At 43.4% G+C, this 241,168-nt stretch overlaps 9 protein-coding genes across 25 annotated transcripts; 5 read left to right on the top strand and 4 right to left on the bottom strand.

Annotated features, from left to right (window-relative positions):
* The first annotated feature begins 15,415 nt into the window (after positions 1 to 15,415).
* Positions 15,416 to 22,095, top strand: LOC139537322 (FH2 domain-containing protein 1-like). 3 transcript variants are annotated; one of them, XM_071338502.1, is made up of 12 exons: positions 15,416 to 15,577; positions 16,752 to 17,218; positions 17,410 to 17,471; positions 17,582 to 17,684; positions 17,798 to 17,883; positions 18,067 to 18,167; positions 18,300 to 18,370; positions 18,532 to 18,639; positions 18,759 to 18,829; positions 19,104 to 19,221; positions 19,577 to 19,741; positions 19,924 to 22,095. In XM_071338502.1, exons 1-12 carry the CDS (start codon positions 15,475 to 15,477, stop codon positions 21,562 to 21,564), a joined length of 3,096 nt encoding a protein of 1,031 aa, XP_071194603.1. In that variant the 5' UTR covers positions 15,416 to 15,474; the 3' UTR covers positions 21,565 to 22,095. The 3 variants fall into 3 exon arrangements, with proteins under 3 accessions (XP_071194603.1, XP_071194602.1, XP_071194604.1); XM_071338501.1 differs by lacking the exon at positions 15,416 to 15,577 and adding an exon at positions 15,686 to 15,941; XM_071338503.1 differs by lacking the exon at positions 15,416 to 15,577 and adding an exon at positions 15,833 to 16,079.
* Positions 22,096 to 22,186: 91 nt separating this feature from the next.
* On the top strand, positions 22,187 to 27,031 carry LOC139537323 (rho-related GTP-binding protein RhoG-like). 2 transcript variants are annotated; one of them, XM_071338504.1, is made up of 2 exons: positions 22,187 to 22,439; positions 23,169 to 27,031. In XM_071338504.1, exons 1-2 carry the CDS (start codon positions 22,304 to 22,306, stop codon positions 23,774 to 23,776), a joined length of 744 nt encoding a protein of 247 aa, XP_071194605.1. In that variant the 5' UTR covers positions 22,187 to 22,303; the 3' UTR covers positions 23,777 to 27,031. The 2 variants fall into 2 exon arrangements, with proteins under 2 accessions (XP_071194605.1, XP_071194606.1); XM_071338505.1 differs by having other exon boundaries at positions 22,316 to 22,518.
* Positions 27,032 to 29,317: 2,286 nt separating this feature from the next.
* LOC139537369 (transcription initiation factor TFIID subunit 1-like) lies at positions 29,318 to 84,509 on the top strand. 7 transcript variants are annotated; one of them, XM_071338594.1, is made up of 40 exons: positions 29,318 to 29,618; positions 29,839 to 29,953; positions 42,625 to 42,748; positions 44,696 to 44,812; positions 46,576 to 46,701; positions 46,946 to 47,187; positions 47,301 to 47,522; positions 47,780 to 48,028; positions 51,769 to 51,970; positions 52,149 to 52,289; positions 58,024 to 58,191; positions 58,330 to 58,460; positions 58,572 to 58,679; positions 60,606 to 60,779; positions 60,922 to 61,095; positions 61,276 to 61,380; positions 61,522 to 61,722; positions 64,337 to 64,478; positions 65,146 to 65,276; positions 65,371 to 65,451; positions 65,564 to 65,713; positions 65,895 to 66,020; positions 66,649 to 66,824; positions 66,940 to 67,160; positions 71,264 to 71,471; positions 71,634 to 71,805; positions 72,125 to 72,336; positions 78,728 to 78,836; positions 78,949 to 79,047; positions 79,178 to 79,355; positions 79,460 to 79,527; positions 79,705 to 79,827; positions 80,247 to 80,339; positions 81,047 to 81,199; positions 81,320 to 81,436; positions 81,939 to 82,052; positions 82,510 to 82,605; positions 82,738 to 82,954; positions 83,145 to 83,319; positions 83,452 to 84,509. In XM_071338594.1, exons 2-40 carry the CDS (start codon positions 29,840 to 29,842, stop codon positions 83,672 to 83,674), a joined length of 5,982 nt encoding a protein of 1,993 aa, XP_071194695.1. In that variant the 5' UTR covers positions 29,318 to 29,618; position 29,839; the 3' UTR covers positions 83,675 to 84,509. The 7 variants fall into 7 exon arrangements, with proteins under 7 accessions (XP_071194695.1, XP_071194696.1, XP_071194697.1 ...); XM_071338595.1 differs by having other exon boundaries at positions 71,634 to 71,799; XM_071338596.1 differs by having other exon boundaries at positions 52,179 to 52,289.
* A 121-nt stretch (positions 84,510 to 84,630) lies between these two features.
* Positions 84,631 to 97,170, top strand: LOC139537371 (uncharacterized). Of its 2 annotated transcripts, none has more exons than XM_071338601.1 (7): positions 84,631 to 85,180; positions 85,309 to 85,491; positions 85,722 to 85,812; positions 87,640 to 87,716; positions 87,841 to 87,912; positions 96,415 to 96,568; positions 96,778 to 97,170. In XM_071338601.1, exons 1-7 carry the CDS (start codon positions 85,014 to 85,016, stop codon positions 96,889 to 96,891), a joined length of 858 nt encoding a protein of 285 aa, XP_071194702.1. In that variant the 5' UTR covers positions 84,631 to 85,013; the 3' UTR covers positions 96,892 to 97,170. The 2 variants fall into 2 exon arrangements, with proteins under 2 accessions (XP_071194702.1, XP_071194703.1); XM_071338602.1 differs by having other exon boundaries at positions 85,047 to 85,180; positions 85,401 to 85,491.
* Positions 97,171 to 99,873: 2,703 nt separating this feature from the next.
* Positions 99,874 to 106,483, bottom strand: LOC139537324 (zinc finger protein 711-like). 6 transcript variants are annotated; one of them, XM_071338510.1, is made up of 10 exons: positions 106,246 to 106,439; positions 104,366 to 104,439; positions 104,022 to 104,096; positions 103,835 to 103,932; positions 103,275 to 103,670; positions 103,008 to 103,160; positions 102,785 to 102,922; positions 102,500 to 102,634; positions 102,207 to 102,350; positions 99,874 to 102,080 (listed from the first exon to the last, which is right to left on the bottom strand). In XM_071338510.1, the coding sequence occupies exons 4-10, from the start codon at positions 103,911 to 103,913 to the stop codon at positions 100,903 to 100,905; spliced, it is 2,223 nt and encodes a 740-aa protein (XP_071194611.1). In that variant the 5' UTR covers positions 103,914 to 103,932; positions 104,022 to 104,096; positions 104,366 to 104,439; positions 106,246 to 106,439; the 3' UTR covers positions 99,874 to 100,902. The 6 variants fall into 6 exon arrangements, with proteins under 6 accessions (XP_071194611.1, XP_071194608.1, XP_071194609.1 ...); XM_071338507.1 differs by having other exon boundaries at positions 103,275 to 103,721; XM_071338508.1 differs by lacking the exon at positions 104,022 to 104,096 and having other exon boundaries at positions 103,275 to 103,721; positions 103,835 to 103,929; positions 106,246 to 106,483.
* Positions 106,484 to 107,036: 553 nt separating this feature from the next.
* Positions 107,037 to 124,145, bottom strand: LOC139537326 (SLAIN motif-containing protein-like). Its single transcript, XM_071338513.1, has 7 exons — positions 123,135 to 124,145; positions 122,820 to 122,959; positions 122,544 to 122,693; positions 120,840 to 120,971; positions 119,310 to 119,603; positions 118,922 to 119,092; positions 107,037 to 107,446 (listed from the first exon to the last, which is right to left on the bottom strand). The coding sequence occupies exons 1-7, from the start codon at positions 123,605 to 123,607 to the stop codon at positions 107,136 to 107,138; spliced, it is 1,671 nt and encodes a 556-aa protein (XP_071194614.1). The 5' UTR covers positions 123,608 to 124,145; the 3' UTR covers positions 107,037 to 107,135.
* Positions 124,146 to 126,096: 1,951 nt separating this feature from the next.
* LOC139537327 (ribose-phosphate pyrophosphokinase 1) lies at positions 126,097 to 144,017 on the bottom strand. Of its 2 annotated transcripts, none has more exons than XM_071338514.1 (7): positions 143,682 to 144,017; positions 132,349 to 132,538; positions 131,976 to 132,074; positions 128,944 to 129,068; positions 128,459 to 128,632; positions 128,099 to 128,258; positions 126,097 to 126,837 (listed from the first exon to the last, which is right to left on the bottom strand). In XM_071338514.1, exons 1-7 carry the CDS (start codon positions 143,801 to 143,803, stop codon positions 126,745 to 126,747), a joined length of 963 nt encoding a protein of 320 aa, XP_071194615.1. In that variant the 5' UTR covers positions 143,804 to 144,017; the 3' UTR covers positions 126,097 to 126,744. The 2 variants fall into 2 exon arrangements, with proteins under 2 accessions (XP_071194615.1, XP_071194616.1); XM_071338515.1 differs by having other exon boundaries at positions 132,355 to 132,538; positions 143,682 to 144,007.
* A 10,501-nt stretch (positions 144,018 to 154,518) lies between these two features.
* Positions 154,519 to 188,595, bottom strand: LOC139537328 (neurite extension and migration factor-like). Its single transcript, XM_071338516.1, has 4 exons — positions 188,154 to 188,595; positions 162,596 to 162,717; positions 156,990 to 160,986; positions 154,519 to 156,548 (listed from the first exon to the last, which is right to left on the bottom strand). Exons 2-4 carry the CDS (start codon positions 162,669 to 162,671, stop codon positions 156,485 to 156,487), a joined length of 4,137 nt encoding a protein of 1,378 aa, XP_071194617.1. The 5' UTR covers positions 162,672 to 162,717; positions 188,154 to 188,595; the 3' UTR covers positions 154,519 to 156,484.
* Positions 188,596 to 209,275: 20,680 nt separating this feature from the next.
* LOC139537329 (uracil phosphoribosyltransferase homolog) lies at positions 209,276 to 214,501 on the top strand. The gene is made up of 7 exons (XM_071338517.1): positions 209,276 to 209,928; positions 210,473 to 210,515; positions 210,649 to 210,718; positions 210,854 to 210,916; positions 211,147 to 211,308; positions 212,045 to 212,143; positions 212,287 to 214,501. The coding sequence occupies exons 1-7, from the start codon at positions 209,639 to 209,641 to the stop codon at positions 212,391 to 212,393; spliced, it is 834 nt and encodes a 277-aa protein (XP_071194618.1). The 5' UTR covers positions 209,276 to 209,638; the 3' UTR covers positions 212,394 to 214,501.
* Positions 214,502 to 241,168: the final 26,667 nt, after the last annotated feature.

The following is a 241,168-nucleotide window of genomic DNA, read 5'->3' on the forward strand; positions in this document are numbered from 1 at the left end:
AGTCCAGGATTATGAGGAAAAACATTCAGATCTACAACATTTATTCCATGGGACAAAACTAGGTCCAGAGTATGACTGTGGCAGTGAGTAGGTCCAGAGACATGTTGGACAAAAACCCAGTCGATGATGGCTCCGAAAGCCTTTTGGAGTGGGTCTGTGGACTTTTCCATGTGAATATTAAAATCGCCAAAAATTTGAATATTATCTGCTATGATTAAAAGGTCCGATAGAAATTCAGGGAACTCAGTGAGGAACTCTGTTAATGGCCCAGGAGGCCTGTAAACAGTAGCTATAAAAAGTGATTGAGTAGGCTGCATAGATTTCATGACTAGAGGCTCAAAAGACGAAAACGTCATTCTTTTTTTTGTAAATTGAAATTTGCTATCGTAAATGTTAGCAACACCTCCGCCTTTGCGGGATGCACGGGGGATATGGTCCACGGTTGCAACACTCACTACCGAGTTCCAAACTGCCTCTGGAAGCTACGTCAGCACAATTAAATAATTGTTAGTTGGGAGCTTCATGAAATGGGTTTCCATGGCCGAGCATCCGCACACAAGCCTAAGATCACCATACACAATATCAAGCGTCGGCTGGAGTGGTGCAAACCTCATCATCATTGGACTCTGTAGCAGTGGAAACGCTTTGAATCACATTTCAGCATCTGGCAGTCCGACGGACTAATCTAGGTTTGGCAGAAGCCAGGAGAACGCTACCTGCCCCAATGCATAGTGCCAACTGTAAAGTTTGGTGGATGGGGGAATAATGGTCTGGGGCTTTTTTACATGGTTTGGGCTAGGCCCCTTAGTTCCAGTGAAGGGAAATCTTAACGCTACAGCATACAATGACATTTTAGATGATTCTGTGCTTCCAAATTTGTGGCAATAGTTTGGGGAAGGACCTTTCCTGTTTCAGCCTGACAATGCCCTCGTGCACAAAGCGAGGTCCATACAGAAATGTTTTGTTGAGATCGGTGTGGAAGAACTTCACTGGCCTATAAAGAGGCCTCTAAGACCTTTGGGATGAATTGGAACGCAGACTGTGAACCAGGCCTAATCGCCCAACATCAGTGCTTGACCTCACTAATGCTCTTGTATCTAAATTAAAGCAAGTCCCTGCAGCAATGTTCTAACATCTAGTGGAAAGCCTTCCCAGAAGAGTGGAAACTGTTAGGGCAGCAAAGGGGGAGACCAACTCCCTATTAATGCCCATGATTTTCGAATGAGATGTTCGACAAGCAGGTGTCCACATACTTTTGGTCATATAGTGTATGACAGCAATCCATGCTTTGGTTTTGTTTACCCGGCCACTGTTTAAATGCTAACATTTTAACACAAATCCAATGCAAGTTAATGGTACCTATAGCATTTTCACTTTTTATGTCCAAATCATCTATAAAACGTAATTGAACTGCACAATCCATTTAAGATACTTTATGATAATTTAGACATGAAGAGCAGAGTATGTATTGCTGTCATACCTTGTCCATAGACTACTTACAGGGTAGGGAAACCATATGTCATTTTGTAATTTGGTTAAGCAACAAGACAAAATGTGGCAATATAGGGCTAGGTATCACATTGGAATACTTCATTTTTAATAGCTAATTAGAGTAGAACAAACCACATTAGATTCCTCCTCATCCTGCTTTAACAGTAAGCATAGTATTTAAGAGCGTGCATGGCAGTTTTATTACTCAAAACTAATGGCTGAGCAAAAAATTCCTAGACTGTAATTCACAGAGGAACAAATAAATAGGCTAAAACATACAATGATGAATACCAATTACAGTGTTTAATTTCCAATGCCAGCCAGTGGCCATACTTATGGCACAGTTTCACTTGAAATAGATACTCTTCAAATGATAGTGTTGGCATCCATGACAGTGGGGGATAAAGGTACACAAGAGCAATGTGGATACACTGTATTTACACGTGTTTTTCACAATGCAATTTCCTTCTTTGATCTGACTTGTCAAGTCTGAGGGCCTATGTAATGCATCTGAGATACCAGGCAGACGAAGATCATCTCTCTCCTCTGGCAACATCTCAACAAATAAAGTGTTACTCCTCCTACCACTTACAGTTGAAGTCAGAAGTTTACATACACTTAGGTTGGAGTCATTAAAACTTGTTTTTCAACCACTCCACAAATTTCTTGTTAACAAACTATAGTTTTGGCAAGTCTGTTAGGACATCTACTTTGTGCAGGACACAAGTAATTTTTCCAACTATTGTTTACAGACAGATTATTTCACTGTATCACAATTCCAGTGGGTCAGAAGTTTACATACACTAAGTTGACTTTGCCTTTAAACAGCTTGGAATATTCCAGAAAATTATGTCATGGCTTTAGAAGCTTCTGATAGGCTAATTGACAACATTTGAGTCAATTGGAGGTGTACCTGTGGATGTATTTCAAGGCCTACCTTCAAACTCAGCGCCTCTTTACTTGACATCATGGGAAAATCCAAATAAATCAGACAAGACTTTTGAAAAAAAATGGTAGACCTCCACAAGTCTGGCTCATCCTTGGGAGCAATTTCCAAACGCCTGAAGGTGCCACGTTCATCTGTACAAACAATAGTACGCAAGTATAAACACCATGGGACCACGCAGCCATCATACCGCTCAGGAAGGAGACGTGTTCTGTCTCCTAGAGATGAAAGTACTTTGGTGCGAAAAGTGCAAATCAATCCCAGAACAACAGCAAAGGACCTTGTGAAGATGCTGGAGGAAACAGGTACAAAAGTATCTATATCCACAGTAAATCGAGTCCTATATCGACATAACCTGAAAGGCCGCTCTGCAAGGAAGAAGCCACTGCTCCAAAACCGCCATAAAAAAAGCCAGACTACAGTTTGCAACTGCACATGGGGACAAAGATCATACTTTTTGGAGAAATGTCCTCTGGTCTGATGAAACAAAAATAGAACTGTTTGGCCATAATGACCATCATTATGTTTGGAGGAAAAAGAGGGATGCTTGCAAGCCGAAGAACACCATCCCAACCGTGAAGCACGGGGGTGCCAGCATCATGTTGTGGGGGTGCTTTGCTGCAGGAGGGACTGGTGCACTTCACAAAATAGATGGCATTATGAGGAATTAAAATTATGTGGATATATTGAAGCAACATCTCAAGACATCAGTCAGGAAGTTAAAGCTTGTTCGCAAATGGGTCTTCCAAATGAACAATGACCCCAAGCATACTTCCAAAGTTGTGGCAAAATAGCTTAAGGACAACAAAGTCAAGGTATTGGAGTGGCCATCACAAAGCCCTGACCTCCTATAGAAGATTTGTGGGCAGAACTGAAAAAGTGTGTGCGAGCAAGGAGGCCTACAAACCTGACTCAGTGGGAAGCTTGTGGAAGGCTACCCGAAACGTTTGACCCAAGTTAAACAATTTAAAGGCAATGCTACCGAATACTAATTGAGTGTATGTAAACTTCTGACCCACTGGGGATGTGATGAAAGAAATGAAAGCTGAAATAAATCATTCTCTCTACTATTATTCAGACATTTCACATTCTTAAAATAAAAAGTGGTGATCCTAACTGACCTAAGACAGGAATTGTGAAAAACTGAGTTTAAATGTATTTGGCTAAGGTGTATGTAAACATCCGACTTCAGCTGTAGATATGATACATAACAGTTTATAGGTGTGCCGGTATGTATAACGATTACGATTAAAACAGACAGGAAATCGTGATAAATGTGGCGGTGTCCTCCTTGCTGTCAGTGGGAACGTCCATTAAGACCTGAGGATATATTTTGCTGCTTGTGCTTTTCTACACCACTAGATGGTGGTGGTGATGATGTTGTTGCCTCCATGAGAGAAACCAGGGTGTCTGGCCCCTTCTCAGGCCCATCGTGTGGAAGTGTAGCTCACAGCTCTGAGAGGATGTTAGACGTTTATTCCAGTCTGAGCGGATGTTAGACGTGTATTCCAGTCTGAGCGGATGTTGGACGTGTATTCCAGTCTGAGCGGATGTTGGACGTGTATTCCAGTCTGAGCGGATGTTGGACGTGTATTCCAGTCTGAGCGGATGTTGGACGTGTATTCCAGTCTGAGGGGATGTTGGACGTGTATTCCAGTCTGAGCGGATGTTGGACGTGTATTCCAGTCTGAGCGGATGTTGGACGTGTATTCCAGTCTGAGCGGATGTTGGACGTGTATTCCAGTCTGAGGGGTGGTTAGACGTGTATTCCAGTCTGAGCAGATGTTGGACGTGTATTCCAGTCTGAGCGGATGTTGGACGTGTATTCCAGTCTGAGGGGTGGTTAGACGTGTATTCCAGTCTGAGGGGATGTTAGACGTGTATTCCAGTCTGAGCGGATGTTGGACGTGTATTCCAGTCTGAGCGGATGTTGGACGTTTATTCCAGTCTGAGCGGATGTTCGACGTGTATTCCAGTCTGAGCGGATGTTAGACGTGTATTCCAGTCTGAGGGGATGTTGGACGTGTATTCCAGTCTGAGCGGATGTTGGACGTGTATTCCAGTCTGAGCGGATGTTGGACGTGTATTCCAGTCTGAGCGGATGTTGGACGTGTATTCCAGTCTGAGCGGATGTTGGACGTGTATTCCAGTCTGAGCGGATGTTGGACGTGTATTCCAGTCTGAGCGGATGTTGGACGTGTATTCCAGTCTGAGCGGATGTTGGACGTGTATTCCAGTCTGAGCGGATGTTGGACGTGTATTCCAGTCTGAGCGGATGTTAGACGTGTATTCCAGTCTGAGCGGATGTTAGATGTGTATTCCAGTCTGAGCGGATGTTGGACGTGTATTCCAGTCTGAGCGGATGTTGGACGTGTATTCCAGTCTGAGCGGATGTTGGACGTGTATTCCAGTCTGAGCGGATGTTGGACGTGTATTCTAGTCTGAGGGGATGTTAGACGTGTATTCCCGTCAAAGCCCTATTTGATACCAAACATCTATTCTGAATATTCACTGTACATTCAACTCAAAGAGACTACAGTGCATGGATAAGGTCATGGTATCTGACAGGAAAAATACAATGTTTCCTCGGTACTGCAAAGATTGACGTAGGACTCCTGGCCCAGTCACAATTTTGGCAGGAAGAATGGCCCATCATCTGATGAATGTGTTTGTACAATAATATCAGGATTTCTGGTCTGTGTTACTCAGTCCATCTAGTCAACAATAGCTACGTTGGGTAAACAATTCAATCTAATAGAGTTTTACAGTGACCACAAAACAGTGTAATGCAGCTCTGCTGGTAAACAGCATATTTAGATGAATGATTAAAACAACTTTAGAGATAATTAAATCCAATAGCTTTGTGGAATATGACTGTTAGATGAGTAAGATGTTTTTATTGTCATATACACCGGATAGGTGCAGTTAAAAGTGTTGTTTTACCATACTATACTATACTACTGTTTTGTGTGTGTGTGTGTGTGTGTGCATGCATGTGTGCGTGCGTGCGTGCGTGCGTGTGTGTGTGTGTAACTGAAAGCCTGATGAGAGAGTTAGAATCTGAAACCCATCCCCAGTGGCCAGCTGTCCTTGTGTCATCCACCTTGGAACAATAGCAGGAACCTCAGGGCCTTTACATCTCTTTCTTTCTCTCTCTCTCGCTCTCTCTCAATATAATTGAATTCAATAAATCTCTCTCAAATTCAAAAGTGAATTGTTTTATTGGCATGAGAAACATTGGCAAAGCATCAATGTATATAATATACTTTGTAATCAAATAATCAAATAAATAACAATAATACAACTAAATAGTAATAATAACAAAATAATAGAAATAACAAACAGTAGAATGATAACAGTGGATAGTTATAAAAATGTAAAACAATTGGGACTCTTATTACTACTAAAATGATTGCTACCACCACTGTTATTTACACTAATACAGCTAACCCTACTATTACCATATCATATTACTCTCTCGCTCGCTCTCTTTCTCTCTCTATTGGCACAGGAAACAAATGCTTACATTTCTAAGCAAGTGAAATAAACAATAAACTAAGGTGAGGAGAAAGAAAACCTAACATAAACAACAACAAAAAACATTACAAAATGTACAGTAAACATTGCACTCGTAAAGGTTTCAAAAGGATAAACACGTTTCAAATGTTATATTATCAGCTATCTACAGTGTTTCTAATAATGTGCAAATAGTTGCAGTAGGAATAGTAGGGGAATATAAGTAAACAGATAAATATAGGTTGTATTTACAATGTTGTTTGTGCTCCACTGGTTGCCCTGTTTTCATGGCAACGGGTCACAAATCTTGCTGCTGTGATTGCACATTGCGGTATTTTTTCTAACATACAGTTGAAGTCAGAAGTTTACATACACCTTAGCCAAATACATTTAAACTCAGTTTTTCACAATTCCTGACATTTAATCCTAGTAAAAATTCCCTGTCTTAGGTCAGTTAGGATCACCACTTTATTTTAAGAATGTGAAATGTCAGAATAATAGTAGAGAGAATGATTTATTTCAGCTTTTATTTCTTTCATCACATTCCCAGTGGGTCAGAAGTTTACATGCACTCAATTAGTATTTGGTAGCATTGCCTTTAAATTGTTTAACTTGGGTCAAACGTTTCGGGTAGCCTTCCACAGGCTTCCCACAATAAGTTGGGTGAATTTTGGCCCATTCCTCCTGACAGAGCTGGTGTAACTGAGTCAGGTTTGTAGGCCTCCTTGCTCGCACACGCTTTTTCAGTTCTGCCCACAAATTTTCTATAGGAGTGAGGTCAGGGCTTTGTGATGGCCACTCCAATACCTTGACTTTGTGGTTCTTAAGCCATTTTGCCACAACTTTGGAAGTATGCTTCGGGTCATTGTCCATTTGGAAGACCCATTTGCGACCAAGCTTTAACTTCCTGACTGATGTCTTGAGATGTTGCTTCAGTATATCCACATAATTTTAATTCCTCATGATGCCATCTATTTTGTGAAGTGTACCAGTCCCTCCTGCTGCAAAGCACCCCCACAACATGCCACCCCCACAACATGCCCCGTGCTTCACGGTTGGGATGGTGTTCTTCGGCTTGCAAGCCTCCCCCTTTTTCCTCCAAACATAATGATGGTCATTATGGCCAAACAGTTCTATTTTTGTTTCATCAGACCAGAGGACATTTCTCCAAAAAGTACGATCTTTGTCCCAATGTGCAGTTGCAAACCATAGCCTGGCTTTTTTATGGCGTTTTTGGAGCAGTGGCTTCTTCCTTGCTGAGTGGCCTTTCAGGTTATGTCGATATAGGACTCGTTTTACAGTGGATATAGATACTTTTGTACCTGTTTTCTCCAGCATCTTCACAAGGTCCTTTGCTGTTGTTCTGGGATTGATTTGCACTTTTCACACCAAAGTATGTTCATCTCTAGGAGACAGAATGCGTCTCCTTCCTAAGCGGTAGGATGGCTGTGTGATCCCATGGTGTTTATACTTGCGTACTATTGTTTGTACAGATGAACGTGGTACCTTCAGGCGTTTGGAAATTGCTCCCAAGGATGAACCAGACTGAAAACCAGGTTGAAAAACAAGTTTTAATGACTCCAACCTAAGTGTATGTAAACTTCTGACTTCAACTGTATATGGTTTATCCATGTTTGATTTGTTTTCAAATTCTTTGTGGGTCTGTGTGATCTGTGGGAAATATGTGTCTCTAATATGGTCATACCTTTGGTAGTAGGTTAGGAAGTGCAGTTCAGTTTCCACCTAATTTTGTGGGCAGTGGGCACAAAGCCTTTCTTCTCTCATGAGCCAGGTCTGCCTATACTGTAGCAAGGCTATGCTCACTGAGTCTGTTTATAGTCAAGGATGTTCTACTGTGCATTCTCTGTTTAGGGACAGATAGCATTCCAGTTTGCCCAGTTTTTTTGGTTGATTCTTTCCAGTGTGTCAAATAGTTATCTTTTTGTTTTCTCATAATTTGGTTGGATCTAATTGTGTTGCTTTCCTGGAGCCCTGTGGGGTCTGTTTGTGTTTGTGAACAAAGCCCGAGAACCAGCTGGCTGAGGGGAATCTTCTCTAGGTTAATCTCTCTGTAGGTGAGGGTTGTGGTGGAATGTGTGGGCATCGCTTCCTTTAAAGTGGTTGTAGAATTTAACAGCTGTTTTATGGATTTTGATAATTAGCGGGTATAGTCCTAATTCTGCCCTGCATACATTGTTTGGGATTTTGCGTTGTACATGAAGGATATTTTTGCAGAATTCTGCAATGCGTGTCTCAATTGGGTGTTTATCCCCTTTTGTGAATTATTGGTTGGTGAGTGGACCCCAGACCCACAACCATAGAGAGCAATCGGTTCCATAACTGATTTATCTTAATTGGGATGTTGAGTTTTATGTTCCTTTTGGTGGCACAGAAAGCCCTTCTTGCCTTGTCTCTTAGATTGTTCACAGCCTTGTGGAAGTTACCTGTGGTCTCTTTCTCCCTCTCTCTCTCTCTCTCTTTCTCTCTGCCAGGAGAAATAGCCTGTCAGACCAAACCGTCTCTGCTTAAGGAATCCTTCACAATTTGTCCTACTCTCCATGCAATCAAATAGTCTATGCCAGGGCTTTTTCAACAGTTGGGTCATCCACTGGTCTTCCCCTGGCTATGTGACTTTTGGAGAGCAACATTAGGTTTTGAGTTTTAATACCTCACACCACTATTTGGGATTTTGATAGGGTTTCTCTGAATATGTTAATTATCATATACTCTACTCAGAAAACTGGATGCAGTCTATCACAGTGCCATCCGTTTTGTTACCAAATCACCTTATACCACCCACCACTGCGACCTGTATGCTCTAGTCGGCTGGCCCTCGCTACATATTCGTCGCCAGACCCACTGGCTCCAGGTCATCTATAAGTCTATGCTAGGTAAAGCTCCGCCTTATCTCAGTTCACTGGTCACGATAACAACACCCACCCGTAGCACACGTTCCAGCAGGTATATCTCACTGATCATCCCCAAAGCCAACACCTCATTTGGCCGCCTTTCATTCCAGTTCTCTGCTGCCAGTGACTGGAACGAATTGCAAAAATCGCTGAAGTTGGAGACTTTTATTTCCCTCACCAACTTTAAACATCAGCTATCTGAGCAGCTAACCGATCGCTGCAGCTGTACATAGTCCATCTGTAAATAGCCCACCCAATCTACCTACCTCATCCCCATACTGTTTTTATTTACTTTTCTGCTCTTTTGCACACCAGTATCTCTACTTGCACATCATCATCTGCTCATTTATCACTCCAGTGTTAATCTGCTAAATTGTAATTATTCGCTCCTATGGCCTATTTATTGCCTACCTCCTCATGCCTTTTGCACACACTGTATATAGACTTTCTTTTTTTTCTACTGTGTCGTTGACTTGTTTATTGTGTTATTGGCTTGTTTATTGTTTATTCCATGTGCAACTCTGTGTTGTTGTCTGTGTCACACTGCTTTGCTTTATCTTGGCCAGGTCGCAGTTGTAAATGAGAACTTGTTGTCAACTAGCCTACCTGGTTAAATAAATAAAATCATAATTATAGTTCAATAGATTTGAACAATGCATCCTAATATCACCTGTATGTAGATCCGCCTTGCCATCTCTTTCAAATCTTTACTCCTTAGTGGAAAACATCATTATCTACAGCCAATCATTGCTCCTGTGATTCTATCAAAAACCTCTTGATACAGGAGATGCCACCTCCACCAAACCAAAACAACTGACATTCTTACCACCACAGTTCAATGTGTATCAAGTCTTTAGTCTGATTACTGGGCAAGAGGTGTCTTTACCTATCACCTGAAAGGGTTAAGTTAAACTTTTTCTCAAGCATATCAGTATTGTCCTCCGTTCCACAGATACTTGGAGGTCTTATTGTGTTTACAATAAACCAATAGCTGACTAATTTGCCTCAAAGGATTTGGAGATAGACCTGGAAGGATAAGGTACGGCTTTGATTTGGTTGAATCCCGATCAGTCATGTAGTCTGTCCTGAGTTCAACCTCAGTCATGAGGGATGCATTGTCACATGCATAACACATGACTTATCCTATAGAGAATGCTTTGGAGAAGGCAGGGAGCAAAGGCCAGGAGAGACTATCTATTTATATGTCTCCTGTTTGTCTCTCGGTCATTGAGGACATGTGTCACGTTCTGACCATAGTTCTTGTGTGTTTTGCTTGTTTTAGTGTTGGTCAGGACGTGAGCTGGGTGGGCATTCTATGTTGTGTGTCTAGTTTGTCTGTTTCTATGTTTGGCCTAATATGGTTCTCAATCAGAGGCAGATGTTTTGTGTTGTCTCTGATTGGGAATCATATATAAGTGGCTTGTTATGTGTTGGGATTTTGTGGGTGGTTGTTTCCTGTCTTTGTGTTTTCTCTGCACCAGCTAGGACTGTATCGGTTTGCCACATTTAGTTATTTTGTTATTTGTTAAGTGTTCACGTTTATCGTCATCATTAAACATGTTGAGCACTGGCTACGCTGCGTGTTGGTCCGATCCCTGCTACACCTTCTCTTCTCTTGAAGAGGAGGAAGGCTGCCGTTACAGAACCACCCACCAATCTCGGACCAAGCAGCGTAGCAACGGGCAGCAGCAGCAGCAGCAGCGAGTTCAGGAATGGACATGGGAGGACGAGCTGGACGGTAAAGGACCCTGGGCAGAGCCAGAGGAATATCGCCGCCCCAAAGCGGAGATGGAGGCAGCGAAAGCGGAGAGGCGGCGTTTTGAGGAGCTAGCTCGGCAGCGTGAGCAGGATCTGGGTTATACCACTTGGGAGGAAATAGACAGGTGGTCGATCGACCCAGGGAGAGTGCCGGAGCCCGCCTGGGATTCCATGGAGCAATGTGCAGAGGGATACCGGCGCATGAGGTTAGCACGACGCGGTAGGAAGCCCGAGAAGAAACCCCAAACATTTCTTGGGGGGGGCTAAAGGGGTGTGTAGCTGGGTCAAGTAGGAGACTTGAGCCAACTCCCCCTGCTTACCGTAAGGAGCCAAGGATGGAACCAGAGCCGGTGAGGGCGGTATTGGAGGTGAGCGAGGTAGAGACTGTGAAGGATCTAATGGGGAAATTGGAGGAGAGAGTTATGAGGGAGGTGTTGTGTTGGTGTTTGAGGCACGGCATCCGCCCGACGGAGCGTGTCGGGGATTTGATGTCACCTGAGTCAGCTCTCCATACTCGTCCTGAGGTGCGGGCTAGCCGTCTGGTGAAGACTGTGCCAGCCTCACGCAGCAGGCCTCCTGTGCGCCTCCCTAGCCCTGCACGTCCTGTGCCAGCTCAGCGCACCAGCTCTCCTGTGGCAGCCCCATGCACCAGCTCTCCGGTGCCGGCGCCACGTACCAGGCCTCCAGTTCCAGCATCCGCACTCGCCTTGAGGTGCGTGCCCTCAGCCCAGTACCATCAGTGCCAACACCACGCACCAGGCTTCCAGTGCGTCTCCAGAGCCCTGTTCCTCCTCCACGCACTCTCCCTGTGGTGCGTGTCTTCAGCCCGGTACCTCCAGTTCCGGCACCACGATCCAGGCTTCCTGTGTGTCTCCAGAGCCCTGTTCCTCCTCCACGCACTCTCCCTGTGGTGCGTGTTTCCAGCCCAGTACCTCCAGTTCCGGCACCACGCACCAAGCCTCCTGTGCGTCTCCAGAGCCCTGTACGCACTCTTCCTTCTCCCCGCACTCGCCCTGAGGTGCGTGCCCTCAGCCCGGTACCACCAGTGCTGGTACCACGCACCAGGCCTATAGTGCGTCTCGAGAGTCCAGTGTGCCCTGTTCCTGCTCCCCGTACTAGCCTTGAGGTGCGTGTCTCCAGTCCGGTACCACCAGTTCCGGCACCACGCACCAGGCCTACTGTGCGCCTCAGCAGGTCAGAGTCGGCCGTCTGCCCAGCGCCGCCTGCGCTGCCTGCCTGCCAGCGCCGTCTGAGCTGCCCGCCTGCCCAGCGCCTTCTGAGCCGCTCGCCTGCCCAGCGCCATCTGAGCCGCCCGTCTGTCCCGAGCCGTCAGAGCCGCCCGTCTGTCCCGAGCCGTCAGAGCCGCCCGTCTGTCCCGAGCCGTCAGAGCCGCCCGTCTGTCCCGAGCCGTCAGAGCCGCCCGTCTGTCCCGAGCCGTCAGTCTGTCCCGAGCCGTCAGAGCCGGCCGTCTGTCCCGAGCCGTCAGAGCCGCCCGTCAGTCAGGAGCCGCCAGAGCCGCCCGCCAGTCAGGAGCCGCCAGCGCCGGACGCCAGCCAGGAGCCGCCAGAGCCGCCCGCCAGTCAGGAGCCGCCAGAACCGCCCGCCAGTCAGGAGCCGCCAGAGCCGCCCGCCAGTCAGGAGCCGCCAGAGCCGCCCGCCAGTCAGGAGCCGCCAGAGCCGCCCGCCAGTCAGGAGCCGCCAGAGCCGCCCGCCAGTCAGGAGCCGCCAGAGCCGCCCGCCAGTCAGGAGCCGCCAGAGCCGCCCGCCAGTCAGGAGCCGCCAGAGCCGCCCGCCAGTCAGGAGCTGCCAGAGCCGCCCGCCAGTCATGAGCCGCCCGCCAGTCATGAGCCGCCCGCCAGTCATGAGCCGCCCTCCAGTCATGAGCCGCCTTCCAGTCATGAGCTGCCCTTCAGTCATGAGCTGCCCCTCAGCCCGGAGCTGCCCTTCAGTCCGGAGCTGCCCTTCAGTCCGGAGCTACCTCTCTGTCCTGAGCTACCTCTCTGTCCTGAGCTACCTCTCTGTCCTGAGCTGTCTCCTCAATCTAGTGGGGACCTTGGTGAAGGTTCCTAGACCAGGGTCGGGGGCGAAGGTCGCCACTCAAAGGACGCTAAGGAGGGGGACAAAGACAATGGTAGAGTGGTGGCCTCGTCCTGCGCCGGAGCCGCCACCGCGGACAGATGCCCACCCAGACCCTCCCCTAGAGTTTTAGGAGGTGCGTTCGGAGTCCGCACCTCAGGAGGGGGGTACTGTCACGTTCTGACCATAGTTCTTGTGTGTTTTGCTTGTTTTAGTGTTGGTCAGGATGTGAGCTGGGTGGGCATTCTATGTTGTGTGTCTAGTTTGTCTGTTTCTATGTTTGGTCTAATATGGTTCTCAATCAGAGGCAGATGTTTTGTGTTGTCTCTGATTGGGAATCATATATAGGTGGCTTGTTTTGTGTTGGTATTTTGTGGGTGGTTGTTTCCTGTCTTTGTGTTTTCTCTGCACCAGCTAGGACTGTATCGGTTTGCCACATTTAGTTATTTAGTTTTTTGTTAAGTGTTCACGTTTATCGTCATCATTAAACATGTTGAGCACTGGCTACGCTGCGTGTTGCTCCGATCCCTGCTACACCTTCTCTTCTCTTGAAGAGGAGGAAGGCTGCCGTTACAACATGAGAGAAGGTATTTGGGAAGAATTTGTTCTTTTATGGACTTTTATATATTTTATGAACTTTAAGTACTTTTAGAAACCAGTCTTGCCCTTGTACAAAACAAATGGGGCAATTAGGTCAGAGATCAACCCATTTTCAGATAAATTACATCCTTTTATCAAGATTAGAGTGTCTCTGTACAGAATGTTTATATTATTTTGTGTATTTAATGTTTTCAAAAAAGCTCTCTTTCCTCATCTCTTTCCCTGCCTTGATAAGTTACTGGGATGTTCCCAGGAACCCAAATAATAAGGGGTTACAGAGCATTGACTAATCAAAACTGTGCCATGTGGGCACGCCCCATTTGGGCTCAATAAAACCCCTCCATCCGTCCCCCTTCACAACACAGCGTAGATCCCAGATCTCAGCAGGCTCTGGGTTATAAAGTCATGTCTCCTGGAGATTGTTTAGCCCTGCCCTTGTTTCTATTATACAGCACAGAGGCATTTCCTTGAATTCTGTGCCAGGAGTGCTAATGCCTAAGTATTTGAATTAAGAGGGTTGCTTCCTGAGCTGGTTTACTCTGGCTATGTGAAAGGAGGGGGTCTGAGGTATGGAAGGAGATTCCAATCATGGGGCTTTCTTATTTTGCTTTTGTAAATATCTGGCTAGAAGGAAGTCAGGGAGTGGGAAGCTGTGTATTATGTCTAGAACACTTTCACAGTGAGAAATCAGTCCAGTACATAGATTTCAAACATGACGTCCACAGAGTCATTTTTTTGTCCAGTCCAGCGTCCACAGACGTCCGGTCCAGACATGATTCGGTACCGTCCGGACCGGCCTTGTTTTGGCCAAAACATAGACGTCTATGTTTGGTTCAGATTTGGTCCGAACGGGCCTTGATTTGGTCCCCCCAAAAACAGCTATGATTGGTTCAGATTTGGTCCAAGTTTGGACAGCACAGTACAGTACAGTTAAGTATAGTAAAGACAAGTAGAGTATAGTTCAGTACAGTACAGTAGAGCACAGCACAGTTAAGTATAGTAAAGACAAGTAGAGTATAGTTCAGTACAGTACTGTACAGTAGCACAGTAGAGTAGGGTACAGTATAATGCTCTGTATTGTACCCTACTGTACTCTATTGTACTTTACTTGCCTAGCAAGTGTTCATTTTTAAATGTACATTTTGGTCATTTAGCAGATGCTGTTATCCAGAGCAAATGACAGTCAGTGCATTCAGCTAAGGTAGATAACCAACCACATCAAATCACATTTTATTTGTCACATTACAGTGAAATGCTTACTTACAAGCCCGTAACCAACAATGCAGTTTCAAGAAAAATAAGTGTTAAGTAAAAAATAGATAAGTAAAAAAATAACAAATAACAAATAGTCAAAGAGCAGCAGTAAAATAACAGTGAGGCTATATACAACGGTACAGAGTCAATGTGCACAGGTTAGTAGAGGTAATTGAGGCAATATGTACATGTAGGTAGAGTCACATGTATCACTATATCATTATAGTTTAAGTGTTCTGTTGGTTTTTTCTGTTGTCAGAAAACTTTGAACATTATCACTGCCAGTTCAAAGCTTTTGAAAAAGCTAACATAAGTGCATGTGACAGATGGGAGAAATCATAAATGTTACACACTGCAATCTTCAGTTGGCTCCATTTTCCATTTTTGGAATGACATGTTTTGAATGAATGTACGGTTGAAATTCGGCCATAGAAACAATGACCAAAAAATATGTTTTTTCAACGCTTTAAAATACTGTATCTGTAACGGCTGTCGTAGTCGTTCTCCTCCTCAGACGAGGAGGAGCATGGATCGGACCAAGATGCGGATTGGTAAGTATTCATATTTTAATGGGAAAACAACAAACACTACAAAATACAACAACCAACAAACGTGACTAACCTGAAACAGTCCTGTGTGGCCCAAACACTGACACAGGAACAAACACCCACAAAACACAGGTGAAACCCAGGCTGCCTAAGTATGATTCTCAATCAGGGACAACGATTGACAGCTGTCTCTGATTGAGAATCATACCAGGCCCGAACACAAAATCCCAACATAGAAAATCAAACCTAGACCAACCCACCCAACTCACGCCCTGACCAACTAAAACAAATACAAAACAAAGGAAAACAGGTCAGGAACGTGACAGTATCAGACTCTGAAAAAGATGTCAATTGTAATTTTGCTCACTGGGCTGTCATGAAAGCTATCCGAGGTCAGCTCCATTTCAATGGTCTACTACACAGTATCAGGCCACTTGAAGGAATCCACTGCACATTGCCTCATAACATTTATATAACAGGTGCTTAATATCAGAAATACCATTAATATTATGAGCAATGTATTTGTGAGTTATAAGATATACTGCCCAGTGCCTATCCATATCCTATTCCTTCTCCTTTGGCGACTGCACAGGCAAGAATATATTTACGCTAAAGTGTTTTACTGCTACTCGGGTGATTGATTTAAACTTTGAGAGGTTCAAGATAGTGCAATTGTCAGAAGTTGATTTGGTTTAGAAGATAAGAAGAACTCCAGGCTCAGCGGTGTGTCATACTCAATGATGGGAAGGGGTAGCCTCATTTACGTCAGCGAATCTGGTTCTGGCGCTTGGACAGCCCGAAAATGTTCAAGCTTTCCTGGAGCAACACGGCATATCTGCGCACGTATGTGGATGTAAATATGTTTACGATGGAGATATGTATTATTGGTCTAGAAACGAGCACTTCTAAAAGCAGTACATGTCAAAGTAAATAGTGGAATTACATCGCTGGAGGCAACACTGAACGGCAGCCCCAGAAAATGTAAATTGAATTGCTCTATTACAAATTAGGCTATATATTCAATAATGTCGGTTAATGAAATGGGGAACTGATATCAGGTGCTTAGAGATATAGTGGCAATATATTTGCGTTATGAGAATATATTAGCATGACATTTATTTTTTAGCATGATAGGCTATTTTATTCTTGCGATATAATTCGTGACAAACAGTCTGAAAAGTTTCCATTTTAAATGTAAACTCACATTTTTATTCTAATAGTAGGCTAATATGTAGCCCAACCGGCCGGCAGATTGCGCTATTATTCATTTAAGTTTGTCATAGCTTCATCTGCCGGCCGTTTGGGCTAGCTAATATGCTTGGCCTCATAAACGTGTTATTTGAGAATGCTCTTGTGGCGAGAGGTGCTTGCAAGAGGAAAATGTTGAAAAATAGGACTGTTATGTTTCCTACAATTATCTTCATCCTGCAAAGTGTGTCACTGACAAATGTAGTAAGATATTTAAGCTTTTATATGTTTATTGTCTCTACATTTTACAGATGATTGAGTAGCTAGTTGGAAAGTTGTATTGTTGTAATTATGGCATAGTATATCATTATTTTTCTATGTAACTCCTCTCTCCATTTTATACACAGTTGGGCTGGCAACAACCACATCTCCACTAACTACATTCTTGTTCTAACTTCCGTACAGATCTCTGGCCCTTCAATGAAGCTCCACTGCCCAACTCTTGTGACCCTAGAAGAGAAGTGACCTACATGGATCCCCTGTCTGAGCTGACATCACTCTCTCCCCCCACATCCATGTCCTCTCCACCTCCCCCAACCATGTCTCACCCACCACACCCGACCATGTCTCCCCCACCTCCCCCTGCCATCTTCCCACCACCCCCACCTCCTCCACTGCCCGGTGACCTCCAGAACAGTCGGGATGTCCTGCAACGGTCCAAGTTACGCAACCTGAACTGGGACCTCATTCCGAAGGAGAAGGTAGAGGGCCGTCAGAGTGTCTGGAACAGTCCAGATGAGTTCCACTTCGACCTGAGCTCCTTGGACGAGCTGTTTGGACAACAGAAGAGGTCTCGGCCCCCCAAGAAGGATGGCAGTTTACGGCATGGTCTCAGACCTATTGGCTCCCCTCTACACAATGCACCTGAAAAGGTCAGTGGACTGGTTTCCATATGTAAATGGCCGTTTTAGGCATAATGTCTATTAGTCTTAATTGCAATGAAAAGTGTATTCCAGGTTGGTGCTATTGCCATACTGTGGGTTGTTTCCTTAGAGAATGATTGGGGTGTGGCTGTATGTTGATTGTTCTGACTGGTATTTTCTGTTTCTGTCTAACCCTGTAGGTATCACTTCTGGACGGGAAGCGCAGTATGAATGTGGGAATTTTCCTCCGGCAGTTCAAGAGGTGGGAGAGATATTTTAAGCCCACTTTAATCAGGTTTGCATAATAATGTCACTATCAGATAAATGTTTAATGTCATCCATGGCAACTCATTATAACTCATCTCTTCACAGTGCAGTCAGGGAGATAGTGGAGAACATCAGGCAGGGGGCTGGGCAGCACTATGGGAGTGAGATGCTCAGTGAACTGTGCAAAATGCTGCCTGAGACTGAGGAGGTACTGTGGAGTTCTGTCTGTCTCTCCATATCATCTGGGTCTATTTAGTGGTCTTTATATCTTCATGGTTTTTCCATCCTACAGTGTACTAACTCATGTGTCCTGTTCTGTAGGAGAGGCGTCTGAGGGCATACCGAGGAGAGCGTAGCCATCTTGAAGACCCTGACCTCTTCATGCTCCTACTAGTGGAGGTGCCCAGGTGATTAAACATATTGTTGGTGTTTGGTCATCACCCTTCTCCTACCAAAAGAAAATGCTATCGAATCCTTATCTAATTTCTCTTCCTGTCTTTTGCATCCCCTCAACTTGTCGCCATTTTCTCTCATTTAAGCTGTTTAAAATGTGGGTTTTCCAATACTCTCCTGTTATTTTCCTTGGTCAGTTATCGCTTGCGTTTGGATGCCATGATCCTGCAGCAGGAGTTTGACCCGGCCTTATCTTCTCTGTGTGTGTCAGCACGCTGCTTGGTGTCTGCAGCCACAGGTGAGAAAACAGCAGAGTGATTGAAATTTGTTTTTCCCAGGTCCCTGAACTTTTTTGTGAGATTTCTTCAACTTTTATGTTGATTTATCTTAGTGACATACTATAAATTACATCTATCTGTCTCTTTCTTAGAGCTTTTGAGCTGCCCAGAGTTGCACTCCATCCTACGGCTGGTCCTGAGGGCAGGAAATTACATGAATGCCGTGAGTCGCAGTCATCTGGCACCTAGACAACCAGTGCACCCAGACAGGCTGATTGATTGATTTATTGACAAACAATATTCGCAATTTTTTCCAAATGTGTTGAGTGCATGAGTATGAATAAGTGATCTGATCTTGTCACACCTTCTGACCTTCAACAACAGGGAGGTTACGCAGGCAATGCTGCTGGGTTCCGCATCGCCTCTTTGCTCAAACTAGCTGACACCAAAGCCAACAAACCAGGCATGAACCTGCTGCATTATGTGGCCATGGTAAAAATCTGATCAATATTTCACAAATGGGTGTTAAAAGGTTTTTCTAACACTCCTACTACTAGTCCTACTTGGGTCTCACAGAAAGAAAATAATACAATATGTCTGTCCTCTCTCAGGAAGCTGTTAGGAAAGACCCAACCCTGCTGTCCTTTCCCCTCAAGCTGAGCCATGTGGGTCCAGCCTCCAGGTCAGTGACACACTTAGGATGTTATGAGTCCTTCATGACAAGTTGCTGACATAGTTCTCACATGCTTGAAAAAGAAAAGAAGCGGCATTATATACAATTTTGTTTTTGCGTGTTTTGGGGGTCTACTCAAGTACTCAATGATGTTGACTGATTAGTTTGTTGATTGATTGAGTCATTCATCCATTCATTCATTCATTCAGTCCATTGTTAATAACAATGTTAGGTCCCTTTAAATCAGACTAATCTCACCTTACTGTTCTCTTTCACCCATCAGACTGTCTGTGGATGTGGTGCAAGGGGATCTGTCTCAGCTGTGCAGCAGACTAACTGGACTAGAGAGGAGAATTCAGACTGAACCTGTTCTCCAACAGCAAATCAAATCCTTCCTCCAGGTAAGTGCTTCCTGTAAAATACGTGTCTGCGGGTTTTTGCTCCTCCCTTGTACTTGATTGATGAATTAAGGTCACTAATTAGTAAAGAACTCCCCTCACCTGGTTGTCTAGGTCGTAATTAAAAGAATAAAACAAAAACATGCAGACACTAGGCCCTGCATGGAATGAGTTTGACACTCCTGCTGTAAAATAATGAATAATATGTCAAAATAAGACCACAAGACTGCCCCTTCAATGTTTCAGAAAGGACCTTACCATTTGCAAGCCATTTGAAAGTACATTTATGGTAATTTGGACTAACAATCATAAGTTGTGAAAGGTGGTTTGCAAGACTTTTTTTGTGGTCTGTTGTCAGACGGCTGAGGGGAGGCTGGAGGAGGCAGAGGTGGAGGTGGAGGCTCTACTGCAGGCCCAACAGGACCTGTTGGACTTCTTCTGTGAGGATGATGTCGCGTTCAAGCTGGAGGAGGCCTGCAGCATCTTTTACTCCTTCAACATTCGCTTTCAGAAAGCTGTAGAGGTCAGCACCTAAGCAGCATCTGTTGGTGTTCAACCATATTTTAATTTCTCCCATTGATATGAATGAATATTTTTTTGCTGCAATAATGTGTGCTGGTTGGCAAGACCTCCATTGATGCACTTTTATTTTCCCTAAATGATTCTGTTCATTTTAATTTGATAACTCTTCTGATTTTGTTTCAGGAGAATGCAAAGAGGGAGCTTCAGGAACAGAAGCGAGCAGAGAGAGAGAGGCTGGAGAGGGACCGGGACAGGACGGTGAGACGTCGCTCCATAGCCAACTGTTCAGCCCTGGAGGTGGGACTCAGGGACATCCAGCAAGAAGACCTGGAGAGCACCCTGGAGAGGAGCCTCTACCACACCTGGCAGAGCCGCCACAACGTACGAAGCCCAGACAGCCGACTACGTGCCATGAGTCCAACCTTACACAACTTACTGGAGAACATCAATGATGATGATACTACAGAATCATGTGACACACCACCACCAACCCTTGCTCACTCACCACCACCACCCAAGACAAAGCTTCAGCAGAGTGTGTCTGCTCCCCCCTCTGACCCCACAAACAGCATGTCAGCCAAGCCTGCCCAGGAGACCACCCCTCCAGTGGACAGCCCACAGTCACCTCTGGAGAGTGCTGATCTGCTGAGACGTGTAGCATCTAAAGTGGTGAACCAGCAGTGCAGTCTACAAGAAATGTCTGACCCAGAGAAACAGCATGACACAGCCTCTGCCGAACCCACCACCAAGGGACAGTCACAGAAGCCTGGGGAATGGGAGCGTCTGTATTCATGCATGGGAGACACAGTAGTGTGTCACACTCTTGTGACTGGCCTATGCTCCTATAAGAACCTGAGCCCAACACAGCCCTGGGAGGAGCCCACGGAAGGATCCCACTGCTTCTTACGGTTGAGGGACAAGCAGGTCAGAGCGGCATCACCCCAGGTCCACAAAGCGGCAGCACCCCAGGTCCACAAAGCGGCAGCACCCCAGGCCCAGGGGGACAACGTGCAGAACAAAAAGGTGCTGCAGAGAACTATACCCAGGAGTAGGGCTTCCACACCCTCCACAAGCCCTACTTCCACCCTTTCCTCTACTGCCTCTGCCATCCCTACTCCCACAGCCTCGGCCATTCCCAAAATGCAAGGCAGGTCAGAGGCAGCCTCCACATGGTCCTCACGTCTCCCTCTCAGGAACTCAATGCGTTCCCCAACTCCAATCACCTCCAGAGATCATACTGAGGTCAGACTTGAAGGGATTGTTAGGGAAAAAATGCAATCTCTGAATGAGCAGACCAAAAAAAAGCATCCACTTCGTCGACTACTAGAAAAAGCCAAACCAAATGAGAAGGAGAGAGAGGAGAAGATAAAGAAGAAGGAAAGAGAGCTGGAGAGTGAAAGAGAGAGGGAGGGAGTGAGAGAGGAGAGGGAAAGTGAGAAGGTAAAGCAGAAGGAGAAGAAAAGAGTGAAAGAGAGGGAGAAGGTCAAGGAGAAGGAGAAGGAGAGGAAGATGGCGAAGGAGAAGGTGCAGATGAAAACTAAGCTAAAGGGGAAAGAGAAGGAAGTCAAAGTGGAGCCAGTGATGGAGTCAGCTCTGTGTGTGTCCAAGCGGCTGCCCCTGCACCCTGACTTTCATACCTCTCTGCCTCGCCGTGCCCTTCAGAGCTCTGTGACCACCAGTGCCAAGGTCATACGCTGTGCCCTCATTGCCGTCGCGGCTGTGAATAAGGACAGGAGCAGCCAGTCTACAGTCCCAAAGACCACAGTTATAAAGCTGCCTGGCCCCAGGTCAAAGCTCCCAACTCCACTATCCATGTGGAAGTGAGTCTGCCCATACCCACCTAGATATACATAAAAACCCTCAGATCTGATATGGAGAGATGCCAATAGGGAATCAAGAATAGTACCTTTATTTTTAATATCACACCTCATTGGCTTTAGCTAAGTAATCAGGCATATTTTTATAAATTACTTTGTACTGAAAGTGTGATAAATATAAGGTAGGCAATAAAATAACTCAATGGGTCCTCACAATTTACCTGGAATAATGAAAGTAGGCAAAGGAAAGGAAAAATAAGGCTGGATATGGTGGTATACAGGAAGTTGTACTTAGAGTTATTCAACAAGATACTTGAATATGGTGTGATAGAGAGGGAATGGGTGAAGAGGGGATAAACAGAGAAGGATCTGGTCAGGAATAAGACCCACTTTGATGAATATTGAAGTTCTCCATATTTCAAATGAGAGATGGGGTGGTGGGGTGCTTGGAGGTGACTGCATCATTGAAGATGCATTGAGAGTATTTACATTTCTGTGTCCCAACTGTACACAAAACAATAAAACCAGTGATCTTTCAGTTGTGTTTAAAATTGTGTGGCTTTTGTTAAATAAGTGTGACCAACTCACTCCTCCACTACTGTACTGTAGCAGCTAGCGACTACAACAACCAGAATAAAATACTATTTGGGCAAGAATCCCCGGATGAAATACCTGCTACAACGAAAGGAGGGTGTCCCCATTATTATTTTTTGTGAACAAAGGTGCAATGCACTTTCCGAACTGAGATGCAGCAATACGAAGCGTCTAGTCTGCCGGGAAACCACACGAAGGAGAAGAAGAAGAAGAAGGAGGACAAGAAGAAGAAGGAGGAGGACAAGAAGAAGAAGGAGGAGGAGGATGAGGGCGCGAGTCAAATAAGCGGTGGGGCAATTTATCAAGATAACCTGACTTTCAGCTCAGTTAGCCAATGGGACATTTCAACATCCTTTTTAAATTCACTGTGAGTTATGTTCTTCATTGAACCTGGTTAAAGATTATTTCCAAAAAATTATTCGTGTTCTCGGCCAATTTTACAACCTAAATTGGCGTTAGCTAGCTTGCACTAACGCTAGCTAAAGTTTACAGCTAGCTACGGAAACACAAGCGCGTGCTAAGTGGCTAACTATAGATAGCTAACTAGCTAGTTGGCGCAAGGTTCTATCGACGTTTTTCCTGGCGGATAGCTAACTAAATCCCTGGGCTGTACTGCCTGTACATAACTGTTTTATTTTCATTCAATAATGCTAGTATGTTTGTACTTAGTTAGCTATGTAACTAACGTTAGTGCAACTTTCTTGTAGTTAACGAGAAATAGTTCACTAGCTTGTTTGTTAACAAGCAAAATAAGTAACTAACTAATGTTTCGCTATCAGTTTGTGTAATGTATTTAACTGTATTCTTTCTAATGTTCTCGTTTATGTTTTGACTTTGTATTGGTAAACCCTGTCTGCCTCTTTCTATTGAGGACCACATAAAAAATTGGTGTTACAAAAACACGTTCGTGTGTGTTATCCTCTAAAATCAATGACTACTCAATCTGGCTACATTGAACAATGTTTGATCAGCATTTTATGGTCATGTGGCTCTCTCTCATATTGCCCCTTGTTTCAGGAACCCTAGTCGCCAGTGTGGATGAGGGAAGCATGCAGACCATAAAGTGTGTGGTGGTGGGCGATGGTGCCGTGGGTAAGACTTGCCTTCTAATCTCCTACACGACAAACGCCTTCCCAGAGGAGTACATCCCCACCGTGTTCGACAACTACAGTGCCCAGATAAGTGTGGACAGCCGCGCCATCAGCCTCAACCTGTGGGACACTGCTGGCCAGGAGGAGTACGACCGCCTGCGCACCCTCTCCTACCCCCAGACCAATGTCTTCATCATCTGTTTCTCCATTGGCAGCCCGTCCTCTCATGCCAATGTACGGCACAAGTGGCACCCAGAGGTATCCCACCACTGTCCTGGAGTTCCAGTGCTGCTGGTGGGCACCAAGAAGGATCTGCGTGGAGATGTGGAGGCGGTGAAGAAGTTGAAGGAGCACGGCCTGGCCCCCACCAACCAACAGCAGGGTAATGCCTTAGCCAAGCAGATCGGCGCCGTCAAATACCTGGAGTGCTCAGCTCTGATGCAGGACGGTGTGAGGGAGGTGTTTGAAGAGGCCGTGCGAGCTGTGCTCTACCCCGTTACCAAGAAAAATGTCAAGAAGTGTGCTGTGTTATAACTATGTGCCTAGACTAGGGGGACTGGGGGAAGAGACTCACGATTGGCGCTGCCATTTTGGCTCCCAATATTTAGCCTTTCACGTTCTAACCCTCACCACTTGTTAGCATTGCCTGGCTTCAATATTAATTGATTGTTTGTCAAGAGGTCCTCAATTGATGCCAACAACCTTCCTATGGATTTTTTTGTATCTCTGAAATCAAAACTGCAGCGACGATGCTAAGGGATTTCAATGGTGCCTTCTCAGCAACTTGCTGCCTTGTCCTCACTGGCTGTATGTTTAAGAAGATTACAATTGATTTGACACCTTTGCTTTTGTCCTTCATCAGGCCAGTCTTGTAATGTGTTGGTCTTTTTCTGTGAACTTTGCCCTTGTTGTCATCTGATGTGATTCACAGGAATGTTGTGTCAATCAGTAGCCACTGTGTTAAACATTATGTTCATCCCTCTGTGCCATTACAGTAATAGTTGTAGTGTGGATTGTCAATAAGATAGTTTGCCTTTAACGTTGTTCATAAGCCAGGATCACAGGATATCTGCCGAACTAGCCTTGCTGGTATGAGACAAGCAAGGGTGTATGTATGACACTGTCACCCTGAACACATGCACACTTTGATTAGAACAGTCTGTCTCCTATTGCTCTGTTACTCACACTCCTCTCTCTTACTCTGTAAAACCATGAGCTTGCCATTCCGCACAATGCTTTGTCAAAACAAAGTCCTGATTGTGTCAGTGAATACAGATTGGGTAGCTGCTAAGTAAACAGATGCCCTAAAGATTAATGTTATTTTTGTATTGCTGGTGGGACAAATCAGGAAGCAATAATTTGAGTGTTTAGTGATTAACCCCACCACCACCACCAAAAAAAAGTCTAACTCTCAGTCAGCTGACCTGCTTATTGGTGGTCTTTATTTTTTGTCTGAAGGCAAGCAGAAACCACAAGTAAACTGCATTCTATGTTCTATTGTAACTAACTGAAATCGGTGCTGAATAATGCTACACATTAGGATGTCATAAAAGTTGTTTAGCGTTACTGCCCTCATTGAGGAACGCGTGTTGAAGGTACCATGTATCAGCAGTAATGCTGCTCATTCCTGGCTAACTGTTAACTTATCTAAGTGTAATGGCAAGTATGTATGGCTAATACTGCAACAGGAGCTGCAATCCTAACAGTTCCTTGTGCTGCATGAACATGCTTGTTGGAGAGTGGAAGGCATAGGCCTACATTTTTACCCAAACCACTCTAGCAGGGTTTTTTTCAGTGTCTGGTGGTATTATTGGTATGAATGGTTCTGTCGTGTGCCTCATCCCTTTGTGATGTCATATGGGATCTGTAATGAGTTGATGTGCAGCTTCTGTAATTAAGGGCCACAGGGTCTGCTGGTTTTTCCCATCAGACTGCACCACTAAATTGAATGTGAAGTATTGCATTTTAGGTATAATTCATAGTAAATTTGCTGACTGGACAATACATGTGGTGGAAACCTGCAGAGTCTGTAGCACTTGAGAACTGAAGTTGCACTTCCTCTATGTGGAAGTCTTTGCCTTCTCAAACAGAAGGAATTAATTCCACCCTAACACTGACTGATAACAGATTGGTTCTGGTGGAATGTAATAGTTTTTTTTTACCAGAAACCTATGAAATGTACATCTAATTGCCAAAATAAAGGAAACACTTGAGTAAATGAGGAATAAAAGTATATTGAAAGCAGGTTCTGCCACACAAGTGTGATAAGTCGCTCTGGATAAGAGCGTCTGCTAAATGACTTAAATGTAAATGATTCCTGAGTTTATTAAGCAATTAACATCCCATAATGCTTAAGGTCATGTGTAAAAATGCCCAGTTGCCTGTTATTTTGGCAACCATGGCTAGAAGAGATCTGTTACTTTGAAAGAAGGGTCTCAAATGAGCATGGGGGTTTAAAGGATGTGTGTGTCAGTCACCAGATCTCAATCCAATTGAACACATGGGAGATACTGGAGCGGTGCCCAAGACTGCATTTTCCACCACCATCAACGAAACACCAAATTATGGAATTTCTCACGTAAGAATGGTGTCCAATAGATTTCCAGACACTTGTATAATCTATGCCATGCTGTTCTGGTGGCACATGGTGGCCCAACGCCCTATTTAGACATTTTATGTTGGTGTTTTCTTTATTTTGGCAGATACCTGTATAACAGGTTATAATGGTTCAATTAAGTATTTTTAAGTAGGCCTACATATTCCCTTATGTCTTTGGCGCTCAATGGCATTCTGTACTGCAGACTAAAGAGGCTTGGTTGTGGTATTTATGATCCAAGAGAGACATTTTGGTATTCATTTTATATTCCATTTAATTCCAGATACATGTGTCATGGTCTTTACCTTTATGTGTAAAGACTCAACTTTATATATTTTTGATTCAATCCTTTTTTACAATGAGAAGTCAATGTGTGTACTGTACAATAAATATTTCCGATAAACGATTACCTTACCTTTACAAAGAATCCTATGCATTACCTTTACAAATAATTACTTTGATAAGATGTTTACCCATTTTCTTTTAATTATATAAGCTTAGTAATAAAAGGCAATGTAAAAGAATGGGCAACCAATTTCTTCAATCTATTAATGCGTTGTCAGAGCAGTTGCATCAAGGAGACATCACCTGGTAATAAAACATAGAAATAAATAAAAAATGGTCCTCCTATACTTACAAATCACTGACAGGCTCGGTCCTGTATGGTACAGTGAACCCAAACCATAGATTTGGCATTACCTATCTTGCCCTTCTGCATACAGCCATCATTTGAATTGGTTGCTGTTGGTCTATCAGTGTACAGATTTACTTAATGAAAAGGCACATTCTAGCATTAGGTAGTGCCAAAAACTCAAGTTTTACCTCTTTTTTAAATTTTTATCTCTACCTGAAAGGGATGACTTGGCATTGAAGTGCCTCAAAGGAGTGTGTGGTTTTTGACTCAAGCACTGTGGAACTTGATTTGTCAGTTAATGTAATTTTAACTGCAACCAAACCCACTTGCATTACTAAATAAGTGCAAAAGTTTACATTTGTGTGTATTTCATCTTTGTTCTGTTGTATATAGTGCCTTCAGAAAGTATTCACACCCCTTGACCTTTTCCACAGTTTGTTTTGTTACGGCCTGAATTTTTTTTTAAATGCCACTGGCCTACACACAATACCCCATAATGTCAAAGTGGAATTATGTTTTTTGAAACTTGTACAAATAAATTACAAATTAAAAGGTGAAATGTCTTGTGTCAATAAGTATTCTACCCCTTTGTTATGGCAAGCCTAAATTAGTTCAGGAGTCAAGATTTACTTAAGTTGCATAATAAGTTGCACAGACTCACTCTGTGTGCAATAGTAGTGTTTAACATGATTTTTGAATAACTACCTCATCTCTGTACCCCACACATACAATTTTCTGTACAATCCCTCAGTCGAGCGGTGAATATCAAACACAGATTCAACCACAAAGACCAGGGAGGTTTTCCAATACCTCGCAAAGAAGGGCACCTAATGGTAGATTTATTTTTATTTTTAAACAGACATTGAATATCCCTTTAGAGCATGGTGAAGTTATTAATTACACTTTTGATGGTGTTTCAATACACCCAGCCACTACAAAGATACAGGCGTACTTCCTAACTTAGTTGCCGGAGAGGGAGGAAACCACTCAGGGATTTCGCCATGAAGCCAATGGTGACTTTAAAACAGTTACAGAGTTTAATGGCTGTGATAGGAGAAAACTGAGGATGGATAAACAACATTGTAGTTACTCCACAACACTAACCTAATTTAAAGGGAAAAGAAGGAAGCCTGTACATAATAAAAATATTCCAAAACATGCATCCTGTTTGCAACAAGGCACTAAAGTAATACTGCAAAAAATATGGCAAAGCAATTCACTTTTTGTCCTGAATACAAAGTGTTATGTTTGGGGCAAATCCAATACAACACATTACTGAGTACCACTCCATATTTCCAAGCATAGTGGTGGCTACATCATGTTATGGGTATGCTTGTAATAATTTTTCAGGATATAAAATACATGGAATGGAGCTAAGCACAGGCCAAATTCTAGAGGAAAACCTGGTTCAGTCTGATTTCCACCAGACACGGAGATTAATTCACCTTTCAGCAGGACAATAGCCTAAAACACAAGGCCAAATCTAGAGTTGTTTACAAAGAAGACAATGTAACTGCATTACAGTTTTGACTTGAATCTACTTGAAAATCTATGGCAAGACCTGAAAATGGCTATCTAGCAATGATCAACAACCATTTTGACAGAGTTTGAAGAATTTTGAAAAGGAAAATGGGCAAATGTTGCACAATCCAGGTGTGGAAACCTATTAGAGATTTACTAAGAAAGACTCACAGCTGTAATCACTGCCAAAGGTGCTTCTACAAAGTATTGACTCAGGGGTGTGAATACTTATGTAAATGAGATATTTCTGTATTAAATTGTCAATACATTTGGAAACATTTCTACATTTTTTTTTTCAGTTTGTCATTATGGGGTATTGTGTGTAGCTGGGTGAGAAAACAATCTATTTAATCAATTATGAATTCTGTCTGTAACACAACAAAATGTAGAATAAGTCAAGGGGTATGAATGCTTTCTGAAGGCACTGTATTTGAGGCACTACTGAATGATGAAAAACCTCACCTCCGTAGATAAAATGATTAAATATGAGAATATACAAATTTTCTATGAACAGGAGGAGCATTCAGCACCTCTATTGACAGAGCCAGCAAGGGGAAGTCACCAGAAAAATTTAAAAAAGAACACTTTCAAGATAGTCTGTGACATTTTCAATATATTCTGTGATTTTGTTTTACAGTTTGCTCAAAGCCCACAACAAAATACAAAGAGAGTAGATGCAGTGCATTCTCATTGAGCAATCTTACATCCTACCTTGCTGTTCCACCACTGTACTGCTGGTAGCCTAGTGGTTAAGAGGCTGGGCCAGTTACCAAAAGGATGCTGGTTTGAATCCCCTAGGTGAAAAATATGTCAATGTGCCCTTAAGCAAGGCATTTAACCCTAATTGCCCATGTAAGTCACTCTGGATAAGAGTGTCTGCTAAATGACAAAAATGTACACAAACATCTCATTGTCACTTTACTTGGTGAGATGGGCATGGCTGACTGGGCTCTTGCCCTGGTGTTTGTCACACAGATTCTTAGTGGGAACAATAGGATAAATGTTGCAAGACATTGTCATAAAGGCAGAGACACCTCAAGCCAAGGATGTTTGCTCTCTTTCTCAGACCAGTGAGCTTGGTTACTTCTTAAGGGCTAGGAGTCAGGTCAGGTCACATCAGGTAACAACAACACTAAATCATGTTGTTTTGATCACGTGTGTCAGTGTGTTACTGCACTATCTTCACACAGTCAGTGGCTTGCATTGAACGGCTCTGTACAAAAATAATGAAATACGCTATCCTGTAGATGGCGACAAATCACGCGCCAAATGAAAACAACTGCTGGGGAGCAATCCTTCATGGGGCGGAAATGAATTATGCGCACGCGCATTGAACAATCTCACCAGTGTTGGTTGTTGTTGTCTGCATGGACTACACTTGAAAATAAATGAAACCATTACATTTTCTTTCCAAATAACGGTCCTGTGAATTACTTTAGACTACGTGCAAGCGTACTAACCATTTTACTGCGTGTGGATAATGGCGTAGTGAAAGGAGATCGCATAGGGTGTTATGGCTAACATTAGCTTGCTAAGCTAAGCTTCGTTTAGGGTTCGAAGATATTATCAAGCTGGCCTCAACCCGAGGCCAACTGGCCTTCCTAACTGAGTAAAAGTAGCGCAAGGTAAGATTAAACCTTCAACAGACCAATTTTTTTTGCATGCATGCAACTCCTGTCTGTCATTCCATCCCATTTGTTGTGATCATGCATGCATGAGTGTCATTGACACCCCTTTATCTGTTCTCCATTTCTCCTGACAAGTAAGGACTAAATAAACAATGTAAGAGAGAATCTACGAATCACACATTGATATGACTAATTGATCAGTAAATTTTTCTCTCAGGATGTCGGACTCAGACAGTGATGAAGACCAAGACCGCCCCTTCTCTCTCACTGGCTTCCTCTTCGGGAACATCAATGAAGATGGTCAGCTGGAAGGAGACAGTGTGCTGGACACTGTGAGTGATTACTTTGTTACAAGAGGAAAGCACTCTGCATAGTGTGCAAAAAAACACTACTGTTTTGAATGCATACATTAAAGCAGGAATGGGCAATCCTCATGATGAGTTCATAAAAAATCTGAACTCATCATGAAGGGCCGCCCGCATTGGCTGAGGGGTCTGCATATCTACATCCATAGCATATGCAGTCAGAGCCGGCCCTAGCCTTTTGGGGACCCAGAGTAGGGATGTGACAGAAAATTTTTTTTAAACATACTTTTAAAAAATCGGTTTTCCATTAAAACACAAATACATTTTTTATACAATTCAATGTGAATGCAGCTGTGCTGCTGCCAGCAACGGTTTGGGTCTTTTTTTAATGTAATTGTTTTATTTAAGCTTTATTTAACTAGGCAAGTCAGTTAAGAACAAATTGTTATTTACAATGACGGCCTACACCGGCCAAACCCGGACGACGCTGGGCCAATTGTGCGCCGCCCTATGGGACTCCCAATCACGTCCGGCTGTGATACTCACGGTGCCGCCCTTTCAGATGGTTAAGCATTGCACCTGTACTACCATTACTGTACCTCAAATCCACCTCACAAAGTTTTAATTTTCTTCTCATTTATCTTGTCAAAGTATTGCCATACAGGACTTCACTGCTGTCGCTTGCCTTTCTCTGCCATTTTTCAGACTGTTAACAATGATGACATAGTAGTGGAGAGTCGACTCCAAAATAATTGATTCCTCGACTCCAGGTGTCAACTCCAATTTCTTAGTGTCAAGATTCAACACTGCTAGGAATCGACTCCTAAGATTCAATATTTTTAGAACGGAGGAGACCAGTGCTTGACTTGAGCAGTAGCTCACCGGAGCTGAGTACTGGCACCTCACATTTTCTATTGCTTGAGCTCCCGTTCTTCTTATTTATTTAATCTAGAATATTTGCCCAAAAGTATTGTGGAGCTCCTGCATCTAAATGTAAACAGTATCGGCCCCAAAAAATTAGCACCTGCTCCTATTTCAGTCCAGGTCAAGCACTGGAGGAGACTAATTAGTTGCTGTACTTCCGAGAACACAAAAACTTGCATCTTTCATAGCCAGCTAGCGAGGGATGGAGAGAGAGGGGAGGGGCACAGTATAGGCAGGTTGGCAGTCAGGACCGTGCACTAGGCCAATCTATTGGCAATCAATAGCTGTATCTCGCAATGGAATGCTGTATCTCACAATTTCTTGGCTTGCAATGTCTCGCAACTGCAGTGAAGCAGGGCCTATCATTAATGAAGAGGCTAGGATATTGAGATGAGCGAGGTTCAACACTTCACAGTCACACACAGTATCTGCGCATGTGCATGTGTTCACTTCACACTGTTCACAGTGTGGTAGCCAGGGATATCAAAACAGCAGAGAAGTTGAGCATCATGCTTCAGAGCTCTTGGTTGTTGCGGAAATTGACCCACTATGCGGTTTAGTTTCTGCATCTACGTGAAACGTTAATCAATCAAATTTCAATCAAATTGATTTTATAAAGCCCAGATGTCACAAAGAGCTTATACAGAAGCCCAGCCTAAAACCCTATGGAACAAGCAATGCAGATGTAGAAGCACGGTGTTTAGGAAAAACTCCCTAGAAAGGCTGGAACCTAGGAAGATACCTAGAGGGCAACCAGGCTCTAAGGGGTGGCTAGTCCTGGCTGTGCCGGAGTCATAGTCCTAGGGCTCAGGTCCTCTGGGAGGGGATAGAGGGAAAGATCCCAATTTCATAAAAATAAACCCTAGCCCTAAGCAACATTTGTGAGCAAAACATTTTAGCTGCCCCCCTCTTGACAGTGGAGTTTTAAAGTTCGCTTTCATGCAATCTGCTAGTGTTGCACGGTATACTGAAACTTGGGTTCTTATTCGATGCTAGAACAGGAAAAACGGTTCGGTATTCCAATTGTTATTACTTTCTATACTTCTGTCAAAATGTGTCCCACGTATCAACTCTGTCAGCGCAGCCGATGTCCCCTTATAGCGCAAGGTGTGCCATGTGCCTGCTCCACCAACTCACTGCTAGCCTCCACTGGGAGTCTGGGCTACATCATGTTAGCTCCACCTACTCACTGCTAGCCTGAACTGGGACTCTGGGCTGCATCATGTTAGCTCCACCTACTCACTGCTAACCTGTATTGAGAGTCTGGGCTGCATCATGTTAGCTCCACCTACTCACTGCTAACCTGTATTGAGAGTCTGGGCTGCATCATGTTAGCTCCACCTACTCACTGCTAACCTGTATTGAGAGTCTGGGCTGCATCATGTTAGCTCCACCTACTCACTGCTAACCTGTATTGAGAGTCTGGGCTGCATCATGTTAGCTCCACCTACTCACTGCTAGCCTCCACTGGGAGTCTGGGCTGCATCATGTTAGCTCCCCACTCATGCTGCACAAAAGTTAACACAGTTGAATAATGCGACACGGCTTGTAGAAAAATCAAAACAATGTCCATACAGATGAGAACAATGCAACAAGATACCGCCAGTAGCTTCCAGCTTTGTAAACTTTCCTTGCTAGCTTACAGCTTAAGTGAACATCAATTCACTACCCAAGTACTTTGTGATAATATGTAAACTATAACGCAAAATGTGCTGATTTCAAAGCTGATTGCCACCGAAAACTTTATTCGTTCACTTAATCGGTCTCTCCATTACGTCGTTCCATCAGCCAAAGGTTATCTATTTTCTCAGTGAACTGTCAGTGTGTGTGAAGAGGGCTGTGACAGGCCACATCCTACTTGCCTCGTGAATTACATAGCTGGTTAAAGAGACTTTTCTAAAATAAGTTATTTCTATGCTAATGTTGATCAGCACAACAAAATAAGTCCCAAATGAAAGGGAAACAGATTGTTTGTCATCTGTAGCCCCGTGAAATCTGCCAAAACGGTAATTCAGTAATTCAATGCGACCATCTCTGTCAGATGGCGCCGACAGAGATGGTTGCCTCGGTCCTTAGGTCCTTCAGGTCCTTAGGAAACTATGCAGTAATTTGTTTTTTTTATGTATTATTTCTTACATTGTTAGCCCAGAAAATCTCAAGTGTTATTACATACAGCCGGGGAAGAACTATTGGATATAAAAGCGACGTCAATTTACCAACATTATGACAAGGAATACGACTTTCCCGAAGCGGATCCTTTGTTCGGACCTCCACACTGGACGTGGGATCTTATCTCACAGGCCGACACAAAACAACGCGGTCTCCGCAGGGAAGGCAGACGGAGCGGCCTACTGGTCAGACTTAGAAGGCGAGCACACCATACACCGCTTCCTAGCATATTACTCGCCAATGTCCAATCTCTAGACAACCAGCACAGTTACAATACCAGAGCTAGTGTTATGTCTTGTAAAATCCCAAGAGTCAACAGTATTGCGAGGAGCACATTTTTCTATACATGCATTTGTCTATGGAATAGCCTCCCTTGGAGATCAATATTTTGTTTTTATAGAAATAACTTGTAAACGCAGGCAAAGGTTTTCATTTGGACAAGGTTGTCTAAGTAAGAGAAACCACTACACTGTCTGCTGGTCAGTATATTTTTTAAATTTATTTAACCTTTATTTAACTAGGCAAGTCAGTTAATAACTAGTTCTTATTTACAATAACGGCCTAACCCTGCCAAACCTGGACGACACTGGGCCAATTGTGCGCCACCCTATGGGACTCCCAATCACAGCAGGATGTGATGCAGCCTGGATTCGAACCAAATCAAATCGAATACAACAGGTGTAGAGCTTACAGTGAAATGTAACTTACTTACAAGCCCTTAACCAACAATGCAGTTTTAAGAAGAAAAAAAAAGTAAGAGAGAAGAATAACAAATTATTAAAGAGAAGCAGTAAATAACAATAGCGGGGCTGTATACAGGGGGTAGCGGTACAGAGTCAATGTGCGGGGGCACCGGTGTCGAGGTAATTGAAGTAATACAGTTGAAGTCGGAAGTTTACATACACCTTAGCCAAATACATTTAAACTTTGTTTTTCACAATTCCTGACATTTAATCCCAGTAAAAATTCCCTGTTTTAGGTCAGTTAGGATCACCACTTTGTTTTCAGAATGTAAAATGTCAGAATAATAATAGAGAGAATTATTTATTTTAGCTTTTGTTTCTTTCATCACATTCCCAGTGGGTCAGAAGTTTGCATGCACTCAATTAGTATTTGGTAGAATTGCCTTTTAAATTGTTTAACATGGGTCAAACGTTTCGGGTAGCCTTCCACAAGCTTCCCACAATAAGTTGGGTGAATTTTGGCCCATTCCTTCTGACAGAGCTGGTGTAACTGAGTCAGGTTTGTAGGCCTCCTTGCTCGCACACGCTTTTTCAGTTCTGCCCACAAATTTTCTACAGGATTGAGGTCAGGGCTTTGTGATGGCCACTCCAATACCTTGACTTTGTTGTCTTTAAGCCATTTTGCCACAACTTTGGAAGTATGTTTGGGGTCATTGACCAAGCTTTAACTTCCTGACTGAAGTCTTGAGATGTTGCTTCAATATATCCACATACTTTTCCTCCCTCACGATGCCATCTATTTTGTGAAGTGCACCAGTCCCTGCTGCAGCAAAGCACCCCCACAACATGATGCTGCCACCCCCGTGCTTCACGGTTGGGATGGTGTTCTTTAGCTTGCAAGCATCCCCCTTTTTCCTCCAAACACAATAATGGTCATTATGGCCAAACAGTTCCATTTTTGTTTCATCAGACCAGAGGTAATTTCTCCAAAAAGTACGATCTTTGTCCCCGTGTGCAGTTGCAAACCGTAGTCTGGCTTTTTTGTGGCGGTTTTGGGGGCAGTGGCTATTTCCTTGCTTCAGCGGCCTTTCAAGTTATGTCGATATAGGACTAATTTTACAGTGGATATAGATACTTTTGTACCTGTTTCCTCCAGCATCTTCACAAGGTCCTTTGCTGTTGTTCTGGGATTGATTTGCACTTTTCGCACCAAAGTACGTTCATCTCTAGGAGACAGAACGCGTCTCCTTCTTGAGCGGTATGACGGCTGCGTGGTCCAATGGTGTTTATACTTGCGTACTATTGTTTGTACAGATGAGCGTGGTACCTTCAGACGTTTGGAAATTGCCCCTAAGGAGGAACCAGACTTGTGGAGGTCTACAATTATTTTTCTGAGGTCTTGGCTGATTTATTTTGATTTTCCCATGATGTCAAGCAAAGAGGAACTGAGTTTGAAGGTAGGCCTTGAAATACATCCACAGGTACACCTCCAATTGATTCAAACAATGTCTATTAGCCTATCAGAAGCTTCTAAAGCCATGACATAATTTTCTGTAATTTTCCAAGCTGTTTAAAGGCACAGTCAACTTAGTGTATGTGAACTTCTGACCCACTGGAATTGAGATACAGTGAAATAATCTGTCTGTAAACAATTATTGGAAAAATGACTTGTGTCATGCACAAAGTAGATGTCCTGACTTGCCAAAACTATAGTTTGTTAACAAGAAATTTGTGGAGTGGTTGAAAAACTAGTTTTAATGACTCCAACCTAAGTGTATGTAAACTTCCGACTTCAACTGTATGTACATGCTGGTAGAGTTGTTAAAGTGACTGTGTGTAGATAACAACAAGCAGCAGCGTTCCAGATTGGGGGGGGGGGGCAGCAATTCAAAAAGTCTGGGTAGCCATTCGATTAGCTGTTCAGGAGGCCTATGGCTTGGGGGTAGAAGCTATTTAGGAGCCTCTTGGACATAGACTTTGCGCTCCGGTACTGCTTGCCGTGCGGTAGCAGAAAGAACAGTCTATGACTAGGGTGGCTGGAGTCGGTGACAATTTTTAGGGCCTTCCTCTGACACGGCATGGTATAGAGGACCCTCTGTAGTGCCTTGCGGTCAGAGGCCGAGCAGTTGCCATACCAGGCAGTTATGCAAACCGTTAGGATGCTCTCTATGTTGCAGCTGTAAAATCTTTTGAGGATCTGAGGACCCATGCCAAATCTTTTCAGACTCCTGAGGGGGAATTGGTTTTGTCGTGCCCTCTTCATGACTGTCTTGTTGTGCTTGGACCATGTTAGTTTGTTGGTGATATGGACACCAAGGAACTTGAAGCTCTCAACCTGCTCCACTACAGCCCCGTCGATGAGAATGGGGGTGTGCTCGGTCCTCTTTTTCTGTAGTCCACAATCATCTCCTATGTCTTGATCACATTGAGGGAGAGGTTGTTGTCCTTGCACCACACGGTCAGGTCTCTGACCTCCTCCCTATAGGCTGTCTCATCGTTGTCGGTTATCAGGCCTACCACTGTTGTGTCATCAACAAACTTAATGATGGTGTTGGAGTCATGCCTGGCCGTGCAGTCATGAGGGGACTGAGCATGCACCCCTGAGGGGCCCCCATGTTGAGGATCAGGGTGGCGGATGTGTTGTTACCTTCCCTTACTACCTGGGGGTGGCCTGTCAGGAAGTCCCGGATCCAGTTGCAGGGAAGTGATTAGTCCCAGGGTCCTTAGCTTAGTGATGAGCTTTGAGGGCACTATGGTGTTGAACGCTGAGCTGTAGTCAATTAATAGCATTCTCACATAGGTGTTCCTTTTGTTTAAATACAAAACATAATTGACAATACAACTTTCATAACAGTTATGTACCAAGAAATAAGAAATAAAACATTTATTTTTTTAAAGAAGAAAAGACTAGCCTGCTGGCCTTACGGAGTCGATGGGAACATTCGCCCGAGCTATTTAGGAGGGATATCACACCTGGCACAAGTGATTGTCTCGTTCTGTTTTTCCTGCTGAGGGGTGCCCTGTACCTGCGCCCAAAGGGGAGTAGTTCAAAGTCCAGGTACAGGGGGTGGCTTGGGTCTAAAATGATGATTTTCTTAGCCTTACGGAGGGCCCTGACCTTAAAGATCTTATCCAGGCCTGTCTGTTTGACTCCAAGTACCTTGCTTGCTGTGGTAATAATCCTTCTCAGCATATTTCTCTGGCTGACAGTGGCATTGCCAAACCAACAAACAATACAAAAAGTTAAAATACTCTCAATAAAATATTTGTAAAACAGAGTCAATATAGTACAGTCTACATTAAAAGATCCCAACTTTTTGAGAAAGTACAGTCTCTGTTGGCTCTTTTTGTAGATCAGGTCTGTACATTTACTCCACTGAATTGTCCAAAAGGACACCCAGATATTTATATTCCTCTACAATTTCTATATTCTGACCTCTGATAGATGTTGCAGAGGTAGGTGTTGTACGCTTCCTGAAGTCTATGCACATCTCTTTGGTCTTGTTGGTATTGAGAACCAAATGTGATTCCTCATACCACTCTACAAAGTCATCTAGGACCGGGCCACGATGTTCCTCGTCATCATGCAACAGGCTGATCAAGGCAGTGTCATCAGCGAACTTAACGAGGTGTCTGTCAGTATGGGAACTAGTACAACTATTAGTGTACAAGATGTACAGAAGTGGGGACAAAACACATCCCTGAGGAGAGCCTGTGTTGGTATTGCGTATATCCGACACGTGGGGACCTATTTTGACTCGCTGTGAGCGTTGGCTCAGGAAGTCCAACAGCCACAAAACCAGTCCCCCATCTAAGGAGAAGTCCCGAATGAGTCTCTGTGCCAGAATGTAAGGCTGGATTGTGTTGAAGGCAGAAGAAAAGTCAACAAACAGAACCCTGACATGGGATTTGGCACCCTCTAGATGTCTATAGACCATGTTAAGAAGGGTAAGAATGGCATCATCATCTCCTCTGCTAGGCTGATATGCAAACTGAAATGGGTCGAGGAGCTTCTGGGTGACGCTGAGAATATGACTTCTCACAATTTTCTCAAGGCATTTCATTACTAAGGATGTCAAGGCGACAGGGCAGTAGTCATTCAGCACAGAGGGATTAGATGCTTTAGGAATTGGTATAATTATTGATTTTTTCCACAATACTGGAACGTGTTGCTGGTTGAGGGACGATTGGAAAATGTCTGTAAAAACACCAGCCAGTTGTTCAGCACAGTGCTTTAACACATGTCCACTTATTTGTATGTGTTACATCCCCTGAACAACTTTAGAACATCAGACTGTTGGACAACAACTCTCTCAAACATTTGTAATGATGCTTCCATTTGTTTTACCTCCGACACGAAGTTGTCTGATTCAAATCTTGAGAAGAAAACATTCAGTTCATTAGCCATGTTCTGGCCCTCATATCCCCCAAGGTCAGCACTGGTTTTCCCCCTGCCTATATGGGGGGCACTAGCCATGGATTTAATCCCTTGCCAGGCCACCCTTGCGTTTCCTGAGGAGAGGGTCCCCTCCACCCTTTGCTTGTATGCCTCCTTGTCCACCAGTATCTGTCTTTTGATCTCACGTTGTACATCTCTTAAAGCCTGTCTATCACCCCAGCATAAACTGCCTTCTTCCTGTCAAGTAGTGATTTTAGATGTTTTGATACCCAAGCCTTGTTGTTAGGGAAGATTTTACAGGTCTTAGTAGGCACAACTGACTCAACACAGAAGTTTACATAGTCTGAAATAACATCTGTGAGTTCATCAAGATCAGAGCTGCTGTCCTCAAATACCTCCCACCTTGTACAGTCAAAACACCCCTGGAGACAAGTGATACTGTTGTCATTCCAGATCTGGACAGTTTGAACTGTGGGTTTCTCCCTCTCCAGGAGCCGACAGTAGGTTGGCCTGAGGTAGACCACATTGTGGTCTGATGTCCCCAGGGGAGGTCTGGTGGTGGCAGAGAACGCCTTTGGTATTGTCCAATAGCACAAATCACGAGTCCTATTTTTCATAGTGTGACATTTCACATACTGATGGTATGTGCGCAAGACTTTGTGCAAGGTACAGTTGTTAAAATCCCCTAAAATAAATTTGGGTGCGTCGGGGGAGATGGATTCCAGTTTCTGTGACAGATTATAAATAATCTCTGATGCCTTTGTTATATTAGCTTTAGGTTGAATGTACACAACGGTAACAAACAATTGGGGGAACTCACGGGACAGATAGTAAGGTCGCAGTGACACAGAAAGCAGTTCAATGTCGGGGGTACAGAGTCTCTCTCTTACCAGGATCGATTTACACCACTGGTCCCTGACAAGCAGGCAGACGCCCCCGCCGTGATGTTCCCTGTGACGGTCAGATCACGGTCCGCTCTGACCAGAGTGAAGCCGGCCGGCTCCACTTCTCTGTCCGGGACTCTGTCATCCAGCCAAGTCTCAGTAAATGCCAGCAAAGAGGCCTCCCGATATTCGTGTTGGAAGCGCAGATTTGCTGACAACTCATCCGCTTTCCCCCTCAGTGACCTGGCATTAATCAGCAAGGTGGTGGGTAAGGGAAGTTTGTTCTTTTTTTTTTTTTTAAGTCTTTGTCTGATTCCCCCGCGTTTTCCACGTTTGCATTTGGGTTTGTAATCCACTCGCAGACAATCAGGTATTAGATGGGCCATTGGGATATCCAACGTGTTTGTATTTGAGTTGCATTGTAGTAAGAACTCTCTGCTGTATTGGATTCCGCTGCCAGCAGCGTTTTCATAATTAGTCCGTTCATAGCGGGTATGTACACGATCAACAAGATCAGTCCAAAACCCCACCACTGTAAATCCATGTTTGGCGGATTGTTTGTAAGCTAAGTGTACAAATTAAAAACATAAAATAACGCCACACCAAACATCACACACACTGCAGGTCGCAACAGAGCCGCGCCCCTACCCTGTCCCTACGCGTCGATAGTCATTTAAGCAGGTTACCTTAGTGTTCTTGGGCACAGGGATTATGGTGGTCTGCTTGAAACATGTTGTTATTACAGACTCAGACAGGGAGAGGTTGAAAATGTCAGTGAAGATACTTGCCAGTTGGTCAGCACATGCTCAGAGTACACATCCTGCTAATCCGTCTGGCCCTGCGGCCTTGTGAATGTTGACCTGTTTAAAGGTCTTACTCACATCGGCTGCGGAGAGCGTGTTCACACAGTCGTACGGAACAGCTGATGCTCTCATGCATGTTTCAGTGTTACTTGCCTCGAAGCGAGCATAGAAATACTTTAGCTCGTCTGGTAGGCTCGTGTCACTGGGCAGCTCTCGGCTGTGCTTCCCTTTGTAGTCTGTAATAGTTTGCAAGCCCTGCCACATCCGACAAGCATCGGAGCCAGTGTAGTACGATTCGATCTTAGTCCTGTATTGACGCTTTGCCTGTTTGATGGTTCGTCGGAGGGCATAGCGGGATTTCTTATAAGCTTCCGGGTTAGAGTCCCGCCCCTTGAAAGCGGTATCCCGCCCCTTGAAAGCGGCAGCTCTACCCTTTAGCTCAGTGCGAATGTTGCCTGGAAGATATTCCAGTCTGTGCTAGCAAAACAGTCCTGTAGTTTAGCATCTGCTTCATCTGACCACTTTTTTATAGACCGAGTCACTGGTGCTTCCTGCTTTCATTTTTGCTTGTAAGCAGGAATCAGGAGGATAGAATTATGGTCAGATTTGCCAAATGGAGGGAGAGGGAGAGCTTTGTACGCGTCTCTGTGTGTGGAGTAAAGGTGGTCTAAAATTATTTTCCCTCTGGTTGCACATTTAACATGTTGATAGAAATGAGGTGAGACTGATTTTAGTTTCCCTGCATTAAAGTCCCCGGCCTCTAGGAGCGCCACCTCTGGATGAGTGTTTTCCTGTTTGCTTATGGCGGTATACAGCTCATTGAGTGCGGTTTTAGTGCCAGCGTCGGTTTGTTGTGGTATGTAGACAGCTACAAAAAATACAGATGAAAACTCTCTAGGTAGATAGCGTGGTCTACAGCTTATCATGAGATACTCTACTTCAGGCGAGCAAAACTTCGAGACTTCCTTGGATATTGTGCACCAGTTGTTGTTTACATTAATGCATAGGCCCCTGCCCCGTGTCTTACCAGAGGCTGCAGTTCTGTCCTGCCGATAGAGTGTATAACCCTCCATCTGTATGTTCTTAATGTCGTCGTTTAGCCACGACTCGGTGAAACATAAGATATTACAGTTTTTTATGTCCCGTTGGTAGGATAAACGTGCTTTCAGTTCATCCCATTTATTTTCCAGCGATTGAATGTTAAGTAGCAGGACAGAAGGCGTGGGCAGATTAGCTACTCGTCGCCTCCTCAGAAGACACCCTGATCTCTTTCTACTAAATCTGCATTTCCTTCTCCAGCGAATAACGGGGATCTGGGCCTGGTCGGGTGTCTGTATTATATCCCTCTCGTTCGACTCATTGAAGAAGAACTCTTTGTCCAGTTTGAGGTGAGCCATCGCAGTTCTGATGTCCAGAAGCTCTTTCCGGTCATAAGAAACGGTAGCAGCAACATTATGTACAAAACAAGTTACGAACATCGAACAAAATAGCCGGCACCATACTATTTAAGGGTGCTATTGAACCAGGGACTACAGGGACTGACGCCTCTTGCAATGAGATGCAGTGCCTTAGACCGCTGCGCCACTCGGGAGCCTTTTAAGGACGCAATGTGAAATGAATATGGTTGATTCTTAAGGTTTGGGAAAAGTGCAGTGAATAGTGACACTTTCTAGGATATCAATATCAATGAATGTATTTATGTTTGTTTGTAATTTTGTCTTGACTTTTAATCATATGTGTTTTTACCATTGAGGACCATTTTGGAAACAAGCCTTTTAATTCATACTTTTAATTGATATCCTCAGGGTCCACATTGTACATTTTGTTGTATATGTCTACCCAAAATAAATTATATTTAATTTAAGGGATGTCTTTGAAACATTTTAACGTAAACAATTTCAAATGTAATGATATTGAACTCAAAAGATGCCCAACGATTGAACAGAGCAGTAGCTGAGTTTATCTGTCTGGATCAAGTGCCGTTCTGTGACTGGCTAATATACCTTGTATTTTCTTCAGTGGTATTGGGTATCGTGATACTAAACCTGATATCGGTACAAAGTCAAAATTCTGGTATCGTGACCACATAAAATTTTGCCTTGGGGCGTAGAGAATTTTTTGTTCAATTTTAAAGCAAGTTTGCTGCTATTCTAGATAATTTTGCCATTGGCCAAAAAGAAGATTTAGCAATTTTATAACACATTTCTACTAAATTTGCCATGGGGTGGAAAGAAAAATGTGCAGTTTTACAGCGAATTTGCTGCAATTCTACACATTTTAGATTTTTCCATGACTTATGTCATGTTAATATGATATCTGATTGAGAGTGAAAACAAACAGTGACTGACATAAAAAGAGAAAATGCTGATGCACAACCAAATTTGGAAATTGCACCTTGTGTATTCTACTATTCTAACCCTCAACAGTAAGTTGAGAACCCGGCTGAGTTCCCCCATCCCTGCACAACAGTATGCCTAACAACAGGACTGAGATGTCCATTTGCTGATTATGGGTTTCTTGTTACACTATATATACAAAAGTATGTGGACACCCCATCAAAAAATCTGAAGGAAGTTTGTTCTGAAGTGTCTGTGCTATATCTGAGAGATACAGTGAGAGATAGATAGATACAGAGAGATACAGTATGAGATACAGATATACATTGAGAGATACAGAGATACAGTATGTTGATCACTTGTCCACTGTCTTTTGTGCAATGGTACTTTTATAAATGGTCTTTCTAGACAAAAATTTTAACACCTGGTATTTTCCAATACACTTTGGCATATCAAATGCTGTGGTTGTTTGACAATGGTATTTCCCTCCACACCCCCAGGAATCCAAAAAGCACCTGGCTGGCCTGGGCTCCCTGGGACTGGGCAACCTCATCACAGAGATCACTGCTAGTGAGGAGGACGATCTGGACGAGGATGGAGACACAGGTGGCACAGACTCAGAGGGTAAGAGTAAGGCTGTGGGTGGGGTAGTTCCTAGCCCTACAGAGCTCTCTGTCATGTACAGTGCCTTCAGAAAGTATTCATACACCTTGACTTATTCCACATTTTGTTGTGTAACCGCCAAAATCGTTTTTTTTCTCTCACCATCTACACACAATACCCAATAATGACAAAGTGAAAACCTGTTTTTAGAAATGTTTGCTAATTTATTGAGAATGAAATACAGAAGTATCTAATTAACATTGGTATTCATACCCCTGAGTCAATACTTCGAAGAAGCAACTTTGGCAGAGATTACAACTGTGAGTCTTTCTGTGTCTCTCTTAAGGGCTTTCCACACCTGGATTGTGCAACATTTTCCCATTATTGTTTTCAGAATTCTTCAAGCTCTGCCAAATTGGTTGTTGATCATTGCTAGATAAATATTTTCAGATCTTGCCATAGATTTTCAAGTACATTTAAGTCAAAACTGTACCTCGGCCACTCACTGTCTTCTTTGTAAGCAACTCCAGTGTAGATTTTGCCTTGTGTTTTAGGTTATTGTCCTGCTGAAAGATGAATTAATCTCCCAGTGTCTGGTGGAAAGCAGACTGAACCATGTTTTCCTCTAGGATTCCGTTTCTATTTTATCCTAAAAAACTCCCCAGTCCTAACGATTACAAGCAAACCCATAACATGATGCAGCCACCACTATGATTGGAAATATGGAGAGTGGTAATGTCTCAGTAATGTGTTGTTGGATTTGCCTCAGACATCACACGTTGCATTCAGGACAAAAAGTTAATTGCTTTGCCACATTTTTTGCAGTATTACTTTAGTTCATTGTTGCAAACAGGAATCAGGTTTTGGAATATTTTTTATTCTGTACAGGCTTCTTTCTTTTCACTCTGTCAATTAGATTAGTATTGTGGCGTAACTACAATGTTGTAATGTCCATCCTTAGTTTTCTCCTATCACAGCCATTAAACTCTGTAACTGTTTTAAAGTCACCATTGGCCTCGTGGTGAAATCCCCGAGTGGTTTCCTTCCTCTCTGGCAACTGAGGTTAGGAAGGATGCCTGTATCTTTGTAGTGTAATTAATAACTTCACCATGCCCAAAGGGATATTCAATGTCTGCTTTTCTTTTTACCCATCTACCAATAGGTGCCCTTCTTTGCATGGCATTGGAAATCCTCCCTGGTCTTTGTGGTTGTATCTGTGTTTAAAATTCACTGCTCAACTGAGGGACCTTACAGATAATTTTATGTGTGTGGTACAGAGATGAGGTAGTCATTAAGAAATCATGTTAAACACTATTATGCAACTTATTATATGACTTGTTAAGCCCATTCTTTACTCATGAACGTATTTATGCTTGCCGTAACAAAGAGGTTGAATGCTTATTGACTTTTCAAACATAGTGACATTATGGGGTATTGTGTTTAGGCCAGTGACACAACATCTCAATTTAATCCATGTTACATTTAGGCTGTAACACAACAAAATGTGGTAAAAGTCTAGGAGTCTGAATACTTTCTGAAGGTACTCTGTACAGGATTACAGGTAATAACCGTAAGTACAGTTATTTTAACAGTAACCTTCTGTTTTAGGGCATGGGGGGGCATCTAAAAATTAGGATTTCATTATTTCTTGGGTGGGCACTGCTCTGCAATGCAAACGACAACCTCCTAATCAGAACCGTCTACCGATTACGGATCTACATGTGAAAAGTGTCGCCAAACAGGCACAGGTATGGGCGGCAAATAACTTGCAAGGTGGGTATATGTTGTAAGACCAGACCAGAGTTCCACTCAGGTCAAAACTGGGCTAGGGAAGTTCTGTGGCTGGGAACTGTCATTTAACTGGCTCAACATGAACAGTCAATATGCTCCTTAGTTGTGTTTGTAAGTTGTATGTCTGTAAATGCTGTGATAAATGAGTGACGGTTTCATGTCCTGTTTCTTATGCAGGCTGGGTGAAGAACGATGCCGATGCAGTTGATTATTCTGACATCAACGAGGTGGCTGAAGATGAGACTAAGAAGTATCGTCAGGCCATGGGCAGCCTGCAGCCTACGAGGAGAACAGGTGCAGTAATACGCATGCAACTAGTCACATATAATGAGTATACAAAACATTAAGAACACCTGCTGTTACATATGTACAGTTGAAGTCGGAAGTTTACATACACTTAGGTTGGAGTCATTAAAACTTGTTTTTCAACCACTCCACAAATTTCTTGTTAACAAACTATAGTTTTGGCAAGTCGGTTACTACATCTACCTTATGCATGACACAAGTAATTTTTCCAACAATTGTTTACAGACAGATTATTTCACTTATAATTCACTGTATCACAATTCCAGTGGGTCAGAAGTTTACATACTCTAAGTTGACTGTGCCTTTAAACAGCTTGGAAAATTCCAGAAGATGATGTCATGGCTTTAGAAGCTTTTGATAGGCTAATTGACATCATTTGAGTCGGGAAATTGGGACATTTCAAAATAATGGGAAATTTCAAAAGAAATCAGCCAAGAAATTATTGTAGACCTCCACAAGTCTGGTTCATCCTTGGGAGCAATTTCCAAACGCCTGAAGGTACCACGTTCATCTGTACAAACAATAGGAAGGAGACGCATTCTGTCTCCTAGAGATGAATGTACTTTGGTGCGAAAAGTGCAAATCAGTCCCAGAACAACAGCAAAGGACCTTGTGAAGATGCTGGAGGAAACAGGTACAAAAGTATCTATATCCACAGTAAAACGAGTCCTATATCGACATGACCTGAAAGGCCGCTCTGCAAGGAAGAAGCCACTGCTCCAAAACCGCCATAAAAAAAAAAGCCAGACTACGGTTTGCAACTGCACATGGGGACAAAGATCGTACTTTTTGGAGAAATGTCCTCTGGTCTGATGAAACAAAAATAGAAATGTTTTGCCATCATGACCATCGTTATGTTTGGAGGAAAAAGGGGGATGCTTGCAAGCTGAAGAACACCATCCCAACCGTGAAGCACGGGGGTGGCAGCATCATGTTGTGGGGGTGCTTTGCTGCAGGAGGGACTGGTGAACTTCACAAAATAGATGGCATCATGAGGGAGGAAAATTATGTGGATATATTGAAGCAACATCTCAAGACATCAGTCAGGAAGTTAAAGCTTGGTTGCAAATGGGTCTTCCAAATGGACAATGACCCCAAGCATACTTCCAAAGTTGTGGCAAAATGGCTTAAGGACCACAAAGTCAAGGTATTGGAGTGGCCATCACAAAGCCCTGACCTCAATCCTATAGAAAATATGTGGGCAGAACTGAAAAAGTGTGTGCGAGAAGGAGGCCTACAAACCTGACTCACTTACACCAGCTCTGTCAGGAGGAATGGGCCAAAATTCACCGAACTTATTGTGGGAAGCTTGTGGATGGCTACCTGAAACATTTGACCCAAGTTAAACAATTTAAAGACAATGCTACTAAATACTAATTGAGTGTATGTAAACTTCTGAGCCACTGGGAATGTGATGAAATAAATAAAAGCTGAAATAAATCATTCTCTACTGTTATTCTGACATTTCACATTCCTAAAATAAAGTGGTGATCCTAACTGACCTAAGTCAGATAATTTTTTACTAGGATTAAATGTCAGGAATTGTGAAAATCTGAGTTTAAACGCATTTGGTTAAGGTGTATGTAAACTTCCGACTTCAACTGTATATACTATACACAGACCTCTAGGAGTGCTTTTACCCTAGGTTACCATAACAGATAAATGAAGCTTATTTAATTTCCTCCATCGTCATCAGAGACTTTGCACAGTCGGTAACTGGATACTTTTTTTTATCTCCGTCTCTGTCTCAGATGATGAGGATGACTATGATGCGGATTGTGAGGATATTGATGCCAAGCTTATGCCTCCTCCACCTCCTCCATGTTTCTCCACGCCTGGTGGCAAGAAAGACGACTCCTCTCCCACGGCTGCAAGTGGTAAGGATCAGATAAGGAAAAGCCTAAGGGTGGCGGTCAACTGTAATTAATTTTGTCTTTGATCAATCTAGTGCCGGTGAAAATATACTTTGTTCTTGTACTGTACAAGCATAATTCTTCATAATCTAATCTGTTAAAAAGTAAACATGGATATTGATGTATTTAATGTCAAGAATACATGCTAGTAAGTTAGCACTCATCAGAGGGGCTCTAACCCCAGTGTATGCTATTATGTTGTCCACAGTTGGGGATGAAGGAGATGGGATCATCCTGCCCTCCATCATCGCTCCTTCCTCTCTGGTAGACAAAGTGGACTTCAGCAGTTCCTCAGACTCTGAATCGGAGACAGACCGGCCCTCTGCAGGCCCTGGGTCAGGGGGTTCTGCAGCCTGCCTCAGCTTGCCCCTGGCTGGCATCATGCAGAAGGATGCTGCCAAAGCCCTGCCTGGCGTCACACAGCTCTTCCCAGAGTTCAGGCCTGGAAGGGTGAGCTGTCCTTTTTGGAAACACTATATAGTACACCACATAACAGAGAGTTGTGATTGGATGATTAAAACCTTTCAAAATGAATACCTATCCACTCCTCTGAATCCCTCCAGGTGCTGCGGTTCCTTCGACTGTTTGGCCCTGGGAAGAACATGCCGTCGGTGTGGCGGAGCGCACGAAGAAAGAGGAAGAGGAAGCACCGCGACCCCCAGCCAGGGACACCCCCACCAGAGGGCGCTGAGCCCATGGAGCAGCAGGGACCAGAGAAGAAGTCTGGCTGGGACTATGAATACGCCCCACCTCCACCCCCAGAACAGTGCCTGTCTGACGACGAGGTCAGTGTGCAACAACAATGGTCTTAGTCAAAGATATGTAGGACTGTGAAAACTTGTTTGAAATCCCTTTGAAACTGTGTGGTTATTTACCAGTATAGTTTATCACAGCTAATTTATGAGAGTTTACTAGGTTTAGTAATGTGATTCAGTCTCAGTATAATTCTGTATGGGATCTTTCTCCTTACAAAAGGAAATGGACAAAAGTGATTGCTATAAGATATTCTTCAATAGTTAATTCCTTGAAACTCTGTCCCCAGATCACCATGATGGCCCCAATAGAGTCCAAGTTCTCCCAGACCTCTGGAGACGGGGACAAGGTGACAGAGTCCAGGCCCAAGGTGGCAGAGTGGCGCTACGGTCCGGCCCAGCTCTGGTACGACATGATGGGGGTCCCTGACGATGGCAGTGGCTTCCACTACGGCTTCAAACTGAAGGAGGAGGAGGACGATGAACAGGAGAAACGGGAGAGGCCAGAACCACCGCCACCTTTACAACATCCCAAAGAGGTTAGCACCCATACACTACACTGACGCTTTAGGATTAGATATCATGGAGTTCCTTAAAGGGGCATTCAGCAGTTGAAACAATAACAAAGCGCTCTCCCACCACTGTTTTGGTAAAAAGCTGAGGGATGGGGCTTGAGAAATCGAACCACTCTTGATAACTTTAACCATGTAGTGAGGCTATACAGTGTGTGTTTACAAACATATTACTTTGTTTACAAACATTGGAGTAAAACAATCGTATATTTTGGGTTCTGGGGGAGTACGACTGTTGAACTAAGCTAATGAGGCATTAATAAGTTATATTCTTCAAGAATCAATGGGTACATATCATTAATTTATAAGTCCACAAATGGATGTAGCAACTGCAGATTGCCCCTTTTTAAGAATCAATCACCCATTTCTAGCAGATTTGTCTGCGAAGAGACAGAAGCATTAGATCATTTGTTTTGGTACTGTCCATATGTAGCTTGTTTTAGGTCGCAGGTTCAGGAATGGCTGAAGAATTGCAACAATTACCTGGAGCTAACTCTGGAAATAGCTGTAATGTAATTATACTCTTAGCAAAAATCTTTATCTTAAATTTACAATCTGTAGAAACTATGAGACTGGAAAGGTTCAGAACTTTTGTTAAACAGCACAGTTGAAAAATATATGACAAATATAAATCAAAACTGGATGGTGTTCAAAGATAGATGGGAGGGGTTGAGGGTAGCTGAAGGATGGGACTAATAACAAACAAAAGATAACTATTGTAAAATATACTGTGTCTGTAAAATGTACAGTATATAGTATGTATAAGCTGGAAGTAGAAGCCTAAGGGTTATTGTCCTTAAGTTTACTCCAATTAGGAGACGGGTGGTAGGGTTAGGTGAAAAAAGAAAGGAAAATATATTTTAAAATATATACAGTACCAGTCAAAATGTTGGACACATCTACTCATTTGCTGGTTAAGTGTGCCTTGAATTCAAAATAGATATCTGACAGTGTCACCAGCAAAGCACCCCCACACCATCACACCACCGCCTCCATGCTTCACGGTGGGAACCACACATGCGTAGATCATCCGTTCACCTTCTCTGCGTATCACAAAGACACGGCGGTTGGAACCAAAAATCTAATTTAGACACATTTCCACCGGTCTAATGTCCATTGCTTGTGTGTCTTGGCCCAAGCAAGTCTCTTCTTCTTATTGGTGTCCTTTAGTAGTGGTTTCTTTGCAGCAGTTCGACCATGAAGGCCCGATTCACCCAGTCTCCTCTGAACAGTTGATGTTGAGATGTGTCTGTTACTTGAACTCTGTGAAGCATTTATTTGGGCTGCAATTTCTGAGGGGCAGTTAACTCTAATGAACTTATCTTCTGCAGCAGGAGGTAACTCTGGGTCTTCCTTTCCTGTGGCGGTCCTCATGAGATCGTTTCATCATAGCGCTTGATGGTTTTTGCGACTGCACTTGAAGAAACTTTCAAAGTTCTTGAAATTTTCCGGATTGACTGACCTTCATGTCTTAAAGTAATGATGGACTGTCGTTTCTCTTTGCTTATTTGACCTGTTCTTGCCCTAATATGGACATGGTCTTTTTACCAGATAGGGCTATCTTCTGTATACCACCCCTACCTCATCACAACACAACTGATTGACTCAAACGCATTAAGAAGGAAAGAAATTCCACAAATATACTTTTAACAAGGCACACCTGTTAATTGAAATGCATTCCAGGTGACTACCTCATGAAGCTGATTGAGAGAACGCCAAGAGTGTACAAAGCTGTCATCAAGGCAAAGGGTGGCTTTGCTGACTACATGATTCCATATTTTAAAGGTTTTATTTTTTATATAACCATTATTTAACTAGGCAAGTCATGTGCTATTTCATAGTTTTGATGTCTTCATTATTATTCTATAATCTAGAAAATAGTAAAAATAAAGAAAAACCCTGGAATGAGTAGGTGTATCCCAAATTTTGACTGGTACTATATACAGATGAAGTTTACATACACCTTAGCCAAATACATTTAAACTCAGTTTTTCACAATTCCAGACATTTTAATCCTAGTAAATATTCCCTGTCTTAGGTCAATTAGGATCACCACTTTATTTTAAGACTGTGAAATGTCAGAATAATAGTAGAGAGAGTGATTTATTTCAGCTTTTATTTATTTCATCACATTCCCAGTGGGTCAGAAGTTTACGTACACTCAATTAGTATTTGGTAGCATTGCCTTTAAATTGTTGAACTTGGGTCAAATGTTTCAGGTAGCCTTCCACAAGCTTCCCACAATAAGTTGGGTGAATTTTGGCCCATTCCACATGACAGAGCTGGTGTCACTGAGTCAGGTTTGTAGGCCTCCTTGCTCTCACACGCTTTTTCAATTCTGCCCACAAATTTTCTATAGGATTGAGGTAAAGGCTTTGTGATGGCCACTCCAACACCTTGACTTTGTTGTCCTTAAGCCATTTTGCCACAACTTTGGAAGTATGCTTGGGTTCATTGTCCATTTGGAAGACCCATTTGCGACCAAGCTTTAACTTCCTGACTGATGTCTTGAGATGTTGCTTCAATATATCCACATAATTTTCCTCCCTCATGATGCCATCTATTTTGTGAAGTGCACCAGTCCCTCCTGCAGCAAAGCACCCCCACAACATGATGTTGCCACCCCCGTGCTTCACGGTTGGGATGGTGTTCTTCAGCTTGCAAGCGTCCCTCTTTTTCCTCCAAACATAACGATGGTCTTTACGGCCAAACAGTTCCATTTTTGTTTCATCAGACCAGAGGTCATTTCTCCAAAAAGTACGATCTTTGTCCCCATGTGCAGTTGCAAACTGTAGTCTGGCTTTTTTATGGTGGTTTTGGAGCAGTGGCTTCTTCCTTGCAGAGCGGCCTTTCAGGTTGTGTCGATATAGTACTCGTTTTACAGTGGGTATAGATACTTTTGTACCTGTTTCTTCCAGCATCTTCACAAGGTCCTTTGCTGTTGTTCTGGGATTGATTTGCACTTTTCGCACCAAAGTACGTTCATTTTTAGGAGACAGAATGCGTCTCCTTCCTGAGCGGTATGACCTCTGCGTGGTTCCAAGGTGTTTATACTTACGTACTATTGTTTGTACAGATGAGCGTGGTACCTTCAGGCATTTGGAAATTGCCCCCAAGGATGAACTAGATGAACCAATCATTTTTCTGAGGTCTTGGCTGATTTATTTTTGATTTTCCCATGATGTCAAGCAAAGAGGCATTGATTTTGAAGGTAGGCCTTGAAATACATCCACAGGTACACCTCCAATTGACTCAAATGATGTCAATTAGCCTATCAGAAGCTTCTAAAGCCATGCCATCATTTTCTGGAATTTTCTACTTCGTGTATGTAAACTTCTGACCTACTGGAATTGTGATACAGTGAAATAATCTGTCTGTAAACAATTGTTGGAAAAATTACTTGTGTCATGCACAAAGTAGATGTCCTAACCGACTTGCCAAAACTATAGTTTGTTAACAAGAAATTTGTGGAGTGAATGAAAACAAGTCTTAATGACTCCATCCTAAGTGTATGTAAACTTCCGACTTCCAACTGTATATTTACAAAAAAAAGGGGTATTGGAAATGATGCAGACAATTACATTGATGGAATTTACAATATTAAAGCTGATCTACCCCCCAATTTTTTTAACAATTTAGAAGAGAACAGACAACATGATTTAAAGACTTATGTTATTTTGTGTGTATTTCTGTCTTTTTCTGTCTAGGAGGGCAGTGGTGACGAAAAGGACAAACAGGCCCTGGAGAATGAGCTCTTCCTGATGGTCACCCAGCTTCAGTGGGAGGACGACATCATTTGGAACGGAGAGGACGTGAAACACAAGGGCACTAAAACCCAGCGAGCCAGTCTGGCAGGGTGGCTGCCTTCCAGCATGACCCGCAACGCCAATGCCTACAACGCACAGCAGGGTGAGAGACCCACTCACTCCAGTACCAATTAACAGACTGACCTGCATAATGGAGATTCGTACCTCATTGATATCCTATCACCAAAGCATAAACCCCAATTGTCCAGGGGACATAGGACAAAAGTGGCAAATATAAACTGTTATAACTGTTGTGTATTTGTCTGCTTTGGGTTATCTAGGTATTCATGATGTCTATCTACACTCTACAGGTCTGAGTAGGAGTAACTCTCAGCTGGTGCCCCCCACTCCTCCACCCATGCCCAAAGCCCCTTCCATCGGCTCTGGCTCCAAGAGGGACAAACACCACCACGACCATCATGGTACTATGAGGCTATTTTACCTGGCATCTGTTGTAGAGTGTAATTTACTTTTAGAATGATGAATAATGTGATATTACAACATATCCTACATATCTCCGTTAATTGATGTGTTAAAAAGTACCACTAAAGCAGGGGTCTCCAACAGGTCGGCCGCGAGCTACTAGTAGCTCGCAGCCCGCCTATGAGTAGCTCGCCAAACAATTCTGAAAGTACATGCAATTTTCACGTGTTTCACCGCACACTATCATAAACAAATCTCACAAGTATCAGACACCTCAAGCTCCCAGCTACTATCTAATCAATGCAACATTGATATTATCCCAAGGCCTGAACTCGTGGTTAGCCTTTATTGCCAAAAAAAACTAAACTAAAACAATATCTGCCAATTAATTCCCAGCAATATTGTCCCTGTCTGTCTGTGTGGGCTCACGTTTGTCTATCACTCCCGTGTGTAGCCAGTTGATGTGATAACCATCTTGTGGGTTTGCAGAAATACTTTCCCCAAAACCTTCTCAATTAAATGTTAACTACAAAGTAGGCTTACCTGGAAGAAGTATATCATGAGTAAGTATATACAGTGTATTCGGAAAGTATTCAGACCCCTTAACTTTTTCCACATTTTGTTACGTTACAGCCTTATTCTAAAATTGACTGAATTAATTTTTTCCCTCATCAATCTACATACAATCCCCCATAATGACAAAGTGAAAACAGATTTTTAGAAATGTATGCAAATGTTTTAAAAATATAAAACAGAAATACCTTATTTATATAAGTTTTCAGACCCTGCTATGAGACTTGAAATTGAGCTCAAGTGCATCCTGTTTCCATTGATTATCCTTAAGATGTTTCTACAACTTGATTGGAGTCACCTGTGGTAAATTAAATTGATTGGACATGATTTGAAAAGGCACACACCTGTTTAGATAAGGTCCCACAGTTGACAGTGCATGTCAGAGCAAAAACCAAGCCATGAGGTGGAAGGAATTGTCCGTAGAGCTCCGAAACAGAATTGTGTCGAGGCACAGATTTAGGGAGGGGTACCAAAATATGGCCTCCATCATTCTTAAATGGAAGAAGTTTGGAACAACCAAGACTCTTCCTGGAGCTGGCCGCCTGGCCAAACTGAGCAATCGGGGGAGAAGGGCCTTGGTCAGGGAGGTGACCAAGAACCCGATGGTCACTCTGACAGAGTTCCGGAGTTCCTCTGTGGAGATGGAAGAACCTTCCAGAAGGACAACCACCTCTGCAGCACTCCACCAATCAGGCCTTTATGGTAGAGTGGCCAGACAGAAGCCACTCCTTAGTAAAAGGCACATGACAGCCCACTTAGAGTTTGCCAAAAGGAACCTAAAGACTCTCAGACCATGAGAAACAAGATTCTCTGATCTGATGAAACCAAGTTGGAAATCTTTGGCCTGAATGCCAAGCGTCACTTCTGGAGGAGACCTGGCATCAGCCCTACGGTGAAGCATGGTGGTGGTAGCATTATGATGTGTGGATGTTTTTCAGAGGCAGGGACTGGGAGACTAGTCAGGATCGAGGGAAAGATGAACGGAGTGAAGTGTTAAGTTCATGTTTTAAGTATCCCTATATTTCTGTTATTACGGGGCTATCACTCAGTCAAGAGTGCGCATGCGGAGGAAGTCTAGTCGTTGATGGACCTAGCCTTGAGTGTAATGGCTACCTTGTAGTGTGTTTATATAGTATAGTAAACTTTGTTAAACTGGAACCTTGTCGTTGTGTCATTTCGAGTTAACATGAATTATAATTAAATCCTTGATGAAAACCTGCTCCAGAGTGCTCAGGACCTCAGCCTGGGACAAAGGTTCACCTTCCAACAGGACAACGACCCTAAGCACACAGTCAAGACAACACAGGAGTGGCTTCAGGACAAACCTCTGAATGTCCTTGAGTGGCCCAGCCGGAGCCTGGGCTTCAACCCGATCTAGCGTCTCTGGAGAGACTTGAAAATAGCTGTGCAGCGACGCTCCCAATCCAACCTGACAGATCTTGAGAGAATCGGCAGAGAAGAATGGGAGAAACCCCCCAAATACAGGTGTGCCAAGCTTGTAGCGTCATACCCAAGACAACTCAAGGATGTAATCGCTGCCAAAGGTGCTTCAACAAAGTACAGAGTAAACGGTCTCAATACTTACAGTTGAAGTCGGAAGTTTATATACACCTTAGCCAAATGCGTTTAAACTAAATTTTTCACAATTCCTGACATTTTATCCTAGTAAAAATTCCCTGTCTTAGGTCAGTTAGGATCACCACCTTATTTTAAGAATGTGAAATGTCAGAATAATAGTAGAGAGAATGATTTATTTCAGCTTTTATTTCTTTCATCACATTCCCAGTGGGTCAGGAGTTACACTCAATTAGTATTTGGTAGCATTGCCTTCAAATTGTTTAACTTGGGTCAAACGTTTTGAGTAGTCTTCCACAAGCTTCCCACAATAAGTTGGGTGAATTTTGGCCCATTCCTCCTGACAGAGCTGATGTAACTGAGTCAGGTTTGTAGGCCTCCTTGCTCGCATATGCTTTTTCAGTTCTGTCCACACATTTTCTATAGGATTGAGGTCAGGGCTTTGTGATGGCAACTCCAATACCTTGACTTTGTTGTCCTTAAGCCATTTTGCCACAACTTTGGAAGCATGCTTGATTGTCCATTTGGAAGACCCATTTGCGATCAAGCTTTAACTTCCTGACTGAGTTCTTGAGATGTTGCTTCAATATATCCAAATAATTTTCCTCCCTCATGATGCCATCTATTTTGTGTGGTGAACCAGTCCCTCCTGCAGCAAAGCACCCCCACAACATGATGCTGCCACCCCCGTGCTTCACGGTATGGATGGTGTTCTTCGGCTTGCAAGCATCCCCCTTTTTCCTCCAAACATAACGATGGTCATGATGGCCAAACAGTTCTATTTTTGTTTCATCAGACCAGAGGACATTTCTCCAAAAAGTACGATCTTTGTCCCCATGTGCAAACTGTAGTCTGGCCTTTTTTATGGTTTGGAGCATTGGCTTCTTCCTTGCAGAGCGACCTTTCAGGTCATGTCGATATAGGACTCGTTTTACTGTGGATATAGATACTTTTGTACCTTTTTCCTCCGGCATCTTCACAAGGTCCTTTGCTGTTGTTCTGGGATTGATTTGCACTTTTCGCACCAAAGTACATTCATCTCTAGGAGACAGAATGCGTCTCCTTACTGAGCAGTATGACGGTTCTATGGTCCCATGGTATTTATACTTGCTTACTATTGTTTGTGCAGTAGAACATATTACCTTCAGGCGTTTGGAATTTGCTCCCAAGGATGAGCCAGACTTGTGGAGGTCTAGATTTTATTTTCTGAGGTCTTGGCTGATTTATTTTGATTTTCCCATGATGTCAAGCAAAGAGGCACTGAGTTTGAAGGTAGGCCTTGAAATCCATCCACAGGTACACCTCCAATTGACTCAAATGCTGTCAATTAGCCTATCAGAAGCTTCTAAAGCCATGACATAATTTTCTGGAATTTTCCAAGCTGTTTAAAGGCACAGTCAACTTAGTGTATGGAAACTTCTGACCCACTGGAATTGTGATACAGTGAATTATAAGTGAAATAATCTGTCTGTAAACAATTGTTGGAAAAATGACTTGTGTCATGCACAAAGTAGATGTCCTAACCGTCTTGCCAAAACTATAGTTTGTTAACAATAAATTTGTGGAGTGGTTGATAAACAAGTTTTAATGACTCCAACATAAGTGTATGTAAACTTCTTACTTCAACTTTATGTAAATGTCATATTTCTGTTTTGTTTTTTTGCAATTTGCATACATTTCTAAAAAATCTGTTTTTGCTTTGTCGTTATGTGTAGATTAATGAAGGAAAAAAACATTTAATCCATTTTAGAATAAGGCTAAAACAAAATGTGGAAAAATTCAAGTGGAATGAATACTTTCCGAATGCACTGTAATTTGTATGTATACTGAACAAAAATATAAATGCTCTATGTGAAGTGTTGGACCCAAGAAATAAAAGATCCCAGAAATGTTACATATGCACAAAAAGCTTATTTCTCTCGAATTTTGTGCACAAATTTGTTTAGGTCCCTGTGAGTGATGATGTATTATTTGCCAAGATAATCCACCTATCTGACAGGAGTGGCATATCAAGAAGCTGATTAAACAGCATGATCATTACACAGGTGCACCTTGTGCTAGGGACAATAAAAGGCCACTCTAAAATGTGCAATTTTGTCACACAACACAATGCCACAGATGTCAAAATGTTTGAGGGAGCATGCAATTGTCAGCTGACTGCAGGTATGTCCACCAGAGCTGTTGCCAGAGAATTGAATGTTCATTTCTCTACAATAAGCCGCATCAGCGTCATTTTAGAGAATTTGGCAGTATGTCCAACCGGCCTCACAACCACAGACCACATGTATGGCATCATTTGGGCGTGCGGTTTGCTGATGTCAACGTTGTGAACAGAGTACCCCATGGTGCCGGTGGAGATATGGTATGGGCAGGCATAAGCTACGGACAACGAACACAATTGCATTTTATCGATGGCAGTTTGAACGCACAGAGATACTGTCACGAGATCCTGATGCCCATTGGCGTACCATTCACCCACTGCCATCACCTCGTGTTTCAGCATGATAATGCATGGCTCCATGTCGCAAGGATCTGTACACAATTCCTGGAAGCTGAGAATGTCCCAGTTCTTCCATGGCCTGCATACTCACCTGACATGTCACCATTGAGCATGTTTGGGATGCTCTGGACTGACGTGTACAACAGCGTGTTCCAGTTCCCGCCAGTATCCAGAAACTTTGCACAGTCATTGAAGAGGAGTGGGACAACATTCCACAGGCCACAGTCAAAAGCCTGATCAACTCTATGCAAAGAAGATGTGTCGCACTGCATGAGGCAAATGGTGGTCACACCAGATACTGACTAGTTATCTGATCCATACCTCTACCTTTTAAGGTATTGTATCTGTGTCCAACAGATGCATATCTTTATTCCCAGTTATGTGAAATCTGTAGATTAGGGCCTAATGAATTTATTTCAATTGACTGATTTCCTTATTTGAACTGTAACTCAGTAATATCTTTGAAATTGTTGCACGTTGCGTTTTTATATTTTTGTTCAGTATATTATTTCTTAGTTGCGACCGTTGCCATAAAATGAGCAGCAGCAATAGGCTCCAGAACCATCGCTAGACCACCACATTACATGGCACATTCCTCACTCGCTAGATGTGGACGTAAAGGGCCAGAATACACACACAATTTTTATTTTTATTTTCTTCAAGACCTAAAACAAAATAAGTATTTTGATGTGATTTAAACATTGATATGGACTCAGAACATCCAATTCAATTTTTTCTCTATGAACAATTGTAATTGAGAGTGAAAAACAACACAATTTTAAACCAGGAAAAATCAAACTGAGAACATAATTTGAGAAAATATAAAACAGATTTTATAGTTGTTTTTTAGTTGTTTATGAACGATTATTTGACCAGGTATATTAACAGAAAACATAGTGCACTACTTTCTCTTGTACCCTAAGGACCAGAGGAAGAGTTGCAGGGCAGAGGAGCTAGAAAACAATGAGTAGCTTGTGACATGTTTATTTTTTTAAAGTAGCTCTCATGCTAGGAAAGGTTGGAGACCCCTGCTTTAAAGAGAGAGTAAATCTATCACTACTGCTTTCCTATTGGTCTTTCCACAGCCACTCATGAAGAGGATGCCCCCTGGTTCTCCATCTTCCCTATTGACAATGAGGAGCTGGTGTACGGGCGCTGGGAGGACAACATCATCTGGGATGACCAGGCCATGGACCGCATGCTCTCACCCCCTGTCCTCACCCTAGACCCCAACGATGAGAACATCATTTTAGGTACTGCCCCTTTCTTAGTGAACTGTGTGTACACTGTTTTTCAGTCAGTTTAAACAAGTTATGAAATATCTTGATGGTCTCTGTAACCTATTGAATGCTTTGATCTATCCACTAATCTCTAAATTTGGCCTCTTGCAGAAATCCCAGATGAGAAGGAGTCTGAGCGTATGTCCCACTCTCCGTCTAAGGAGAACAAGAAGGAGTCATCACTAAAGAAGAGTCGCATCCTGTTGGGGAAGACTGGGGTCATAAAAGATGAGCCTCAACAGGTACTACAGGACTGGACCATGGAACATAACATAGATCTGCCATTCAACAGGGACTACAGTCCCTGAACTAACCTGTTCTAACTCCTTTTCTGTTTTGTCTGCTGCCTACAGAACATGTCCCAGCCTGAGGTGAAGGACCCATGGAACCTGTCCAATGATGAGTTCTATTATCCTAAGCAGCAAGGCCTGAGGGGCACCTTCGGTGGCAACATCATTCAGGTGGGCGCTAGATTCTCTCCTGTGAGCTCTGTTCCTATACAGATTGATTAGCAGTTAAAGAGGATCATCTTAAAGATGCGCTATGCCGAAATCACTCTGCAGTTTCCTGGTTGCTAAAATTCAAATAGTTCACCTAAATTCAGTTTGTGACAAAACAAGCAGTCATTGTGTAGAGAATAATCTAAACCACTCTGAAATATATTTTCCATAAAATTATAGTTTTTTGAAGCTGGTGTACTAAACCCCAAATAAAAGACGCAAAAACTAAACTTGGTAACGGGAAGCATAGAAATAGCGCACATAGAACATATCTACCACTTTTTAGACTTGCTTTCAATGAGAATTAAATATCTATAACTCACATTTATATGTGAATTTAGTCGAGTCGCACAAAAAGTTACATATTGTAGCTTTAACCCCCTAAGGTCGATGTCCACACCCCCGCGGAAATCTAATTAGAATAATAATAATAAATCCCCATAAAAATCTGTCAGTTTAATATAGAGATCTGTTTTTTTTTTGCATTGGATGCATCTCAATCCACCACATCCACCCGTGCCACACTTTCGCATCTGCGGTGAAAGGTGACAGAGCTAGAGAGGTGTTTGTCAGACCATGGGACATCCCGAAAATCAGAACGGTTTGGCCTACACGACTCCAAAAAAAAGAGATATACAGTATCTCTCAGATGTAGAACAGACATTTCAGAACAAACTTCCTTTAGATTTTTTTGGCTGGACTATCTGTTGTTCCATGTAGTGAATCTGTTATTAAATGCATTTGTATGGGCTAATAGCAGTAAGGCTGAATTTTGTTTTTCATTAAAGAAATTTGTTCTATTCTCTTTTTTTTTTTGACTTCAAGGGGTCTTAAAATTCCAAATCAAATAGAAAAATTATCCTTGGTATGACCTTCTTAAAACAATTCCATATAGCTTAGTAGAACCCCACCCCCGGCTTAGACAGTTCTTAGACTGGTTATTGCCAAAAATAAGGGGTTAAATACATGTATTAAAAATTGCTTAGTAGAACCCCCCACCCCCGTCTTAGACAGGTGTCGTGGTAATTTCCTGTATTACTAAATGAGGAGAGTTATAAACCACACACAAGTCAGAGTTATACTTAAACTTCATCTTTAATTATATGAGCTTCACCATAGCCCTTTGACTACATAAGAATATCAGTATCTTTTATAGCCAAGATACACCCCTCTCAACTTACATGACGAACCACAGATCTTAGGAAAACTTCACAAAGGGCCTTTTACTTCAGAAAGGAGTATCCCATAGCCAGATAACATTAGCTATAAATTATCGTTCAGTTTGGTCTCTAAGACGAGGTTCTAATCTCGTTTTTGGTACTTCATAGTACCAAAACATTACCTCATCCAATGGCATATATCAATTGTCAACTCTATATACTCCCATCTCAAATACACCCCCTCTTCTCCCCACTCCTGGACAAGCTCACTGAGGAGAGTGACTTGTGCACAGACATTGTGGAGCCAAGAGATAATTGGTTCCCCCTTAATCATCCCTTCACATGGTTTAACAGATACATTCACATATGAAGACAATGTTCCATTCTGTCCTCCTCCCCTTCTGATATTCTGCATAGCACCAGACATGTAAAAGACAAGCCTGACCTCTCCTCTCCCTGGGCCCCAAGTGACTTTTCCCTAGCAGAGAAGGGAAAAGTGCAACTGCCAACAGTATAGTCCAAAAGGAGACATTCTAATGACAAGTATCTCACATAAGTATATTATATAAAAAAACATCTTATTTATCTATGTTACCTAACTAATTCTGATTCATCCCCAACACAGGGCTTAGACTCTTATGGGTTAACTATAGTGTAGGATAATCTTAACAACACTGTAGTTAGCCTATGCTATATGAAACATTTCCTTGCCTATCTTTCTCTCCAGCACTCCATCCCTGCAGTGGAGCTGAGGCAGCCGTTCTTCCCTACTCACATGGGACCTATGAAGCTGCGTGGGTTCCACCGGCCCTCTCTGAAGAAGTACTCATTCGGGACGTTGTCCCAGCCAGGTCCCCACGCAGCCCAGCCTCTACTCAAACAGATCAAGAAGAAGGCCAAGGTGAGGCCCCAGCACTCACCTCATTCACCTCCATCTTTCTCTCCGTCTTGACACAGGTCGTCAAGAATGCTTCTGCCTCTCTGTCTGTGTTGATAACCTTTTTTGTGTGATTTGTGTTAAATGTCCCTTTTTGTGCCTGTAGATGCGAGAACAAGAGCGCCAGGCTTCCGGTGGAGGTGACATGTTCTTCATGCGTACAGCTCAGGACCTGACAGGGAAAGACGGCGACCTGATTCTGGCAGAGTACAGCGAGGAATATCCTCCACTCATCATGCAAGTCGGCATGGCAACCAAGATCAAGAACTACTACAAGAGAGTGAGTCACTGCAGTAGTCTTTCAATTACCATTCCCCTTGTATCAGCATTGTTTAGCATTTACTAAAAGCTGAACCACCTCAGTGGTTCTTTTCCTTCCTCTATTGATATGAGTTGTGTTTATGTGAAAAAAATGCATTTTAAGATCAAATTAACTTGAAACATGGCTGTTTTCCCTCAGAAACCAGGGAAGGACCCTGGAGCTCCAGACTGTAAGTACGGAGAGACCGTGTACTGCCACACCTCACCTTTCCTGGGCTCCCTGCACCCCGGACAGCTGCTGCCGGTCAGTACCACCATCATTACCGTCAGTCGCATGACAATTCGTTGATGTTTGAAAAAGCCATTCACTGTGAATGTGAATAGCCTGATACCTAGAAAGAGAACATTTTAGAGACCTAATTGCAAATCTGTGTCTGTCTTTTAGGCTTTTGAGAACAACCTTTTCCGTGCCCCCATCTACCTCCACAAGATGCCAGAGACAGATTTCCTGGTGCTGCGTACACGGCAGGGCTACTTCATTAGAGAGCTGGTAGATATCTTTGTGGTCGGCCAGCAGTGTCCCCTCTATGAGGTCCCTGGACCCAACTCCAAACGAGCCAACACCCATATCAGAGACTTCTTGCAGGTATACCTTACGATACATACACACACACACACACACACACACACACGCATTATGACATCTGCAAATCCACACACACACACACACACCACACACACATTGTCAAATGAGTTGTTCCACAAAATAAGTAAATTTTAGGTAAACAAGCAAACAATAGGTTTATTTCACAAAATTGTCAAATTATGTTATGACGAATACATGTTCAACTTAATGAAAAACATGTTTTCCCATCTCAAGAGGTTAAATAAAAACAATACATAGTATGTGTCTATTAAGTGCCAAATAAACAGGGTTGACCGTGACAGGGTTGACGATTTCATCTTAAATCAGCAATAAATCTCACTGTAACAGCTTGTTGTGTGCAGCAGGGAGGGACAAAAGAATGCAACATTTCTATCTAATGTTAACAGGGTTGACGTGTTATGCCGACCCACTCAGTTTTCCACCACGGAACACCAGAAAATGGAGTAAAACCAGCTTACCTGCTTTAAACTATGATTTGACTGTTAAATGTTTTATTTTGAACAAAATATAAAAAAAAAAAATAGTTTTACCATATTAAATGAGAGTTGAGTTCACGTAACAGTGTTGACCTTAGAATGAGGGCCAGATTATTGTTTTAACCTTAAAATGTATCACTAATAACATTAAATAAATCATCATCATCAGAAATGACTTTGTCAAAGCAAAACATAATTAGGACTTTACAATGATGGTGACATGTTTTAGACATTTTGGGGTTAAGTGGGATAAAATGTTCCTAGTCACAAAGGGTGCACAGAGGGACTTCAAAATGCTGAATTTAGAATTTTCCATGCTGTTTATATTAAAGGGCACTTCATTTAATATAACAGGCTTTTAAAATAAAATATTGATGCACAATTTCTACTTCAAATATCAAAGGGACGCAAAAGGGACTCATTTCATGGAATGACCCACATACAGTGGGGAGAACAAGTATATGATACACTGCCGATTTTGCAGGTTTTCCTACTTACAAAGCATGTAGAGATCTGTAATTTTTATCATAGGTACACTTCAACTGTGAGAGACGGAATCTAAAACAAAAATCCAGAAAATCACATTGTATGATTTTTAAGTAATTAATTTGCATTTTATTGCATGACATAAGTATTTGATCACCTACCAACCAGTAAGAATTCCGGCTCACAGACCTAGTTAGTTTTTCTTTAAGAAGCCCTCCTGTTCTCCACTTATTACCTGTATTAACTGCACCTGTTTGAACTCGTTACCTGTATAAAAGACACCTGTTCACACACTCAATCAAACAGACTCCAACCTCTCCACAATGGCCAAGACCAGAGAGCTGTGTAAGGACATCAGGGGTAAAATTGTAGACCTGCACAAGGCTGGGATGGGCTACAGGACAATAGGCAAGCAGCTTGGTGAGAAGGCAACAACTGTTGGCGCAATTATTAGAAAATAGAAGAAGTTCAAGATGACGGTCAATCACCCTCGGTCTGGGGCTCCATGCAAGATCTCACCTCGTGGGGCATCAATGATCATGAGGAAGGTGAGGGATCAGCCCAGAACTACATGGCAGGACCTGGTCAATGACCTGAAGAGAGCTGGGACCACAGTCTCAAAGAAAACCATTAGTAACACACTACGCCGTCATGGATTAAAATCCTGCAGCGCACGCAAGGTCCCCCTGCTCAAGCCAGCGCATGTCCAGGCCCGTCTGAAGTTTGCCAATGACCATCTGGATGATCCAGAGGAGGAATGGGAGAAGGTCATGTGGTCTGATGAGACAAAAATAGAGCTTTTTGGTCTAAACTCCACTCGCCGTGTTTGGAGGAAGAAGAAGGATGAGTACAACCCCAAGAACACCTTCCCAACCGTGAAGCATGGAGGTGGAAACATCATTCTTTGGGGATGCTTTTCTGCAAAGGGGACAGGACGACTGCACCGTATTGAGGGGAGGATGGATGGGGCCATGTATCGCGAGATCTTGGCCAACAACCTCCTTCCCTCAGTAAGAGCATTGAAGATGGGTCGTGGCTGGGTCTTCCAGCATGACAACGACCCGAAACACACAGCCAGGGCAACTAAGGAGTGGCTCCGTAAGAAGCATCTCAAGGTCCTGGAGTGGCCTAGCCAGTCTCCAGACCTGAACCCAATAGAAAATCTTTGGAGGGAGCTGAAAGTCCGTATTGCCCAGCGACAGCCCCGAAACCTGAAGGATCTGGAGAAGGTCTGTATGGAGGAGTGGGCCAAAATCCCTGCTGCAGTGTGTGCAAACCTGGTCAAGAACTACAGGAAACGTATGATCTCTGTAATTGCAAACAAAGGTTTCTGTACCAAATATTAAGTTTTGCTTTTCTGATGTATCAAATACTTATGTCATGCAATAAAATGCAAATTAATTACTTAAAAATCATACAATGTGATTTTCTGGATTTTTGTTTTAGATTCCGTCTCTCACAGTTGAAGTGTACCTATGATAAAAATTACAGACCTCTACATGCTTTGTAAGTAGGAAAACCTGCAAAATCGTCAGTGTATCCAATACTTGTTTTCCCCACTGTACAAGAGAAAGCACACTTACAGAATGCATGCTTGCCTACACTCGTGTCTTCTCTGCTCTTCTGTGCAGGTGTTTATCTATCGGTTGTTCTGGAAGAGTAAAGATCGTCCAAGGAGAATCCGCATGGAGGACATAAAGAAAGCTTTCCCCTCACATTCAGAAAGCAGCATCCGCAAACGCCTAAAACTCTGTGCTGACTTTAAGCGTACAGGTAGAAACGGCTAACCCTGCCATAACCCAATACAACCGTATAGCCTCATGTTTGTCAATAGTACGGTATGACACACTGTCCTTCAGTGTTTGACCTCACAAAGATGAATAAGTAATGCATAAATGTGAATATGCCTCGTGAACGTTGTCACTCACAACTGTCCAACAATCCTGATTTCCTCTTAACGTTTCTACTCCTGTGTGATCTCAGGGAAGTGTTGAGGTGTAAGAGAGAGTGTTTAGCTGTGTGAGCTCAGAGATGGTGTGCCTTACTTTGACAGATAGGCGCCAGGAAAGAGAGAGGTCAGCATATTATGGATATGGAGTTTACTGTGGAGGTAAGGTGTGGTCTAAGGAAAGCATCAATAAGGACCCATGGGTTTGCAGGGTCCTTCGTTAATATCTGCTGTTCTGCTCCTGCAACACCTCCGCTTTAAGCCTACAAGACACTTCAGTTGAATGAAATTATGGTAAATTTGATGCAGCAGGGAAGCTTTCTAATCAAAAGTATCCAAAGAATAAATGTCTTTGGAGGGGGGGAATTGGCCATGAAAAATGTATCCATGAATCTTACAAAGCTGTAAGTTGGGCAGTAAAGGTGGACTAAAGAGAACGTGGGTAATACTTGTTATATGATTGAAGCTCATTTGCCCTGCCTCTGTCCTCAGGGATGGACTCTAACTGGTGGGTGCTGAAGCCTGACTTCAGGCTGCCTACTGAGGAGGAGATCAGGGCCATGGTGTCTCCAGAGCAGTGCTGTGCCTACTACAGCATGCTGGTGGCAGAGCAAAGACTGAAGGTAAGACTGACAGGCTCCTTGTGTAGGTACCGGCTGTGATACCGATTCTCTTTACGGCACTGTGTGAACTATACCAGAACTTTTCTCTCTCCAGGATGCTGGATATGGTGAAAAGTCCTTCTTTGCCCCAGAGGAAGAGAACGAGGAAGACTTCCAGATGAAGATTGATGATGAGGTACAGCTCTACTGCTTCCTTTTCATGAAACATTGATTTTGATGCTCCATTGATGTTGAAAAAAACGATGATCCATGATTTCACTTTCAATATTCTCTGTGGTCCACCTTAGGTCCGCACAGCCCCTTGGAACACGACGCGAGCCTTCATCGCTGCCATGAAGGGGAAGTGTCTGCTGGAGGTCATGGGGGTGGCCGACCCCACAGGCTGTGGAGAGGGATTCTCTTACGTCAAAGTGCCCAACAAGCCCACTCAACAAAAGGTACTTCCTCTCTCTCTTACCCCCACTGCTCTGAAACACTTCTGCCAGATCAGGGGGCCCTAATTCCATTCATGCGTTCACAGGCTCCAGAAAAACAAGACCTATTTTCCTGTTCTAACCATTCAACGGTTGTTTGGTGATTATTACTAAAACTCAAGGTTATTTTATTTGTCGTGTTCAGGCCCAAGACGACCGGGAACCACAACCCGCTAAGAAAACTGTGACAGGGACAGACGCTGATCTGAGAAGACTGTCACTCAAAAACGCCAAGCAGCTGCTGCGCAAGTTCGGTGTTCCAGAGGAGGAGGTAATAACACAGTAATAACATAATAATCATCATCATCATTTGGGAGGTACTTATATTTGTCCTGTTATACACAGTGTGTAATGAAAATGTGTTTTTTTGCATATCCCAACTCCCCCTGAGACACCCACAGGGAGTGGGGTCACGGCCAGGGTCACCATTGTACAGCGACCCTGGAGCATTTAGAGTTAAGTGCCTTGCTCAAGGGCACAGCAACAGATTATTTTACCTTGTCGGCTCCGGTATTCGAACCAGCAACCTTTCAGTTACTGGCCCAACACTCTAACTTCGAGGTTACCTGCTGCCATATAACTTAAATGTCTTCATTCCCTCATTTCATCCACCAACCTACGTATTTAAAAAAATATATATATATGTTTTATACCTTTATTTAACTAGGCAAGTCAGTTAAGAACAAATTCTTATTTTCAATGACGGCCTAGGAACAGTGGGTTAACTGCCTGTTCAGGGGCAGAACGACAGATTTGTATTGTACCTTGTCAGCTCGGGGATTTGAACTTGCAACCTTTCGGTTACTAGTCCAACACTCTAACCACTAGGCTACCCTGCCACCCCAACAGCATGAAGGCTAGATCAATCTTTAAAACCAGTGTTTCTGTGTGTGTTTCAGATAAAGAAGCTGTCTCGTTGGGAGGTGATTGACGTGGTGAGGACCATGTCCACAGAGCAGGCCCGCTCTGGCGAGGGGCCCATGAGCAAGTTTGCCCGCGGGTCCCGCTTCTCTGTAGCCGAACACCAGGAACGCTACAAGGAGGAGTGCCAGAGGATCTTTGACCTGCAGAACAAGTGAGGCCCTCCCATCCTCCCCTTTTCCAAATAACCATAATTCACCACCCGTTTCTTATAGGGATGCTGTAGTTGTACACTATCTGATGTTCCAGCCTGTCTGCCTTCCCCCCAGAGTATTGGATTCCACAGAGGTCCTGTCCACAGACACAGACAGCAGCTCAGCGGAGGACAGTGACTTTGAGGAGATGGGGAAGAACATTGAGAACATGCTGCAGAACAAGAAGACCAGCTCCCAGCTGTCCAGAGAGAAGGAGGAGCAGGAGAGGAAGGAGCTGCAGAGGATGCTGATGGGAGAGGAGAGCGACCGCGACCACAAGGGACGCAAGGGCTTCTGTAAGTGTTGTGTTTGTGCGTTTCAGGCTTTTTTTTATGTGTGTTTACAGGAGTGTGTGTTTACAGGAGTGTGTATGTGTCAGGGTTTATGTTAGGAAAATGTGGCGCCGGACAACGTGACCAGGAAGATTCAAATGTACCGGACCCATATGCAATGGGTGCATAACTCATTATGGCGTCCACCCACTGTGCTCAGAATGACAGAAATCACATTTATATTATGGTAATGCTCTTAACAGAACATTGCAACTCATGTAATGAAGCAGCCAATAAAACTGACTTTTCAAACATTTGGCAAAATGCCATTTATGGGAAAACACCATTCTAAATAGCACACCTGGGAAAACACCATTCTAAACAGCACACCTGATAGCGGTTGCATAAGTGAACAAGATGAAATCTCAGTTAGAAAAAGAGGGTTAATCTAAAGATGCAACAACTAGGATGGGTTGCTATTATGACTAGTACAGTATGGTGCCTTTGGCTTCTGGACAACAATAGAAAGTTGAGATGAAAACCAATATTGGACCAATATTTTCCTTTTCTATACAGAAAAGGAAAAGAAAATTCTAAATACTTCACAAGAAAGCATGACTTAGCCACAAAGGAATCAAGGATCATTAGCTTCTTTTTTTTAAATCCTGTGGATTGTTTCAAATCACAAGCTTAGTGGCAACGCACATGGCAATAGTCCTAGCTGATTATTGAGTTGCGGCTGTCAGTTAAAAACATCTAAAATATGTGTGAAGATAGTGTGTCTTGAGTATAATTTAAAATGTTGAGACAAGAAGAAGGGGAGGGGTGTGTGGCGAAGATATAGGTGAATCTCCCTCCAGAATGTCAGCTGTCTCCTGCCAATTGTTGCACATTCGTTGTTTCATTGTGTGAATTGTTTGCCCCCTTTTTTTTCCTTTTTTTTCATCAAATCCTCATTACATACAGTACCCGTAGTAAAAATACCGTTAATCCCTGTCATTTGGTTACAGAGTTCACACCTGCTACACTTGAGTAACAGGTTTTGGTTTATTTCATGGAGTGCTTGCTCCTTGTGAGCAATGAACATGTCTGGTTACTCTGTTCTGATAATGTTGAGGGATAGTGTTGCTGAGTACGCATAGAAGTACCTGGCCTTCTGCGCAGAAATGTAGGAAAGTGTTTTTTTTTTACATCCATTGCGAATGATAATACACGGAGTGTACAACACATTATGAACACCTTCCTAATATTGAGTTGCACCCACTTTTGCCCTCAGAACAGCCTCAATTCATCAGGGCATGGACTCTACAAGGTGTCGATAGCGTTCCACATTGTTACTGGCCCATGTTGACGGCAATGCTTCTCACCGTTGTCACATTGGCTGGATGTCCTTTGGGTGGTGGACCATTCCTGATACACACATGAAACTGTTGAGCGGGAAAAACTCAGCAGCGTTGCAGTTCTTGACACACTCAAACCGGTGCGCCTGACATCTACTACCATACCAATGGAGGCTCCTCAGAGGAGGAAGGGGAGGACCATCCTCCTCATTGAATTTCATAAAAATAGTGAAACATTAAAAAAGTTATCCTTTTTAGGGAGGGGTGGGAGGTTTCTTGGCCCTCCCACCCCTATGGGAGGGCAGCTCCCGCTCAGCCCAGTTCAAGCTCTTCTCTGTCCTCGCACCCCAATGGTGGAACCAGCTTCCCCTTGAAGCTAGGACAGCAGAGGCCCATCTTCCAAAAACATCTGAAACCCTACCTCTTCAAACAGTATCTTAAATAATCCTCCTCGTCACCTTTAAATGTAAATACAAAACCTAGGGGGTTCGTGGTTCTCACCCCCTTCCATAGACTTACACAGTAATTATAACAACTTCCGGTGGACGTCCTCTGACCGATCTGCGCTCTTGCAGCATGAACTGACATGTTGTCCACCCAATCAAAGGATCAGAGAATGAATCTAGAACTGAAAGCTTAAGCTACAACTAGCTTATGAGGAGGAGGATTATTACATGTGGTGAGTAGTTGACTTCAAGACAGTTGAACAGTTTTGAACAAATGAATTTATTGAAAAATGAAGGAGAAGCAAGAGAGAGTGAGAGAGAGAGCTAGCTATATTTCTATATTTTTTCACTTAGCTAGCGAATGCAGCTAAATAGTTTAGCCTACTCAAACACCCGGCTCAAACGGAGGGATGCTATCTTACCTAGATGGCTATGGCTATCTAACACTAGAACTCTTCCAAGTCAAGGTAAGCTTTTGGTTTTATGATTTTATTCCCACCGGGGCCCACCGGTATAACTGCTCAACTGCTTGCTAACTGTACTGCATGATTGTAGCGGGTTTACTAACGTGTCAATCCTAGTAGCTATGTTTACTTGACGTTAGCAAATATGGTGACAACGATGTAGGCTGTGTATAGTGGTTAGCGGTTATGATATGAAGGATTGGCTTGGAAAGTTTTTTTTTGCCTGGTCACAGACAGCTGATGTGTTGTACACTGAAGTCCCCAAGCGAAGGGAAAAGGTGAGAGGAGGAGAGCGTGTAGATGCGAGAAGGAATTATCCAATGATCAAAGGGATCATGCTGTTTGTATGTGGCTGCTAATAAAGGGAACGGACGATTCTGTTGAAAAACGTTTCTTAAGGAAGCAAACGGAACAAAACGGATAATCATACCTGAATTTGTCCAATAGAAACTCTCGTTTGCAACTGGTGTAATGATTACACCCTAGGTCAGCTAGGGTGTAAGGCGGTATGGATTGTGCAAGGCGGTATGGATTGTGTCAGTGTCTGTCACCTTGATTACTCAAATTTCCCTAGAGCTGTGCACCTACCTTTGTAAACTGTCATTCATAGGCTCGGTTGTAGCAACCTCATGATGGGTATAGGGAAGATTTGAGTATCATGTAGTAGCCTATCGATTTTACATTGAGCTGGGTGAATGGAATACGAATGAGAGTCATCCAATATACTGTAATAGAAAGAAGGCCATGCTCATAAAAATATATCATCCTCCCTCATCTTCAGCGGCACCGACCGCCGCTGTACCATACCCCATTCAAAGGAACTGAAATATTTTGTCTTGCCCATTCACCCTCTAAATGGCGCACATAAACAATCAAGGCTTTCACCTGGATTCCTGGTCAGTTTATGTCATGGAAAGAGCAAATGTCCTTAATGTTTTGTACACTTAGTGTATATTAAAAGTATTAGTTCCTCACAGTAAGCTATTTGAAAAATCTTTCCAACAATCTCCCCCTCGATAATCACCAATCCTCAGTGTGAAAGAGCTATAGAAGTTATAGGCCTACTGCTGCGTTGGCCTGTAGGCTATGAGTTCCATGCACACATTTCTTGTATCATTGTAGATGGATCACAGTGTATGATCACGCGCCGCCTAGGAAGTCTTTATAAAATAATTGCCTCCACGTTTCCATGGTCGGATTTTGCCTTTAGGCTACTTTGTAGCAAGGTAAGATATGCCTCATAATATGAAATATAACATTCCAGTTTCAAACAATTAAGTATGCTTTCAAAATGCATACTGCCTCTAGCTCACATTGTAAAGTGGTGGGTGACGGGCTGATAGCCTGTTGCCTGCACTTGAATGGCGAATGAGAGGCGCGCTTTAATTACCAGTTGAGAAATAAAAATAGTAGCTCTCTTTGTCATGCACCAAAACGGTTTTTAACACACAATTGCATTTAGAATTGTTGCATAATGAATGGGCTGATAAAATAAGGTTTTACTCCATCAGCAACCAGCTGAGGAGCTGCAGGTGAAATCCAGCTTAAAATGTGCACATGTGATAGTTGTGTTAGATAAATAAGATACATGATGACCAACAAAAATACACACAGGCCAATTTAATTCCACAAAATTATGCAAATGAACCTGTAGACCCTATAAGCATGACGGTCAAATATATTTCCATCAATGAATAAAAAGCATTATTTTGCCATGTGATTTATTTTTCTTTCTCCCTGTCATTTTGGCTGGAAACAGTTTTATTTATCGGCTTTTAATTTTTTTTTTGGGGGGGAGGGTCAAAAGCCAGCAATTGCCGGCTAACGGAAACCCTGGTGTGTGTGGGTAACTTATCTCTCTCTGTGTGTCCCTGCAGCCAGTGCCTTCTCCACAGGCTCCCATAAAGATGACGACACGTCCTCGGTCACCAGCCTGAACTCGTCCGCTACGGGACGGCGCCTCAAAATCTACCGCACCTTCAGAGACGAGGACGGCAAGGAGTATGTCCGCTGTGAGACGGTCCGCAAACCCTCCGTCATAGACGCCTACACCAGGATCAGAACCACCAAGGATGATGAGTTCATGTGAGTCCGTCTGTGTGGTGTGTGTTTGTGTGCGCATGCGGTCTGTGTGTCTGTGCATGCGGTCTGTGTGTCTGCGTATGCGGTCTGTGTGTCTGTGCCAAGTATGTGTGTGTCCAACCTGTCACTAAGTCTCTGTCTGCCTGTCTCTGTCTGCCTCTACAGAAGAAAGTTTGCTGTGTTTGACGAGCAACACAGAGAGGAGATGAGGAAGGAGCGGAGGAGGATCCAGGAACAGCTGAGGAGGCTGAAGAGGAACCAGGAGAAGGACCGGTTCAAGGGCCCCCCGGAGAAGAAGGCCAAGAAGGTCAAGGAGAAGCCAGACCTCAAGGTAAAAGTAAGCTTGCCAGCCCATAATGATTCAACTCCAAGACTATCCTCCCCTGCTTTTCCATAACCTACTGTCTGTTTTCCTGCTGACCTGCTCTGTTTCTAAAATAGGATCATTCAATTCAAGATAAACCTTCCTCACTGTTTTCATACTTTCCTTTAGTAGCAATATGTTATATTGCTTATAATAAACATGATAATGTAGTGTTTGCATGTGATGTGGCAGTTATTGTGCCATGTGATGCAGTGAGTTGCAGTTTCCATTCCTATATAGCGTATTTGTCTGATTGTTAACTACATCTCTTTTTCTTCCTCCCCTGCCCTAGCTGAAGTGCGGAGCTTGCGGTGCCATCGGGCACATGCGAACCAACAAGTTCTGCCCGCTGTACTACCAGACCAACGCCCCGCCCTCCAACCCGGTTGCCATGACAGAGGAGCAGGAGGAGGAGCTGGAGAAGACTGTCATCCACAACGACAACGAGGAACTCATCAAGGTGGAGGGAACCAAGATCGTCCTCGGCAAGCAGCTTATCGAGAGGTACAGACACACACAGGCTAGACATTCAGGAGAAAAGGAAACTTAAACTTAAATATTTCCATGTTACTAGAGTGACCGAAGTCTTTTTTACTATATTTACTCTTTTACTGAGTCGGTAATGCCAGCTTCGAAGCACCAAAAGGTATTGCACAGCTAATTGAGCTTCTGTAGATCTGTCCATTATGCTCTATACATCTGTCTAAATAACCACGTTTCCATCCAACCATTTCATGCGGATTAATTACCTGTCACATTAAAAAAGTCACAACCGGGCTGATGGAACATGAAATGCCGGTACAATTTTATAAATGCTGACAGACAATATGTTAGTTCAACATGGTGGGATCTTTTTGTGTCTATAAAATTAATTATACGAGAAATGGTGGCAGAAACGCCTTTATGCGCATGTATTTATTTATAACCATCATACCATCATGACTTGCCTAGTTAAATAAAGGTTCAATAAAATAAAAAATACAGAAGTTAACTTCGAGTCAGGCGGTGGATGATATGTTGTGTGGTCCTCCCACTACGACTCGGGAAAGCATGAGGTTTATTAGGCTACAGATGAAATAAATGATGATGAAAGTGCACGGTGATGAGAGTGATGCGCCTTTCCAATGAGAGAGTCTTATTCTGGTGAGATGATGATCGATGCTTGGCTGCTGTTTGACAAATACAAATAATATCGCTCTTATCCATAATAATCTCATAATGTAGGTAGCCTACCCACACTGTATCTGTGAGCTGTTGGCTAGAGACCATGTGCCATGACCAAGGAGGCACATTTTCTATAGAACGCAACAGTTTTTGTGACAACCAGTAGAGTTGAAAATGCGATGGAAACCCATTTAACTTGTATTTTTCATTCAGTACATGGGAATTTAATGGCATTTAGTTGTATGTGCACTCAGAGCCGGTCCTGACCTCCCTGGGGCCCTAAGCAAAATGCTGCTAAGGGGCCCTCCTTCCTGACCTGTGAGCCATGTAAACCATTTACCACTGCCACACAGTCACACCTGACAAACCAGTGCTCCCACTACAATCCTCCCTCCTTTAAAACAGTTTGCTCCATCTGTCAGTCTAAGAATAAGTAGACCTATACAAACAATTTTTATTGAATGGAGTATTTTCTATAGAATCTTAAGATAAGTGAATATTAACATTAACATAAATAAGAAATTGTAGAAAATATAACATTTGGAAAATAATAAAATATAACACTGAGCTTTGGCTCTGCTGCCTGGTAATTAGTCCAGTCCTCACAATATTATACAATTAGCTTTGTATAGACAATGTAAACATAAGCCTATAGGCTATGGCTATAGCTATATGTCTCAAAATAGTACAATAAAACCTATACAGATGTGTGATTAACTTAGGTTCCCTCTACAGCCTGGGCATTTTCAGCATGGGCACCAGTCTATCTGGACTGTCTGGAAGAAATTGAGAAAGTATGTCACATAGTTAGTTAAGCAGTCATTTACACAAATGCACTTCTGCCATACAATCTTAAATGTTACTAAGTGTGTAACATTTGAATGTATGAATTAAAATATTACCATCAAAATATTGTTCTTCTGCACTTTCTTGAGGAACAATCATCAATGATGTCATCATAAGACATGTGTTTCCCCACGTCATGATTTATGCTCATGATGGCCAGACAACTCAAACGTTCCTGTGACATGGAAGACTTCAGGTAGCTTTTGATGAGCTTTCATTTTGAAAAGCTCCTCTCTGCCGATGCTACTGTTACTGGTAGGGTGACTGCAATTCTTAGGGCCATCCAAAGGTTAGGATAGAGTTCCTCCAGGTTCTCACAGAGAAAGGAAAGCAGCTCAAAGGCAGTCATCTTATCTGAAGGCAGATCAGGTACATTCTGAATGTCGTGTACCAGATCCATTCCACTGACGTCACAGTCATCTCTGAAGGTTAGAGTGTTTTCAACTTCCATGCAGTGAGCCTTTAAAGATTCACTGGACATCTGAGAGGCAGTGCTGAAGTTCAGCAGCACTCCATATTTGGTTTTCACCTGGTTGAGTGTTTCAAATCTCTCATCCATGGATGTCACAACAGAGTCGACCACAATGTTGAAGTAGTTGACTTCAAGGTTTTTCAGTGCGTCAGTCACTGGTTCATCAGATGCCTCTTGCTGTTTCTCAGTCTCTTCTCTTTCAGAACAGCCTCCACATGAATTTCTTCACAAATGCGTTTGGCTAGGCCTCAGAGAATCCAGTTTCCCGGTATGTAGTGAGGAGGGCCTTTGCATTGAGGAGGAGCATTATCTCACACCATACCAAGAAGCGGTAGGACCCAACTTCCTCTGCAAGTGCCTCCACTTTGGACACAGAATCGTTGATCATCTGTCTGGCTTACAGTAAAGCCTCCCGAACAGCAGAAGCCTGATACCTTTTAAAACATTTTTTTTAATTTATCCGTTATTTTACCAGGGAAGTTGACTGAGAACACGTTCTCATTTACAGCAACAACCTGGGGAATAGTTACAGGGGAGAGGGGGGATGAATGAGCCAATTGTAAACTGGGGATTATTAGGTGACGGTGATGGTTTGAGGGCCAGATTGGGAATTTAGCCAGGACACCGGGGTTAACACCCCTACTCTTACGATAAGTGCCATGGGATCTTTAATGACCTCAGAGAGTCAGGACACCCGTTTAACATCCCATCTGAAAGACAGCACCCTACACTGCCCTGGGGCGTTGGGATATTTTTTAGACTAGAGGAAAGAGTGCCTCCAACACCACTTCCAGCAGCATCTGATCTCCCATCCAGGGGCTGACCAGGACCAACCCTGCTTAGCTTCAGAAGCAAGCCAGCAGTGGTATGCAGGGTGGTATGCTGCTACCTGAGTGCATGAACACTTTGGAGCCTACTCTCCCATCTTGTGTCACTCCATGACTTCACAGTTATGTTCACGTGTTCCTTCAAAACACTCCATCTTTGTGTGACAGCTGAAAAGAAGGTGAAGAGCTTTTGCACATGCCCCCCCCCCCCCCCCCAAAAAAAAAACGGCATCTTTTGAAGATTTGGCAGCATCTGCAATGACAAGGTTTAGAGTATCTGCTCCACATGGGACGAACACGACTCTGAGATGTTTTTTGAGCAGTCTGGCTTTACTCCTTGGTGCATGCCCTTCATGTTGGCCCCATTATCATAAGCTTGCCATCTGCAATCTTCAAATGGAATCTTCAGCTCATCTAAGATGACCGTGGACAGATTCAAGCCTGTTGTAACCTCAACATTCACAAAGCTGAGGAAGTGCTCCTTGATCTCTGGCTTTCCCTTTAAAGCCACGGTTCTCAGAATAATGGACATTTGCTCCTGGTGACTAATGTCAGGTGTACAGTCCAAGATAATGGAGAATTACTTTGAGTCTCTTACTTGAGTCACTATTGCTTCTAGAATCTTGTCACTCACAAACTGTATCAGCTCATTCTGTGTGCGCCTCCTAAGGTAATGAGCATGTGTCTCTCCATCTTTCATTTTGCTGACATGATTTTCCATAACGGGGTAAAATTTTGCCAGTAATTCAACCTCTTTTAGGAAGTTTCCATTATCGGGTTAGAAGAGTTTGTCTGATGCTAGGTTTCTTTCAGCCAGACACTGGGTGATACTAAACGTGTAAGGACATCCGCCATTTCTTTCTTTCAGCCTCCAAAATTGTATCTGGTCAAGAGTCTGTCCCCGACTTCTTGAACTGCGCTGTTGATTAAGGGCTTGTAAGTAAGCATTTCACGGCAAAGTCTACACTTGTTGTATTCGACGTATATGACAAATAAAGTTTGATTTGATCAAGTTCTTGCTTCTTAATCATATTGTTTGTGTGTTCAGGACTACCCTCATGGTGTTTCAGAATGGTGTTGATATTTGACCAGTCATTCACGCCTTCTTTTATTATTTTGTAGTCTTTTATAGAAAAGAGCTTACAGCAGAAACAATACACAGCGTTGTTTTTGATTGAGTATGAAAGCCAGCTCCTGGTAATCTTTTCCCCATTTGACAGCTGTCTCTGTAATAAGCCTGAAGGAAAACCTCTTCTAGACTTGTCTTTAGGGTAAGAAAAATCCAGTCCTGGTTTGAATGGACCTCTGTGCACTAACTCAGTCGTCATAAATTCTGTTAAGCCTGGGGGCCAATCTGCTGGGTCACTTGGTTCTATTAGGGTCTGAGCTGCTTGTATCTGATGCTGGCTGTACACCTCTGGTTGTGCTAGTACTGGCTGAGGCTGCTTGTACTTCACCTGGGTCTGTGTTAGTATTTGCTGAAGCCGGCTATACTGGGTCTGTGTTAGTACTTGCTGAAGCTGCCAGTACTAGGTCTGTGTTAGTATTTGCTGAGGCCAGCTGTACTGGGTCTGTGTTAGTACTGGCTGAGGCCAGCTGTACTGGGTCTGTGTTAGTACTGGCTGAAGCCGGCTGTACTGGGTCTGTGTTAGTACTGGCTGAAGCCGGCTGTACTGGGTCTGTGTTAGTACTGGCTGAAGCCGGCTGTACTGGGTCTGTGTTAGTACTGGCTGAAGCCAGCTGTACTGGGTCTGTGTTAGTACTGGCTGAGGCCAGCTGTACTGGGTCTGTGTTAGTACTTGCTGAAGCCAGCTGTACTGGGTCTGTGTTAGTACTGGCTGAAGCCGGCTGTACTGGGTCTGTGTTAGTACTGGCTGAAGCCAGCTGTACTGGGTCTGTGTTAGTACTGGCTGAAGCCGGCTGTACTGGGTCTGTGTTAGTACTGGCTGAAGCCGGCTGTACTGGGTCTGTGTTAGTACTGGCTGAAGCCGGCTGTACTGGGTCTGTGTTAGTACTGGCTGAAGCCGGCTGTACTGGGTCTGTGTTAGTACTGGCTGAAGCCGGCTGTACTGGGTCTGTGTTAGTACTTGCTGAAGCCGGCTGTACTGGGTCTGTGTTAGTACTGGCTGAAGCCAGCTGTACTGGGTCTGTGTTAGTACTGGCTGAAGCCAGCTGTACTGGGTCTGTGTTAGTACTTGCTGAAGCCAGCTGTACTGGGTCTGTGTTAGTACTGGCTGAAGCCGGCTGTACTGGGTCTGTGTTAGTACTTGCTGAAGCCAGCTGTACTGGGTCTGTGTTAGTACTGGCTGAGGCCAGCTGTACTGGGTCTGTGTTAGTACTGGCTGAGGCCAGCTGTACTGGGTCTGTGTTAGTATTGGCTGAGGCTGGATGTGGATCAACTGAGTCTGTGCTTGTACTGGCTGATGATCCAGCATCTCCTCTACTGACAAACTTAAGCATAGCACCTGTACATTATAGATAACAATACTATTATTAATTTATCAGCTGCATCGGGCCCATTTAAACTGGCTCCCCCAGATTTCCATTTATACATTTTCAAATATAAAATAATTTTTATACTCTGGCTTGGCTGAATACTTGATGGTTATTATTTACTGAGATCCATATTGCCCAGTATGCCTAGCTAATCACCATTTTAAATTCAATATATAAATCAATAGTCAAGGTCAATCCATTGCTTTTCTTCTTGCATTAGTCCAGAGTTGTAACTAAACCTTGACTGAGAGACTAGATAATCATTGTCTTGTTTTTAAATGATGTGTGCCTATGAGGAGTGCCATCACGCCCATATATTGTCTGGATGGGCCCCACAGAGGTTGCTGCTGGAAAGCGCGAGTTTCATTTCGTGCACACACATATTAACACGCGACGCGGTTATCTTTTCCGAGCTACAATTTATAAACACCATTGCCCGTTGGCATTTATCAAACGTAATAAATAGTTGTATTTCACTGTCACTTTTGTCAGGCACAAAGTCACAGAACACAGCCCTGGAAGTGGCTGGCAAGCAAGCAAGACACTGACAGACCAAGAGATGCACTGCCCAGCTAGGTTAGCAAGACAGACAGACGAGAGGGAGATACACTGCAAGCTAGCAGATCAACTTAACGTTACTGTTATTTGCTGACATCAAACTTGGAGAGGAGAGAACACATGTTTACCTGATCGCTGTTCCCGCAATTCACTCTCATTGTGTTTTGTTTCTCTCTCTTCATGACCAGAAGGATAGTTCTGCTTCATCCTCTCATCCAAGTTGTAAACATTGACACCCTCTTTGACACGAGGGGGAGGCGGGCCCTTGCGTAATTTGCGGGGCCCTACTCAACTTGCGTAGTGAGCGTATAGGGCTGCCCGGCTCTTTGTGTACTACCTCATCACACACATCCTTTTATCCGCAAAAAGTCAGTTTGATGGAAACCCATCTCTGGTGGAAAAATGTGCATATTGTTTTATGAAGATTTTTGAATATTCACATGGAAATCTGTCGCAAATTGGATGGAAATCTAGCTAAAGTTTGTGATATATCATGCTGCTGTGTAAAGGACCATGTTGTCTCCTCTTCCAGTGCTGATGAGGTGCGCAGGAAGTCTCTGGTGCTGAAGTTCCCCAAACAGCATCTTCCCCCCAAGAAGAAGAGACGTGTGGGAACCACTGTACACTGTGACTACCTCAATGTGAGCCTAGTTGTCACTATATTGACTGTTGTTGTATATTCAGTTCAAGCATGGTCTAGAAATCTTTAACACTGTGATTGTTGTTTTGTTGTTACTTGTCGTCCACTCACAGAGGCCCCACAAATCCATCCACCGCCGACGCACTGACCCCATGGTCACTCTGTCCTCAGTCCTGGAGAGCGTCATCAACGACATGCGGGATCACCCTAATGTAAGATACACACACATTCACACAATTCACTGCTTACAGACAGACAGACAGATTGCCTATATTCCTCTGACCATTTTATAGTCTCTCTCACTCACTCACACACAATTGTGTTGTCTTTACCTCGTCACAGACATACCCCTTCCACACGCCGGTCAATGCCAAGGTGGTGAAGGACTACTATAAGGTCATCCCTCGTCCCATGGATCTGCAGACGCTACGGGAGAATGTGCGTAAGCGTGTGTACCCCTCCCGGGAGGAGTTCAGAGAGAACGTGGAGCTCATTATCAAGAACAGCGCCACATACAATGGTACAACTTTAAACCACTTGAAGCCTTAGAGAATGACTGTAATATTGGACTCTGTGCGACCGTTATGTAACTTACTGAGACGGTAATTGTTTTTGTGTATTCAGGTGCCAAACATCCAATAACCCAGGTGGCGCAGACAATGCTGGACCTTTGTGATGAGAAACTGAAAGAGGTACGTGTGAACGCTGATTAATTCCTGGATTGGTGCCATTTTGGACACCGCCCAAAGTCTGCTGCTCTGTTTGCAGAAGGAGGCAAATGTTCAGCAACTCTTGGAACACAATGGAAGTGGCCTTCAATAATAGTACTTGTTTAATATTAAAGGGGGAAATTCCTTTGTCCTTTGCAGAAGGAAGACAGGCTGGTGAGACTGGAGAAAGCTATCAACCCCCTGCTGGACGATGACGACCAGGTAGCCTTCTCCTTCATCCTGGACAACATCGTCACTCAGAAGATGATGGCCGTGCCTGACGTGAGTGGAGCCACCCGTCATCAGGGTTTCTACTTTCTTTCGGAATATCTGCTATTAGTATTTTCTCTGTGTCTAAGTCATTTTACTGAGTAGTCTTTTCTTTGCCCTTAACAAATGCCTAGTGGTTAGAGCGTTGGGCCAGAAACCAAAAGGTCGCTGGTTCGAATACCCGAGCCAACAAGTTGACAAATATGTAGATGTGCCCTTGAGCAAGGCACTTAACGCTAATTTGCTTTAGGGGTGCCGTACTTCTATGGCTGACCCTGTAAAAACACATTTCACTGCACCTATCCAGTGTATGTGACAATAAAATATATATTTTTAATATATTAAAATATTGACAATTGTGGCAACTTCAATCAAGCACTCAGTTGGATGATGTTATAACTGTCCTTTCTCTGTCTCTATCCCCTTTTTAGTCTTGGCCGTTCCACCATCCAGTCAACAAGAAGTTTGTTCCAGATTACTACAAAGTGATAGTCCAACCCATGGACCTGGAGAATGTCCGCAAGGTGAGTTAGTTAGGGGAAGTGGACTTCAGTGTCAGCTTTGAGGAAAACCACAACAAAGACACCTTTTGGATCCTTCCATGCCAAGATGGATCAAACCTATATGTCGTAGATGATTATACACTGAGTGTACAAAACATTAAGAACACCTGCTCTGTCCATGACAGACTCACCAGGTGAAAGCTATGATCCCTTAGTGATGTCACTTGTTAAATCCACTTCAATCAGTGTAGATGAAGGGGAGGAGACAGGTTATATAATTATTTTTAAGCCTTGAGACAATTGAGACAGGATTGTGTGTGTGTTCCATTCAGAGGGTGAATGGGCAAGACAAAAGATTGAAGTGCCTTTGAATGGGGTATGGTAGTAGGTGCCAGGTGCACTGGTTTGTGTCAAGAACTGCAACGTTGCTGGGTTTTTCACGCTCAACAGTTCCCTGTGTGTGTCAAGAATGGTCCACCACCCAAAGGACATCCAGCCAACTTGACAGAACTGTGGGAAGAATCAACATGGCCCAGCATCCCTGTTCTGAAGTTGTTCTGAGGTCAAAAGGGGGGTGCAAATCAATATTAGGAAGGTGTTCTTAATGTTTTGTACACTCAGTGTATATGTAATATACAGAATATATTACAGAATGTGGTAGATGGTAATATGTGTAATATAATCATTTATGTTATTTAAAAGTCTCTCTGTGTGCTGTGGTCCAACAGAACATATCCAAACACAAGTACCAGAACCGGGATGTGTTCCTGTTTGACGTCAGCCTGGTCCACACCAACAGTGTCAAGTACAACGGTCCAGACAGTCCTTACACCAAGACGGCCCTGGAGATAGTCAACGTGTGCAAGCAGACCCTGGCAGAGGTGTGTGTATGAAACAGCGAGAGAGGGACATAATGAAACTCTTTATACTTTGTCAAATGACGAATCATGTTTATGATCCTCCAATAAGGATAATTTGATTGTTGCTTGATATCTCTCCAGTATGATGAGCACCTGACCCAGCTGGAGAAGGACATCTCCACAGCTAAAGAGGCAGCTCTGGATGCAGCAGACCTGGATAGCCTGGACCCCATGACTCCTGGAACCTACACATCACAGGTAGCAATGTTCCTGTCCCATAAGTATGGGCCAGAAACCAGCCAGATACAACCAATGGGCCCTTATATCCCTATCACCCCCAGTCACCAAATAATGTACCTCAACTCAACCCTCACATGCTCCAGAGTTGGGGAATGCAACTCCTCTCCAAGGACCTACTTTTTAACCTCTGTCTGCTGTAGTCTCTCTATTACATAGCCTCTTCACATTCTAGTCTTTCTCTGCCTCGTAGTTCCTCTTTAGCACTGCAATTTAGTAGCTGTTTCTATAGCCTCTGCATATCTTAAACTCTATGCTATCCTTCCTACCCTGTGGTTATCTTTTCTCCTCCCTCTTTCCTGTGTGTGTGTGTGTGTGTGTGTGTGTGTGTGTGTGTGTGTGTGTGTGTGTGTGTGTGTGTGTGTGTGTGTGTGTGTGTGTGTGTGTGTGTGTGTGTGTGTGTGTGTGTGTGTGTGTGTGTGTGTGTGTGTGCGTGTGCGTGCGTGCGTGCGTGTGTGTACAGCCTGCCGATGTGTTTGACAGCAGTGCCTCTGTGAGCCTGCACAGAGAGACCAGACTCTTCTCTGAGGTTAAGGCATCTCTTATGACTGTTCCAGAGAAGAGGGGGTTAGGGAAGGTACAGAGAGATCCCCCAGGAGTATAACGGCGTCTGTCTCATCCAGGGATGACCTCTCCTTTAACCACCCTCTCGCCTCCCATCCCTCCGTTCCTCCTTGCACATTCACCTGGTCGTCTCCTTCCAGTTCTTCCCTCTCCATTCCCACAGTGTGGATCCTGACTGGTGCATGCTCCTCCTAGCTAGGAGCCATTCCAAGATCCCTTTGTGCATTTTATTCCTAAGACAAAGATGGTTCCTCCCCATAACTCATTTGGTTCATGTGTCTGCCTGTTTTGCTTGTGTGTTACTTTTGCTCCTAATTGTGACTGCTTGTCATACTAGTGTTCTGTTTGCCCTGACAATTATCAATTTTCAGCCATCCTCTCTATTGCTTCACAAGTCATCACTCTGTCTTTCCCCAGAAATATCCCTCCTGTCTCTGTCAGTGTTGCTTAACTTCTCTGTGTGTCTCCAGGGTCGTCATAGAAGACTAGGAGAGGAGGAGTCGGACGTGGACATCGAGGGCTTCGAGGAGGAGGAGTATGACTGCAAGCCCAAGACACCAGCTCCTGTAAGACTCTGATCATGGAGAAACAATATGGGGTTTAGAGTGGATGGATTTTGAAAGGGAGGGATTACGTATTTGGACACTGTTTGTAGATCAGTCTAACTAGTCCTTTTGATGATGATGACTGTTCCCCAGGCTGAGGATGGTGAGGGAGACCTGGAGGATGAGGATGATGAAGAGGAGATGCTGTTGCCGCCGCCCCGCAGACGACTGCAGGGCCACAATGATGATGATTTTGAAGAGGATGAAGGCACCAGTCGGCCAGCCCATGCCAGCGTGCTGTACCAGGACCTGCTCATGTCAGACGGAGAGGATGACGCCAGCGAAGAGGAGGGAGATAACCCGTTCTCCTGTGAGTCGCACTAGGGTGGAGATTGTCATAGGATGGAGTGAGATTATAAATAGAGATTAAATTTACATTAAGAAGTTCATCAAGGTTAATTAAAACCTACATCCTATGATTTGAGGATATCTGTAGGACACTACAGACTGTATGTGAGATATGAGGTTCTAATGGTGTATCCGGCCCTGTCCCACTTTAGCGATCCACCTGTCAGAGAGTGGCAGTGACTCAGACAGAGAGGTGGAGGTGCGTCCCCCGCCCCCTCCCAGACCTCACCAAGAGACGGCCCGCATGGGCCTGGAGCAGGACGACAGCATGATGTCATACGGGGAAGATGTGCCGGATGAGACCCACCTGGAGGACAGTAATGTCAGGTACAACATGGAGCCGTCAACCACCATGGCCGACATTATGTACATGGTGGATTTGCATCGTTGTTTGGCTCTTGGGCCCTATTAACCCATACTTTATACCCATCCCTCTCTTTCTCTCCCCCTTCCCCATAGTTATGGGAGCTATGAGGAGCCGGAGGGTCAGACCCAGACCCAGACCTCCAGCATGGGCAATGGAGAGGGCTACGGCATGAGTGAGGAAGAGGAGGAAGATGAGGAGGCAGCTCGGAGGAGAGGTCCCAGTGTGCTTTCCCAGGTGCAGCTGAGTGAGGATGAGGAGGACAGTGAAGAGTTCAGGTCCATCGGGGGTGACAGTGACATGGACTCAGACAACTAGAGAAGTGTTCCACCACACACACACACACACACACACACACACACACACACACACACACACTTAAAGACGCAATTGTGCTCTACAATCATTATAACAGACAGATCCACATCCATACACGTGAGTTCAGGCTCACTAAATGAATACACCTTAAACTTGCAGGCTGAATTACATGCACGTACTGTCATCATAACTTTATCTCATGTCAGTCAATCCCCCAATGATAGTTAAGACTGTTTGCTGTCCAGTCATTACCACACCTATGAAGTCTCTATGATAAACTCCTGTGAGATCAATATTGTGGCAGGATTAAATTGGAGTTGATGCTTTAAGTCAATGTTTTCTACTGGTTATGCTCTTTTCAGTGTACCGACACATGTATATATTTTTTTACAATTGAATAACATTTTATTTTATGGTTGTGCAGAACTTTGGCCAAAATGAAGATATTTCAATAGTCAGCTTTGACAATTGTTTGTTTTCAGTGCCAGGTCTCATCTCAACCTTTTGTCTTGAGACACTGGGTTGAGTGATGGAAAAATACTGTTATTCCCCATTAACTATTATGATTGCAGCCTGGATTGTCAGGCATTTGAGATGTTTCCAGCACTGTTACTAGGAAACTCAAACTTCCAAGGAGATCCTAAATAAAAACCAGAGATAAGACCATCATCTTTTCATTGTTTGTTTTTGGGGATAAATGTTAGCTGTATCTGATGTAACCACGTTGAAGTTGTCCTTTCGTGTTATGCTGTGTTGCTTATCGAAAGTAAGAGGCACTGTTGAATACCAATCTGCACTAACGCATTAACAATAATATTAAATGTTATTACAGAAAGTCTGTTGTGTGTTATATGACCAAGGTGCTTCCTGTTTCACTGCTTTTCCCTATCCTGCCATACCTTACAGGCTTGCCCTCGTTCATATCTTAGAACAGTGGTCATACAAGCTGAACATGAACTCTGCTCCACCGTAAACTCATTATTATTGTAAGGAGTCACGTAGATAGTGTGTGTTGAGTATAAAATAGTACAGTACGTGTGTGAAGATGAAGGCCTATAGTTTGCTGTGTTTAATATTTCTACTCCCTGTCACAGTTATTGGACAAACGACACCAGATCGTGAGTAGCAATTATTTTCTGTTGAAATCTGTAAAGAAAGCCTGTCTTTTAGTATGAGTAGGATATGTATTACTGTAGCATTGAATCAGATGACATCTCTAAAATGAACATGTAAATATACTGTAGGTTGTCCTGCTGCTTTTTGAGGTTTTGGGGGAGGAGTAGGTTAGGCCCTCTGTTTGAAGGTAGTGCTTTTTATCAAATTGTGTCTTCATTTTCTCATGATGTTGCTGGGCCAAATCACTATCACGTTTCAGTTACATCTTTTCTTTTTACATCCAGCAAGTTGTGTAACAGTAGATGACTTTGAAGTGTGCACAGGAACTGCATATACATGCAATGCTGAGAAAAGCAAATGCTACTGTAAGGACAAGAAACCTTTCTGTAGGTACGTTTCAGCGCTTCCCACACTTGGCTCTACAGCTTTATCCTCAATATTTGTTTATTTTTTGAATTCAGACATTTTAAATTGTTACATAAATATGTCAGTTACCTCTGTTATGCTGTTCTTTTCAGGTGTAACAACTACATAGACAAGTGGTACATAGGGGAGAAGTGTGACTTTGAGTGGACCATATTGAACTTTGCCCTGGTATCATCTCTACCAGGACTGGCCCTGGCTGTTATTGTTGGTGTGATGGTCCAGTGTGTTCATTACTTAAGGAAACCAGCAAAGAAACAAAAGGATCGGACAATGAGGTGAGAGGGGGAGAGGGTTTGGACAAGATAGAATTCAGAGGCTCAATATTTCCATGTGTTTTGCACAGTGTATGGCACCTAGTATCAAGAAGTTGGCTTGTTAAAAAATAATAAGAAAAAGAAAATAAGATGTTGGGCATTAACTAAATAGATTCATATTTGTCCACAGTCTTGTTTCAGGTTTTAAATGACTACTCATGTCTTTATAATGTCATTTTCACTTGTTTCAGTTACACAAACTATGCAATGTCACCGACAACATATTATGAAAATAATCAAGATGACATGTTCTCCAACACAGTGTTTGCCTCAGACATGCCGGTGAGTAGCTTGAGTTCCTTTACTCTCCAAGGTATTAGATCATTGGTATTTCCAATGGTGATGTCACATCCAGAGATCCTGCTAAGTTAGGGTTTCCTTATCTCCCAGTAGTGATACCGTTTGTGAATCATTCACCTCACCATCATTCACCCACCATCTTTTTTTTTGTCACACCGGATAGATGCATTGAAATGTTTTGTTTTCAAGCCTCTCAAAAATGTTTTCTTGCCTAGCATCATTATTTGGAAACGGTATATTGATGATATTTTTGTTCTATGGAGGGGTGATGCAAAACAGCTCCAGGCATTCCATGCTTTTCTTAACTCTTGTTCTGAGCATTTGAGATTTACTATGCAATCTGACACACGTCAAATCAGTTTCTTTGATCTTCTGATTTTGTGTAAAGATAATGTTCTATACACTGATCTTTACAGGAAACCTACTGGCCGTAACAGTTTGTTGAGGGCTGATAGTTGTCACCCGCTTCCCTTGAAAAACAGTTTTCCCTACAGCCAATTCTGTCGAATCAAAAGAATTTGCTAAAAACAATCAGATTTCGACAGAAATATGGTTGAGACGCAAAGAAAATTAAAGGGGGGGGGGGGGGGGGGTACAAAAATTGTCAAATTAATACTGCCATTGAGAAAATTCGAAACAAGACATTACCTTTTTTCAAGGACAGTCTCGCAAAAATAATCATTCTAACTACCCGCTATTCAAAATGCTCTGAACAAATTAAGGGAATTGTTCACAAACATTGCCACATTCTAAGATCCGATGATAGTATCGGTAATGTGTCTTCAGACCTTCCCTTGGTCGTATTCTCGCGGGGCAGAAATCTCAGAGATCAGTTGGTAAACTCTGATTTACCACCCCAAGATATCCCTGCACAACGTGTATTTGCGCCCCTATTGGATGGAAACTACAAATGTAATGGCTGTGCTCAATGCAATGGCACTTATAAATGTAGATCCTTCAAACACCCCCAAACAGGGAAACAGATCCCAATCAAAGGTGTTATAACGTGCTCCACTAAGGCAGTTATTTATCTTTTAACTTTTCCTTGTGGTAAAAATTATGTGGGTAAAACAAAACGAATTTCGGAGCGTCGTAGCACCATTAGGTGCAAAAACTCGTCTTATCCAGTTGCTGACCACTTTTTGGAAGCAAACCACTCGATTTCGTCTCTATGTTATATACATGTCATCCTCCCTAGGATAGGGGTGACCTCAATAACTTATTGTTAAAACGAGAGGCTGCCTGGATCTTTAATTTAAAGACCCTTGCTCCCTTCGGTCTCAACGTAGACTTTGATCTGAAGCCATTCTTGTGATTTTGCTGTTGTAAATGTTTGTAGGCTTATGTAGCCAAATTGTATCTATGATCGTAGCCTATCCATTTGTTTTTTTGTATGCTATTTTAATATATGAGAATTAACCAATGATATCAGGCCAATAACCGGCCATGATTACAGACACCTGTGTGTGTCTTTTGACACTATATAAACGAGTCACCCCACAATGTTTGTCATTATACCCTGATGAAGACAGCTTGTCTGGCGAAACGTTGGACATTATCATTTTTGCATCTGACTCCTAGGGTGTGCGGCTCTCCTTTATTTTTCAAGATGTCTTCCACACCATCTCTTTAAGAGCCATTTGAATCTACTGTCTCTCCTGGACGTGGTTTGTGTCGTCCAAGTAGTGTAGTGTAAAGATGCCATAAGTGCAGATGCAGAGCAGATACATTCAGTAATAGACATGGCTGTCAATGTTGCATAGTAAACATGGCCCTGAGCAACAGTCTCTATTTTTCTTATTTCTTCAGAATCGGCCAAAGCCCCCCAGTGTCCAGCCCACCCAGGAGAGGTTTCCCATATCCAACTTACCCAACCGCCCTTACAGGTTAGCTGTCTGAACACAATTCAACATGCCATTGGTTTTCACCTTCATTATAGGGGCCCTTATTATAGTGTCTGCAATGTTATAATGTGCTTTCATTGAAATGTTGATCTCTCTACTCTCTTAGCCTTCAACCAAACGGCATGCGGCCCACTTTAGATAGATTGTCTTTGACCAACCCTACAAGCCAGCCATACAAGTAAGAACCTTGGTGTTGTTTGTTTTTGGTCTGATACTTTGTTCAATGGCAGTGATGTCATACCCATTCTGTGCGTATAACCATGTTCTGGGTGGTGGACTAAAAATGGAAACAAAATTAGAGACGACAACAGGACAACGCCCCCTCGACAGTGAATGAGTAGTCACCCAGTGATTTGAGCAGCATGAGTCATGATGACACGGACATTATCCTTATCAAATCTTATTAGTCACATGCGCCGAATACAACAGGTGTAGACCTTAGTGAAATGCTTACTTACAAGCCCCTAACCAACAATGCAGTTAAAAAAAAGTATGAATAAGAATTGAAAGTAACAAGTAATTAAAGAGCAGCAGTAAAATAACAATAGCGAGACTATATACAGGGGGGTACCAGTACAGAGTCAATGGGCGGGGGCACCGGTTAGTTGAGGTAATATGTACATGTAGGTAGAGTTATTAACGTGACTATGCATAGATGATAACAACAGAGAGTAGGGGGGGGGGGCAATGCAAATAGTCTGGGTGGCCATTTGATTAGATGTTCAGGATTCTTATGGCTTGGGGATAGAAGCTGTTTAGAAGCCTCTTGGACCTAGACTTGGCGCTCCGGTACCGCTTGCCGTGCGGTAGCAGAGAGAACAGTCTATGACTAGGGTGGCTGGAGTCTTTGACAATTTTTAGGGCCTTCCTCTGACACCGCCTGGTATAGAGGTCCTGGATGGCAGGAAGCTTGGTCCCAGTGATTTACTGGGCCGTTCACACTACCCTCTGTAGTGCCTTGCGGTCGGAGGCCGAGCAGTTGCCATACCAGGCAGTGATGTAACCAGTCAGGATGCTCTGGATGGTGCAGCTGTAGAACCTTTTGAGGATCTGAGGACCCATGCCAAATCTTTTCAGTCTCCTGAGGGGAATAGGTTTTGTCGTCCCCTCTTCACGACTGTCTTGGTGTGCTTGGACCATGTTAGTTTGTTGGTGATGTGGACACCAAAGAACTTGAAACTCTCAACCTGTTCCAGTATAGCCCCGTCGATGAGAATGGGGGCGTGCTCGGTCCTCTTTTTCCTGTAGTCCACAATCATCTCCTTTGTCTTGATCACGTTGAGGGAGAGGTTGTTGTCCTGTCACCACACGACCAGGTCTCTGACCTCCTCCCTATAGGATGTCTTGTCGTTGTCGGTGATCAGGCCTACCACTGTTGTGTCATCGGCAAACTTAATGATGGTGTTGGAGTCGTGCCTGGCCGTGCAGTCATGAGTGAACAGGGAGTACAGGAGGGGACTGAGCACGCACCCCAGAGGGGCCCCCGTGTTGAGGATCAGCGTGGCGGATGTGTTGTTACCTACCCTTACCACCTGGGTTGGCCCGTCAGGAAGTCCAGGATCCTGTTGCATAGAGAGGTGTTTAGTCCCAGGGTCCTTAGCTTATTGATGGTGGAGCAGTAAGACGTGCTTGTTTTCATCCCATGTAAATCTTGTATTTTTCGGGGGGTTTTGTATACATTTCATTATCTCAATCTCTTTTTTCCTTTTTCGAATTAAATATACCTTCCTGCAACCCACCTCACCCAATGTGGTACGGATCTGCTATAAAAATAAAAAAAATTAAGACCTTATAACTGGAACCTCCATCAGCAGCTAGCCAGGTAATTAGCTACTAGCCTTTTAGTCATTGTTAGCCACTGCTAGTGGTCTTTACCTTTTGCTCAGACTCCAGCCGCTTTAGCCCGGATAGCCCGGATAATACCTGCCGGGCTGCACAGCACGATATCAGCCCTGAGCATATCGGACTGATTCCCCCCCCCCCCCACTACATCACCAGGTTCCTGCCGCAAGCTCTGGACGATCACACTGGATCTTCGCTGCTAGCTAGTTACTACCGAGTGGCTGACGCCCTTGTCCAGAAGCATGCACCAGCTAGCCTCGAGCTAGGACCATTTCCCGGCTAGCAAACGAAGTACACCAACTACAATACCTCTCTTGCCAATTGGCCTGGAACCTTTGTCGTCACGGAGCCCCGCCGATCCATCACGACTGGTCTGCTGACGTAATTCGGCCGATGTGCGCTCAACCGGCCTCCGCGTCGTGGATGTTGGTGTTGATCCATCTGCTAGCCCAGGCCTGCTAGCTTCCTGAACGCTGTGTCTCCCGCTCGCCTTACGTAGTAATCGACTACCTGAACTGCTCCCTGTTTCATCTTTGCTGCTCATTGGACCCTATGATCACTCAGCTACACAGCTGATGCCTGCTGGACTGTTCATTAACACGGTACTTCATTTTGTTTATCTGGTATTTGTTTACCAGCCTTGAACTCAGGGCCTGTGTGTAGCTAACTGACCCTCTCTGCCCGTTCATCGCCATTTACCCATTGTTGTTGTCCTAGCTGTTTACCCGTTGTTGTCTTAGCTCTCCCAATCAACACCTGCCTTTCTCTAATGTCAATATGCCTTGTATACTGTTGTTTAGGGCAGCTCTTATTGTTTTATTTTACTGCGGAGCCCCTAGTCCTGCTCAACATGCCTCAGATAGCCCCCTTGTCCGAACCCCCACACATGCAGAGACCGCACCTAGCTTAACTGGCGCCTCCAGAGATGAAACCTCTCTCATCGTCACTCAATGCCTAGGTTTACCCCCACTGTACTCGCACCCTACCACACCCTTGTCTGTGCACTATGCCCTGAATCTATTCTACCACGCCCTGAAATCTGCTCCTTTTATTCTCTGTTCCCAAAGCACTAGACGGCCAGTACTTATAGCCTTTAGCCGTACCCTCATCCTACTCCTTCTCTGTTCCTCTGGTAATGTAGAGGTTAACCCAGGCGCTCTCATTTGTTGACTTCTGCAACCGTAAAAGCCTTGGGTTCATGCATGTTTACATCAGAAGCCTCCTCCCTAAGTTTGCTTTATTCACTGCTTTAGCACACTTTAGCCAACCCTGATGTCCTAGCCGAGTCTGAATCTTGGCTTAGGAAGGCCACCAAACATTCTGACATTTCCATCCCCAATTACAACAATTTCCGTCAAGACAGAACTGCTAAATGGGGCGAAATTGCAATCTACTGTAGAGGTAGCCTGTAGGGTTCTGTCATACTATCCAGGTCTATGCCCAAACAGTTCGAGCTTCTACTTTTAAAGATCCATCTCTCCAGAAATAAGTCCCTCACTGTTGCCGCTTGTTATAGACCCCCCTCAGCTCCCAGCTGTGCCCTGGACACCATATGCAAATTGATTGCCCCCCATCTATTGTCAGAGTTCGTACTGTGTCGTGGCAATTTCCTGTATTACCAAATGAGGAGAGTTACATACCACACACCAGTCAGAGTTATACTTAAACTTCATCTTTAATAATATGAGTTTTACCATAGCCCTGTGACTTTCAACAATTCACTATCTATAATGAATTGTTGAGAGTCCCAACATAATGGCAACTGAGATCTTTTATAGCAAAGATACACCCCTCTCAACTTACATGCCGAACCACAGATCTTAGGAACTCTTCACAAAGGGCCTTTTACTTGAGAAAGGAGTATCCCTTAGCCAGATTGCATTCGCTATAAATTATCGCTCAGTTTGGTCTCTAAAACGAGGTTCTAATCTCGTTCCTGGTACTTCATAGTACCAAAACATTACCTCATCCAAGGCATAACTCAATTGTCAACTCTATATACTCCCATCTCAAGTAAACCCCCTCTTCTCCCCACTCCTGGACAAGCTCACTGAGGGGAGTGACTTGCGCACAGACATTGTGGAGCCAAGAGATAATTGGTTCCCCCTTAATCACGCCATCCCTTCACATGGTTTAACAGATACATTCACATATGAAGACAATGTTCCATTCTGTACTCCTCCCTTTCTGATATTCTGCATATTACCAGAGACATGTAAAAGACAAGCCTGACCTCTCCCCTCTCTGGGCCCCAAGTGACTGAGCACTAGCTGAGAAGGGTAAAGTGCAACTGCCAATAGTATAGTCCAATGGGATACATTCCAATGACAAGTATCTCACATAAGCATATTATGTAAATAAAACATCTTATTTATCTATGTTACCCAACTAATTCTGATTAATCCGCCACACTGCTAGGTGACCTAAATTGGGATATGCTTAACACCCCGGCCGTCCTACAATCTAAGCTAGATGCCCTCAATCTCCCACAAATTATCAAGGAACCTACCAGGTACAACCCCAAATCCGTAAACATGGGCACCCTCATAGATATCATCCTGACCAACCTGCCCTCTAAATACACCTCTGCTGTTTTCAACCAGGATCTCAGCGATCACTGCCTCATTGCCTGCGTCTGTTATGGGTTCGCGGTCAAACGACCAGCCCTCATCACTGTCAAGCGCTCCCTAAAACACTTCTGCGAGCAGCACTTTCTAATCGACCTGGCCCAGGTATCCTGGAAGGATATTGACCTCATCCCGTCCGTAGAGGATGCCTGGTTGTACTTTAAAAGTGCTTTCCTCACCATCTTAAATAAGAATGCCCCTTTCAAAAAATGTAGAACTAAGAACAGATATAGCCCTTGGTTCACTCCAGACTTGACTGCCCTTGACCAGCACAAAAACACCTTGTGGCGTACCGCAGTAGCTTCGAATAGTCCCTGCGATATGCAACTTTTCAGGGAAGTCAGGAATCAATACATACAGTCAGTTAGGAAAGCAAAGGCTAGCATTTTCAAACAGATATTTGCATCCTGCAGCACTAATTTCAAAAAGTTTTGGAATACTGTAAAGTCCATGGAGAATAAGAGTACCTCCTCCCAGCTGCCCACTGCATTGAGACTAGGAAACACTGTCACTACTGATTAATCCATGATAATCGAGAATTTCAATAAGTTGGCCATGCTTTCCACCTGGCTACCCCAACCCTCGGCCAACAGCTCTGCACCCCCCGCAGCAACTGGCCCAAGGCCCCCGCCCTGCTTCTCCTTCACCCAAATCCAGACAGCTGATGTTCTGAAATAGCTGCAAAATCTGGATCCCTACAAATCAGCTGGGCTAGACAATCTGGACCCTCTCTTCCTAAAATTATCCGCCACCATTGTTGCAACCCCTATTACTAGTCTGTTCAACCTCTCTTTCGTATCGTCTGAGATTCCTAAAGATTGGAAAGCGGCCGCGGTCATCCCCCTCTTCAAAGGGGGAGACACTCTTGACCCAAACTGTTACAGACCTATATCCATCCTGCCCTGCCTTTCTAAAGCCTTCGAAAGCCAAGTGAACAAACAGATCACCGACCATTTCGAATCCCACCGTACCTTCTCTGCTATGCAATCTGGTTTTCGAGCTGGTCACGGGTGCACCTCAGCCACGCTCAAAGTCCTAAACGATATCATAACCGCCATCAATAAAAAACAGTACTGTGCAGCCGTCTTCATCGACCTGGCCAAGGCTTTCGACTCTGTCAATCATCGTATTCTTATCGGCAGACTCAGGAGCCTTGGTTTCTCTAATGACTGCCCCGCCTGGTTCACTAACTACTTCTCAGATAGAGTTCAGTGTGTCAAATCGGAGGGCCTGTTGTCCGGACCTCTGCCAGTCTCTATGGGGGTGCCACAGGGTTCAATTCTCGGGCCGACTCTTTTATCTATTTATATCAATGATGTCGCTCTTGCTGCGGGTGATTCTTTGATCCGATTAGCATCACTACTCTGGACGGTTCTGACTTAGAATAACTATAAATACATAGGTGTCTGGCTAGACTGTAAACTCTCCTTCCAGACTCACATTAATAAGCATCAATCCAAAGTTAAATCTAGAATTGGCTTCCTATTTCGCAACAAAGCCTCCTTCACTCATGCTGCCAAACATTCCCTCGTAAAACTGACTATCCTACCGATCCTTGACTTCGGCGATGTCATTTACAAAATAGCCTCCAACACTCTATTCAGCAAATTGGATCCAGTCTATCACGGTGCCATCTGTTTTGTCACCAAAGCCCCATATACTACCCACCACTGCGACCTGTATGCTCTCATTGGCTGGTTCTCACTGCGTATTCGTCGCCAATCCCTCTGGCTCCAGGTCATCTATAAGTCTTTGCTAGGTAAAGCTCCGCCTTATCTCAGCTCACTGGTCACCATAGCAACTCCCACCCGTAGCACTAGCTCCAGCAGGTATATTTCACTGGTCATCCCCAAAGCCAACACCTCCTTTGGCCGCCTTTCCTTCCAGTTCTATGCTGCCAATGACTGGAACGAATTGCAAAAATCACTGAAGTTGAAGACTTATATCTCCCTCACTAACTTTAAGCGTCAGCTGTCAGAGCAGCTTACCGATTGCTGCAGCTGTACACAGCCCATCTGTAAATAGCCCATCCAACAATCTACCTACCTCATCCCCATATTTGTTTTAGTTTTTCTGCTCTTTTGCACACCAGTATTTCTACTTGCACATCTGCACATATATCACTGCAGTGTAAATTGCTAAATTGTAATTACTTCGCCTCTGTTGGCCTAATTATTGCCTTACCTCCTTACTTAATTTGCACACACTGTATACAGATTTTTCTATTGTGTTATTGACTGTACGTTTGTTTTTCCCATGTGTAACTCTGTGTTGTTTTTGTCGCACTGCTTTGCTTTATTTTGACCAGGTCGCAGTTGTAAATGAGAACTTGTTCTCAACTGGCCTACCTGGTTAAATAAAGGTGAAATTAAAAAATTTAAAAATGTATGCGCTTTTGAGGCCACTATGGTGTTGAACGCTGAGCTATAGTCCATGAATAGCATTCTCACATAGGTGTTCCTTTTGTCCAGGTGGGAAAGGGCAGTGTGGAGTGCAATAGAGATTGCGTAATCTGTGGATCTGTTATGGCGGTATGCAAATTGGAGTGGGTCTAGAGTTTCTGAGATAATGGTGTTGTGAGCCATGATCAGCCTTTCAAAGCACCTCATGGCTACAGATGTGAGTGCTACGGGTCGGTAGTCGTTTAGGCAGGTTACCTTAGTGTTCCTGGGCACAGGGACAATGGTGGTCTGCTTAAGACATGTTGGTATTACAGACTCAGACAGGGAGAGGTTGAAAATGTCGGTGAAGACACTTGCCAGTTGGTCAGCGCATGCTCGCAGTACACGTCCTAGTAATACGTCTGGCCCTGCGGCGTTGTGAATGTTGCCCTGTTGAAAGGTCTTACATCGGCTGCGGAGAGCGTGATCACAGTCTTCTGGAACAGCTGGTGCTCTCATGCATCCCCACAGTGTTATTAGCCTCGAAGCGAGCATAGAAGTAGTTTAGCTCGTCTGGTAGGCTCGTGTCACTGGACAGCTCTCGGCTGTGCTTCCTTTTGTAGTCTGTAATGGTTTGCAAGCCTTGCCACATCCGACAAGCATCACAGCCGGTGTAGTAGGATTCGATCTTAGTCTTGTATTGACGCTTTGCCTGTTTGATGGTTCATCGGAGGGCATAGCAGGATTTCTTAGAAGCTTCTGGGTTAGAGTCCCGCTCCTTGAAAGGGGCAGCTCTAGCCTTTAGTGCAGTGTGGATGTTGCCTGTAATCCATGGCTTCTGGTTGGGGTATGTACTTACGGTCACTGTGGGGATGATGTCATCGATGCACTTATTGATGAAGCCAGTGACTGATGTGGTGTACTCTTCAATGCCATCGGAGGAATTCCGGAACATATTCCAGTCTGTGCTAGCAAAACAGGCATGTAGCTTAGCATCTCCTTCATCTGACCATTTTTTAAATTTATCGAGTCACTGGTGCTTCCTGCTTTAATTTTTGCTTGTAAGCAGAAATCAGGAGGATAGAATTATGGTCAGATTTGCCAAATGGAGGGCGAGGGAGAGCTTTGTATGCATCTATGTGTGTGGAGTAATGGTGCTCCAGAGTTTTTTTCCCTCTGGTTGCAGATTTAACATGCTGATAGAAATTTGGTAAAGACTGATTTGAGGTTCCCTGCATTAAAGTCCCCTGCTACTAGGAGTGCCGCCTCTGGGTGAACGTTTTCCTGTTTGCTTATGGCGGAATACAGCTCATTCCAGTGCGGTCTTAGTGCCAGCATCAGTCTGTGGTGGTATGTAGACAGCTACAAAAAATACAGATGAAAACTCTCTAGGTAGATAGTGTGGTCTACAGCTTATCATGAGATACTCTACCACAGGCGAGCAAAACCTCGAGACTTCCTTAGATATCGTGCACCAGCTGTTATTTACAAAAATACATAGTCCGCCGCCCCTTGTCTTACCTGATGCCGCTGTTCTATCCTGCCGATACAGCGTATATCCATATCCATCATGGTCATTTCTCTTTCGTCATTGAAGAAAGGGAAAAGTCCACGAGTATGCGACCCAATTTAGATAGATCATCTTTATCCAACCCTGAAAGCCAGCCATACAAGGAAGCCTCTCTCTGTCCTTTGATTTGTGTGTTTTCAATCTGATATAGTTCTTTGTTCCATGACAAGTTACGATTGGGTGCCCTTTGAACTACATTATTATGATTGTTTTTATATGGTTTGTCTGCTTCGGAAAGTTGACTAGTTTTCTGGATTCAGCTATGCTACAGGTATGACGCAGCCCCTGGGTAACCCCTATCCCAAGTCTCCATCGCCAAGGAACCCGTATGAAGACAGAGCGCCACCTCCAGACTGTTATGACGACCAGCACATGAGACCAACACAGCCCCCACCAGGACACAACGGCATGATGGTGAGTCATTGATTCCCCCTACTGAACAGTAGGATGAATTCAACTGATCAACTGGACAAGTAAACTGCAGGGTGAAACTGTGGCTAAAACATTTGGTTTTGATCTTAGCCTAAAGGTCAAATATTAGTTAGACCCTAGGTGACCAGGCTGAAATAGAAAAGCAGAATTTTGCACTGTGTTTTGACATGAGATCTGTTTCTATCTTCCAGAGAGAAGGCATGTCTGGGTATCCTGCGCCCAGTTCACCTGCTCCCCTCTATTCAGCACCAGAGTACAACCTCAGTTCCCAGTTTCCCAGAGCCCAGATAGGGAGACACTACTGAGGACAAACAGGAGTGACCATGGCCTGAATTAGAACGCCACCAATTTCACTATCACAATTCAAAAAAGTTCAACTCGTATATAATTTAAAGTGAGTGGAAAATGTAAACATTCAAGGACTTTGTAAACTTTAATTTAACGTACTAAAAAATGTATTGTGGCTGGCTGCTAAGTTTTATGAGTAATCCCCATTGACTGATTATGAAATTTGCTCATATTTTTGCAGTTTTAAGATTTATTGTTTGACAATTTTGTAACTAATAAAGGCTATTATTCCTAGATTCAATCCGTAGCGTGGATCAACACTAAAGCGCGATTGAAATGTAAAGGCAATGTTCCGATGTTTCAATTTCCGATCGCTTTAACTCGGATCTCCACACTACAGATTGAGTAGTCAATTCCAATTTCATTTGAAATTCAACTTCAATTCAAGAATTTCATAATCAGTCAATGGGGATTACTCATAAAACTTAGCAGCCAGCCACAATACATTTTTTAGTACGTTAAATTAAAGTTTACAAAGTCCTTGAATGTTTACATTTTCCACTCACTTTAAATTATATACGAGTTGAACTTTTTTGAATTGTGATAGTGAAATTGGTGGCGTTCTAATTCAGGCCATGGTCACTCCTGTTTGTCCTCAGTAGTGTCTCCCTATCTGGGCTCTGGGAAACTGGGAACTGAGGTTGTACTCTGGTGCTGAATAGAGGGGAGCAGGTGAACTGGGCGCAGGATACCCAGACATGCCTTCTCTCTGGAAGATAGAAACAGATCTCATGTCAAAACACAGTGCAAAATTCTGCTTTTCTATTTCAGCCTGGTCACCTAGGGTCTAACTAATATTTGACCTTTAGGCTAAGATCAAAACCAAATGTTTTAGCCACAGTTTCACCCTGCAGTTTACTTGTCCAGTTGATCAGTTGAATTCATCCTACTGTTCAGTAGGGGGAATCAATGACTCACCATCATGCCGTTGTGTCCTGGTGGGGGCTGTGTTGGTCTCATGTGCTGGTCGTCATAACAGTCTGGAGGTGGCGCTCTGTCTTCATACGGGTTCCTTGGCGATGGAGACTTGGGATAGGGGTTACCCAGGGGCTGCGTCATACCTGTAGCATAGCTGAATCCAGAAAACTAGTCAACTTTTCTAAATTGGGTCGCATACTCGTGGACTTTTCCCTTTCTTCAATGACGAAAGAGAAATGACCATGATGGATATGGATATACGCTGTATCGGCAGGATAGAACAGCGGCATCAGGTAAGACAAGGGGCGGCGGACTATGTATTTTTGTAAATAACAGCTGGTGCACGATATCTAAGGAAGTCTCGAGGTTTTGCTCGCCTGTGGTAGAGTATCTCATGATAAGCTGTAGACCACACTATCTACCTAGAGAGTTTTCATCTGTATTTTTTGTAGCTGTCTACATACCTCATGAAGTGGAGAATTTAAGTTAAATTCAATTCAAATTTCAACAATCTTCAAGTGGAATTAGACTGTGTTGAATTGTTAAAAAAAAAAAAATATTAAATGTAGTCTTTGGAATTTCATTTAATTGGAATTCAATATTGTACATTTCCGAGTTAGTATCAAAATTGGACTGCAGGATTTGTTTTAAATCATTTCAACTTATATTTTTATATTTACAGTATAGCTACACTGTATGAATAGTGACATAATCAGCCTGAAGGAATTAAATTTGAATTGGAATATACAGTATCGAACATTGGAATTTAATTATCTCTAAATTCAAAGACTGACCGGGAATTTGAATTGAATTAAATGGAATTTACAGGGAGAGGGAATTTTATTAGAATTTAATTTGTTGAATTGACCCCAACCCTGCTATGTAATAGGCTAGTCTGATTTGTTACAATTTTTTGGTCATGAGGGTTATCTGCCAGTGGTTCCCAAACCGTGGGTCAGTACTAGGGGAGAACGACTGCCCCCTCTCATTGAAGCCACGGTAGTTCAAGGCTAACCGCAGTACTGCAGGCATTGTTAGCAGAAAACATGATCCCCCCATTATAGTGAATTATAACAGATTGTTTTTAAATCGCACACAGAAGTTATAAGGATAATTTAGTTGCTAATGGCAGCCTGCTGTACCCCGGTCGGCCTTCAACTTGAGTTACTCAATGAGAGCGTGCAGCACTGAGCTCGCATGCAACGTCACTTCCTGGAGTAGCTCACACTGCGCATGATAGGTCTCCATGAGGCACCTAAAACCTGTAAATGAATTACCTCTGGTTCGTTCCTATGTGGAAAATTAATGGGGAAATAATAGGATTTTGTTATAAACGCAGAAAATAAGGTCTGAGGTTTACACAGCTTAGGAGATCTTATACGTTTTGTTTATCCAAAAACACAATTTCCACATAGGCTTTGTCCAACGAACCATGGTGGAGTTGGTGCCTACAAGAAAACAACATTACTATTTGTCTTACAAAGGAATGAATGGTGTCACGTGATCTAGGACTTTGACGGTCGCAGGGGTCCAGGTGTGACGTTTTTTGTGCATTGCAAAAATATATATATGGAAAAACACTTTGTGTAAACTTAAACGACTAAAACCAAATCGAAAGTATGTAGAAAAGATAATGGACATATAATACCCTATAATCTGAGAATTTACAATCAGCAAAATAAACGCTAGATAATCAGGCACCCATTGATTTTATATTTGAGGATAAGAACACGTCAAAATGTGTAGAATTGACGGAAATTAGCTTAAGTGAAAATTCTCAGCTCCTTGGAAAAATGTATAGAATTGCAACCTATTATTTCAGCGCCATGGCAAAATGTGTAGAATTGCTGGAAATTAGCTTCAAAACTGCACAATCTTCTCTGCTGCCAAGATGATGTTCTATGTATGTTTTTTTCACCGCTCAACCCTTATGGTGGGTCGCGACTCAAGACACCTCAATTGGTCGGTCACAAAGCAAAAAAGTTGTATACAATGGTAAGTCAAGCAACATCAATTAAAGATACTTTCAAAAAGAACATTTATTTTCTACAAATCAGATGTTAATAATTTTAAATCAATAAACAAAATACAATCTTAATTTCACCTCTAGGTCAATCATGGGATAACTTGGTGTCAGCAGTCGCCCTTATTGTAAGATGCAAAACACTGTCATCTTAACACAAATCCACTTGTTGGTACATTCTTTGTTACTGAATGATGGCAAAAAGAGTGAATGAAAGTAATAGGTTGAGGTGAACAATTCATCAGGAGATGTCTTTATTTACTAAAGAAGCTCCTAATATTTCAGTTGACAGACAGAGAATAGATAACACTGATTTGGATCTGATACATGAGACATTCCTGATAGTAAACATTTTATTGGCTTTGAGCAACATGATTTTACCAGATTTTACCACATGGGAAAAATTAAAACCCCTGATTGTTTGACAAGCGATTATTTCAAAGCATAAAGGACAAATACAAGTAAAAAGCTGGGTTGTCCACATCCCCTTTTCATGCTTTTGAATACAGAGAAAACTGATACAGATGACTGTTTATGTTTGAAATTAGAACTGGGTCTTTAAATGCATGTTTTTCACAATTTGCTAGCAGTAGCATTACTAAAAATCATACAATGACTTGTCAGATAATGGTTACCCCAAGTTCAACAGTGAGAATACAGTCAACAGATAAACACGCCATTAGTTAAAATCAAATTACAGCATTATCTTACCACTGATACTGCATATGACAAGTGGTGTGCTATTCAAACAACCCAGACAAGCATACTACGGTACTGAGAAAATGTGTGCTTTCAAGCAGTGTTCTGATTCAGGATTTACCTGACTTGAGGTTTGTTTGAATAGCACCCCAGGTTTGAGTACTAATGGTGATGTGAGGACAAGTTAATAAATTACTAATGCAGTTCGAAGAAAATGTGACAATTGTCATCCTTTATTTATCACATTGAAATAATTGTATTTCCCTGCTCTATAGTGAGTGAGAATCAGATTGTTCTGAATATGGGAAAGGGTGTGTGAAGAAGCACTTTACATTAAAACATCCTTGTGATGCCGTGCAATGTGCTGGCTCTTTTCAGAGGGCCTACGGAAGCCTTTAGTGCAGTAGTCACAGCGGTGGGGATAGTCCTTGGTGTGGATGGATATGACGTGCCGTTTGAAACCTGAAGCGTCCGAGGAGCTGTACTCACAGTACTGGCACTGGTACACTTTCCGCCCACTGTGGGTCTTCATGTGCTTCTTCAGTTCCAGCTGATGCCTGAAGCCCCGTCGGCAGCGCTTGCACTTGAAGGGTAAGTCTTTGGTGTGGACGGACAGGATGTGGCGACTGAGTATGAAGGGGTCTGGGGTCTTAAAGTCACAGTGGCGGCATTGGTGCAGCCTGGCACCTTTGTGAGTCTCTGTGTGTTTTTTCAGCTCCGAGGGCCGGTGGAAGCCCTTTTCACACACGTCACACTTGTGAGGGAAGTCCTTGGTGTGCACGGAGATGATGTGGCGCTTCAGGTCGCTGGAGTTGGTGCTCTTGTGCTCGCAGTGCGGACACTGGTGCGTCTTGTGGCCCTGGAATATCTCCATGTGCTTCTGCAGCTCCCGCTCGTCAGAGAAGGCCTGGGGACAGTGGCCACACTTGAACGGCAGCTCCGCTCCATGCTTGCTCTTTATGTGGGTCTTCAGGTTAGACTGGTCGGCACAGCAGAACTCACAGTGCTGGCAGTGGTAGGGCTTCTCACCCGTGTGGGTCCTCATGTGCTTTTTGAGCTCAGAGGGGTGGCGGAAACCTTTAGCACACTCCACACACACATGGGCAAAGCTCTTGCTGTGGACAGCCAGCAAGTGGCGGTTGAGAAGGCCCTGCTCGGCTGTCTCATAGTCACAGTACTTACAGTGGTGCAGCTTGGGCTCCTGGTCACGTAGGATGAGCTTATTGGAGCTGAGTGGGCTCTCCACACAGTAACGCCTTGTGACCTCAGTGAATTCTGAGACCCGGTCACTCTTCACTATGAGCTTGTGGCCCTCCAGGTGGTTGTGGAAGTTTACCTTCTTGTTGGTGGTGAAATCGCAGTCTGTGCACTGGTACTTCTTCTTGAAGATGTGGTCGGGGTGGTTCTTCATGTGGATCTTCAGGAAGCCTCGCGATCTGAACTTCTTCCCGCAGATGTTGCAGGGGTACACAGTCAGAGGCTGGCCATCTGGACCAATGATCACAGCTGAGGAAAAGTGTGGAGGCAAAAAAGAACAGGAATTGTTAGGCCTACATCTAAAAAAGAAAAGTATAATCTTACAAAATGATGCAAGCTTTTTGAAAATGTTTTAATGAACATAGAACCCCATACCTGTCTGACACTGACGTGTCTCTCCCTTTTTCTTTTTCTTGATCTTCTGTTTGAGAGCTCTACTTGTACTCAGGCTGTCGCTGATCTTCAGGTAATGTGTCCCTGTGTTGTTCTTGTTCTCCAGCCTGGAGTCCAGACTGTTACCTAAGGAAAATTATACACCAATTCAACACACCTAAAAATCGTGACATGAACAAATCTAAATGTTAGGCTAAATGTAGAATTATCTTACGCCATACTGAATGTATGTCTCTGAGGAACTTGTGTCTATGGAGAAAAGGAGTAGGCTTTACCATAAGCTGCAGCCCAGGCAACAGTGCCGAAGTTCTTATTGTGGCTGGAGTCATCCAGTGAGTCCTGGATGGCAGGGGCATCCTCCTCTCCCACTATCACCTCCATGTACACCTCATCCGCCATCTCAGTGCAGTCTGCTCACAGAAAAGGAGGAAGGAAAACTCAGTCACTTAATTTAACACTGCAACCATCTATTGGGACAAAAATAATAAGGCAGCCATATCGTTTAATATGTTGTGCTGTATAAGGGATTGGAGGAAAGGCTGCTAATTCAGGGGACTCACTGATCTCTGAATCCTCCTGGGACGGGTCTTTCACTGCCATGTAGACCATCTTCTCTCGAGACAGCTTGCCAATGCCCCCAGTCTCCAGCACTGCGTGACCGTTGTGGAAGTCGCTCTCAGCTACAATCTCTGTGCCACCTGCACTCACAGTAAATGTCTGAATTCAGGGAAACTGAACAGAGGTGTATCTTTCAAATTGATCGGAACTTGTAAGAGTCCTTACCTATGTCAACATCATCATCAGCCTCTGCCTTGAAGATGTAGACTTTGATGCACTCAGAGTCGTAGTCACCCTCTTTGGAGCCATCCTCCATCACCTCAGAACCCATCTTCAGGGGTGTGTCCTCCATGTCCAACTTCTCCCCAACATCGTCCACTGCACAAACAATAGCACACTCATCATTATACACTATCAGATTCATCCTATTATTAGAGTCAAAATTTGTGTTGGAGCAGTCTAGTAGTACCAAGAAAATAAGACGTGTCTTACAGGAGATCATCAGGTAGTCCTCGGAGACGCTCTCTCCAGCCTCGTTGTCCGGCTCCTGGATGGTGACTGCAGAGTCTTCAATCTCCTCCTGCTCCTCCACATACGTCTCTGAGTTGCAGTTGGAGACCATGACCTCCTCAGTGACAATTTCAAACACCTGGTCAGGAACCCTATCAGATTCCTCTATGAGATCTGTTGTCAGCACATGGTGATGGTGGTCAGAATCCAGCACGTCCTCAATGGCCACCTCGGCCCCCAGGACCGACTCAGTCATGATTATGCCGTCAGGCTCGTCGCTGCAGCAGATGTCTGGCCCCTCTACAACCTCTGACCCCAGGTCATGCTCAAACATGATTCCCTCCTCGTCAGTCACCACGTCTGACACCAGCACCGCCTCTGGCACAGAAACCACAATGTGATCATCGTCAATGTGGGCCATTCCTGCCACTGGGGAAGTCAGGAGGAACTGTTACTCTTATCAGTTCGAGCACACACAGATACAATCAAATAAACTAAAGGCCATGTACTATTAGTTCTCTGCATTGATGGAGTGGACTTACCAAAATCCTGCATTATCATTGTGTGTGGCATCTTTGAGTCTTGCATCTGAAAGTTCAAGACCCCTCCACCGTGGTCCATTCTCTTTTTATCCTGTCTGCTACAAACACAAATGAGGAGGATTCTTTTATTTTTCTTACTAGCTCTGACTTTGCTGGTTGCTACTTTATTGAGGAAAAATGTACTTACTATGACTGTGATATGTGATTGTCCAACCTAGCTATGAATGCACTAACTGTAAGTCGCTCTGGATAACAGCGTCTGCTAAATGACGTAAATGTAATGTAAATGATTAAGTTGATCTAATTTTATCAGATCAATTAGGACCTCTGTCAATACACAACTCATTACAAATGTATCAACATACTGATTCAATGCTGAATAAACATTAACATTGAATAATGCATTGTTGGGTTTGGAGCTTGCAAGAAAGACATTTCACTGTACTCGTTCATGTGACATTAAAACTTTAACAAAATGTTAACACTGAAAGATTAAAAACACATTGCTAATGACAGTATTTCACCACTCACATTTGATTCTGAGCTCTCAAACCATCAGGGAAGTGTTATGTTTTTTTTTTAAATCAGCTAGGGAGGAGAAACACCTGAAATAGAGAAAAGAAAAACACATAAAATCATTGAAGCTGATATCTGTTATCTATCCTGAAATATAATTGTGGTAATGGAAATAAAGAAGACTGCTATAATCCTTTATTACTTATAAGAATGTGCCTTTATAATGTCTTAGTATCAGGAGACATTATGGTTTGGGGGCGGAAGGTAACCTAGAGTTTAGGCCAGTAACCGAAAGGTCGCTGGTTAGAATCCCCGAACCAACTAGGAGAAAAATCGGTCAATATGCCCTTGAGCATGGCACCTTAGCCTAATTGCTTCTGTAAGTCACTCTGGATAAGAGTGTCTGCTAAATTACAAAAATGTAAAAATTAGAGAGGGTAAACTATTGGATAAATGCAGAAGTATATTATGTTATTACGTTGTTGTTTTAGGTCTCTCTTTATGTAGTGTTCTCTCTCTTGTCATGATGTGTGTTTTGTCATTTTTTATTTTTTTATCCCAGCCCGTCCCCGCAGGAGGCCTTTTGCCTTTTGGTAGGCCATCATTGTAAATAAGAATTTGTTCTTAACTGACTTGCCTAGTTAAATAAAGGTTAAATAAAAAAACAAGTAACGTGGTTGATGATGCAATGATAAATCTAATGGGAAGCAAAAAGCTACAATGTGTTTATATTCACACACTCACAGGTGATACTCCTTGGTTTGGATACATTGAGTAGACTGGTGTTACAAGTAATGGGACACTTCTGGCACCAACAAATACATGCCTCCAGGACTAATTTGTCAATGTAACATAATTTGCACTGTGGGTGACAGTAATGGGGCGGCAGGTTGCCTAGTGGTTGGGGCGTTGGGCCAGTAACCGAAAGGTTGCTAGATCGAATCCCCGAGCTGACCAGGTAAAGATCTGTCGTTCTACCCCTGAGTTCCCCGGGCGTCGAAGACCTGGATGTCGATTAAGGCAGCACCCCGCACCTCTGATTCAGATTCCCTACTGAATCAATACCACTTTATTACTTATAAGAATGTGCCTTTATAATGTCCTAGTATCAGGAGACATTATGGTTTGGGGGCGGAAGGTAACCTAACGTTTAGGCCAGTAACCGAAAGGTCGCTGGTTAGAATCCCCGAACCACGCTAGCATAGATATTGCTCCTAGTTCTATCTGTGTCTGTGGTTACAGTGACAGATACGGGAAAGTAGCTGGCAAGTGATTCACACGCACTGTTTTCGCCCAATGCAGTAGTTGACTGACCGTAGAGAGCGCGCGCAGACGCATTAAATATGGCGGCTTCTGTTTACATTGTGGACACAGAACCCCGACAACAAAGGCGCTTGAGTGCGCACGGCGAATTTAGCAAAATTAATGGCTATGAATGAATGATAAGCATAAATCGAATCTATGCTAAATATTTAATGAAATCCAAGCTATGCGCTTGTTTCAAGACTCCAACAACAAGCGTGCAAGACTGACGCTCTGCGAAATCCTGACCGCAATGCATATTTTCTGCCCAGTCTGGGCCATTGTTGGGCTAAATTAGCGAGCTAACTAGCTAGCAATAGCATTCCCAGCAATTGCAATCGATATCATTAGTAAAATAAACGCAGTAAACCTACCATACTTTCGAACGTGTGCACTGGAAGATGGCACAAATGACTATCGTCTTACAAAAGTCACAATATATTTCCGAGCGAGCTAGCTATGTCGTTAGTTAGCATAGCTATCGACGGCTAGCTAGCAGTCATTGTTGTTGTTTTTTCGGCTTGGGTGGAGGCCCATAGGCCTTCGTGACAAGGCCCCATCGTCATATCGCATTAAATGTAATATATACTTACCAAATCAAGTCACTACTGTCTTGTTTTAATTCCACTTTTCCGGTTTGAACAGTATTTCCGCAGTCGTATTATTAAATTTGGTTATATTTCTCATGGTGCGAATGCAAGGCCTGTACAACATTCTAGATCCTGAAGGCTGTTTTTCAGGCCTGGACCAATCACGTAGCTCGCTGTTAGCTCGGAAGGGTGGGGGCGGTGGGGAAGTAGGTGACAAACTGCACTCGGTCTTCAACAGTTGATTCTAAAACTGCTGGCCCGTTTCTTACAACTTCACATACGTAATAATATAATTGTAAGGAATAGAAACATTGAATGAATGTGTCTGTATGCACCAACTGAAAGGTGGCGCAGTAGTGTATACCACAACTGATCAATATGCAACAAAAACTAAATAGGGCTCAATACTGTAACTGTCCTCAAAGTGTTAAATTATGATAGTTTCAACTGAAACATGTTGTGGTATAACTTTTAGTATGCAGAATTAGATGGTGTTTACAACCAAGCCCTGTGAGATAATCTACAGTGACAATTAATGTAATAATGATACACTGTATCAGTTCTAAGTATGTGAATTTGTGTGTCAATTCCCAAATTTGAATCAAATTAAGATTAATTTCATTGGCGATCATTTGGATTTTAGCATTGAGCAGCACCTTGCATTTAAGATGAGAAAGGATGGATAAGGTGTCCAATTCCAGTGGAAGGGATTGTGAAGCCACACAAAATAAACCAGCACTGCATGATTGGCAGAAGAAAACGATAACTAAATTCAAATTCACAGAAACCAAACCTACTGTTTAATGTGCTTTAATACATTAAGTGGAGTTATTTTGAGTGAGAGTATGTTACAGATTACTGAGGAATTACTGAGAAACATTGAGTATACATTTTTACCTATGGGTATTGGCAGGCTGCCCCAGTCTGCCCCAAGCCAGGGTAGTGGACCTCTCAGGGGAGGCATAGACACGACCATGAGTTGATAGGTACCCTCCAACTGAAAAGTCCTTACTGGGACAGGGGATCCTCAAACCAGAGGGGCTGAGGGACTGGGCTCTCGGCAGCCCTCTAATAGACAAGGCCTGAAATGATTCTCTCAGGGACTGCCGTGCTGCTCCAGTTGCAGGGGGGTCACTGGAGTTCAAGGTTTTGGCAGAAACAGATGAAGATCGGCCACCACTCCTAAGCCTGACTGAAGACTCACCTAGGAGGCAATCACAAGTTTGGAAATGTTATGGACTAAACATGTCTGTCTGAAATAAAGACAAGTTAAAAAAAATATATTAAAAAAAAGGCAGCTCCAGAATCTTCTATAAGTGTTCAATTGGGTTGAGATCTGAACCAGTATTCACAAAGCATCGCAGAAGAGTTCCTAGGAATCCTGTTAAAACCTGTTTTAGGACAAAAAAACTCCAAGGTCAGTTAGTTTTAGGATGATGGTAGCCCTATCCTGCAGTCAATGACCAAAAGTGCCTTGTCTGGCCTCATGGGTGGAATTTTCATAATTTCATCGTTAAAAGTTAATTTTTTTAACCGACGAAAATCGGGTGTTTCTATGTCAAACAGTTTTGTTATATTTCAGTCTTCTGTGATGTATATAAAGTGCAATATTGGGATGCAAACTCCACATTGAATACACAAGCATTTCGCTACACCCACAATAACATCTGCACGTGTATGTCACCAAAACATTTTTTATTTGTATTACACTCTATAAATGACATGGTACAGGTGTCTTCTTTTTTTAAGACCGTAACCATGTGTGTGAGTTGTATACTTTTGTTTCAAAATAGATCTGTTTAAGACTACCAAGAATCACTCTGTGTGACCCCGATTAAGCCCACTGCAGTAAAAGGCTAGACACTGCTCAGACAAACTCTGAGCCAGGAGTAAAACCAATTCCTCTGTGGAGATGGGAGAACCTTCCAGAAGGTCATCTCCACCCCTCAACCAGTATTCTACAAGAGCACAGACACAAGGGACTACAGACACACCGGTCTCTACATTGCAGATGAGCTGAAGGCAGTCATCAATGACCTTGGACCACAGAAGGTATTTGCACTGGTGACAGACAATGCTGTGAACATGAAGGCTGCTTGGTCTAAAGTGGAGGAGTCCTACCCTCACATCACACCCATTGGCTGTGCTGCTCATGCATTGAATCTGTTCCTCAAGGACATCATGGCACTGAAAACAATGGATACACTCTACAAGAGAGCCAAGGAAATGGTTAGGTATTATCAGCAATCTAGTTATATCAGCAATCTATCTCACCAAGCAAAGTGAGAAGAATAAGAGCACCACATTGAAGCTGCCCTGCAACACCCGTTGGGGTGGTGTTGTCATCATGTTTGACAGTCTCCTGGAGGGAAAGGAGTCTCTCCAAGAAATGGCCATATCACAGTCTACTGATATGGACAGCCCCATCAAGAGGATCCTCCTGGATGATGTATTTTGGGAGAGAGTGGTAAGCAGCCTGAAACTCCTGGAACCTATAGCAGTAGCAATTGCACGGATTGAGGGAGACAATGCCATCCTGTCTGATGTTCAGACTCTGCTTGCAGATGTAAGAGAAGACATCTGTACAGCCCTGCCCACTTCAATGGTGCTCCAAGCAGAGGAAACTGCAATTCTGAAATACATCAAAAAGCTTAAAGACTTCTGCCCGAAGCCCATACATGATGCAGCGTACATGTTACATCTCATCAGCCACCTGGTGGAAGGGACTTTGTGGATCTGAAGCTCTTTCCCCTGTTGCCTCTATCATCCTCCAAATCCCACCAACACCAGCCGCCTCAGAACACAACTTGTCCTTGTTAAGGAACACACACACCAAAGCACGCAACAGGCTGACCAATACAATGGTTGAAAAATTGGTGGTCATCTGGGCAAATTTGAGGCATTTTGAGCCTGACAACGAGCCATCCTCAACAAGGTTGGAAAGTGACAGTGAAGATGAGGCCTCAGAGTCTGATGTTCAAGAGGTGGACATTGAGGAGGTCCAGGGAGAAGACATGAGAGGAAGACAACAAAAGCTTTAGTTTCTAGACTATCATTTTACAGATGTGTGTTGAAAACGTTTTTGGGAGATGCGATGGATCATTGAGGATCATTCAATATTCCCTTTCTTTTGTTGTTCAGTGAAATCATCCCATGTGAAGAGTCAACTAATTTAATAAAAGTAAAATTTGTAACTAAATTGTTTTTCTAAATGTATATTGGAAGGATTTAATAATTAAGGTAAAATGTTTATGTTTCCGTCTCCATATAGTAAATACAGTTGAAGTCGGAAGTTAACATACACTTAGGTTGGAGTCATTAAAACCCTTTTTTCAACCACTCCACAAATTTCATGTTAACAAACTATAGTTTTGGGAAGTCGGTTAGGACATCTACTTTGTGCATGACACAAGTCATTTTTCCAACAATTGTCTACAGACAGATTATTTCACTTATAATTCACTGTATCACAATTTCAGTGGGTCAGAAGTTTCCATACACTAAGTTGACTGTGCCTTTAAACAGCTTGGAAAATTCCAGAAAATGATGGCATGGCTTTAGAAGCTTCTGATAGGCAAATTGACATCATTTGAGTCAATTGTAGGTGTACCTGTGGATGTATTTCAAGGCCTACCTTCAAAATCAATGTCTCTTTGCTTGACATCATGGGAAAATCAAAATAAATCAGCCAAGACCTCAGAAAAAAATTTGTAGACCTCCACAAGTCTGGTTCATCCTTGGGAGCAATTTCCAAACGCCTGAAGGTACCACGTTCATCTGTACAAACAATAGTACGCAAGTATAAACACCAGGGGACCATGCAGCCGTCATACCACTCAGGAAGGAGGCGCGTTCTGTCTCCTAGAGATGAACGTACTTTGGTGCGAAAAGTGCAAATCAATCACAGAACAACAGCAAAGGACCTTGTGAAGATGCTGGAAGAAACAGGTACAAAAGTATCTATATCCACAGTAAAACGAGTCCTATATCAACACAACCTGAAAGGCCGCTCAGCAAGGAATAAGCCACTGCTCCAAAACCGCCATTAAAAAGCCAGACTACGGTATGCAACTGCACATGGGGACAAAGATCGTACTTTTTAAAGAAATGTCCTCTGGTCTGATAAAACAAAAATAGAATTGTTTGGCCATAATGACCATTGTTATGTTTGGTGGAAAAAGGGGAGGCTTGCAGGCCGAAGAACACCATCCATAACGTGAAGCACGGGTGTAGCAGCATCATGTTGTGGGGGTGCTTTGCTGCAGGAGGGATTGGTGCACTTCACAAAATAGATGGCATCATGAGGTAGGAAAATTATGTGGATATATCGAAGCAACATCTCAAGACATCAGTCAAGAAGTTAAAGCTTGGTCGCAAATGGGTCTTCCAAATGGACAATGACCCCAAGCATACTTCCAAATTTGTGGCAAAATGGCTTAAAGACAACAAAGTCAAGGTATTGGAAATCAAATCAAATCAAATTTTATTAGTCACATACACATGGTTAGCAGATGTTAATGCGAGTGTAGCGAAATGCTTGTGCTTCTAGTTCCGACAATGCAGTAATAACCAACAGTAATCTAACCTAACAATTCCACACTACTACCTTACACACACACAAGTGTAAGGGATAAAGAATATGTACATAAAGATATATGGATGAGTGGTGGTACAGAACGGCATGGCAGATGCAGTAGATGGTATAGAGTACGGTATATACATATGAGATGAGTACTGTAGGGTATGTAAACATAAAGTGGCATAGTTTAAAGTGGCTAGTGGTACATGTATTGCATAAAGATGGCAAGATGCAGTAGATGATATAGAGTACAGTATATATACATATGAGATGGGTAATGTAGGGTATGTAAACATTGTATTAAGTGGCATTGCTTAAAGTGGCTAGTGGTACATTTTTACATAATTTCCATCAATTCCCATTTTTAAAGTGGCTGGAGTTGAGTCAGTATGTTGGCAGCGGCCGCTAAATGTTAGTGGTGGCTGTTTAACAGTCTGATGGCCTTGAGATAGAAGCTGTTTTTCAGTCTCTCGGTCCCTGCTTTGATGCACCTGTACTGACCTCGCCTTCTGGATGATAGCGGGGTGAACAGGCAGTGGCTTGGGTGGTTGTTGTCCTTGATGATCTTTATGGCCTTCCTGTGACATCGGGTGGTGTAGGTGTCCTGGAGGGCAGGTAGTTTGCCCCTGGTGATGCGTTCTGCAGACCTCACTACCCTCTGGAGAGCCTTACGGTTGTGGGCGGAGCAGTTGCCGTACCAGGCGGTGATACAGCCCGACAGGATGCTCTCGATTGTGCATCTGTAGAAGTTTGTGAGTGCTTTTGGTGACAAGCCGAATTTCTTCAGCCTCCTGAGGTTGAAGAGGCGCTGCTGCGCCTTCTTCACAACGCTGTCTGTGTGGGTGGACCAGTTCAGTTTGTCCGTGATGTGTACACCGAGGAACTTAAAACTTTCCACCTTCTCCACTACTGACCCGTCGATGTGGATAGGGGGGTGCTCCCTCTGCTGTTTCCTGAAGTCCACAATCATCTCCTTTGTTTTGTTGACGTTGAGTATGAGGTTATTTTCCTGACACCACACTCCGAGGGCCCTCACCTCCTCCCTGTAGGCCGTCTCGTCGTTGTTGGTGATCAAGCCTACCACTGTAGTGTCATCCGCAAACTTGATGATTGAGTTGGAGGCGTGCATGGCCACGCAGTCGTGGGTGAACAGGGAGTACAGGAGAGGGCTCAGAACGCACCCTTGTGGGGCCCCAGTGTTGAGGATCAGCGGGGTGGAGATGTTGTTACCTACCCTCACCACCTGGGGGCGGCCCGTCAGGAAGTCCAGGACCCAGTTGCACAGGGCGGGGTCGAGACCCAGGGTCTCGAGCTTGATGACGAGTTTGGAGGGTACTATGGTGTTAAATGCTGAGCTGTAATCGATGAACAGCATTCTCACATGGGTATTCCTCTTGTCCAGATGGGTTAGGGCAGTGTGCAGTGTGGTTGCGATTGCGTCGTCTGTGGACCTATTGGGTCGGTAAGCAAATTGGAGTGGGTCTAGGGTGTCCGGTAGGGTGGAGGTGATATGGTCCTTGACTAGTCTCTCAAAGCACTTCATGATGACGGAAGTGAGTGCTACGGGGCGGTAGTCGTTTAGCTCAGTTACCTTAGCTTTCTTGGGAACAGGAACAATGGTGGCCCTCTTGAAGCATGTGGGAACAGCAGACTGGGATAAGGATTGATTGAATATGTCCGTAAACACACCAGCCAGCTGGTCTGCGCATGCTCTGAGGACGCGGCTGGGAATGCCGTCTGGGCCTGCAGCCTTGCGAGGGTTAACACGTTTAAATGTTTTACTCACCTCGGCTGCAGTGAAGGAGAGCCCGCAGGTTTTGGTAGGGGGCCGTGTCAGTGGCACTGTATTGTCCTCAAAGCGGGCAAAAAAGTTGTTTAGCCTGTCTGGGAGCAAGACATCCTGGTCCTCGACGGGGCTGGTTTTCTTTTTGTAATCCGTGATTGACTGTAGACCCTGCCACATACCTCTTGTGTCTGAGCTGTTGAATTTCGACTCGATTTTGTCTCTGTACTGAGACTTGGCCTGTTTGATTGCCTTGCGGAGAGAATAGCTACACTGTTTGTATTCGGTCATGCTTCCGGTCACCTTGCCCAGGTTAAAAGCAGTGGTTCGCGCTTTCAGTTTCACGCGAATGCTGCCGTCAATCCACGGTTTCTGGTTTGGGAATGTTTTTATCGTTGCTGTGGGTACGACATCGTCAATGCACTTCCTAATGAACTCGCTCACCGAATCAGCATATTCGTCAATATTGTTGTTGGACGCGATGCGGAACATATTCCAATCTGCGTGATCGAAGCAGTCTTGAAGCGTGGATTCAGATTGGTCGGACCAGCGTTGAACAGACCTGAGCGCGGGAGCTTGTTGTTTGAGTTTTTGTTTGTAGGCTGGAATCAACAAAATGGAGTCGTGGTCAGCTTTTCCGAAAGGGGGGCGGGGGAGGGCCTTATAAGCGTCGCGGAAATTAGTGTAACAATGGTCTAGTGTTTTTCCAGCCCTGGTAGCACAATCGATATGCTGATAGAATTTAGGGAGTTTTGTTTTTAGATTAGCCTTGTTAAAATCCCCAGCTACGATGAATGCAGCCTCAGGGTGTGTGGTTTCCAGTTTACAAAGAGTCAGATAAAGTTCGTTCAGGGCCATCGATGTGTCTGCTTGGGGGGGAATGTATACGGCTGTGATTATGATTGACGAGAATTCCCTTGGTAGATAATGCGGTCGACATTTGATTGTGAGGAGTTCTAGATCAGGTGAACAGAACGACTTGAGTTCTTGTGTGTTGTTATGATGATCACACCACTTCTCGTTAATCATAAGGCATACCCCCCCGCCCCTCTTCTTACCGGAAAGATGTTTGTTTCTGTCGGCGCGACATCTCGCGAGAGGGGCACTCACAAAGCCCTGACCTAAATCCCATAGAAAATGTGTGGGCAGAACTGAAAAGGTGTGTGCAAGCAAGGAGGCCTACAAACCTGACTCAGTTACACCAGCTTTGTCAGGAGGAATGGGCCAAAATTCACCCAACTTATTGTGGGAAGCTTGTGGAAGGTTACCCGAAACATTTGACCCAAGTTAAACAATTTAAAGGCAATGCTACCAAATACTAATTGAGTGTATGTAAACTTCTGACCCATTGTGAATGTGATGAAAGAAATAAAAGCTGAAATAAATCATTCTCTCTACGATTATTCTGACATTTCACATTCTTAAAATAAAGTGGTGATCCTAACTGACCTCTAATACAGGGAATTTTTACTAGGATTAAATGTCAGGAATTGTGAAAAACTGAGTTTAAATGTATTTGGCTAAGGTGTATGTAAACTTCCGACTTCAACTGTATATCCAATGCAAAAAACATTCATTTGCCTATATTTCTATTAATTCCCATATATTCCTGTTAATTCCCATGGAAAGTTTCTGAATATTCCCCAAAATGTGCAACCCTAGTCAGGATCGAGGGAAAGATGAACGGAGCAAAGTACAGAGAGAGATCCTTGATGAAATCCTGCTCCAGAGCGCTCAGGACCTCAGACTGGGGTGAAGGTTCACCTTCCAACAGGACAACGACCCTTAGCACACAGCCAAGACAACACAAGAGTGGTTTCGGGACAAGTCTCTGAATGTCCTTGAGTGGCCCAGCCAGTGCCAGGACTTGAACCCGATCGAACATCTCTGGAGATACCTGAAAATACCTGTGCAGCGATGCTACCCATCCAACCTGACACAGCTTGAGAGGATCTGCAGAGAAGAATGGGAGAAACTCCCCAAATACAGGTGTGCCAAGCTTGTAGAGTCATACCCAAGAAGACTCAAAGCTGTAATCGCTGCCAAAGGTGCTTCAACAAAGTACTTAGTAAAGGGTCTACATACAAACATGGTCTTTTTTTGGCTTGCTTGAGTAAGGCAGCTCCAAAATGCAGGTGTTTCAGCCTAGCTCAGTGCTTTCTGTGGTGGTGGGGCAGCCTGCGGAAAATACAGAGCGTAGGGGTTGGTAATGTTCTTTAGTTGCGCGGTGATTGGCTTAGTCTTCTTTCACTCGTGGGGACAGTACGTCACTATAAAATCGATGGGGAGAGCTTGAAAATGCAAGCCTCTTGGGTGCTGCCATAGAGTTACATTAGAAGTGCCCATCCAAGAAATCTCAAGGTCATTGGCCACAGATAAAATTACGTCAAATCACGTTATATCTACCATAGCTTTGATTTGACTGATCATGTTAACATCATACTTTCACAATCTTAGCTAGCAAGCTAGACAAGCAGTCATCATCATGAATCAAGTCGACAATCTACTGGCAAAACCTTTTCAATCCTTGTCATATGAAGAGAAATTACAGATAAAACTTATCGATGCTCATCGGCCATTGGACATAAACATTACACAACAAGTTGGAAATCGCAAATTCAACAATGCGTGGTTTGGAAGGAATCAGAGGCTTTCTGCAAGCGTTGCAAAGCAATCACTAGCCAGCTATTCAGTGGAGTGGGTGTGTGGTTCAAGTCTGCAGTTTAAGGGTATCTTTTCCAAGCTTAAAAGGATAAACCTTCAACACTATGGGCCAGAAAAAGTTGAATACATTGGTCATGCTGTCAATCCAGCATGACTTCTGCCACGTTCTAAACAACTGGAAACTCGGAACTGGGAAATCTCAGACTTTAGTGAGTTCAAGACAACTGAAAAAAAATTGCTCGGACTGGGAAAATACGTTTTTAACGGTCATTCGGGCCTCTTTCTAGAACTCCAACCTGAAGATCACTGACGTCATGATTCAACCTTGTTTTTTTTCAGAGTTCCCAGTTGTTTTGAAAGTATCATAAAGCCAGAGAATGCCAGACTTCGATGACAAAGTTTGATGACAAAATTTGCTCACAAGGACCACCGCGCCAACTTACTGTTCAAGTGAGAACAGCACAACATGAGTCCAAAAATGTATTGTATGCTGCTGCATAAATTATGTAATATGCCAGGGCGATATGTATACTGTAGCTAAGAAAGTAATACTAAGTGTATGTTGTGTAGTAAGCTGTTAGTAGCCCATGTACCTCATCCTAGTAATTTGGTCTCTTTCCCCCTCATAACTTAGCCTACTGTTTTGATTTGGCGGTGAACATGTAGCCACTAGCCTGTTTTAGAGAAATGCAATCATTGAATATTGTAAGAGCTTTCATTTTCTGCCCCCTTTATTTATCCTACGACTTAGTGTACAGGGAGAATACTGTAAGAATGTCCCATGTTCTGAATTCTGTCGTACATTTCAAAAGTGCTGAAAAATTAGTGATATTGACTACGCCCGTCCTAGCTCACTCATTAATGTCTTAATCGAAATTATGGATTGCCTCTTATTAGCTCGTCGTCACCTTATGCCATAGTTTGTACATCTCAATTGTCAGTAGAAACCACATTTATTTAAGCAAGTCAGCCATATCAGCAGTTTAAAGGCAGTAAATGAGGCTGAATGAACTGTTTCGATAGCCAGGTGTAGCAGTGGTAAGGATTCACTCCATGGTGTTGAAAAGAAAGCTCTGCTGTTGGTACAGCTTTATGTAGGCCCTAACAGTTTGTGGGCGCCGTTTGTCACTGTTATAGTGCAATTCATGTACTGTTTAGTGTTGTGTAGTGGCTTTGCTGGCATGCATCAAAAGCACTTGTTATTTTTTGCCTCACCAAGATTGAAATGCTAAAGTCGCCACTGCATGTAGGTCTAGAGTATTTATGCAGGGCTCTACGTTGACCTTTTTTACAAGGAACACGTGTGCACCTAAGTTGAACAATGTAGGCGCACACAAAGACATTTAGGAGCACAATGAAAAATATTTGAGGTATTAAAACAAGAATCCTTAATTTTTCTAGGCGCACTGGTACTCCTAAATAAAATGTCAAGTCGCACAGCAAAATATTTAGCCTCATATGCGAGCAAAATGGTTGCACTGTAGAACCCTGATTTATTGGTTGATCATATAGAAATATCAAAACATTCTTTCAACAACTCCAAAGCAATTGGTTGTCTATGGCACAGGAACCACTGACTCGCTGCCCTTTTCTATTTTCAAGACACCTGTTGGTAACTCTTAACGGGTTAAGACAGCTCATGAGGTATCCTAAATATAAAGTAAATGTATCTATTCTCAGAACTTAAGACCAATTGTGTACTCCGAGACGCTTTGTGGATACGGGCACTGGTGAATGAGTGAGTGAGTGAGTGAGAGAGACACGCACACTTTAAACCCCCTGTGCTCCTTTAAACCCCTTTCAAAGTCACTAAGATCTCTTCTTCTAGCCAAAATAATGTGCAACATGACCCTAAACATGATGTGTTTAATTGCTTAATTAACTCAGGAATCACACCTGTGCTTTGTATCGCTCATTTAATCAAGTGTTTCCTTTTATTTTGGCAGTTACCTGTATATGTTTTCTGAGATGTATCCTAAGATACAGATGAAGTCGGAAGTTTACATACACCTTAGCCAAATACATTTAACCTCAGTTTTTCACAATTCCTGACATTTAATCCTAGTAAAGATTTCCTGTCTTAGGTCAGTTAGGATCACCAGTTTATTTTAAGAATGTGAAATGTCAGAATAATCGTAGAGAGAATGATTTATTTCAGCTTTTATTTCTTTCATCACATTCCCAGTGGGTCAGAAGTTTACATACACTCAATTAGCATTTGGTAGCATTGCCTTTAAATTGTTTAACTTGGGTCAAACGTTTCGGGTAGCCTTCCACAAGCTTCCCACAATAAGTTGGGTGAATTTTGGCCCATTCCTCCTGACAGAGCTGGTGTAACTGAGTCAGGTTTGTAGGCCTCCTTGCTCCCACCAATTTTCTATAGGATTGAGGTCAGGGCTTTGTGATGGCCACTCCAATACCTTGACTTTGTTGCCCTTAAGCCATTTTGACACGACTTTGGAAGTATGCTTGGGGTCATTGTCCATTTGGAAGATCCATTTGCGAACAGGCTTTAACTTCCTGACTGATGTCTTGAGATGTTGCTTTAATATATCCACATAATTTTCCTTCCTCGTGATGCCCTCTATTTTGTGAAGTGCATCAGTCCCTTTTGCAGCAAAGCACCCCCACAACATGATGCTGCCACTCCCATGCTTCACGGTTGGGATGGTGTTCTTTGGCTTGCAAGCCTCCCCCTTTATCCTCCAAACATAACGATGGTCATTATGGCCAAACAGTTCTATTTTTGTTTCATCAGACCAGAGGACATATCTCCAAAAAGTGCGATCTTTGCCCCCATGTGCAGTTGCAAACCGTAGTCTGGCTTTTTATGGCGGTTTTGGAGCAGTGGCTTCTTCCTTGCTGAGCGGCCTTTCAGGTTGTGTTGATATCGGACTCGTTTTACTGTGGATATAGATACTTTTGTACATGTTTCCTCCAGCATCTTCACAGGGTCCTTTGCTGTTGTTCTGGGATTGATTCGCACTTTTCACACCAAAATATGTTAATCTCTAGGAGACAGAAAGCGTCTCCTTCCTGAGTGGTATGGCGGCTACGTGGTCCCATAGTGTTTACGTACTACTGTTTGTACAGATGAACGTGGTACCTTCAGGTGTTTGGAAATTGCTCCCAAGGATGAACCAGACTTGTGGAGGTCTACAAATTTTTTTCTGAGGTCTTGGCTGATTTATTTTGATTTTCCCATGATGTCAAGCAAAGAGGCAATGAGTTTGAAGGTAGGCCTTGAAATACATCCACAGGTACACCTCCAATTGACTCAAATGATGTCAATTTTCCTATCAAAAGCTTCTAAAGCCATGACACCATTTTCTGGAATTTTCCAAGCTGTTTAAAGGCACAGTCAACTTAGTGTATGTAAACTTCTGACCCACTGCAATTGTGATACAGTGAATTATAAGTGAAATAATCTGTCTGTAAACAATTGTTGGAAAAATGACTTGTGTCATGCACAAAGTAGATGTCCTTACCGACTTGCCAAAACTATAGTTTGTTAACAAGAAATTTGTGGTTGAGTGGTTGAAAAACACGTTTTAATGACTCCAACCTAAGTGTTTGTAAACTTCCGACTTCAACTGTACATGGTGGCGGGCAAGGTTTAGTCACATCTTATCCCTACTAAAATGCCAACCCACCTGATGGAGACCTGGTTGAACCTGCTACAGGGTAGGTGAGCCGGGAGGTGGGGTGGTCTGTGAGGAGCTGGCCGTTGGCCTCCAGGTTGCGGCTGTTCCTGACTGCCTGGAGGGAGCGGAGGCTGGTGCGAGGAGGTGGATCCTGGTTGGACATGCTGCTTCTCAGACCCTCTACCACAACATTCTGGGTTAACTTCATTTCACATACAATCGTGTGAAACACACAGAGCAGATCATGATAAACTGATAGGAGTAAAGAATGTTCTATGTGACATCACACCACTTTAAAGAGTGCTGTCGATATGTAAAAAAAAATGTCAAAGTCAATGTGTATATTTGTGTGTCAAAAGGGATTTTCCATGTTGCCTGTTATAGGTGCTCTTTTTACCTCTGCTCTTTGCAATCTTAAACAGCTTAGATTGAGTGGTCGCTTGACTGGGTGGCCTTGGCAGCTGGCTGCTGTAACCAGGCTGGGCTATGGCTCTGGGTGACTGGCCCAATGGGGAACGGCGGTAGTGGGGCAGCTGGCTGGGAGGCGGTGTGTATGCGACTGTGTCCTCCAGGCTATACTTGTCGAACTCCAGATCATTGTAGCTGTAGTTAGAAGGTGACAGCATGGATGCACCAGGACCCCTGAACGGTGTGGCGGCAGCAGGGATGGAGGCATAGTCCTGTCGTAAACCTTGGGACAAGCAAAACACTGTCAAACACCCTGTCCACTAGTAAAGTAAATATGCATAGTATTTACACTGAACAAAAATATAAACGCAACATGTAAAGTGAGCTGAAATAAAATTTCACAGAAATGTTCCGTAAGCACAAAAATATTATTTCTCTCAAATGTTATGCATAAATGTGTTTTCTCCTTTGCCAAGATAATCCACCCACCTGAAAGGTGTGGCATATCAAGAAGCTGATTAAACAGCATGATCACTACACAGGTGCACCTTGTGCTGGGGACAGAAGGCCACTCTAAAATGTGCAGTTTTGTCACTCAACACAATGCCACAGATGCCTCAAGTTGAGGGAGCGTGCAATTGGCATGCTGACTGCAAAAATGTCCACCAGAGCTGTTGCCAGATAATTTAGTGTTCATTTCTTTACCATAAACCGCCTCCAACATTGTTTTAGAGAATTTGGCAGTACTTCCAACCAGCCTCACAACAGCAGACCATGTGTATGGCGTCGTGTGGGCGAGCAGTTTACTGATGTCATTGTTGTGAACAGAGTGACCCATGGTGGCGGTGGGGTTATGGTACGGGCAGGCATAAGCAACAGACAACGAACAAAATTGCATTTTATCGATGCAAATTTGAATGCACAGAGATACTGTGGCGAGATCCTGAGGCCCATTGTTGTGCCATTCATCCACCGCCATCACCTCATGTTTCAGCATGATAATGCACAGCCCCATGTCGCAAGAATCTGTACACAATTCCCGGAAGCTGACAATGTCCCAGTTCTTCCATGGCCTGCATACTCACCAGACATGTCACTCATTGAGCATGTTTGGGATGCTCTGGATCAACGTGTACGACAGCATGTTCCAGTTCCTGCCAATCTCCAGCAACTTTGCACAGCAATTGAAGAGGAGTGGGACAACATTCCACAGGCCACAATCAACAGCCTGATCAACTCTATGCGAAGGAGATGTGTTGCGCTGCATGAAGAAAATGGTGGTCACACCAGATACGGACTGGTTTTCTGATCCACGCCCCTACCTTTTTTTGTTAAGGTATCTGTGACCAACAGATGCATATCTCTATTTCCAGTCATGTGAAATCCATATATTAGGGCCTAATGAATTTATTTCAATTGACTGATTTCCTCATATGAACTGTAACTCAGTAAAATCGTTTACATTTTTGCATGTTGCGGTTATATTTTTGTTCAGTATATGAATCAAAACTTTCCACACTCTCTTCCTGCATGCGAGCCATGATCTGGACATCAGTGAGGTCCTGCAGCCTGTAGCCCATGGTGATGGAGTCATCTGAGAAACTCGGCTCATTCTTGTCCATTGATGGTGGTAAAATAGCATCATTGCCATCTGAAATACCAAGGCAATAGAGACACTGAGTAAATACAACCAGGACAATCTGGAACTTTAGTTGGTTGGAGTTACAGAGCATTTTGAAAGATTGATTTTCCTCATCAATCTACACACAATACCCTATAATATCAAAGCGAAAACAGGTTTTTAGACATTTTAGCAAAGTTATGAAAAATTTAAATAACTTACTTACATAAGTATTCAGACACTTTGCTAAGAGACTCAAAACTGAGCTCAGGTGCTTCCTGTTTCCATTGATCATCCTTGAGATGTTTATACAACTTGATTGGAGTCCACCTGTGGTAAATTCAATTGATTGGACATGATTTGGAAAGCCACACACCTGTCTATATAAGGTCCCACAGTGGACAGTTCACGCCAGAGCAAAAACCAAGCCATGAGGTCAAAGGAATTGTCCGTAGAGCTCTGAGACAGGATTATGTCGAGGCACAGATCTAGGGAAGGGTACCAAAACATTTCTAAAACATTGAAGGTCCCCAAGAACACAGTGGCCTCCATCATTCTTAAATGGAAGAAGTTTGGAACCACCAAGACTCTTCCTAGAGCTGGCCGCCCAGCCAAACTGAGCGATCAGGGGAGAAGGGTCTTGGTCACTCTGACAGAGCTCCAGAGTTCCTCTGTGGAGATAGGAGAACCTTCCAGAAGGACAATCATCTCTGCAGCACTCTACCAATCAGGCCTTTATGGTAGTGGCCAGACAGAATCCACTCCTCAGTAAAAAGCACATGACAGCCCGCTTGGAGTTTGCCAAAAGGCACCTAAAGGACTCTCAGACCATGAGAAACAAGATTCTCTGGTCTGATGAAACCAAGATTGAACTATTTGGCCTGAATGCCAAGCGTCACGTCTGTAGGAAACCTGGCACCATCCCTACGGTGAAGCATGGTGGTGGCAGCATCATGCTGTGGGGACGTTTTTCAGCAGCAGCGACTAGAAGAAGTCAGGATCGAGGGAAAGATGAACGGAGCAAAGTACAGAGATATCCTTGATGAAAACTTGCCACAGAGCGCTCAGGACCTCAGACTGGGGTGAAGGTTCACCTTCCAACAGGACAATGACCCTAAGCACACAGCCAAGACACCACAGGAGTGGCTTCGGGACAAGTCTCTGAATGTCCTTGAGTGGCCCAGCCAGAGCCCGGACTTGAACCCGATCGAACATCTCTGGAGAGACCTGAAAATAGCTATGCAGCGATGCTCCCCATCCAACCTGACTGAGCTTGAGAGGATCTGCAGAGAAGAATGGGAGAAACTCCCCAAATACAGGTGTGCCAAGCTTGTAGCATCATTCCCAAGTAAAGGGTCTGAATACTTATGTAAATATTGCAAAAATTTCTAAAAAGCTGTTTTTGCTTTGTCATTGTGGAGTATTGTGCGTAGATTGATGAGGGGGAAAAAACTATTGAATCTATTTTAGAATAAGGCTGTAACGTACATTTTTGGTGGAAAAAGTCAAGGGGTCTGAATACTTTCCGAATGCATGTACAGGCACCCATGGGAGAGAACAGTTTTACGAATTGGGAATTGTTTTCTCCAGATTGCACCCTACCTGAGCTGTTAGGTTTGTTGCTTTGTTGACTTCTGTCAGTTGATCTGTGGTACCGAGGGGAAGGTGAGCCCATGCAGAGATGGCCAGTGTCAGGGAAGGCTACAGGACGTCTGTGGGAGCGACTGCTAAAGATACTCCTCCATCTCGTCTCTAAAGGAAAGAATAAGGAAATTAAATGAATAGGAGTTACCTGTTCAAGATGATAAAGCATTATGGCCACTTTTAGTCTGTGTCCATTTGTGTGAGAGAGATTGTAATATACTGTGCAGTACTTACTTTGGTCCAGGATATTAATTAGTGTGTGACATGCCACCTCTGTTTCAGGGCTGGGGTTGTCCAGGACCTGTCTGCACCACTTTATAGGGGACTCATCACTTCTCTCAGCAGATGCCCCTTTCTTGGGTGACTCGTATAACCTAATAATGAATGAGAGATTCTGCTTAAATACTCTCAATTATAATTAAGCAACTGAGGTATTAAAAAAGGTGGTTTGCAAAGGCATGGACAAAAATGTTGCCTAAAATAGTGAAGTTGCAAATTCTTGACAATATACAGTTTAGAGTTTTATCAACAAATTGTGCGGGTACCTACCAGCTCACTTCATTCTCCACCTCACAACACTCCTCTAGGTCCAGGAGGTCCACTAGCTCCAGAGAAGACTGCTCTGCTCTCTTCTCTGTGTCCCTGACCACCAGCTCCTCTGACCCCATGCATCCTTGCCTGTGTGTCTCCTCCAACATGTCACTGTGGGGCAAGTGTGTATAACAGCCATCATATACGTGTCCATCCTGCCTCACTAGTGTATCTCTGGGGCTTTCAAGAGGTGGAGATATACCATCCCCACCGTTGACCTCTGCTGGTTCAGGGTCTGGCAAATCACAGCAGTTTAGATGTTCTTCCAGCGAAGAGGGACAGCTGATAAGCACACCAGAGAGAGACTGGTTTTTGGTGTTGATATTTCTTCGCCTCTCGGTTAGAAATTCATTTTGAATTTCCAGTCTCCGCACTAATTCATGTAACTTTCGAACTTCTACCAGCTCCAGTGCAGCAATGTCCTGCTCCATCCCGATATCCGGCCTAAACTGCTCTCCAATTCTCCAGTGTTCTTCACTTTTCACTGACTGAAAAACAACACTACTTGACCACACTGAAAAATAAAAAGCAGCTGAATTATAGACTAAATTCAGAACACAAATCAAACATTTCTTTCAAAGTGACATCAAGTAAATGCGATATTATCAATGTCCAAAGTAGCTCTCAAAATGTAGAGCCACTGAATAATGTTACCTCCACTACACTCAGTACTGACCCAGATTTGCAGGAGAGACTCAACAGCTTGGATGGCTTTAAAGCAGTGTCAGGGTCTTATGTGGATTAAAGAGTCGACAAGCTGCCTCTGAGAAAGGATCAGACTTGGTGACAACAGCAGTCATAAGTGATGAGTATCGTTAATGACTTGCTAGCAATCACACAGGAGAAGTCAGATCACACACCAGTCACTCATCAATCTTGTCCTCGGCCAAAATAAACCCCTAACGTTACTTGGCCAGCCAGCCTGTACTGTAGCAGATCCGAGTGTTGACCTCTAATAAAACCGTCCACTGGGACTACTTGTCAAGACATTTTGAAATGACCAAGTCAAGGATATAAGGAGGGGTTAACCGTCTTGATTTATTCATATAGCTTGCTTATATACTACATCTCAACATAGCCTACAAGACTGAAAATACTATCTAGAGCACACATTTAGCTAGTACAGTACCTAGCTACAGTAACGTCAAAGTTTAAAAAAAGTTAGCTAGCGATATAAAGGTCCGGTTTAATTCATATCTAGCTAGCTAATGCTCGTATTCCAACAAAACTAGCTACGTTATATACCGACACTTGGATACATGGCTACATTAGTACAAAAAAATGTGCCTTTGTTTGATAGGGATTTTTCCATACCACCCACAAGACAAGGACCACAATCATGTTGTTGCCTGGCTTGCTGGCTGTTGTTGATAACGGTAACCAACGGCCGAAGAAGCTCCCCCAGCGTTCCATTGAGATATATTTATTCTGTTAGCAGCGCCAGGTAGGCTTCATAACTACTGCTGTGGACACCTTGCTTCACTCATTATTTGGTAGTAGGCATGCAGTGTTTTTGTGTGATGCATCTATCCCAAAGGAAATGGTTTTATTATACATCAAGGGAATACAATGCATACATATGAACAAAACAGGGACTTTAGACTAAGCCCTCTGACTGCCAAATTCCCCACTCCCAGGTCGTTAATTTGAATTGCATAGATAAACACATTTTTTTTTTTTTTAAATCTATTCAAAGTTCCAGATAAAATTTTATTGTTCCAAATTCATAACCCAATACATTCATTTCTTGTCTCGATGTTGTGGAGAAGGCAGGAAATCTTATGGAAACGATATTAAATCTGGCACATTTTCACTTTAAGGCAACAGGGATCCTCAAATCAATCAAGATGTGTCAGAGTAGGTTTAAAGAGCTATAATCTCAGCTAAAATCAGACACATTTACACACATTGGCTTAAACAGTAAAATCAGATTCGATTCTGGGGTATAATGGTCTTGGTGTGGATTGCTTTTACCGACTCTTGAAGCAGCTACAGCCGTGTTTGAGCGTTATAGGACGGACTGACAATACTTAATACTCGAAAGAAAAAGATGTAAGCAGGCCTTACACATGGGCAGGCTTTAAACTACACAAGCCATTGTTTTCGAAATAGACTGAACTGAAGTTTTGAAAGGGTGCATGCTACCCCACGTGGCGAGTGCCCTTAGGCTTCCCGAATTTTAGCGTGAAAGTTCATATAATTTAAACTTCCCAATACCGCTACGCAAAACCACTTGGATTCGTAAAGCTCAAATAATGTGACAGCTACATTAGGCTCCATGCACTACACGCCTTATTGCTTGATTTATAAAATATGGCAGATGTGCATGATATTGAATCACATTCATTAGGTAGAGGTAAATACCAAAATAAAAGGAAACACTTGAGTGAATGAGCGATTCAAAGTATATTGAAAGCAGTTGCAGCCACATAGATGGAGTTTGAGTTAATTACGCAATTAAAACATCCCATCATGCTTAGGGTCATGTACAAAAATGCCCCGTTTCCCATTATTTTGGCTACCATGTCTAAAAGATATCTCAGTGACTTTGAAAGAGGGGTCTCAAAGGAGCATAGAGGGTTTAAAGGGTCTCACCCCGATTCAACACTTATGGGAGATTCTGGAGCAGTGCCTGAGTGTTTTCCACCACCATCAAGAAAACACCAAATGATGGAATTTCTCGTGGAAGAATGGTGTCGCATTCCAATAGAGTTCCAGAGACTTGTAGAATCTACGCCAAGGTACATTGAAGCTGTTCTGGTGGCTCGTGGTGCCCCAACGCCCTATTAAGACACTATGTTGGGGTTTCCTTTATTTTGGCAGTTACCTGTATGTGTGCACTGCAAGTCATGCTTTGATTACAACTACATAAAAATCATGCAACTAAATATTAAAATCATAGTATCAACACACCAAGGCATAGAACTAAGGACACTTGTAATTGGAACTGCAAACACGTCCTAGAATATAGCTTGAAAAACAAAGGCATAAAAACTACTAAAGTCTAACTAAAGCGTAGATGTAAACAGTACACAATGCTTTGTTGTTGAACTGTGTAAACGCAGAGTTCTATCAGTACAAGCATCTCAAAATTATAACATTATCTAGGAAATGCAAGTGGATAGACCGCCTTGTAGCGGAAAAAACAGATCAGTAACATAAAATAACAAGCTCATTAAACATAACGCCATATTGGCGTGAACATTTCTCTCAAAATGGCTGTCAACAGCAATGTAAACTAGAGCTTTTCAATCTTGTAGTACACAATGCCTATGTGAAACAACATGGCAGACAATGCCAATATGAAACAGCCTGGCATATTAATACACCAATTAACTAAAATCTTAATTTGGTAAGTCAAAAGGTCAAACCAGTTGATAGCCAGTGCACTGTAACAGAATATTGGCAAGGAGCTTTTTTTTTTTCTTCTTTTTTTAAATTGACCCCACAGTATTTCCTTCCTTCCTGAGATGGGGAATAAATGGATGGGCTGAGATGGTGGTGCTCCAGACACCCGTCCTTTGGTACAGGTTTCCAGTGAAAGCAGGGTGGGGTTGTTCATGGGATGTTACAAGGGAACATGGCTGAAGAGATACGACACTGACTCGCCGTTGTGTGTCCGGCGAATAGCCTCAGCCAGAATCATGGAGATGTCAATAACCTGAAAGGATGAGTGGGGGGGGGAAACAAATGTATAAATCAAATTATCACCCAAACTTATTTCCCCCACAGATAAAAATTTCAAACCACAATGAAAGCAATTGGTTAACGAAATAACACCACCAGTAGGTCAGTGTTTCTGCTACAGTTACTTAGCTGTGGCGCTGCGCCACGGCAAAATCATTGCACAAAAAATTATGGAACAAAATGTTTTGCCAAGGCACACTTTGAAGATCCAGGATCAGTCCACATTTACTTCCTCTGCAAACAAAATGAGTAATGAATAGAACATTCAGACAACCCCATACTAGAATAGTTTATACATTTTTTGTCAGCATGTTTTTGTGTGTTCTACGCAAGATAAATATTCCTCGAGGCACAGTCTCGAGGTGCCATAGGGAGTGAAACATGCATGCCATAGGGAGTGAAACATGCATTCTGACAAGCAGTCAACGCACAACAATTCTTCCTAACGCGGGGAAAACAGGGGGATCCTAGCTTTCGATTCCTACTTTATTTATTTCTCATCTCCTAAATATGCATGAACTGCACCATTTTAAACCCTGAGTTTTTAGCAGTGGCATGGTTAAGCGTGTTACCACTCCACAATTTGCTGTTAGTGCATAGGGGAGTGGGGCTAAATGTAACACGGGTCAATTGTAGGGTAACTTGGGGTAAAACGCCATCATAACTCAAAATAATTTTTGGGGAGTGACTTCAATTTTGATGAGACAGATTTTTTGTTGAGTAGTGGCAACCGGGTGTGGTGGGGTCCTTTTTTTTTAAAGTCACCAGAACTGAGCTTAAGTCGTTCATAAATATTATAGAATCCCTATTACAAATTCTTCAAGAGGAAACACTGCAGTAACTAAACTCACAGATTTGGAAATGTTCAGAACAGTAAGGAGTTAGACAATGCAATACACAGTAAGAATCAATCAAGCAGAAATGTAAGTAGTCCAGGCAACATGCTGAGCCATTGAAATTAAGATTGTTGACAGCCTGCTGCTTAGGTAATCATTGAACATTGTTTGGACAAAGTTTGAAAGGTTTTCATGGGGTGGAGGGAGGTTGGTATGTGTGCTTATACTGGTGTCATGTGATCTGTAATTTGTGAAAGAAAAACATTTGTCAAAACAACTCAACTTATCATTTTTGAAAATAATGGAATGTTTATGTTTCAATTCCCCAAGTGATCTAAACTCTGCAACTACAAGGAAACATCAGGTGCTGAGCTCCTGTGATGAGCTTGGGATTCTAACCTGTATTTTTGAACAGTGTTTCATCTTATCCTCCTGAGGGATGGTATTTGTGACAACCACAGCCTCAAAACAGGCGTTGTTGATGCGGGTGATAGCAGGGCCTGAAAAGATCCCATGGGTCAAGATGGCATAGACCTTTGTGGCTCCAGCAGACACTAGCCTGGATATTCAGAAACAAAACATTTGGTTGAATCTCCACATTCTGTTTGTAAAGAATAAACTTTGCTATCCATACATTTTCTTTTCAGAGACTTCCTTAAAAACGGATGTAATAGCTCCGGTCTGTATTTGTTGTACATTTAAAAGATTGAATATTCAGTCTCTGTAAATGTATGTAGCTTAAACACAGTAGCGACTCACTTATCTGCAGCGTGGCAGATGGTGCCGCATGTGTCTGCCATGTCATCAACCAAGATGGCCACTCGGTCCTTCACGTCCCCCACCAGGACCATGCGGTCCACCTCGTTAGCCTTCTTCCGCTCTTTGTGGATTAGGGCGAAGTCCACATTCAGCCTGTCTGCTATAGAGGTGACCCTGCAAAGGGAATCCACAGATTGGTGAGGTTATGGTACTGCAGGTGATGTCAACCATTCCACAAAGTCACATCTATAGGAGGAAGGGAATATATAGTAAGACACAGGTTTATGATTCTATGATTAATCCAAGCACTGTAAGGACGGTATCAAAAATACTTTCCTGAGGTGAACTTGACAAATCCCTTAAATAATGAATTAAGCAAGAACAATCCTTTCAACAATGCTAATATTTCTAACAACTCAGATCTGTCCTTTTGACCCATTGCAATGATGAAGCATCTACAGGCCCATTGGACTCCTCCAATCTACCTTTTGGCTCCTCCAGCATCAGGAGACACAACGGTGCAATTCTTCCACTCATTGATGTTCTCTTTGATCCATTTCAGCACAGCTGGCTCCGCGTATAGATTGTCCACGGGGATATCAAAGAACCCCTACAGAGGCATACAGTGAGCAAACCCGTGGTAAGATAAAGGATCACTAGTCAGTGTCTTCAAACGGCCTTACTTGCAACAGATTTTTGGAGAAACGTTCACGTGGCTCACTATTGACAGTATGTTGTTTAGAAACAAAACTGATGCACGCACCTCCTTGGGGCAATACAGATGGGGTTGACAACATGTAAACTATATTTTGATCCAAATGTTTATTAAAAACAAATACATTTGCAAAATAAGCACTTATACAGTTTACATGTTTACAAAGTAAGTCTCAAATAAATCGTAACAGATGTTAGTTAGCAAAATTGTCATATAGACGTGGCATAAGTCAAAATAAGACATGGTATCATGAACAAAATACTAGTGCGGCGGAAATAACTTAATTTGAGTGGTTTTTCGGTTATTAAACAACTAATTGACTAACGTCGGTTCAATTTCACTGAACAAAAATGATAAAACATGTTAAGTGTTGATACCATGTTTCATGAGCTGAAATAAAAGATCACAGAAATGTTCCATACAAATGCTTATTTTTCTTTAAATTGTTACCAAATTTGTTTACATCCCTGTTAGTGAGCATTTCTCCTTTGCCAAGATAATCCATCCACCTGACAGGTGTGGCATATCAAGCTGATTAAACAGCACGATTATTACACAGGTGCACCTTGTGCTGGGGACAATAAAAGGCCACTAAAATGTGCAGTTGTGTCACTCAACACAATGCCACAGATGTCTCAAGTTGAGGGGGCGTACAATTGGCATACTGACTGCAGGAATATCCACCAGAGCTGTTGCCAGAAAATGTTATCAATTTCTCTACCATAAGCAACCTCCAATATCGTTTGAGAATTGGGCAGTGTGTCCAACTGGCTTCACAACCGCAGACCACGTGTAACCACGCCAGCCCAGGACCACATCAAAATTCTTCACTTGCGGATCAACAGAGACCATCCACCCAGACAGCTGATCAAACTGAGGGTTTGCACAACCAAATCATTTCTGCACAAACTGTCAGAAGCATTCTCAGGGAAGCTCATCTGTGTGCTTGTAGTCCTCACCAGGGTCTTGACCTTAGTGCAGTTCAGCATCGTAACCGACTTCAGTGGGCAAATCCTAACCGTCGATGGCCACTGGCACGCTGGAGAAGTATGCTCTTCGCGGATGAATGCCGGTTTCAACTGTACCGGGCAGATGCAGACAGCATGTGTGGCGTCAGTTTGCTGATGTCAACGTTGTGATTTCCACATGGTAGCGGTGGAGTGATGGTATGGGCAGGCATAAGCTACGGACAATGAACAATTGCATTTTATCAATGGCAATTTGAATGCACAGAGATACTGTCACGAGATCCTGAGGCCCATTGTCGTGCCATTCGTCCACCACCATCACCTCATGTTTCAGCATGATGCACGGCTCCATGCCACAAGGATCTGTACACAATTCCTGGAAGCTGAAAATTTCTCAGTTCTTCCATGACCTGCATACTCAGACATGTCACCCATTGAGCATGTATGGGATGCTCTGGATCAAGGTGTACGACACCGTTTCAGTTCTTGCCAATATCCAGCAACTTCGCACAGCCATTGACGAGGAGTCGGACAACATTCCACTTGCCAATCAACAGCCTGATCAACTCTAAGTGAAGGAGATGTGGTGCGCTGCATGAGGAAAATATGGTGGTCACACCAGATACTGACTGCTTTTCTGATCCAAACCCCTACCTTTTTTTTAAGGTACAGTATATGGTGACCAACAGATCCATATCTGTATTCTCAGTCATGTGAAATACTTAGATTAGGGCCCAATGCATTCATTTCAATTGACCGATTTCCTCATATCAACTGTAACTAAGTAAAATCTTTGAAATTGTTGCAAGTTAGGTTTATATTTTTGTTCAGCGTACTTGAATCCCATTTAGTTCGGGCGGGTTTTGTGAACCCAATGCAACATTTATCTAGAGACATCAAATCATTCATGAGAGAAATGAAGTCAAGAACTATATGGGATGCTGGGCTGAAGGGAGTTGTAGATTTCATTAATAAATATTCAACCTAGTTCAGCACAGAACCGTGGTAGTTAACTACAATGACCATAATCCATTGTGCCAGTTCTTTTCCGGCTCGGACAGATTGGTTCACTGATGCCTGCTATGTTAGGTTAGATACACCCAAGACCACATGGGAGGAATGTAGACAAAACGACAAGAGGGATAGAGAGTTCGTGAAAGTATGCCTCATCTACTTTGAAGAACTAGCAAAATGATTATCAGACAGCTCTGCAGCATACTCAGGCCGGCTGGCCTAGCTAAATAGGATGACTAAAGACAGTACAGTATGGGGAGAACAGAGATAACGTTAGATGGTTTTCTGGCTGGCTGCTACTGCCTGAGCAGTGATGAGATGACTTTTAGGAATGGGGGAAAAAATATTCCTTGGTGGACCTGACAGAGAAGCGAATATTTTCAATGTTTTGGCAATTGAATGTTCACCATTTTTGACTGGCTTTTACATTAAAAAGCTCTAATCATTTTATAATGCATTTCATGTAAAATACAAAAACAAATATTGAAACTGAAAACCATGAGTATTTTGTAATAATCGAACCAAAACCAAACCGACTTCAAAAAGCTCTTATTTCTCAGCACTACAAAAACACATTTATCTGCAACCAACCACCCCACATAGCAGCTTCTTGTAATTGTTGCTTGACATCTGATCGCTCAGAATCATAACACAGCCTTCTACACTTGCGATGCGTGTGCATCATTTGTGACGTTGTCAGGCAACCCGTTTATAGTACTTAACTATCTCATAGCCTAATCAATCATTTGTACTTCTTAGTTGTCACACTAGTGACTGCAATATAGATAGAACAAACCAAATAATGTGCCAGAAGGCTCACCTGTATCTGCGAGGCGTGCAGGTCCATGGTGATTATGTGATCGGCTCCTGACACTGACAACATGTTGGCCACCAGCTTTGCAGAGATGGGAGCCCGACTCTGTTTAGAAAAACATTGCTAATCTCTATTCTCATACAATGCATGCAGAAAGTCCATTGAGAAAATGCAATTAAAACAATTTACTAAGAGGGAGACCCATCTCCTTTCTGAATTAGCTTTGGCAGTTATATTCTAATCAACCAAATTGGTTTGCCCAATATGGCATTTCTGTGAAGCAGTCAAATGTATGAAATCAAAGCAAATAGACTGATTTATATGGAGTGTGAAGTGTGTTGATGCTGTGAACAGAACAAACTATTTAAGTTTCCCTCACCCCCACCTTGTCCTTCTTGTCTTGTCTTGCATATGGGAAACAGGGGATGACAGCCGTGACTCGTGAGGCAGAGGCAATCTTACAGGCATTGATCATGATGAGGAGCTCCATTAAGTTATCATTAATCTCACCACAACCACTCTGGACAATGTAGACATCCTCTCCTCTGACACTCTCCCCGATCTCCACGCTGCAGGATCAAATCATAGACTGTCAGACAGTAGGCTATACATGGTGACAGGTAGAGAACATGAAGACCAATCTGTTAATGTATATAAATCATGGCATCATGGGCTTCCAGGTCAATAGACAAAAACACTCAATGAATGATCCATATATTCACAAAAAAAAAAAAAGAAAAAGAGGGAAAAAATGCTGTTCGAAATGTTAAAACCCCTCTCGCGCGCACTCTCAATAAAATCAACTATATGTAGGCCACTAAGATTGTGTGATGCTTTAAGCAAACGGTGATTCAATAATTAAGACAAATGACTCAAGAGGGAGCCAGAGATCAAGATAGTCTAACCAGCAGGGGAAAAAACGGTTCCCGAACCACCACCTCCAACTGGCATTCGCAGATTCTGCCATTATGCTCCCGAAGTTTCCAATAATAGGTTACACCAGGTTACACCATTCCATTTGGAATGCCAATTTATCTTACCCTTTCTAACGATCTGCTCGCCAGTTATGATTTTCATATGCACATTTGTGGAAGCGTTTCATTTATTTTATAATAAAGTCTATGTATCGCAAAATCATTGTCATGTATATAATTTTTATTAATCACAAATGAATTATACAAATCTAAAAGTAACTATTGCCATCTATGTAAAAATAGCCTACATAAAGTCAACAAATAAAAACATTGCAGCCAGCAGTAACAAATATCCTGATAAAAAGAAATCACATGGCCTGTCTGCAACAAACTTGAAACATTGTATCAACTAGATCCAGCCACAAGCTTGCACAAATAAGCTTAAGACATTGTATAAAATATTCTGGACCCTCAGAGTTCTGCCAGTGAGTTTCAGACAGACACAGATGTAGGCTATTTGCACTAGAGATAAGAAGCAATCAGGTAAGACAATTTTATGGTGTTTCCACCGGATCAGAGCATGACTCTTCCCCCCCACCCCCTTCACTCCAAGTGGTTATCGAAAGGGAGAGAGCTGGAAAGATTTTTCAAATAGGCTACATTCCAGTGAACAAAAATATAAACGCAACATGTAAAGTGTTGGTCCCATATTTCATGAGCTGTATTATAAAAGATCCCAGAAATGTTCCAAACAGCCTGATCAACTCTATGCAAAGGAGATGTGTCTGCATGAGGCAAATGGTGGTCACACCAGATACTGACTGGTTTTCTGATCCACGTCCCTAAAAAATTTTTTTTTGTATCTGTGACCAATAGATGCATATCTGTATTCCCAGTCATGTGAAATCCATAGATTTGGGCTTAATGAATATATTTAACATTTACTGATTTCCATATATGAACTGTAACTCAGTAAAATCATTGAAATGTTGCATTTATATTTTTGTTCAGTATAAAATTACTTGCTGTTTGAGGTGAAGAAAAACTTACTTTTAGAAGTTCCTCAGCTCATTAGTGGTGGTGAGTATAGACAGACATGCTATCAGATCTCCACATTTATAAGCCTACATTTGTGCACAGGCCAGGTAGCCTAGGCCTACTTCTATGCGTATTCAGGTGGGCATCCTTAATCAACATTGACAGGAACACTCCAAACAAAACAATGAATAAATTGACAAATTGTAAATGGAACAAAATAAACCAAAACTTGTTTCTCACAAGTGTAGCCTAGGTTGTGCGCTCTGCAAACAGCGTGTCAACTCTGAAAATGGGAACTGTAAAAGACTAATAATAATGAATGCATTAACCGAAATTAAGTTAACCAAACAAACATTGTAGGTTACAAATTATGGGAATTAACAGTAAATGTACTACTGGTGGTATTGGTGTTCCCATCCCCGCGGCCTCCGCAATGGATTAGTCCACTGAAACAGGCGTCAATCAAGACGTGCCATTTTTTGCAACTGCTCAACAAAAAAATCTCAGGTCGACCAACAGCCCATCGACCAGTCAACTAAATGGGGTCAGGCCTAATTCACAGTCATACATTCCTGTGCTAAAAACTATTCTGTCGTTTAAAGCTGCAATATGTAATTGTTTGGGTGACCCAACCAAATTCACATAGAAATATGAGTTATAGATCGGTCACTCATTCAATGCAAGACTAAGGAGCAGTAAATATCTGTTTGTGGACATTTTCTATGCTTTCCATTCTTACATTTTCTGCATCTTTTACTTTTCAGTTTTGTACACCAGCTTCAAACAGCTGAAAAATACAATATTTTGTTATTGAAAATATATTTTGCAGCGGTTTAGATGGTAGTGACTATTTTATACATTGCTTGTCAAACTGTGGAGTTTGAACAACCCTATGGATGTCAACACTATTATTACAAACCTCCAGGTAAACCAATTCCTCAGGCTTTTTACATCTCAAAGGGCACTTGTTACTTATACCCGGCCACGGGTAAGCAAGTCAAAGACTACTGGATCATGGGATTTTATATCACTAATAGGAACAGTACAACAACTCACGAGTAGCAAGTAATATGGCAATATGAAAAGATAAGTTGTCTTATCAAAACTATTTCAATTATGTTGGAGGGAAAATCAGTTGTTGCAAATAGAGCACATCAACTACCCTAACTAGAGCAGTGGTTCCCAACCCTTTCCGGTTACAGAATTTTGCTCTGTCCAGAGTACACCCTCATGTGCATTTTACCAGTAGAGCTATGGTCTTTTGTAGCCCAAAGGACACCAGATGACGCTATTGAGTAGTGTCATCTTACCGTCCAAATGCATTGTAAGCAGCCTGCAATACATTTCTCTCTCTCATGGACCGGTTCGTACTTAAAACATGCTGCATAGGCTTCAATTTCCTAAACTTTATTTAATGGTAAGAAGACGGGGGGAAATAATAAACAGGGAAAATATGCATACTTTCCTTATGAAACACCATTTTCTGCCACTATGCTAGTGGCTAAATGCAAATCCCGGATGTTGTGTATCGCGTTTGTCAATCAGGTCTTTATTCACCCATAACACTAATGCGATACAGTGCTGCGTTAGGTGAAGAGTACTGATAAACCGATATTACATTTTTTGGCCGATATCAATATCCAATATTTTCCTTGCCAAAAAAAAAATACCGATAGCGGCCTTTTAATCATTCTAGTACAGTTAAATAGTTAACACACACACAGCCGTCTAAGCCACAAAATCTCAGTGCAAGAGGTGTCACTACAGTCCCTGGTTCGAATACAGGCTGTATCACATCCGGCCGTGATTGGGAGTCCCATTATTTATTCTAAATATGGCATGATTCCACCAATTGTAACCTTCTACATCACTTTCAAAGACGTACTTTTATTTTGAAGGCAAACCGCAAATTCAACCATTGTGCCTAATCCTTACAAGGATTCCTAAATCATTGCTAATAATAGTGAAAATGACTGCAGTTTCTACTGGTCATTGTTTTCAGGCTGGTTGTATTGGTGCTAGCTAGGTACCAAGCTAGCTTGCTACCCCAGAAGTTGGGGGGGGGGGGGGGGAGTCGAACAAATAATGCTTTATTACCAACGCGGTATTGTAAACACATCGTTTGTGGCCAGTGTTTGCAGACTTTATTGTACAGCTTTGACAGTGCTACTGATAGTAGTGGTGGCGCGTGGCTTGCACGTGCAAATTCAGAACACATTCTATAATAGAACTGTGTTATTTGACATGTCAAATTAAAAGCTTATTTAACCCATCAAATAGTGTTATTGTCAAATAGTGTTATTTGACGTGAATATTTTTTGACACACAAAGACCCAAACAGCGTTCCATAGTATGTATCTCATGAAGCTAATATTGTGTAACTCCGGTAGGGCAACATCTGAACAATAGTGCACTTGATAATGTACCGGTGCTTGACCGGTCGTGAAAGCCAACATCACCCACGACAGAACGGTTGATTGTCAAGTGCAATGAAATCCATTATCTTGGCGTTAATGGATTTTGCCTTGGAGTTGTCTCGCTGAAATGTTCTTACTCTTTCAAATGACTGCTCGATCCACACAGCAGACATTGTGGGCTAGGTTAGGAATGCTGTGTTGCACGTGTAGCGCAATATATGTTCAACGATATATCGTGCATCCCTAGTTAAGAGGTGTGCTGATTGTCATACTCGTATCCGTTTTATCCCACTTCATACTCGTAATCGGAGTTACTTGTGATCGGAAAACCTGGAAGTGTGTTTTAAATGCCGGTAAAGCCTATACCTGAAGTGCAGTGATGAGAATTATCAGAGTGCATCGTTATGTTCCTTCACACACATTGTACAAAGGTAAACAACACCGACAGATGACAATGCATATGATTTACATAGTCCTATTCAATTACCAACAGAATAGGCAAATAAAAAGCCTATTGCATGGCTGAAATAAATATCGCAAGACTCTAGGACAGTTGTGGGACAACAGATCCCAAATGAATAAAAGCACTGCACATAATTTTTTACTTACCAGCAATGAGTCTGATGCAACAGATTAGAACATTTAACTTAAAATTATGACAAACTATTAGGCTACTTCTTCATATTGTAAGAGCAGCAATACACACACACCGAGCAGTAGGCTATAAGCGCGAATGTTCCAAAATACAGTTAGCTAGAAAACACCGTTCTCCAAAGCACATCACAACTGCAAGCGGTTATATATGAGAGATGAAAATATCCTTGCAAAATGTAGAAAAGGGGAAGATCTAAAGATGCAAAAAATAGCATGGGTTGTTAATATGACTAGGATTGTGTCTTTGGCTGCTGGGAAACTAAATGAAGTTGAGAACATGAGAGAAACACTGGTTTCAATAGCATATGAGGAAGTGTTTATAAAATAATCCTTTTAACATTCCTATGGTCGGAACACGGTAAGTCATGCCTCAAAACGAGAGAGAAAGGTCCAGGTGTTAAACAATTATGCTTAAATTGTTTTTTAAACTATTTGACTTCTTGGTCAAATAGCCCTTACAGACTGGAGGTGTGTTGGGTCATTGCCTTGTTGAAAAACAAATGAGTCCCACGAAGCCCAAACCAGGCGGGATGGCGTATCGCAGCAGAATGCTGTGGTAGCTATTCTGGTTAAGTGTACCTTGAATTCTAAATAAATCACAGTGTCACCAGCAAAGCACCCCCACACCACCTCCTCCATGCTTCAGTGGGAACCACACATGTGGATATCATTGGAACCAAAAATCTCAAAAGGACAGATTTCCACCGGTCTAATGTCCATTGCTCGCGTTTCTTGGCCCAAGCAAGTCTCTTCTTATTGGTGTCCTTTATTGTTCTGTTGCAGCACAGTTGATGTTGAAACTTTGACTGGTACTGTATATATGGAAAAGTACATTTTAAAATTTTGACCAGTCGATTGGTTAAAAAAAGACGACTTTCGGTCGACCTATATCTTTTTTCAGTCGGACTCAATATCACCATCTGCCAGCCTTTGGAGAATGGTGCAATTGCGACCTGCATTCAGGGCGTTCCTGCATGGGAGAATTCCTGCATTTGCAGGAACCCCTCTTTATACATTAATTGGTCCCAAAAAAATTATTAGGACTCCGGTACACAAGCGGAAGGGCTCCAGTACAGTAGGTGGTGGTAATGCACCATAACGTTGAATGCAAACTGCTGATAAACTCCACAGAAGAGGCGAAGCGACATTAGCTAGGACTCCGGTACTAGGCTGGACACACGACATTTTTAACAATGCTTTTTTCTGATGAAAACCAGTTTATTGCATCTGCCGTGTAGCCCAGTTTCATAATATGGCCATATTTCCCAGCTGCTTGCTGTCGTTTTGAAGTAATCACGAAAAAACAAGCCTTGTTTTAGGGCACGTTTCACCCTGCCAGCTCCTATTAGTTCTATAGAGCACCGTGGCACCAACTCACCTCCCGGAAGTTCTATTCCCAGCTTATTGTTCTACGTCACAATGCCTGCTTTGCTATTGTTGGCAATGAGACCCGCTCACATTGTTTATAAACGCAGCAAAAAAAGAAACGTCCCTTTTTCAGGACCATGCCTTTCAAAGATAATTCGTAAAAATCCATAACTTCACAGATCTTCATTGTAAAGGGTTTAAACACCGTTTCCCATGCTTGTTTAATGAACCATAAACAATTAATGAACATGCACCTGTGGAACGGTCGTTAAGGCACTAAAAGCTTACAGACGGTAGGCAACTAAGGTCACAGTTATGAAAACTTAGGACTCTAAAGAGGCCTTTCTACTGACTCTGGAAAAACACCAAAAGAAAGATGCCCAGGATCCCTGCTCATCTGTGTGAACATGCCTTAGGCATGCTGCAAGGGGGCATAAGGACTGCAGATGTGGCCAGGGCAATAAATTGCAATGTCCGTACTGTGAGACGCCTAAGACAGCGCTACAGGGAGACAGGACGGACAGTTGATCATCCTCGCAGTGGCAGACCACGTGTAACACCTGCACAGGATCGGTACATCCGAACCTCACACCTGCGGGACAGGTACAGGATGTCAACAACAGCTGCCGAGTTACACCAGGTGTGCTCAGACTGTTCGCAATAGGCTGAGAGAGGCTGGGCTGAGGGCTTGTAGGCCTGTTGTAAGGCATGTCCTCACCAGACATCACCGGCAGCAACATTGCCTATGGGCACAAACCCACCGTTGCTGAACCAGACAGGACTGGCAAAAAGTGCTCTTCACTGACGAGTCGCGGTTTTGTCTCACCAGGGGTGATGGTCGGATTCACGTTTATCATCGAAGGAATGAGCGCTGCACCAAGGCCTGAACTCTAGAGTAGAGGTCGACCGATTATGATTTTTCAACGCCGATACCGATTATTGGAGGACCAAGAAAGCCGATACCGATTAATCGGCCGATTTTATTTTATTTGTAATAATGACAATTACAACAATAATGAATGAACACTTATTTTAACTTAATATAATACATCAATAAAATCAATTTAGCCTCAAGTAAATAATGAAACGTGTTCAATTTGGTTTAAATAATGCAAAAACAAAGTGTTGGAGAAGAAAGTAAAAGTGCAATATGTGCTATGTAAGAAAGCTAACGTTCCAGTTCCTTGCTCAGAACATGAGAACATATGAAAGCTGGTGGTTCCTTTTAACATGAGTCTTCAATATTCCCAGGTAAGAAGTTTTAGGTTGTAGTTATTATAGGACTATTTCTCTCTATACCATTTGTATTTCATTAACCTTTGACTATTGGATGTTCTTATAGGCACTTTAATATTGCAAGTGTAACAGTATAGCTTCCGTCCCTCTCCTCGCTCCTCCCTGAGCTCGAACCAGCAAGACAACGACAACAGCCACCATCGAAGCAGTGTTACCCATGCAGAGCAAGGGGAAAAACTACTAGAAGGCTCAGAGCGAGTGACGTTTGAAACACTATTAGCGCACGCTAACTAGCTAGCCATTTCACTTCGGTTACACCAGCCTCATCTCGGGAGTTGATAGGCTTGAAGTCATAAACAGCGCAATGCTTGACGCACAACGAAGAGCTGCCGGCAAAACGCACGAAAGTGCTGTTTGAATGAATGTTTTCGCGCCTGCTTCTGCCTACCACCGCTCAGTCAGATACTTAGATACTTGTATGCTCAGTCAGATTATATGCAACGCAGGACACGCTAGATAATATCTAGTAATATCATCAACCATGTGTTGTTAACTAGTGGTTATGATTGATTGTTTTTTATAAGATAAGTTTAATGCTAGCTAGCAACTTACCTTGGCTTACTGCATTCGCGTAACAGGCAGTCTCCTTGTGGAGTGCAACGAGAAAGAGGCAGGTGTTATTGCGTTGGACTAGTTAACTGTAAGGTTGCAAGATTTGATCCCCCGAGCTGACAAGGTGAAAATCTGTCGTTCTGCCCCTGAACAAGGCAGTTAACCCACCGTTCCTCGGCCGTCATTGAAAATAAGAATGTGTTCTTAACTGTCTTGCCTAGTTAAATAAAAGGTATAAAAATGTTTTTGTTTTTTTTTATCGGCGCCCAAAAATACCAATTTCCGATTGTTATGAAAACTTGAAATCGGCCCTAATTAATCGGCCATTCCGATTAATCGGTCGACCTCTACTCTAGAGCGGGATCGATTTGGAGGTGGAGGGTCCGTCATGGTCTGGGGCGGTGTGTCATCGGACTGAGCTTGTTGTCATTGCAGGCAATCTCAACGCTGTGCGTTACAGGGAAGGGGATATCCCAGTCCTCCCTCATGTGGTACCCTTCCTGCAGGCTCATCCTGACATGACCCTCCAGCATGACAATGCCACCAGCCATACTGCTTGTTCTGTATGTGATTTCCTGCAAGACAGGAATGTCAGTGTTCTGCCATGGTCAGCGAAGAGCCCGGATCTCAATCCCATTGAGCACGTCTGGGACCTGTTGGATCGGAGGGTGAGGGCTAGGGCCATTCCCCCCAGAAATGTCCGGGTATTTGCAGGTGCCTTGGTGGAAGAGTGGGGTAACATCTCTCAGCAAGAACTGGCAAATCTGGTGCAGTCCACGAGGAGGAGATGCACCGCAGTACTTAAAGCAGCTGGTGGCCACACCAGATACTGACTGTTACTTTTGATTTTGACCACCCCTTTGTTCAGGGACACATTATTCCATTTCTGTTAGTCACGTCAGTGGCACTTGTTCAGTTTATGTCTCAGTTATTAAATCTTATGTTGATACAAATATTTATACACGTTAAGTTTGCTGAAAATAAACACAGTTGAAAGTGAGAGGACATTTCTTTTTTTGCTGAGTTCAGTTCAAATGTAAACAACCAAAATTAGGGTAAATATAGGCATGTCTGTCTACTTCGCCAAATATCTCGCAGTGTGTATATGTCGATTTTTTCAAGTCGGACGTCATTTTAATCATGAGAATCTCCACTGTCTAATTGTGTAAGTTTGGGCAGCGAGCTCGGTTTTCATCAAATGCTAGTGTAACGGATGTGAAATGGCTAGCTAGTTAGCGGTGGTGCGAGCTAGCAGCCTTTCAGTCGGTTACGTCACTTGCTCTGAAACCTAGAAGTAGTGGTTCCCCTTGCTCTGCAAGGGCCGCGGCCTTTGTGGAGCGATGGGTAACGATGCTTCGTGGGCGACCGTTGTTGATGTGTGCAGAAGGTCCCTGGTTCGCGCCCGTGTCGGGGCGAGGGGACGGTCTAAAGTTAAACTGTTACATTGATGCTGTTGACCCGGATCACTGGTTGCTGCAGAAAAGGAGGAGGTCGAAAGGGGGGTGAGTGTAACGGATGTGAAATGGCTAGCTAGTTAGCGGTGGTGCGAGCTAGCAGCCTTTCAGTCAGTTACGTCACTTGCTCTGAAACCTAGAAGTAGTGGTTCCCCTTGCTCTGCAAGGGCCGCGGCTTTTGTGGAGCGATGGGTAACGACGCTTCGTGGGTGACTGTTGTTGATGTGTGCAGAGGGTCCCTGGTTCGCGCCCGAGGTCGGGGCGAGGGGACGTACTAAAGTTAAACTGTTACACTAGCCAAAATTGTTTTTGCCCTTGGAATGCTGAGCGCCCCCCATTGTTTTCCTCTGGAGAGGCATTCCGGTCTATTTCGCCAAATATCTCACAATGTGTTTATTTAGATTTTTAAATCAGGAGAATCTCCTCTTTGTAATTATGTAAGTCTGAGCAGCAAGCTCGTTTGTCATCATCAATAGTCAGAAGTTTTTTCCGTACTTTCTCATTACGCAGACATAAGCACAGTTGACACCATCGAGGTGCAGATGTTCACTGTATACACAAGTTTAGTTTTTTTTCAGTTTTGTCAACAAACAGATTGTGGTAAAATTCAAAAGGGGAAAAAAAATTGCCTTTTAGGCGAAATGGAATTCTAAGCATCACTCCAGTCAAAACGGGCTCTGCGAACGTTCAATTACATTCATTTGCTATGGGCTCGCGCTAGTGTTCCAGCTTAGCCAACATTCTTTCAGCAATTTTGACTTGTTCCATTGTCCAGCCTACCGGTACACAGCAGACGGGATAGGTAGCTAGCTAGCTAACGATAGATTGGGCACCGGTAGACAGTGTCCTTCGCCCCCGCCTGTCAGGTTACGTTTTCCCGCAGTTCTGTTATCGACGGCAGGTGTTCGGCAAGTGGGAGCGAAGGACACTGTGTTCTAGCTAGTTAGCTAGGACACCAGTACATAGCAGGCAGGATATGTAGTTAGCGTACTTCACCCCCGCCTGTCGGGCACTGCTTTCCCGGAGTTAGCAGGTTTTCGGCAGGCAGGATCGAAGGGAACGGTGTGCTAGCTAGCTACAATGTCTAATAGTACATAGTACCGGTAGATAGTGTCCTTCACCCCTGAAAAAAAGATGCAGGAATGGCCATATGCAGGAACTCCCAGGGCAACAATCACACACTATTGGGCCTTTGTGATAGTCCTCGAGTCATAATTATGGCTAAACCGCTACGATTAATGCAAACAATTATTAAAAACTGATTTGAAACCTAACCTTAACCACACTGCTAACATTGCGCCTAGCCCTAACCTTAAATTATGACCCCAATTTTTGTTTTAGGCTGTGGTAACCAGTGACAACCTGGGTATTGTTACTTTCCTCTTCCATTCTTGTTTTGGTCTAACATGCTGAGTGCTCATTGGCAGTAGTCCTTGACCAATCGCGTCATAGCACTGCTCATACTACAAGAAACATTATCAAACCATCATCCGACAAGGGTCTGGAAAACGTTACAGCCACCAACCGCATGCCCTTCACCCGCTCAAACTACGCGAGTCCAGGTGTACGGATCCTAGTCCAAGTTTATACATAGAATTTCACCCCGATCGTTAAAATTCGTCTGGGACGGCAAAAAACGTGTTGCGTATGCCCGGCATTACAATAGTCCACATGGATTTTGGGAGTTGCAGTTCCAACGTTAGGCCTCCTGCCCTTACCGTCTCATTTTTTTAAGTTAACAAATCTAAGTAATGCTAGTTAGCTAGCTAGATTAGTTGTGGAACACGTTTGCAGTAAGCTAATTTAGTTAGCTAACTAGCAACAATAACTACCACACTCACTCGCGCTTTCAATCGGCCATGTGGGCTAACTTTAGTTAGCTAGCTAACGTTACTGTATCCTAGCTAACAACCAAAGCAACATTCCCAGGCAAAACGTTCACCCACTGGTAAAATAACTAACCGTAGTTAGCTGGTACTCGGTCAAATATATGAATTGTTTAAAACACTTTTAACCTACCATGTCTCCTGGTTGCTGAATTTTTTGGTCACAACCTTCCCCAGCTCAAGTCCCAGGCGGTCAGAAATTTTTTGGCCAAGGTCCGGATGAGAGCTACCGCTGAATATCTTTATGTTAGGCATTTTGGAGGAATCGGGATTAAGTAACCAAACAACAGCCTCACATAAATACACGGCTAACAAGCAAAACAAGTTCGCTAGCTTCTCTGTATCTAACCCACCAACAGGAGACTAGAACTTGGGACGGTGACTCCTTTCCACTGTGGTTAAGTTTCAGCTGCCAAACGAGAATGAGTTGGGTCGTTGACTCAAGTCTTTTTCGGATTCTTTCTTCTTATTAATAAAATGTGTATTGTCGGATCGCAACCAACTGAAAGCTGCATACACCGCCACCTACTGTACTGGAGTGTGAGGACGACCTCTTCTTCTTCGATGAGGTTTACCGGTGGTTGGCATCCAATATCAATGGTGCATTACTGCCACCATCTGGACGGGGTATTGAATGAGAAAATTATAAAACTGAACGGGGAAAAACGACATCATATAAAATACCAAATTAGACACGTCAACTAACAAAACCCATCCCACTTCTTCAGTCACAGTCCACTCCAAAATACATCCTTACACAGGCTCAGAGGCCTGTGATGGCGGAACATTCACCGACAGGATTTCTTGCATGGCCTCGGCTGTGAAATCACAAAGATCCAAAAAAGGTACAGCTGCATTCACAATGATTCCAATTTTATTCGACTTCTTCTCCACTTGTGCTGTACAGATTATGAACACTGCAATAAATAATACAAAGTCCACTTTTTTAACATGTAGCATTTCACTATCCCTCGGTTTATGAGAAACCTTCACTGGTCTTGGTGGCTCTACTACCATTGCTTTTTCCCCGCCACTCGTTCCTTCCAATCTTCTCACCGCCCCCGGATAGGAGACACACTGGACACTCCTTACCCTTGCCATCTCATTCTCTTTCACCAACAAGGCACCCCAGGAATTCAGGCACATGTTCACCTCCACAGTTGCAGAATTTCACTTCATGATACTCTTCCCTTCTGCACACACTTGACACGTGACCAAATCTTTTACATTTATGACACTGAAGGGGCTTGTGCACAAAAGCTCTTACAGGGTACCTTAGGAATCCTAACTTATATGAGAAGGGAGAGACTCTTTATCAAAGAACAATAGCATGGATTAAGTGAATTTATTTTCTCCATCTACCAACAGACCACTCCATTTACAGTACCAGTCAAAAGTTTGGACATACCTACTCATTCAAGGGTTTCTCTTTATTTTAATTTTTTTTCTACATTGTAGAATAATAGTGAAGACATCAAAACTACGAAATAACACATATGGAATCATGTAGTAACCAAAAAAGTGTTAAACAAATCAAAATATATTTTATATTTGAGATTCTTCAAAGTAGCCACCCTTTACCTTGATGGCAGCTTTGCACACTCTTGGCATTCTCTCAACCAGCTTCATGAGGTAGTCACCTTGAATGCATTTCAATTAAGTTTAGGTGTGCCTTGTTTTTTGGTGGAATTTCTTTCCTTCTTAATGCGTTTGAGCCAATCAGTTGTGTTGTGACAAGGTAGGGGTGGTGTACAGAAGATAGCCCTATTTGGTAAAAGACCAAGTCCATATTATGGCAAGAACAGCTCAAATAAGCAAAGAGAAACGACAGCCCATCATTAATTTAAGACATGAAGGTCAGTCAATCCGGAAAATTTGAAGGACTTTGAAAGTTTCTTCAAGTGCAGTCGCAAAAACCATCAAGCGCTATGATGAAACTGGCTCTCATGAGGACCGCCACAGGAAAGGGAGACTCAATGTTACCTCTGGTGCAGAGGATAAGTTCATTAGAGTTACCAGCCTCAGAACTTGCAGCCCAATTAAATGCTTCACAGAGTTCAAGTAATAGAAATATCTCAACATCAACTGTTCAGAGGAGACTGTGTGAATCAGGCCTTCAATGATCGAATTGCTGCAAAGAAACCACTACTAAAGGACACCAATAAGAAGAAGAGACTTGGGCCAAGAAACACGAGCAATAGACATTAGAATGGTGGAAATCTGTCCTCTGGTCTGATGAATCCAAATTTGAGATGTTTGGTTCCAACCGCCGTGTCTTTGTGAGACGCAGAGTAGGTGAACGGATGCGGAGATCACATGCGGAGATCATCCGTTCACTTACTCTGCGTCGAGTAGGTGAACGGATGATCTCCGCATGTGTGGTTTTTTTCTTTAAAAATAAAGAAAAACACTTGAATGAGTAGGTGTGTCCAAACTTTTGGCTGTTACTGTATGTCTTCAATTACATCCTCTGCCTTTACTTCTTGCACCACCCCAGAAATAACACCCTTGATAGGCGCACTGCTACAAAAAAATCCATACAGGAAACATTCCACTCCGATATCTTTTTGAGTCTTAAAACAAGTTTCTTCTGATTTGCAGACACACACACATAAAAAGACCCCTTCTTGTGAATCTCACCCACACTTACTCGAGAAGTTAAACGGATTTCCCAGGTAGCATTGATTCAAAACGCTCACTCTGAGTAAAACAAATCAAGTGGCTTACTGTTTTCCTCCACAACTTTACTTCTCTTGTTTCCCTTTTTCTTTGACACTGTAACCCTCTCATTCTCACTCTCTGTGCTATTATCTTCACCCGACTCACTAGCAGTTTCAAACCAAACCTCCGTTTGGTGATAGAGGGGAGGTACGTGCCGCGACGTTGGCTCCCTCTGCTTGGAGTACCCAGGCTGGGCACCCCGACGCTGATGGCACCAATTAGGGGTAATTAGGGGAGAGTGCCAACCAGCCATGCAGGCCACATACAGTGGGGCAAAAAAGTATTTAGTCAGCCACCAATTGTGCAAGTTCTCCCACTTAGAAAGATGAGAGAGGCCTGTAATTTTCATCATAGGTACACTTCAACTATGACAGACAAAATGAGAAAAAAAATCCAGAAAATCACATTGTAGGATTTTTTTATGAATTTATTTGCAAATTATGGTGGAAAATAAGTATTTGGTCACCTACAAACAAGCAAGATTTCTGGCTCTCACAGACCTGTAACTTCTTCTTTAAGAGGCTCCTCTGTCCTCCACTCGTTACCTGTATTAATGGCACCTGTTTGAACTTGTTATCAGTATAAAAGACACCTGTCCACAACCTCAAACAGTCACACTCCAAACTCCACTATGGCCAAGACCAAAGAGCTCTCAAAGGACACCAGAAACAAAATTGTAGACCTGCACCAGGCTGGGAAGACTGAATCTGCAATAGGTAAGCAGCTTGGTTTGAAGAAATCAACTGTGGTAGCAATTACTAGGAAATGGAAGACATACAAGACCACTGATAATCTCCCTCGATCTGGGGCTCCACGCAAGATCTCACTCCATGGGATCAAAATGATCACAAGAACGGTGAGCAAAAATCCCAGAACCACACGGGGTGGACCTAGTGAATGACCTGCAGAGAGCTGGGACCAAAGTAACAAAGCCTACCATCAGCAAGGGCATTGAAGATGAAACGTGGCTGGGTCTTTCAGCATGATAATGATCCAAAACACACCGCCCGGGCAACGAAGGAGTGGCTTCGTAAGAAGCATTTCAAGGTCCCGGAGTGGCCTATTCAGTCTCCAGATCTCAACCCCATAGAAAATCTTTGGAGGGAGTTGAAAGTCCGTGTTGCCCAGCAACAGCCCCAAAACATCACTGCTCTAGAGGAGATCTGCATGGAGGAATGGGCCAAAATACCAGCAACAGTGTGTGAAAACCTTGTGAAGACTTACAGAAAACGTTTGATCTCTGTCATTGCCAACAAAGGGTATATAACAAAGTATTGAGATAAACTTTTGTTATTGACCAAATACTTATTTTCCACCATAATTTGCAAATAAATTCATTAAAAATCCTACAATGTGATTTTCTGGAATTGTTCCCACTGGCCCGGAGTCAAGCGCGCCATTGAGGACTACTGCCGTACCTGCCCAGAGTGCCAGATCACAGCCCTGAGGGCACATTATAGAAACCCTTTGGTTCCCCTGCCAATTATAGAGGTGCCGTTTGAGCGGGTGGTGATGGATCTGTTGGGTCCGTTGGTGAAGAGCACGAGGGAACACCAATACATCCTGGTAATCGTGGATTATACCACCCGGTATCCAGAGGCGATCCCGTTACACACAATGACAGCAAAAGATATTGCACGGGAGCTCTTCCATTTATTCAGTCGGGTGGATATTTCACGGGAAATCCTGACGAACCAGGCCACCACATTCATGTCTCGTGTAATGAAAGATGTCTGAATCAAACAGGTGAGGACCAGTGTGTACCATCCACAAAAGGATGGACTTGTCGAACGATTCAATAAGACCCTAAATCAGATGCTGAAGAAGGTCATCGAGAGAGACGGGAGGAACTGGGACCAGCTGTTGCCCCACCTGATGTTCTCAGTGAGTGAGGTACCACAAGCGTCCACTGAGTTCTCCCCCTTTGAGCTCCTGTATGGCCATCGGCCCTGTGGACTGCTGGACCTAGCCAAGGAGGTCTGGGAGGACCAACCGAAGCCGCTTTGCAGTGTGGTGGAACACGTGGAGGAGATGACGGAGAGGATTAAGGTGATTTGGTCAGTGGTGAGGGAGCACATGGCCCTGGCGCAACAGGGCCATACAACAAAGAGAAAATTCCTAGCTGCGTGGCACGGGCCCTACGACATCATTGAGCGGGTAGGCGACGTCCATTATAAGGTCCGCCAACCGTCTAAGTTTCCGTGGGGGAAGACCACATCCTGACCCAACGACAAGCGCTCTGAGAGTTGGTCGAGTAGAATACGTCCGTGTCCTCCAAGGCGCCGGGGCACACGGATCTTGTGGAACATCATATACACACACGTCCGGGACAAAAAGTGTGTAAATGGCCATACCGGATACCAGAAGCACGGAGGGCGGCGGTCTAACGGGAAGTGACGACAATGCTAGAGATGGGGGTACTGGAGGAGTCCCAGAGTGAGTGGTCTAGCCCTATAGTGCTGGTACAAAAACCGGACGGAACTGTCTAATTCTGAAATGACTTCCGGGGCCTGAACGAGGTCAGTAAATTTGACGCCTACCCCATGCCCCTGGTGGACGAACTGATGAACCACTAGAGGGGAAGGCGATATACAGTTGAAACCGGAAGTTTACATACACTTAGGTTGGAGTTATTAAAACTTGTTTTTCAACCACTCCATAAATTTCTTGTTAACAAACTATAGTTTTGGCAAGTCGGTTAGGACATCTACTTTGTGCATGACACAAGTAATTTTTTCAACAATTGTTTACAGACAGATTATTTCACTTATAATTCCCTGTATCACAATTCCAGTGGGTCAGAAGTTTACATACACTAAGTTGACTGTGCCTTTAAACAGCTTGGAAAATTCCAGAAAATGATGTCATGGCTTTAGAAGCTTCTGATAGGCTAATGGACATCATTCGAGTCAATTGGGGGTGTACCTGTGGATGTATTTCAAGGGCTACCTTCAAACTCATTGCCTCTTTGCTTGGCATCATGGGAAAATCAAAATAAATTGTAGACCCCCACAAGTCTGGTTCATCCTTGGGAGCATTTTCCAAACGCCTGAAGGTACCACGTTCATCTGTACAAACAATAGTACGCAAGTATAAACACCATTGGACCATGCAGCCATCATACTGCTCAGGAAGGAGACACGTTCTGTCTCCTAGAGATGAACGTACGTTGGTGTGAAAAGTGCAAATCAATCCCAGAACAACAGCAAAGGACCCTGTGAAGATGCTGGAGGAAACATGTACAAAAGTATCTATATCCACAGTAAAACGAGTCCGATATCAACACAACCTGAAAGGCCGCTCAGCAAGGAAGAAGCCACTGCTCCAAAACTTCAAAGTTGTGTCAAAATGGCTTAAGGACAACAAAGTAAATGTATTGGAGTGGCCATCACAAAGCCCTGACCTCAATCCCATAGAAAATGTGTGGGCAGAACTGAAAAAGCGTGTGCGAGCAAGGAGGCCTACAAACCTGACTCAGTTACACCAGCTCTGTCAGGAGGAATGGGCCAAAATTCACCCAACTTATTGTGGGAAGCTTGTGGAAGGCTACGCGAAATGCTTGACCCAATTTTTAAACAATTTAAAGGCAATGCTACCATATACTAATTGAGTGTATGTAAACTTCTGACTCACTGGGAATGTGATGAAAGAAATAGAAGCTGAAATAAATAATTCTCTCTGCTATTATTCTGACACTTCACATTCTTAAAATAAAGGGGTGATCCTAACAGACCTAAGACAGGGAATATTTACTATCATGTCAGGAATTGTGAAAAACTGAGTTTAAATGTATTTGGCTAAGGTGTATGTAAACTTCCGACTTCAACTGTACGTCAGCATCCTGGACCTGACGAAGGGGTACTGGCAGGTGCTGCTGGCAGCAGCCTCCCAGGAGAGGACGGCCTTCTCCACCCCGGGGGGGCTATACCACTACCGGGTTCTTCCCTTTGGGCTCCACAGGGCCCCAGCAACCTTCCAGCGACTCATGGACAGTGTCCTGCGCCCACACCGTGAGTACGCTGCTGCTAATTTGTATGATATAATCATGCACAGTGACAGTTGGGAGTCCCATCTCTGTAGGCTACAGGTGGTGGTGGATGTGCTAAGGGATGCGGTGCTGACCGCGAACCCCCATAAGTGCAAGCTGGGCTACGCCAAGGTGGAGTACGTGGGCTATCTGGAAATGTGAAGCACCAAGAAAAAAAAAATGCCGCCATTGATGAATGGCCGGTCCCCCGAACCAATAGGCAGGTGAACATGTTCCTGGGGTTAGCAGGCTATTACAGTCTATTTGTACCTAACTTTGCCGCAATAGCTTCTCCCCACACAGACCTAGAGAAGGCACGCCTACCCCAGACGGTGTGATGGATGGAGGACACTGAGGCGGCATTCCAGGCCCTGAAGGACACGCTATGTTTTCACCCGGTACTCGCCACCCCGGACTTCTCAAAAAATCTCCTGGTCCACACCGACGCGTCTGACATGGGTGGAGGCCGTCTTGTCCCAAGAGCAGGAAGGCGAGGAGCACTCCATGTATGTCCTCCAGAGGGGAAAGTACTTGATTGCCGAGAAGGTGAAGTGGGTGCTGGACACCCTCAAGTATTACCTCCTTGGGAGGAATTTCACCTTGATTACCATGCCCGACTCGTGTGGATAGCAAGAGGTAAGAACACGAATGACCGCTTCACCCGCTGGTTCCTGTCCTTATAGTGATTCTCTTTCTCTGTTATCCACAGGTCGGGGGCCCGGAACGGCAATGCGCACGCCCTCTCCAGGAGGGACGAAATCCCAGTCCTAAGCACGCGCAAACCTAGTCCTGAGCACGCCTCCCGTCCGGTCGGGGGTGGGTTGGTATCCCGGGAGGTCTACCCCGGGGGTGGGTGATAGAGGGGAGGAACTCACAGGGGTCCTCTTAGGATCCCTCACCCTGGACCCATTTTCCTCTACTACTCTCTTCACTGCCTCAGCATATGACACCTGTACTACTCTTATCCTGGCAACCTCAACCTGCCTTTCTCTCATCGGACACTTCTGATCTCCAGCACCATTGGTACCCCTACAGTTAACGCACACTATTTTTTGCACCAATACTACACATTCCTTTGACTCATGCCCACCTGCACACTTACCACATCTAGGAATCTCCCTCCTACACACTGCTGCAACATGACCATAAGCTTGGCACCTAAAACACGAAAATGGGTTTGAAACAAAATCTCTCACAGGATAACTGACACATCCTAGTTTGACTTTGTCGGGTAAAGACTGCATCAAAACTCAGCAGGACAGACAGTATTGTCTCTGTTTCACCACGCTCTCTACCAGGTCTGTCACTCACTCGTGTGTCAATTCTTTTGGTAAAACACATGAGCATACAATCTGACTGGATAGGAATGTTAGGGGCTCGTTCTCCGCTCTGGTTCAGTGGTTGGCGGGGATGGACAGTACAGTGTAGGCTACTGTCTATGGTAGTACATTGCAGGAAGAAATATAGATAGAAGCATTGTATTGGAGGCCAAGCATTTGTTTCACCTGTCCAGATCAGTGTTGATGAAGACAAGGAGATAGACAACCCCTCTCAATGTGAAGCCCTTGGCCTAGTAGAGCATTGATCTGCATAGGCCAAAATGTTGTCAGAAGCTGTCTACTAACTATATTGGCAAGAAAAAAAAACTTGTTTGCACCTTCATATATACTAGTCATTGGTTTGCACATATATCCTTCATCCATGCATCCTAGTGGAAACTCATATGTGTAAGTCTGTTTTTTCCCTTGTGATTTTTCCACCCCTCCTTACCTTGAGGAAAAAGGGAGCCAACAACTAGTTGTACAATGCACCCTGTGGATTTCCATAGCTGTGATTTGCCCCCCCCACCCCCACCCCTACAAGGTACATGAATAAACATTCTGTTGTGTTCCTCTCAGTGGTAGACAACTAGACATTCTTACTCCTCTCACTCGATTACTGAGCATTCTGACCTTGGGTTTGCCTGTTAACATAAACAATAGATAAACAACAGAATATTTGACATTTGGTTAGATTTTTTTGTTGTTGCAGTCAACATTCACACACATTCCTATTTAGCTGTTATTCAATTCAAATGTATGCAGCAGTGGATGAGCAAAGTATATGAACATAGCTATTTTGCAATGTATAATCCATGCTAACCATATGTTACAAGGCCTAGCAATGTACCAGGATAGTCTGAACTATTCCTCATAAAGAAAAAAAGATTGAATGCTGCCATCTGCTGAGGTGCCTGACTACTGACTCAGGCATAGTTTATGCCAAAAAATATTGAAAAAATTGTCTGGCCTACTTATTTACACAGCTATTTAAAACTAAACACTTTTCACTAAATCTTCATGATAACTAGTCAACAAGTTTGACCTTTTTTATCCAAGGCTTCTATAATCTAGAGTAAATGTATTGTAGTCTCTCTAAACAAGTGCCTATTCATCAAAGCAATGTCTGAAAAAAAAGATGTATTGTATCAGTCAAAAGTTTGGACACACCTACTCATTCAAGTGTTTTTCTTTATTTTTTGTAACATTTCTACATTGTAGAATAATAGTGAAGACGTCATAACTGTGAAATAACACATATGGAATCACGTAGTAAGCAAAAAAGTGTTAAACAAATCAAAATATATTTTATATTCTTCAAAGTAGCCACCCTTTCCCTTTTTTGCAGCTTTGCACACTCTTGGCATTCTCTCAACCAGCTTCATGAGGTAGTCACCTTGAATGCATTTCAATTAAGTTTAGGTGTGCCTTGTTTTTTGGTGGAATTTCTTTCCTTCTTAATGCGTTTGAGCCAATCAGTTGTGTTGTGACAAGGTAGGGGTGGTGTACAGAAGATAGCCCTATTTGGTAAAAGACCAAGTCCATATTATGGCAAGAACAGCTCAAATAAGCAAAGAGAAACGACAGTCCATCATTACTATAAGACATGAAGGTCAGTCAATCCGGACAATTTCAAACACTTTGAAAGTTTCTTCAAGTGCAGTCGCAAAAACAATCAAGCGCTATGATGAAATTGGCTCTCATGAAGACCGCCACAGGAAAGGAAGACCCAGAGTTACCTCTGCTGCAGAGGATAAGTTCATTAAAGTTACCAGCCTCAGAACTTGCAGCCCAAATAAATGCTTCACAGATTTCAAGTAACAGACACATCTCAACATCAACTATTCAGAGGAGACTGCGTGAATCAGGCCTTCATGGTCGAATTTCTGCAAAAAAAACACTACTAAATGACACCAATAAGAAGAAGAGACTTGCTTGGGCCAAGAAACACGAGCAATGGACATTAGAATGGTGGAAATCTGTCCTTTGGTCTGATGAATCCAAATTTTAGATTTCTGGTGCCAACTGCCGTGTCTGTGTGAGACGCAGAGTAGGTGAACGGATGATCTCTGCATGTGTGGTTCCCACCGTGAAGCATGGAGAAGGTGTAATGGTGTGGGGGTGCTTTGCTGGTGACACTGTCTGTGATTTATTTAGAATTCAAGGCACACTTAACCAGCATGGCTACCACAGCATTCTACAGCGATACACCATCCCATCTGGTTTGCACTTAGTGGGACTATCATTTGTTTTTCAACAGGACAATGACCCAACACACCTCCAGGCTGTGTAAGGGGTATTTGACCAAGAAGGAGAGTGATGGAGTGCTGCATTAGATGACCTGGCCTCCACAATCACCCGACCTCAACCCAATTGAGATGGTTTGGGATGAGTTGGACCGCAGAGTGAAGGAAAAGCAGCTAAAAAGTGCTCAGCATATGTGGGAACTCCTTCAAGACTGTTGGAAAAGCATTCCAGGTGCAGCTGGTTGAGAGAATGAGTGTGCAAAGCTGTCATCAAGGCAAAGGGTGGCTACTTTGAATAATCTAAAATCTTAAATTGATTTGGATTTGCATAACACTTTTTGGGTTACTACATTATTTCATATCTGTTATTTCATAGTTTTGATGTCTTCACTATTATTCTACAATGTAGTACAAATAATAAAGAAAAATCCTTGAATGAGTAGCTGTGTCCAAACTTTTGACTGTTACTGTATATGAAGTAACATGTTTAGCATTTTGTGGAGTCAATCTATTTGCAGACAAACTACTCAGACTACAAGTAAAATGTAATATCAACACTTTTTGAGGGTCTTTAAGATCTATGCAACATAAGGACTGTATACATTTTCAGAAAGATGTCAATACAGTCCCTGGAGAGAAGAAAATGGAGACCTCATCTGAAAGCAGGAATCAAAACCTCATTTTATTTTATATTTATTCCATAAACATTATTACAAAACTCAGCAAGTTACCAATATTACATTGTCACCATACAGGCTTGTTCACAAATATTTAAACCTTTGCAACAGTTACAACAAAACAAAATGATACTAGAATGATTTATAAAACAGCAATAAAATCACAAATATGTCTTTATTTCAGTTTTTCTTTTTCTTTTATCATACTTTTTACACTATAGCACTACACTCCCACAACAAGATTGGTCTGATTACAAAACTTCCGACAAAATGTTACAGCTTTTTTCCCCAGTGTTTTCCCTCTCTCCTTTTATAATTTTTTTTGTCATGTTTGTTATTTTGGTTTTTAAAACCAAAGGCATGTCATTATACATCCCTTTCACTGCCTATAAAGGCGAAAAAAGGGTATCCACATTTACAAATACTTCACAGCACTTTCTAAGAAAAATATACACTTAGAAAATATTTTACAAATTGGCACACTGAAAAATATACAAGATTCATGGAGGATGTCAGGAGTTATTTTGGAATCCATCTGGCAACAACTCTGACAATATTTATAAAGCTAAATATTATTTTCAACAAAAATGGCAAAACACAATTCTAATTAATGTCAAAATCATGGCAGAATTACATCAAACATAACAGTATCTTATACATTCATAAATAGGGCACAGAGGATTTCTTCATCCTTTTTTCAGTTACCTGTAAGTTCATTTGCTTTCAAGCACCTTTCACAGGCAGCTCAACAGTGGTACATCATATAAAACTTGTGTTGGAGAGGAAGCCAAATACATTCAATTAACAATGGGCAGGGATGATATAAGGCAGTCTACTCCACACCACCTGGTGGTGACACCTGTCCTGATCCCCAGTCTCAATGGCTAGCCTGGCAACTTGGAGAAGATGGAGGGGAAGGGGGGTTTCGAGAGACAAAAGGTCTTCACAATAAATATTCGATCTCTGATGGATAGTATCAATTCATGTAAATTTAAATAAATTGTAGAAATCTAATACAGAGCTCCATGTTTGTGCAGTGGTAGGTGAATCCATGAGATTGCATGAGATTACATGAAGCAGTATACTAACCTTGAGTAGAGTACAAATTCAAACCTCAAGATTGAACTAACCTGTTAGAGCATAAAGATTTCTTATTGACACAGTGCTACTTTTTAGTTGCTGAAACAGCTTATGGCAGCTTTCCACAGGACCTATTTAATCCCCTTCTCTGTATCGCCATGCTGGCTGTTGATTTTGAGTTCAGATGGCAATCATTTCAAAGGAATGTATGAATGAAAAGACAGTCATTTGCATTTTGGTAAAAGGTGTATCACTGTCAGCTGCAGGTGCTTGGCAAACCGAATGAAGTGTAAGTTCTCTAGAATGTCGACCGGCCACCGAAGTCCAGAACCCCCACCCCCCAACCCTAACAAAAAGAACATGAAACAGCAAATATACATATAGATAGAAAATGTTTATACAGATACTTGTTCAACGTTTGGCACATAATTCCATTTTCAACTATTATAATTATCGTCATATTCTGCAAATAGTGCATATGTCTCTGTACAATAGCATTAACAAATTGCAATTCTGGGTACTTACTCCACTTACCCTCCCACCTCCTCTCCCCAAACCATGGCAAAAAGCCAATGACAAATAATGCCATTTCAAGATATTAAGAAAATTAGGACAGTATGAGAAAGTTGTCTTATCGTTAATACAAAAATGTCCCTTTTTTATTCTGAAAAGTCTGGTTCCCAGCAGAACAGCGATACAGTTCTCCAACACCAGTAAAACATCCACAAATGGAATGGCTGGGTGGTATCAGTAATGATAGGACACTTCTATTGTTCCCTCATGACTAACTCTACTCCACTCTCGCTTTGTACACTGAAGGCAACCATTGACTAAATGTAAGGACGGACAACTTTTGAACTGTTATTTTAAACATTTGTGGAGAGCCACAAACTGAATTTTGACATTGTTAAGGAGGGGCAAGCTGTTCCGCTGAAATGGAGAATTGAAAAAACAAAGCAAACCATTAAGTATCACAAAAATGATTTTCAAAACATTTTCAAGGCAATTTTTCTTATTATACAAAAGTCAAACTTAAAGTAACAAAAAACAAAACAAACTAAAGACCAAGAAAGGTGAATCAAGCAGCAGTGTCAGAAACAAAAAGCAGCCACGGTAGTTCGAAATCACAGTCAAGCTAGAGACAATCAATCACACAATAGGTAGTTTCGCCGGAACAAATAAAAGCTCACATGCAAGTTGTTTCAGGGTAAAAGAAGGAGGTGGGGTAGTCAGGGTTAATGTCTTTGCCATGCAACACTTGGATTTAAGTCAACAAGTGAGAGCAGTAAGGGAACCCAGGGAACTGAGCAAGAGGCGGGAGGAAATAGAGTGAGGGGGACGTATTTTGCAGCCACTGTTACAAAATATTACCTCAGTTTCTCATAAGAGGCCATCAGAGCTACGTTCTTGTTCGAGTCCCGCTTCCCTGTATTGTTTTCATCTCCAGCAAATTTTGCACTGGTTTTGTGACGGTACATTTTTTTGTGTGCGGGCCCACAGATGCCAGGTATACCGAGGCTGGACTTGTTGAACATGTTGCAGTCTAGAGTGAGAGGGGGGAAGAAGGGGTTTGAAGGAATGAACTTGGATTGGTTTTTGGCTCCCCTGCCAGTTGCCTTCCTACCCCTTCCTGCCCCAGGGGAGGTGGCATAACCACCCTTTTTCCTGACGTCAGCTGTTGTGCCCGCCAGGATTTTGAGTGTCTTAGTTTTAAGGCTGTTGGCCTCTGGAGGCTGACAGAGTCCAGAAATGGGGTCCCACAGTGGCTCGATGGACACCTTCATAAACCTCTCGACCTCTGCCATCCCAGAGACTATGTTGGACAGGATGTTGGAGGGCTCCTCGAACTCTCGCTGGTCGTCATCCACAGCACTGTTGTTGTTGTTGTTGCCGCCGTCTGCCCAGCCCCCACCGTGCTCCACCAGTAAAGGCCAGACTTCTGACAGTCCAGCAAGACCTTCACTTTCTTCACCTTTCGCCTTTGCCTTTGCATCAAGCAGGGCTTTTAGCTTTTTGGATGAACGAGAATTCTGTCTAGGGGCTTTGTTCTTCTCTGTCTTGGGGGCCCTTGGAGTCTTGGTTTTCTGTTTACTGGTCGTTTTCCTTTTTGACTTGGGACCTTTAGTTCGGCCTCCAATAGATTCAGCCTGCTCATCAAAGACGTCCGTGCCGTCAATTTTATCATCTAACCCTGTGCCATCATTGTCATTGAAAGTATGGAACTGGAACTGATGATTGTTTATCGCTCTGCCATCATGGTTTTGTTGTGGCAGGACATTACAGTCCCACTTAGTCCCATCAGGTGTAGTTGAGAGTGTCATGTCTCCTGTCTCTCCTTGAAACTCCCTGGCCTTTCCTAGGCTTTCCCTCATTTCTGGACCCATCACCTGTGGGGAGAGATTTGGGGTGTCGGGTGGCGACATCTCTGACAACGACGAATGCCTGAACTTATCGGGGGTGAAGTTGGAGATGTCCAGTAGGTCTGTGGACTCCCTAAGGGGAGTGATTTCATCAGTACTTTGCTGGATCACCAGTTTGGGACTACAGTGGGCCAAGAAGTTCTCGTTCACATCCTCTTCACTCTCCTTCTCACAGGACTTGTGACTCATAGTGCTGTAGTTGCTAGAAGAGGCAGACAGTGAACCCATAGAGTCATAGCTGGCCAGCCTGCTGTTATCTGTGTTTAGAGTGACTCTATGGAACTGCACCTGTTCCTCTTCAGCTGCCCGGCTGGCCTGTAGGGTTGAGTCTGGTCCTGGTGGCTCTTCAGGTAAATGTGCCTTATCATTCAGCAGTCTGTTGCCATCTACATTGACTTGACTATATCCTGACAACGGCAAGTTGTTTGTCATTGGCAAAGGCATGGCGTTGGAAAAGCCAGCAGATTCAGGTGGAATGTCAGATGTAAATGGTAGCTGTTCACCTCCAGACTGCCATGATATGTGAGTGAAGTTTGGCTCCATCTGATTGGAGTTAGAGGGGGACTGTTGGAGCTCGGACTCTGAGGGAGGAGATAGAACACAGCTCTGGGCCAGCTGTAGGTTAGTGAATGGATTCTCCTCCTGGTAGAGCCCATGGGGAAACTGTTGTCGGGGATTTTGCTGCTGCTGCTGCTGGGAGTAATATGACAGTCCAGTGTTACTGGATGAGTCAGAGGCATCTAGTAATGTCTGTAGGTAGCCTCCGGGGATGACAGGTAGACCACTATTCACATTTACAGGATGGGTCATTGTGCTGGAAGAGGAGCAGGGGGCTGGTGTAAAAGTAGGCTTTTCAGTGGGGTCGACACTGACAGTGGAGTCATCACAAAGCTGGGGGCTGCCTGCTTTAGAATAAACTATGTCAGGGTGCTGACTTGGGGATAGTGGGCCAACCTCTTGTAGGTGTACCACAGTTTTACCATCCTTCTGCTGAGCATCTGTCATTTTTTTCGACTTCAGTCTGGCCTCGCTTTTAAATTTCCTTATTTTCAAAATCTTATTTCCAAGTCTTTTCCCCTCCCTCTCTAGCGATCTGCTTTTTCCTGTCACACTTCCTTGGTCTAATCTAGCAGCACAGTCGGAGGTTGTTGTTGTTGTTATTGATGCCATATCTGTACAGGCAGCCTGATCCTCAGCTGCTCGCACCTCTTGCTTGTGATCGGCGTGGTTTGGCGAGAGCTCTACAGTGTGAATTCTTTGAATCCGGACTCTATTTGCAATCCTGTATTTTCGTTTTGTCAGGCTAGAATTAAGGGAACGCCTGCAGCCATTCGGAAATCTGTTTTTATCACCAGCAGCCAGCCTGCGCTGCTCCTGCATTTCCTGGCGCCTCTTTTGCCAGTAGTCTTTCAGAGGGGCCATTCTCTGGTACTTATGAACTAAGTCCTTACTTAAGCTTACTGTTGTCTCTGATGTGTCAATTTTTCCAAGCTTTACTAACATGTGCTTCTCCCCTTTAAATCGGTTTATGATGATGTATTTGATTATCACCGGAGGCTCTTTTCGTGAGGATTTTCTCCTCTTCTTTGGACACCAGTCGTCATCCTCCTCTTTTTTTGGACCCATCGGCTGCTTCTCTTTTTTCTCCGTGTTTCTCTCACTCTCGATAGAATCCACGTCATACAGATAGTCGTCGCTGTATCTGACTTTCCTCTTGGACCTCAGCCCATAGCTCAGCTGACTAGAAGAGCTGGAGTTCTCCCTGGAGAGAAAGCAGTATTTCCGTTTGGTCTGGCAGGTGTCAAGGGAGGATCCAGTACAGGAGCTGTCATCGCTGTACTCTCCAGAGTCCTCTGTGGAGTTGTTGAAGTCAAACAGGTAGCTGCTCTCTGGACTGACATTCGGCATCACTTCAGCAGAGCTGCTGCTGTTGTTTTTGTCAACCTTTTCTCCAGCCGCCCAGACTTCGACCTTCTCTCCATTCACCTGCGGCACTTCAGCTTCCTTCTTCACTGCTCCCTCTCCCTCCTTTTTGGCGACGACACTCGGGAAGAAGTTGAACTGGGTTTCCTCCTGAATGGTGCTGGTCTTCTCTCGGACGTTGTCCTGGAAGGACTCGTAGCGTATCTTCAGCGAGCACACGTCGCTGCCCAGGGTGGAGTCCTCATCATCAAACATATAGTTGTCTACGTCCTCTTCTGAGAAGAGGTTTACAGAGAGCTCGTTCTTAGAGCAGAGGTCCAGCAGCTCGATCTTACTCTCGCTGATAAAGGACTCAAAGCAGCCCCAGTCCTGGCTGGAGTTGGCCAGCAGAGCCTCCTCACCGTTGCACTTGTCCAGGAGCAGGCCTTCGTAGATACTCTTTGACGTGGCATCCTCCGAGTCACTGTCCTCCGCTGACTTCTCCTCATCTGTCTTCTCCACCTCCCTGACCTTGTGCTCTGGGTAGCTGAGGAGCTGGTCTGAGAGCAGCTGATCCCCGTAGCGGATACCAGAACTCATGCACTGCATGGCCATGTCAGGACAGGAGACAGGACAGGGGTCGTAGTCCCGGCCCAGGCCCAGCCCTGGCTCAGGCTCTGTAGCGTCCTTGCTCTCGATGAAGCAGCCCAGGCAGGTGCGGCTCTGTGGCATAAGGCAGTCCCCCCCAGACAGGGCCGAGACACTCCCTGTCTCCATCATGGTGAAGGCAGCCTTGTCACTACAGTCCTCTGGAAGAGCCCAGTGACTCACCAACTTGGTGGAGCAGGAGGAGGTGAGGGAGATGGTGTGAGTGGAGGAGGAGTCATCAGCAGTAGTGGTGCTGGGCTCAGGGGTCTCTGTTGGGCTCAGAGGTGAGGATGGGCTCAGTGAGGTCCTCTCACTCTCAGGGCATCCTTTTGGTGGATTGGCTTTAGGAGGGGTGCCGGGACTGTCTAGCTTCAAAGAACTGTCCTGGTTGTGTGATTCTGTAGAGTGGAACAAAGAGATAGTATCAGATATCAACTAATTCCCTTGTGAACTCACTGATGGACAATGTGAGAGTACTTTAACATACTGTATTTCCTATATAAGATTACATTTTAATATACTATACTATTTCCTTTCTTTAATTATTTTTCATTTTCAGCTCAATGTACACAGTGTACAAAACATTAGGAACACCTTCCTAATATTGAGTTACACTCCCTTTTGCCATCAGAACAGCCTCAATTCGTCGAGGCATGGGTTCTACAAGGTGTCGAAAGCATTCCACAGGGTCGCTGGCCCATGTTGACTCCAATGCTTCCAACAGTTGTGTCAAGTTGGCTGGATGTCCTTTGGGTGGTGGACCATTCTTGATACACACAGGAAACTGTTGAGCGTGAAAAACCCAGCAGCGTTACAGTTCTTGACTCAAACCGCCATACCTGGCATCTACAACCATACCCCGTTCAAAGGCACTTAAATATTTTGTCTTGCCCATTCATCCTCAATGGCACACATACACAATCCATGTCTCACTTGTCTCAAGGCTTAAAACTCATTCTTTAACCTATCCTCCCCTTCATCTACAATGATTGAAGTGGATTTAACAAGTGACATCAATAAGAGATCATAGTTTTCCCCTGAATTCATCTGGTCAGTCATGGAAAGAGCAGGTGTTCATAATGTTTTGTACACTCAGTGTATGTTCCTAGCCTATCTTACAGTTTGTAAAATGCACAGGTCATGTTTTTTTCAAACAGGCTGCACAAAGTAATAATTTTGTACAAAGACGAGGCATATTAGAGCTAATTTAAGCTGAAAAGGGGAATTCAGCTTTTTCTTGAGAAAAATGAAATGCTCATCATTAATCATCATCATTGTGTTTCTTGTGCTCTATAATTTGTGATAAGAATGCAATGAGAATAAAATAAAAGCCATAATAGAAAGTAATCATGGGCCAAATTTTGTGGAAATATAGAAATCATTAGCTTATTTGTTCAATCTTAAATAAGGCCCTCTGCCTTTTCTATTACTCTGATTGAACATCTTTATGTTGATGTATTTACAGGATGAATGGAAGGAATGACAAAAGTAATAACCTTTCCCCTCCTCTGTGTGAGTGGTCTTTACCCTTTGACATTCAGGGTCGTTAAGGATGGGAGTGTCGTGGGAAAGGATGATAAGTTCTTTCAGAATTAAAAAACGGACGAAAACATTCCACACATTCATTAGACCGTCTCTGAGCATTAAAACCGGTAGCAAAGGTTAAGGTCACTAAATATCAAGGCTGAGGCTTCTTGCCTTACAGCTTTGTGAAGGTCACAGCCAAGCTAAATAGCGGAGGAGGTGAAAACCATGCATACTGTAGCATCTTGTTCCATATAAGAACTCGTGCTTTGATTGTGACATAATGTACTGTGATAATGTAGCAGCATTCCCTCTGTTCCTTCATAAAAACACATTGTAAAATGCTATAACATACAGTACAATATGATGCAATATAGCTACACCTGTGGAGAAGAATTAGATCTTGGTGTGTCCATTCGCTTTTTTTTTTTATTCAAGTAGGCCTAATGTGTTTCTAGCAAAGCAACATACACATGTCTTTACCATTCTCGTCCGCTTTGTTGATCTGTTCCAGGTTTGAAGCCAGCACAGCAAAGTTGGGTTCTTGAAAAACATCCATCAATTTAGCGTGGTTCTTGTCCCTTACATTATTACCACTATCCAACCTGCAGAAGAAAAACACAAGACACATGAAAACACTGATGCTGACCAAAGGAAAAGGTATATTATGTCATCATAATAATATATACTGCCATGCAAATCCTTTTTGACTCTCGCCTTTCTCAACTGCTGCATGAGCAGCTACTCTTCCTGGGGCTTCAAAAGAGGCTAGGGAATATTCGGGATGCTATATTTTTACCTTTAGCCCAAGATTCTACTCTTTGTTCCTGTAAAATATATGTCCCCATCTATGGGCTACCAAGGGATATTGTTTTGGGCACCATTATTAGAGACTGCCTTATACTGTATCTAGTAGGCTTTTAAACACCCGAGCCTCAGTCTGCATGCAAATTGCAGGCACATCCTCCTGGCCTTTTGTTGATCGCTTTATGTGTTTCTCGTCTCAAAACTCCTCAATAACATGCTTGCTGAATGAGAATTGTTCTAAGCAAATGTCAGAAGTAACAATTGTATAAAATCATGTCCCAAAAAATATTACATTTTCCTAGCTCTCTAACTCTCTTGTTCACGCTCTCAAACTCCCCGTCCTCCTCCCACTATCCCTTTTCTTGCAGCCAGGGAGAAAAAACAAATGGCCAGATTAATGGAGACGGAGAAGAAGCAATAAGAGGTTGCATAAAATTAGCCCTATGTCCAACGATCATGTCCAATTTAACACATTATTAAGCCATGTTGTTTCTCCTGGAGGCAATTTGCGACAAAGGTTTGTGAGCCGCATGAAACAAGACTCTCTGCCAGCGCAGTGCTGACTCACTGCCAGCTAGAACGATACTGTTAACCTGGCCTGGCTCTCTGTGTCATTAACCTGGTCCTCTGTCTGTGTTAACCTGGCCTGGTTCTCTGTGTCATTAACCTGGGCCTCGGTCTGTGTTAACCTGGCCTTGGTTCTCTCTCTGTTTTAACCTGGCCATGGGTCTGTGGTAACCTGACCATGGGTCTCTGTGATAACCTGGCCATGGGTCTCTGTGATAACCTGACCATGGGTCTCTGTGATAACCTGACCATGGGTCTCTGTGATAACCTGGCCATGGGTCTGTGTGTTAACCTGACCATGGGTCTCTGTGATAACCTGGCCATGGGTCTCTGTGATAACCTGGCCATGGGTCTCTGTGATAACCTGGCCATGGTTCTGTGTGTTAACCTGGCCATGGGTCTCTGTGATAACCTGACCATGGGTCTCTGTGATAACCTGACCATGGGTCTGTGTGTTAACCTGACCATGGGTCTCTGTGATAACCTGACCATGGGTCTCTGTGATAACCTGGACATGGGTCTGTGTGTTAACCTGACCATGGGTCTGTGTGATAACCTGACCATGGGTCTCTGTGTTAACCTGACCATGGGTCTGTGTCTACCACTGTGCCCTAATCTTACTGGGAAGACTCTAGTCAGTATGAGTCATTGGTAAGCAGTTTGAAAATCTTAACATTAGAATTGTTGAATCTCAGCACTGCATAGAGAGGGACCATTGGAAACATAGTAGTATAGGGAGAGAGTTTGCAGAGACATGAAAAATTATTCAGTGGGAGATGCTCAGCATCTTTTTACAACTAAAAACAACACCTGGCGGGCCCAAGATGACAAATGCGTGAAAGTATAACTGCCAGACTTGAATCCATTACTGGCATGGGGTAGCATCTGTGGTTATCAGACCCTTGTGAGGCACATTCAATTTATTTTTTTCCATTTCTGTATGCAGAGAAAAGGAAAACACATCCCATCATATGAAATGAAATGATGTTATTTCTAAGAGGCCCAGGTTATCAGAGCTCTCTCTCTGCTCAGAGTGCGGGCCATTGGCCCAGAGGCTCTGAGGTGATTAAACAGAAGGGATCACTGCTAATGCAGGAGATTCACTTTCAGTCCACATCCACATCACCTGATCCATCTGCTGCAATCAGGGCTCTAAATGGGAGTATATGTGACACTGAGTCTTTCTTCTCAGGAGGAACAACTGAATCCCCAGAGAAACACTGAAATCACAATTTTATATGAACCAGAAATCAGCCAAATGGTGGTGCTGGGCTACAGCATAGCAAACATAACGTATGATTGACCAGTTTCACTTAAAATAATGAAACACTACAGTATGGGTTTGTAGTAGGGCATAGCAGTACACCATTGCAGAGGTATGATGATGTTATAGAAAATGATAAGTCTTCAATAATTGAACTTTCAAAATCCTACAGAGCACTACGTCAACCACTGCATAGTTACTGTATATTTGACTATATTACATCATACTGCACTCTGCATGCACTCATTCCTTTGTTTGAAGCCATATTGAGCAAAACTTGGAAAAACAGTGTGTTCTTAGCTGCTGAGCAAGGGAATAAAAACACATCTTAAATGTTGCTTATTGGTTTAATTTACTTGAGGCCACATACAGTAGATTAAGTGTATGAGGGGCTGTAGGCACCTAATTAATAATGGATGCATACTAGGGCTGGGAAATGCCAGGGACCTCACCATACGATATTATCGCGATACTTAGTTGCCGATACGATATGTATTGCAATTCGATACTGTGATTTTATTATGAATCGATGTTTCAAACATATTGCTCATCATATGTCTGCTGCAAACGAGTTTTGATCAGTCTGTCACTTCGGTATGAATGATTCAGGAGAAGGGCGCAGGAATGCATAATAGTTTTTTTTATTACACCCAAATTACGGCGTGCCGTGCAAGGGCACGGGGAAGAAGACCAAACAAACATGTATACAACACACAGGGTTGAAACCCAAACAAAAGAGCGAGGAGTACCTCGAATAAATAACACAAGCGCACAATGACTAACACACAGGACAAGACCCGTAATCATCTACGCAATCCAAAATGGCACGAAAGCCAGAACACACAGCACAGGTACTCACACGAACCAACGGACATTGTATCAATAATCGACAGCCCAATGGAAACCAAAGGGCACAGTTATACAAGTACTAATCAGTGGGAACAGGGGACAGGTGTGCGTAATGAAAGTTCCGGAGGGATCCGTGACAGTACCCCCTCCCTGACGCACCTCACCAGCAGCACATGACACCGGCCTCGCGGACGATCACAGGAACGCAGTGCGGGTCGATCAGGACCCGATGCAGCTGACCAGTAATAGTGGTGTCGGACGGACCGGTTGTGGAGGCGCTGGACGGGCCAGTTGTGGCTGCTGAAGTGGCGTCGTCGGACGGACTCGTTGAGGCGACGTCGGACATCGTTGGACAGGCCATTCCCACTGTCTCCCTTAATGGTTGATTATTCTATCACGTTGGCATGAAGGAGCGGGAGACAGACGCAGGAATGCGTAATAGTTTTTTTTATTAAGCCCAAATTACGGCGTGCCGTGTAAAGGCACGGGGACGAAGACCAAACAAACATTTAACAAAACACAGGGTAGAAAGCCAAAACAAGTACCTCGAATAAATAACACGCACACAATGATTAACTTCTTATGGATGAGGGGCAGTATTGAGTAGCTAGGATGAATAAGGTGCCCAGAGTAAACTGCCTGCTACTCAGGCCCAGAAGCTAACACATGCATATTATTAGTATATTTGGATAGAAAACACTCCGAAGTTTCTAAAACTGTTTGAATGATGTCTGTGAGTATAACAGAACTTATATGGCAGGGGAAAACCTGAGAAAAAAATCCAACCAGGAAGTGGTAAATCTGAGGTTTGTAGGTTTTCAAGTCTTTGCCTATCCAATATACAGTGGAAATGTGGTCCGATTGCACTTCCTAAGGCTTCCACTAGATGTCAACAGTCTTTAGAACCTTGTTTCAGGCTTCTACTGTGAAGGAGGAGAGAATAAGAGCTGATTGAGTAAGGGGTCTGCCAGAAGGCCATGAGCTCAGTCAGGCGCGCTTCCGTGAGAGGTAGCTGCGTTCCATTGCATTTCTAAAGACAAAGGAATTCTCCGGTTGAAACATTATTGAAGATTTATGTTAAAAACATCCTAAAGATTGATTCTATACATCGTTTGACATGTTTCTACAAAATGTAATGGAATTTTTTGACATTTTGTCTGGCCTGCGCCTTGTGAATTTGGATTTGTGAAATAAAAGGAGGTATTTGGACATAAATGATGGACTTTATCGAACAAAACAAACATTTATTGTGGAACTAGGATTCCTGGGAGTGCATTCTGATGAAGATCATCAAAGGTAAGTTAATATTTATAATGCTATTTCTGACTTCTGTTGACTCCACAACATGGCGGATATCTGTATGGCTTGTTTTGGTCTCTGAGTGCTGTACTCAGATCATTGCATGGTGTGCTTTTTCGGTAAAGCTTTTTTGAAATCTGACACAGCGGTTGCATTAAGGAGAAGTTTATCTAAAGTTCCATGCATAACACTTGTATCTTTTATCAATGTTTATTATGAGTATTTCTGTAAATTGATGTGGCTCTCTGCAAAATCACCGGATTTTTTGCAAGCAAAACATTACTGAACGTAACGCGCCAATGTAAACTGAGATATTTGGATATAAATATGAACTTTATCGAAAAAAAACATACATGTATTGTGTAACATGAAGTCCTATGAGTGTCATCTGATGAAGATCATCAAAGGTTAGTGATTCATTTTATCTACATTTCTGCTTTTTATGACTCCTCTCTTTGGCTGGAAAAATGGCTGTGTTTTTCTGTGACTAGGTACTGACCTAACATAATCAGATGGTGTGCTTTCGTCGTAAAGCCTTTTTGAAATCGGACACTGTGGTGGGATTAACAACAAGTTTATCTTTAAAACCCTCTCCGAGCTGGGCATCTCCGGCGCGGCCCACGCTTGGATTGCGTCCTACCTGACAGGTCGCTCCTACCAGGTGGCGTTGCGAGAATCTGTCTCCGCACCACGTGCTCTCACCACTGGTGTCCCCCAGGGCTCTGTTCTAGGCCCTCTCCTATTCTCGCTATACACCAAGTCACTTGGCTCTGTCATATCCTCACATGGTCTCTCCTATCATTGCTATGCAGACGACACACAATTAATCTTCTCCTTTCCCCCCTCTGATAACCAGGTGGTGAATCGCATCTCTGCATGTCTGGCAGACATATCAGTGTGGATGACGGATCACCACCTCAAGCTGAACCTCGGCAAGACGGAGCTGCTCTTCCTCCCGGGGAAGGACTGCCCGTTCCATGATCTCGCCATCACGGTTGACAACTCCATTGTGTCCTCCTCCCAGAGTGCTAAGAACCTTGGCGTGATCCTGGACAACACCCTGTCGTTCTCAACTAACATCAAGGCGGTGACCCGTTCCTGTAGGTTCATGCTCTACAACATTCGCAGAGTACGACCCTGCCTCACGCAGGAAGCGGCGCAGGTCCTAATCCAGGCACTTGTCATCTCCCGTCTGGATTACTGCAACTCGCTGTTGGCTGGGCTCCCTGCCTGTGCCATTAAACCCCTACAACTCATCCAGAACGCCGCAGCCCGTCTGGTGTTCAACTTTCCCAAGTTCTCTCACGTCACCCCGCTCCTCCGCTCTCTCCACTGGCTTCCAGTTGAAGCTCGCATCCGTTAGAAGACCATGGTGCTTGCCTACGGAGCTGTGAGGGGAACGGCACCTCCGTACCTTCAGGCTCTGATCAGGCCCTACACCCAAACAAGGGCACTGCGTTCATCCACCTCTGGCCTGCTCGCCTCCCTACCTCTGAGGAAGTACAGTTCCCGCTCAGCCCAGTCAAAACTGTTCGCTGCTCTGGCACCCCAATGGTGGAACAAACTCCCTCACGACGCCAGGTCAGCGGAGTCAATCACCACCTTCCGGAGACACCTGAAACCCCACCTCTTTAAGGAATACCTAGGATAGGATAAAGTAATCCTTCTAACCCCCCCCCCCCCTTAAAAGAGTTAGATGCACTATTGTAAAGTGGTTGTTCCACTGGATATCATAAGGTGAATGCACCAATTTGTAAGTCGCTCTGGATAAGAGCGTCTGCTAAATGACTTAAATGTAATGTAAATGTAAAATGGTGTAAAATACTTGTATGTTTGAGGAATTTTTATTATGAGATTTCTGTTGTTTGAATTTGGCGCCCTGCACTTTCACTGGCTGTTGTCATATCGATCCCGTTAACGGGATCTCAGCCGTAAGAAGTTAACCCACGGGACGAGACCCGTAATCATCTGCGCAATTCACAATGGCACGAAAGCCAAAACACACAGCACAGGTACTCACACGCACCAACGGATATTGTAACAATAATCGACAGCACCATGGAAACCAAAGGGCACATATATACAAATACAATCAGTGGGAACAGGGGACAGGTGTGCGCAATGGAAGTTCCAGAGGGATCCGTGACACAGTCATGGAAATAAAACTGCTGAAAAAAAATGTGCTCCATATTTAAAAATAAGAATTTATTTAAAAAAATAAGAATAAGCAATGAAGGAAAAACACTGGATTGTTGGTGCAGGTACAGCCAACCAGCGCAAAAATAATATTGAGATATTGTCAAAATGGTAAGATATGATATATCCCCAAAATAATATCCAGATATGTAACTGTATCTATTTTTTAATGAATTGTTACCATCGTTGTTCATGACTTGAATTTAGAAGCTGTTTCAATAGTTTAGCGGTTTAATTCAGAGCAACATTAGCGTATCTTACTGATGTATTAGTCTAATTTCTGTAATGAACAGAGAAAAGGTTTCACCCTTCAGATAGACAGCAGATTCCATGATAAAAGGAAAAAACATTTACAGTATATAGCAAACAGGAGTGAGGACTTTTAAGAACCTGTTATTATCAAACCTTCCATACATATCAATAGGGGTATCAAGGCCAATGGGGAGCTGCTGTATTTCATATCAAAGCAGCTAATATAAATCCTGATAAGAGCTCTAATCCGTAAACCCATAATAGCACTTTATTGTGACTAGCCACAAGCGGCTTAGAAGAAAGGAGTAAATACAGAGTAAAGAGGTAGGTTGCAGAGGTTTAAAACCTGTGGTGATGAAGAGGAGGAACTGAAACTGGAGGTAATGAGGATGAAATTATGTTTTATGAATTTTATTAGTTATTTATTAGTATTACCCCTACCTGTCACGTCTGCTCCCGCTCCCCCTCCCCCTCTCTGGCGCTCGAGGTCGCCAGGCTGCTCATCATTACGCACACCTGTCACCATCGTTACGCACACCAGCGCTTCATCGGACTCACCTGGACTCCATCACGTCATTGATTGTCTCCCCTATATCTGTCAATTCCTCAGTTTCATTCCCGTGTCTGCATTGATGTTGTTTTGTTTCTCTTGTCCAGATGCTGTTCTTGTTTAGTTTCATGTCTATTTATTATTAAATCCTCACCCTGTACTTGCTTCCTGTCTCCCAGCGTCTGTGGTTACGGAACCATTACCCCTACCAAGAACATTACTTTGAGCATACAGACGATCATATCTGGCGGTTTTCCTTCTGTCTTGCATCATATCCTGATTCATGTAATCAATTTTGCATGATGGATGGATTACTCACGCAGACTCAAATTGACAGTCCCACATAGAGTACTACCTGTATATAGGGCCTACACATTTGTCTGTGAGAGTGTGTCTGTGTGTGTTTGTTCACTGTATAGCACGTATAGCTGAAGGTGGGAGGTAGAAGTGATTCATAATTCTGGTGCAGGAGGGCATCCTGACAAAGCTCCAGTGTACTAAGAGGCCAGTCTGGGAAGGCGCTGACTGACTGACTGATGCAACAATCGTTTTTTCACTGCAGGGAAATAACCCCATAATCTATCTCACATACTATTACACTGACAGCCGCCAGGGCAGCGCAGAGCGGGGATATGAAAGGCTTCCCGAGTGATTCCACTACCAAGGCATAAATACAAGAAAAAATAAAACAGAATAGAATAGAACAAAAGTCCACAGAGAGCTGGAGAGGAAGGAGCACCACCCACATATGGACCGAACAAGACTTCCCTGGCTGAATACACTTGAGTACTACGAACACAAAACATCAGCTACTTTAGAACCATTTAGTATGACCCCCTTGATCCCTCATTTTGCTGACTTGAAACACTTGGACACAACCATTGTTTTCTAGCTGTCATATCCTGAAACCTGAAACACCAGCCTCTCAATATAAGAGCTGACAACGGATCATTGTGATACATATTTTACAGAGAAAGAATTTCCAGTGTTCAGAATAATCATTGCCTGTGCAGAGCTGTGGTGTAGTGGTAACACTCAAGTCAGAAATACAATGCCCCACTGGAGACTGAGGTTAAATCCACCTACCTGTATCCGCTTCTGATTTCCAAAGTGTCTCAATAAAAGTGTCCAATACCCAACAAAAATACATTTAAAATGATAATCATTGCCCTTCCAATTTGTCTTAATTACTAAGGAACAGTAGTCAGATAATACAGTGGCAAGAAAAAATTTGTGAACCCTTCGGAATAACCTGGACTTCTGCATAAATTGGTCATAACATTTGATCTGATCTTCATCTTCAAGTGACATCTTCAAGTCACAACAATAGACAAACAGTCTGCTTGAACTAATAACACACAAACAATTATACGTTTTCATGTCTTTATTGAACACACCGTGTAAACATTCATAGTGCAAAGTGGGAAAAGTATGTGAACCCTTGGTTTTAATAACTGGTTGACCCTACTTTGGCAGCAATAACCTCAACCAAACGTTTTCTGTAGTTGCGGGTCAGACCTGCACAACGGTCAGGAGGAATTTTGGACCAGTCCTCTTTACAAAACTGTTTCAGTTCAGCAATATTCTTGGGATGTCTGGTGTGATTCGCTCTCTTGAGGTCATACCACAGCTTCTCAATCGGGTTGTGGTCAGGACTCTGACTGGGCCACTCCAGAAGGAGTATTTTCTTCTGTTGAAGCCATTCTGTTGTTGATTTACTTTTGTGTTGTGGGTTGTTGTTCTGTTGCATCACCCAACTTCTGTTGAGCTTCCTGCAAAATGTCTTGATACTTGGGAATACATTTTTCCGTCGATGATAGCAACCTGTCCAGGCCCTGAGGCAGCAAAGCAGCTTCAAGGCATGATGCTCCCTTCACCATACTTTACAGTTGGGATGAGGTTTGGATGTTGGTGTGCTGTGCCTTTTTTCTCCACACATCGTGTTGTGTGTTCCTTCCAAACAACTCAACTTTAGTTTCATCTGTCCAAAGAATATTTTGCCAGTAGTGCTGTGGAACATCCAGATGCTCTTTTGCTAACTTCAAACGTGCAGCAATGTTTTTTTTGGACAGCAGTGGCTTCTTCCGTGGTGTCCTCACATGAACACCATTCTTGTTTAGTGTTTTACGTATAGTAGTCTCATAAACAGAGATGTTAGCATGTTCCAGAGATTTCTTTAAGTCCTTAGCTGACACTCTAAAATTCTTCTTAACCTCATTGAGCATTCTGTGCTGTGATCTTGCAGTCATCTTTGCAGGACGGCCACTACTAGGGAGAGTAGCAACAGTGCTGAACTTTCTCCATTTATAGACAATTTGTCTTACCGTGGACTGATGAACATCAAGGCTTTTAGAGATACTTTTGTAACCCTTTCCAGCTTTATGCAAGTTAACAGTTATTAATCTTGGGTCTTCTGAGATCCCTTTTGTTAGAGGCATGGTTCACATCAGGCAATGGTTCTTGTGAATAGCAATGGCCAAGCTGCGTCAACCATAAACTAAAAGTACAGCTATCATGCTTTGCAAACAAATTATAGTGTTAAAAAACTAATGTAATGTTTTGTTGTTGCATTTAACTACTGAAAATTCTGTTATCGAGGTAATTTCCCATTAAGTCACATCAGAGGTCAGCATGTGGAAGAAGTTGGAGTTCAGGGATGATAGACAAGTTTCCCACTAGTAATTAACAGTTGGAGGGGCATAAAAGTGAATTTTCTTTTTTGTATAATTTATTTTTTTAAATGCATTGTATGTGGTAAATACCACCTTCCCACTTGGCTATGAACGCAGGGTTAGTGAACATACACTATATATTTCAGCCACACCCGTTGCTGACAGGTGTATAAAATCAAACACACAGCCATGTAATCTCCATAGACAAGAATGGCCTTCCTAAAGAGCTCAGTGACTTTCAACAATGCACTGTCATAGGATACCACCTTTCCAACAAGTCAGTTCGTCAAATTTCTGCCCTGCTAGAGCTGCCCCGGTCAACTGTAAGTGCTGTTATTGTGAAGTGGATATGTCTAGGAGAAACAACGGCTCAGCCGCGAAGTGGTAGGCCATACAAGCGCACAGAATGGGACCACCTAGTGCTGAAGCGGGTAGCATGTAAAAATCGCCTGTCCTCGGTTGCAACACTCACTACCGGGTTCCAAACTGCCTCTGGAAGCAACATCAGCATGAGAACTGTTCGTCAGAAGCTTAATGAAATGGGTTTCCATGGCCGAGCAGCCGCACACAAGCCTAAGATCACCATGTGCAATGCCAAGCGTTGGCTGGAGTGGTGTAAAGCTTGCCGCCATTTGACTCTGGAGCAGTGAAAACACGTTCTCTGGAGTGATGAATCACGCTTCACCATCTGCCATTCCGACGGACGAATCTGGGTTTGGCGGATGCCAGGTGAATGCTACCTGCCCAAATGCATAGTGCCAACTGTAAAGTTTGGTGGAGGGGGCCTCCCGAGTGGGGCAGTGGTCAGAGGCACTGCATCGCAGTTGCTAGCTGTACCACTAGAGATCCTGATTCAAGTCCAGGCTCTGTCGCAGCCGGCCGTGACCGGGAGACCCATGGGGCGGCGCACAATTGGCCCAGTGTTGTCCAGCCTAGGGGAGGGTTTGGCCGGCAGGGATGTCCTTGTCCCATCGCATTCTAGCGACTCCTGTGGCGGCCCGGGCGCATGCTGACACGGTCGCCAGGTGTACGGTGTTTCCTCTGATACATTGGTGTGGCTGGCTTTCGGGTTAAGTGGGCATTGTGTCAAAAAGCAGTGCGGCTTGGTTGGGTCGTGTTGTCGGAGGACGCTCTCGACCTTTGCCTCTCCCGAATCCGTACGGGAGTTGCAGCGATGAAACAAGACTGTAACTACCAATTGGATACCACGAAATTGGAGAGAAAAAGAGGTAAAAGGTTTTTTTAAAACAGTTTGGTGGAGGAGGAATAATGGTCTGGGACTGTTTTCATGATTCCAGCTAGGCCCTTTAGTTCCAGTGAAGGGAAACCTTAACGCTACAGCATACAATGACATTCTAGACGATTCTGTGCTTCCAACTTTGTGGCAACAGTTTGGGGAAGGCCCTTTCCTGTTTCAGCATGACAATGTCCCGTGCACAAAGCGAGGTCCATATAGAAATGGTTTGTCGAGATCGGTGTGGAAGAACTTGACTGGCCTGAACAGAGCCCTGACTTCAACTCCATCGAACACCTTTGGGATGAATTGGAATGCTGAATGCGAGCCAGGCCTAATCGCCCAACATCACTGCCCGACCTCACTAATGCTCGTGGCTGAATGGAAGCAAGTTCCCGCAGCAATTTTCCAACATCCAGTGGAAAGCCTTCACAAAAGAGTGGAGGCTGTTATAGCAGCAAAGGGGGGACCAATTCCAGATTAATGCCCATGATTTTGGAATGAGATGTTTGATGAGTAGGTGCCCACATACCTTTGGTCATGTAGTGTACTTTCTCTGTCTGCTAGCTACTGTATGCACAGTTTGACATCATATATTAGGGCAATTCCACAGTAAGAGTGATACTGAGGCTAAGATTGTTCACTTTAAAATGTATACCAACCAAAAAGCTATGATTGCAAAGTTAAACAAACCATTCAACTCTATGCACAAGGACTACTTTTAACAATTTCCACTAAACATTTTACAAAAACACATTTACTTGAAGAACAGTGAAGTTGCAAAGTTTGGTAACAGAATGACTGTTTGTGCCGTCATTCTGTTACCAAACTTTGCATCTGCACCGTTCTTCAACGGTTCTGAAAAATATCCAATTCCACTTGTGATTGTGTATTCTCCTGGGGAAATACCAACGCTGCAACTGACTCAAACCGAGAGATACGGCGGATTCAAACTTCATAGAATTGTAGAGCTAATTCTGAGACATGAAATCATTTCAGAGCCCTCAAATGAATAGTGGATGAAATATCCTGAGAGATGTCAGAAAAGCAAGCAGAGAAACAAAGGTTGCTTGGGTATGGGATGTAGGCTAGTCGATATGATTTGGTGACAATTGAAGCAAATTTAAATCCGGACAGACTATATTTTGCCCTCTATCTTTTGCTGGAAGTAAAGACTTGGCTCTCCAATAGACACCCCCGCCCCCTCCAAGCATGGTGCACTCGACTTGGAAAGCTTGCCAATTGCCTACCCAGCAGAAACAAAGCAACACAAAAAAATTAATGAGAAGGTCTTAACAGTGCAGTTAACTGCATCCACCCTCAACTGTCAATTCACCCACTGACTTATGGAAAGAAAACACAGCCCCGTTCATACATTTGCAAACAAAATCAAATACATGCATTTCAGTTAATCCAATATACCAGTTTCCCTCTGTTTAAAAAACTTCAAAACAAGACAATGGGTCACTTTTGAACTTTCAACACCCCATCAATCGTTAAATATCGCAGATAATCATTTTATGAATGTAGAGTATGTTGAGATATGTTGAAATAAATTACTCAAACTCATTCAAGTTATACTCCAAGATGATGATGGTCATCCCAATACGGTAGGTATTTTGGTCTCAATTCTAGCTCCAGGAATAGCTCATGTACAGATATCATATCGGTTGCAGCAAAGAATTCTTCTGCGCTTATAGATTTCCATAAATTCAATGAAAACTTGCAGTTCTCTTTCTCTCATTAGATCTCACACAAACAATACCCAACAGTAACCTTTTACACCTGCGACAAAACTGATCAAATTAAGATCCCATATCTGTATATGGCTATTTCAACTACCCATCCCCCTGTATGACCAGACAGCATTGCATCTATTGAAAACGTTCCTCATGTCTGGCAAGAACTGCTGTGGCAGACTGACTGCATATGGGACCCTAAGTGACAGATCGGGAACTCCACATGGCCGACTAGTCCAGAACAGAGCACAGTCATAGGGAACAAAAGAGAGGGACCACATCTGAAAACATCTCAGCAACTCAGCTTGAAACTACCTGCATGGTGGTCCACATTTAGGAGAATGAACACAAGACAAAGCAAGCCAAATGACGTAGATAACGTAGGGTTGGCTAAAAGCATAGGAGCATGTGCAGCGATGATTGGATGGATTGGCCAACACGATAAAATATTGAAATTTGTAAAGATAATTTCATTATTATTATTATTATTATTATCATTTCATCATACCATTCTTATTCTGATATCAATAGTGATAGTGTGTAGGGAAGAGTGTAATAGCTATGAATTGCTATTACACTATTCCAAGTGACAGTCAGAGACCAAGCCCTGCAATACTAGTTAAATAAAGGTTAATTTTTTATTTTATTAAATAAATACAGGAAAAACCTAGTCAGTTGCACAACTGACTGCATTCAACCGAAATGTTCCTTCCGCATTTAAACCAACTGTTCTGAATCAGAGAGGTGCAGGGGGTTGCCTTCATCAAGATAATCAGCACCCGGGGAGCAGTTGTTGATGGGGGTTAACTGCCTTGCTCAAGGGCAGAATGGCAGTTTTGTCCCCCACCTTGTCAGCTCGGGGACGCGAACCAGCAACCTTTCGGTTACTGGCCCAAAGCTCTTAACTGCTAGGCTACCTGCCACCCACGTGACTCAACCTCTTATGTAGAATCATTTACAAGTATATAGAAAGGATTTATGCTGAACAACGAGTGGAATCTGGAACTAAAAAGAGAGTCAGAAGAATGTCAACGTGATGTAGTCCTTGAGAACCCAACAAGAGGGGCCGGAGATCATAGCAACAACAACCTTGTAAACTCAATGATTTTGTTTTCAACCATTCATTTTTCTCCACAAAACATAATGAAGCAAAGGTGACATAAGTAACATACTGCATTTAACTTGGCTGTAAAGCCGAGACTTTAAAAGCCTCGGCACTCATCTGGTTCAATAAGCAATTATAATGGCTACAGTTTGCGGCATGACTCATGATTCTGGATTTCTCTCAATGTTTCCAAGTGGAGTCACAGAGACAGACCAGGGCTTGAATCATAGCATCTATTATTTCTACCTTTTAGACAATAATATATAGAGAGAACATATGGAGCAATCCATGTTATCCAAGGGTGCTACATTTATTTTGTTTTTTGTTGTAAATAACAAATATGTTCAACTAGCGAATCCACAGAATGTGACATTTTCTGGTCCTGTGTTTCCTGTCTCTGGCGTCTTTTGTAGTCCAAGCCTCTTTGGCCCATTTGTGCTGCTGTATTAAGAGGCGAAAACTCGAGCTAATTGTGATTCAGCCTCTCCTCTCTCTGCACCCATACAACCCCCTCCACTTACACACACAGGCCACATCTCAAACAGAGTGGGGCGGGTAAGGAGGGTGGGGGGAGTGTGACAGAAAGGGGGGCTTTAGAACAGAGAAGCAGAGGGGTTGCATGCCGATTGCACAACACAGCCCATATAGGAGATGTCCTGGTTAGAACTGGAGACCTGACAATAGAACATGTTTTCTCCCTATTCCTTCAGGTGGGAACTGGGAAGGACTATATACCCATGATAAGAGGAGGTTCTGCAGTAAACAAGAAGCTCTTCCTTATTACAGTCAATAACACCTCCAGCATACACAAACAACAAACCTACTACTACACACACTGTGGAACAGTGCCATTCGTTATCCCTCTGACCAGTTTGGGGTGTTAGATCGTGTATTGAAGAGAACTGTCAACATTGCTGGCTGACCAGCCCTTCTCCCATTCTCCCATCAGCTTCCTCTTCTGTTTCACTCCAAATCATGAAGCAGCTCAAAAAGACAAATGAGCAGTTATGTTCACCTCCTATGAAATATACCGTATGCATTATTAGAGTATAATCGAATAGAGTATATTATTTAGGCCTTCATACATATTGTGTACATTTTGTACATCATTAAAGAAATGTATTATATTCCTCCCACATTTTCGGTGAAAACCCCCCCACTAAAAAACAATCAAAAACAGAATTGCTGGTGACTGCATATCTCTTTGTCCTCCGTTGTCACAACTTATTTGTCATCATGCGTATGATTATCATTTTATTTCAAATCAAACCAGAGGACGAAGGACAAAAATTGTGACTGTAACAAAGGTCTACAGTTTCGCGTGGCCCCCTGTAAGGCCGGAGCAAGCCCCCCTTTGTAGCTAATCTCATGCTATTCTACTCATTTTGCCTTAAGGCTGAGAGAAAATGTTGCAGTTTTAAAACTATTTTCCTGCAATTCTACACATACTACAATGGGGCAGAGAGAAACATGTACAGTTTTATAGCTAATCTCATGCTATTCTACACATTTTGCAATGGGACAGAGAGGGAAATGTGCAGTTTTCAATCAAATTCAATCAAATGCATTTATAAAGCGCATTTTTCATCAGCAGATGTCACAAAGTGCGAATACAGAAACTAACCTCAAACCCCAAACAGCAAGCAATGCAGATGTAGAAGCACGGTGGCTGGGGAAAAAGTCCCTAGAAAGGCCGGTACTTAGGTATAAACCTAGAGAGGAACAAGGCTCTGAGGGGTGGCCAGTCCTCTTCTGGCTGTGCCGGTGGTCATTAAGGCTAGATCGTTCTTAAAGATGTTCAAACGTTCATAGATGATCAGCAGGGTCAAATAATAATCACATGTTCATATCTAAACATTTTTGCCATGGCTTATGACATGTTCATATCCTATCTGGGGAGGGGGGGGGGGGGGGGGGGGGGGCAACGACCGGGGTAGGGGGGGGGTTGTGGGCTTCCAAAGCCCCTGGGCCCCCCTGCTTTGAGGGGGCTGCGTGGTACGCCAGTGAGCAAAAGCTCAATCTGTTCATTAACATGCAAAGACCCCCATCCCAGGGCTTTTGAAATTAGTTCTTCATTTTAGTCACAAATGTGATAACTTTTCCATTATGAAGCACAAAGACTTCATTCTGGGGTGCCTGATGTTGCAAATGATGGAAATAAAAACAACTCCACACAGTAGACGTCTATCACAAATCAACTCCCCACTCCATCCAGTTTAGAGTGTATCTTTACTATGTCGCTGAGTGTTCGAAACATGTTTTCTGGAGGGTAATGTGAAAAGGGCTAATATCTGAAAAGGAATAAAAGGCCATGTGAAAAGGTCTTTAGCTAAAGTATAATTACTTTCACATGAGATGAAAACGTACAGTTCATTCATAAAGTATTCAGACCACTTGACTTTTTCCACATTTTGTTATGTTAGAGCCTTATTTTAAAATGGATTAAATTGGTTTTTTCCCCTCATCAGTCTACACACAATACCCCATAATGTCAAAGCAAAAACTGGTTTATATACATTTTTGCAAATGTATATAAAAAAAAATGGAACTATAACATTTACAAAAGTATTCAGACCCTTTACTCAGTACTTTGTTGAAGAACCTTTGGCAGTGATTACAGCCTTGAGTCTTCTTGTAGGTTGACACTACAAGCTTGGCACACCTGTACTTGAGGAGTTTCTCCCATTCTTCTCTGCATATCCTCTCAAGCTCTGTCAGGGTGGATGGGGAGCGTCGCTGCACAGGTATTTTCAGGTCTCTCCAGCAATGTTTGATTGGGTTCAAGTCCGGGCTCTGGCTGGGCCACTCAGAGACTTGTGCCTTGTGCATTCAGAGACTTGTGCCAAAGCCACTCCTGCGTTGTCTTGGTGGTGTGCTTAGGATCGTTGTCCTGTTGGAAGGTGAACCTTCACCCCAGTCTGAGGTCCTGAGAGCTCTGGAGCAGGTTTTCATCAAGGATCTCTCTGTACTTTCCCTCGATCCTGACTAGTCTCCCAGTCCCTGCACCTGAAAAACATCCCGACAGCATGATGCTGCCACCACCATGCTTCACCGTAGGGATGGTGCCAACCTTCCCAAGTTCAACCTTCCCAAGTTCTCTCACGTCACCCCGCTCCTCCGCTCTCTCCACTGGCTTCCAGTTGAAGCTCGCATCCGCTACAAGACCATGGTGCTTGCCTACGGAGCTGTGAGGGGAACGGCACCTCAGTACCTCCAGGCTCTGATCAGGCCCTACACCCAAACAAGGGCACTGCGTTCATCCACCTCTGGCCTGCTCGCCTCCCTACCACTGAGGAAGTACAGTTCCCGCTCAGCCCAGTCAAAACTGTTCGCTGCTCTGGCCCCCCAATGGTGGAACAAACTCCCTCACGACGCCAGGACAGCCGAGTCAATCACCACCTTCCGGAGACACCTGAAACCCCACCTCTTTAAGGAATACCTAGGATAGGATAAAGTAATCCTTCTCACTCCCCCCCCCCCTTAAAAGATTTAGATGCACTATTGTAAAGTGGCCGTTCCACTGGATGTCATAAGGTGAATGCACCAATTTGTAAGTCGCTCTGGATAAGAGCGTCTGCTAAATGACTTAAATGTAAATGTAAATGTAATGTGCCAGGTTTCCTCCAGACGTGACGCTTGGCATTCAGGTGAAAGAGTTCAATCTTGGTTTCATCAGACCAGAAAATCGTGTTTCTCATGGTCTGAGAGTCCTTAAGTGCCTTTTGGCAAATTCCAAGCGGGCTGTGATGTGCCTTTTACTGAGGTGTTGCTTCCGTCTGGCCTGATTGGTGGAGTGCTGCAGAGATGGTTGTCCTTCTGGAAGGTTCTCCCATCTCCACAGAGGAAATCTGGAGCGCTGTCAGAGTGACCATCGGGTTCTTGATCACCTCCCTGACCAAGGCCCTTCTCCCCCCGATTGCTCAGTTTGGCCGGGCGGACAGCTCTAGGGAGAGTCTTGGTGAATGATGGAGGCCACTGTGCTGCAGAATTTTTTTGGTACATTTGTGCCTTGACACAATTCTGTCTCTGAGCTCTACGGACAATTCCTTCAACCTCATTGCTTGGTATTTGCTCTGACATGCACTGTCAACTGTGGGACCTTATATAGACAGGTGTGTACCTTTCCAAATCATGTCCAAACAATTGAATTCACAACAGGTGGACTCCAATCAAGTTGTAGAAACATCTCAAGGATCATCATTGGAAACAGGATGCACCTGAGCTCAATTTCGAGTCTCATAGCAACGAGTTATGTAAATAAGGTATTTCTGGGTTTTTTAGCAAAAAATTCTAAAAACCTGTTTTTGCTTTGTCATTATGGGGTATTGTGTGTAGATTGATGAGGATTTTTTTTAATTTAATCAATTTTAGAATAAGGCTGTAACGTAAGAAAATGTGGAAAAAGTCAAGGGGTCTGAATACTTTCCGAATGCACTGTATACTACTTTCTTTGACCCTTTATTGATCCTAGAAATTAACATGTATCGGCATGCAAATCAAGGCCCGTTGACACAGAGGGTTCATTTCCTTACAGGAGGGGTGTCAAACAATCCGTCCCGCGGGTGGTTTGATTAAAAAATTTAATAAACTCAATATACTTTTAAATGACTAAATTCATACAGTGTCCGGACTGTGTCCAGTTCGCTAATAATCACCGAAATGGAAGCTTTGAAACTATTAATAGAGGACTATTTTTTTCTAATTGTGACAACGTTCAAGACCGAATGCAGCCCCTGTGGCATAATGAGTTTAACACCCCTGCCCTACAGTTTATCCTTCATAGTCCCTGTGATGTGAACCATTGTACCCATCCACTATGTATGACGGGAACAGTGTATTTCTGGTCAGGAGAAAGCAAACAAAAGAGCAACCTCTCCATGTATGGGGGTTAGGATATGAAATTCGGACCAAAACAATCCGAAAGGGAAATATTTTGAGTTTACATGAGAGTAAAGGGGTGGAACACGCACAAGATTGTACTAATGGCGTGTGCAGAAGTTGCACACTGATTCTGTGTTACTGTACTATTCCACAGGTCTTAAAACCAGTTTATTTGTTCATCTTGTTGATTAATAATGGATTTAGCATACCAGTGCACAAAAAAATCCAATAATTGAACAAATAAAAGCAGTGAAATGATAATAAGCCATCTGGCTTGCTCTAGCGCATACCGTAAGTAACAAGGAAAACATTATATTTCAGATAGTGTTGTGTACAATACACAATTGGTTGACAGTGTTTGATTCCCATGTTCAATAACCAGAGAGATAAGTATGCTGAAAAAACACAATACAGAGGTCAGGTCACACTTCAATCATTTCAATTTGTGTCCTGAAGCTGAATACTCCCACTTTATCTTCTGATATAATCATATGCTAACATATTCAGCACCCAGTAGCTTGGATTGTTAAAATATGAAAATATTAATATATTTGTTATAAGAGATTAAATATCATCCTAGACTCAAGGATTAAGGCCTCAGAAGGAGATTTATCCTGAGACAAGTGGATAAACTGCCATTCTGGCCAATACAATACACCGATGGACATACAACTCTGGTGTGGATGTGTGACTGTGAGCATATTGACGCCACATCTCAATCTCTGTACCACAGTAAATATATTGTTGGGTAAGAAATGAGTAGGGGACCAGTTAACCACCAATCTGAGGTTAGCGTGGGGTTGTCAGGTTGCATGGGAGGAGGCATTGGTTTCTCTTGGACAAATACAAACAATTGAAGCATGGCGTGGTGACTCACAGCTCTAATGAAGCAGTGTATTGACTCACTAAATTCCCCCTCTGTCTGCGAGGCGTGCATCCCAGCTGCCCCTCTGAATACCAATTACTGTACCGATGGGCTGCTCTGTCACTCAGCCCAAATGCCAGTGAGGAGCCAAGGAGCTGGTGTGTGTGTGTGTGTGTGTGTGTGTGTGTGTGTGTGTGTGTGTGTGTGTGTGTGTGTGTGTGTGTGTGTGTGTGTGTGTGTGTGTGTGTGTGTGTGAAAGAGGCTGGGGGTCAAAAGCTCAGTGGATGCAGAGAGGAAAGAACAGAATGTGTGAAGCTAGAGGTTTAGATTTTGATAACTGAAAATAACTAAATTACTTTTCAGTTCCATTTTCATATCCTATCAAACCACCTATCCTCAGAAGATCTTGGATATTTTGGAGTGTTATAATCTATTACTGCTCAGTGCTCTATCTATAGAACTAAATACTGATGAACCAAGAGGCCCAAAATGCTACAGAACATTTTCTAACTTATATTAGGTGTGATGGTGTGCTGAGATAATTACAGTGATTCAATGGCACAGTAACTAAGAGGAGGAGATGAGAAGTATTTGGCCTCTTCAGTATAATATCTACATGAAATTGGTAAAGATTCCCTGTAAAGTACTGTAACTGTCAGGGGACAACTACACTATATATACAAAAGTATGTGGACACCCCTTCAAATGAGTGGATTTGGCTATTTCATTCATTAGTGGATTCGTTGCTAACAGGTGTATAAAATCGAGCACACAGCCATGCAATCTCTGTAGAAAAACATGGGCAGTAGAATGGCCTTACAGAAGAGCTCAGTTTCAATGTGGCACCGTCATAGGATGCCACCTTTCCAACAAGTCAGTTCGTCAAATTTCTGCCCTGTTAGAGCTGCCCCGGTCAACTGTAAGTGCTGTTATTGTGACGTGGAAACGTCTAGGAGCAGCAACGGCTCAGCCGCGAAGTGGTAGGCCATACAACCTCACAGAACGGTACCACTGATGCACATAGCATGTAAAAATCGCCTGTCCTTGGTTGCAACACTAACTACCGAGTTCCAAAATGCATCTGGAAGCAATGTCAGCACAATAACTGTTTGTCGGGAGCTTCATGAAATGGGTTTCCATGGCCGAGCAGCCGCACACAAGCATAAGATCCCCATCCACAATGTCAAGCGTCGGCTGGAGTGGTGTAAAGCTCGCCGCCATTGGACTCTGGAGCAGTGGAAACGCGTTCTCTGGAGTGATGAATCACGCTCCACCATCTGCCTGGCCGACAGAAGAATCTGGATTTGACGGATGCCAGGAGAACCTGCCCCAGTGCATAGTGCCAACTGTAAAGTTTGCTGGAGGAGGAATAATGGTCTGGGGATGTTTCTCATGGTTCGGGCCCCTTAGTTCCACTGAAGGTAAATCTTAACACTGCAGCATACAATGACATTCTAGACGATTCTGTGCTTCCAACTTTGTGGCAACAGTTTGGGGAAGGCCCTTTCCTGTTTCAGCATGACAATGCCCCCGTGCACAAAGCGAGGTCCATACAGAAATGGTTTGTCGAGATCGGTGTGGAAGAACTTGACTGGCCTGCACAGAGCCCTGACCTCAACTCCATTGAACACCTTTGGGATGAATTGGAATCCCGACGGCAAGCCAGGCCTAATCGCCCAACATCAGTGCCCGACTTGTGGCTAAATGGAAGCAAGTCCCTACAGGATGTTCCAAAATCTAGCGGAAAGCCTTCCAAGAAGAGTAGAGGCTGTTATAGCAGCAATGGGGGGACCATGATTTTGGAATGAGATGTTCGACGAGCAGGTGTCCACATACTTTTGGTCATGTAGTGTATAACTGTTGTTCATTATTGTAGCTCTTTTAATTCCCACCCTTTGGTTTTGTGGGAGGTCTTTGTATGATTTCTCTTGTAGTCGCTCCAAACAAAAATAAAGGAGCTGAATAAAGATAATAAGAAGAACTCTGAGCAGGCCAGGAGCAGGACAGTACAAAGCCTAGTAAACAGCCATTGATTTGAGCAGGGCAGGGCTGTTTACTAGGCTTTACCTCACTTCCCCTGACGGACAGGCCTGACAGCAGCTTCTTCAGCAAACTCCTTTTATTAAAAATGTGATTAATATTTATCCAGCATTAAAGCCTTGCTTAAGACTGAAACTAGACGGATTAGACGATCCCCCAGACAAGGAGTTATGGAAGAAGGGAAAACCAGCTGAAAGTAATTCTTCTTCTTCAAGCCTTAAAGATTTATCTGAATAATGGATGTATTGTGAACCATGGTTCGATTGTACTGTATGTCCACGAGGCTGGAGAAGGAAGGAATTTGAGGAATATCAGTTAATCGTTATTAAAAGCGTTATGCAAATGTCACTGACAGAATTACAGTACATAAAGGTAAATGTCTATGCCGTCAATAATTTTGTGGGAGAAGTGATATTTGCATTTTGTTTATCATATGCTCAATGCAAGGTAAGGTTGAAAATAAGATTAATGTCTTGCCCTTAGGTGTTGCAGAACAACAATGAGTAAAATGTTTGATCCTTACCCCACTTAAAAATGGTTATCAAACCTCTGACCCATGCACCGCTGAACCTTGACCTATGTATCAATACAACATGTAATTTAGAAAATTGTCTCTGAGAGACTGTAGAGTATGCTCATCTACTGAGAGGTTGACCTGAGAGGTTAACCAATATTCTGAGGTATCTGATTGTGAGAGACAGGACATAACTGCCATACCTCTGAAAACATGGACCCTATCAAAATAGAAACGTAAAATCTTTCTGTTATTTTCGTCTGGAACTTTTGTGATGACCAAGGTCATTAATGGCTGGCAGAACGACTCCTCCCCCTACACAGCTCTAGTGCATTAAACCGGAGGCTCCAGCTTCAAGGGGGGAGAGGAACACAAAAGCCTCCTGTTATTCCTCTGTGCTGCTGCTTTCACCAGGACCTGTCTTTGCCAAGCCTCTCTGAGTACATGGCTCTACAACGACGGCAACAGGGCCCCTTTACAGAAAGACGTCTGACGGACAGTCTGACATTCTGCAGCAGCCCACAATGGCAACATGTACTCACCCTACAATATCAACACCTCCCCCCTCAATCTCCCTGTGAATCAAAGCCATTTGTCACATATTTGTTAATAATAGAGCGTGCATGAGTCCTCAGCTAAGAGACATTGGTAGTAGGTTATTTAGCAACCAAAGCTGAGAGAAAAAGCTTTTTTTCTAAAGGAAGAGATGCAACAACTGTCTTCCCTTCTACTAACTCTCTAATGCTTGGAGGCCTTATGGAATATACAACAAGTCACCGTTTTTTTGAGTGTGTGTGCCATATTCATGCCCTATGGGTGTTTTGAGTGTGTGTGCCATATTCATGCCCTATTGGTGTTTTGAGTGTTTTATACAGCAAGGGAGGAGCTACCCAAAAAGATACAGATACAGACAAGAGTCCTCCAGGACCACAGCAGTGGGGTTGGTATCTGCCTGCCTGTGAGAATGATAGAGGAGCATTGTGAATGAAACAGGCCCAGCATGGGCAGCTAAAGAGCTCAGCACTCTGCTCTGCTCTAATGTCTGTCTGTCTGTCCCACTAGAGAGGAAGCTCGGCTCAGACTCTTTCCCTGCAGTCATGAAAGCAATCAAAAGGGGCTGAGCCACCCGTCTCCCGGGGTTGTTACCTTTCTGTTAATTACAGCACACTGCCTCCACTCCCTCTGACGCCGAGCAGCGCCGCAGTCACCGCAACGGTGCAGTACTGAGGGAGGGAGGGGGCGCTCTCTGAGGGAATGAATGAGAGAAAACCAGGCACAATAGCATTTCAAAACAAATCAAATTGTATTTGTCACATGGGCCGAATACAACAGGTATAGATAGACCTTACCGTGAAATGCTTACTTACAAGCCCTTAACCAACAATGCAGAATAAGAAAATGCTAAATAAACGAAATGTACAAAATAGTAACACAATAAAATAACGAGGCTATATACAGGGGGTACTGGCAGCGAGTCAATGTGCAAGGGTACTTGCCCATTATTCAACAGGTTAAATCGTATGAAAACATGTCTGTTCATGTTCTGTATAGCCATTTTAACAGGGGTGAAAATCAGGTTGATAGCATACATACCGGGTCCTATATAGAAGACTGAAATGTGTTAAATCAGTGTGACATCTGCCCAGGTATTGGTACAACCCTTCACCCAACCTCCCAGGCAGCCTCACTCCTCCCCCTCTGGCACTACTTTCAGACAAACACAATGCAGTGCTGTGTGCAGCCCAGCCTTCAGAAACCTGCTCTCTCTTTGGCTGAGAACCTTGGGCTGCTGAAGTAAGGAAGACAAAACCCATAGAACGGTGGGACAGAGGATACATTAAGAGGATTGTTGTTGTCTCACCCTGAACATGCCTCCTCAATCACATGAGGAGAGATGGGATGGGAGGACCAGGAAAGGAAAGAGGAATTGATGCATGGGAAAATGACCAGCATATTTCTTCAAAATGACTTTGAAACCTTATTGCATCAATGGAGCGACCTGGGGCAACACAACCCCTTGGGACAGTAAAGGAAACGTACTAGGTCTGGCACTGGGATGGGTAGCCTTTAGCAGGAACCATGCTTGAGTTGATATACAGACCTGATCAAATTAAAGGATGTTCAGGGCCTATTAATGGGGATCCTCTGGGCTAAATGAACAGGGTTAGTTTGGTCCTCTTATCTGACGTATTTTCCAAAACACGAAACCAATGAATTAACCTTCAATTTGAAATGAACACTTGTGCATAATTAAGCCTGATAAACAATTCCCCAGCCATTTCACAAAGGAATGTTGTTGAGTTAAAGAGAGTAGGAGACCTTTATCCAGGCATTATTCTGGAAAGAGGGTGAATCATCTAGTTGAGCTCTCTCCCCTCAATCCAGCAGAGAGCTTGATATATGTTATTGCCATACATGTGAGAAGTAGGATATATGAAACCTTACAATGATAATAATACTATAATAACAATGAATGAATTTGTGTGTCATTTTTGTACACAAAGAGAGTATATTTCTGAGTGTGGCGGGTCTGCCCTTATGTCACATACATATGTGAACTGAAATTGAACACAGCATCTAACCACAGGGGAAGATGAAAAGCTTGGAACTCAATGCTGAAAATAAATGAATCTGGGAGCACAGAGCAATGGTCGATTTCATGCCAAGGGGAGCACATTATTCAGTGAAATGTTCAAGTTTAAGCACCTTGTTTACTGAACTAAGCACTGCCAAATACCGCAAAGGTTGTCCACGACCTGGACTGACAATTCTCATATTGCCTCTGTGTGTGTGTGTGTGTGTGTGTGTGTGTGTGTGTGTGTGTGTGTGTGTGTGTGTGTGTGTGTGTGTGTGTGTGTGTTTTGGGGGATGGGATGTGGGGTGCAGTTTGCAGGTGCTCTAATGCTCCAATGTAGGGTATCACTTTTAAACCATAACATTTAAGGAATGATGCCTCTGAATGCATTTTATAACAATTGATGTCCCTCTCAGTTTAAAAGTGAAGTAACTGTAATACATTAAATAGATTGTTAAAATACACATTCCCCAACAGATGAATGTTGATCTAATGTGATACATGAAATACCCGCCCCCTTTTATTTCGAATGCAGCCATATGAAGAAATCGCAGGCTACGTTGTATATTCTTCATGCAAGTGTTGCCCTGAACTGAAAAAACATATTCGTTACTGTACAACATTTAACTTACCTCTATATTCACACGGGCTGCGCTTTTCCCGTCGCCAGCATTTCAATTACACAGTTGTTTATTTGACAGATGGAAACTGTATCTTCTCCTCAATGCAGCAACCTCACCATGTTTTTCCCAAGCCCGGACTCCCTGTATCAGCAGGTGGACGCGCCTCCCTATGATGGAGACAGCGCGCCTCGGTCCCCCTACCACTCCATTTTATTCTACAGTCTTCTTTGTAATCCAGGAAATGAACAAAATATCTTGACCATTCCATGTGTCATGTGTAGGTCATGTTTTATAAAGCGCCATAGTCATGTTCATTTCCTATTAGGCTCCCTGGATTCATGTATACCGATACTGGATGCTGCTATTGTTATGCCATATTTTTTTTCCCCCAGATGCACCCTGTCCCTGACAACGACGGCAGGCTCGTGTCAGTTTGCTCCCCCTCTTTTGCGACCTGCCATAAAGAGCGCGCCCACAAATTCCACTCGTGACCGCGCTTCTCCGTCGTTGACGCGCCCAGTTTAACGGTGCAGTTTGGTTCTCAAGGAAAATAGCTATTGCAATGTCCTCACACGCGTTGAAACGTTAAATGACAAGCAGAGCTCTCTTCTCTTAAAATGTATATTTAGCTAAAACTGGAACCTAGTTTTTGGGCTTTATAAATTGGATGGATTATATTTATTATAGCTTTACCATTCTTCCTAACATGAAAAGCATGATTGCAGCCTGCAATTCGGGGCGTTCCTGCATGTGCACCCTACCTCGAGCATCCCATTGGTTCCTGCATGAATGCCGCCCCTCGAGCACACGATTCATGCCTGTGTGACACTTTTGATATTCTGGATTTCCACTAATTGTCTGTGCAATAAAAATATGTGTCAAAGGGGAAATAAAAGTATTATCTGAGTTTTTTGGGTGCAAAGGACACTATTTCTAGCTAGCACACAGTGTCTTTCGCTACCGCCTGCCGAACGCCTGCCCTCACCGTCATTAACAGAACTGCTGGAAAGCAGTGCACAACAGACAGGGGCGAAGACACTGCCTTACCGGTGTCCTAGCTAGCTACCGTTGTCACCCCCGCCTCTTCTTCTGTGGGGTTTATCGGCGGTTGGCATCCAACTTTATGGTGCATTGCCTACTGTACTGAAGTGGCCCCACCTCCCGCCTGTGTACCACAGTCCTAGCTTAAAAATGGACCAATTGAAGTATAAAAAGAGGGGTTCCTGCAGATGCAGAAATGCCCACATGCAGCAACGCCACGAATTGCGGGCTGCAATTGCACCCTTTTTTCCGGGTGCAACTCCAGTCCTAGAGGGCCAGAGTCTGACAGTCATGGGACAACAGTTGTCTGTACAATTAAATCCAAGGTGAAACCAAAATAACCTGGGCTGGACACCTTCAAGGAGCTGGGCATGTGATATAGAGATATCCAACCTTGTAAGAGAATGGAATTTGGGGATAAATATAAATTGCAGGTGAGCTCTTTTTGTTCAGTGCTATATTCTTATTCACTCTCTGAGAATATGCTGCTCCTAAATCATCCAAGGCAGGGCTGTCTTGGCATGGATTCATTCTAGTTAAAGGTACGGAGACAGGCTGATTTAACTACTCCTATTCTCAAATCAAAAGAGATGCAGGAAAATCTGGCAAATCGTGGATGTGATCATTTTCATCTTTAAGTTCTTCTTCAACTCAGACGATAATCATTGTCGACCACCTAGACCTGCAATTATGATTACGTTTTGGAGAGGCTGCAGGATCGAGTTAAGTGAACAAAGTGTTTTTCATTTGTCACATAAGAGCACTCCATACTAATCTAGCTACTAACCCTTCCTCTAGCTACCAACTTTTCATTTGAGCAGCCTTTTTCCCAGGTATCCTTGAGATTTGACATGAATGCACCTGAGCTTTCCTCATCAATGGTGCCTGACTCACTATAACCACATGATACATATTTTCTAGAAATAACACCAAGAGAACTGAACTGGCAGTTCTGATAACCTGCAGTGGCATAGTTTGAGGAGAAAAACATATTGTGCAGATAATGACATATCCCTTGTATCCCATTTTTAGACATGATTACAATACGTTAATATTCACTGAGTATACCAAACATTAGGAACACCTTCCTAATATTGAGTTGCACCCCCCCCCCCCCTTTTTGCCCGGCGGGGCATGGACTCTACAAGGTGTCAAAAGCGTTCCACAGGGATGCTGGCCCATGTTGACTCCCACAGTTGTGTCAAGTTGGCGGGATGTTCTTTGGGTGGTGGACCATTCTTGATACACACGGTAAACTGTTAAGTGTGAAAAACCCAGCAGTGTTGCAATTCTTGGCACAAACCGGTGTGCCTATCACATACCCCTTTCAAAGGCACTTAAATATTTTTTCTTGCCCATTCCCCCTCAATGGCACACACACAATCCATGTCTCAAATGTCTCAAGGCTTAAAAATCCTTCTCTCCCCTTCATCTACACACTGATTGAAGTGGATTTAACAAGTGACATCAATAAGGGATCATCGCTTTCACCTTGATTCACCTGGTCCGTCTGTCAGTATATGTACAGCAGTAGTTATATATACTGAACCAAAATATAAACGCAACATGTAAAGTGTTGGTCTAATGTTTTATGAGCTGAAATAAAAGATCCCCGAAATGTTCCATATGCACAGCAAAAGCTTATTTCTCTCAATACTTTTGGAGCTCACATACAGTAAGGTAAAACATTTAATTGACTTGAGGGTTAATAAAGACTCAATTCTGACTGTTGACAGAGAGACCTGAATTTCAGTTTGAAATCAATCATCGCTGAAATTGTATTAATTAATGTCATAATTCATTTTAGTTGTATGCTGCATAGCTTAGACACTGATATAATCAGTCTATTTTGTCTGAGTAGGATACTCCTTATGAGATATCTTATGAGAGATATGGATAACAAGAAGGTCTAGCAGAACAGAAGCAAGCCCTGCTGGCAGACTGGGAATTTGGGGTTATGGTCAACCTGCCCACTAACCTTCTCCATATTTAATTTACTGAAAAGCACCACTCAAACATCTGCTATATTCTCTACCCCAGATGCTGCAGGTGCTCTTGTTATATCATGCCCTGTGTAGTGGCCTATCCCTGTTGGGAACTTTGTTTAATACTGCCATACTGTTGTTATGATACTGTTTTGCCCAACTAAGTGTTGGTTCTCCCTTCCTCATTATCCCACAGAGTTACACAGACTGTGAGTGGGCGGCTGGCCCTTTACAGTGGCAGCTTTAAACTGGGTCTTTAAACCTGCTCAGCACTGGGATGGGGGCACAACAAAGCCTTCACTGAGGGAGCAGTCGCTTCTGAGATTACAGATGCAGAGGGAGAAAGGAATTAATGAGCAAGTAAAAATGTATCCTTGTATCTCAGCGATTACACATTTTTGATTGTCTATCGATTCATATAATGACTGACAACAATAATCTCATATTATATACAGTGCCTTACAAATGTATTCACCCCCCGTTTTTCAAATTTTGTTGCATTACAACTGTAATTTAAATAGATTTTTATTTGGATTTCATGTAATGGACATACACAAAATAGTTCAAATTGGTGAAGTGAAATGAAAAAAAGTTATTTAAAAAAAAAAACGGAAAGGTGATGTGTGCATATGTATTCACCCCTTTGCTATGAAGCCCCTAAATAAGATCTGGTGCAACCAATTACCTTCAGAAGTCACATAATTAGTTAAATAAAGTCCACCCGTGTGCAATCTAAGTGTCACATGATCTGTCAATTGATCTCAGTATATATACACCTGTTCTGAAAGGCCCCAGAGTCTGCAACACCACTAAGCAAGGGGCACCACCAAGCAAGCGGGCACTATGAAGACCAAGGAGCTCTCCAAACAGTTGGAGAAGTTGTGGAGAAGTACAGATCAGGGTTGGGTTATAAAAAAATATACGAAACTTTGAACATCCCACGGAGCACCATTAAATCCATTATTTCAAAATGGAAAGAATATGGCACCACAACAAACCTGCCAAGAGAGGGCCGCCCAAAAAAACTCACGGTCCGGGCAAGGAGGCCATTAATCAGAGGCAACAAAGAGATCAAAGATAACCCTGAAGGAGCTGCAAAGCTCCACAGCGGAGATTGGAGTATCTCTCCAAAGGACCACTTTAAGCTGTACACTCCACAGAGCTGGGCTTTACGGAAGAGTGGCCAGAAAAAACACCTCTCATCACCCCGAGAACACCATCCCCACAGTGAAGCATGATGGTGGCAGCATCATGCTGTGGGGATGTTTTTCATCAGCAGGGACTGGGAAACTGGTCAGAATTTAAGGAATGATAGATACAGGGAAATTCTTGAGGGAAACCTGTTTCAGTCTTCCAGAGATTTGAGACTGGGATGGAGGTTCACCTTTCAGCAGGACAATGACTCTAAGCATACTGCTAAATCAACACGTGAGTGGTTTAAGGGAAAACATTTAAATGTCTTGGAATGGCCTAGTCAAAGCCCAGAACTCAATCCAATTGAGAATCTGTGGTATGACTTCAAGATTGCTGTACACCAGCGGAACCCATCCAACTTGAAGGAGCTCAAGCAGTTTTGCCTTGAAGAATGGGCAAAGATCCCAGTGGCTAGATGTGCCAAGCTTATAGAGACATACCCCAAGAGACTTGCAGCTATAATTGCTCAAGAAAATTGCTCAAGAAAGTATTGAATTTGCTCAAGTTTTCTGTTTTATTGTCTTATTTGTTGTTTGTTTCACAATAAAATATATTTTGCATCTTCAAAGTGATATGCATGTTGTGTAAAACAAATGATACAAACCTCCAAAAAATCTATTTTAATTCCAGGTCGTAAGGCAACAAAATAGGAAAAATGCCAAGAGGGGTGAATACTTTCGCAAGCCACTGTATCATCACAGCGAATGTCTTATTACGTCAACGTTTATGCCCCTTTGTACAAACCCAAACAATTCAGGTCCCATTTCCCTGAGGTTATGTCTTGTGCAAATTCATATAAGCAACATCCACTTATTGTTTAATACATTTGTTAAACTATAGCACTATAATTGAGAATTTCAATAAGCATTTTTCTACGGCTGGCCATGCTTTCCACCTGGCTACCCCTACCCCGGACAACAGCACTGCCCTCCCCTCTGCTACTCGCCCAAGCCTTCCCCATTTCTCTTTCTCCCAAATACAGTCAGCTGATGTTCTAAATGAGCTGCAAAATCTGGACCCTTACAAATCAGCCGGGCTAGATAATCTGGACCCTTTCTTTCTAAAACTATCTGCTGAAATTGTTGCCACCCCTATTACTAGCCTCTTCAACCTCTCTTTCGTGTCGTCTGAGATCCCCAAAGATTGGAAAGCAGCTGCGGTTATCCCCCTCTTCAAAGGGGGGGACACCCTTGACCCTAACTGCTACAGACCTATATCTATCCTACCCTGCCTTTCTAAGGTCTTCGAAAGCCAAGTCAACAAACAGATTACCGACCATTTCGAATCCCACCACACCTTCTCCGCAATGCAATCTGGTTTCAGAGCTGGTCATGGGTGCACCTCAGCCACGCTCAAGGTCATAAACGATATCGTAACCGCCATCGATAGGAAACAATACTGTGCAGCCGTATTCATTGACCTGGCCAAGGCCTTTGACTCTGTCAATCACCACATCCTCATTGGCAGACTCGACAGCCTTGGTTTCTCTAATGATTGCCTCGCCTGGTTCACCAACTACTTCTCTGATCGAGTTCAGTGTGTCAAATCGGAGGGTCTGTTGTCCGGGCCTCTGGCAGTCTCTATGGGGGTGCCACAGGGTTCAATTCTTGGACCGACTCTCTTCTCTGTTTACATCAATGATGTCGCTCTTGCTGCTGGTGATTCTCTGATCCACCTCTACGCAGACGACACTATTCTGTATACTTCTGGCCCTTCTTTTGACACTGTGTTAACAACCCTCCAGGCGAGCTTCAATGCCATACAACTCTCCTTCCGTGGCCTCCAACTGCTCTTAAATACAAGTAAAACCAAATGCATGCTCTTCAACCGATCGCTGCCTGCTCCTGCCCGCCTGTCCAACATCACTACTTTGGACGGCTCTGACTTAGAATATGTGGACACCTACAAATACCTAGGTGTCTGGTTAGACTGTAAACTCTCCTTCCAGACTCACATCAAACATCTCCAATCCAAAGTCAAATCTAGAATTGGCTTCCTATTCCGCAACAAAGCATCCTTTACTCATGCTGCCAAACATACCCTTGTAAAACTGACCATCCTACCAATCCTCGACTTCGGTGATGTCATTTACAAAATAGCCTCCAAAACCCTACTCAATAAATTGGATGCAGTCTATCACAGTGCCATCCGTTTTGTCACCAAAGCCCCATATACTACCCACCACTGCGACCTGTACACTCTCGTTGGCTGGCCCTCGCTTCATACTCGTCGCCAAACCCACTGGTTCCAGGTCATCTACAAGACCCTGCTAGGTAAAGTCCCCCCTTATCTCAGCTCGCTGGTCACCATAGCAGCACCTACCTGTAGCACGCGCTCCAGCAGGTATATCTCTCTAGTCACCCCCAAAACCAATTCTTCCTTTGGACGCCTCTCCTTCCAGTTCTCTGCTGCCAATGACTGGAACGAACTACAAAAATCTCTGAAACTGGAAACACCTATCTCCCTCACTAGCTTTAAGCACCAGCTGTCAGAGCAGCTCATAGATTACTGCACCTGTACATAACCCATCTACAATTTAGCCCAAACAACTACCTCTTTACCTACTGTATTTATTTATTAATTTATTTTGCTCCTTTGCACCCCATTATTTCTGTCTCTACTTTGCACTTTCTTCCACTGCAAACCAACCATTCCATTGTTTTTTTAGTTTTTATTTTAGTTGCTGTGTTGTACTCACTTCGCCTCCATGGCCTTTTATATTTTTATTTATTTATACATATATTTGTTTGCCTTCACCTCCCTTATCTCACCTCACTTGCTCACATTGTATATAGACTTATTTTTTTTTTCACTGTATTATTGACTATATGTTTGTTTTACTCCATGTGTAACTATGTGTTGTTGTATGTGTCGAACTGCTTTGCTTTATCTTGGCCAGGTCGCAATTGTAAATGAGAACGTGTTCTCAATTTGCCTACCTGGTTAAATAAAGGTTAAATAAAAAATAAAAAAATTAAAAAAAATAGGCCTACATGTAAACTCCCCCACCACAACTATTTCACTAATAAGGGAGCTCTAAACAGGCCACCCTCTGGTTACCATGTCCCTAATCCTTAGTGATCTAAACGTTCCACAGATATTAATGCAGTTAACCCTGAAGGCTTCAGACGCGACTTGACGTTTAACAGCAACTTACTCTTTATACTGCCATCTTAAATATTAAATGTCATATATCTATGATGTTCAAGTACCAGTATAATGAGAGTAATCTCTGTTGGTTTATGCCCCTTTGTCCTTTGTAGAATTTGAATAGAGAGTGGAACTAAAGACTGACGAAGACCTTCTGTTTGAAACGTAACACTCAATAAAACAAAGGGTGCATTCAGTATATGGGTATGTATTTATTTTTCAGGATGGTTAGTCCAGGAATAAAATATGATAAGCCAGAGAGTTTTCCTGTCTCTTATGCTCATTAACTAGTATAATCAGAAATAGGTTGGAGCTGCAGAGTTCCATTCCCCATCCAGAGGGGTTATTTCTTAATAATGAGGGTTAATCCATCTACATTTCTTAGAAACACAGTGTTCAGACAGACAGACAGTGAGGGCTACAGCAGTCAGATGACACTGGTGAACCTAAAGCTCGTTATGACTGGAGTATCAGGAGTTGTTACAGGAGGTGGGACTCAGGTGACCTCTGACCCTGGGTGTTGTCTATACACAGTGTCCATACAGGCACCTTTTGTAGAAAAGGCTCCTGTAGTCATTATGATTTTCTACAAAGGAGATTTCCTACTGTAGCATATTATGCAGTTTTGCACAAACATTCCAGTTTTTGCCATTTACATCATCCTCCCGAGTGGTGCAACGGTCTAAGGCACTGCTTCTCAGTGCTAGAGGTGTCACTACAGACCCTGGTTCGATTCTGGGCTGTATTACAAAAGGCCATGATTGGGAGTCCCATAGGGTGGCAGACAATTGGCCTGGTGTTGTCTGTGTTTGACTGGGGTAGGCCGTCAATGTAAATAAGAATTTGTTCTTAACTGACTTGCCTAGTTAAATAAATAAAGTACATTTATAACGTATAATTCACAATGAACTAACATGGGATGTAAGGGCACAGAAGCTGTCCTGTTATGTAGATATCACATTGGTTGTTGGTATACTGTAAGTGTTTTCATGCTGACTGTGGGACTGTATAGCCAGCCATGGTTACTCAGACCTGGACCCATTGAAACCAGCCAGGCTATTTGCATATCCGTGTGCTTTCAGTGTTGATGGTTTATGGAAATCTGACAATTCACAAGTTTCTACAGGACCAGTGTGTTGGTAAGGCTCCTGGAGCCCAGTGTTTCATTGGACAAATGTAACATATTCAGAGATGGAACACACAGCACACTGACATAATCTGACAAAATAAGCTCTTTTCTGTTTTACTGTCATTAAGGAACAGAAAAGTTAGCAACACAATTCCACTCGGATGCTGAGGTGATTTGGAAGCATTTCAAATAAGCTGCTTACATTAATTCTATTTGAGGAGCCAGGCTTTTTGTCATTTGTTTTTAAAAATTGTGTTTTGTCATTGTTTTCCGCAAGAGCCGTCCCTCCCTTTTCACAAAACCAATTAATCTCCACACAGAGTTCCATACACAAGACTTAAAACGGTTTCATTAAAATATCCAGCAGCAGTGAAATTTAGGCTGCTGTGCTGCATTTTATTATACAAAAGACTGAGTTACATATACCGACAAATGCTACTGTCAAGAGATGATGTTCAGGATTAATTTAGGATATTTTAAATTAACATAATACAATTTAAATGTTAAAGAATGTATTGAATACATTCACAGATGCTACAGTGGGTGCTTGTATTTATTGAGAGTATGTCTTTTTTCAATCATTAGGTTGAATGATAAAGCCCCACTGGGCACACCACGTCATTTCAACGTGGAAATGTGGGTAATATTTGGTTGAGACTTTGACCAAAAAGATTTCAACCTTTATTCACCCACTAAAAAAGACAGCCAGAAGTTTTGGAATTTAACAACGTGTTAACCATCTAAATTCAAATTCCAATGGAAAAACAATGTCGGATTTTTGGTTTAGTTGTCATTTAAATGTGTTATCACTGCGCATTCAACCATTTAAAAGCACAGCAAAGTTTAAATGGGAATATTTTTATTTTTTACCACAGATTGTGATATCACTGTGCTTCATCTAATAGCAGAACCAAATGACCTGGATTACAGTTGAGATTACATTAAAAGTACATGGTGCAAGTGATCAATGTCGTTCGAGATTCTGCACAGATTATTACAGCAATTGTGAAGATCTCCACAGACCTGTGACGACCTATGCATGCATGCACGCTATCTTGAACATGCACACTTTATATGATTACATAAAAAGAAATGTACAGTTACAGTAACCTCAAAATCTGTCCATGGATGTCTTACTCATTTTAAGGTTAAATGTTACATTAGTTTGCAAAATAGTCTTAACTTTAGGTTATTTACTATATTACAAAAGAGTTATAAAATGTGTTATATTTGTGCTTCATCTAATATCACAACCAAATTACCTGGATTGCAAATAAGATTACATTTGCCAGCAGCATACAACCCTGCATACCACTGCTGGCTTGCTTCTGAAGCTAAGCAGGGTTGGTCCTGGTCAGTCCCTGGATGAGAGACCAGATGCTGCTGGAAGTGGTGTTGGAGGGCCAGTAGGAGGCACTCTTTCCACTGGTCTAAAAAGTATCCCAATTCCCCAGGGCAGTGATTGGGGACACTTCCCTGTGTAGGGTGCCGTCTTTCAGATGAGACGTTAAACGGGTGTCCTGACTCTCTGAGGTCATTAAAGATCCCATGGCACTTATTGTAAGAGTAGGGGTGTTAACCCCGGTGTCCTGGCTAAATTCCCAATCTGACCGTCACCTAATAATCCCCAGTTTACAATTGGCTCTTTCCTCTCCCCTGTAACTATTCCCCAGGTCGTTGCTGTAAATGAGAATGTGTTCTCAGTCAACTTACCTGGTAAAATAACTTTTTTTTTTAAAACAGATTATTATTATAGCAATTGCAAAGATCTCCACAGAACTGCACCCTTTGCATGCCATCTTAACATGCAAGCTTTCTATGATTACATAAGACAATTACAGTAACCTGAAAACGTGGCCATGGATGTGTTACTCATTTTAAGTTTGAATAAGTAAGATAACATTAGGATATTTACTGTATTGCAAAAGTGATATTGAATTGTGTTTGGTTGTCAACACAACCAAATGTCAACATTTTAAGGAGATGTATCTTTTGTGCCACTGACTTAGTCTGAGTTTAATTCCAGTTTTTCTACAAACGAATAATTTATATGTTGGATTCACGTCTCCATCTCAACCAAAGTTAAAGAATAGGACTAAATCTAATCCAATTTTAAATTAACTTTAAATTAAGTTTGATTTAGTCCTATCCTTTAACTTAGATTTTTGGTTGAGCCGGAGACGTGAATCCAACATATAAATGATTCGTTTATAGAAAAACTGGAATTAAACCCAGACTAAGTCAGAGGCACAAATTATATATCTCCTTCAAATTTTGACATTTGGTTGTGTTGACAACCAAACACAATTCGAAATCAACCCAAGCTTGAAACCCTTTGCCTATATGTAATGTCAATTTTAGTTGAACCATGGGTTGAATTTAAAAAAAAATTGCTGTAGGCCTACATTCTATCCCTGATGACACATGACTAATAAAGTATGGTTCCATTTAAATTGCTCTGTTAAACTTACCCTTTGGAATGACTTTGATAGCAACAGTGAATCTATTTAGTTATTTAGAGATCTCTCAATAATCATTCTCAAGATAGCACATTGGTAATAGTCAGTGACAAATATCAAAGCTAGGCTGGACTTGGTTAAAACCCTGAATGGGAGATCAAATGGATAGCTGTAGATAAATCAACTCCCCAGTAGGAGGTGCTGCCCAGCCTATAGTGGATATAACTTTGAAGATCTGACATTGTCTCAAATGTAGAAATTCAACATATTTTATAGAAGATTTGTTTGTCTATGTTGAAAATTGGTTACCATGATGAGATAATCCTGTGGTTGAAATGTCACACTCAAAACAACAGTTGATGACTTTTTTCAAATCCAATGTATATTCCTGATAGATTCCACGTCACAATATGTTAACAAATTACATTGAAACAATGTTGATTTAACCAGTTTGTGGCCAGTGGGGCATCCACTCCTTTTAAATATACAGTACATTCGCAAAGTATTCTGACCCCTTGACTTTTTCCACATTTTGTTACGTTACAGCCATATTCTAAAATTTTGTTTAAAAAAATGTCCTTCATCAATCTACACACAATACCCCATAATGACAAAGCAAAAACAGATTTATATACATTTTTGCAAATGTATAAAATTAAAAAACTGAAATATCACATTTGCATAAGTATTCAGACCCTTTACTCAGTACTTTGTTGAAGCACCTTTGGCAGCGATTACAGCCTTGAGTCTTCTTAGGTGTGCCAAACTCCAAGTGGGCTGTCATATGCCTTTTACTGAGGAGTGGTTTCTGTCTGGCCACTCTACCATAAAGGCCTGATTACATTTACATTTAAGTCATTTAGCAGACGCTCTTATCCAGAGCGACTTACAAATTGGTGCATTCACCTTATGATATCCAGTGGAACAACCACTTTACAATAGTGCATCTAACTCTTTTAAGGGGGGGGGGGGTTAGAAGGATAACTTTATCCTATCCTAGGTATTCCTTGCTGCAGCACTCCTTGTTGGAGTGCTGCAGAGAAGATTCTCCCATCTCCACAGAGGAACTCTGGAGTTCTGTCAGAGTGACCATCGGATTCTTGGTCACCTCCCTGACCAAGGCCCTTCTCCCCCGATTGCTCAGTTTGGCCGGGCGGACAGCTCTAGGAAGAGTCTTGGTGGTTCCAAACTTCTTCCATTTAAGAATGATGGAGGCCACTGTGTTCTTGGGGGGGTTCAATGCTGCAGACATTTTTTAGTACCCTTCCCCAGATCTGTGCCTTGACACAATTCTGTTTCGGAGCTCTACGGACAATTCCTTCCACCTCATGGCTTGGTATTTTCTATGACATGCACTGTCAACTGTGGGACCTCATATAGACAGGTGTGTGCCTTTCCAAATCATGTCCAATCAATTGAATTTACCACAGGTGGACTCCAGTCAAATTGTAGAAACATCCCAAGGATGATTAATGGAAACAGGATGCACCTGAGCTCAATTTCGAGTCTCATAGCAAAGGGTCTGAATACTTACGCAAATAAGGTATCTGTTTTTTATTTGTAATAAATTTGCAAACATTTCTAAAAACCTGTTTTCGCTTTGTCAATATGGGGTATTGTGTGTAGATTGATGAGGACATTTTTGTATTTAATCAATTTTAGAATAAGGTTGTAACATAACCAAATGTGGAAAAAGTCAAGGGGTCTGAATACTTTACGTGTCCAATCAAAACAACCGCAACAGATATTAGATGTCATATAAAAAAGCCAAAGCCACTAATTTCCCCTTGTCTACGGGTACATTTCACTTTGAGACCCAACGACCCTGCAGTCACAATTGAGCAAATTAACAGGCAAGTGAACAATTGGAAAGCCAGACCCTGCATTAAGTGACAGGGAAGGGGCAGAATTAGACAATACACAGCAAATAAGAGTAACATTAAAATGGCTTTTATGTAAGAAACCAGCTGTTGTCTACAATTCAGCAACCTTTCGGAGAGGAACCAGCCCCTGCCAAGGGACAACTAAGCTAAGCTGGCTCCTCAGCCATGCTGCCAGGGGAGAGGTTGTCATGGGTGATGCAGTTTTGGTGCCTTGGTGCCAATTCGGTGTATTTCATCATGACATCTGGAACTGGCCTTTCACTGCCTGGAGATCAAAACATGGCAGGCATCATGCTGGTCACCTCTTGAATAGATCTCAATAAAAGAGAAGGGGAATACTTGTTATTCCCTGACACAGAAACATGCTCGTTATCTCTCTCATTCTCTACCTACACCATGCATAAGGTGAACCATACATTGAGACTTTAATATCTTTAAAGATACATTCACTTAAATGCAAATTAAAATACGAAGGCGAAATAGAAAGTAAATGGTGTAGATCTAGGTTGTCTGTGTGATTGTCTTTCAGGCCAAATTAAGACATTCTATTGAAACAGAGCACAGAGGTTTATTCACAGGCTTTTCACACACATACAGTATGGTGTTAATCGTTTAGGAGCTACCGCCTGACAGGGGCCACAGGAGCCCTGGGCACATTCTATCGTGTTAATGGTCTGTCGTCAATCTTCATTTGTCCCTCTAATTTGACGAGGAGTTCTACGGATTTATCACACAATCTCACACCATGAACAATACTTCCCACCTTCTTGAGATTCTGTCCCCGCCTTTTTCAATACAATGAACATTCATAAAATTCAAATAATTACAGAGAAATTTGACAAGAAATTAGACGTACATTTGCTGTATACGTCAGGTGATAGGAATATAATTTTCTCATATCACCAGAGTGCTTTGAAAAGCAATGTAACTCCCACACTGCTGTTACAAACTATGCCAATCAGCCCTGGGGATGCCATCAACAGCTCTAATACCTGTTTGAAAAGGACATACAAACAACTGTTCCATGAGCAGACATCCTACACAAAACTGTAAAAAAAAATAAAAAAAAGGAATTCATAAAAAAACATGAATGGTAGTTAGAGTATAGTTTGTGGTATGTGACAGGGAACTGTTTGCCCTCTCATTGCCCTCAATCAGTATCAATGGCCTTGCATTAGATTATCATTTACCAATTAGCCAAACCACAAGAGTAACCTTCCTTCCCCTCACTGATTATTTGGCAAGCTCAACTCTGAAGGACACAAGCTAGGTTGTTCCTGCAGTCTTCTTCTCATGTGGCACTAGTCCAAATCAGATGTTTCAACACACACACAAACAAAGACAGCTTTCAGGTGAAAATATGAGACCGTCCACAACCTTCAAACCAACAACTCATCAGTTGTGAAGAGAGTACCAGTACTAGTATCCTTTCTGAAAACGTAATTAGTGGCGTAAAGTGGTGCTACACAACAGCAGCTCAGGTTCCAGATGATTGGGGGTACTTGTCTGTCAGTAGAGACGCAGTCAGGCAGGCAGAGAGAGGGATACCAACATGACTATTTACTCTGCTGCCTATTGTCAAATGCCAGCTGCCACTGGGATGACTGCGGTCTCAGATGCATGTGCAAATTCCTCTAATCCAGGCAATATGGCACCCTAAGACTGGAACATGGCGTTAATATATCTAATCTAAAACTAAACTAATTTTCGAAAGCACTCCCGAAAGAAGAACCAACACCTTCTGACGTTTTCCAAAGGGCAATGAGTGATGAGTCTATTTTCATCAAGAGGCTAGATATTTGTTTAAGTAGATCAGGTGATCTACTTGAAAGATCTTTTTATTTTCATTATTGGAACCATGTTAAAAAAATACTGAGTTGTTTCAATAGTAAGCATTTTTGTCGATAAACTTCTAATGTAATGGGTTCTTTCTAAAGCATTTATTGACAAGACAAGTTGGCATATTCAAACATGTTCTGGTATTTGGTTTTAATTTCTGGAAATATTAATTACCTGAAGATTGGTTTGAATTTGTGATTTATGGGGCATGTGAAAATAGCATATAGAGAGCAATAGTAAAGGCTTCCTTTTGAAGGCACCAGCTCTGGGGAAATTCATGTTATGTTTCACTATATTGGATCACTCCAATATATTGATATCACTCCGCGGCGGAGGGATACATTCGAGGTGAGGATTTACAGATTTACTCCCGTGTACACCTGTGTCACACCCCTATATATAGACCCCATGGCCACGACACACGTTCTCTTTCATTTTCTCGGCGGGCGTCCGTATGGTTTGAGGTACAAACTTTCTGAAGTTCGCTTGGTAAGTGTAATATCTTGTGTGGAAGTATACTCCCTGACTGTTTGCAGCCTGGAGCAGCTGGCCACATGGCCAGCCCCTCCTCTTGAGTGCTCAACTCACAGTGCACGGTTGTTCTGTATCTTCTGCCCGTGGTTTGTTGTACTTGTGTTTCGTTAGCGTTACACTATGACTCTGTGTGCATCCATTAGTATGGTGGCTCTTGCTGCCACAAACTGTAATTTACCTTACACAACTTGTCGACTGGCTTGTTCTGTGTGTGTTGTGAATTGCTTTAACATGTTGCTCTCTGCACCTTAGGCACGGGTTCTCTGCTAATTACCCTGCAGGTTTTTTTTCTTGTTCTTTCCACTGCAGAGTGTAAGAGTATCATGGTGGGCTTTCCCCTACGTTGAGACATTAACTTTGGAGTTCCATAACAGAGTTACTCCATCATATGGTGCTATTTTTACTGCTTGGATATTAAACCGGAGGAATATTGCATTTGGCGTAAAACAAATAAATCAAATCCATTACCTGGTTGCAGTTTTTTTGTTTGCCTGCTTTTTCCACACGGGTCTTCCCCGTTTTCTTTGCAGAGGTGCTGGGTAATGTATCCCTCACAGGGTTCCTATTCCTCCAGGCAGGTCCAGACATAAGCTCTCCCAGGGCGTCAGACCCCTGTTCCGTGACCTTGTAGGCTTGGCTGAGCTTATGGCTTCCCTTTGTGACGGGTGTGATGGTGGCATCCCCCTGGGGATCCGCATACCTCGTGTATGCACTGCCTGGGTTTGAGACACGTGGAGAGGGCAGTGGAGCGCCCTACTGGATGCCTGTTTTGTTTGGCGCCTGCGCCTGGTGCGATTGGAGGCCATGCGCAAGTGGGTTGGCCAGACGAGCTCCCTCCCTCAGGAGTGGTGCGCCAACGAGCTGTTAGTCCCTGTACTGGGCCCAGTACCCCTCCCAGGAAGCGTGGCCGTAGCCACCGTAGTCAAAGCCCATCTGTTGCCAGTCCTGGACGGGGGCAGGAGTTGGACCGCTGGAACACCTTGAACGGAGGGTGCATGCCCTGCTTCAGGTTGATAGCTTTGATGGCGACGACAGCTGTTCTCTATTGGCCAGTGATAGGCTGTTCCTGGGGGACGAGGCTGGCACTGTTCACCACCGTGAGCGGGACTACCAGGCTGACAGGCCATCAGAAGCTGGCAGCGGGGCTTCATCACCCCCAGCGGCTCGAGAGGCTATGAGGGGCCTACTCACTCGGGTAGCCACTGCACTGGTCATCAAACTGGTGGACAGTGATGACTCTCCATCTGTCCCAATCTCTGCTGAGTTCCGCAAGGCCTTGCAGGAGAGCTGGGCCTCTGCCAGGGGACGCTTCCGACTCACAGCAGAGATTGGACCATGGCGTTATGTTGCGGGCGCAGAGTCACTCGGCCTCCGGGAGTACCCAACCATGGACACCATGATAGCTGCCATGGTCCTCCCGGAAGGAGATTATAGTGCGGAATCCGCGACTGAAGTCGGGACCCCCCCGTAGTCTTTGATGCGGACTTGAAAGCCACATATGGGTCCCTCTGCTCTCTTGGCCGCCTTACCAACACGACCATGCTGCTGCCGGCCTAACTGCAGACTCTGTTGCCCCGGCTACAGGAGGGCACAGAGGAGCTCCTCCGGGACGCAATGGAGGTGTCTCGCCTGCTTTCCCTGCTCCAGAGGGATGTGGCACACGCAAACTGACGGGCCATGGCGCAGGTGATTACCTCCCGGCGCCATCTCTGGCTGGCCCAATCCTGTCTGCCAGCTGCTCTCCAGAGCACATTTTCCACTCTCCCCATCACCCCAGGGCTGACGACTGACCATGGGGTTGATGACGTTCTGGGGTTGATGATGTTCTGGAGCAGACCGATAAGGTTCGTAAGGACCGGGAGACCATGAGACGGTTCAGGCCCCGGGTCCAAGGCAGATGGACCGTTGCCACCGACCTGCACCCGAACGATGGTGTGGTCCCTCTCCTGTCCCATCGCCTCGTGCTGAGGGACGACAGCGGGGAGGGGCACAGCATGCGGTGGAGCAACAACCTGTCAACCGTCACCGCCATAGGGACGTGCCTGGGGGGCATAGGGACGTGCCTGGGGGGCATAGGGACGTGCCTGGGGGGCCCAGGCGCTCGGTGCCCTAGAGTAGAGATGGGCTCCGGCAGGACCCCTGTGACACATCCTTCCCCGGCCTCGGCCGCTTCTCCCGGTCTCAAATGGCAAAGTGGGAGGAGGGTGTGGAGTCCCCCTGGGTGTTGTCCACAATGCTCGAGGGGTACCGACTTCAATTCCGGTGCCGGCTTTTGTCCTTCAGGGGCCTTCGTGTCACCATGGTGGCCACCCCCCTGAAGAAAACCCTGTGGCTGGAGATCTCGTCACTCCTGCACAAGGGTGCCATCCGCAGGATCGAGACATCAGTACGGCTAGGTGGGTTCTACTCCCCTTATTTTGTGGTCCCAAAAAGAGACGGAGGCTTTCGACCTCCGCAACCTCAATGGGTTACTGAGGTTCCACATGCTGTCCCCAGCCAGCGTGTTGCAGGCAGTGTCCAGGGACCAGTGGTTTGTGACGCTGGATGTGAGGGATGCGTACTTCCATGTTCCTGTTCACCCAGCTCATTGTTAGTACCTCTAATTCGCTTTCAAAGGGACTGCTTATGAATTCATGTTTCTTCCCTTTGGCCTTTCCTTGGCACCCTGCACTTTCAAAAAGTGCATGGATGCTGTCCTGGCAACTCTCACGTACCAAGGATTGTTGATTCTCAATTACCTGGACGACTGGCTGATTTGTGCCCCGACCAGGACCTAGATCCTGTCAGACAGAGATGCCCCTGACCAACATTGACGGGCTGGGCATTACTGTAAACTACAAGAAGAGTTGTCTGACGCCCACCCAAAGAGTGGCCATCGGCATGGAACTGGACTCAGTCCTCATGAGAGCACGCCTGCCCACCAGAAGGTTCCAGGCGATCTTATCTTGCCTCGACCACTTTCGGCAGGGGCGGGTGGTATCCACCCTGACCTGCCAACGCCTGTTGAGGTTGCTGACAGCGGCCTCGTTGCTGATTCCCCTGGGCCTGCTCCATATCCGGCCTCTTTAACGGTGGTTCAACTCCCACCGGCTGCGCCACCGTCACCGCCAGCTGCGGGTGACCGCACAGTGCCTCAGGGTATTGTCGCTCCTTTCTCTCAGGTGGGGTGGAGATGCTGAGGATGTGCCGCCGTGAGCTGGTCAGCACAGACGCCTCCCAGATCGGCTGGGGGGGTGTGACCAAGGGCAGGTCGGCCAGCGGCTGTTGGCTACCCTCTTGGAGCGGCAGGCACATTAAATACACTAGAGCTCCGAGCAGTACTGCTGGCCCTGCAGTCTTTCCTTCCACATCTGAAGGGAAGACATGTCCTGGTGAGAACGGACAACGCAACAGTGGTGGCTTACATCAACCATCTGGGTGGACTGAGGTCCCACCACCTCCATCTTATAGCACGGGAGCTCCTTCTCAGGGCCGTCTAGTGTCTCTACGCGCAGCGCACGTACCTGGCATCCTGAATGTGGCAGCGGATATGCTCTCAAGGGAGGGCCTGCCACCTTGGGACTGGAGCTTACATCCCCAGGTGGTGCAGCACCTGTGGGACAAGTTTGGGAGGGGGCAGGTGGACCTGTTTGCCTCCCTGGACAATGCACACTGCCCCCTGTGGTACTCCATGTCGGAGCCACCAGGGCCTCTGGGCTTGGATGCTCTGGCTCACGATTGGCTGGAGCTTACGCATTCCCCCCTTTTCTCCTGATCCAGGCTATGCTGGACAGGACCAGGATGACGGAGCATCGTCTGCTGCTGGTGGCCCCATACTGACCCAGACGACCCTGGTTCAGCCTTCTCCTGTCCCTGTTGTCTGGGACACCTTGCTGTCTCAGGCCGGGGGAACTCTGGCATCCGTACTACCTCAGTCTGTGGGCTTGGCCACTGAACGGCACCAGTGGTCCATGTTAGGACTACAGGAGGGTGTAATGTACGCCATGCAGATCGCAGGGGCACCGGCTACAACCGCGGCATACCAGTTGCGCTGGCGGCGGTTCTGCTCTTGGTGTACTGGTATTGAGGTTGTGCCCGAGTCATGCGGGGTGCAGTATGTCCTCCAATACCTGCAGTCTTGCTTGGATGAGGGCCTCAACACAGAGGGTATTTGGCCACTATATCTGCCTGCCATGTGGGGTGGATGGACAGGCCAGTGGGGCACCACCCCTTGGTCTCCAGGTTTATGAAGGGGGTTCGTCGCCTGCGTCCAGCTAGGATCCACTCAATGGAGAGCTGGGATCTGGATGTGGTCTTGGCAGCTTTGGCAAAGCCGCCTTTTGAACCGTTTGAGTCTGCCTCCCTGAAACACCTCTCTAAGGTGGCTTTCTTGGTAGTGATTGCTTCCATGAAGAGGGTGGGTGAGCTCCATGCTCTTTCGGTAAGTTCTGAGTGCTACCGGATGGACCCCGGTGGGAGGAGTATCTCTCCGCCCCAACCCTTCATTCCTCCTGAAGGCTCTCAGACAGGCATGTTTCCATCCCTTTTATCCTGTCTGCTTACAACATCCCGGCAGTGGCGGGGGAGTCTGGGCCTCTCTCTGGCATGCTGTGCCCTGTGCGGGCACTAGCTGCCTATGTGGAGAGGACACGGTCAGTGAGAACAACAGACCAGCTCTTTGTCTGCTATGGTGAGAGAGTCCTGGGGGCTGGGTTATCAAAGCAGAGGCTCTATCACTGGATCGTGGACACAATTATGACAGCATACCCCCTAGCTGACAGGCCAGTGCTGGGATCTGTGGTGGCACATTCATAACAAGGTGTGGATGCATCCTGTGCTTTACTGAGAGGAGTGCCCCTCGCTGATATCTGTGCTGCGGCCAGCTGGGCTTCCTCTTGCACCTTTGCTAGGTACTATCGGGTAAATGTGGCACCTCCCTCCCTCTGCGGTTGGTTTGATGTAGAGATTGTGTGTTGCGGCCATGAGGTCTATATATAGGGGCGGACCCCAGCTGTGACACAGGTGAACACGGGAGTAAATCTGCAAATCCTCACCTCGGATGTATCCCTCGGCTGCGGAGTGATACCAATATATTGGAGTGATCCATATAGCTCACATAACCATGGTTAACCGTTTTTGTAGTGTTATTGGATAAATGCCGAAAATAAGGTATGTGGTCAGTAAACACAGGCTTAGAAGATCTATGTTTTGTTATATGATATAATCTTCATCAGCTAACATCACTTTTTTGTGAATGTTGAAGCATTTATGTAATCAAAACAAGCACAAAGGCTTCATAATTCATAAAGGTCAGGTTAACGGACTGATATCATCTCATAGAACAAAACTTGTAAAAATCTCCTAAACTGTGTAAACCTAAAACCTTATTTTCAGTGTTTATCCCAAACCCTATTCTTTCCCCCCCATAGGAACGGTCATGTCTAGATGGGATACAGCTTTTCAAATTGACGTTTTTTTTCTTTTTTTTGTTGTGCATTTTAGCTAAGCCCAACCCTTTCCCTAACCTTAACCTAATAATCCTAACCTGCTACGTTAATTCCCCTAACCTGCTACGAAAAGCCAAATTTGACAAAAGCTGTACCCTTCTAGACAAAACCCATAGGAATGACTGAACGAGGTAACTAATTTTCGTTTTTTAGGACTACAAGTTGGGGAGCTCTGTTAGGGGTTTGTGAATGGTGATAATTCTTTAAAGAATGGCACTTGACTGTCCATCATGTAGTAGTCTAGGCATTGAAAATAGTCTCAAACGCTAACAGAATGCTCCCGGGTTTCCACTAGATAACAGTCAAACTTTCACATAAGAACTCATTCATACAATATATGACTCTGTGGCTGTGTTAACTAGTGTCGATCAATGCGCTCTCAAGCGGTACTAGACCTACATCATTTCTGACCATTATGAGGCGAGAATCAGGTGTGACGTTACTTCCTGTTACAAAGTTTATGTTCCTGTAGGTTTATACTAACATAGATATATTTATAATGACGAGATACTCTTGTCTCCGCCCTAACAATGAGTCGTTGTTTCAAAAGCGGGAAGGCAGGCGACAAGTTCCAAAATAAGCATATAGAAAAGCTAAGGGCTTCTATTGAACAGATTTAGGCGAGAGTGAACCCTCTCGTTTCGCCTCTTCCTCTCGGATTTTTGCTGCGGCCACCCAATGGCCGCCACCCAGAATCAGAGGAGACAAAAATGCCCAACAAGACATTTAGCTATATGAATAGCAAAACCACAGAGAGCCTAAACTGCTCAACTATTTAGCGTTTTCTTAATTCTATGGAAACGTATTTTGAGAGCGGAATTGGTACGGAAATCAAAATGCCTTGTCAAAATCAGCAGCTGAACAACAATGACAGACAAGAACACGCGGCAATGAGCAGCACCAAGCAGGTTCGGTTTGCTAGCTGCGGAAACAGCGTTCTGACAGAGTCGAATAGAGATGCAGAAGTCGCCGAAACTTGTGAAAATGTATTCAACAGTGAACTACAGAGGCAGATCGGATCGCAATTAAAACTGCTTCCTTTGAATGACCAAATACGAGAATTACAGACCATCATTAGAGACAAGTGAGTCATCATATTTTGTCAAAAAGATAGCAACAACATAATCTGACAGATAATGGACCTGTATTATCATGCACCAGATAACTGTCTAATAATGTGGAATTGAATGATGCATCGTAAACCAAGTGAATGGCCAATCGACGCCATGTTACTATTTATAACTGTCATATTACACTGCACTTATATGGTTACGGTAGCGTTATCTGGGATTTGTTACCCAGAACTGTAAATACACCTGGTTATTTATATGAAGATGTAAGCAAAATGTCATTATAGTCTGCCCCATTACTTGGTAGTAGCCTAAACGTGGCCACAACTTCCTTGTCTAGCATGAGGTTTAATACAAATAATGTTAGACCTACTGACAACAATAGACGATACTGATAACAGAACATTGAATGAGTACACTAATCACAATTTGAGTTTCTGTTGTAAGGTGATACCACGAATAGGCAATTTTTTTGGGGGGGTGAAAGTGGATCATTCATTGATTTCCTCTTATGTAACCCTTACTGTAAGCATACATGTTATTCTTGTTCTTTTACAGGTCTACTAGCAGGGGAGATTTTGTATTTTGTGCTGATAGATTGGTAAGAAACTGTCTTGGTTCAATTGACACTTGTTTTTACTCTAGGTTAAATACTAATATATGATGTTTTTAATTGAATGACTCATTTGTATAATGCACACTGTATTGTTTTGACCCACTCTGTTTGTCCACAGATCAGACTAGTGGTTGAAGAGGGACTCAATCAGCTGCCATACAGCGAGTGTACAGTGACCACTCCTACAGGTTAGACCTATTAGATGAAATTCGTCAGAAATTATAGAAATTGGGCGAATACTATGTATTACAGGATTACTGTTAAATTTCTCACCAAGAACAGAACTGTATTTCAATTGCTCCCCCCTTCCCCCTCTTCTTCAGGGCATAAATATGATGGTGTCAAGTTTGAAAAAGGCAACTGCGGTGTCAGCATTATGAGAAGTGGTAAGGCACTGATCATATGGGATATTAAAGGAAGATTAATCTGAATTGGTCTCTGAATAGAATCCCTGGCTGGTGGACTTGCCTATACCTGACATACCTAGTGCTATCCACTCAACTGTTTGACCTATCAGTTTGACTGTTTGACTTGCTCACCATTACTACATCTTGTATGAGGTTTCCCTTGAATGAATTGAGTTGAATTCAACATCTATTAATTGCTGTGTGTGTAGGCGAGGCCATGGAGCAGGGCCTCAGAGACTGCTGCCGGTCCATCCGTATCGGTAAGATCCTAATCCAGAGTGACGAGGACACCCAGAAGGCCAAAGTCTACTATGCAAAGTTCCCCCCAGACATCAGCAGGAGGAAAGTCCTCCTCATGTACCCCATTCTCAGTGAGTATGGATATACAGTACTTGTGTACCCCATTCTCAGTAAGTATGGAGAGAGTAGTACTCACATTCCCCATCCTTAATCATAGTCCAGGGGGATTACACGCATGTAAACAACAAATGTCTTTAGGCCAAGCACGTTGTAAAACCCTGCCGTGGAAAAGCACTAATAGACAGTCTCAATACAGTACTAACTCCTCTTGAGGACAAAGAGTCCAGGTGAAGTGTTGCCCTGCCCTGGGCCTGAAGAACTGTCTCTTTTTTAATGAACCAGAAATGAAGACTTAATTGCTCCCGTTAGCAAGACAATAGCGTAATCATAGGCATCTTTTATTCGGCTCTGATAATGACCTTAGTAGTTAGCATGCTGCATATTTTTCAGCATAATTTACCCCAAGAAAATAATTACAAGTTTATCTGCTTGGGGTAAACCATAAAGAGCTCACTGCAAGGCCATGAAAATGATAAATAGGACAAATGAAGCCACAGAGAGAAGTAATGTTCATCTTTTTGTCCTCTAACTAACATCCCTCTCTGAAAGGATGAAAAACTGCCTTGAGAAATCAAAATGACATTTTGTTCTTTTATAGAAAGTAGCAGCAGATGAGTCATAGTAATGATCACAAGGCTAGTAAGGGCAGACTTTTCTTCAATACTTCTATAATGTTACTTGTTCTTCTGTCAAGTCACGGTGATATCTGTCCTGTGTTTATGCTATCTATACATGTTCTGCCTTCAGGTACAGGTAACACAGTGATTGAGGCTGTGAGAGTTCTGACTGAACATGGTCTTCAGCCCAAACATATTATCCTCCTGAGTCTCTTCTCCACCCCTCACGGTACGCCTCACCTACAGTCCCTTGCTTAATATCGAAGTAGATTCTGTAATGTTAAAAATTCTGGGGTTTCATACTACAGCCTGTTTTCCATTCTTTCAGTTTTATTGAAAGCACTGCAAGTCTAATGGTTGTCATCTCACCAGGTGCCAAATCCATAATTCAAGAGTTCCCAGAAATCACCATATTGACCACCGAGGTGCACCCTGTGGCTCCCACACACTTTGGCCAGAGGTACTTTGGGACAGACTAGTCAGCCCTCCAGGGCCATTCAATGGGACACCATACTATGAGAACCAACCATTGAATGGTCCCTCTGTCAGTTTGTCCACTTATTTCAAAAGGAGTTGTTACCCTGCTGAAGATTCTTGCTTTGCAGTGTATGCCGCCTTAACGTGTGCTCCTCAGTCTGACAAAAACAATGCAAAGATTTTCCTGGAAACAAAAAAAGCACATTCCATGTAGGTCTTTTAGGAACTAGTCTAGCGAGCTTGCATGTACTGCTGCCATTTTATTTATTCAGTAATGGTAGTTAATTCTAGGTTGTTTTTCCTCATTAGAAAGTCTAAATAATTTAAATATATTTTTTCAATATATTCTATTCAAAGTATGTGAGCGGAGTTGAGCAGTCGGAAATCCTGCTCGTCACGTCCTTTCCAACCACTCCGCTAAAAACCTCTCCGCACTCACAGGGGAGAAAAAATGCCGCTCAATTCTCTCCATTCATTAAAATCACCATTTAACCAACACGCATCTCTTTTTTTGACTACCTGGACCTAGCATTTGGTTTTTAAGTATTGAAACCAAACCATATGATTTGAATGAAAAGTATTATAATAAACATGAAAAGGTGAATGTAAGAAGCGCTCATCATTTCAAATAGGCTACATGTCATATTAAACAGCATATAAACACTCAAAAGGTCAGGAGCCTAAGAAGGAACAATATTATTTAGGCTATATTATTTCAAAGCTATAGCCTACAAAGAAATACATTGTGAAGCATTTGCGAGTGCGACACAATAGGCTGGTAGGGACAAAGCGCTCAGCATTTAAACAACGTTTAGTTGCATTCAATCATTAGTCTATAAATTGTGCATATAGGCTGTGATTTAGAATTAAAAATACAAATTAAATGAAAACATTATTAGGCTAAGTCTACAGTGCCTTTGAATTTATTTTTTAGAAACAGCTGTTTGGCCAGTTTGTGGCTTCACGCTCATGTGGTGATGCGTGGAGAGCAGACCAGCAGCAGAGAATATCCTCTCTGCGCTTGCAGAGCCACTGGGGATGCTAAACACCCTTTTGGCCACTCTTGCCAAGCTGGGTAGTGATGCAGAGTTGTATATTTTTTTTCTATTGGTAGGCCTAAAGGTTTTTAGGCAAAGTAACCCAATCAAAACAGAAAGCTCCTTGAATGTTGGAATATGCCAGGCTTATTGGGCCAAAATCAATTATGGCCTATTGTGGGTGTGTGTGTGTATAGAGATAGATATATGTAACAGAACAAAAATTAACTTAAGATCTTATTTTTTGTTTATAAATACTTTGCTACAATGACACACTTAGTTCCTTTTAGCATGTGCACTTAAGTACACCATCGTGCTTTCAGGATACGTTTTGTTTCCACAATGATTCTTTAGTTGTGGACACTACATCACCACAATCCCTCTCTTGCTCTTGGTCCTCATCTTTAAGTCACCTTGATTTTGCGCCTGTGTGTTTTATCAGTTTCTTTATGAAAATATTTAGAGCTATAGCAGCACACAAGTAGACTACAAATGCATGCTACGCCAGCCATGTCCTTGAAGTGAGCGCTACTTGAGTGAAATTGGAGCGGGCGAGAAGGCCGACGTTCCAGCCTTTGGGAATCTCGCTCCGCGCTCCAGTCAAAAGGGCACGCTCCGCTCCAGCTCTGCTCACATACTCTGATTCTTTTGTCTTTTTTTTGTGTTGTCATTATTATTGCCACAAACAGTTTTAATGTATCATAACACTGAAAAGACACAAACCAATCAAGAGAAACTCTGACCAGATCTGAAGTGCAATTTGATGGAATGCGCAATTTGGACATTTCAGAGTGGAAAAGGCTAGAAAAAGAAGCTCAGAATTACATTGCCCTTATGACATCTATGTGTAGTCAAGGAATCGTCAATCCTCCATCGTTAACACAATGAAAAGGTCAAATGCTTTATTATCTAAATGTTGAAAGTGCGTGGGCGACAGAGAAACAAAATGGTGCAGTTTGAGGCCGTGATGTGGGCGATGGGGGTGTGATGTCGTTGAGGTTTCTGTGTCTGTATGCTGTTTGTATGTTTTGTATTATTGAAGAAAAAAATAAAGAATACACAGATAAAACCCATATACAACAGTAAATGATTAACTACATTCTGATAAATTATTCAGTCTATTGGATGTATTGACAAAGCATACCCCTTTTCTTTCAGAGTGAGTTTGAGGTTGGAATGTATCATCTTTGTATGGGAAGAAGAGTCATCTTCACATATGCCTGCCTGGCCCAAATGCTATTGAGACAAACGAGTTACTACTAGCTAATAACCACAAAGAAGTAAAGGTTTTGAACATATTCCTCATATCATGCAAACACTTAGAATAAAACATTGTCACTGACAGAAGTCCCTCACCAGATTCTACCAATCCCACTTCATAAGTCTTTCTCCCCATGACTCACTGGCTCTGTTCTTATTGACATCAGGGAGGTCTCAGAGGAGCTGAAATTATGCAATAGATCAAATGTCAATACTCCAAACACGGACAGAAACAACACAATACCTCTGCAAACACATTTCAGTCCCCCAGTTCCTTGTTTTCTGAGAAATGATTATGCACTTTGTCAAGCGCTCACCATGATAAACCCTATGGCCACTAGGTAGCACTACACCTGCACACTTTCTGGTGGCCTGGCATGATTTTCATGCACATTACATTGTGTTGAATGTCATTCTTAAGTCTGTAAGTGGAAAGGATAGAGCGCATGATTGTTTTTAATCAGTCGCCAGTTCTTCGTGCACTGTGATAATTTGACTTCTAAGGAGTCTATCTGTCTGGGATAAAGTGAGAGGAAAATAACCACTTAATTTGAACAATTAATCAAATCTAAGAGTGTACTTTCCAAAAGCTCAGAGCGAGAAAGCCGTCTCATCCACAGACCATTTAGCAAGGCTGCCTGTCATCATACTAACCAACCTATCCTATTTCAGGACTGCTATTACATGTAGATTACCAATAGGTACACCAGTGAACGAACATGTGGTGTGTCTTTACAATGATTGAGTGAGTACCCGTAATTAGGTTATATCAATACGTACCTCACAAGTCAATGCGTGAGTGTGGTTGTTACTGGACTGCTGGTAGTCATACACTTACGTTGATGAATTAGACATTAACGGACATGGTGATTTCCCAAAACCAGGGATCAGATTCAATCAAGACAAAGGCCCATTAGAATAGCTTTAAATAATCACCAATGGGAAACTGCTTTTATATCCAGTCATTTTTTGGTTCCGTGACCACCACCAAGTTATGTCGTCATTGTCAGCGCAACTAGTCTCTTAGGTTTCTACCAAGTACTGTATTAGCCATTAAATCAGGGAGAAAAGCATAACTTCCAGTTGCCATAGACACCTAGAAACTGTTTACCATATTATCCTTCCTATTGCTCCAAGGGCACGCTAAACGTATAAGCCATTCGCCCAATCACAGGCAGATGAACAGTAGCTGGTTATGTAATCCTCAGGGGTGAGGCACCACAGAGCTCTTCTCTGCTGGAAAGTGTTCGGCACCTCTCCAAGATGTCCATCTACATTAATTGCCTTGGATTGGTTGCGGTAACTGAAGTGTTTTATTCTATTCTAATGACCGGGACGGTTTCCCAAAAGCATCTTAAGGTTAAGTTCATTGTTAGAGCTACATGGTTCTAATGATGAACTTAGCCTTAAGATGCTTTTGGGAAACCGGGCCCAGAGTAGCACCTTGGAAATCCCCTGGCCTGCTGGGCTGGACTTACCCAAGCTCTCCTCTTCAGATCCTGCCTCCTTCTCCCTCCACCCCCCATTAGCTAATAATGGATTGTGGGATTCATTGTTGCTCCTGGTGGGAAAATTGTGACCGTCACCCTGGCTAGGAAACAAACACAGAGGCCAGATTCAAGATGGAGGAAGGAACACAGCCTGGAATGATACTTACTAAACTGTAGGTATCAGAGGTCCTATTTCCTGCCACAAAGAATATTCAAATCAAATTGTATTTGTTACATGCTTCGTAAACAACAGGTGTAGACTAACAGTGAAATGTTTACTTACGGGTAGTTCCAAAAAATGCAGAGTTAAAGGTAATAATAAAAAATAAATAGTGAAATGAGGAATAAATACACAGTGAATAACGAATAGCAATAACATGGCTATATACAGGGAGTATCAGTGCCGAGTTGATTGCAGGGGTACGAGGTAATTGAGGTAGCTACAGTACGTACTGTACATATACAGGGCTCCCGAGTGGTGCAGCGGTCTAAAGCACTGCATCTCAGTGCTAGAGGCGTCACTACAGACCCTGGTTCGATTCCAGGCTATATCACAACCGGCCGTGTTTGTGAGCCATAGGGCGGCGCACAATTGGCCCAGCGTCGTCCGGTTTAGGGTTTGGCCGGGGTAGGCCGTCATTGGAAATAAGAATTTGTTCTTAACTGACTTGCCTAGTTAAATAAAAAAATATATAGGTAGAGGTAAAGTGACTAGGCAACAGGATAGATAAGACAGTAGCAGCAGCGTATGAGGTGAGTGTGTGTGGCGTCATTATGCATTTGTGTGTGTGTGTTATGTGTGTGAGTGTGTGGGTAGACTCCAGTGGGTGTGTCCATTTGATTAGCTATTTAGCAGTCTTGTTAAGCAGTTTTAAGGCTTAGAAGTAGAAGCTGTTCACGATTCTGTTGGTTCCAAACTTGGTGCACTGGTACCGCTTGCCGTGCGGTAGCAGAGAGAACAGTCTATGGCTTGAGTGGCTGGAGTCCTTGACAATTTTTGGGGCCTTCCTCTGACACCGCCTGGTATTGGAGGTCCTGGATGGTAGGGAGCTCGCCACCCTCTGCAGTGCCTTGCGGTCGGGTGCCTTGCAGTTGTCGTACCAAGCAGTGGTGTAGCAAGTCAAGATGCTCTCATTGGTGCAGCTATAGAACTTTTTTAGGATCTGAGGCCCCATGCCAAATTTTTTCATCCTCCTGGGGGGGAAGAGGTGTTAATTCCTTAGTGATGTGGACATCGAGGAACTTGAAGCACTCGACCCGCTCCACTACAGCCCCATCAATGTGGATGGGGGTGGTCTTGCTGATTGAGGGAGAGGTTGTTGTCCTGGCACTTGTCATGATAATTTTGTTCTCAATGTTCATAAACTGAACTTCAATTAAAATACTCTGTCTGTTACTAAGAATTTGTAAGGTTCTTATTAAAATGAAACAGACAGAGGCCAGTCTACCATAGTCAGCATGTTTATTTACGAGAGCTCTGCCCATCCTTACATGTACATTGGTTTATATACCTCTCATTTCGTCATAACTGTCCCTCCTCCTCTAAGACAATGACAATATACTTCACAAGTCTTCTGCTTCTCATACATTGTCTGCCACCTGTTATACAATCTACTACAAGCCCAAGGTCTCTCCCCTCCCTGGGTGGGGACAGAATGTCCTGTAAGGAACACAGTAGTACAGCTTGTCTGTCGATAGCTCCTCTTATCATTTGTTTCACACTTGCACCCTGCTTACATACTAAAAAGGAACAAAAAGTCCTTGTTCTAATTCTGACTAAAACTACACACATCAGATTTATAGATTTATGATTCTAATAAATTTCATACAATCATACAGTGACAGGGTAGAATTCTGTTAGTTATAGTTCTACGTTAAATGTATACATCATTTAGTCATTATTCATAAAAATCATAACAATCCACCCTTTGACTAAATATTATACACACAATCACACATCTATTTTTATTAGAAATATCTATTATACTCAAAATCAACCACACAAAGAACCAATATATGTATTTACAATGACTGTTCTAGGCCTACATCAGAATCATAACTCTTCTTATCAGGATTTTCATTATAATCTTCATCAAAAAACAGTCTAAACATCAACACAAGAAGAAACCTAAACATTAAAATGGTCTCATGTAACATAGGCTCCTCATAAATGAAGGAGCCAGGTCCATCTACTAGGTCTGTGGGCATGTATTCATCATTCCACTGGTCAGAGCTCAGAATCGGTCCGCATCTCACCATCTGTTGCGTCATCGATTTCTCCAGAGTCCTGGAAATGAGACCTCTCACGCAACATCCGCACAAAGCTAACACAGTCACACAGGTGAAGGTTGCCCACAACACAGTGATCATGACATTTTTCCATTTTCCAAACATACTGTCAAACCAACTCGTCCGAGAAGTATCTACCCCAGAGATTTCTGCTAGTTAAACCAGCCAGGGCCTTGGTCACTGATCCGTCTGGATCCGTGTTATTTGGGATGAAGGTACAGCACATTGTTCCAAATATCACGCAGGCCCCTCCCTTCTCAGCTAGTAACATATCTAATGCTATCCTATTGCATGTTCTTACTTCCCCTACGTCCCATCCGTGTGTGATGTACCGAGCCATACAATAATAATGTTCTCCTGTAACTATGAAAGGGGGAAGTCTGGATGTCCTGGGCACATGGGGATACAGATAATGCAGATCAATGCAACTGTCATTGTCTGGCTTCCCTGCCTTCATGAACAGCTTTACCACACAGGCCATTCAACTGGGTGAATCAATTCCATCAAATGGAAAGGGGATAGTTGTCAACTGAGGTTTTGCTGTGGCGCAGACATAACATTCTTCTTTCGCTACTGATCTGGCTGTATACTAAATCCATTCTAACCATAGGTTAGAATCCCCATAACCAGTTTCCACCTCAATCACTTCCTTAAGATCTTTTGTCTGAACAACCCACACCGGCCTTTGGCTCTTGACGACTCCACTGTCAGTATCTGTTTTGTCAGGGGCTCTGCTTGTATTCTGGCTGACTATAGAGCTATCACCTGCCCTAACCTCTTCTTCCCGGAATGGCACTAGGGTATCAACTGAAACCCTTACCTTCACTACACTCCATTTTCTTCCATACTGGGTATGTGGATTTATGTAGCCCTCTCTCTCGGTGTGAGCTATGACCTGTTTCTATGAACTACACGGAGACCTGCACAGATATCTTCCATAATGACTCATAGTTCTAGACTGCCAAGGAGTCAGAGACCCCATTTGGTCTACATAGAACTCCACTGAGACATCCTTCCCAATCTCCACTCTCACTTCCTGTTTATCCAGATCAAGTGATCTCTTATGCTTGGTTAATACAAAATCCTCATTGTCTAACTATGAGTCACGTTACCACCTTCTGCATTCTCGGATGGGTCATGGTTTATTTAGGAATATTGCTCCCACAATAAGACAGCTCAGACCAATCAGCACTCCTGTAAAGCCCCACCCTTTCCCGGAGAACATATCATCATCTAGAGGCCAGCCCATACTTTCACTTCTATGAACGCACACAGGGACGGGGTCAGGGAATCTTCTTTAGAGAGGTAACCCCCGAACCCTATTGGTTTCGGTTCTTCTCCTAACTCTGTGATTGTTCGACAGTGTCAGTGTGTCTTACCCTACTGCAATGTGTGACATGCCCCAGGTAGCTCTTTCAGCTATTCTCACCGCAAAGGCTGTCACCAGGAGTACTTGGTATGGCCCCTCCCAACGGGGCTGCTTCCCGTCTATTCTCCTCAGGAACTGGATTGAGTGAATCACCTTCTCCTGTATAGCATAAAATCTTGGACATACAGGTTTGGTTAACAAACAGTCTTCTCATGTGTTCTGTCTAATTAGCTAGAATGTCATCCATTATTTAAAGAACTAGATCCTAGTAAACCACCTCTAGGGATAATATCTTGATCTAATATTTCAGTTACCATAATCGTGTCCGCCAAGTAAGTTGGGAACGCTATATATATATAAAAGAAAATATTTTTAAAAAGTAAATTATTATTATCCAATAGGCCACAAAGTGTCCTATTCCATCCCCCCTTGTATCAATATTGCCGCACAATTCTCTGTCAAGTATCTTATCTACTTTAAGAGTTATCTGTGCTGCGTTGTATGGTCTTAGATGTATATGTGCTTGTCTATGTAAACAGTAACCTTTCTCTCCTTTTTTATTTCACAGGCCCTAGTCAATGCTACTATTTCGGCCTGTTGTGCCGAATAATTTCTGGGCAATGTTTCCGTGTTTAACACCTTATTTCCAGAAACCAACTAAGCTTTCATTCCCCTTTTGTCTCCACTCAGTAACCGTTATCTACCCATTCTGTGTCACTCCTATCTTGCTGATTTCCTGGCCCCCTTCCCCACCTTCTCCTCTCTGCTCCCAAACCTTCAAGGTCTCAGCCGTGCGGGGAGGGCTCCTCCGTCTGCCCTTTCTCCTATCTGTCTGTCGCTCTTTCTCATAATAGTCACTGTCTGAACTCATAGACTTTGGAAAAATTACCTGTCTATGGTGGCCATCTCTAAAGTAATTACATAGGTTGATTAAGGTTATCTCGATGTTCTCTATAATTCTGAATCACCACAGATGTCATATATCCCTGTCCTGTTGGTCTGGATTAGATTCTAAATACTTAACATAAGTCTACTGCCATTTCTTTCTTCTCATTGGTTCAAATTACCACTATGTCAAAGAACTATCTATAAACTCGTTCATAATTATCAATTACTCAATTTACCTTAAAATCAGTATCACAAATGACCTTAAATTCGTTATCCAAATGGCCCTCCCATGAGGCTGATCAGACCACAAAGGAAAAAGCCATGATAGAGGTCAAGAGTCATACCACCCTTTTACAGTCGTGTTACTCAATTTATATTATACAAATTAAAGAAAACCCCTCAAACATTTTCTACATGTTGTATCCCAGATGCCCAGAATATTCCCTTATCAAAAGAATGAATGTGTTTAATTAAAACTCAGAAAATAAAACTTCTGATATTCCACATGTGTGTACCCCTTTAAGATATCGTGTCTCTAGGAAAATGGAAATCTCCTCAAGCCCCGGAAAACATTTCCAAAGAAAGACAAGACAATGAAGCACTCCTTTTCCCACAAAAACCACTTTGTCAGACTACCCGGATTCAGAAATCCAAACGTTGACTACAAACAAAACCTAATAATAATGAGAATTCCATTGTACTCCCTCCAATCATTAGTTTTAAATTCCTCAATGGTTCATTATACTTAATTGAACTTGCGCTCCAAGCTTGTTTTGCCAAATAAAATGACCCCAAACTGCAATCCCCTTTACCGACCTAACATGGTTCCACGTAATGGAAACAGATTATAATGTTAGAACACTTGAACTTTCGGTTCCAATTCCCTGGTGTTACCTAAACAAACAATCAAACCAAAAATCAATAACCAGAAACTATCACAAAACTTTTAACGTTTCAACTATTCAGACCTGAATTGCTTACAGCCAAATATAGCCCAGTGAGCCACAACCAACCAGTGATGCCCACCTAGCCATTTTGTTGCTAGATTTAGCATCTTTTCCGACTACCCTGACAAATTTAGCTACTTTTTAAAAATGTATTTGGAACTTTTAGCAACTTTTGAAAAGTGACTCAAAGCCATAATGCACGCGTTTTTCCCTCTAAATGACACAAACAATTTTCTCTGTCCCACTCTCAGTCACAACATCATTGCCTGGCTGCACCAGTGCATTGTGAGTGACGTCAGCAGCAGGCGCTCAGCCTGTACCCAGGCAGCAGCAATTTCAGCGATTTGCAAATCATTATTGGCTGACTGTAGCAGCAGTTCTACAGGTTCGACAAGCCAAACCCAATTAATATCGTTGGTAACGAATGTTTGATCTTGAACAGAACTTACAACATCAATCAACATCTCTCCATCTAAATTGTACTGCCAGAAGTACAGAAAAGAGTGGGAGTCTGTACCTGAACAACTGTCAAATCAATTTGAGTATCGTTATTGTGTATTCTACGTAATGACGCAGTTTTTACGTTATCACGCAATGATATCACAACGTCATTTAGCAATAAATCAACCTGCCTCCAGCACTTACCCTGAAAATTAGTAGGCAACACTGCAACCAACTCTCTTATTCCTGCCTCTAGGCAAAAATATACCCCCTACTCAAACTGAGTTCTGCTTTAATTCTATCGTAAGAGTAAAACCAAACTTTCCAACTTTCTCTACTCCAAAATTTAAAAGTACCATGTACTTCGCTAAATTTATAACGTATGTCAGTCAATCCATAAGAATGAAAACATTTCGGTGGGCACAACTCTATCGTAATTATCTCTCTGTTATTATATAGAATTCATTAGATTTAGGTAACTGTCTCTTCTATGATTCAGCATTTTAAATACGACTCCATTCACAATACGTTATTCCAGCGGACCATTTAGGCAAGACAACGTATTCCATCGAAATTGACTCGCTATTATTTAGAATTAATTAGTCTTTCAACTCTAACCTAAAAAGGCTATTAAAACATTCAGTTTATATCTTAAACTAACAATAACAACCGTAATCTTCCAGGCAAAACATATCAATAGTTGTATTACAATCCGAAACCCAAACTTGAGTCTATCGGTGCATAGGCTGGGATACGAACCTGTGACTTCCGCGTGGTAGGCAAGAATTTTACCGCTGAACCACCATCACTATTGGAATGACAGAGCCTCCACGCAAACAACCCTATGATTATAATTGTCTGTAGTCGTAACTCCGGCCCGTACTGCCGAGACAATTCCCAGAAAATAGTCTTAATTTAAAGGTCCAAACTTTTCCCCAGCGAGGATTCTCCTTACTCTCTCTCTCTCTCTCGTTGTCTCTGTATTTACAGCCCACTGTAAAACAACCGCTGCCCCCTGTCCTGGGGTCCCGTCTCCTTTTACAGCCGCCCACTCCTTTTTCTGTCTCATCTTCTTCTATGTGTATGTTCCCTCTACCGCTATCCAATTACTATAGTTATGTTCTACAGTATATTCTTACAATCTAGGTGTATGGATATCTAAGATCTATGTATGTGCTGTTTACCGTTACCTAATTACTATAGTTGTTCTCCTGCCTGACTATGTGTGTGTCTCTTTCATCTCTTATGCTCGCAATCTATGGGTATTTTGCTATCTCTTAACCTATGTGTGCTTTTCCTTTCTTGAAACTTTATCTATAGAGGTGTCTTTCGATCGGACATTAGGTCTCACCGTTTACCACCTATAAGCTATTTTCCAGAGGTCATAAATCCTTAGTCAGCCTATTTTTCTGTTGTTCCTTGTTCTTTTGACGTTAATATCTCGTATCTCACTCCGCCGCTATATTAGGTTTCCCTTCTTTCTCCATTTTTGGACTTTATTTCAGTATTGAACAGGTTAAGTTATCTTGTTCGCACAGAATTACCTCCCTATCTCACCAAACCTAGTTTATATCCTCTTAGGACTTTATTTAGTTATGTCTTATTGAATTGGGTCTATGGCTAATTTACCGCATGTCAATTAACCATAAGTTATCCTATTTGTACAAAACGACCGTCCTATCTAACAACACCTATTTAGTATCCCTACTTAATAACCTTGCAGGCCGTCACAAAGGTGGCCAGATCTATCTATATCTACTTAATAACCTCTCGGCCATTCCTTACAGACCTCAATTATTAAGTTAGTTTTATTTATGGTAGTGCACCTTACCTCAGGTCATCGCGGACCTGCCCCCTATCGATTTTGGTTACAACACAAAGTAAACCTAGTGAATCTGTTTAGAATAATCAAGCACCTATTATTGATTAATTCTAAGCATTTTTAGAACATCAAATCAAAGATATCTTAAATCATTCCCCCCGAATTCGTAAATAAAGATTTACTGACCTGTCTTGTAGACTGGGAAAAGCAATTTAGGTTGGATCCCGTCACCGTCTCTGCCGACCTTAGGTATATACCGGCCTGTTATGGAACCCCAATGTCAGGGGACAGGTCCTTAATTTACGGGTCAATGACCCGCCCGTGCACGGTATTTCGGCGTGGTACCTTCAGACGGCAGGGACAGGTATTGGGTTCCGGCTCTCGAAGGACCAAATTGTTACGAGAATTATGTTCTCATGTTCATTAACTGAACTTCAATTAAAATACTCTGTCTGGCCTCTGTCTGTTTCATTTTAATAAGAACCTTACAAATTCTTAGTAACAGACAGAGGCCAGTCTACTTAGTCAGCCGGTTTATTTCCGAGAGCTCTGCCCATCCTTACATGTACATTGGTTTATATACCTCTCATTTCGTCATAACTGTCCCTCCTCCTCTAAGACAATGACAATATAGTTCACCAGTCTTCTCCTTCTCATACATTGTCTGCCACCTGTTATACAATCTACTACAAGCCCAAGGTCTCTCCCCTCCCTGGGTGGGGACAGAATGTCCTGAAAGGAACACAGTAGTACATCTTGTCTGTCGATAGCTCCTCTTATCATTTGTTTCACACTTGCACCCTGCTTACATACTAAAAAGGAACAAAAAGTCCTTGTTCTAATTCTGACTAAAACTACACACATCAGATTTATAGATTTATGATTCTAATAAATGTCATACAATCATACAGTGACAGGGTAGAATTCTGTTAGTTATAGTTCTACGTTCAATCAATCAAGTTTATTTTATATAGCCCTTCGTACATCAGCTAATATCTCGAAGTGCTGTACAGAAACCCAGCCTAAAACCCCAAACAGCAAGCAATGCAGGTGTAGAAGCACGGTGTCACGATCTATCACAAGGATGACGCTGGAGAGACGAAGCAGGTACGGGGAGTAACATTTAATAAATAACGGACATGGAACGAGACATAAACAGCTTAGCAAACAGAAAAACAATCAATGCAGAAGCGGGGAACAGAGCTGGGGAACTGATACATATAGGGGAGGAAATGAACAGGTGATAAGAGAGTCTAGGTGAGTCCAATAACGCTGATGCGCGTGACGAGGAAAGGCAGGTGTACGTGATGGATGGCAGGAGTGAGTGATGCAAGGCATTCTGGCGCCCTCAAGCGCCAGGGGGAGGGGAAGAGCGGGAGCAGACGTGACAGTACCCCCCCACTAGGGGCGCCACCCGGCGTCCCACCTGGGCAAACCGGCCGAGACATGGGCGCTGGGCAAGCCGGTTGAGGCGTGGAAGCCCGGCGAACCGGCTGGAGCGTGAGAGCCTGGCGAGCCGGCTGAGGCATGGGAGCCTGACGATCCGGCTGAGTCCAGACGCCTGTCGATCCCGCTGAGGAAACCCGATGATCCGGTGGATTGTGACGTGGGATGGGAAGCCACCGAGCCAACCGAGGCAATGAAACCTCTCGAGCCAGCCAGGGCATGAAAGCTCGACGGGCTGGCTTAGGCACCCCCGGTTCCATCGGCGGCAGAATCCACCCCCGACATCACCGACAAAACAAAAAACAAACAAACAAAAAACTCCTGGACAGGCTGGGCAGACAAGAACTGACGATCCAGCTGAGGCCCGACGTGGGATGGGCGCCCTCCGAACCAACCGGGGCAAGGAAACCTCTCGAGCCTGCTAGGGCGTGGAAGCCCGACGAGCAGGCTAGGCACCCCCGGTTCCATCGGTGTTGACCCAGAGCCGATGCCACTATACCAACCAGAACGCCAGTACTCCCCGATGCTTCGTGTGATGGCTTCTGCATTCTGTCACGATCTATCACAAGGATGACGCTGGAGAGACGAAGCAGGTACGGGGAGTAACATTTAATAAATAACGGACATGGAACGAGACATAAACAGCTTAGCAAACAGAAAAACAATCAATGCAGAAGCGGGGAACAGAGCTGGGGAACTGATACATATAGGGGAGGAAATGAACAGGTGATAAGAGAGTCCAGGTGAGTCCAATAACGCTGATGCGCGTGACGAGGAAAGGCAGGTGTACGTGATGGATGGCAGGAGTGAGTGATGCAAGGCATTCTGGCGCCCTCAAGCGCCAGGGGGAGGGGAAGAGTGGGAGCAGACGTGACACACGGTGGCTAGGAAAAACCTCCTAGAAAGGCCAAAACCTAGGAAGAAACCTAGAGAGGAACCAGGCTATGAGGGGTGGCCAGTCCTCTTCTGGCTGTGCCGGGTGGAGATTATAACAGAACATGGCCAAGATGTTCAAAAATGTTCATAAATGACAAGCATGGTCAAATAATAATCAGGAATAAATGTCAGTTGGCTTTTCATAGCCGATAATTAAGAGTTGAAAACAGCAGGTCTGGGACAGGTAGGGGTTCCATAACCGCAGGCAGAACAGTTGAAACTGGGACAGCAGCAAGGCCAGGTGGACTGGGGACAGCAAGGAGTCATCATGCCCGGTAGTCCTGACGTATGGTCCTAGGGCTCAGTTCCTCCGAGAGAGAAAGAAAGAGAGAAGGAGAGAATTAGAGAGAGCCAAGATGTTCAAAATGTTCATAAATGACAAGCATGGTCAAATAATAATCAGGAATAAATGTCAGTTGGCTTTTCATAGCCGATCATTAAGAGTTGAAAACAGCAGGTCTGGGACAGGTAGGGGTTCCATAACTGCAGGCAGAACAGTTGAAACTGGAACAGCAGCAAGGCCAGGTGGACTGGGGACAGCAAGGAGTCATCATGCCCAGTAGTCCTGACGTATGGTCCTAGGGCTCAGGTCCTACGAGAGAGAGAAAGAAAGAGAGAAGGAGAGAATTAGAGAGAGCATACTTGAATTCACACAGGACACTGGATAAGACAGGAGAAGTACTCCAGATATAACCAACTGGCCCTAGCCCCCCGACACAAACTACTGCAGCATAAATACTGGAGGCTGAGACAGGAGGGGTCAGGAGACACTGTGGCCCCATCCGATGATACCCCCGGACAGGGCCAAACAGGAAGGATATAACCCCACCCACTTTGCCAAAGCACAGCCCCCGCACCACTAGAGGGATATCTTCAAACACCAACTTACAATCCTGAGACAAGGCCGAGTATAGCCCACAAAGATCTCCACCACAGCACAAGCCAAGGGGGGGCGCCAACCCAGACAGGAAGATCACGTCAGTAACTCAACCCACTCAAGTGACGCACCCCTCCTAGGGACGGCATGAAAGAGCACCAGTAAGCCAGTGACTCAGCCCCTGTAATAGGGTTAGAGGTAGAGAATCCCAGTGGAGGGGAACCGGCCAGGCAGAGACAGCAAGGGCGGTTCGTTGCTCCAGAGCCTTTCCGTTCACCTTCACACTCCTGGGCCAGACTACACTCAATCATATGACCTACTGAAGAGATAAGTCTTCAGTAAAGACTTAAAGGTTGAGACCGAGTCTGCGTCTCTCACATGGGTAGGCAGACCATTCCATAAAAATGGAGATCTATAGGAGAAAGCCCTGACTCCAGCTGTTTGCTTAGAAATTCTAGGGACAATTAGGAGGCCTGCGTCTTGTGACCGTAGCGTACGTGTAGGTATGTACGGCAGGACCAACTCGGAAAGATAGGTAGGAGCAAGCCCATGTAACGCTTTATAGGTTAACAGTAAAACCTTGAAATCAGCCCTTGCCTTAACAGGAAGCCAGTGTAGGGAAGCTAGCACTGGAGAAATATGATCAAATTTCTTGGTTCTAGTCAGGATTCTAGCAGCCGTATTTAGCACTAACTGAAGTTTATTTCGTGCTTTATCCGGGTAGCCGGAAAGTAGAGCATTGCAGTAGTCTAACCTAGAAGTAACAAATGCATGGATTAATTTTTCTGCATCATTTTTGGACAGAAAATTTCTGATTTTTGCAATGTTACGTAGATGGAAAAAAGCTGTCCTTGAAACAGTCTTGATATGTTCGTCAAAAGAGAGATCAGGGTCAAGAGTAACGCCGAGGTCCTTCACAGTTTTATTTGAGACGACTTTACAACCATCAAGATTAATTGTCAGATTTAACAGAAGATCTCTTTGTTTCTTGGGACCTAGAACAAGCATCTCTGTTTTGTCCGAGTTTAAAAGTAGAACGTTTTCAGCCATCCACTTCCTTATGTCTGAAGCACAGGCTTCTAGCGAGGGCAATTTTGGGGCTTCACCATGTTTCATTGAAATGTACAGCTGTGTGTCATCCGCATAGCAGTGAAAGTTAACATTATGTTTTCGAATAACATCCCCAAGGGGTAAAATATATAGTGAAAACAATAGTGGTCCTAAAACGGAACCTCGAGGAACACCGAAATGTACAGTTGATTTGTCAGAGGACAAACCATTCACAGAGACAAACTGATATCTTTCCGACAGATAAGATCTTAACCAGGCCAGAACTTGTCCGTGTAGACCAATTTGGGTTTCCAGTCTCTCCAAAAGAATGTGGTAATCGATGGTGTCAAAGGCAACACTAAGGTCTAGTAGCACGAGGACAGATGCAGAGCCTCGGTCTGACGCCATTAAAAGGTCATTTACCACCTTCACAAGTGCAGTCTCAGTGCTATGATGGGGTCTAAAACCAGACTGAAGCATTTCGTATACATTGTTTGTCTTCAGGAAGGCAGTGAGTTGCTGCGCAACAGCATTTTCTAAAAATGTTGAGAGGAATGGAAGATTCGATATAGGCCAATAGTTTTTTATATTTTCCGGGTCAAGGTTTGGCTTTTTCAAGAGAGGCTTTATTACTGCCACTTTTAGTGAGTTTGGTACACATCCGGTGGATAGAGAGCCGTTTATTATGTTCAACATAGGAGGGCCAAGCACAGGAAGCAGCTCTTTCAGTAGTTTAGTAGGAATAGGATCCAGTATGCAGCTTGAAGGTTTAGAGGCCATGATTATTTTCATCATTGTGTCAAGAGATATAGTACTAAAACACTTAAGTGTCTCTCCCGATCCCAGGCCCTGGCAGAGCTGTGCAGATCCAGGACAGCTAAGCCCTGGAGGAATACGCAGATTTAAAGAGGAGTCCGTAATTTGCTTTCTAATGATCATGATCTTTTCCTCAAAGAAGTTCATGAATTTATTACTGCTGAAGTGAAAGCCATCCTCTCTTGGGGAATGCTGCTTTTTAGTTAGCTTTGCAACAGTATCAAAAATACATTTTGGATTGTTCTTATTTTCCTCAATTAAGTTGGAAAAGTAGGATGATCGAGCAGCAGTGAGGGCTCTTCGGTACTGTCTTTCCAAGCTAGTCGGAAGACTTCCAGTTTGGTGTGGCGCCATTTCCGTTCCAATTTTCTGGAAGCTTGCTTCAGAGCTCGGGTATTTTCTGTATACCAGGGAGCTAGTTTCTTATGACAAATGTTTTTCGTTTTTAGGGGTGCAACTGCATCTAGGGTATTGCGCAAGGTTAAATTGAGTTCCTCAGTTAGGTGGTTAACTGATTTTTGTCCTCTGACGTCCTTGGGTAGGCAGAAGGAGTCTGGAAGGGCATCAAGGAATTTTTGTGTTGTCTGAGAATTTATAGCACGACTTTTGATGCTCCTTGGTTGGAGTCTGAGCAGATTATTTGTTGCGATTTCAAACGTAATAAAATGGTGGTCCGATAGTCCAGGATTATGAGGAAAAACATTAAGATCTACAACATTTATTCCATGGGACAAAACTAGGTCCAGAGTATGACTGTGGCAGTGAGTAGGTCCAGAGACATGTTGGACAAAACCCACTGAGTCGATGATGGCTCCGAAAGCCTTTTGGAGTGGATCTGTGGACTTTTCCATATGAATATTAAAATCACCAAAAATTTGAATATTATCTGCTATGACTACAAGGTCCGATAGGAATTCAGGGAACTCAGAGAGGAACGCTGTATATGGCCCAGGAGGCCTGTAAACAGTAGCTATAAAAAGTGATTGAGTAGGTTGCATAGATTTCATGACTAGAAGCTCAAAAGACGAAAACGTCATTTTCTTTTTTGTAAATTGAAATTTGCTATCGTAAATGTTAGCAACACCTCCGCCTTTGCGGGATGCACGGGGGATAAATGTATACATCATATAGTCATTATTCATAAAAATCATAACAGCACTCGGGACCTTCCCCCTCCCTCGTCGTCGTGATCAAGCCCTCCACCGTTGTGTCATCAGCAAACTTGATAATGGTGTAGGATTTGTGCGCGGCCTCACAGCTGTGAGTGAACTAGGAGTTCAGGAGGAGACTAAGCACACACCCTTGAGGGGTCCCGAGTTGATAGTCAGGTTGGCGGACGTGTTGTTTATCCTCACCGCCTGGGGGCGGCCCATCAGGAAGTCTAGGATCTAGTTGCAGAAGGTGGTGTTCAGTCCCAGGGTCCTGAGCGTGGAGGGGACTGTGGTGTTGAATGCTGAGCTGTAGTCAATGAACAGCATTCTTACATAGGTAAACCTTTTGTCCAGGTGGGTGAGGCCAGTGTGGAGTGCAATAAAGATTCCATCATCTGTGGATCTGTTGGGGCGGTATGCGAATTGGATTGGGTCCAGGGTGTCTGGGATGACGTTATTGATGTGAGCCATGACCATGGTTTCAAAGCATTTCATGGCTATATGTGTGAGTGCTACAGGGGCAATAGTCATTTAGGCAGGTTACCTTGGCATGGGGACTATGGTGGTCTGCTTGAAACAAGAATTGCAGACCGTGTCAGGGATAAGTTGAACATTTCAGTGAAGACACTTGCCAGCTGGTCAGCGCATGCTCGGAGTACGCATCCTAGTATTTCGTCTGGCCTGTGGCCTTGAGAATGCTAACCTGTTTAACTTCTTATGGCTGGGGGGCAGTATTGAGTAGCTTGGATGAATAAGGTGCCCAGAGTAAACTGCCTGCTACTCAGGCCCAGAAGCTAAGATATGCATATTATTAGTAGATTTGGATAGAAAACACTCTGAAGTTTCTAAAACTATTTGAATGATGTCTGTGAGTATAACAGAACTCATATGGCAGGCAAAAACCTGAGAAAAAAATCCAACCAGGAAGTGGGAAATCTGAGGTTTGTAGGTTTTCAAGTCTTTGCCTATCCAATAAACAGTGTAAAATTTGGTCCGATTGCACTTCCTAAGGCTTCCACTAGATGTCAATAGTCTTTAGAACCTTGTTTCAGGCTTCTACTGTGAAGGGGGAGAGAATAAGAGCTGTTTGAGTCAGGTGTCTGGCAGCATGCCATGAGCTAAGTCTCGCACGAGCTCTGTTCCTTTTCATTTCTAAAAGACAAAGAAATTGTCCGGTTGGAATATTATTGAAGATTTATGATAAAAACATCCTAAAGATTGATTCTATACATCGTTTGACATGTTTCTACGAACTGTCGTCTGAACTAAGTGCCTGCGCCTTGTGAATTTGGATTTGTGAACTAAACGCGCGAACAAAAAGGAGGTCTTTGGACATAAATGATGGACTTTATCGAACAAAACAAACATTTATTGTGGAACTGGGATTCCTGGGAGTGCATTCCGATGAAGATCATCAAAAGTGATGGATATAAATATGAACTTTATCGAACAAAACATACATGTATTGTGTAACATGAAGTCCTATGAGTGTAATCTGATGAAGATCATCAAAGGTTAGTGATTAATTTTATCTCTATTTCTGCTTTTTGTGACTCCTCTCTTTGGCTGGAAAAATGGCTGTGTTTTTCTGTGACTTGGCGCTGACCTAACATAATCGCATGGTATGCTTTCGTCGTAAAGCCTTTTTGAAATCGGACACTGTGGTGGGATTAACAACAAGTTTATCTTTAAAATGGTGTATAATACTTGTATGTTTGAGGAATTTTAATTATGAGATTTCTATTGTTTGAATTTGGCGCCCTGCACTTTCACTGGCTGTTGTCAAATCGATCCCGTTAACGTGATTTCAGCCATAAGAAGTTAAAGGTCTGACATCGCTACGGAGAGCGAGATCCCACAGTCATCCCACAGTCATCCGGGAACAGCTGGTGCTCTCATGCATGGTTCAGTGTTGCTTGCCTCGAAGCGAGCATAGAAGGCATTTAGCTTGTCTGTTAGGCTTGCGTCACTTGGCAGTTTGTGTCTGGGTTTCCCATTGTAATCTGTGACAGTTTGCAAGCTTTATTTCATTTCTTGATTCAATTATTATGTCATACTGTAAGGTGTAATGGAGCGATATAGCTGTAAATAAAAATCAGTACGATGCAAGAAAACTAACTGCATATCATGACTTTTGGTCCTAATAGCCAAGCCCACCTTGAGAAGGTAAGAATGAACCAGGGCGTCTTATCTTCTCCAAACACCTGGAGGAAGTTCTCCAAGAGCTCAATGTTGAAGCCATTCCTGCCAGGAAAGAAAGGAGCAGAGTGGCTCTGAGGGAGGGGAAGAGAGCGGAAAGAGGACGATAAAGACAAACACACCGTTCCATAAAACCACACCCAAACCTCTGCATGTTGTGAACCGATAAGAACATGTAAAAAATCTATAGCATGCTTAGAACATCTTTAATTCAGCTAAATGTGTATCTCACATATCAAGCTGCAGTTGAGTGTAGCTGTAAAGGCAGAACACTCGGGGTATTTATACTTAACCAATGTGGATTTGTTCCTGGCCACCAGGCAGCAGTGGTACCCAAACAGGAACAGAGTCGCCAAGAACATCAGAGCTACCAGCATGAGGAAGAGAACATGTAACTTAGCAGGCCTATTAGGGAGCCCCCTCAGAGAGAGAAACACAGAGGGAGAAAGAGAAGAGAAAAAAGAAAGCCATTAACACGACAACACAGAGCCGTAGATGGATATTAATGAAACGGTTGCTCTGCCTTCAGACAAACATCCTCCAATCACTCGCCACCTAGTACTTAAAAATAAAATACAGTAACACTGTTGCAGGTGAGGAACACTTCCTCTGCAGTTTGAGTTTCTAATAGCATTCTGGAATTACACTATATATACAAAAGTATGTGGACACCCCTTCAAAATAGTGGATCCTGCTATTTCAGCCACACCTGTTGCTGACAGGTGTATAGAATCGAGCACACAGCCATGCAATCTCCATAGACAAACATTGGCAGTAGAATGGAGAGCTCAGTGACTTTCAATAATGCCCCTTCATAGGATGCCACCTTTCTAATAAGTCAGTTCGTCAAATTTCTGCCCTGCTAGAGCTGCCACGGTCAACTATAAGTGCAGTTATTGTGAAGTGGAAACGTCTAGGAGCAACAATGGTTCAGCCACACAAGCTCACAGAACGGGACCTCCAAGTGCTGAAGCGTGCAGCGCGTAAAAATTGTCTGTACTCGGTTGCAACACTCTACCAAGTTCCAAACTGCCACTAGAAGCAACATCAGCACAAGAACTGTTCGTCGGGAGTGTCATGAAATGGGTTTCCATGGCCGAGCAGCTGCACAAGCCTAAGATCATCATATGCAATGCCAAGCGTCGGCTGGAATGGTGTAAAGCTCTCCGCCATTGAACTCTGGAGCAGTGAAAACACGTTCTCTGGAGTGATGACTCACGCTTCACCATCAGTCTGATGGACGAATCTGAGTATGGCGGATACCAGGAGAATGCTACCTGCCCGAATGCATAGTGCCAACTGTAAAATTTGGTGGAGGTAGAATAATGGTCTGGGACTGTTTTTCATAGTTCGGGCTAGGCCCTTTCGTTTCAGTAAAGGGAAATCTTAACGCTACAGCATACAATGACATTCTAGATGAGTAAAGCCAGTGTGTCTATGTATACGGATGACTCATCACAATACAAGTCAGCTAGTACAGCGACTGAAATGACTGCAAACTAGGACTGCAGTTAGTTTCAGAATGGGACTATTTAAAAAAACTAAAAGCATTGTATTTGGGACAAAATCATTCACTAAACCTGAACTAAATCTTGGAATGAATAATGTGGAAATTGAGCAAGTTGAGGTGACTAAACTGCTTGGAGTAACACTAGATTGTCAAATCAAATGTATTTATATAGCCCTTCTTATATCAGCTGATATATCAAAGTGCTGTACAGAAACCCAGCCTAAAACCCCAAACAGCAAGTAATGCAGGTGTAGAAGCATTGTAAACTGTCATGGACAAAACATATTGATACAACAGTAGCTAAGATGGGGAGAAGTATGTCCATAATAAAGCGCTGCTCTGCCATCTTAACAACACTATCAACAAGGCAGGTTCTACAGGCCCTAGTTTTGTCGCACCTGAACTACTGTTCAGTCGTGTGGTCAAGTGCCACAAAGAGGGACTTAGGAAAATTGCAACTGGCCCTTAGACAAACACAGAGAGCTAATATTAATAATATGCATGTTAATCTCTCCAGGTTCAAAGTGGAGGAGAGATTGACTTCATCAGGTATTGACATGTTGAATGCACCGAGCTGTCTGTTTGAACTACTGGCACACAGCTCGGACACCCATAAGACTTGAACCCCACAAGACTTGCCACCAGAGGTTTCTTCACAGTCCCCAAGTCCAGAACAGACTATGGGAGGCGCACAGTACTACATAGAGCCATGACTACATGGAACTCTATTCCACATCAAGTAACTGATGCAAGCAGTAAAATTAGATAAAACCTAAAAATCTACCTTATGGAAGAGCGGGGACTGTGAAGCAATACAAACATATGCAGACATGCATACAAACACATGATAACATATGCACATGGTTTTGTGTTGTAGATACAGTGCATTCGGAAAGTATTCAGACTCCTTGACTTTTTCCACATTTTGTTACTTTACAGCCATATTCTAAATCGATCTACCACAATACCCCCATCTCTCCAGAGATGTTCGATCGGGTTCAAGTCCGGGCTCTGGCTGCGTCACTCAAGGACATTCAGAGACTTGTCCAGAAGCCTTCCTGCATTGTCTTAGCTGTGTGCTTCCTGTTGGAAGGTGAACCTTCGCCCCAGTCCGAGGTTATGAGCGCTCTGGAGCAGCTTTTCATCAAGGTTTTCTCTGTACTTTGCTCCATTCATTTTCCCCTCGACCCTGACTAGTTTCCCTGCCGCTGAAAAACATCCCCACAGCATGATGCTGCCCCCACCATGCTTCACCGTACGGATGGTGGTAGGTTTCCTCCAGACGTGACTCTCAGACCATGAGAAACAAGATTCTCTGGTCTGATGAAAGCAAGATTGAATTATTTGGCCTGATTCAGTCCCACTGTTCCATAAGGTGTATTTTTAAGTTTAATTTTTTTAATCTAAATCAGGCCAAAGAATTCAATCTCGCGTTCATCAGACCAGAGAATCTTGTTGATGGTGCCTTTTGGCAAACTCCAAGCGGGCGGTCATGTACCTTTTACTGAGGAGTGGCTGCCGTCTGGTCACTACCATAAAGGCCTGATTGGTGGAGTGCTGCAGAGATGGTTGTCCTTCTGGAAGGTTCTCTCATTTCCACAGAGGAACTCTGGAGCGCAGTCAGAGTGACCATCAAGTTCTTGGTCACATCCCTGACCAAGACTCTTCTCCCCCGATTGCTCATAGGTGTGTGCCTTTCCAAATCATGTCCAATTAATTGAATGTACCACAGGTGGACTCCAATCAAGTTGTCGAAACATTTCAAGGATGATCAATGGAAACATGATGCACCCGAGCTCAATTTCAAGTCTCATAGCAAAGGGTCTGAATATTTATGTAAATAAGCTATTTCTGTTTAAGTTTTTTTAATACATTTGCTAAAAATCTGGTTTTGCTTTGTCATTATGGGGTATTATGTGTAGATTGATGAGGGAAAAAAATTATTTAATCAATTTTAGAATAAGACTAACATAAAATGTGGAAAAAGTCAAGGGTCTGAATACTTTCCCGAATGCACGGTGTGTAGCGCCCCCTGGCGGTGAACAGAATTGGTATTATGACATACTGGAGCCAGTACAAAGTATAAACATTTCATATATACACTGAACAAAAATATAAAACGCAATATGTAAAGTGTTATTACCATGTTTCCTGTGCTGAAATAAAAGATCCCAGAAATGTTCCATATGCACAAAAAGCTTATATCTCTCAAATGATGTGCTCACATTTGTTTACATCCCTGTTATTGAGCATTTATCCTTTGCGAAGGAAAGCCATCCACCTGACCTATCCAGACAAGCCATCCACCTTATCCAGGTGTGATATATCAAGAAGCAGATTAAATAGCAAGATCCTTAATTACACAGATGCACCTTGTCCTGGGGACAATAAAAGGCCACTAAGATGTGCAGGTGTCACACAACACAATGCCACAGATATTTCAAGTTTTGAGGGAGCCTGCAATTGGCATGCTGACTGCAGGAATGTCCACCAGAGCTGTTGCCAGAGAATTTAATTTTAATTTCTCTACCATAAGCTGTTTTAGAGAATTTGTCAGTATGTCCAACCGGCCTCACAACCGCAGACCATGTGTAAAAATGCCAGCCCAGGACCTCCACATCCGGCTTCTGCACTTGCAGGATCGTCGAGAGACCAGCCACCCAGACAGCTGATGAAACTGAGGAGTATTTCTGTTTGTAATAAAGCCCTTTTGTGGTGAAAAACGAATTCTGATTGGCTGGGCCTGGCTCCCAAATGTGTGGGCCTATGCCCTCCCAGGCCCACCCATGGCTGCACCCCTGCAGTCATGTGAAATCCATAGATGAGGGCCTAACTAATTTATTTCAATTGTATGATTTCCTTATATGAACTATAACTCTGTAAAATCGTTGAAATTGTTGCATGTTGCGTTTATATTTTTGTTCAGTATAAATACCTATGTGCTCTCATCTTATCTACCAACATAGACAGGGCTCTAACTCCTCTAGCTCCACAATGAAATAGGGTGCAGGCCAGGCAGCAGGCTGTTAGCCAGCCTGCCAGCTTAGTGGAGTCTGCCACTAGCATAGTCAGTGTAGTCAGCTCAGCTATCCCCATTGAGACTGTGTCTGTGCCTCGACCTAGGTTGGGCAAAACTAAACATGGCGGTGTTCGCCTTAGCAATCTCACTAGGATGAAGACCTCCTCCATTCCTGCCATTATTGAAAGAGATCGTGATACCTCACATCTCAAAATAGGGCTACTTAATGTTAGATCCCTCACTTCAAAGGCAGTTATAGTCAATGAACTAATCACTGATCATAATCTTGATGTGATTGGCCTGACTGAAACATGGCTTAAGCCTGATGAATTTACTGTGTTAAATGAGGCCTCACCTCCTTGTTACACTAGTGACCATATCCCCCGTGCATCCCGCAAAGGTGGAGGTGTTGCTAACATTTACGATAGCAAATTTCAATTTACAAAAACAAAATGACATTTTCGTCTTTTGAGCTTCTAGTCATGAAATCTATGCAGCCTACTCAATCACTTTTTATAGCTACTGTTTACAGGTCTCCTGGGCCATATACAGCGTTCCTCACTGAGTTCCCTGAATTCCTATCGGACCTTGTAGTAATAGCAGATAATATTCAAATTTTTGGTGATTTTAAATTTCACATGGAAAAGTCCACAGACCCACTCCAAAAGGCTTTTGGAGCCATCATCGACTCAGTGGGTTTTGTCCAACATGTCTCTGGACCTACTCACTGCCAGTCATACTCTGGACCTAGTTTTGTCCCATGGAATAAATGTTGTAGATCTGAATGTTTTTCCTCATAATCCTGGACTATCGGACCACCATTTTATTACGTTTTCAATCGCAACAAATAATCTGCTCAGACCCCAACCAAGGAGCATCAAAAGTCGTGCTATAAATTCTCAGACAACACAAAGATTCCTTGATGCCCTTCCAGACTCCTTCTGCCTACCCAAGGACAAAAATCAGTTAACCACCTAACTGAGGAACTCAATTTAACCTTGTGCAATACCCTAGATGCAGTTGCACCCATAAAAACGAAAAACATTTGTCATAAGAAACTAGCTCCCTGGTATACAGAAAATACCCAAGCTCTGAAGCAAGCTTCCAGAAAATTGGAATGGAAATGGTGCCACACCAAACTGGAAGTCTTCCGACTAGCTTGGAAAGACAGTACCGTGCGGTATCGAAGAGCCCTCACTGCTGCTCGATCATGCTACTTTTCCAACTTAATTGAGGAAAATAAGAACAATCCAAAATTTATTTTTGATTCTGTCGCAAAGCTAACTAAAAAGCAACATTCCCCCCAAAGTGAGGATGGCTTTCACTTCAGCAGTAATAAATTCATGAACTTCTTTGAGGAAAAGATCATGATCATTAGAAAGCAAATTACGGACTCCTCTTTAAATCTGCGTATTCCTCCAAAGCTCAGCTGTCCTGAGTCTGCACAACTCTGCCAGGACCTAGGATCAAGAGAGACACTCAAGTGTTTTAGTACTATATCTCTTGACACAATGATGAAAATAATCATGGCCTCTAAACCTTCAAGCTGCATACTGGATCCTATTCCAACTAAACTACTGAAAGATCTGCTTCGTGTGCTTGGCCCTCCTATGTTGAACATAATAAACGGCTCTCTATCCACCGGATGTGTACCAAACTCACTAAAAGTGGCAGTAATAAAGCCTCTCTTGAAAAAGCCAAACCTTGACCCAGAAAATATAAAACACTATCGGCCTATATCGAATCCTCCATTCCTCTCAACATTTTTAGAAAAAGCTGTTGCGCAGCAACTCACTGCCTTTCTGAAGACAAACAATGTATGGTTTTAGACCCCATCATAGCACTGAGACTGCACTTGTGAAGGTGGTAAATGACCTTTTAATGGCGTCAGACCGAGGCTCTGCATCTGTCCTCGTGCTACTAGACCTTAGTGCTGCCTTTGATACCATCGATCACCACATTCTTTTGGAGAGATTGGAAACCCAAATTGGTCTACACGGACAAGTTCTGGCCTGGTTAAGATATTATCTGTCGGAAAGATATCAGTTTGTCTCTGTGAATGGTTTGTCCTCTGACAAATCAACTGTACATTTCGGTGTTCCTCAAGGTTCCGTTTTAGGACCACTATTGTTTTCACTATATATTTTACCTCTTGGGGATGTCATTCAAAAACATCATGTTAACTTTCACTGCTATGTGGATGACACACAGCTGTACATTTCAATGAAACATGGTGAAGCCCCAAAATTGCCCTCGCTAGAAGCCTGTGTTTCAGACATAAGGAAGTGGATGGCTGAAAACGTTCTACTTTTAAACTCGGACAAAACAGAGATGCTTGTTCTAGGTCCCAAGAAACAAAGAGATCTTCCGTTGAATCTGACAATTAATCTTGATGGTTGTAAAGTCGTCTCAAATAAAACTGTGAAGGACCTCGGCGTTACTCTGGACACTGATCTCTTTTTTGACGAACATATCAAGACTGTTTCAAGGACAGCTTTTTTCCATCTACGTAACATTGCAAAAATCAGAAACTTTCTGTCCAAAAATGATGCAGAAAAATGAATCCATGCTTTTGTTACTTCTAGGTTAAACTACTGCAATGCTCTACTTTCCGGCTACCCGGATAAAGCACTAAATAAACTTCAGTTAGTGCTAAATACAGCTGCTAGAATCATATTACTGATCATATTACTCCAGTGCTAGCTTCCCTACACTGGCTTCCTGTTAAGGCAAGGGCTGATTTCAAGGTTTTACTGTTAACCTACAAAGCGTTACATGGGCTTGCTCCTACCTATCTTTCCGAGTTGGTCCTGCCGTACCTACATACCTACACGTACGCTACGGTCACAAGATGCAGGCCTCCTAATTGTCCCTAGAATTTCTAAGCAAACAGCTGGAGGCAGGGCTTTCTCCTATAGATCTCCATTTTTATGGAATGGTCTGCCTACCCATGTGAGAGACGCAGACTCGGTCTCAACCTTTAAGTCTTTACTGAAGACTTATCTCTTCAGTAGGTCATATGATTGAGTGTAGTCTGGCCCAGGAGTGTGAAGGTGAACGGAAAGGCTCTGGAGCAACGAACCGCCCTTGCTGTCTCTGCCTGGCCGGTTCCCCTCTCTCCACTGGGATTCTCTGCCTCTAACCCTATTATAGGGGCTGAGTCACTGGCTTACTGGTGCTCTTTCATGCTGTCCCTAGGAGGGGTGCGTCACTTGAGTGGGTTGAGTCACTGACGTGATCTTCCTGTCTGGGTTGGCGCCCCCCCCTTGGTTTGTGCCGTGGCGGAGATCTTTGTGGGCTATACTCGGCCTTGTCTCAGGATTGTAAGTTGGTGGTTGAAGATATCCCTCTAGTGGTGCGGGGGCTGTGCTTTGGCAAAGTGGGTGGGGTTATATCCTTCCTGTTTGGCCCTGTCCGGGGGTATCATCGGATGGGGCCACTGTGTCTCCTGACCCCTCCTGTCTCAGCCTCCAGTATTTATGCTGCAGTAGTTTATGTGTCGGGGGGCTAGGGTCAGTTTGTTATATCTGGAGTACTTCTCCTGTCTTATCCAGTGTCCTGTGTGAATTTAAGTATGCTCTCTCTAATTCTCTCCTCTCTTTCTTTCTCTCTCTCGGAGGACCTGAGCCCTAGGACCATACGTCAGGACTACCGGGCATGATGACTCCTTGCTGTCCCCAGTCCACTTTGGCCATGCTGCTGTTCCAGTTTCAACTGGTCTGCCTGTGGCTATGGAACCCTGACCTGTCCACCGGACGTGCTACCTGTCCCAGACCTGCTGTTTTCAACACTCTAGAGACCGCAGCAGCGGTATAGATACTCTTAATGATCGGCTATGAAAAGCCAAATGACATTTACTCCTGAGGTGCTGACTTGCTACACCCTCGATAACTGTGATTATTATTATTTGACCATGCTGGTCATTTATGAACATTTGAACATCTTGGCCATGTTCTGTTATAATCTCCACCCGGCACAGCCAGAAGAGGACTGGCCACCCCTCATAGCCTGGTTCCTCTCTAGGTTTCTTCCTCGGTTTTGGCCTTTCTAGGGAGTTTTTCCTAGCCACCGTGCTTCTACACCTGCATTGCTTGCTGTTTGGGGTTTTAGGCTGGGTTTCTGTACAGCACTTCGAGATATTAGCTGATGTACGAAGGGCTATATAAATAAATTTGATATTGATATTTGATATTGATAAATGTTACTGGGTTTGCTACTATAAAGTACTCA

Source organism: Salvelinus alpinus, chromosome 13 (assembly GCF_045679555.1).
Source record: "Salvelinus alpinus chromosome 13, SLU_Salpinus.1, whole genome shotgun sequence".
Lineage (NCBI taxonomy): Eukaryota > Metazoa > Chordata > Actinopteri > Salmoniformes > Salmonidae > Salvelinus > Salvelinus alpinus.

Coding starts and splice junctions, on each gene's coding strand:
- LOC139537328 (XM_071338516.1), bottom strand. CDS start 162,671: ATGGATGTTTTTCAAGAACCCAACTTTGCTGTGCTGGCTTCAAACCTG. Junction 160,987..162,595: donor CAACAAAGCGGACGAGAATG/GTAAAGACATGT, acceptor TCCACTCTACAG/AATCACACAACCAGGACAGT. Junction 156,549..156,989: donor GCCTCTTATGAGAAACTGAG/GTAATATTTTGT, acceptor TCTCCATTTCAG/CGGAACAGCTTGCCCCTCCT.
- LOC139537369 (XM_071338594.1), top strand. CDS start 29,840: ATGTCGGACTCAGACAGTGATGAAGACCAAGACCGCCCCTTCTCTCTC. Junction 71,472..71,633: donor ACCAAGGATGATGAGTTCAT/GTGAGTCCGTCT, acceptor CTGCCTCTACAG/AAGAAAGTTTGCTGTGTTTG. Junction 79,356..79,459: donor GAACAGCGCCACATACAATG/GTACAACTTTAA, acceptor TTGTGTATTCAG/GTGCCAAACATCCAATAACC.
- LOC139537324 (XM_071338508.1), bottom strand. CDS start 103,913: ATGGACCACGGTGGAGGGGTCTTGAACTTTCAGATGCAAGACTCAAAG. Junction 103,722..103,834: donor AATGATAATGCAGGATTTTG/GTAAGTCCACTC, acceptor TGACTTCCCCAG/TGGCAGGAATGGCCCACATT. Junction 102,351..102,499: donor TGCCTGGGCTGCAGCTTATG/GTAAAGCCTACT, acceptor AATTTTCCTTAG/GTAACAGTCTGGACTCCAGG.
- LOC139537327 (XM_071338514.1), bottom strand. CDS start 143,803: ATGCCTAACATAAAGATATTCAGCGGTAGCTCTCATCCGGACCTTGGC. Junction 129,069..131,975: donor TGCACGCCTCGCAGATACAG/GTGAGCCTTCTG, acceptor ATGCCTCTGTAG/GGGTTCTTTGATATCCCCGT. Junction 128,259..128,458: donor ATCTGCCACGCTGCAGATAA/GTGAGTCGCTAC, acceptor CTGAATATCCAG/GCTAGTGTCTGCTGGAGCCA.
- LOC139537323 (XM_071338504.1), top strand. CDS start 22,304: ATGCAGCAATACGAAGCGTCTAGTCTGCCGGGAAACCACACGAAGGAG. Junction 22,440..23,168: donor GGGCGCGAGTCAAATAAGCG/GTGGGGCAATTT, acceptor CCCTTGTTTCAG/GAACCCTAGTCGCCAGTGTG.
- LOC139537329 (XM_071338517.1), top strand. CDS start 209,639: ATGGAAACGTATTTTGAGAGCGGAATTGGTACGGAAATCAAAATGCCT. Junction 210,917..211,146: donor TGTCAGCATTATGAGAAGTG/GTAAGGCACTGA, acceptor CTGTGTGTGTAG/GCGAGGCCATGGAGCAGGGC. Junction 212,144..212,286: donor TCTCTTCTCCACCCCTCACG/GTACGCCTCACC, acceptor TCATCTCACCAG/GTGCCAAATCCATAATTCAA.
- LOC139537322 (XM_071338501.1), top strand. CDS start 15,836: ATGATGGGAAGGGGTAGCCTCATTTACGTCAGCGAATCTGGTTCTGGC. Junction 17,472..17,581: donor TTCCTCCGGCAGTTCAAGAG/GTGGGAGAGATA, acceptor ATCTCTTCACAG/TGCAGTCAGGGAGATAGTGG. Junction 18,640..18,758: donor TGCTGCATTATGTGGCCATG/GTAAAAATCTGA, acceptor GTCCTCTCTCAG/GAAGCTGTTAGGAAAGACCC.
- LOC139537371 (XM_071338601.1), top strand. CDS start 85,014: ATGATGTTGCTGGGCCAAATCACTATCACGTTTCAGTTACATCTTTTC. Junction 85,492..85,721: donor CAAAAGGATCGGACAATGAG/GTGAGAGGGGGA, acceptor CACTTGTTTCAG/TTACACAAACTATGCAATGT. Junction 85,813..87,639: donor TGTTTGCCTCAGACATGCCG/GTGAGTAGCTTG, acceptor TTATTTCTTCAG/AATCGGCCAAAGCCCCCCAG.
- LOC139537326 (XM_071338513.1), bottom strand. CDS start 123,607: ATGGAGCAGGACATTGCTGCACTGGAGCTGGTAGAAGTTCGAAAGTTA. Junction 122,960..123,134: donor GTGGAGAATGAAGTGAGCTG/GTAGGTACCCGC, acceptor ATTCATTATTAG/GTTATACGAGTCACCCAAGA. Junction 119,093..119,309: donor TAAGATTGCAAAGAGCAGAG/GTAAAAAGAGCA, acceptor ATGTTGTGGTAG/AGGGTCTGAGAAGCAGCATG.